Source organism: Phocoena phocoena, chromosome X (genome assembly GCF_963924675.1).
Source record: "Phocoena phocoena chromosome X, mPhoPho1.1, whole genome shotgun sequence".
Lineage (NCBI taxonomy): Eukaryota > Metazoa > Chordata > Mammalia > Artiodactyla > Phocoenidae > Phocoena > Phocoena phocoena.
The window spans coordinates 11,493,099-11,781,456 of NC_089240.1; the positions used below are offsets into that span (position 1 = coordinate 11,493,099).

General features: G+C 40.6%; 1 protein-coding gene across 3 annotated transcripts; it reads left to right on the forward strand.

Moving 5' to 3' along the window:
- The first annotated feature begins 12,691 nt into the window (after nucleotides 1–12,691).
- Nucleotides 12,692–208,488, forward strand: GLRA2 (glycine receptor alpha 2). Of its 3 annotated transcripts, none has more exons than XM_065900365.1 (9): nucleotides 12,692–13,130; nucleotides 15,232–15,365; nucleotides 55,521–55,588; nucleotides 63,560–63,783; nucleotides 81,619–81,701; nucleotides 84,377–84,514; nucleotides 86,133–86,347; nucleotides 172,058–172,207; nucleotides 208,096–208,488. In XM_065900365.1, exons 1-9 carry the CDS (start codon nucleotides 13,063–13,065, stop codon nucleotides 208,372–208,374), a joined length of 1,359 nt encoding a protein of 452 aa, XP_065756437.1. In that variant the 5' UTR covers nucleotides 12,692–13,062; the 3' UTR covers nucleotides 208,375–208,488. The 3 variants fall into 3 exon arrangements, with proteins under 3 accessions (XP_065756437.1, XP_065756436.1, XP_065756438.1); XM_065900364.1 differs by lacking the exon at nucleotides 55,521–55,588 and adding an exon at nucleotides 55,358–55,425 and having other exon boundaries at nucleotides 13,063–13,130; nucleotides 208,096–208,374; XM_065900366.1 differs by lacking the exons at nucleotides 12,692–13,130; nucleotides 55,521–55,588 and adding exons at nucleotides 14,198–14,217; nucleotides 55,358–55,425 and having other exon boundaries at nucleotides 208,096–208,374.
- The last annotated feature ends 79,870 nt before the right edge of the window (nucleotides 208,489–288,358 follow it).

The window sequence follows — 288,358 nt, forward strand, 5'->3', positions numbered from 1 at the left end:
ATTTCCTTGTATGTTATTTGTTGTTTTTCCCTTGTTGCTTTTAATATGTTTTCTTTGTATTTAATTTTTGACAGTTTGATTAATATGTGTTTTGGCGTGTTTCTCCTTGGATTTATCCTGTATGGGACTCTCTGCGCTTCCTGGACTTGATTAACTATTTCCTTTCCCATATTAGGGAAGTTTTCAACTATAATCTCTTCAAATATTTTCTCAGTCCCCTTCTTTTTCTCTTCTTCTTCTGAAACCCCTATAATTCGAATGTTGGTGCGTATAATGTTGTCCCAGAGGTCTCTGAAACTGTCCTCAGTTCTTTTCATTCTTTTTTCTTTATTACGCTCTGCAGTAGTTATTTCCACTATTTTATCTTCCAGGTCACTTATCCATTCTTCCGCCTCAGTTATTCTGCTATTGATCCCATCTAGAGTATTTTTAACTTCATTTATTGTGTTGTTCATCATTTCTTGTTTCATCTCTAGTTCTTCTAGGTCCTTGTTAAATGTTTCTTGCATTTTCTTTATTCTGTTTCCAAGATTTTGGATCATCTTTACTATCATTATTCTAAATTCTTTTTCAGGTAGACTGCCTATTTCCTCTTCATTTATTAGGTCTGGTGGCTTTTTGCCTTGCTCCTTCATCTGCTGTGTGTTTTTCTGTCTTCCCATTTTGCTTATCTTACTGTGTTTGGGGTCTCCTTTTTGCAGGCTGCAGGTTCCTAGTTCCCACTGTTTTTGGTGTCTGTCCCCAGTGGCTAAAGTTGGTTCAGTGGGTTGTGTAGGCTTCCTGGTGGAGGGGACTAGTGCCTGTGTTCTGGTGGATGAGGTTGGATCTTGTCTTTCTGGTGGGCAGGTCCACGTCTGCTGTTGTGTTTTGGGGTGTCTGTGGCCTTAGTATGATTTTAGGCAGCCTCTCTGCTAATGGGTGGGGTTGTGTTCCTGTCTTGCTAGTTGTTTGGCATAGGGTGTCCAGCACTGTAGCTTGCTGGTTGTTGAGTGAAGCTGGGTGCTGGTGTTGAGATGGAGATCCCTGGGAGAGTTTCGCCGTTTGACATTATGTGCAGCTGGGAGGTCTCTTGTGGACCAGTGTCTTGAAGTTGGCTCTCCCACCTCAGAGGCACAGCACTGACTCCTCGCTGCAGCACCAAGAGCCTTTCATCCACACGGCTCAGAATAAAAGGGAGAAAATGTAGAAAGAAAGAAAGAGAGAGAGAGAGAGAGAGAGAGGGCGAGCGAGAGAGAGAGAGAGAAAGAAAGAAAGAAAGAAAGAAAGAAAGGAAGAAAGGAAGGAAGGAAGGAAGGAAGGAGGAAAGGAAGGAAGGAGGGAGGGAGGGAAGGAAGGAAGGAAGGAGGGAAGGAGGGAAGAAAGAAAGAAAGAGGAAAGAGGATAAAATAAAATAAAGCAAGATAAAATAAAATACAGTTATTAAAATAAAAAATAATTATTAAGAAAAATATTTTTTTAGAAAGAAAAAAGAACGGCCGGATAGAACCGTAGGACGAATGGTGACAGCAAAGCTATACAGACAACATCTCACACAGAAGTATACACATACACACTTATAAGAAGAGGAAAAGGGGAAAAAATAGTAAATCTTGCTCTCAAAGTCCACCTCCTCAATTTGGGATGATTCATTGTGTATTCATGTATTCCACAGATGCAAGTACATCAAGTTGATTGTGGAGCTTTAATCCGTTGCTCCTAAGGCTGCTGGGAGAGATTTCCCTTTCTCTTCTTTGTTTGCACAGCTCCCGGGGGTCGGCTTTGGATTTGGCCCTGCCTCTAAGTGTAGGTCGCCGGAGGGCATCTGTTCTTCGCTCGTAGAGGATGGGGTTGAAGGAGCAGCTGATTCAGGGGCTCTGGCTCACTCAGGCTGGGGGGAGAGAGGGGTGTGGATGCGGGGCGAGCCTGCGGTGGCAGAGGCCAGCGGGACGTTGCACCAGCCACAGGCGCACCGTGCGTTCTCCTGGGGAAGCTGTCCCTGGATCCCGGGAACCTGGCAGTGGCGGGCTGCACAGGCTCCCCGGAAGCGGGGTGTGGATAGTGACTTGTGCTCGCACACAGACTTCTTGGTGGCGGCAGCAGCAGCCTTTAGCGTCTCATGCCCGTCTCTGGGGTCCACGCTTTTAGCCGCGGCTCGCACCCGTCTGTGGAGCTCCTTTAAGCAGCGCTCTTAATCCCCACTCCTCGCGCACCAGGAAACAAAGAGGGAAGAAAAAGTCTCTTGCCTCTTTGGCAGTTCCAGACTTTTTCCCGGAATCCCTCCCAGCTAGCCGTGGTGCACTAACCCCCTTCAGGCTTTGTTCACTCCGCCAACCCCAGTCCTCTCCCTGCACTGCGACCGAAGCCCGAGCCTCTGCTCCCAGCCCCGCCCGCCCCGGCACGTGAGCAGACAAGCCTCTCGGGCTGGTGAGTGCCGGTTGGCACCGATCCTGTGTGCGGGAATCTCGCCACTTTGCCCCCCGCACCCCTGTAGCTGCGCTCTCCTCCTCGGCTCTGAAGCTTCCCCCCTCCGCCACCCACAGTCTCCGCCCGCGAGAGGGCTCCTAGTGTGTGGAAACCTTTCCTCCTTCACGGCTCCCTCCCACCGGTGCAGGTCCCGTCCCTATTCTTTTGTCTCTGTTTTTTCTTTTCTCTTTTGCCCTACCCAGGTACGTGGTGGTGGGGGTTCTTGCCTTTTGGGAGGTCTGAGGTCTCCTGCCAGCGTTCAGTAGGTGTTCTGTAGGAGTTGTTCCACATGTAGATGTATTTCTGGAGTATCTGTGGGGAGGAAGGTGATCTCCGCATCTTACTCTTTCACCATCTTCCCGATTCCCCCTCTTCCAGTAATCTTACATGCTATATCTAATATAATATTTAAATAGCTCATTGACTTGTAAATGTAAATTACTATACTTTTAATTTCCAGGTACTGTATCTGGTTCTTTTTGAGTCACTTATTTCTCACTCATTCTTTGCTTCTGTAATTGTTAAACATAATTAATATATTTATTCTAAGTCTGATAATTTTAATATCTGAAGTGTTTGAGTATCTTCCTTTATTATTCATTGCTTCTGCCGGCTCTTACTTTTGGAGGCCTCGTTTTGTCATATGTTCTGTGATTTATATTTGCAAATCATACCCATTATAACTTTAGCTGAAAGAAAACTTTGAAGTGTGTGTTGAAATTTGTCTCTCCCAAGTGCATGAGCATTGCTTCCACCAGAGATACTTGAAGTCACCAACTCAGAACAACTTTAAATACATTCTTGGTTTGAGGTATTTGCATTATAGATTTAGGATCACAAGCCCATATGATGTTTTCCTGTGGTTACAAATTCTCAGATATGTTTTAGTTCCATTTAGGGTCAAGTTTTGGGTAGGCAAATGCTTCTGTGTTATCTCTCCTTTTCTGTGATTTATACAGAGGGTCTCCAAATAGACCACCCAGCTTGTCTGGGCTCTAGGCCTTCTCTCTCACTCTCCCTTTCCCGTCCCACCAAGCTGCCATTAAAACCGAAGTCATAAATCTTGGGGGATAAAGAGATGCTCTAGGATAACTCCTGTCTTTAGCATTTGAATTTTAGTTCGGATTCATGCTCTCATGTTTCGGGTCTCTGAGAATTTCTCTTAATTCATGGCCAGTTCATCTTTGTTTTTAAAAACATATTTTATCCACAAATTTTAGGTGTTTTGTCTTGAGAGGTTTTTTTCAGTCTATCCACTCTTCTTTATTGCTTGAACTGGAAGATGACACAACAGTCTCTGTAAACATTAATACTGACAATCCTTTGACATGGTTGCTATAGTTAATCTTCAAAGACAACTGCCCAAAGAACCATACCCTCTAGTATTCACACCCTAGAGAAATTCCCTTCCACACTGAAACGGAGCTGGCCATGTGTAACCAGTAAAATGCAGAAGTGACGCAGCATGACTCCCAAGACTGGGTCATAAGAATCCTTGCAGCAGTATTTTCCTTACTCTCTTGGAATGCTCACTGTTGAGACACACCTTCTCAGAACCCAAGGCACCATGTTGTATGAAGCCCAAGTCCCAGGGAAAGGCCATGTGTAGGTCCGCTGGTTGACTGTTCCAGCTGAGTTCACATCCAATACCCAACAAGTAATATCAATACCAGTCAGGCAAGTAAGCCATCTGGAAGTCTGACCCAATTGAGCCCTCAGATGACTCAAGCCTCAGCTTCCATACAACAGCTTGAGAGACCCCAAACAGGAATGTCCAGATGAACCCACTCCACGTACAGACCTTGAGAGACAAATAGTTGTTTTAAACCATAAAAGTTTGGGGGTACTTTATTATACAGCCACACATTACCAGAAGAACACTTAGGTCTTTTTGGATTAGGAGCCATTTTATCTCTTTGAAGCGCCTTTGCAAAATTAGGCTCTAATGTGTTGTGCTGATATTATAGGGCATTTTAATTTCCAAATTCTTAGAAGGACAGCACCTGGTTCCTGTTTTCATATATGATCTACACCTATCAATTAACAACTAAAAGTGCATGACACTCACACAGACAATTAAAATAGACAACATTTGCTCTAGGTATTAATCATTTAAATGTGAACGATATTAAAAACTTTGAAGATAACAGAAGAACACATCTTCACAATTGCAATACTGATACTTATATTACAAGACAAAATAGCAAAAATCTTAAGGGAAAAATTAATAAATTTATATTAATAATACGATAAAGAAAGTGAAAAGCCACAAACTGGGAATAGATATTTGTAACATATATGACTAGCAAAAGATTGCTATAAAATAGTTTTACACAAAAATAAGGAAAAGGAAAAACCTAATTGAATAGTTTTCAAGAGAAATAAACAGATGTTTCACAGACATAACACAAATGGTCAGTAAACATATTGAAAAGGTACTCAGGCTCATTAGTAATTAGATAAATACAAACTGAAACCACGACATGCTATTTAACATTCTCTAGATTGGCAAAAATTAAGAAGTCTGACAATGCCAACTTTTGGTGAGTATATAAAGAAACTAGAACCTTTCTCCACTATGGTGAGAGTGTAAATTATTAGTACACTGTAAGAGACAACTTGGCATCATCTAATAAAATGAAGCTTTGCATACCTTAGGATTCAGTAATTCTTCCTCTAAATATGCACATGTACAGGAGAAGAAAGGTACAAGAATATTATGCAGCATTATTTATCATAGCAAAAAACCTGGAAACAACTCAAAAGCCCATCAATCAACAGTGAAATGGATGAATAAATTGTGGCATGCTCAGAGAACAGAGCAACACAGTATGAAAATGAATGACTTCTTGCTACATGGCAATAATATAATATGGACCAAACAAAACAAGTCACAGAAGAATACAAACAATCTCACTCAATTTATGTACAGGTTAAAACATGAGAAACTAAACAATATGTGTGTATTGTGAGTGTCAGAATAATAAAGCAAAGCAAGAAAATGATGAGATTAGTAGATTAGCATTTAGGGGGCTTCAGAAGTGTGGGTTATTTTCTATGTCTTATGCTATGTGTGGTTACATAGAAATTTGTTTTATCATTATTACGTATATTTTATAAATATTCCAGATATATATTTTTATAAATATCCAATACTTCATAATACACCATTTTCCAAAAGCAATTTAAGGTAATAATTAGCGGTGAAGTTTAATTAGAAATAGAGCATCAAAGAGAGAGGTCTGAGAGCTAACTCAAACTCCAATCCAAGGAGTGAATAATAACAGATAATATAAATGTTCATAATGGGTATCATGAAGCTGGAGATGGCTCTATCAGTCTATTTGAGATAGGTTCTACTCAACTTTTTCACATTTCAACCATATGGTCAGATGGTTGACTACAGCTCTGTAACTCTAACTTCAAGTTTATCATGAAACCTTCCTAGGCAGAATGCACCCAAGAAGCTTACACATCATTCAATCCACATGGGTTACTTGGCAGCCTGATAGCTACATTTTCATTCTGGTTTATATGTCAGGTTTATATGACATATAGTTAGTATGTCACATCCTTGATTAGTAACGTATTTGGGGCACAGACAAGATTAATTTTGTGAACCTGCCAAGCTAAGAACCAGAGCTTAAACGGTGAAGAATCCATAGGTGAATGCCACATTTTCAAGCTCTTGGGTGTCAGTAAGCTGACCTCCCCAGATGATACCCTGACCTAGAGTCCTGATCCCATAATATTTATTTTTCTTACCTTCACATATAGATCATAAGTCCCTAGAGGGCAGAAATAATGTCTTATATTACTTTGCCTCATCTTCAGAGAAATACACAGTACTTTGTAGTAAATGCTCAATCAATATTTGTTGACTGGTTGATTGACAGGACTGTTGATTACCTACGTCCTTTCCCATTAGTATCTATGCTATGCTTTACAACAACAATAAAAATGTTGTCATTGAATATAATGAGTGGAACTCCACTTCAACTGCCAAGGGCTAGCTTACTTGCAAATATAAAACTATTGCTATTGTCCAACTTAAAATAATTCACTCTTTCAAAATCAGCTTCTTTTTAGTCTTCTGTGAACCAAGAAGAGGCATTTTATATGGGGGGGGGACAAACATTATCAAGTCAATAATAAAAATTTAAAATCTGAGAACTCTCCAAAAGAAAATTTCAGCAAGAGTATCATGATATTTCAGGTGATGTCGAGGCGGTTTTTGTGTCAGTTGTAGAACCAAACCTAGGAGATTCTAAGACAAGTGATACTGCAGCAGTCAATCTTCCTGTTATTCGTTATTTTCAGTTTGAGAATTGTGGCAAAGAAGGAACCTTTCCAATACATTCGAGTAGGATTATATTTGATTTATCCTCCAAATTATTGTTTGCCTACTTGGTGTTTATGAAAAAGAAATGCTGCATTTCTCACGTTAGCCAACAGAGAAGCAATCACTTGTATGAATCATCACTGGAAATAGAAATTGTTTCAAGTGCTGGACACATTTGTGGTCTATGAACATTGAGCACTAATAAGCAGAAGAATTCCAATCCTAAAATGATTTTTCTGACATCTGAGTCATTTAATCCAGAAATGCTCTGGACAGACATCCAATTGTCTGCATGGAACCTGGAAGAGCAGTGATTTCACATTTACACTTCACGGCCTTGAAGCTTGCCTCTCTGCGTGCTGAGCATCTTTATTCATTCCACAAGATAAAGAAGAGAGAAGCAAGCTAGATTTCTAAAAATTAGAGAATAAATGCAGGGTGACAGCAGCTCTTTAGGCATCCTTGCTCTGTAGACAATGCTGGCCATTGAAAACTGCTTTAAATTCATCAGCACTAGTGCTTGCAGCAGCCTGCACAAATCAAAATGTGGGAACTACAGTTTTTTACCTCCCTTTAAAAATTCCTGTCCTGGGGCTTCCCTGGTGGTGCAGTGGTTAAGAATCTGCCTGCCAATGAAGGGGACACAGGTTCGAGCCCTGGTCCGGGAAGATCCCACATGCCACGGAGCAACTAAGCCTGTGCGCCACAACTACTGAGCCTGTGCCCTAGAGCCTGTGAGCCATAACTATTGAGTCTGCGCTCTAGAGCCCGCGTGCCACAACTACTGAGCCCATGTGCCACAACTACTGAAGCCCATGCGCCCAGAGCCCATGTTCTGCGACAAGAGAAGCCACCGCAATGAGAAGCCCTGGCGCCACAACAAAGAGTAGCCCCCGCTCATCGCAACTAGAGAAAGCCTGCACACAGCAGCAAAGACCCAACACAGCCAAAAATAAATAAATAAATTTATAAAAAACAAATGGGGCTTCCATTTGTCATTTGTGTGTATGAATTTAATGGAGACCAAAATTCCATCAACAAAGGGGCACTTACTACAATGGACTCATAAACATAGTTATTAAAAATAGTGTGGGTATGTAGTAGTTTCTCCGTGACTTGAAAAAATCAGTCATACATATGATGAGAAATAAGTCTGTTCCCTGGATAGGAAATATAGAAAGTGTGACTTTGTCACTTAATAACCATGTGGACTTGGGAGAATTGATCAACTTACATGAGCCTTAAATTCCTCACTGGAAAAAATATAGTGATTAATCATTGTTCTGCCTACTACATGGTATGGGCATTTTGAAAACTACAAAGCATTACGTATGTGTTAGAGATTTATCAGTGTCAGTAAATGATACTGATGTTCAAACGATTCTGATGTTCATAAGAAATGTCTATTTGTTTACATCTACTTAGAATTCTTTAATATGTGGCATCATATAGACCAAATATTGTGTATTGATCCTTATGATGTTACAGGATGGGTCAGAAACTTCTCATTTTTCTGATAAGAGTACAAAACGAGGGTGCCGCATGCCTCAACCAGCTGTGAATTAGAAGCTTAGGTGGATTCACCTTCAGGATTCTATTGCATTGCAAATAAGAGCTTTTCCAAGCTTCTGAGACTTACTGTCTTTGAAAGTGGAATTGTCCAAGGGACAGTGAAAACATGAATTGTAGCAGTCAATAGAGGCTCAGAACTGAGATTACCAGCCTAAAACACACAGTCCGCTATGATGTGATAAGACTTTCAAGAGTATTCCGTATTTTTTGTAGCAATAACATCATCTGTCTTTTACATATTATGACAGTGAGGCTCAGTGGTACTAAATGACTTGCCCATGGTCATATAACTGATCAGTGTTAGACAGAGGTGGTGCCTGGATTAAGGACATCAGATTAATAGTCTCCTAGTTGTATTTTCATCTCATGCTACAGAGTCCTGAGCCACTGAGCTAGGTTTCCTTTCAAATCATCATAGTTCTCAACTTGGTAATTCCCTAACAAGTCATTTTTTTTAAGATTTAAAATGATTAACAAGTAATTTTTGACAGAACGATACATATGTAAGTATACTGGGTTTTTTAAGCAGCACTGCTGGGTGCATTAAAAAAATTACATTCTCATCACCATCAATACCATTATGATTCCTGTCATTAACACTGAATGGATGGATATACCATGGTAGACAAAACCAGATGCTGCCCCTGTCCATTACAAAGCTCATTATCTAAGCAATTAATCATACACATGTATATGTGCAATGGTGACAAGCTCTTTGAATCAAAGTCGCTGAGTAGTAAGGGAGCCTGTAATAGATAGAGGTGTGCAGGTCAGGAAAGTCCTTCTTGAGAAAATAACACTTGAGAAGAGATTTGAAAAATAAGCTGAGGTTAACAAGACAAGATGGGAGGCACGAGCGCTCTCTGGGATTAAGCAAGATGGCAAGCACAAGGGACTAAAAACAGGCCGGTATGGATAGAGGAGAAGGAATGAGATGAGTAGCAAATGAGATAAGAGACAATGTAGGCACAGGCCAGACCACGTGGAACTTTTAGATCATGTTAAGTAGTTTTCTTGTTCTACCTAAAGATCAGCGGCAAGTCATCACGTTACTCAGAGGGTATGACGTGATCAGATTTTGATTTCTGAACAGTCGTTGTGGATGCAGTGTGATCATGAGGTGGAGGGGGATCTGCTGTTGGCACAGGTAGAGGAGCTGGGTAACTACTGCCGCAGTACGAGCAAGAGATCAGGGTAGCTCAACTAGGGTCATGGAGGCTGAGAGGGAGAGAAGTGGACAGACTTGGTAAATATGTGAGAGAAAATCAACAGAGCTTCGTAGAGAACTGAATATGGTAGGCGATGGAGAGGGAGTCTTAGCGTTGATGCCTTGGCTTTTGGTTGGTGATAATGAAACAGGCACAGCAGAAAAGAAACAGGATTTGAAGGAAGTATTAAAAGTTTGGTTTTGATCTGTGGACTTTGTGGAGCCTTTGAGACATTCAACAGGAATTGTTTAGGATGTGCAGGTCTGGACAGAAATATATATTTGTGTGTCATCTGCACAAAAGGAAAATGCAAGTTACAGATGTGTATAATATTGTCTAAGAGAGTGTAGTATGAGAAGATAAGAGGACCTCGAATACAGACTTTAGAAAATCCAACTTTTCCAAGCCAGGTAGAGGAGGATACGGCTGCCAAGGAGACAAGACAGGAGGCAAGCCAGGAGTGTACTGTGTCACAGCGTCGAGGGAAGAAAGCCCTTCAAGAGAGCAGAATGGTGGCTCTTAGGGACAGAAGAGAGGGGGAAATGAGGAGCTGCTCATCAGCGGGTATAGTTTCAGTGATGCAAGATGAGTAAGTTCTAGAGATGCACTGTACAATATTGAGCCTATAGTTAACAACATTGTATTTTACACTTAAAAGTCTGTTGAGAGAGTAGATTTCAAGTTAAGTGTTCTTTCCACAATAAAATAAAAATAAATTTAAATAAAAGAAGGGAAAAGAGCTCGATGATGTTAAGTGCCATGTAAATGTCAAGTAAGATGACAACAGCAAAAATATCTTTCGGCCTTAGTTCCAAGGAATTCATTGGCAGACTTAGTGAGATCTGTTTCTGTAGATTGACGGAGCTGGAATCCAAACTGAGGAGAGCTGAGAAGTAAAATGAGGAGGTTACACTAGATCCTCTCTAAAGTTCCTTCCAACTCTAAAATAATACGTGCTTTGATCTCATGCTGCTAGCCAGAGTCTCCCTTTGTCACAGGTTTCCCTACTCACCCTACTCTTGTTTAATAACAAAACTCTGCTACTGAAAGAAATGACTTGCAAAGACTGTATTACTTTAAGCATCATTACAACCTCAAAAAATTTAGAACAAATCATTTTCATATACTTTTACATATACATTTTCTCTTTTGGAAAGAATCTTGAGCACAAAAAAATCTTGTATGAGTTTTCCATAGCACCAGTTGAAGAAATGTATTTCCAAGAATTGATTTTATTTTTTGGGTCAGGACTGCAGGGATAAAATCAGGCCTAGAGTTTCCATGTGGATGAATTCGGAAGTGAACAGATTCAAAGCTGCAGTCCAGGGATGTCTCACCCTACACCGTACTGTTTTCCTTTTAAATTGAATCACTTTTTCTGGGCTTTGGGAGTTAAGAGAACACTTCCAAAGAATTGATTTTGTATGTAAGCAGAATGCTTGGGCACTGCTGCTTTTCATCTAAAGAAAGGTCCTATATTCTCACTGTCTTGGTGGGATACATCTCTGATAAAAGGGCATACAGACCATTGCTACTTGACGTGTGATCGGTGGACCAGCAGAAACGACCTCAGCTAGGAACTTGTTAGAAATGCAGAATCTCTGGCACCACATCAGACCTACCAGATTAGAATCTGCATTTCAACAAGCTCTTCAGGTGATTTATGTTAAGATTAAAAGGTGAAAAGAACACGCATTTTTTCTCAGAATCTACTTTTTAAAAACACAGAATTCTTTGTTACTCTGCCATAATATTTAAACTTATCCATGGGCATATTAGTCATTTATGGACTGAAAATTAATCATTTTATTTTGTTTTAAAATTAAGATCTGCAGTGGAGTGCCAAGGTGACGAACAAGGTACATTTTACAGACAAAAAGTAGGTTACACACCCAGCTCATGGCAGAACATGCATTTTTCATTCCCCCTTGCCAGAGCTGATAATTACTTACACTGAACTATCTACCCTTCCTCTTTTTTATTAATAACAACATTTGTAAGTTTAATTTGAAATAGCAAGGTTACCTCTCATGCTTTTGTACAGGATTTATAAACTTTCACTATTTTCTGTCTCTTTAGCCGATTTAGGAGAACATTTACACTTTATTACCTGACTCCTCCCTGGTGATTAACATCTGGAATGGGCAGATGAAACTCCACCCGCAGTCTCACCCTTCCTTGCTCCAGCTCTTACTCCGAGCCCTACTCTCTAACCTTTAACCAGGTCAAGTAAAGATTGCTACTGCCCCCTGCCGGCCCATTGTATTCTTCCTCCTCTACAAATCCGTGACTTGAAGAGGATGCCCAAGGATTTTGAGCCGCTGAAGAAAGCTCAGAGAAGGGGCTTTCCCTAGTAAAAAAGTAGAGAGATCCTTTGGGAACCGGCAGCTAAAATCAAACGAAAACACTCAAGGGGCGAGGAAGGTATAAAGGGCTTCTAAATTAAATTATCGATCCTCATGAACCATTCTCCGCATATGGGCTTCTCTATGCCAATGAAATGTCCCCTCCTCTTCAGCACAGGATTTCTCTTTTGCCTCTAGCTTTCACTGATAACGAGTAGACTACCCACTCCCCTATTATAATTTCAGTACTCTAGATCCTGTTCTCTGCTTCGCCCAATTTTCTTTTCCCACGCCTAGACCTTATTTCCCTTCTCTTTTCTGCTTCAAACTCCCGTCCCGCCCACTCACTGACAGACTCGCATTTCCAGGAGCTCAGACCCTAGCCTTCTTCACCCTCTCCATCTACCCTGACCTCTGCTCTTCCCTGGTCATCACCGCACCCCTTCAGCACCCCTTCGCGCGGAACGGCCAGTCACTCTTTGCCTTGGAATAGCAGGAACGTCCCCTCTGGAATGCCTCTCCCCGACCCCCGCCCCAAGCGACTGAAAAAGGAAACATGCGCACTTCAGAGCTAGGAGCTGTCCGAGTGCTGAAATTTATAGGCTCGGTAAGATCACGTCTCCGTCTTTCTGTAGCCCTCATTCCAGCACAGGATTTCAGCAATTTTGCCCTCTTCTTCCTACCCACTCCAGCACGCAGAGTCCTTTCTTCTCCCTCGTTTACAACTTCTTTTAAAAAGAGAACATTTTCTAGAGAAAAGGGATTTGCTAAATAGAAAGGACATAAAACAAAAGCTACAGCAACCCGACTTCCAGCATGGCATTGTCACCAGCCCCCTTTGCATGGTGATGCGATTAAGGTAGCAGCATTTTTATTATTCAGGAAAAGCGGCTGGGGGATCCATCAGTTCTAAGGCTTTGTCTTTCCTAGGTTAACTGATGGTCCTAAGCCCCCGTCTGACCTGACCATGATGCCCAGTACTGGCACTTTTTGTTTTTTCTCAGCAAACTGTACAAACCCAAATCTCTTTTTGATTTTCAAGGAAACTAGATTCCTGCCAGATTTTGAGTCTGGACAATAAATAGATACTTTGTCCTAGCTTCTTTCTGGAATCATTTCGGGAATATTTTCCACAAGCATCACAGATACAGGAATGAACCGGCAGCTAGTGAACATTTTGACAGCCTTGTTTGCATTTTTCTTAGAGACAAACCACTTCAGGTAGGTGAAACGACTTTGCATGCTGGTATTTTCCACATGAAAACTGTTTGAAAGAGAACGTGTCATGCAATTTTTTATCTATTTCTCTATGTCCCGGACCACATTATGTTATTTTTATAAAGGAGAGTTAAGAGTTCTTTTGTTCTTTTAAAAAGCTTAATTATGGTGGGAAGGTGGTAAATTTTCACAAAGGCAAGTTTTATGATGCATAATCCCACTCTGTGCATTTCAACGTATTTTCACAGCCAATGTGATATTAAGATACTCTGATGAGTTGCATGCTCTTTACATTTCTATATAACGGTGATTTGTTTTTTCTTTTTTGCTTTCCAATTCTTCTGTAAGTCATTTAAAGGGATTACTGAATGCAGTGCTTTTCATATGGTGGAAGTGACTGAATTAATTTGCCAGGAGCATGCTCATTTTATGTAAAATATAAAAGAACCCGAATTCTTAGCTAACTTGGGACTTCTATTGTATTTCAGCAACCAGATGCATACTATGAGAACTACAATTCAGGAAATTTCTTGAAGTACCAAAAACATTTAAAATCTCATTTTACCATTCAGTATATTTAGAAATGTACTGCCTATGAAAACTGAATTAATATGACATCTCTGTGTTCATGCATGCATGAGAAATGGATTATGCATAATTTTAAAAAGTGAGAAATCATTATTTGCACGCTTGCATTTTCTACTTAATTTACAAATCGTCTAATCAATTGATACCTCAAAATACCAGATTATTACCAGTAAGTGAAATAGCCATCCTAATGGCTAAGAGGTTCTAAGACAAGATAGAGATAAGAGATGTCCATACAACAAAGTGTAGGACTCTTCATTTGATTTTCACCACATTTTATGGTATTTTTTCACAGAACCAAGAGAAATGGAACATATAGCAATAATCCTATGAGTACTGGGAAAACCCACTATGTTCCTTTCAGGTTCACACCTCCTACTATGATTAAGAAAAACTGTAGGCTGGGTTTTATTAGAATCATCATCATCATCTTCATCACCACCACCATCACCATTATAATCAAATAATACTTGATTAATCAGATGAATCTGCATATGAGAATGTGAGTATTTCTAGGTGACTGTATCAATTCTTAACTCTTACCAAATGTTTATATCATCTTTGTACTTATATTTAATATTACTTCTTTGAAAAACCGGCAAGAATGTGGTATTTTCCTAGTGATAAGAATTAACAATATTATTTGTCAAAATACTGAAAAGAAAGCTTGTAAAATATATACTTTATGGAAGAAATCAACGTTCAGTCAACCACTATGTATTGTCAAAGAATTCATTTCACTATAAACCATATATGCTCTTTTTATAAGCCTTTTAAGGAAAATGGAAGTCTGAGAAATTTTCCAATTACCATTTAGTGTTTTTGATAATGCAAAAGACAAAATGCTTTAGAAGTTCTTTTTCACGAATACTAGAGAGTCAACAATTTAAATGCTAATATATAAATAACAGCTGATAAAATGATATTAGTACAGACGTGCTCATTGTTGACCTATTTCTTTTAGAAAACACATTGGGAATTATTAATAGCTGAAAGCTGGAACAGAATCTAGCAGGTGACAAAATAAGCAATGGGATGCTTAGTTCATGATTTACTTTGTTCTGCCCATCTTATTATGTATTTTTTATAAAAAGTAGAGGACATATTAAGGGCCGAAATGCTGGAAGAATGTTTTGGAAGTCATGGGGAAATAATTTAACACAATCACATAAATTTTAGAAATTATCTTCATTTCTCTGATGACACTAGAAAGAAACAGCTTTGTATATCTGTAAAACCTACAACCTAAAGCTATGCATGTTGTATCATCTTAAACATCTTACGGCAAAGTTTGGTAACTTAGGAGATATGACTCAGGATTTATACCTTTCATCACTTAAAGTTAACTCTAGACCGTGTACAAGTTAGGAAGTTGACCAAAGAGTTTATAATTTTCCTTTTCTTCTTCTTAACATATCAAATATATTTACAAAACATGATGTCAAACATTCTGTGAGCATTAGTTCTCAGGTGATAAGAATGTAATTGTTGCTAAAAGAGTTAATGATGTGTTTAGGGCAGCTTTCTGCAAAGACCATGACTCCAGGTCTGGAAAACAACCTTCGCAGACCCTATCTCCTTCAGATTTCTTGGACAAATTAATGGGAAGGACATCGGGATATGACGCAAGAATCAGGCCAAATTTTAAAGGTAGGTTTCACTGAAACTTACCTTAATTAAGCCTGTGGGAAATCTAGATGTTTGAATACTCTGAAAAATCTTTTTCAGGGCTTTTTATTACAAAATGAAAACAACAAGCATAGTATTCATTTCATTTTGGCATTCTTTGCAACTAGTTGATTTAATAGCTTAAATTTTACATGTTGCTTGCCACTTTCAAAGACTTTCCTCATTTGTGTTACGTTGCACAAAGAAAACTAACGTCAGAGATTATTGCCACATTTCCTATGTTATCTAAAGTGGGAGTGGGACTGGAAATGAATACAAGAACAAATGATGCACTTGATTTGTATGAATCGTTCCACCAAAATCTTTGGTTTGGGTTTTAAATACGTACTCCCAAAATGAAGTTTACATCTCAATATATAACATGCCCTTTTATACACTTTCAGGCCTCTCTCATTTTTAAACCTTGTGAGAAAAGGCTCTAACTGAATATATTACAAAGTTTTGGTTTCCTCTTGTTTAAACATTCTAATTCTTTATTTGAAATTATTTATCTGAAGTTAACAAAGAAGATCATAGAATTGTAAAGTGCGTATGTCAAAGATGGTGGATACTTTCTTTGCTCAATTAGAAACAAACCAAAAAGTTTGGTGTTTTTGTATGTTTAACATTACAAAAATGTAATTAATAGAAATTACTTTTTAGAAATTACCTTTTATCTATTTGATTTATTTTTACTCTGAATCAGAAAAATACTGAAATAAGAAAGAACCTACTAATTGAATTGTTTTTGATGTTTTAATTTTTAGATACATATTTTAAATAAATGCATTTTATCTTGTAATTTAACTTAAAATAATGCATTGTGAAGTGCTTATATTTTATAAAAGGATAAATCTATAATATTCTAGGTATTATGTCATAATTCATGCATCGCTTTGGTTTTGCTTATTAGCTATTTAATTGGATTGCTTTCCTTGAGGTTTGATTAATTTTTATTATTGGCAAATATGAGCATGAAAACTAAATTCAAAATTCTTTTCTTCTTTAAATGCTGCACCTCTGAATATACCCAGCTAAGGGCACATTTCATACAGAAACATGTCAGAATTTTGACCAAACAGATGTTTTTGACTTATAGAGTATTTCCAAAAGAGACAACAGAACTTAGTTCAAAAGCTAATTGCTGAAAACAATTTTCATGTTTGCCCAATTTCATATTAATTTTGTGGTCAATGGAAGTCAATATTTGAAATAAAATCCTATGAGCAAGTATTCGAGAGTCAGCTTTTTCAATGGGCCTGCTCACTTGTACATTTATTCACTGAGGCATTCAATAACTTTTGAGTCTGAACTACATAAAGCATACTAACTACTGCATGCTTTGAAAACTTGAGAGTTGAAACAGGTTTCGATGCTACCACCAAAAATTTCATTGGACAGAGTAGATGTTACATGAATACTTATACAATAATATATAATACTAGATAGAAATAGTTAAGTAGTTAATGGTTAAGTAACATTAGGAAGTACAGATAAAATACTACAGGACTCCAACAAAAGCAGAGACGTTTTCCTATTAAGCTATTCATGGAAAGCTTCATAGAGAAGGACCAGAGATGGAAAATTGTTTCAAGTTTATGAGCATCTTGTTTAATAGCAGCTATTATTCATTATTTTCTAGAAATAAGTTTTTTAAGGGGAAGAAAAGTGCAAAGAGTAATAAAACAAACACCCATGTTGCCAATGCTACTTTAAGTGACCACATAGGATGAGCAATAATTTCCACACACAGCTTTTTTTTCTGGTTCTTCTGGGGATGTCACCCTTTGGAAATAACATCTCTCATGATTCTAAAGAATAAATAAATGAGGAGAATATCAAGCATAGCAAAGCATGGCCATGTTTTTGAGATCTGTCCTAAAGACCTGAGTGCAGGATGTTTTAAAGACTTATAAAAGGGAAATGGGTGAATATAATTTAAGACTCTAACGTTAATGAACTGTACTGACTTTTGGCTCCCTCTTCCCTTAACTCTCCGATTCAATGAACCCTGATATTCTTTCATAACTTTTACTTACATGGACCATTTATATCAGATCAATTATCTAACAGCTCTCACAATTCTCTTTACTGTGAGGATCTTGGCTTTTCCTAGATGTAAAACATTCCCCATTATTTTAGACTAAAACGATTTTTCCTCCTTGGTGTTCCCATGAAACTTTCTAAGTCTAATATAGTTCTTCTGCATATTTATGTTTTATCAACTCACCCCCGCACCACATCTGAGAGGGCAGGGAGGTACCTTATTTATATATATATAATATTATATATATATAGTTTATATATATATAATATTATATATAGTTTCAGGTGTACAGCATACTGACTCAGGGTTTTGGTTTTTTTTTTCGCAGATTATATTCCATTAGAGGTTATTACGACACATTGGGAAGGGGTGGGAACTTTTGAGGGATGAACCAGTGGTCGTAGTGGCTGGCTAGCAAAGATGATTTTAGCTGAGCTGAGGAGAAAGAAATAAAAGAAAGAGATAACAGGGAACTTGTAACAGCAAAGAGACTAGGAAGACTACAGTACTTACTGCAGTTGATTAGCAATGTATCGATGAGAAATTTTATAGAGTAGGTAGAAATGGAAGGTGATTAGGAAATGTGATTGTATCTGGAATAGTGATAGGCTCCCTGTAAATGCCAAAAACCAAACTGACGATGATAACAATAAACATGGTGATGATGATGACAATGATATTGAAAATAACAATAATGGTGATTGATAAGAAGACAAAAGGGCAAAATTTGACAAGTATATAAGCAAGAGCCCAATATGGGCTGTTGAGATAAAGGCTATGGCTTTTCTAGAAGTCTTATTAAATATTAGCACATTTCTCTGTTTTCCTTGCTGCCATGCATTGGCAAGGGAAAAGAAATGTATATGCACAATTTTTCTTACTGGAAGGAATTTTTCCTGCATCCTTTCAAGTCAGTAAAGTATTTCATGTCTATTCCATATCCCTGATGGGCTCTGAAAAATGTCATAATGGGCATATATACAAGAAGGAAGATGGATGTAAGCTAGAAAAGGGAACCAGAAATGATTCAGACTTAGACTCTAATTGAGAGTCATTCTTAGAAGCTATAGGGAAACAGTGGCTTTTCTGATGTGCTGGAGCACAAGCGTATAAACAAAGTCGTGAGTCAGAGTTGCCAGTTGCATTCCATCTATGAGAGCCATGGAGACTTGGATCAGACCTCGTCAAAACATAAGTTTTCAAAATCCTCAGTTCAGATAAAAACACGAGCTATGTCCATTCACAATTACCTGTTTCTGAAACCATGGTAAATGTTGATTCTGTGTCAACAGGGAAGCCTCCTTCCCCACTTGGGTGATTTGTCTCCTTGTCGGTTGATTCCTCATGGTGTTATTCCATCGTCCTAACAGATATTCCTTTGTCAGTATTATTGTATCTTGAAAATGCCACTTTAAACATTAAGCTTTTAAAGAAGCCAAATGAAATGCTCAAACCTGGGCAAAATGCACTAGTTCTGATTCTCTCTCTTTGAAACAAAGCCTTTATCTATTTTAATGAAATTTTCTTTGAAAAGAAAATTAACTTAGAGTTATATCCTAAGTTTCATCCCAATGTGAATAAATACATTTCACCAGAACATTCATTTTGGGATAGGATCTGGAATAGATAATGTGATGTGTGATATTAAAACCTACATTTGCATGCAGTATGGTTTCCTTTATTTTCCAAGGAGTTATCAGCTCAGAAGGTGTTTCAGATATAAGTAAGAAACAGATCCACTTCCAAAAAACTAGAGGTCTTCACGTTTCTCCCCTTGGAAAGTTTCTTGTCTGTAGCCAAGTGGAGCTCAAGCTCATGTGTTGTGCTTACCAATCCCTGGAGGGGTGACTTGAGCACAAATGTCCAGCAGAGACACTTGGAAAGAGTGATTCTCTCAGTTGGTGATAGTGTAGCCCTAGTGTGATCATTTCTTTGATAACTCTGGCAGATGCGGGCATCAGATATTACCATGGGTTCTGAGAAAAAGAACAGAATGCTTACAAGTCTCAGAAGTTGTTTTTTTTTTTTTTTTTTTTTTGCAGAAGTATTTGACTTGAGTGCAGAAAGTAGTGGAAACCTTCAGGCACCTGAAAGGGTACAGTCATTTTATATAGAATAAGACAATAGGAGATAAAAGGGGGGAAGTGATTATTGAAAGAAAAAGCTGAGTGCATCAAAGAGAAATTTATATATGACAGCTTTGCTCAGGGATGATGTTGATGAAGATTTTTGAATTTCCAAAATCCACTGGCTGTGTCACAATTTATTTTAGCTTTTGTGTACTGTATGTATACCAATCAACACATTTGTATATACTAGGCTGCTACGATGGGCCTGCAAGTTGCTTGTCAGGGATTTGAGGTAACATCGAGAAGGAGGCACCTACAGCATTCTAACACACTCTGGTAAAGTCTATTCCAAAGGATAAGTTCATTTATTGGAGTACGTCTTCCATTCCATGGTGACAGAGCAGTAGAGTGGGAGGGGCCTTGGACTTGGATCCAGAAAACCCAGGTTCATGTCCTGGTTCAGCCACTTTGGAGAAAAGATGTGTCCACCTCTCCATGACTCAGGTTTTCTTCTGACTTTGCCCACCTCATTTGGGTTGTTCTGAGCATCAAGTGAGATCATACGTCTGAATGATTTGTTTCCAACTATTAAAATTATTAAAAATAATTTGAATTATTATTACTAGTCTTCTATTTCTCTTTGATAACTGACACTGACTACGTATTCTCTTAGCCTTCATGGTGATTGGGTCCTTAAAGTTGTTTGAATGTTTTTTAATGGAAAAAAACGAGTCAAAGAAGTTCTAGCATTTTAGAGTCCTACCACAGTAACCAGGATGTAGATGTCACATGTCTCAGTGGGTTCTCCTTTATTAGTCTGGTGGGAAGATTTCCAACCTGAAAGGGCTATTTCGTATTTCTAAATATGAGACAAAAAGGGAGCCGTGTGTGGGAAGGAATTATCTATATCCATTCAAATCTTACCCCTGATTATTTTCTTAGACTCATTTTTTAAGTGAACCAAGTAAAAGACATAGAACCAATTTCGCTTGGTCCTAGAAAGGGCTCTAAATTTAATGGAAGATATATGACTGTCATTTCTGATGTATTTTCTTGTCCAGTTACTGCAGTTGCAAGGGTCACTGCACAAACGTGAATTGATTTTCTATTTTAGAATAAGTATTTTAAGGAGAACATTTTGTCTCTACAACATGGCAGGTTAAGAGCACTGGAAATGGAAGCCCATAATTTAGTTTTTGAGAATGTATTGTTCCTTGGTTGATTCTGGGTGAGTTCATATCCTTAATTTTCATTATTAAAAGAGCCTAAACATTTTATCCTGAGTTCTGTAGTGCTTTCTGTTACTCCCCATGCTGAAGAACAGTTCAGTCCCTTTTGCTGATAATCTGAGACTTCATTTAAAAAAATAATGGCATATGTATCAGGGTATCTCGGTACTTAGAGAGTGGACATTATAATGTGTCCAGTTGGCACTGTCAGGCTCGGAGAAAAAAATAGTTATTAGCTCGTTCTTGGTGGTGTTGGGTATTTTTCTTGGTGTGTTGGATCAGACACGTTTGGAACAGGGTCTTAGAAATGAAAATATGGTTGATTAAGCCTCATAACAAGGTCTTTGGAAGCATGCTGTGTTCTCCTTGGAGTTAACACCTAAGAGGCTGTCTCGACTGCAGGATGCAGCATATCCCTCATTGACTCCTTTCTTGAGAGGGCTACTCTGAACACTTGTGACTGACTGCAGACACTTTTAGCCATGTGAAGCCCATTAAAGGAAGGACCTGAGCAAAAGGAATAGGTCTCTAACTGGTATTCCTAAGTGTGAAGGACCTGTAAGAATAAAGTCACTAGATTTCCATTTTGGAGTCTAGCCTGGCTAGCCAACCAAACGTGGTCATGGGGCAAGTATGAGAGGGAAACTGGACACTCTCTCTGACTCATGCCCTGGTTTATGCACTCAGCACTCCTTTAGGAAGTATAATACATGAGTACACCAAATGACGGCTCTGTTTTATTAACATGTCCATCCAAGAGGGAAAAAGAAAATCCTGGATCGAGTCAAAATGTGGAAACTCAATAGGCAATTATCATGAATGTGACTGGATAAGTCTTGTTTTCTATTTTTCTATTTCTTCTTTTTTTTCTATCAGGAGGTGGCACATACTTTCTTGAGGACAAATAAGCTACACTTGCCCATGCGTTGTCAAAGCAATAGAATAAATTTGCAGCAAGGGAGCACATATGTGAGCACAAAAAAATTACATGTAAAGGTTTTCCACCTTTATATTTGAATCTAAACACACAATTCGTTTGTTTATTCTTTAATAAATAAGTAGTGAGCAGTATCTATATGCCAGGCACCATGTTCTTGCTAAGTATACAGTGGTAAACAGAAATTTAAGCTTTTAAATGTCAGTTCTCACTTCAGTAAAAACCGGAACATAATTTGTAAGTTTAATGCTGTACCATCCAGGATCTTTGCAGGAAAGAAATGACACACTCCAACAGGTTGTGGGAGGGTTTGGAAAAAACCAATCCCTAAAGGGAGAATGTAGTACTCTGGGACTGCCAGCAATAGACCTGAAGAGGCAAGGGAGGGGGTAGCTGCCAGAACCTAGAGAAAGTGGCTCTACCGAGAGGCCACCTAATGAGATCTATGGAGCAATGGAGTCAATCTGTGCTGGCCTAGCGGGGGGGAAGCTAGGGAATAAATATTCTGACCTCACTCTCCTCCTGCATTCCACTTCCTTGCGGGAACCTCTCGTTGGCCAAATCCAGCTCGAAGTCTGAGGGCAAGGGAGCGCAATGACGCAAACCCGGAAGGTCAGCTTCCCAGAGCACAGAGAAGAACAGAAAAGAGGAGAGTCTCTGGGGGCAAATGGAAGATAATCAGCACAAAGTCAGCATACGAGCAAAGCCACCCTTCAACCTGGTGGAGCAGAAGCTCCCAAGCTGATAATCCGTTTAGTAAGTCTTCCTTTATCAGTCTTGGGAAAGCAGGGAAGTGAGAACGGGATATCATCTGGATATACTATCCCAATAGATAAATGATACCTCCAGATGCAGAGAAGAGAGAGGAAGATAGTGGAACGTGGTAGTTCTGTTTCCTAAGCAGACAACTGAAAGATGTGCAACCAATGGACGGGGGTGGGGCGGGGAGGGAGGGCGGGAAGGGAGGAGGGAGAGATCTTCCTGCAGAATATACGAAAATAATTAATATAGCTTCCTTTCTATCTGATTTAATATGTTAATATGTTTGCTAATATTGTCGTGTTTGCCCCACAGTCAATCCCCTCCAGGCTCTCCATGCTGGGATGGGTTGTGGACTTAGATTTGAGCGCAAGACTTAATGCCAAGTCTCTTGGGGCAGCATTTCTGAGACACAGTCTTTCCTCCGTGCTCTTCTGTCTATACAGAGCTGAAGTAGAAGTGTTAGAAGAAAAAAGGACTGGGTGGGAGGGTTAGAAGAACAGGAAGCCCAGGGGCAGAGTACTGTGCATTGTGAGGAAATGGCAGGTCTAAGGGAGAGTTGCTTGTTTCCCACTCCTTGGTTGGTTTGATTACGGCACCTGAAATACAGCTACTACTCGTGGCAATTCTGCTACTTTAGGAAAACCTCAGAACCACTTTACCACCTAATTTTTCTTTCACTTTTAAAACCCAAGTATACGTAGACGATAATATAATCTATCTTCTTCTGATTTATTTACATCTAAATACTTCAAGATGTTGATTTCTAAGAACCAATTCATGCCCAGCAAGGCAGCTGAGATTTCTTTTATCAGGCTTTCTCTTAGAAATAGCATTCTTTGCGCCCCTCCGCCTCAAATGTATTCAGAAAACAAGGGGTCTGTTTATTTAGCTTTGAACCTCCGAGTCTCTGAAAAGTGAAGGATACACACATTTGGCAAACCACACTGTAACAACCCCAGTTAGAACATACAATTCAGGATAATTTACACACATACTGCAGTGCTCACGATGGACTTCTCATATTCTACTTTCTCCTTTGAATTAATTGTGTCTTTCATACTTGAACGTTGTATAGAGCACGCCAAGTCAAAGGACTTGGGATTTAATGCTAAACTAAACTGGCAACCAAACAGATGTGTTTCTCAAACCACGCTTTTCGGAATACCTGCTTTAGAGCCTGAGTCCTGTTAAAAAGGCACAGAGCTGGGCCCTGCATTTCTCCAGCTCTACCTCTCCAGAAACACTGAATGGTGGGATCTGAAAATACTGGCTTTAACGATTTCATTACTCCCTATAGTTTAAGAACTACAGGACTAGAATGAGACGTTTTTGCTCCTGTATCTGAAGAATAATATCTTGCTTATAGTATTTTTCCCAAGGTAGTGTGGGCCAGCATTGCCTTACCAAATAAAGGCGGGGGGCGATCCTACAAGAAAAAAAAAAATCTAAACTGAGACTCACGAGGCCTTGTTTTAACTACACTTTTGCCAGCTGTGACCTAGAGCATGCCACCTAACCTCTCTGGGATTAATTCTTGTCATCTCCAAAATAAAGGACTTGGACCAAGATGTCTAGGTCCAGCTTTGATGGTCCCTAGTCTTTACAGTCTAACATCTTTGAGCTTGGATGCATCCAATCTTCCTAGAGAATTGGTCTCTGAGAAATTATTAATTCTATCCAGAATTCTTAGCAGTTGCTGATATCTTATTTCGACTCCCAATATTTCAAGGGTGATCATTATTCTCTGGAAGACTCTGGAAACTCATGAGAGGATTACTGAAGAAATCAGCCATTCACAATTTTTGCCTTGTTTTTGAAAGGTTCGGAGGTAGCAAATTCATGTACAGAGGTTGCTTCTAGGGAAAGTAGCTACCATGTTTCTTTACTTCAGCATCTGGCCAAAGATGTTTCTCGAAATGCTAGTCCCATGAGATGTTCTCAGATATAAGGTTTAAAATGTGAAATAAGAATGGAAATTCTGGCCTTCCCTGGTGGCGCAGTGGTTGAGAGTCCGCCTGCCGATGCAGAGGGGACACGGGCTCGTGCCCCGGTCCGGGAAGATCCCACGTGCCGCGGAGCGGCTGGGCCCGCGAGCCACGGCCGCTGAGCCTGCGCGTCCGGAAGCCTGTGTTCCGCAACGAGAGAGGCCACGACAGTGAGAAGCCCGCATACCGCAAAAAAAAAAAAAAAAGAAAGAAAAAACAAAACAGAATGGAAATTCTGCAAAACAGCCTCCAAGAGACTCCCAATATTCATTAGCATCATTAGCATATAAAAATGTTTTGAGAAAACCTGCAGTAAAAATATACAAATAAATAGATATTTTAAAAACTTCTTTTACCCAGGGGCTTATCCTCTACTTATTAGATCATAGATTCCTTAAATGAGTAACATTCTGGGGAACTGGTGTTTCATGGAATACACTTCGGAAAACGTGGTCTTGGTAAAATCCATAAATCTAAAAGAAATTTTTTGCCATGAAAACAGGTGATGATGATGGGAAACCTACATACATATAAAATACGATGATCTGCTAGAAAGATAACATTCCTGAGAGTGGGAAGGCCCCAGCGTTCGTAAATGTGGCTTTCATTTTGATACATGGTCAACATTAGCATTCTGATGCCACAAGAGAATTACTCCACAAGTTAGATTATTATTACAGGCTATTTATCTCCTGCTTCATTTACATGAATAAATAAGCAAACAGTGGCATTTTGAAAAAACAAACATTGAAGGCAAAAGAAAAAACGTGTCAGTACAGCAAAATACTTTGATCTGATAATCACCTTCTGTTTTAGTCTTTATGATTCTTGAATGCTGGGTGACAAATACGCACTTAAACAAGTGACCTTTAACCCTGAACTAAAGACATTTTTTAGCAGAATATGACAACATTGCATGCCTGTATGGAAAACTTCCTTTTGGACTGCCGTTCTCTTTTGGGCAGTTTTCCAGGAAATGGTTTCTCATACCATTTCCATTCAACTGTTTGTTGAGAATGTTTTTCCCCACCACTTCCTTGAAATTTTAAAAAATTTGAATCCATACTAAAAAAAACTTCATTTAATAATTGAAAGTATGCAATATTTATCTCAAATAACGTGTGTAGATTTAAGGTTAAGGTCTTCACTTATTAGTATTTTTTTATAAATTTATTTTATTTATTTATTTTTGGCTGCGTTTGGTCTTCGTTGCTGCACGTGGGCTTTCTCTAGCTGCATCGAGCGGGGGCTACTCTTCGTTGGGGTGCACGGGCTTCTCACTGCAGTGGCTTCTCTTGCTGCGGAGCATGGGCTCTAGGTGCACAGGCTTCAGTAGTTGTGGCACATGGGCTCAGTAGCTGTGGCTCACGGGCTCTAGAGCGCAGGCTCAGTAGTTGTGGTGCACGGGCTTAGTTGCTCCGCGACATGTGGGATCTTCCCAGACCGGGGCTCGAACCCACGTCCCCTGCGTTGGCAGGCGGACTCTCAACCACTGCGCCACCAGGGAACTCCCCACTTATTAGTATTAAAATATATTCTAAGTTGGTCTGCTCAAAATTGATGTTTCATATAGTCAGATATATAAATCCCCAGGAAAAACTATTGAAAATTGTTTTCAATGAAGATGGATGCAGAAAGAGAAATGTCTTTGAAATATCATGAAATGTCTTGGGAAAAGAGTTATCTATATATAAAACTTGTTTATTACTAGTTCTTCCTTCATACTTTCTCTGAGTTTGTTAAATAAGCAAGTACGATTTTTTCTTCCTGTTTCTTACTCTAGGGTCCTAGTAAAATATAGAGAACAAAGTAGGGGGTGGGGAAATACTAAAGCTACCTTAGCCTTAATGGCTTCTGATCCACGTCATTTATAGTTGACCCTTGAACAATGTGGGTGTTGGGGCACCGAATCCCAGCAATTGAAAACGCATGTATAAGTTTACGACGGGCCCTCTGGTATTCACAGTTCTGCATGGGTGCATTCAACCAAACATGGAGCGGATTGTATAGTACTAGCAGGTATTTACTGAAAAAAATTTGCCTGTAAGTGGAGCTGTATAGTTCAAACCCACATTGTTCAAGGGTCAGCTATATCTCACACAGTAGATGAAGACACATTGATGATGGGGCCGCTACACATTCTGTATCAAACAAGTCCTTTATTTGAAACATTGCTTCAAGGTATCCATGTGATGGCACTGGCGTTGCTGATATTCCACAGTACAACCCACAGATAATGGAATACCGATGTTTAAGCTTTTCTGGTAGTTGAGGGTTGGCATATACTGGACCTTGAAGAGGAACTGAGTGAAGATTAACTATAAAGAAGTGATTTAGCACGCACTCTGTCTTGAGACTTTGTATCATATAGCCTGGGTGCCTGACTCAGATTCCTTGTTATCATTTGCTTCCAGTATCACTGAGGCTTCTGCATTTCTAGGAGGCAGACAGTGGCATCATAGTGGCAGATGGGGAGATGGCTTTGCTGAATCCTTAGTTATAGCAGTCATGGAATATGAATAAGAGGGTAACAGTTTCCCCAGCATTTTCTGAGATTTGATTTTAAAAAGAAGTATATAATGTCTCCTCAAAATATAAAAACTTAAGAAGAGATCATCTCTGTTTAAAAAGAAATGTCACACAGGCCCAATGCCATGCCTTGTAAATAGGAAACCCTGGCACCAAATTTCTTTTCAGGAAGATTTTTTTATAGATAAAATGCCACTCTGCTCGTTCTCTCTAAAACTTGAGGTCATAGCTTGTTACCAACAAGGTTGCTATGCTCTGCAGTATTTATTTTCTCTGGAATATTCCTATTATATTTTCTGGAGTTAGTGACCTCTCTGTGACCAGTGGCATACATGACCTGACCCTTGCCAGACTAATCCTATATTATCAGACATGTTTTCTCTAGTTCTCCAAAACTAGGAGGAATTACCCGCAGTCTGGGATACATATTCCTTTTATCTCCCCCAAGCACCGACATTTCCAACATTCACATTTGTTTATCGGGCACATATGCCTCATTTAAGCTCATCCTTTATTCACATCTTCTGAGCAGATATTCCCACTCAAAACTCAGCAGGCGGCTTCCTGTTCCATACATCTCATGATGCCAGCCGAGTCTGTAACATGCAGGGCTTTCAGCAAAATGTGTAAATTTCTGACTTGGGGCAAATATCCCAAAGCCCATTAAAAAAAGGATTTCCTCAGCAAGAGAATACACTTATCTCAAAGAAAAAATTCCGCATTTCTACTTGTCAACAAGACTCTGCAAAAAGCATAATCACAGGCACATTTTGTATTTTCCTCCTACTGGAAACTGGGCTTCTGTGAGCCCCTGGGTGGAAAGTCTGCTACAGTACCCAGATGCCCCAACTGAGTTCATTTAAGAGATGTCAGTGTACAGTTAACAGCAATATAGCTTGCGCGAAGGAGTCTTTGCAGAACTCAGTAGAAGTGGATGAACATGTGAAGCGTCCATGATTGTTATGAGTCCTTCACCACGGGACCTTTCTCACTCCTCCATACATTGAGAGGGCATAATTATTATATAAGAATCTGGAAGCAGGTGCTAATAATGTGCCATAATAACTGCATATGTAAAGTCCCAAGAAAGCAGTTATCCCCTCAGTGTCTGATTTTCCATACAAATGTCAGAATAAATTATGTGCTTCAGTGATGAAGCAAAGCAGTTGAGGGTATTAACAAAAAGCGTCCATCAGTGACATCGTGCAAAATGCCACATAAACTGCAGAACAACGCCTCTGAAAAGTTACTGACTTCTGAGGGGGGATGTGGCAGGTGGAAAGAAAGCAAAGAAATACAGAGTGGATAATAAATAGATCCTTCAGGAAAGCTGAGATCAGAAATAAACTCCTATGCTTTTTTTTTAGAAAATCCATAGTGCAGCTGCTCCGGGTGCCTGATTGGTTATGTCTTTATCTGAACGCACAGGAAAATCAAGCTGAGCTGTCACCCAAGGGAGTGAAGAGCTCGGATACTAGTATCCTTACATTTCTAGGCCCCTCATGACTCTTGAAACTCTCCTGGGACTCCTCATCACTTCCGGATAAAGTCTATACACCTGTACATGGCTTGCCGGGGTTTTCACGGTTAGGTTTTTGACTACATCTGTCTGAGGTTGGGTTTCTGAGAAGCAGATGCTGTGTGGAAGTGATTTATTAAGGATAAGTGAGCAAGGGAGACATAAGAGAGTGATGAAATCAGAGAAGGACGTGGGGGGAAAGCCCAGTAAGGGTGTGATCTCAAGCAAAGTCCAACAGTGGATGAATTCGACCTGACCCCTCCGGGGAACTCTGGAGGGTAAGACACACCCCAGAGCTGTCTGAATGGAGGCAAGAGAGCTGACTTTTCATACCCCCTCTGTTAGTTATTGGGTAAAGACGGCCCTCAAGGTATGCATGGGGGGCACGGTAGGGAGAGTAAATTCCCACATGCTTCTATCTCTTCTCAGGTGGGTAAAGTGAGCTCCAATAGCTCTGGGACAGTCCTCTGTGAAAAAACACATGTTCTGGCTACTGGAAGCAAAAGCATGGAATTTTGCCATCTGCAGCAACATGGATGGACCTGGAGGGTATTGTGCTAACTGAGATAAGTCAGAGAGGGAAAGGCAAATACTATTTGGTATCACTTATATGTGGAATCTAAGAAATACAACAAACTAGGGAATATAACAAAAAAAGAAGCAGACTTACAGACCTAGAGAACAAATTCGTGGTTGCCAGCAGGAGGAGGGAAGTGGGGAGGGGCAATATAGGGGCAGGGGATTAAGCAGTACAAACTACTATATATAAAATAAATAAGCTACAAGGATATACTGTACAACACGAGGAATACAGCCAGCATTTTCTAATAACTATAAACAGAGTATAACCTTTAAAAATTGTGGATCCCTATATTGTACACCTGTAACTTATATAATATTTTACATCAACTATATGTCAATTAAAAAGAAAAAAGCATACTGAGGTGAGAGGCACAAAATGGTAAAGTGGGATCCAAGGAACTTGAGGGGGGAGCATCAATGTCGTCTTCTTCAACATCACCATTCCACGTGCCCAGCCATGCCCTCCCACTCTGTTCCAACCTCAGTGCCCTTTTTCCCTGTTCTCAAACCTTTTATTCCAGCGCTTTGCACTTTCATTTCCCTTCACCATGCCTTCCTTTTCACCAGACTAATTCCTCCTCATCCTACAGACTTCAGCATCAATACCATTTCCTCTAGAAAGCTTCCCTTACACTACTAAGTCCATCCTCTCCTACATGCTCAGTCTTCAAGCTCTCTTGTGATTGGCTGCTTCCCTGTCCCTTTCCCTCCTAGACGAGTTCAAGGAGGCCAGAGATTGGGCTTATCTCATTCTTCATTGTACCTCCAAACACCTGACAGTAGGTAGAAGCCAATAAACACGTACCAGGTGAATATAAAAATGTATAACACCAATCATTAATCACAGAATCTGTACTAATGCAAAGGTGGGTGTGAGCAATTGAACTAAAATAATAAATTATTATCTAATATCTGTGATTCTTTCAAAATGCACAAAGTCTTTTGCCATGTATGATCTCATTTCACCCCTTACACATTTCTCATGATGGAAAACAGCTGTAATTTTGTTTACCATTCTTGTTATTTAGGGGGGAGAAAAAGTTATCTTGTTACCCGACAGGACTTAGACCGACACTAGCTCTCCAGATACATAAAGCCTAAGATGGGGAGGAATGTAGGCCATCATTTAGAGAACGATGACAATGACACTCATTCTCTATCTGCAATACTTTATTGAAGGTATTTTTAACATAGATGTCCCCCCTTTTTATTCCAGGATGATTCTAATTTATCTTCAAAGTCGCAGGGTTTTGTGTACTTCCTGTCTTTGTAGGAGTTTAATAAATGTTTAATGTTGAATGAGATGAGTGGATTCATTCACATATAGACACATATCAAGCAGTTATTATGCGTATGTCACTGTGCTAGGCACCAAGTAGAGGAGAATTAAAAGGCAAATTGTTAACGTACCAGCTTTCTAACCTCCAGCCTTTCTATCCCAGCCCCTCTACTTTGCTACTATTTCAGGACCAACATCCCATGTCTAAAAAGCTTTATTTTCCATGCCCAATACTGAACAGGGATTATGGTGGCATTAAGGTTACCCAGATAGAATCCACTGGCCTGAGGCAACTCTCCTCTTCAGCGCATGAAATCTTTAGTGAATAAAATCAATACACCCAAATGTTAATTTTGGATATACCTGAATTACCAGTAATTTCCAACTGCTAAAGTAATATCAGATTTACTTCATGGTTATAGCATTTAACTCCTTCCAACCAGCAAGCCTGTGGTTGATTCTCCTCTAGAATTGTCCTTCCTTTTGAGCCTTATCTTCCATCTTCATCAAAACTTGCAAAGTGGTTCTCAAGTTACAGGATTCTCCCAGGTTATGAAACAATGGACCAAAAATCTTTATAAAGCCTGGAAGGCCCAACTAAGGTAGCTACTACTAATGACAACGTTTATATTTCTCTGGAGCCTTAAACATGTGAGAGCTCAATCTGCAGAAGAGAAGAAGAAGTAGCTCTAGGCTTCATATAAAAGATGACGCTTCAATTGGGTCTTGAGAGATGCACAGGTGTTCAAGGAATGGAAAGGGGGACTTCAGGTAGGGAACTCTCATGTCTGGGAAGAATTGGATTATTTGGGGGGGATAACAAAACATGAGCATAACTGAAGGAAGTAAAAGGACGGAAGTCATAGAAAATGGGGCTAGAGAATAAAGTTAGTCAGGGCGAGAGTGTTAAGCTGATTAAGGCATTAAGATCTAACCACAGGCAACGGGAAGTCAAATCAAGGTTTTTAAGCAGAGAAAGGGCATGATTAGATGTGGATTCTAAGTAGATAACTCAAGATGCCTTTAGAAGGGTATGCTAGAAAGATGGGGAATCATGACATTCACCCACAAGAGAGAAATGATGACAGTTCAGGCTTAGGCTGTGGGATTAGAAAGGAGAGGCTAAATTAACAAGATAAGTTCAAGCCATATTGCATCAGGCAAGATCTAGAGGGTACAAGAGAAAGAGTCATGTTTGCCTCAAGGTTCCAGGTTAAGCAACTGAGCAGACGGTGTTCTCATTTACTCTAAGAGGGGGCGTTAGAGGAAGAAGATGCTAAGGAAGATGCGAGTTCAGCTTTGAGCATGTTTTTGAGATGACCGCCACAAATCCACACAGCGATGTCTCACCTGCTGTTGAAAATATTAATCTGGAGCCAAAAAGAGGTATCAGGGCTGGACATGTACGAATGGGAGTCATCAGATCATGAGAGTATTAACTAAGATCACTCAGTGCACATGTGCAGAATGAAGAGAGAGGATTAAGGATGAGACTCCCATGAACATGAACGCTGATGGAACGCGGGGAGAGAAGGACTCGACAAGGAGTATGAAGGAGTGGTCGCAACATCTGGAAGAGAAGCAGGAAAAAGATGTAGCCATTGATGTCAAGGGAAGAGAGAGCTTTGGGGATGAGGAAATCAAACCTGCCAAGTGCAGCAGGGATGTTGAATAGAAAGAGGCAAGGAAGTGGGCAGTTGGGTTTGGTCAGTGGGACGTTCTTGACCTTAGCGAGGGCGATATCTCTAGAGCACTGAGACCAAAGCCCAGATTGTAGCTCGTTGTAGAGTGAATGAGATTGGAGAAAGTAGGGGAAAGTGAGTGTGTAGACTTCTCATTTAAAAGACTAACGCCAGCATATGGTATTTGTTTTTCTCTTTCTGACCTACTTCACTCTGTATGACAGACTCTAGGTCCATCCACCTCACTGCAAATACCGTATGCTAACACATATATATGGAACCTAAAAAAGAAAAAAAGGTTCTGATGAACCTAGGGGCAGGACGGGACTAGAGACGCAGACCTAGAGAATGGACTTGAGGATACGGGGAGGGGGAAGGGTAAGCTGGGACGAAGTGACAGAGTGGCATGGACATATATACACTACCAAACGTAAGGTAGATAGCTAGTGGGAAGCAGCCGCATAGCACGGGGAGATCAGCTCGGTGCTTTGTGACCACCCAGAGGGGTGGGACAGGGAGGGTGGGAGGGAGGGAGACGCAAGAGGGAGGGGATATGGGGATATATGTATACATACAGCTAATTCACTTTGTTATACAGCAGAAACTAACACACCACTGTAAAGCAATTATACTCCAATAAAGATGGTAAAAAAAAAAAAAAAAAAAAAAAAAAGACTAATGCCAGGGAGAAAAAGGGAGAGATCAGATATCAGTTCACAAAGTTTGAGGGAAGAAAGGTTTTTGGTTTGGGTTTTGGTTTTGTATGAAATGGCCTCCATTTTCTTGGTGAAGAAGTGCCCTGTCGTCTGCCGCAGAGGGGCCACCACCACCGCCTAGGCTGGCTGGTCCTGAGTATAGTCAGCATGAAGCTGAAAAAGGGCACTAGGCTCTTGATGTTTTGTCTCGATGCCCTTCTTTACCATCAGGACAGATCGCCCAGACATTCAGGAAACATTTGTAAAATTTAAACACATTATAAAACAGAGTTTTCTACTAAAATACACTTCTCAGTAGGCTTATTGAGTAGGGAGAATTTTTAAAATATGAGACCCAGAAGATGAAGCCGGAAGGTATTAATTAGATGCAATACTCAAACAGATGAGGGGAAGAAAAGGGGCTCAGGGTCCAAGTTATCCATCATTCGCCTTCTTGGCCAACTCTTTATTCCTCACCGCATCCATCCATATATTTCACACCATTTTAACTGTAGCAACTCAGAAAGCGTTAATAACGATAACATTATTTGTTTATATTATTTGAGTCCTTACCACGTGTCAAGCGTTCTTCTAAGTACTTTGCGTATTCATTCATTTACTCCTCCCAATAACCTTACAGAGAAGTGCATGCATGTTATTATTATCCCTGCTTTATAGATAAAGAAACTGAGAAAAGAGAGCTGATGTGTTTGCTCGTGGTTATATGGGTAGTAAGGACCCAGTGCTAGCTTTCAATCCCAGGCAGTCTGGCAGGCATCCAGCCTGTTACCAAGAGTAAAGGCCTGGAAGATTTGTGTTGTTGTACACCAAGTTCATGAGTTAGACTTGTATCTGTTTCTTAATTACAGAGCTATGCTAGGGGCTGTGAGTCTGGAGGCCTGCAAGAGCCTTTGGAGCATTTTGCCTCAAAATCTGTTTATTATTATTCAAATTTGCGTCCTCAGACTCGAGCACATCATTAATCCTCCACAAATGTTTGATGAATAATTAAATGAATGAGCCAAGCTGATTTCTCTCCAATCACCCAACAGCTTTCTGCTTGGAATGTATTGGAACCAGCTTGTAGATCGTTTTGGAGGGGGGGGGGTTCCGGGGGGCATCTGGTATGTGGGGAGGCAGTCAGTGGCTGAGGAAAGGAGATGGGATACAGCAACTGCTACCTTCATGGGTTACACATTCTGTGATTTTGTCTCTGACTAATGGCATTTTCTAGTCATTTTTTTACATCTTCTTTCAGAACAAATGTGTGGTGCATTTAAATATATTCCAGGAAAATGCTGACTATGACATACCCAAAGCATGCCCTTCCATCTGGCATTTTCTCTAGTCCTATAGTCTGCTTCCTAGTGTACTTTATTATCTGGGCTCCAGGAAATGTTTTCATTTAATAATCTCAGTCAGTTAGGCATAGTGGGAGAACACGCTAAGTCTGAAACCTGAAGTTTGCAATTTGATTCTCCTTATGATTACTTTCCAACATATATGAGGAGTCCAAGCCTGCCAAGGGAACAGAGGAGGAAAGGTTTTGAGTGCTGCGTGCTTGCTGGGGTAGCATTCTTTAAGAATTGAGACTGCTCTCTCAAATAATGTAGGTGGTTGTTTCTTAAGCACAGGAAGTACTTAGTGCTTACGAACAATGTCAAGCTTACTTTGTAGCAAGGTACAAATGAATCACAAAGCATTTGGGAGAAACACTTAGGACGTGCCTAACTTATAGGGGCTTTGGGAACTTGCTGAAAGCAATAGCAGACAACCCCTGTCCTTCAGCAAGGTGACATCTTGCAGAGCAAATGAAGTAGCACACAGAAAACAAGTCTGCGCAACACAAGCCAGCTCTTGTCTATGTAAACACGCAGCTACGTAGGGAATGATGTCACGGAAACTAGGATTTCTGAGTAAGGGGAGTTGATGATGGCTAAAGCATAAGGAAGAGCTAGAAAATGAGTGAGGACATGAAGTATAGGTGGGGTTTACAGGGAGAATGCGTGCCTCGTGATGTGGCAAGCAACATGTTAGGTGTGTTCCATGCATGATCTCATTCATTCCCGACAGAATTGATAAGCACTCCTGCTACCAATTCCCTTTCTCTAAATCTACGAACTCATATTCAGAATCTTTACAGTCGGCACAGCTGTGAGAGGCAGAGCAGCTGGCCAAATCCAGGCTATCTGGGGCTGGAGCCTGCACACGTACCCACCGCACTCTTCCTTGCAGTGGTCTAGGCGGGCTACCGGTGTCCAGTAGGGAACATGTGGAGAGGTATGAGTTGACCCAGGCTAATCCCCAGAAAGAAGACTCTCTTGGAGAGATGCTTGCCTTTTAACTTGAGGGACACGCTCCCTCCATTTCCTGGGAGTTTGAGAATGGGGCCCATTTCTCCTCAAAGGATTTTCTTTGCTACAACGCTGCTCTATTGTGTTTGGTGCTACACACAAAATTAGAACCTTTTAAAAGCCTCAACAAATCTTCTCTCTAGTATGAAAGGGTTATGAGTACAAACCCCATTCTGTTTCTTTAGCAAAGCATTCAAACTCCCATGTCTTCAAACTGTAAGCCTCTCGAGGTCCCAAGGTGATGACGCTGTGCCCACTGTCATGAGCCCACAGGAAGTGATGGCGTCTCCTAGGAGAAGGGCATTCTCCACTTTAAGTGTAGACTCAGCAGTGCTAAATGCGAGGAGGCCACTTAGCTTCCTGACTCTTGGAAGGACAGTCCTACTCAGCTCAGCATCAGAGATCCTGTCACACTGAGATGGAGGTGGAAATATATGATATTAAAATCCAGGGATAGGAATGTTTCTCCACAACTTTAAAAAAATCTCGAACAATGCAAACTTGGGGGGACCTTCGAATTTCAAGGAAGATATACAATACAAAGATAAAATATGCAGGTAAAACTTTCAACTGCTGGTTACACTTTGCCTAGTGGTATGTACTTTTTATAAAATAGAGCCATCTCTCTCGCTCCCCTCCTCTGTATGTAAAGAAATTCATCAACATCCCTACAAAGAATCTCTCCTCTCCTTTCTCTTTCTCCTTTTCCCATGCCCAATTCATTGCTTCCTCTGCTACATTCCCTTAAAATGTTAGGCTTATTATCATGTTACATCGTAATTAGTCTAATCCATGTCTTTCTGCCATGGCAAATTGTGAGTTTATTGAATTCAAGGATCGGCTACATTTTGGTATTCCCAGCACCACAGAGACACCACTGTCGGCACCCAACCCATATCCCCAATCCCTTACCACATCACTGCACCATCTGACTTCCAAACACTAGCACTTGCATTTCTTTGCTTGAGGGCTTTCTCTGACCTAAGCCACTTTGCCCACCCTTGTGGCCGACTAGAAGTGAAGATGAATTAATGCCCCCTGAGAATACTCCCATCTAATGACAGCTGGGTGTAGATATAAAATACCCCAGCTCCTTCTCCCCTTGGGCAGAATAGCTCAGAAGAGTGTGTCTTCCAGAGTTACTTATGGGATAAATCTTCATGTGCTTTTTGGGATGGATAATAGACTTGCTACAGCACCTTTTCTTGGCTTCCTTCCCTACCCTGTATCTCCTCCCCACTTCCCAACTGGTGTATTATTCCCCTCCTTAATAATCTACCTTCACCTGAATTCTTGATTCGACGGTAGCCCAAACTAAGTAAGCACCTAATAAACAGAAGAAGTCCAGTAAATGTCCTTTTAATTAAACTGAGTTACAAAGCTGGCTAGTGTAGCATGAGATAAGAGAGATGGAAGCCTGTGCTACATAAACGCAAGGGGCCTATCCGTCAGGTGTGAGCGCACGAAAACGCAACAAGCACCATGATTTCAGGGTTTCCCTCTGCAGTAGGCAAGTGGCTGTCCTAGCTGTGAGCAGAGAATAATGCATGTTAGGAACTCTGGTTTCTATTTTAGATACCTTGCTGACATAGAAAACTTCTGTTTCCTCCCAGTGCAATGGTGACCTTCCTACCCTCTGAGAAATGGTGCAGAATGCCTAATGAGGAAACAGGTTCCCATTTGTGGAAGCCACAGACGAACAGAGCAGGGATGTGAGAGCTTAGGTACTATTCACTGGCAGACATGGTGCTGTAATATCTCTTTTGACTGTGGAACTGGAAGTGCTGGGCTGCCCAGCACTGTCATGGCCTTGAACAGGTTTAGGTCTTTAAGCTTCCACAGCCTGGCTCCGAATCTAACAGTTCCAAAGGGTAATCATTTCTTCTAACAACTCACATTAAAAGATAATTTTCAAAAAAGAAAGATAGGGCTTCCCTGGTGGTGCAGAGGTTGGGGGTCCGCCTGCCGATGCGGGGGGCACGGGATCGTGCCCCTGTCTGGGAGGGTCCCACGTGCCGCGGAGCAGCTAGGCCCGTAAGCCATGGCCGCTGGGCCTGCGTGTCCGGAGCCTGTGCTCAGTGGCGGGAGGGGCAGCAGCGGTGAGAGGCCCGCGTACCGCAAAAAAAAAAAAAAAAAAAAAAGATAAAATCACGACTCTCATGCAGACATAAAATGAATACGTGTTAAATTTTCTTTAACTCATTCATCAATGAGGGAACCAGGCAGATGGCATAACCAGTTCAAAAGAAAATCTAAGAAACAGACACATTTATAGATCAAAACTATTGGCCTGAATGTGCAAATAGAGGCATAGAGGCAAAACCAGCCTCTTCACGGTGGGGGAGGGCAGTCACTTGAACCTCTGTGGGACAGGACACAGCAGGATTTGCATGACTCTAAGCAAGAGATATTTGCCATTGCTATGAGTTATACAATTTAAAGAGTTATAAAATAGCTCCCATAGAATGAGAGTCAGATGACCTGGAGGCGTGTACTATAGACAATCCAGAGTTTTCCCTTGAAGCACAATTTTTCCCTATACTCACGATTGCTAGATTCAATAATACACTCCTTCTCCAATAAGGAGAGCTCTTCTTTTTTGCTAGAGCCTATTTAAAATCCAGGTATTTTTCTCAACACGCGAGTAAGGGTGAGTATAATAAAATGTAGAGCAGAGATATGATGCTTGAGAAAAGTACATCTAATGGTTAAGTAAAGGGAAAATCTCAAGGTTTAGGAGGAAGATCCTTCCTTGACAGGGGAAGGAGATGGTAAGAGAAAAGAAACAGGTGGCATTTCACACACATTGTCACACTCTGTCCTCCCAATGAACCTGTGAATTAGACGAAGATATTTCTTCTTTTATAGATGAGGAAGCTGGAGCCCAGAGTGATTAAATAGCCTACAGAGAGTTATACAGATAGTACAAAGCAGAGACAGCTTTTAAATCCAGTCCTAGCTCTGGAGTTTATGAGTTTTCCCTCTATTCTATGCTGCACTGGTGAGGGATGATGGCAGGAGGGAGGGCCACAGTCAAGAAGCTTCCCGATCCCCACCTCAAACATGGCGGTTCAGTAGTAGTTTCAGAGGGCCATCGGTGCTCATTGGTGACTGTCATGTTTTTGTCAGAATTTCATCATTCTCGTCGAGCGCTTTGCAGAGAGAGCAAACAGAACGCACTTTCTATTTCACAGGCTGAGATGAAATAATTGACTTAAATGAAGGACTTTTTGAATGAACTCCTCTTTGAAGCTGAAGGGATAGAGGCAACTGATGAGCTTAAAATGCCTTGTATTGAAAGTTGCTCTGAAATACAATGGAAATGCACAGATTTCTTGGCATGCCACTGGCATTTACTTACACAAAAAGGCTTATATTCTGATCAACAGCATTCATGGAGCATTTATTGAATGCCTACTATGTGCTTAGTACTATATAAATGCCTTAGGAAACGCTACAGGGAATCAGATCTGAGCATACTGTCTAGGACATACTAGATAGAATTAGACAAACATGAAAAAAAATGACTATACTACAACATGGCAAGGATTATAGGGCTCTGGAAGTTCCAAGAAAGATGACATTCAAGTAGGAAGAATCATGGGAAAATTCACTGTATATGTGTGTGAATTGCACCCATCAATTTCATTATTATAACCTCAAAACCAGCATAGTTCCCTCTTTAAAAATTACTAATGCAAAACAAATCTATTTTCAATTTGTCAGGCCCTAACAAGTTGATGAACTTGCTATTCATTTTGTAAAGTAGTAGAGGGTTCAATTAACATGAGAGAAAGTCATCTTTAATCCTATTTTTGTTACTTGCTAAAATGAAAGGAAAGATCATTTGGGTTCATGAGAAATTCTCAGATCTCTTCATTTCAAAACTAATTCCAAATGGCATTTAAAGTCGTCTTCTTCTAAGGCTAAATAGGCCTTTATTTATTATCCACCCCAATCCCAAGATGGCAAGAATCTCACCTTTTCCAGCAATTCTCCATCTGATGACATTTTATTATAGCATAAATAGAAATATATGTCAATTACACTTACAAATTATTCCCAACATGAAGGTTTCCACTTAGTCTCTGAGATCTTTAAAATAGGAAATGAATTTTTTCACCACAAGCAAAGAGCCCTAAATCTCCCAGAACATAAACTGCTCACTAAGGTCACTATGACTCTGCAAACAACAAAAAAGCAGCAGTTGGCTTGTATTAGAAAGAGGCTTAACAAAAATGCCCTCTCTGTGGTGCTTGGCTGGGCACACACTTTTTGTTTCATCTGACATTTCTTGCAGAATGAGTGAAGGGCTTTCCAGCAAATTGTTTCTGACTTGTCCTTAATGCCTGATTTTCTTATATCTTGTCCCACAATTCACCATCTAATTGTAAATGATAATTAGTACAAGACCAGGCACATAATGGGTACTCAATAAATGTTTGCTGACTGACTGAATGACTGAAGAGATATAAGACGGAAATGCACAGAATTCAGCAAGTGCCTGCAAAGAGGCACCGAATTTAATTTCTTGATGAACAAACCAAACAAAGGAGTACAAATTCCATAATACTGCCATTTACTCATCCAAAGTATGTTTATATATTTTTTAAAATCCACATTCTTTGTTGAAATACATAAGAGAGATGACTTTCTTATCAGAAATTCGTATGACCAAAAATATTTGAACATGACCCTAGCATTTGCTTGGCTAAGCAGAAGAAAACTCTGAAGCGCATTTCATTGTTACATAACATGTAATCCTTGTTAAATTGCCTTTCCACTCATCCTGCACTTTTACCTGCTATTTATAATTTAGTAGTTCTCAACCAGGAGTGATTTTTGTCCCCCAGGGGGCACTTGGCAATGTCTGGACATGTTTTTGGTTGTCACAGCAGGGGCTGTGGGAGGTGGGGTGCTATTGGTATCTAGTGACTAGAGACCAAGGATGCTGCGCCACATCCTACAACTCAAAAGACAAACTCCCACGATAAAGAATGATCTGGCCCCAAATGCCGATAGTCCTTAGGTTGAGAAACCCTATTTTATTTTATTTTTTATTTATTTATTTTTTAAATTTTTATTTATTTATTTATTTATGGCTGCCTTGGGTCTTCGTTGCTGCGCGCGGGATTTCTCCAGCTGCAGCAAGCGGGGGCTACTGTTCCTTGCGGTGCACAGGCTTCTCATTGCGGTGGCTTCTCTTGTTGCAGAGCACGGGCTCTAGGTGCACGGGCTTCAGTAGTTGTGGCATGCGGGCTCAGGAGTTGTGGCTTGCGGGCTCTAGAGCGCAGGCTCGGTAGTTGTGGGATCTTCCTGGACCAGGGCTCGAACCCGTGTCCCCTGCATTGGCAGGTGGATTCTTAACCACTGAGCCACCAGGGAAGTCCCTGAGAAACCCTATTTTAAATAAAGAAGCTAGCAGCAATGATCTCAAACCCATGGTGCTACATGGTTGTCCAGACATGAAGAATGTTTATGCATAATTCCTGAACGCAAGTTATAGAAGGTGGTTGGATCCTGCTAAAAATTTCTACAGAGCTGAGAAAAAACAACTTATGGAGAGAAGAGAGGGGAAACTGGATGAGATGGGCATTATTTCAGGTAGAGCTTAGCATAGAAAAAGTTGGGAAATCTAAGTTGTAGTCTCAACATTTCAGTTTACTCTATATTAAAATGGGTTTAATGATGTACCTCCTGCAGAGGCATACTTTGACAATCCAATGAACTTGTAATAATGATAGTAATACTACTACTATTACTATGAATAAGCTTCCATTTATTTTACTGTCATGGGCTTTCCATACATTACTACCAATTCTCACAATTAACATCAAGGCAACCATCATTATTCCCATTTTACAGAAGAATTAACAGACCCAGAGAGTTTCTATAATCTGTTTAAAATTCACAGGTAATAATAAGCAGAGCTAGTGGCAAAAATAAGACAGACTGGTAGTTACCATACTGCAGATATAGCTTTGAGTAGTATGACCCAAAGTCCAGGTTTCTCAGGACAGTACTGACTTATGCCTGGCGTTCTTGTGTAATTATTAATAGCACCCAGTTTCAGCTCGGTGTTTTGTGACCGCCTGGAGGGGTGGCATAGGGAGGGTGGGAGGGAGGGAGACGCAAGAGGGAAGAGATATGGGAACATATGTATAAATGATTCACTTTGTTATAAAGCAGAAACTAACACACAATTGTAAAGCAATTATACTCCAGTAAAGATGTTTAAAAAACAAAGTGATCATCTTGCATAAGATAATGGCCCCTGTCTTATCCCTTCTTTTCAAATCATGGAGAAATCCACAGTATGCAAAGATAGAAACTTGCCAGCATCCTCAAAGCCCTCTGACATGGATCTGAGCCGCGTGCACATCTGTCCATTCACTCATCCTTGTGTGAGAGCAGCTACCAAGTGGCAACCATTAGTGGAAGGACTCACAGAATCTGCCATTTGGTTCTCTGTATTCAAGCTACCTAAGTTTCTAATTAATTGCTTTGTCTGGCAGTTTTATCATTTCATCAGCATGGCTGGTCCAAAGTGAATGGTTTGCTGCATCAGGCTGTGGGAATCAGTAAATATCCAACCTTTTTTACTTATCTGAATAGTTTGCCCTCTGCACAGACCTGGATGTCAGCAACTAAACTGAATGTAGTAGGACTGATAAAATCGTTTTGACCGTGTGTTGGGCAGAAGAATCAATAATATATAACTCATTAGTGGTGAATTTTCAAAAGATTTAAAAAATGCAATGGGTTAGTTTCTGTGACCATTTCTAATTAGTATCATGACATTAAAAAACAACAACAACTTTCTCCATTCTTTGGGATTAGATGCTTCAAATCACCCCTCACAAAGGGAGTGCCACCATGAAAAGCCATTCCCTCCCTTTACAGCCCTCTCATCCTCCAAGACTCTCTCTTTCATGGGCATCAAATCAAAGTACCACGCAACACAGGAAGCCATCACAAGAAACAGTGCTTCGCCGTGTTCAAACGGCAAGTCTCTGACCGTTAACTATACATCTTCTTGATTTCTCTATGTGCTTTATTTTCTCCCTTTATCTCTTGAGCTAATGGTGAGAATCTTCCTGCGAGATAAAAATCTTCTTATTCCAAAAGAAATTGAATTTCTGTATAAATCAAGCACATATAGTTACTATTCCATTCCCATCCAGGGGCCCCACACTCAATCAGTTGTGATACTTGAGGACTCATTAAATTATTTACAAGGAATAAAATGCAAAATCAAAATGTCATTCTTGTCTATTCGTGACAAGAGAGAAAAAATAATTTTCATCTTAGTAAAATGCCCTCTGCTCTCAAGTCTTTTGCCCTAAAATGATGTTGGAAAATAACATAACTGAGGCAAAACTAATGAACAGTGACTAGTTGTTTTGCTGTTACACAGATTCTCTACTCTCTCCTAGTGCTTATTTTTTTTTTATCTTTGCTGCAGCCCTCATTTAAATGTTTTCAAGCTTTATTGAGATATAATTGACATATAACAATGTCAAATGTGTAAATTTAAGGTGTACAATGTGTTCAGCTACACACTTACATATTACAAAATCATTACCATGTAGCATTACCTAACACCTCTATCATATCACATAATTACAAATTCTTTTTTGTGGTAAGAACATTTATGATTCACTCACTTAGCAACTTCCAAGTATATAATACAGCATTGAGAACTATAGCCACCACGCTGTACATTAGATCCCCAGAACTTATTCATCTTATAACTGTGTGTACCCTTTGACCACCATCTCCCCATTTCCCCCACCCCCCAGCCCCTGGTCACCACCATTCTAATCTCTGTTCCTATTAGTCTGGCTCTTTTCGATTCCACAAATAAGTGACGTCATACGGTATTTGTCTCTGGTGATTATTTTTAAATAGAATCCATCACAAAGCTTTAAAAAGTAGTATTTATTGTTAATTTAGAAAGCTTTGGTCAATACAAATATATATACGCTTATTTTAATTCAGTCACTATGAATAATAGATAAAATTTTCATTACCATGGTAGAAGTTATAAACATCAGTTCCAGGTTTTAAATATGCAAGATACAGAATGCTCTTACCATTGATTCATTTTTATGAGCAAGCCTGAGTCATATTAAATATAATTACTGAGTCAAATATTTGTCGTCCACATTATCTGTCCTGGCCCCATTTCTCTTCCATACTGCCTCCTAGCTCTTGTGATAGCATATTGGTCTGACTGGAAATTCATGGTTTTCACCTGGGCCCACCACAGTGCAGCTGGCCCAAAGGATATCATTTCCCATCCGCCCTTTCTGCTAAAGTGGATTTTATTCATGCCACAAAGCACAATATCAAGCTCATTGTAGACAGACCTACAGACAGTCCCTATGCTCCTCCATGGCCATGGCCAGTCCTCACTTCAAGATATGGAAAGATTATGGAATTCCAAAACCGTTTCTGTGGTTCTCCAACCTCCGACTCTAAGAGTCCAGAGCAGGGCCCAGCAAACTTGACCCATGGCCAAATCTAGTCCACCACCAGTTTTGTAAATAAAGTTTTACAGTAACACAGCCACGCTCATTTATTTATATACCGTCTATGGCTACTTTCACTACAAAGACAGAATTGAGTAATTGTAACAGAGACCTTATGGTCCACAAAGCCTAAAATATTTACCATCTGGCTCTTTACAAAACAATTTTGCTGACCTGTCATCTAGGCCACTGAGTTTTTAAGAGAACTCATCTAGGAATTAATACACTTATCAAATCTGATTACAAGCAGAGTTTGTGACTTGCATCCCTGCATTACATTCCTAGACCACAGGATCATTACGTAAGTTGAGAGTCTTAGATAGATAACTGGGAAAGGTTAAGCTGATCTTCACTGATTCTTTGTTCCTCTTCCATTACCTCCTCATCCCAGGCACCTACCCTGCAGCCCCCAATAAAACATTCCCTCCTTGGCAGGATCACAGGGTATGATAATACCTCTATAATAGCCTTTAGTTCTTATAGTTATATTACTATCATCTAATATATTTATTGTTCAACAAGAATTTGTTAATTGAATTAATAAATGAAGTAATGTAGATCAGCATTTTCAAAACTATGTTTTGAAGAATGCCTGCCATCTTTGAAATGTGCTCCATGAAAAGGATGGTCTATTTTACACAGAGAACAGACTTGTGGTTGCCAAAGAGGAAGGGGGGCAGGGGAGGGTTGGATTAGGAGTTTGGGACTAGCAGATGCAAACTATCATATAGAGAATGGATAAACAACAAGATGCTATTGTATAGCACCGGGAACTATATTCAATATCCTGTAATAAACCGTATGGAAAAGAATATGAAAAAGAATACATATGTATAACTGAATCACTTTGCTGTACACCAGAAACTAACACAACGTTGTAAATCAACTAGACTTCGATTTTTTTTTTTAACAAAAAGGATGGTCTATTTCAAAAAAACAAAAAATCTCCTATGGTCAAATAAAGTTGGGAAACAACAACACATACTTTATTCTCCTTTAGAAGCACCGTAATTCACATGACTGTGTTCAAGTTTTGCAGAGGAAAAGGTTGGCATCAACAAAATGGCAGAGTAGGCATCTCCAAGCTCTTGTTCCCCACACAGAAACATCAGAAAGTAAGTATAAACTGTCAGAAATAACTTGGTCAGAATTCTGGGAAATAGTCAGAGGTCTACAGCAAGCAAGAAAGTACTGAATCAAGAAAAAGCTAACTTCAAAATGGCAGGAAAGCTTTGTGGTGTCTTTACTTGTCCTTGCCCCATCCCCTCCTCAGTAGTGGTTTTGGTTTTGAATCAGTGGCAGCCTACATTCCCAGTGTGGAACCCCGGTCCCTCGTTCTGGAGGAGGCAAGGCAAACATTATTCACAAATTATTTTGTCTGTCTATTCTAACCTGTCTGTGTGCTACCAGAAGGACAGATGCAAAGCACTTGTATTAGTTTGCTAGGACTGTCATAACAAAATACCACAGACTAGGTGACTTAAACAATAGAAATTTACTTTCTCACAACTCTTTAGGCTAGAAGTCCAAGATCTATGTGATAGCAGTACTGGTTTCTCCCAAGGACTCTCTCCCTGGCTTGCGGGTGGCCACCTTCTCACTGTGTCCTCTTACGGTCTTTCCTCTGTGCACACACATCCCTGATGTCTCTTTTCTCCTCTTCTTTTAAGGACCCTATTTGTGTCAGATCAGGAACTACATTTATGACCTCATTTAACCTTAATTACCTCTTTAAAGACCTTCTCTCCAAATGCAGTTACATTCTGAGGTACTGGTGGTTAGCACTCCAACATATAAATTTCTTGAAGGGACACAATTCAGCCCATAACAGTGCTCAGCTTTGTTCCACCTAACGTGGTGGAACTCAGGATAGAAAAGCAGTAGGTATTGATCAAAAACACTGCAAGAAACACTAAAAACCTTCAGATGCCTGGGTAAAAGATTACAGTTGAAACATACAACAGACCATCTAAGGCCTGAGAGCAAAAGCTGAGGAGAGTTTCTTAGGGAAATTACAAAATTCAAAATCAGCCATGGATGCAGGCAGGAAAATTTAGAAAGCCATATGCATTCTCAGGGCAAGATGCATGCTCAGAAAAGACCTGAGAAGATTTCACCTTGGGCTGATCGCTAGGCTCAGTTCAAGAATGGCTATGTATTGAAGGCATGCCCCAGAACAGAAACGATCCATGAAAACTGGGAAAGGTATTTTTGTTTGCTTGTTTGGTAGATTTTTTTTAGCCCTTGGCATTCAAGAAAATTTCTTGAGAAACCCTAGTTGAACACAAGCTGAGAAACAGAGACTATAAAGGCCATACACAAGAAGGAACACAGTCTTTCCAAAAATAGTGTAGGAAAGTCACCAAATAGATGGCCTACAATAGCTATCAACAATAAAAACATCCAGCAAACTCTGGGCAAAGGGGGAGAATCTAATTTCCCCATTTTCCCTTACTTTCCTCTTGAGTTATCAGCTATAACAGCCAAATATCTAATTATCAACAAATATCACAAAGCATATAAAGAAACAGGAAAGTATGTCCTATTTGAAGATAAAAAATAAATTGACAGAAATCATCCCTGAGGAAGTCCAGACATTGGACTTTCTAGATAAATCCTTTAAAATGACTGTCTTAAATATGCTTAAAGTTCTAAAGGAAAACAAGGACAAACAATAAAAGGAAATCAGGAAATTGATGTAAGAATAAAAGGAGAATATCAATAAAGAGCTAGAAATTATAAAAAGGAACCAAACAGAAGTTCTGGAGCTGAAAAGTGAAAAAACAGAAATGGAAAATTCACTAGAGGAGTTTAACAGTAGATTTGAGCAGGAAGAAGAACCAGTGAATGCAAAGATGGGGCAAGTGAATTACTGAGTCTGAGGAGCATAAAAGAAAAAGAATAAAGAAAACTGAACAGAGTCTAAAGGACCAATGGGATACCATCAAACAGACCAACATACACATTCTGAGAGTGAGAAAGAGGTGGGAAGAATCTTTGACTATTTGAATAGAATATTTGAAGAAATAATGGATTCTCAAATTTGATGATATATATAAATCTACAAATCCAAAACCTTCAATGAACTCCAAGTAGGAAAACCCAAAGAGATTCACACTGAGTAACTTTACAATCAAACTGTTGAAAGCCAAAGACAATGAAAGAATTTTTAAAACAGCTAGACAAAAGCAATTCATTACTTACATGGGATGCCCAATAAAATCATCAGCCAATCTCTCAGAAGAAGCCTTGGAGACCAGGAGGCAAAGGATGATATATTTAAAGTGCTGAAAGAAAAAAAATGTAGCTGAGAATTTATATCCAGCAAAACTATCTTTCACAAATGAAAGATAAATTAAGACATTCCCAGATAAACAAAAGCTGAAAGAGTTCATTACAACTAGACTTGCCCTACAGGAAATGATAGAGGGAATCTTTCAGGTTGAAATGCAAGGATGCTAGACAGTAACTCAAAGCCTAATGAAGAAATAAAGGTCTCTGCTAAAGGTAAGTACACCAGCAAATATAAAAACAGTATTATGGTATTTTTGGTTTGTGACTCCACTTTTTATCTCCTACAGGATTTATAAGACAAATTCATTAAAAAGTTATTAATTTATGTTACTGGATGTACAATAAATAAAGATATTATTTGTGACAAGAAAAACATAAAGGGAGGAGGATGTAGCTGTACAGGAGTAGAGGTTTTGTATGTTAGACGTTAAGTTGATATCATTTCAAACTAGACTGTTATAAATTTAGGATGTTAAATGTAATCCCCAGAGTAACCACAAAAAAAAAAAATTCTAAAAAGTATACCTCTGAAATAAAAGAGAATCAAAATGGTTCACTACAAAAAAATAAAAATCAACTAAATACGAAAGAGGGTTGTAATAGACAAAAGGAAAAACAAAAAAGCTGTAAAATATACAGAGATCAAATACCAAATGGCAGAAGTCATTCCTTAACAGTAATTATTTTAAATGTAAATGTACTAAACTCTTCAATCAAAAGACATAGATAGGAAGAATGGATAAAACAAACTATGATCCAACTATATGCTCTCTACAAGAGACTCACTTTAGATCCAAAGACACAAGTAAACTGACTGTGAAAGGATGGAAAAAGATATTCTATGCAAATAGTAACCAAAAGACAGCTGAGGTGGCTATACTAACATAAGTCAAAATCTCTTAAAAGAGGCAAAGAATGACAATATATATTGATAAAAGAGTCAAGTCATCATGATGATATAACAATCCTAAAAATACATGCACCAAACAACGGAGCCCCAAAATATATGAAGCAAACCTTGATAAAATTGATGGAAGAAATAATACTTTTACAGTAATAGTTGGAGACTTTAATACACCAGTTTCAGTAATAGATGGAACATCAATACAGAGATCAGTAAGGAAATATAGGATATGAACAACACTATAAACCAACTAGACCTAACAAACATAAAGAATACTCCACACAACAACAGCAGAATACACATTCTTCTCAAGTGTACATGCAACATTCTCTAGGACAGACCATATATTGGGCTACAAAATAAATCTTAATAAAATTTAAAAGATAAAAATTATAAAAAGTATTGTATCTTTTCCAAACATAGTAGAATGAAGCTAAAAATCAATAATAAAAGGAAAATCAGAAAATTCACAGATATCTGGAAAATAACACACTCTTATACAACCAATGGGTCAAAGAAGAAATCACAAGGGAAATTAAAGAAGAATGAAAACAAAAACACAACATACCAAAACTTATGGGATGCAGTGATAGCAGTGTTCAGAGGGAAATTTATAACGTAAATGCCTGCATTAAAAAAGAAGAAAGATCTCAAATCAGTAACCTAATATTACACCTTGAGGAACTCGAAAAAGAAGAGCAAACTAAACCCAAAGCTAGCAGAGGAAATAAATAATAAAGATCAAAGTGGACAAAAATAAAATAGAAAAGCAATTAGAGAATCAACAAAACCAAAAGTTGGCTCTCTTAAAAGATCAACAAAAATTACAAAACTTTAGCTAGACTGACAAAGAAAATAAAGAAGACTCCAATAATAAAAATCAGAAATGAAAGTGGGGGCATTACTACTGCCCTTACAGAAGTAAAAAAGAATTATAAGAGAAGACTGTAAACAAATTAGGTAACCTAGATAAAATGGACAAATACCTAGAAATACAGAAATTACCTAAACTGACTCAAGATGAAATAGAAAAATCTCGGACTTATAACAAGTAAAGAAATTGACTGAATAATCAAAAAACCTTCCAATAAAGTTCAGGACCAGACGGCTTCACTGGTGAATTCTTACAAACATGTAAAGAAGAATTAACACCAATCCTTCTCGAACTCTTCCAAGAAATAAAAGAAGAAAGAATACTTCCGAATGAGGTCAACATTACCTTGACACCAAAGGCAGATAAATACACCACAAGAAAATAAAAACACAGACAAATAACCTTTGTGGATATAGATGCAAAAATCCACAACAAAATAGTATCAGAACAAATCCAACAGTGAAGTAAAAGGATTATACATCATGGCCAAAGGAGATTTATCCCAGGAATGCAAAGCCCTTTTCAATATAATGAAATTGATCAAAGTAATACACTACATTAATAGAATGAAGGAAAGAAAACATGTTATCATCTCATTTGATGCTGAAGAGGCAGCTGACAAAGTCCAACAACTTTTAACAGTAAAAAAGGAAAACCACTCAGAAAACTAGGAATAGAAGAGAATTTCTTCTACACAACAAAGAGCATTTATGAAAAATTCCCAGCTAACAACGTAACTCAACTATATGCCTTCTACAAGAGGCATACTAAATGGTGAAAGACAAAGCTTTCTCCCTAAGATCAGGAACAAGACAAGGATGCCTGCTTCCACCACTGCTATTCAGCACTTTATTGGCAGTTTTTTCCAGAGCAATTAGATAAGGAAAGGAAATAAAAGGCATTTAAATTTGAAAGGAAGAAGTAAAACTATCTCTGTTTGCAGAGGACACGGTCCTATACATTTAAAACCCCAAATAATCCAAAAGAAAACTGCTAGAGCTAATAAATGAATTCAGTAAAACTGCAGCATACAAGATCAACACACAACAATCAGTTGTGTATTGATACAACTGCAATAAACAATCTGAAAAGGAAGTGAAGAAAACAATTCGATTTACAATAGCATCTAAAAGAATAAAATACGTAGGAATAAATTAAACCAAGGAGTGAAAGATCTGTACAAAGCAAATCACAAAACATGGCTGAAATAAATTAAAGAAGACTTTAAAAAATGCAAAGACACACCATGTTCATGGGAAGAAATACTTAATATTGACAAGGTGTAAATACTATGCAAAGCAATCTATAATTCAATATGACTCCTATAAAAATTCCAACAGCCTTTTTTTTTTTAAGAATTGAAAAAGCCAATCCTCAAACTCATATGAAATTGCAAGAGGCCCTGAATAGCCAAAACAATCTTGAAAGAGAAGAACAAAGTAGAAGGGTTCACAATTCCTGATTTCAAAAATTACGGCAAAGCTACAGTGATCAAAACAGTGTGGTACTTACATCAGCATAAACATCAGTTCTATCCAATGGAATAGAACTGAGAGTCCATACATCTATAGCCAATTGATTTTGACAAGGGGTAGCAAGTTCATTCAGTGAGGGAAATACCAGTTGTCAACAAATGGGGCTGGGACACCTGGATTTCTGCATGCAAAAGAATGAAATTGGACCTCTATCTCACATCATATACAAAAATTATTTCAAGATAAATCAACGGCTTAAATATAGGGCCTCAAGCCATAAATCTCTTAAAAGAAAACAGGAGTCAATTTTTATGACCATGGATTTGGCAACTGAATGTCTGTTTGTTTTTGATGACACCAAAGCATGAGCAACAAAAGAAAAAATAGGTAAGTTGGACTTCATCAAAACTAAAAACTTTTGGGTATCAAATGACATTACAAGGAAAGAGTAGAGACAATCTACAGAATGCGAGAAAATACTTACAAATTACATGTTTGATAAGGGTTTAATATCCAGAATATATAAAGAACTCCTGCAATTCAGCAACAGAAAGACAACCCACCCAATACAAAAATAGACTTTTCTCCAAAGAAGATAGCAAATAATCACATGAAATGATGCTCAATGTCATCAGTCGTTAGGGAAATGAAATTCAAAGCCACTTCACACCTACTAGGATACCAATTATCAAAAAATGGAAAGTAAGCACTGGTTAAGATGTGGAAAAATTAGAAGTCTTATACATTACTTGTGGCAATGTAAAATGGTGTAGCCAATGTGGAAAACAGCATGGCAGTTCCTTAAAAAGTTAAACATAGAATTACCATATGACCCAGCAATTTCACTCCTAGATATATACTCAAAAGAATTGAAAGCAGAAACTCAAACAATTCATTGCAGCATTACTGACAATAGCCAAAAGTTGAAAACAGCCCAAGTGTCCACCAACAGAAAAATTTTTTTAATGTAGTATATACATACAATGGATTATTACTGAGCCATAAGAAAAGAAGTTCTGATACATGCTACAACATGGATGAACCCTGAAATCATTATGTTAAGTGAAAGAAGCCAGACACAAAGGACAAATATTGTATGATTCTACTTATATGAAATATCTTGAATAGACAAATTTATAGAGACACAGAGTAGATTAAAAGTTGCCGGGGGGCTGGACAGAGAGAAGTATGGGGCACTATTGCTTAACGGTTACAAAGTTTCTGTTTGAAGTGATGGAAAAGTTTTACAAATAGATAATGGTGACGGTTGCACAACTTTGGGTTTGACCTAAGAAGTTTTATTAATGGACTAGAGTTGACATTTCAAGGAACACTCATGAAAGACTGAACGAAACAAAGAAATGATTTTGATCTTGAAAGGGAGAAAAAATTGATCTGCAGGAACAAATCCCCTTTGTTAAAGTGAAGACCACTTCAGCAGGACTTGAATGGGGCCTGAGTTTCTGGGACCAACAAGGTCCCAGGTGGTGCTGATTCTGCTGATCTTCCAACTCTGGTGTGAGTAGCAGGGGACACAATAGTTAGGATGCACTATTCACAGTGATCCTATTCCCTCTTACAGCGAATTTGATCAATTGACCCAAAACTGAAGATGTTAACGAGCAATAATCAATAACTCTATTATCCCTCTCAAGTAGCATAACTAATTTTACTTGGGTTACCAAAACAAATGCCTTACTCCAAAGAAGACAGCCTGAGAGAGATATTTAGCAACAAAGAGGATCAGTATGGGATGAGGCTTGTTATACCTTGTGCTGGGGGTCAGGGAGGGGAGCCATCTTTCCAAATCCCTATGAAGTATTCTAAATATATTTTTTACTTCCATTTATACTTGAGTTATGGCAAGGTTGTTCTTTCTCATAAGAATAAGGCAAAAAATAAAGGAAGAGAGTGAGAAAGAAAGGAAAAGAGGGAGGGAGAGAGGGTAGACGGGAGAGAGGAGACAAGGAAGGAAGGGAGGGAGGGGAGGATAGGGATATGAGAGATTAGATGTCTACATAATTCTTCTTCCCAGTCAAAGTCTCATCCAATTCACTTTGGAATATCTTTGCTGATAAACCAATTAGATGAGGTTAACTAGTGTTAACTCTTTCTGCAGTTTATAGAACACATTCATTCGCTGGGGATCACATCTAAGAATGTGTTCTTGTTAATTAGAACACCTTAGCAGATTACTGGGCTAAAACAGAGGAAAGGTTGTGCTGGCACATGTCAGGATAACTCTTAAAAGTGAAAAATGATTCTATCATTCAACCCGAAAAATTTGCAGGCATATTCCCATATTTAGGTAACTTCTATCCTTAGAATGAGTCTATTGGCCTCAGGCATTTTATCCCTGTAGTTTAAAAAGGTGTCCCTAAAGTTAGGCAGTTTCTGCCTCTTACAAACTCTGTGGCCTTTGGAAAATTAATGAATTTCCTTTATGCCTCAGCTTCCTCATCCGTAGAATGGGGGACATGGAAGCATGTAATTGCTGAAGAATGAAATAAGGCACTCATTGGCATGCAGCGAGGTTTTAATATATGTGGGCTCTTATTACACGCATGTGCTAATCCCTTATCCAAAACAAGTTATTTTTTTTCTTCCCAAGGTTTTATACCCAAATGCAAATGAACCTTAAGGCAATGCCCAAGATTGAAGTGATCAGATGTGAAGGATTAAATTATCCCAGAAATGTACAAACCAATGGGAAATACCATGGTTGGCAGGTCAGAGGATATTATGCAATGAATCCAGCGCAGCAAAGGGGTTTAAAGTTCAGGTTTTTGGAATCAGAACGATGAGACATTGAGTCTCAGCTTCTCTAATTACTGTGGCATGACTTTAAGCAAGTCACTTAACCTCTCTAACTCCCAGTTTCCTCATCTGAAAATATTTATTGGAGCAGTAAAACAATTCCTCTTTTGTGAGGATTAAACTAGGTAATTTTTTTAATGTGCTTATAGTACAGTGTGTCAATATGTGGTGGCTTAAAAAATATTTTGAATTCTAGCAATATGCTCACACTGTCATTTACTGGGAACGTTAGAAACAGATATATGATGGTAGGACCCAGCCTTCTAATTGGTTTCAAGCCAGGTGGGGAGTCCAGACAATCAGATAATGTACAGTACGAGACAAACTACATTTGGATTTTCAAATTCTTCCTGTTAAGATGACATTTCTCTCTTTCCTGTTTCTTTTCCCACATCATTCATTTTCTACCTTGCATATAAAAATTCATGAAAGTTTTCCATCCTAAATTGGACCATCTAAAAGGAAATATTTTCTTGTGAACAGAGGAAAAAAAAGCAAAGATACATAATTTCTCATGACGTGCCTCTACCTTGTCTAATGTATTTCTTATTAGCAGAAGAATATATTTGTTATAGAATAAAATTCTATGGCCAAGAAAGAGACTCTTTTTGGTTTTCGTTTTGCTTTGTTTTGTTTGTTTTGAGTAACCGAAACAGAAAAACAAAATCAAGTAGAGTAGGAAGTGACCATGGAGAGGAAGTCAAGTTGGCAGATGCTGAATAACAGAGGGATGAACTAAAAGATGGAATATTTCAAAGATGCAGGCTGAAAATGCTTTGGTAATATGGTGGTGCCTATGATTCCACGCCTGCAAACACTTCTTAAAAAATAAACACATTGTTTTTTCATTAAAAACAGAAAAGTTGGGCTTCCCTGGTGGCGCAGTGGTTGAGAGTCCGCCTGCCGATGCAGGGGACACGGGTTCGTGCCCCGGTCTGGGAAGATCCCACATGCCGCGGAGCGGCTGGGCCCGTGAGCCATGGCCGCTGAGCCTGCGCGTCCGGAGCCTGTCCTCCGCAACGGGAGAGGCCACAACAGTGAGAGGCCCGCGTAACGCATAAAAAAAAAAAAAAAAAAAAAAAAAAAACAGAAAAGTTAGTTATGTTAAAAAGAAAAACAGCTCAATACATCTCTTCTACCCAAACTCCTTGCTCCTTCTTTTACCAAAACTCCTTGCCTGGGGGAGTACATTAGCTGTTGAGTCCTTTTCCTTTCCTCATTTTGAGAACTCAACGTGGACTTGTACAAGTAAAAACATGGCGCTCAAGTGTGGCCACAGCTGTGTTTTACTACCAGCCTTTGAGGGAGGCCTCAAGTCAAACTCCTCCTCGTTCAGATCCTACTGGCTTGTTGGGTACTGAGCCAACTGGGGTGTACCTTGCACCAGGTTGCTGAGCCTTTGTCAAGTGAAAAGAGACAAATTTCCACAGGGGAAAGCAGTGAGTTCATGGCAGTATGAGCCATTTCTTATCTCAGAAAGCATTATGGGGAAACTACATGAGGGCAATAAACATATTGCTCAGCATAACATGAAACCGGAAGTCATCAGGAAGTGATTTATCTGTTGTCAAAGGGCAAAGAGTCTGTGGCCATACCCCTCGAACACGCCTGATTATACCTGATCTCTGAAGCTAAGCAGAGTCAGGCCTGGTTAGTGCTTGGATGAGAGACAAAGGGCAAGAGGAAAGAGAGTTAGTCCCTCCGTCTCTGGAGGAAAAAGTAGGCTCTTTGTTTATAGCACATTTAGGATTAATAAATCTTTCTTTACAGTATATCTACTGAGGCGACAATCTGGACATTAAGTGACACTGCTGTGTTTGGTTCTTAATAATGAGCTAATTTTCTTTGATTTTGTATTTCTGTGCATCATTTTTCATTGGGGGGGGTCACAGTATATAAAGAAGGAATAGGGTAAATTCAGAGGTATCAAGAGAATCAAACTAGATCCACTGATTTAAAGGGTATCGCATGAAAGGAGGTGGATATTCCTGACCCATCCACAGTTCAAAACACAGCTCCATTTGAACTCATAAACGTGGGCTATTTCATCACCATGGGCACCTACCGTTGACATCTACAATGTTGATGAGCCTAAGGTCAAAGAAAGCCACCCACCCAAAAGGCAATTTTGATAGCAACTACTGACAATGAATTCCGTTTAATAGTCTTCAGCTTATATTTTCCAAATCCAAAACTCTTCAGGGTAAGTTACTGCATAACTGTCGTTATTGGAAATGCTAGTGGGAATGCTATCACTGTTAAGCTCTCTGGGTAAAACTTTTTTTTTTTTTTTTGCAATCTCACCATCATTTTAATTTTGTTTACATCTCTAGTCATTTGCACAGATGTTGATGGAGCTGTATTTTTGCTTCAATGTCTATTGCAACGTTCTTATTGCGTTCTGCAGGTCCTCCAGTAAACGTTACTTGCAATATTTTTATCAACAGTTTTGGATCAGTCACAGAAACCACCATGGTAAGTGCTACAACGCCACCGGCAAGAGAAAAACGTGACTTGATTATGCCATGAACACAACCTGTCAAATTTTCTATTTATTGTTCAACTTGCAGGGCCTCCTGTAAATGTTACCTGCAACATATTTATCAACAGCTTTGGGTCAATAGCAGAAACTACAATGGTGAGTGGGACTGAGCACTGAAGCCATCGTGTGAAGGAATGGGATATGCGATCAAAGAGTACTGTTGTATATTTGTAGGACATTTACTGAGTGCCAATTTCCAAGTTCATTCACCTCTAGAAAACAATTAGTTATTTATTTAAAATTCAATAATCTTTTATCCATCATGCCAGAGAAATTTTGGAAACACGTGATGTTCGGTTAGATTTAGGTAGAATTATCAGTATTAAGCATGGTTTACAGTTAAGGATATTTAAATATTTGCATCTCCAATGTTTCAGAAATACAAATTTCAAAGTTTGGGAGATATTTTTCATATAATAGGAAGTTTTAACATAAGCCTCAGACATGCTACATTTAAGACAGGGGTCCCCCACCCCACCCCACCCGGGCCTCACACTGTTACCGGTCCGAGGCCCGTTAGGAACCGGTCCGCACCGCAGGAGGTGAGTGGCGGGCTAGCGAGCGAAGCTTCATCTGCCGCTCCCCATCGCCCGCATTACCACCTGAACCACCCAACCATCCCCCTCCCCCCGCCCCACCCCCGCTCCATGGAAAAATTGTCTTCCACGAAACTGGTCCCTGGCGCCAAAAAGGTTGGGGACCACTGATTTAAGATATACGCCAAGGAGCTGACCTTACAATGAACACACACACACACACACACACACACACACACACAATTTGGTGGCAATAGAAAGTTGTTCCAAGTCCAAAGCAATTACATCACATGCATGGCTTTTCGAAAAAAAAAAAAAAACATAAACATAAAAAACTAATAAAAAACCATCACACTCTAAGTGCAGACATGTTTCACATACATGAAAAAGATCTCAGATACTGTAAAATCCACCAAGATTCCTTATCAATGTCAAGATGGTGTTGTTGCCTGTGACACAGCCTATTAGATAAGTAGGCTTACAGTGCTAGACTACTGTGTGGAGATTACATTTTGGGTAAAACATTTTCTTGGCCCCCATACAATTTAAGTCCTAAGTCAATTGGCCGGTTTAAATTTTCAGTACTATGTAAAGTATACAGTCATATTATTGAATGAGATCGAAAAAAACTATAGTTGAGCGTGACTATACTACTATGGTGGCCGATGTCCTAGAAACACTCAAGAAGTGAAATAATGAGCATAATGCCATTGAGAAGTAAAAAATAGCGTTCCCCTGTGTTTATGAATTCTCTCTTTTAGGCTACCAGGATTGTGTTTAACAAATTACTGTACTTTTTGGTGTCCTTAATGTTATAAAAGAATAATTTACCTCTTATCACTCCTTTCTACTGGCAAGTCAGACATAATGCAACTCCACTACCCGTTTTAATATTATTCTGACACAGCATTGTCCAGAAACGAGACTTTTGGGGCTTTGACAGTATGTAGTGCATTAAGAATTTTACCCAACCAGGATAGTTTTGATGGGGTTATTAAATGACTCATAAGAAAAGCTGAACATGGAAAGGAGACTCCAACTCTGTACTTGGCATTCAGTTTCTGTCTCTCCCCTCCTGGTTTTATCCTGGTAACAGAGGGGCAAATCTTCCAGCCGCCCAAATCACTATCACCAGCTTTACACGATGGCATTCAATGACAATATTTGCACGACCTAACGCTGATTGCATTAATTAGACCCTTAAGTTGCTTTGATTAAATCTCCTTATTGCATTTTACCCTCAGTCAAAAATGTAAATGTGCACCTTTTCAGTGTGCATTAATGCAAGAAAAAGCTAAATATTTAAGGAGATGAAAATGGAAACGATGGATATCCTTGTTCTCCTGTGTCTTTAAGAGCTACTGAAGGTGTTTAATAAATGGGCTGCTTAGGTGCTTCTTGGCCACTTATTAAGGTGTCCTTTGTCATGTTTCCCATGCAAAACTTTGGAAATCATTGTCCAAGCGTAATATCAACGGCCTGTCTATTCTGCTGTATGAGACGCACTGAATCACATGATCAGGAGAATGATCAGTGTGCTGTGCTTCTTTTATTTATTTCTTGGCTTCTGATGTAATGACAAACTGAATTTGGCTTTTAAAAATATCTTTTATTTTCTTCAATTATGGCTTTTGTGTGAAACTAAAAAAAAATGTTTTTTGCAACTCCACCATGCTTAAATCAAAGAATAAATCATGTCAGGTAGGGTAGGGACTGGCAAACATTTTTCTCTAAAAAGCCAGACGGTAAATACCTAAGACTTTGAGGACCAGACAGTCTCTGTCACAACTACTTAATTCTGCCCTTTTGGCATAAAAGAAGCCATAAACAATAGTAAGCAAATGGGTGTGGCTATACTCCAACAAAAACTACTTATAAACACAGGCTATGGCCAAATTTGGCCCACAGGCCATAGGTTGCCAACTCCGGGATCTAAGGCATCACTATTTAAAATGGGCATTATTCAGGGGCTCATAAGAACATGAGAATTGCTCCACCTTGAAAAGGTCTTACTTTCCCAGACCCCTTAGGCCCTGCCTGGGGACCTACCTGATGTACCCACAGGGTGTCATCACAGCCTGAGCTTCCCTTACCAAAACCCTGAGATTCTACCATCCACGAACATTCTCACAAAATGTGACTCAAAAGAATGGTCAAAAAAGTTAAACAGAAACAGATTCTTCCTTGAACTGTCTTTAGCTGGAGTCAAGACATCAGACCTTTAGGTTTTATGCACAGTAATATATGTAGTCATTGAGGACGTTGATTAGTGCTATGGGCGGGGGATAATAGTTTTGCTTTCTCTATGTTTTCTGGAATGATTTTTTTCCAAGAATGTCTCAGAATTTTGAGTTTCTGAGCATGTTGATTTCCCTCTCTTCCCTCATGTCCCACTCTTACCCCACAACCCTTGATAGCATTATTGAAGGATTTAGTTTGGATGTTTGTTTCTAAATAAGAGGCAATCATTATCTGTTTTAAGAATGTGATATGACTTTCTTTTGGTTCTATCCAGTCTGCCCTCTTATGTTTGATGAAATCCCACTAAATTACTGTTGGTACTAACTGCCCACAAAGATTAGGCTCACTTACAGACACAGTACTGCCTCTTACTCCTTTGGTATGTCAGAGTTTAAAGACTGCTCACAGGACAATATATGTGTGTTATTCTAAGGAGTATTTTTATGGATCATTATGATCATGCACATTATTTCAAAATATGTTCATTAAGAGTCACAGGGATCTGGTGATGTTCATTACTAGCTGACCCTGTGTTAAAAGTATTCAGTGGAACAGTTTTTTTTTTTCCTTATGATTCCAAAAGACTCAGAAGACCAGTAAGGGCTGTATGATGAGACAGGTTATCTTTCGGTTTCGGAACGTCAGTTTACCATTGCCTTTTCTTTCTTTCCCCTTTTCCTTTAGCTAGTGATGGCAAGTGAATTTACAGGATGAGGAGTGTATTTGCAACAGCCTCCTTCCTACTATAAGGGCATAGTTTGGGAATATCGATAATGTCAGTAAAGGTCAAGAGTATTTGCATGCCATCTGCATACAGCTGTCCCCAAGGTTGGGCCATTAGAGAATGGAGAAGAGATAGTCTCCTCAAAGCTTCCAAATGACTGCCTGGAAGGATGTGGGTGAATAGAGTGTGATTTGGACCTATGGGTGCTGGAACACTCCCCACGCTACGGCAGCAGACTCAGACCCTTTCCTCATTTAATATTGAGAGACTGCAATAGGGGGAAGGGGGTAGAAAGAGCTGAAGGTGTACAAAACGTGTCCACTTGGAGAGCATCTCCAGAATATGATTCCAGCTCCCCAAACTCTTCCCCAAATTCCACATGCTCTGCTGGTTACCGCTACAGGGTGAAGAGTTGTTTTATCTCCGATCTGAAATCACTTTCCTAAAGAACTGGATAAGGTGTAGACAGCCCCTTAGGAGAATGCACGCTACGCTGTAACTGCTGGAATGACATTACAGACCTTTCATTCTATAGGTGCATAAGCAACTCATAAGGAGATGCTAACTTACCAGGAATAGCAGGTAGCTACATTCCTTATTTCTGAATTTTTAAGGGAGAACCAAGAATCTACCTAACATTTTGTTAATCTGAGATATAAGGTGTCCTTGGTCTCTAAATTAACAATGCAATGTTAAAACCTGGATTCATCATAAAGCGACTGCCCCCCCTCCCATAATTTCCAATTCAAAGCTAACTTCCCATATTCAAAGCTAGCACAGACTCAAGATGATGAAAACTTCACTGCAGTGTAGCTAGAAGCTAAAACTAAAGTGCCATATAGGTCTGTGGGAAATCCACAAAGCATATCTTTGTCTATAATAACTTTATAACATAACTGGATTGAAAAATATATACCTATAAAAATAAAAAGAGAGCAGTAAAGTTTAATAATATTTATGAGACAGAGTGGCAATCTCTATGTACAAATGCTACACTAAATATAATAGTAACAAAATAATTCAATTTAAGGAAACAATCTTTGTGGCAATGGGCATAGAATTAGAAGGTACCAAGAAAAGTAAAACTTTAGAAATTCTAAATTTGATATGAAATAATAGTATGGAATATAGGTACTTGTATTAACTGTGCTAAGAATATAATAAAGATTCTATGACTTACACATAGCTTTTGAAAAAATAAAAGATATGTGTATGTATTTACACACATACACATGTGCACACATACATATATATATATAATATATATACATACACACACACTTTTTAATTTGAATTTTTCTATTACCTAATCTAGTACCCAGAGAGTCAACCATAGGAAAACAAATTTTAATACAAGGAAATACGTCATTTATTTGAAGTAGAATCTGTCTCTGGAGAGAGAAGGCAGTATAAAAGAAAATTCAGTCTACACTTAAGCATGTCTCTTAATATTTACTTCTTTAATATTTCATTAAACCTAGAAGCAAAAATAAAGACAAAGAAAGGCTACAGAACAATATAACTATCTCCTGTGGTTTGGAATATCTTGAGAGAATAAACCTATCTGTAAATAAACAGAGGTGATGCATAGATAAATCATGCATCAAATTTGTACCCTACATTGAAAATGATAGTGAACTGAAAGAATTACAGGGGCACAGCCCCGGAAAATCTTTGCTTTGGCTATCTACTTCTCTATATCCTTGGGCGTCCTTTTCTATTCTTAAAGGTTTTAAGGGTTGCCATTTATTTTGGAATAATGTATAGCATCATGGAAAAAATTATGGAAAATTTTAATTCCTATACATTATAAAGAACAAACACTCCCAAAATATCTAATAAAAGTCTTGTTTCATATAATTCCTGTCATTGTGGAGTAAAATGTATTTTCTCCTCTAACTTTTCCACTTATTCTTGCTTATGAATAGGCTAATTAATTTATTTTAAATTAACTGTTAGATATTTAATGGTTCTATTGTGATAAGATAGATTCAGTGCTCTTTTTAAAGTTCTGATATTGGGAGAACCTATTTTATTATTTTAAATAGATAAAATTCAAAATAGAAAAGCAGGAAACACTGGAGAAGAATACTTGTGGGAAAGACTTTTTAAAAAGATGTATTAATACATTAGCTGGGAAATTTTATATTGAGATTTTTTTTTAAAAGGTCAATGTTTTCATATTGTATGTCACCAAAGTAATATTCTCTAGAGTCTCTCAAAATGCATCTTTAAATCATTCTCAGGTTCAAAGGAGGACTGCAATGATGTTGTCCTGGTGATTCTGCCGCCCAGTGCTCGCTATCTGGCGTCTCATGGCCTCTCCCATTCTATGTTTCCTTCCTGGGTGGGGGGCCTCAATGGCCTCCCAAAGGCCTAAGAAATTTAACCCATTCACCTCTGTTATTTCCAGCTGTCATTACTTCTTGTACTTAGAGTTCTTCTACCTCCAGAATTGGCTAAGAGATGATGTCCTCTTCTTTCCTACTGAAACAAGCTCATAGACCCCCACACACAAAATTTTATGAAGGATAATTGGTTCCCACCCTAAGGGAAATAAAAGGGGCAGATGTCACACAGTGAAGACACTGCATTTTTTTCCTTCAGGAAACCTTAAGAAAATCTCACAGTTGATCTATCCAGTGCCTATTTATACGCAAATTGGATTATTATATTTTCAATAGCCCCTGTTTTGATTTTCTACAAATCACACATTCCCACTCTTTACTCACACAAAACTCCAAAGGTTCCAGTCACTCCTGTTGCCAATGAAACACTGAACTGGTAATCTCTTTCCAGTTACTACCCTCTGGTCCCTTTGGACAATCCCCAAAATGCAAAATATGTGATGGGGAGAACTTTGAGGTTCTGCCATCCTCTTGGCTCACTCATGGAAGGAGGGGGCAACCAGTGAGCAAACAGAATGGGGTGGAAGCCTGGCTGGCCTCACAAGAGCACCCTCTTAGGTCTGGGAATTTGCTGTGCGAGCCTGGTATAATCCCAAATAAAAGTCAGCTGATAAAATTTTCCAAGTCAGAAAGTCCTTATGTTGTACAACAAGGAAACGTACAGTTATTTCTTTTAATATTTCAGCTTTTCCTAATAAGCTGGGTTCTGATGACTGATTTTCAGAAGTTAGTAACTACTTGATTATTAGCATTCTTTAAACCCACAGTGGGCACTCTTTCTAAGAACTGCCATTTCCAAAATACTCTACCAGCCTGATCATCAGGATGGCTGTATTTGGGGGGCAAAGTCATGGGAATTTGGAGAGTTTGGTAATAAGCAGAAGGAACTGGATTTGAAGCTCTCTTGCATACACCCTGATCTTTATAACTTACTTACAGATTTTCTTTTGGCTCTAAAGGGATTGACCAAAACTGACCAACCCGAGGTGGTCTCCATTGTACCTTATAAAGTAACCAACCATCTGAGTTTTGCCTAGGACTGAGTGGGTTCCCTGAAAATTTCATGTTTACCTGAGGCTAAAATGGGAAAGTCCTCAGGCAAACCAAGGACATGTTTGGTCACTGTTAGAGAAAAGTAAACAATGTCTCAAAATCCAGGTGCCCAAACAAAGATGTGGAAACAAAGCAAATGAAGGTGAAAAAGGTAAAGGAAAGAGAGTAAAATGGGATGAGTATATATCACCCTAAATGACCACAGTGGCAGATGTGGACCACTGTTAGCTCTGAACCATAGTCCTGCTTGACTAGGGAATACTGTTGAAGCCTTTATTGGGTCTGCTCTGTCAAGCGAAGCAACAGTTTCCATGAACCTAAAGACCTTTGAGTAGAAATCCTCTGAAGAGAAGTTACTGATTCATTAGCACAGAAGAAAATTCCCATGCCAAGTGGGAATGACAGGGTGTACCTGAGGCTCCCACAGGGAGGAACACCTTTATCAAAAGGTGCTCAGCTTAGGGAAACATGAAAAAGATTTCTGTTTTGAAATCTCCAGTTGACTACTGTAGATACAACCCATTCAGAGGAATGATAAAATATTTAAGAATTTCCAAAGTAGCTGTAAGGGAATTATCTTGTCAACATGAACCATCTTAATATTTATGTTGATGAATTTAAAAAATATTGGCCCATCATGTCAGAGTTTTATGATAAGATTTCTACTACCGAAATTACAGAGTGGGTTTTCTTCTGCCCAGAGCATCTGAGCAGATTGAAAATAGAGATCATGTCATTTCTGATTTGGAAAATGAATAGGTTTTATTTGACAATCTGCTATCACAGACTGACTCCTGTACTTATCATTACCTTTTTCTACAGCAAAATCAGATTGAGTTAGTATTATTTCCTTCCAGAACGATTAAGTGAAACAAAAATTCAACCAGCTCAACTTGTTCCATTAGTGTTCTGCTTTGGTCAAGTCTTCTTTCCTTCTCGTCTCTGTTCCCACTCCTAACAGAACTGAGTGGTTTATTTTGACCAAGATATACACAGCTGGGTTTACTCAGATACCAACACTGCATGCATTGAATCAGGCAGAAGAGTGAGGGGAAAATACGCCAGAGTGGGCAAGAAGTAACGCTTCTGCATGGCGTTTCTGTAGGACTACCGAGTGAATATTTTTCTGAGACAACAGTGGAATGATTCACGGCTGGCTTATAGCGAGTACCCTGATGATTCTCTGGACTTGGACCCATCGATGCTGGACTCCATTTGGAAACCAGATTTGTTCTTTGCCAATGAGAAGGGGGCCAACTTCCATGATGTCACCACCGACAACAAGTTGCTTCGCATTTCAAAAAATGGCAAAGTCCTCTACAGTATCAGGTAAGCTTCCTTCGGCTGCCCCCTGCTCCCTTCTCCATTTTTCTCCTGACCTAGAGCTGCACGGTTCTGCAGGGCAAGATGTATATGAATATTATCCTTTGTGGTCTCTTGTTTATTATTTAAACTTAAAGTTGGTGAGAGTGCCAGTGGTTCCCATGGTCTCAGAAGTGTAATTCTCCATAACCAAAATATATTAGGTAGGATGGTGGGTAGGTGATGGTATCATATAAATATCTGCACAAATATGTTTTTATTTATTTGTTTGTTTTATTTATTTACTTTTGGCCGTGTTGGGTCTTCGGTGCTGTGCACGGGCTTTCTCTAGTTGCGGTGAGCCGGGGGTACTCTTCTTTGCGGTGTGCGGACTTCTCATTGCGGTGGCTTCTCTTGTTGCAAAGCACGGCCTCTAGGTGTGCAGGCTCAGTAGTTGTGGCTTGCGGGCTCTAGAACGCAGGCTCAGTAGTTGTGGCTCACGGGCTTAGTTGCTCCATGGCATGTGGGATCTTCCCGGACCAGGGATCGAACCTGTGTCCCTTGCATTGGCAGGCAGATTCTCAATCACTGCGCCACCAGGGAAGCCCCATAAATATGTTTTTGATTGGTTCAATAAAGGAAGTGCAGGCCCTTTAGTTCAATTACTGAGCATAACATACAAATTCTCATTTCAAATAATTATGCCATTCTATAGCATTTAAACACACACACACACATACACACACAAAGATTCAATGGCTCAGTATCGTCACTGACCGCATACTTTGAGCTCAGTGAACGGAAAACTGGTTCTAATCCCAGATCTACTTCTAACTAAACATGTGATCTTGATCTGTTAACATTTCTTGGGCTTGAGCTTGGGATAGAAAATTTCTCAGATGCATTTTTGCTTTTTTATTCAGATATGATCTTCACCAGAATATTCTCCAGAATATCACCCTACAATCAAAATAATCACTCCCTTTTAGGAACTCTCATAATAGTTTCTCTGTGAATCTGTAAGTCTCTGACTTCTTCCTATCCCATATTTTGGCTACTTCTGTACACAAATATAGCATAAGAACACAGACTTTTGGAATCAGACAAACCTAGAATTAAACCGAAGCTTTGCCACTTACTAAGTTACATAAGCTATAACCTTCAGTTACCTTAATTGGAAAAATGGGAAACACCATATTTAACTCAGAGTATTCTTGTGAGAATGAATTATATACAGCAGAGGTCAGCAAATATTTTCTGTAAAGGGCAGATGGAAAGTATTTTAGCTTTGCCAGTCAGACTGTCTCAACTCTGTCAGAGCTACTCAACTCTGCCATTATAGCACAAAACAGCCATAAACAATACTCAAACGATTAGGTGTGGCCATGTTTCAATAAAACTTTATTTACAAAGACAGGTGGTGGACTAGATTTAGCTCTTTGGCCATAGTTTGCCAACCCCTGATATAGAGTAAATAAAAATACTTGCCACAGTTCATGACACAGAGTATGCTCTCAATAAATGAAATGATGGCTGTTTGCATTTTTTTTTGCATTTTTAAGTTAACATTCTTTCTAAATAATAAGCTCTTTAAAGCCAAGATATTCGGATTTTTCATCTTTTGTAACCCCTCCCAAAGGGCCAAGACAGTGTATTGTATATGCGAGAAATCGAATACATTGAATAAATATTGACATGTTAAAGATTCTTTAGAGAATTCCCCTTCTCTCCAATCTTATTACCGACAACAACAAAAAAAAGAGGCAGCTAGTGTCTTTGCAAATGATTTTCACAAGTTTGCAGACTCACCACCACCAAAAAACTGCATTTCACAACTCTATATACAATTTAGGTCTGTACTGTAGATTCCATTCTTAACCTAGTAATTTCACAGCTTGCTGGTTGCAGATAGCTGCAATGTCTTTTGGAAGGAAAGAGGCTGCTCATTTGTAAAAAGTGGCAAAGTCACCGCTTCCACAAAGAACCAGGGAAATTTCCCCCTTATTTTTAAGAAACTTTACACTTATTTTTATAAAAATTTTTAAGGAAACACAGAATATTCCACATGGTGATGCATTTGGTGTAAGATGCGGTATTGGGCACAACCTAAGTTGATGTGACCTGATGAAATGGGACATATATAGAGCATGGTGCTGGGAAGGAGAGTTATAAAAAGCAGCACAGGGTATCAGCTGCTCCAGCTAACCCTCTGGGCCTTGGGTGGCAGTTGCTCTAGTAAATACCTGGCATCATGCACTGCCGAAATAAAACCAGGGTTTTTTTTTTTTTCCTTCTGTTCTATAAAGGCCCTTCCATTCTAGAACCATGAAGAATACAATGTCCCCGAGACTCGATCCAGAGGCAATTCTTCTATCTCTGGTTCCCAGTAGGCTCTGAAATACCCCACGACTGTTTTGGGATGGGTAGAGTTTGTCCTGTGGCAGGCTGGTTTAGACTTTTCCTTCACTGTGGGTATTCTATGAAATCAGGGGAAAGACCCTTGGTGCAGGAGAACTGGGCATGCCATTTTAGGGAAACACAGCTCTTGGCAGATTTGAATTGCAGGAATCTAATTGCTTGCCTGGAAGGGTTTTCAATGAGCCAGACACGGTGCTGGGCCTAGAGATCCAGAGGTGAGTAAAATGTGGTCTCTGTCCTGGAAGGGCTCCAGTCTAACCAGGCAGGCAGACATAAGATAAATTGAGTAGTAGGAATAAATAGGGAACAAGGAAAAGAAAAGTGGCTCTAACTTTGCAAATGAATTCTGTGACTCAAATATCGTTAGAATTTTGGGGTCGGCACCCACACTCCTGTTTACTTGAGTCACTGGACTCAATTTAACTAGAGGGTAAGGAGGAATTAGCGCTAATATAGGCCCAGCTGCAGGTCCAACTCAAGTTTAAAGTACAGTTTTTGGTGTCTTAAAGGTGCTGGAAAGTCCTTGCTGACATTCCATTAGGAAGGACTTTCCCTCAACTCTAAGGTTCACAATGCAAATACCCCCAGGAGAGGGAAAACCCTATCCTCAATTCATACTAAGCCATAAAGAGCTGATACGAAATTTTCTTTCTGATAGTAGGTTTAATGTCTGTGAAGAATAGTGACAGAGAGCATGTTGGATGCCTGAGAGGAAAAATCAGATAGGACGAAGAGAGTTAAGAAAGATAGAAGGGAGGCATACAACAGAAGTACCAAAGATAAACTCATGAATTGCCTCCACCTGACACATTTTAATACTTACTTCAACACTGGGCCACGTGAGAAAAATAATGTTCTATGGCTATGTTTTGTATTTGAATTTTCCTAAAACCTAAAGCAAATGGATGGTAGCGTTTCAGCCAGGAAAAGTTCTATGCTTTCTTAGCTTTGTAGGAGCAGAGGTAGAATTAACTCTGCATGGAAACCAAAGCCCAAGGCTTTGATGGCCAAGCAGAACACAGAGAACTCTGCAGCCCACTGACTTCATAACAAGCAAGGTCACACTTCCCAAGAGGTAATATATCTGTTTGCCAGAAGACCAAGATTTTTAAAAGGGAGTGACAATAGACCGGAAATCCATACATGTCCTGCAGATTCAAACACCTGAGGCACCTGAGTAAAACTTAAACAAATCTTTTAAATAGGAACCAAAGGTCTTAGCTCAGTGTTAGAAAATTTCCATCCAGTGATGCAGGACATAGTCTCTGATGATGATGTCAAGCCTATTTCTGTCCACTTATCCTCTGATTACTTTTTAAATTATTCACTTCCGTCATATGTTTGATCTTACTCTGTTTTCATGTTTTTTGTTGACCCACCCCATTAAGTGTTGACCATTTTTGACCAAAGTGTAAACAAGGACACACATCTTGCTTTGTATACCCTCTTCAGAGACAGTCAAATTCTAAATTCATATTACTTTAAAAGGCCTGAATCCACAGTGGAATAACGAGGTGAGCCTTGGGTATAATACATATTAGTGCTCAAACAATATTTACTGAATTGAATATAATGAATTGTAGTAGAAGTCGGGGCATCATGACCTATGGTATGCAATATGAAAGAGAAAAGGAGAGGGTGAGCATTTTTGTTTTTTTGTGTTTTTTTTAATTTTGTTTTTTGTTTTTTGCGGTACGTGGGCCTCTCACTGTTGTGGCCTCTCCCGTTGCGGAGCACAGGCTCCGGACGCGCAGGCTCAGCGGCCATGGCTCACGGGCCCAGCCGCTCCGCGGCATGTGGGATCCTCCCGGACAGGGGCACGAACCCGCGTCCCCTGCATCGGCAGGCAGACTCTCAACCACTGCGCCACCAGGGAAGCTCGAGGGTAAGCATTTTTAAAGAGGAGCAGCTGGTCTCATATGTCCACAATGTCTTTGCTAATATTTGTTTTCTTCCCTTACTTCCCACTGCTTCTGAGACTTTTCTGCCAAAACTCTGACTTTTATAGAAGCATAGGATTTTTTTTTTAATTGAAGGTATTACAGGGCAAAATATCCTTCTTTTACTGATGAGGAAGTGACTTCTTTAAAAAGTTAAATGAGCTAAAATAATGGAGCCCATAAATAGGAAAGCTAGGACAAGAATCAAAGCTCTTGACTTCTATTTCAGAGCTATCATCTCCTACCCCACATTAATTCTTCATTTACTCCAACTCAAATCCAAAGACACAAACAAATACAATACCAAACACATGTCATTTTCGAACCAACCTTTTGGGGACTCAATTTTCAAAGGACTAGTGGAGGAAGAAGGTAAGATTTAAGATGAGAATATAAAGTATCTTAAAATTTCGCAAATGTCTAAAAAGACTTTAAATTCAAGATGCCACAGTTGACCTTCAAATAGGAAGCTCATTTGATAGTTTTATACAGCATGTATAGCTTATATAGCATATCTACTTTCTGAAAACTTACTATCCCAGGGATCAAAGGGCTGAAAAGACCCACTAAAGTCATTAAGTCAACTCCTTACCTTCAGACAACCTGTTGAGAACTTATTCTATTTTTAAAGACCTTCAGAGAAGGAGATTTTATATTCTCTCCTTGGATCTTATAATAAGTTACTCGAACATTGTGCAGAAACTCCTCCTTATATAACTTAAATCATATTTGCTACAACTTAAATCAGTCGCTTTTTCCCACATTTGTTAACATGATAAACAAATGGCTACCATTTTTAGGAGGATGGAGGGATTACCTCACTGTTTTTGTTTCATTTTTGAAAATGAAATACATTTTCATCCCACCAGAGTTAGTGGACATATGTTTAGTCACCAAAACTATGTTGCTGGTTTAATTTTACAGTGTGTAAAATCAGCACCAAGATGTTCTTCATCTTGCAGTTTTCAGTTTGCTGTATGGTTCAGAGCGCCTACTCTGAACCTTATGATGTTGAATGCTATCCTGGTTCCTTCTGATACTATAGTAGACTGGGGTTTTTTTTTATTTTATTTTTGCGGTACGCGGGCCTCTCACTGCCATGGCCTCTCCCATTGCGGAGCACAGGCTCCGGACGCGCAGGCTCAGCGGCCATGGCTCACGGGCCCAGCCACTCCACGGCATGTGGGATCTTCCCAGACCGGAGCACGAACCCGTGTCCCCTGCATCGGCAGGCGGACTCTCAACCGCTGCACCACCAGAGAAGCCCTAGACTGGGGTTTTAGAGTCAAACACCCTTGGGCTAGTGTCTCTGGCCTCAGAACTAGCTGTGTGACCTAGGGAAAATTTGTTCTCTCCCTGAACCTCTATTTCCTCAGCTTTCAAAAAGAGATGATTTGGTTAAGAGCTTTAGCAGAATACACTATATGCTATATGCATAGACAGTCAAAAGTGGCGTTGCCCTGTACTCTAGGGCCCTTGGTATTTTCTTGTAATTTCATGATTGTGCTTTCTGTCCCAGTCTCTAAGACGAAGAGTAAACTGACCAGGATAGATCCCCACGATCTCTGGACATTATTGTTTGCCTTCAGTGTCTTTTATTTTACCGACCCGGTACCTAGGGGCCCTATGCTACCTGCCAACTGCATAGAGTTCTCCAAACAATAAACAGTTATGGGACTGATCCTCCACAACAGCACCCTGCATCATCAAGACATCTGAGCCCCTCATCATCAAACTTTATCTGACCTGAAACTTATTCCTTTATGGTGTTAGAGGTGATTTACTTGTTAATTCCTTTTGATTCAATTCATAATTGCAGGTGTTGATGATTCAGTGTTCCACCATCCCAGTAGTATCTGAGTTGTCATAGAGAACTCTTGGGGATTGACATGCCTTCTACCTCTGATGATAGATTACAGGCACCACTGAGAGTAGGTGGGGTGTAGATTTCTAGACAGACATCCAACAGAGCTCCCCAAATAATCCTGTCTAATGACCAACTCCATCCACACACATAAAAGGCCAACTTTTCTAACAAAGCCTCCCACCCTTGACTCATCCTACAGCCTGATGCAAGAACTTCACAGATTCTAACTTTGGCTATAGAATGATTTTTATGGCATAGGAAAAAAGGACATTCTTTATTTAGACGTCAGAGCTGAAAACAGAATGCACAGTGAACTAAGACCTGCCTAAATGTCACCAATGGTGATACTTTGATTATCTTACTCTCAATTGTGATGAGACATGTAAGCCCATATTTTCTATTAGAAGGCAGCTATGCAAAGCTGTGATTTCTTCTCTCTGTGCATATTTGGACCATGTTTATCTTTATATCCTATAATCCAGGCAAAATTACATTCTCATCTTCCAAATCTGTGTCCAAATCCTCATTAGTTTTGGGACTTGACTTAATGCGGTAATTAATGACTGTAACATAAGCGCCCACATCAGAATTAAGCAATGAGGCTTCAGAGAAGTGCTGGAAAATGCCATGGAAACCACGATTCCCTTCTCCCTAGGGCAAGCAAGGTTGGGAGGGTGGGACGTGCTGGCACGCATATATGCCGGTGGCTTCAGCAGGAGCTGAGCTAAGTGGTGCAGAGGGGGCACTTTTGGACAGTGGTCCTCAAAAAAGATGCATCTGAAGGCAGAAGCATTAAAGTCTAGAAAGTGTGTTCTGTACATGACAGACTCTCTTAAAGTGCTGGAAAGCTCTGCTGAGCTCCTGATTGGGTTCCGAAAGACACATACACTCAAGGGCATAATACTGGTTCAAACACAACAGAGTAAGGATTTTACCCTTGTTTGAAGGGAAAAAAAGGGGGTTATGCAATGAAATACATGGCAGGCGGCATGACCACTTTTCCTTGACTGTTTGCCTGACTGGACTAGCAATAGCAACCAGCAGGTTTTTCTCCATTTGGAGGTAACTTTCCACTGCATTAACATTCATTAGAGTTTGCTCTGAAGGTGATGGTGCAAAGAACAGAATACCAAGAAGGTAGCTTAGGGCATCAGGAGCACCACACCTCCTTCCATCATTTACTGTATCCCCTAGGCTCAAAGACCAGCCTCTCTAACTCCATCAGTTTATTATTCTGAGTCTCGGTTTCCTTACTATAAAATGAGATTGAACCAGGAGATGAGATCAAGTCTGAGGCTCCTTCTAGCTCCGTCATAAGTCTCTAATAAGTCTCAAAATGATCTCCTCTTTCCCAAACCGCAAAATTCCTTCTGGATGAGGAAATAAGAGTGGGTCCTTCATGTCCCTTAGGGTTTGGGAGCCAGCAAGAGGGGATTCTGAATTGTAAGGTGCCTATCTCAAACTACTTTGGGATCTTTGAACCGTTTCCTCCCAAACTGAACATCTGAGGAGAGGAACTGATTTTGGAGTGGGCTAGGGAAGGTTGGACTACCTGTTGTTTAAGAGGCAGCCTTCTACTCAACGTATAGTTTACACCGTGACAAATACTTAACACTGAGCTCCCTATTGAGAAATTTCCCAATCGCAAATTAGATCATTTGTACCCTCTGATTCAACCAGCAGGAGCATCCGTGAGATATTATTTTAGAATGTGTTCATGAATTATGGGTTTATATACTTTCAGACAACTATACAAAGATGGTTGGCTAGGATAATTATTAACTGGATATATAAGACTAAAGGAAATCACCTGGTAGCTTGGAGCCAACAGAGTTCGAGGGCTAGTCTGCCATTATTAATCACCTGACTTTTCCTGTGGCAGGAAGCCAAAGGAAATTCAGAGGTCCTGGTGAACCTGCTCAACTTATGTTGACGTGGGCTTCTGCCTGGTCCACAGTGCTGCTTTTCAAAGGCTCCCTCGATGACGTTAATCCCAAAATAAACACAAATAATATCACCATGGCTCTTATGAAATGCATGAATTGCTTTAGTGCATTCTCATAGCACATAATTCAAAGGAAAGACACTCTGTTTTAAAATGGGAAAAAATCGTCTATCCTCAAAGCTCAACAGTCTTTCCAATAAGTCTATCCTTGCTCGTGGCATTTAAAATTACAAACCAACATCTGATACAACATTTATCACTGGACAGTCATTGAAAGACAATTAAGGACATATATAATTATGTGAAGTTCTACAACGTGACACACACTCAGAGGAAGGCCGTCCCATATGGGATTGATCATCCCTTTCCAAGGACAACAGAACAATTGTTTATCCGATGTTTCGTTTTAGTGGGGATATTTTGCTAAATATGAATAGTTAGATGAAAGAAAGCAACAAGTGAGCTAAGGGATTAAAGACAACACTAAGGGGGTGGGGCAGATGTCAGTTCTGAAGTTCAGGAGGCGGGGCTTCCCTGGTGGCGCAGTGGTTGAGAGTCCGCCTGCCGATGTAGGGGACACGGGTTCGTGCCCCGGTCCGGGAAGGTCCCACATGCCGCGGAGCGGCTGGGCCCGTGAGCCAGGGCCGCTGAGCCTGCGCGTCCAGAGCCTGTGCTCCGCAACGGGAGAGGCCACAACAGTGAGAGGCCCGTGTACCGCAAAAAAAAAAAAAAAAAAAAAAAATTGAAAAAAAAAATGAAGTTCAGGAGGACTTGGGTTCAAATCCAGTCTTACTAAGTGACCATGAGAAGTCACTTAATTTTTCTTTGATCTGCAGTTTTTCTCAGTCCCCGATAAATGTTCAGTGAATGTCATAATCACCCTGGGTTGGCTGTAGAATAAGGGGAGGGGAGTGGCGAGACAGTTCTCCCCATTCTTCCTAATCCATACACACGGACATTTCCTTACTCAGTACCTGTTACACTCAGGCTCCACTCACCTTCCATGAGTCCCAAGCAGATGACTACTCTCTGTGCCTTGGGTTTCCTTCCTTTGGGAGGTATATCGCTCCTAGCAGAAGTGACAGTTGCATCTTTTTTCAGCTAAGGGCTTGGGCCCCCTCTTCAGCCGCTTGTTAAGAGTCAACTAAGGAATTGTGCTTGGTTTCAAAGTGTTATCTAATCAAGAATGGACCATCCTACCATCTGACCAAGACTCCGTTCTTTCTCTCTCCAACCTTTGCCACCAGAAACAGTGGCCAGCAAGTCTCCGCCAGTTACCACAGCAGAAGTCTTAGTGCGGCAAAATACCAGCAAAGTAGCACAATTTTGCTCTCAGCTGTCAGCAGATGAAAAGTTACTTTGGTTTTCTTAAAACCATATCTGCAGTTCACAAGCACTTGTTCTTTTTCTCTTTCACCAAAAGTAAAAGGATCCCAAATAAGACACTGCTATACAGTGCTACTCCCTCTTTTTTCACCTCAGTGTCACCATTAAATAGCTGTGAACTGAGGCAACAGAGTGACTGTGGACAAGTCAGTTGTCATTATTTTAATGTGCAGGCTAATAACATTTTATCTTCATGAACATTTGGTTGTATAAATAAATACTAGCTGTGAAATGACTGAAATTTAAAATGTAACTAAACTGTGGGCAGAATTGGTTACATGAATCTTTGATAATTTGAGCTCTTCTTTCTGATGGTGTTCCATTTAGCCCTCTCCCATTTACCACCTTCAAAACATTTTTGTTCAGGAAATATCAAAACATTTGGAAAAGTTGTAGCTGCAGATTTATCAGTCGCTCTCCAAGTTGAATCCAATCCATATTTGGACTTAATTAACACGGGCCCACCATATGTGTGCACATTTTCTGAAGGGACCAGGCACAGATGGGAGCAGATATTGTATTTCTGTCCTTCCCAGCTAGTAGCGCTCAATGCATATGGGTATTTTCTGTGATGCCTTTATAATGTTTGGTAAACATGGACCTTCCTAGTCAGCCACTGGCATTTTAGTCAGGGGACAGGAGTAGAACACCTGATGAACCAGCAGTGTTGCCATTCATCTCCTGAAAATCCCAAGGTCAACATGGAAAAACAGGCTTTATATTTATTTGGAATTAACTAAGGGGATAGAGTCTAACTGCACAGCTTACGACCAACCTGGGGTTTACTTTCAGCCCTAGACAATATTGAAAAAATGATTTCTCTCTGGTGTCCTAGCCACAGGGTTCTGAGCCCTGTTATCCACCTAGGTTCATCCTTCCGTTTGATACTCTCAGTATCAAAGTCTGCTCTCAGGGATATGGGTAGGGAACCTGAGAATCTATCAACTCATATAGACAAAGGAGGAAATGACTAACGGTACTTAAGACACCATACTCTCCCTAGATTTGCATCTTAATAGTCATGGAAGCCTTTAGCTAAATGTCTATTAGCTCATTATACTTGGCAGCCATGAATTTTCAACCTTTACTTGTATAAAAAAGCACAGCCACATTTCATGCCTTGCATGCCTAGCCAAACTTGGACCAATTACTTTTGTCCTCTGTGGATAAAGATCCTTTCGCGGGTACCTTGAGTTTTGATTCAGGGTCATCAAATGATTATTGCAAGTCATACTTCCCTGACAGACCCAAAGGGCCCTCTCAGGATCTAGGTCTGGAAGGGTAGATTATCTGCTCTACCCAATCAGTGTGAGCGCTTATTTAGGCCCCAAGGGACAATGAATGAAAAGCCTTTTACTTGATTTAGTTCAACTATGTCTGATTTACATAATCTGGAAGGATTCTTTAAATGAGAATTTGAAAACAACTTTAAAAAGTTGAATAATAAATGCAGAACTACTGGGATAGACTCCACTGAAAGAATATATGTATGTACACACACACACATATATACACATATATATTAATATCTTAGTAATGTTAAACTACGATCTCCTTCAAGAGAGAAATTTATTTCAAGAGTCTGATAGCATGAGGCTCAATAAATGCTTGCCAAAAATTGCTAAATGGATGTAGTAGGTTACAGCCCAGGTGGAGTTCTGTTTAACACGAATCCCTCCTCACGAAAGACCTGGAGCTGGTCTTCCTCCACGCTCTGACCTCCTCCCTGCTCAGTACCAGGAGCTTTTGTAAATTTTTAGTTGGGGTTCATGCAGTGAATGTTGCAGCCACCACCCCAATTTCCTTTGAAATTTCTCGGCGGCTGATTTTTCTAGTCAGAGACCAGAGACAGCGCCCTGAGTAGAGTTCCACTGTCCACCTTTGCACACTCGTGTGTGTTAATAAGCATCTGGTCTGGGTTCCTCTCTGCTGTACCTTCCACCCCTCTTAGCAGCGTTCCCAGTTTTCTAGCCACACCCACCATATTCTTGGTGCCAATGAACTGACCTTGTTATTACTGCCTTGACCTTACCAGCATGCCACGCCATGGTGACTGAGGCTCGTGATTAAGCCCCCTTGTCTCACTACCCCCGGTCCAATCACTTAGAAGCCTACTTGGGCCTCACTGGCCGGACCTGGTTTCAAGTAGAAAGTCGTATTTTCCAAAGAGAGTGCTAGAGCTACTGAAAAATCACAGACCCCTTTCTCAATCCCTTCCTATTCCCCTTTCAAATTTTTCTCCTTTTAGTCCATCACAGGGACAGTACATAAAAGTCCTCCCTTGGGACATGCTGAAGTAGAGCTTCTTAAAATGTGCTCCACAAGACCAGCATCAGTTTACCTGAGCTGCTTCTCAGGAGGGCCTGAGAACCTGCATTCCCACCAAGCCCTTCGGATGACACTTACGCCCACCAGAATTCGAAACCCACGGTGCTAAAGGAGATCTTGATCAGACAACCAGCCTGGTGGGGTCTTTTAATCCAATGACTCCTCTAACTCTTCCCTCCCTCTCCCCATATGTGTGAGTTGTATAAATGATGCACATCTGGGACTTTCCTGGTGGTCCAGTGCTTAAGACTTTGCCTTCTAATGTAGGGGGTGCAGGTTCGATCCCTGGTTGGGGAGCTAAGATCCCACACGCCTCGTGGCCAAAAAACCAAAACATAGAACAGAAGCAATATTGTAACAAATTCAATAAAGACTTTAAAAAATGGTCCACGTCAAAATAATCTTTAAAAAAAATAAATAAGTGATGCACACTTAACTTGACTTCTAACTTGCCCCACGCTAATTTCATTTAAGGTCTAGGTAGGTTAGGAGGACACTCTTGTTCAATACATGATGCATCCTGTCAAATCTCCCTGACGTTAGAATGTCACATGGTTTAGAGATTTCCAGGTACACCTGAGAGGAAAGGGTCAACAGACCTACATTGTACAGTAAGGCTGTCCTTATGTTCTTGGAGAAAGAGTGGATAGCATTCTAGGATGTTGGATGACAAAGCCCTACGGGGGAAACAAATATCTCACCTATATACCCAGACTACCAGAAAGTTCCAATTTTAAGAAGCATTATTATTTGGACTTCAGGCTTTCATCATATTCAAGAGTGGAAATTCACCTATAAGAGGAAATCTTCATGCTGGTCACCGTCACTTACAGTTTAGAATCATAGAAATTTTGAGCAGGATGGGGTCGTGGGTGAGGAATGAGGCCCAGAGATTTAGTTAAGGTCAAATTGCTCTTTCTCTGTAAGCCTGGTCCACCACCCAGGTCCCTAGATCCCCAGTCAATGGTGCTTCTCCTCTGTGAGGTGGCCAGGAGAGGCTGGAGGAGTTTTGAAAAGGAAAAGTCATGGGAAGCCTGGATGCCTGCAGAAAAAATGAAAGGTCTACAACCTATTCTGCTGGCTTCACAGGCAAAAGAGGATGATAACAGATTCTTTTTCTAAGGAGGAAATGTGGTAGAGTGGAAAATAATAAATAAACTTTGACATCAATTAAAGTTGGGTTCAAATCTAACTTTGGTTGCTTACTGGTTTTGTGACTTTGGGAAAACGGCTTAACCTCTCTGAGCTCCACTGTGCTTATCTCAAAGACAGAGAATGCTGTGTGCCTCGTGGGATGGTACTCCATGACTGCAAAATAATGAGAGCACCTGACCTACGGCAGGTGCTCAGAGAATGATGGTCAATACTATCGACATCACTTGAATTTTTATCTTTCCTTATTAAGTATTTTGATCCTAAAAGAACACCACAGGTTCTGTCCCCTCTGATATTTCTGTGTACTGCTAGGGTTTGCAGTGTGCTACACAGAGTGTGCTAAGCATGGTCTCTGACAGAGGAACAGCAGCAATATACCTGAGACTCTTGCTTTTCCTGAAACACAGAAGCATCCCCTTACCCCTCCTTTCCAAACAAGACAGACTACTACGACCATCAGAATTCACTCTCTCAGAAGAGGATGTTGGCAATCTTTGCTTTAAGCAGGAAGATCCCTAATGACAATTTGTAATTCCACCTGAAAATTCGTTTTCTCTTCAAGTGGCTTTTTTTCCCTCAAGAATCTTTTGCTGGGAATGGACTTCCACTTCTAATACTGAGTGCCTTATGAACGAGTAGTTGCTTTGTGAGTCAAGGAACCTCCCGTCCGCCATGACGTTACAAAGTTAAGTGATCAGTTCGCATGCTTCTAGCAATAGGAGAACAGTCCTGGCCGTGGACCCAGCTACCTGAGCAAGGCTCAAGGACAGGTGGACAGGGCTTCCAGGCTTTCTTTCAGCTTGATTTGCCTTATTTCTAGTTCCCACTAGAAATGCTAGCAACTTACAGAAAGGGCCAGGCCAGCTTTCTGGCTTCTTTTGCCAGTCTGGGAATTTGGCAACACCCCGTGGGCTCAGATGACCCTTCTTCTCTTCTAAATCCTCTGTCCTTTCCCACTTCTGCTGAATAAAAGCCTTACGTTCTCCCACAGAGCTTGAGGACGAAGATCCATTCATTTGCTCAACAAATATTTATTGAATACCTCATCTGTTGAAGGCATTATTTTAGATGGTGAAAAAGAGAGAGTTGTAGCCTTTGTGGTTCTTGCATAAGGGAAGAACCTTGCGTAGGAGAGAAATAAGTAAATTTAAAAATATATCTGATTTTAAAAAGTATAACATTAACTCAGTTTACAATGTCTGCATCTATCATTGTTTTAAACTTTAAATAAGGTATAAACCCAAGAGCTGGTTTGATGGCAAGGTGAACTGAATAGGAGAGTAGTAAGGAAGGCGAGGGAGATTTGGGCGGAAGCTGACTTCCTGTGCTTTGTCTTACCCTTTTGCCTTTAAAATCAAAATGTTCACTCAGCCTTCTTACTCTCTATAAAGAAGTAGGGCCTCTATAAGGGAACTTTATTCCTTCCCTTGTGCAAACAGGAGCAGGGGCGCCCTGAATGCACGCATGTCGCCACAGTGACAGTGGGAGATGCGCGACAGTGCTTCAGCGAATGAGTTCTTTAAGAAAAGTCAAATGGAAGATGGGTGGCCTCAGCTCACTGCCTTCACACGCAATGGCCTTAATATTTTAGATGGTGAGGAAGAGGAGAGCAAATCTGACATGCTGTAGGCATTGTCTGCTAGCAAAAAATCTGACTTTCAATAAAAATACTTAATTCTGTGAGACCCCCCCCCCAAAAAAGATGGAGAGCCAGAGTAAAGGGGATAAAAATAGTTCACATTTTAGTATATGTTGTATGTGTCAGTATTATTTGGTGCAATTTCTGCATCTCTGTACAAAATAATATCGTCTCGTTCTTTCCCCAAAACTCATGTTTTTAAATTAAAAGATAGCTTTTAAATAAAGCACTGGTGGTTACTTTTGAAGGTTCTTGACTGAGAAGAGAGCACATGGGAATGTTCTGGGGTGATGGGAATATTCTAAGTCTGGTCTGGGTGCTTGTTAAACAGGTGGGTATAGATGCAAAAAGGTATCACGCTGTAACTTAAGATTTGTGTATTTTTACTGTGTTTAATATATGCTTCAATGAAAAGGAAAAAAATAAGTAAAAGGCAAGTCTGAGTTTTAGGCCTGCGGATGTGTGGTACACTAGACATCATAAATTATGGGCTCTGTTGGCCATGAAAGAACTGATTAGATCTTTCCAATCGCTTCCCATTTGCTCAGCGGATGACGTGATTTAGCAAAGTGGGGAGCTGTTAACTTGCCTCCTTGTTATTGGCACCCATTGAGTTCCCATACAAAACCTACCTAGAAAGGAAATTAGAAAAATAAATAAGGAAGAAGGGAAATACCCACTGAGTTCTCAGCTAAGACAAAATTCAGAGAGAGTTTCAGGCTCATTGGGAATTTCTCTCAGTGGGGTTTTCCATGGCTGTTAATAGTTCTGATCCCAAGAATTCTGGGTCCCTATAGGATTGTTAGATCTGCCGCAAAGGCAGAAATATCACGTCTGAAGCCTCTTCCCCCTAAATAAATGTGAAAAGTTCACAGAAGAATTGTATTCAGCAAACCTATGATTAAGAATACTAAAATTGCGTTGTTTCCGATAGCAAACAAAATACAACTGAATTTCCTGTTGCATGTTTTTAAGCTGTATTCATTTTTGCTATTATTATTTTCTAATTTCTCAAAAGTAAACTTTTCAAAATCATAATGAAATTTCCAGATTTTCTAGTTCTGATTCACTTAAACTATACACATGCCCTCTGATTATTTTTATATGATGGACATATTTTTGTTTGATGTAAGTATTTCCTCTTTAAAAAAATAGAAAAGAATAAATAGATTCTTACTGTGTTAGTAACAGTTTTAAACCCACAGATCCTTTTGAGATTCCCCTCCCTTAATAAAGTGTCAAATTTTTAAAATTTTTTGATTACTAGAGATTTTCATTTTGATTCTTTTACTCTTCCCTTACTTTAAAGAGTTCATGGCATTGATCTCAATGAAATAAAATCTCAAAAAAAAGTCTTTATGCTGGGAAGAAATGTAAATATCTTTAACTATATTTATACTGCTATCTCTAAATGAACTCCACAACTGACAAAAATTATTTTTCCTGTCTAAAATGTTGTTTTAACTCAGAAGTTTAGAACCCAAAACTATTGTTTTTCCTTTAGAAACATGGTATTTGTGTTCTCAGAATAGCTCAGAGAAGGTAGGTACTTTATTTAGCAATGAAATACTGTATGTTTGTGGCAAAATTTTAATATAATTATAATATAGCAAAACATTATTGAATAAAACATAATTTAATAATTTTACCCTCCAGCTATTGTTTAAGGAAAGGCATGTTTAATTACATAAAGACGGACATCTTAGATTAGCCTACACTTGTCAATATAAATAATGCAGAATGAACAGAGTAAAAAAAAATATGCATCATCCCACCAACCAGAACTATCTACTCTTAATATAGTGTTGTGTTTGATTCCAATATTGAAAACATATTTACATAATTGACATTATACTGCACTGTTCTGTATCCTGCTTTTCCCAGTCACTGTTGTATTTTGATGATTTTGAAGATTGTCAGCATGGATTCTTTGTCTAACCTCACTTCAAATCCCAAATCTTTTCTTTCTTTAAAGTAACTGGGCCGCTCTTTTTTTAATTTTGTCTTGGCTTGTATAGAAGGTATAACATGAAGCTGAGAAAGGAAAGAGAAGGGAACCAGGAGGGGAGAGCATGACAGAAAGGGAGAGTTTAGGTAATGGTGTAAAAGTCAGAGGGGTCTATGGATAGAAAAGATGTTTGAGAGAAAATGAACAGAAGTTGGAGCAGTGAACTTCAGAATAACAAGGATTCTAGTATTAGAGCTAGATGGCAATAAGCATCATTTGATCCTACCCCATCATTTGGTGAGGATGCGTGTTTATTGAATTTAAGGTCTTGCTTTGGGGACAGAGACAGTTGGAGGAAGTACTTGAAAGGGAACACAGGTCTGCTGATTCTCAACCTTAATTTCCTCCCTTGCATCTCTGAGGTATAGAAAAACTGAAGAGCAAGAGGTGTGGACCACTTCCTTGAGGACTAAAAAAGGAAATAGTAGAAAAGAGGTGGTGGCTTAATCAATATCCTGATAAAAGACTTGATCAGAGCTGGCTGGAGCTTGGAAAGTTAAGGAAAGGGGGAGCACAGTAGTCCCCCCAGGGTGCAGAGAAGAGAAGACTATGTATTTATACAAGCCACCATCCTCAAATGGTTTTGTTTTTTTTAGATCAAGGATTACCCGCTCCAGACTTGTCAAAATTCCAGAATGAATGCTACAATGTACAACTGACCTATCCATGTAGTTAGCAAATGAAAAGATATTGAAGTTTTTGCCCACCTGATGGAAGGAGAACGAATACTTATCACAATCAATTATGCTTATCACATCATTTATTGTCCTTGAAGCAAAGGCCACCTGTCCAATTCTAAAGCAGTACAAACTTTACGCCTTTTGGACATCAGTGTTTGTAAGAAGAGCCCACGGTTCTTGTTACACTATTTCTCAGTGCTCTTCTTGATTCTAGAATAAACTTGAGACCAGTGCCACTGGGGAGATGAGACTCAGAGGCTGGAAGATGGGAAATGGAGAGTAAGGGGTTACAGCAAAATTGTATAGTACTTTAAAAATTTACCAATGACTACTGTTCATTTGAAAATTAGAAAGCATTTTCCTGAGTGAGAGCTGAGACTTCATTACTTGAATCAGTGTCACTCTGCTTAATGCAAAATGTGTTTTTGGTTTGCTTCTCAAGAACCAGACCTCAAAAATTAAAAACTTGTTTTAAAATTTTGTTTTCTCTGCTAAGGCTCACCTTGACCTTATCCTGTCCCATGGACTTGAAGAATTTTCCAATGGATGTCCAGACGTGTACAATGCAGCTGGAGAGTTGTAAGTCACTACTACTGAAATGACCACCTGCTTGTTTTAACCAATGACCTGGTTCTTTCAATGTGCCATTAAGGAGAAAAAACCCGTAAGACTCATTCTCTACGTATTTAACAACTCCCGAGGTCCTTAAGGGAAGGACGAGCAAAAGTGAATGTGTGTGCATGTCTTATATCCAGTAGAGAGAAGACCATTTTTCAAGGTAAAATGCCAAATAACTTGCCCTTCCTCAAAAAATGAGCCTGATTTAGTAAGCTTTTCTTTGAAATGAAAATGTCTCCTGGGAAAATCAAGATTATTAGTCATTTAACCTCTATAATGAATCACATTCTAGTCAGAAACTTGTATCTCCTTCTATCGCATGCTTGTATAGACCTTCACCCCAAAGGAATTTTGGCAGGAAGCGCTAATTGATTTGAGGACAAGATGCAGGGGCCTTAGCCAGAGGAGGAAACAAAAATGAGTGGCATGAGACGATAAGGAATAAAGGCATCTCCCTTAGATGGGCAATGGATATCCAAAGGCCAGGGGAAGGGAATAGGAAAATGCTACTACTTTGTCCCCTTTATGTCATGGCCCTGACGCCACTGAAATCTTTGACATGTGCCGTAAGTTGCTGATGCCTCCAAGGTAATGGGATTTTTAGACAGGAGACATGAAATGTTTCCTGGCTTGCTCTGTCAGTTCCTCTGTTTGTAAAATGCAGAGAATAATAAGTGCTACTGACCTACAGGGGTGTTAGGAGATTTAATGAGGCAGGGGCAAGAAAATACTTTTAACTTCTTGGTTTAGAAAAATAACAAATGTAAAAAGACATATCAACTATTATTAAAAGAGGCGGTGACAGGGTTTCCTTCTGATCATTTAAAATCACTGTAGACTTCCCTTGAAACTTCCTACAGAAATAAACAAAATAATGAAGCATCTTTGTTTGAAGAATTTGTCAGGAATAAAATGAGAATTTCTGGCTTACAATAGGCTTTATGTATTCATATTTTCCCTATCGCCCCTTCTCTTGAGAAGACAGTTAAGAAAAACTTTTTCCTACATAATGATTCCTTCTCTGTGACTTCTCTACTGCTCCCAACTCTCTCCTGACTCAACCCAACACTTAGTTTCTCTATAAAACAGCAACCATAGCTGTCATCTGAGGCTCCTCCAAGGCTTAAAAACTCCAATTAGTAAATATGCTTGGCCCTTGCAGGACCTAGAAGTAATGAAATGAAAGAAGCAGTGATGTGTTTACCACTGACTTTGACTGTGAAGGGTGGGAATTGCTCTCTACTTTTCTACCCTCATATCACGTCCTCCTTCCCCACATCTTTACCTCTTCTGTTTGTCCCCAGCTGGGGTTTCCAGGTGGCTGACAAGGACTATTATTGTAGCGGTCAGCAAGAAGCTGACCAGACAAGAACAGGGGGTGTTTGGCAAGTTTCTAGTATTTGGTGGAGATACTCAAGAAGGGCTCATGCAGCACTGATGTGGAAGACATAGGGTTGGCCATTCTCTCTGTGGACCATCAATGCTTATACGAAGTCCCCTTTGTGATTCCTTGCTTGTTCTTATTTTCTGGCTTTGAATGGAAAAGGTGGCCCAAAGAAAGAGGAAAGTAGATTCCAATTAACTTTGCCATTGATTTCTGGGTAGCTTTGGTGAGTCACTACCTTGCAGTAAACAAGAATAAGAATCTATAAACTTAATAAACTTGCTGAGGTTACCGGCCAGCCAAAACCTCACATAATAACCCTTGTCCTCCTCAATCTCCTTTAAGAGTTCCAATATCACAAATAAAGAAAGAAGGGGGAGAACTGATGCCTGAAAAAAGAGTAGCCTTCATTTTTCCGGGGTGTAAAAAACCCAGAAGCCCTTGACATAATGACCTAGTTAGCAGGAGCTTGGAGGCTAAGTGCTAACTTCGGTTTACTAAACTGGTAAAAAAGTCATATAACAATATGACTTTATATAACAGAGAATCTGTTTTACTCCATATTAATCATTGTGATGTGTGGGCCCCTTTAGCAAGACACCAGCACAAATGAATATGCTTGATTTGCATATCCCACAGCTTCCTCTTAGGTTACCTGCCTATAGCCTTCCCCGCTTGCTAAAGTAACTGAGGATTGACCATAATGACTTGAACATAAACTTTCTCAAAACAAAGCTAATAGACCCTAGGAGAGGGGCCAAGTTTGCAATGGAAATATTTTAAGCAGGCCTGTGATAAATCCATTCTCTTTTTTTTTTTAAAAAAACGGAATGCCTTTTCATTTGAAATACTAAGACTGGTGCCATGAACTGCATTGTCTTAATGGATATCCACAGACACAGCTCTTTAAAGTAAAGACAATCTTCAAAGGATTTTTGTTTGTTTACTTGTTTGTTCTTCAGAAACATTTAGTGGATAGAGTGGGCAGAAGAAAAATGGACTTTATAAGTTCCATTCTCCCATTACACAGAAGAAAAAATCATTCAGACATAGCTTGTTGTCTTCCATTTCTTTGGCTCCAATGACATGTAGTTGTCGTGATGATTGCAGCTCTTTTATTAAAAAATGCTCTTGAATTGATCGAGCATATGTCGCTTTAGATGATGTCCTTGTTTGTTTCTTTACGTGGCTAGACTTTCAAGCTTTCTTGGAAAGATGCATTCAATTTTTTACTATGATTTGTTTACTCCAGTTGGGTACACGATGAATGACCTGATATTTGAGTGGTTAAGTGACGGTCCAGTTCAAGTTGCTGAAGGATTGACACTGCCTCAGTTCATTTTGAAAGAAGAGAAGGAGCTCGGCTACTGCACAAAGCACTACAACACTGGTAAGTTTCCTTTGAGCTGCTAAACCCAAGTGGGCTCCATCTGCCGCTTGGAGTATATATCCCATCACCTTAATTGCCGCATATTTACCAAGAAAGTGGAGCTATGAGGCACTGTCCTGGGCTTGGGTCAAAATGCCCTCAACACATAAGATGCCTATATCCTTTCGAACAGGTCAGGGAGCCCAACAGATAATTTTTCCAAAAGAGAGAGAGAAGGAAAGAGATTTGGGGATCTTTTGCTGCTCTCTTGCTGACCATCTACGATCAAATGAGTCCGAGGAAAAGTGTATGAGACCTTGTAAATGGTGCAGGAAGTGTATGAATTCTCGCCCATTCCCAGCATCCATTCTTGACGTTAGCTCCCCGGGTCAATTTGCACTCTCTGCCTTAGTGGAAGACAGAAATAATAACACAGGTCTTTGCAAACCCAGAAATACAGCTGTTGTACTCTCCAGTCCTATAGACAGCGTGCATGAAAATCAGCTTGCGGGGAGTCAGCTGGCTCTAAAGTCACGCATTGTCTGTGGTGCTGACAGACACATGGGTCAGGGGGAGAATGTGAGGTAGTAGCAACAAGTGGGCATCTGTTGTTCCCCGGAAGATTATGCCCGCCGAGTAAAGCTGATGGCCTTTCCTATGAACGTCCTCGTCTGTGACGCCACACAGCTGATCAAGGAAAGGCAGTCGAGACATGATGGTTTGTTCAGTGACTGCTCTGGTCCATGAACACTTGTTCCAGAAGTCAACAGTGCTTCCTATGAAATAACTAAAACCGGACTCTAAGGTGTCCTTCCCGGCCAAGAAGAACCCAACCCTACCTCATAATTTGTGTGAGCTAAGCCGAATTACCTTCTGTGTTTCTAACTCCAAGCCAATTAAAGAGGAAGGAAAGGGGGAAGGGGCAGGAACATCGGTCTCTTAATAGTATGTCACAAGCTTTAATATCTTTCTATGCACGCTATTTTATAGGCAATGCAACACTGTAAACAGATTCTAGGAATATTCTACGTGTCCTCAAGCAATTACCCAGGAGGTTATGAAATTTTTACAGTGACTAGATTATATTCATGGTTTCTACAAATGTATATTTTTTCTTTTGCTATTGGTAACACAAAGATAGATACACAATTATCCAAATCCTTTAGGAGCCCCGTGTGAACTTTACTACTTAGGAAGGAATGGTTTCAACTATTTCATATTATATGTTATATATCATATGCTGTGTAGTATATGCTATACATATATGTTGTAGGTTATATGTTATAGCCTATATATTACATACTATAAGCCCCACAAAACATGAATATTTTCTTTCCAATGGATAGTCTAGAAAATTCTGAAGCTCTGTCTAAATAATCAGGCTGCAACAAGCACAGATTTGAAAATTAAATATGCCACATGGTTTTGGTCCAGTGACTCTTTAGATCACTCGTTCTCACACTGTCATTTCCGTTACGGGTTGAGTTGGAAAAGAGTTGAATTGGGTGTGTAGTGTCAGCGTTTTGTGCAATCTTTCAAATCCATCGCTAATGCTCCTTTTTAATAAAAACAAAATGGGAGGCTGGAATGGGAAAGATAAATTCAAATTGGATTTTAAATCATCACTTCCTGTTTCCAGGAAAGTTTACCTGCATCGAGGTTAAGTTTCACCTGGAACGCCAGATGGGATATTACTTGATCCAGATGTATATCCCCAGTCTGTTGATAGTCATTTTGTCCTGGGTCTCTTTTTGGATAAACATGGATGCAGCCCCTGCCAGAGTTGCACTGGGCATCACGACAGTCTTAACGATGACCACCCAGAGTTCAGGCTCCAGGGCATCTCTGCCAAAGGTAAGAAATCTCCTCACTTGACAACAAGTGACCTGAGAGGTTTGTCAAAGGTCTTACGGGCTGGAGAATTCTGTGAAGACAGAAATGTTTGCTACCCTGCGGCACTGTTGGAGATGCAAATACAGTAAGAAGAGAATGGAAAGCTGAGTTTGAGAGTTAGAGCTCTGAGGACATGGGGGATCTTCATAATCAGATCAATTAGGGGAAAGGAGATTCAGGGTTGAGAGAGAAGAGGAATGAGTGGAGGCAGAAACATGTCTCAGGAATTCTAAGAAGCCCTCGAGTACGTTTGACCTCATGTTGTTTATGAGGCATGAAGCTTGCAAGAACTGGAGTAAGACTGATGCAACTTACGTTGTATTGTCAAGTAGTTACTGGGGAAGCTATTGTGATTCACGTGCTCAGTGAAGTCATTTACAGTAATAGAAGAGTGACTTAAGCTCCTGCAAATTTACAGAAAAGCCATATGCGATGAGTATGCATAAGAAATAAAGGTGCAGTATCAGGGTGCGTCAAATCAGACACACGGGTGTTTGCTATGCCTTAATTTACCTTCATGGCTAATAACACTACTATTTTGAGTGACACAGTTACCTAGAGAACAGTGGACTCACTGAAGATGGTGAAAATTCTGGCTACTGTGGCAGGTTGACAGAGAAGTGTGGAGTGGATACTGGGGACAGAAGGACATTTTGTAGCACCCTGAATAAGAAATCATAATGGCTACATAATCTCTTTTTATGTAAGAGCGGCCCTCTGCATTTGTAAATATTGCTTAAGCAAGTAATGATAAATGTTCTGCTTGTGAAATGCCCCAGCACCCCAAAATGTGCCTATGTGTACTTCCCCCTTTCACTGAGTACATTGAGCCATTAGCCTCAATTTTCCAGGAATCTGAGTTCAATTAGTATTCAGTATACACTGTCTCATACTGATTTAGCAGTCCCTCCAAAACTCAGTTCCAGAAAATAACTGAGATGTAATCCCCTATCTTGGCTGGCTTGGGCTTATGTTCAGTTGTGCTGCAACTGACATGACGAGAAATATTATATAATGCTCCACATTATCTCCTATGTTGGAAGATAAGATGACGTACAGAAGAGGCCTGTGGCTATAATGGAGTGGGGTTGAATAGTGGGAAAATAGTTATACAAATTTTTCAAGTTCCATGCCTCCAAAGATAAGCATTAGATTTTGTATGCTAATAGAGAAAGGAATAGATCTGTCTCCGATACTTTTTTACTTTCTAGAATAACAAATAGTACGAAATACCTGTGTCATATTTCTGTTGCAATACAGATGTCAAAAATGGTAACAGCTTTTTTTTCCCGCTACGTAATCACAAATCAATATTGCCTAATACAAATTCTAATCCCCTCTGTACCTCCTTCCAAACAGGTTCATTTGATTATATCCCGTTATTTATCAGCTACTGCTATCACTGTAATGCCAGGACATTAAACACTAGGACACACAAATATATTTTACATTTTACTAGACAGCTAAAGTACTGGTGGCACACTGCAAGCAGATAATGTGAAAACATAAGACATTTAGCCTCCAACTACTCATTGCTGCCAAAAGAATAGTCATTTATTTTCAAAATGAGAGCTTGAGGTTTTTTACAAATTTGTTATTCATTCTTATTAGCCATTGTGATTTTACATGGTCAAAACTATTGTTAAAAAGGAGATCAATCAAGACGGTAGAATAGGAAGACATGGAAGTTACCTCCCCCCATGAACACATCAAAAATATATCTACATATGGAACAATTCTCATTGAAAACTGACTGGAAACTGGCAGAAAGACTCCTGTACAACCAAGGCTATAAGAAAGATACATATGGAATTGGGTAGGAAGGGAAGAAAAGCAATCAGGTCAGGACCTATGCCCCTGGGAGGGGACTCAGAGGAAAAGGGAGAACACATGAACAGACGCCCGCCTTGGGGAGTGAGCAGTGAGAACCACAATTGGAAGCCCCAGTCCTGGCATCCTACACAGGGAAGACAAGCCCCCTTGGCTGCTTGAAGGACCACTGGGACTAACAGGAGGGCTGGGGGAAGCCTGGACCCCGCTCCTGAGGAACATGCATGTGCACGAGGGCTTGTGCACTGGCTTACTCCTGGGGCAGGGCAGAGAGGGTGGTGAGAGGACTGCTCCAGTGGCTGCCAAGTTTCCCACAACTGCCTCGGTGCATGCTCCAACAAAGCTTACTCCACGTCGCAGTGTGGTATGGAATCTAGGGCTGCCACAACCAGAGAAAAAAACTTGGTTGTGGGATGCAGAGATGACCCAGTCCCAGGGCAGAGCCTGGGTAAGGCGGCAGTAGCCAGTGTTGGCACTCACTCAAACGTCATATCAGAAGCAGCCCAGAACTCTGATGATGGCCACTCCACCACAGCTTACCCTAATACACAAAGAGAGTCCACACCGGCCCCGCCTGCCCTGCAGTGCAGCTCCACAAAAGCGCAGGGATGGCAGAGACTGGGGGAAGTGATTAGCAGTGATGGACAAAGGGGACTTGGACCCGAGGCTGCATGTGAGCAGGTCGAGGGAAACAACTGCTGGCACCTGTACTGGCAGCACATCGGAGACAGCTCAGAAATCTGTCTGTGGCAAAAATGAGCCGAGACTCCACACGGGCCTCCCTTGCCTCAGCAATCCCCAGCTCTGGGGCAAAGGTCCCAGGGCTAGAGAAGGGGAAAGCAGACACTTAAAGGGAACAGAGCCAGATCAAGCCCAACCCTCAGGGCTTCTACTCCAGCAACTTGGAGGGCAGTGATGGCCACTGAGCAGAAGGGAAGTCCCACCCTACACCCGGCTACAACTCTAGCCCCTCCATCTTCAGCCTCATGTCCTACCAAGGTGATAGCTAACAGCACATCCTGAGGAAAGACCTGGCTTATGTCCACATCAAATCTGCTCTCCCACCAAAGGCGTTAGGCACATACAGTCTATAATATGAACACCCCTTCCAGACTGGAATAGATAACTGTTTCATTTAAATCCATAGAGGCAAAGAAAGTTAAGCAAACTAATAAGGCAGACGAGCTACTCTCAGCTGAAACAGCAAGAGAAAACCACTGGAAATACATAATTAAACAGAAATAAATAAAAACCAGATAAAGAATTCAAAGCATTGCTAATAAGAATGTTAATTGAATTAGGGAAAAGAATAGATGAACAGAGTGAGAATGTTAACAAGGAACAAGAAAATATTTTAAAAACCCCAATCAGAAATAATGAATTCAATAAGGAATGAATAGCAGACTAAATGACACAGAAGAACACATAAGTGATCTCGAAAATAGAGTAATGGAAACCACCCAATCAGAAAAGCAAAAAGAAAAACAAATTTAAAAAAATGACAACAGTTTATGAGATCTCTGACATAACATTAAGTGTACCAGTATTCAAATTATAGGGGCCCCAGAAGAAGAGAGAGAGAAGGGAATTGAAAATGTATTTGAGAAAATTATGGCTAAAGACTTCCCAAACCAGTGAAAAAGGAAACAAATGGCCAGGTACAGGAAGCACAGAGGGTCCCAAACAGTATAAACCCAGACAGACATATCATAATTAAAATGGTAAAGCTTAAAGATAAAGAGAACTTTAAAGGCAGCAAGATAAAAACAGAGCCATATACAAGGGAACCCCCATAAGGCTATCAGCTGATTTTTCTGCAGAAATTCTGCAGGTCAGAGGGAATGGCATGATATATTCAAAGTGCTGAAAGGGAAAAACCTGCAACCCAGGATACTACCCAGCAAGACTGTCATTTAGAATCCAAGGAGAGGTAAAAACTTCTTGGTAAAGCAAAAACTAAAAGAGCTCATCAATACTAAACCTACCATAAAGGAAATGTTAAAGGGTCTTCTCTAAGTGGAAAAAAGTAAGAATCCATAGGAAATGGAAAATCCAAAAAGAAAAGGCAAATATATACTAAGGACTAAGGATCTACCACTTAAATAAGCCAGTACAAATATTAAAAGACAAAAAATTGTAAAAGCAACTATAACTACAATAAACAGTTAAGGGATAAACATGAAGATGTAAAATATGACATTAAAAACACAAAAGTTTCGGGAGGGGTGTAAAAAAATGTATATCTTTTATGAATGGATAAAGAAGATGTGGCACATATATACAATGGAATATTAGCCATAAAAAGAAACGAAATTGAACTATTTGTACTGAGGTGGTTGGACCTAGAGTCTGTCATACAGAGCGAAGTAAGTCAGAAAGAGTAAAACAAATACCATATGCTAACACATATATATGGAATCTAAAAAAAAAAAAAAAAAAAAAGGTCTGATGAACCTAGGGGCAGGACAGGAATAAAGATGCAGATGAACAGAATGGACTTGAGGATATGGGGAGGGGGAAGGCTAAGCTGGGACAAAGTGAGAAAGTAACACTGACATATATACACTACCAAACGTAAAATAGATAGCTAGTGGGAAGCAGTCGCATAGCACAGGGAGATCAGCTCAGTGCTTTGTGACCGCCTGGAGGGGTGGGATAGGGAGGGTGGGAGGGAGGGAGACGCAAGAGGGAGGGGATATGGGGATATATGTATACATATAGCTGGTTCACTTTGTTATACAGCAGAAAGTCACACAATATTGTAAAGCAATTATATGCCAATAAAAATGTTTTTAAAATGTAGATCTTTTAAAATGTGTTTGAACATAAATGACTATCAGTTTAAAACAAGTAGATATAGTTACAGTTCAATATATATGAACCCCATGACAACCACAAATCGAAAACCTGCAATAGATACACAAAAACTAAAAAGAAAGGCACATGAGCATACTAAAGAATATCACCAAACTACAGGGGAAGAAACAAAAAGAAGAAGAAATGAACAGAGAAAAACTATTAAAAAAACCAGAAAACAAGTAATAAAATGGCAATCAGTTCATACCTATCAATAATTACCCTAAACATGAATAGACTAAATGCTTCAATCAAAAGACATAGGGTGGGGACTTCCCTGGTGGTGAGGTGGTTAAGAATCTGCCTGCCGATGCAGGGGACACAGCTTCCAGCCCTGGTCCGGGAAGATCCCACGTGCTGCGAAGCAACTAAGCCTGTGCACCACAACTACTGAGCCTGCGCTCTAGAGCCCGCGAGCCACAACTACTGAGCCCATGTGCTGCAACAACTGAAGCCCATGCACCTACAGCCCATGCTCCGCAACAAGAGAAGCCACCACAACGAGAAGCCTGCGCACTGCAACAAAGAGCAGCCCTCAGTTGTTGCAACTAGAGAAAGCCCGCGCACAGCAATGAAGACCCAACACAGCCAAAAATAAATTAAAAAACAAATTTATAAATAAAAAAAGACATAGGGTGGCTGATTGTATTAAAAAAAAAAGACCTATCTATATGCTGCCTACGAGACTCACTTCAGAACTAAAGACACAGACTGAAAGAGAGGGAATGGGAAAGGATATTTCATGCAAATGGAAATGGCAAGAAAGCAGGGGGTAGCAATACTCATACCAGACAAAACAACTTTAAAACAAAGGCTGTAACAAAAGATAAAGAAGGGCATTATATAACGATAAAGGGATCAATACAAGAAGAAGATATTACACACATTAACATATACGCATCCAGTAAAGGAGCATCTAAACACAGAAAGGAAATATTAACAGGAATAGATGGAGAAATTGACAATAATACGATACTCGCAGGGAACTTAAATGCCCCATTTACATCAATGGACAGATCATCCAGATAGAAAATCAATAAGGCAACAGTGGTCTTAAATGACACGTTATACCAGTGGGATTTGATAGTACCTACAGGAAATTCCATCCCAAAATGGCAGAATACATATTCTTTTCAAGTGCACATGGAACGTTTTCCAGGACAGATCACAAGCTAGGCCACAAAGCAAGTCTCAGCAAATTTAAGAGGATAGAAATTATTTCAAGCATCTTTTCTGACCACAACAGTGTGAAGCTGGAAATCAGTTACAGAAAGAAAAATGAGAAAAGAACAAACACGTGGACACTAAACAACATGCTACTAAAAAACCAACGGGTCAATAAAGGAATGAAAGAGGAAATAAGAAAATACATTGAGACAAATGAAAATGGAAAGACAACTTTCCACCACAACTTTCCAAAATCTATGGAATGCAGCAAAAGCAGTTCCAAGAAGGAAGTTTATTAGCAATACAGGCCTTCCTGAAGAAACAAGAAAAATCTCAAATAAACAGCATAACCTACCACCTAAAGGAATTAGAAAAAGGACAAAAAAGCCCAAAGTCAGCAAAAGGAAGGAAATAATAAAGATCAAAGAGGAAATAAAAATAGAGACCAAAAGTAAGAAAAGAAAAGATCAATGAAAGCAAGAGCTAATTTTTTGAAAAGATAAACTTGATAAACTTTTAGCCTGGTTCACCAAGAAGAAAAGAGAAGACCCAAATAAACAACATAATAAGTGAAAGAAGAGAAATAACAACCAATGCCACATAGATACAAATCTCGTTAGAGAATACTACAAACAGTATATGCCAACAAATTGTGGACAACCTCGAAGAAATGGACAAATTTCTAGAAGCATACACCTGCCAAGACTGTATCAAGAAGAAACAATTTGAAAAGACCAATCACTAGCAATGAAATTAAATTTGTAATTAAAAAACTCCCATCAGACAAAAGTCCAGGACCAGACGGCTTCACAAGAAAATTCTACCAAACATATAAAGAGAGCTAATACCTATACTTCTTCAAATATTCCAAAAAACTGAAGTGAACACAACATTCCAAATTCAGTCTATGAAGCCACCATTACCCTGATACCAAAACCAGAAAAAGACACTACAAAGAAAGAAAATTACAGGCCAATATCACTGATGAACATAGATGCAAAACTCCTCAACAAAATGTTAGCAAACTGAAGCCAACAATATACAAAAAGGTTCATACACCATGATCAACAGGGATTTATTGCAGGGACTCAAGGATAGTTCAATATTTGCAAATTAACCAATGTGATACATCACATTAGCAAAAAGAAGGATAAAAATCACATAATCATCTCAATAGACCCCCCCAAAAAACAGCATTTGACAAAATTCAACATCCATTCATGATAAAAACTCTCATCAAAGTGGACATAAAGGGAACATATCTCAATATAATAAAGACCATTTAGGACAAACCCATAGCTCGAGAGGGGGAAGATGGCGGAAGAGTAAGACGTGGAGATCAACTTCCTCCCCACAGATACATCAGAAATAGATCTACACGTGGAACAAGTCCTACAGCACACCTACTGAATGCTGGCAGAAGACCTCAGACCTTCCAAAAGGCAAGAAACTCCCCACGTACCTGGGTAGGGCAAAAGAAAAAGAAAAACAGAGACAAAACAATAGGGACGGGACCTGCACCAGTGGGACGGAGCCATGAAGGAGGAAAGGTTCCCACACACTAGGAAGCCCCTTCGCGGGTGGAAACTGCGGGTGGCGGAGGGGGGGAGCTTCAGAGCCGAGGAGGAGAGCGCAGCAACAGGGGTGCGGGGGGCAAAGTGGCGAGATTCCCGCACACAGGATCGGTGCCAACCGGCACTCACCAGCCCAAGAGCTTGTACCTGCCGGGGCAGGCGGGGCTGGGACCTGAGGCTCGGGCTTCGGTCGGAGCGCAGGGACAGGACTGCGGTTGGCGGCATGAACATAGCCTGAAGGGGTTAGTGCACCACAGCTGGCCGGGAGGGAGTCCGGGAAAAGTCTGGACCTGCCGAAGAGGCAAGAGACTTTTTCTTCCCTCTTTGTTTCCTGGTGCGCGAGGAGAGGGGATTAAGAGCGCTGCTTAAAGGAGCTCCAGAGACGGGCGTGAGCCGCGGCTAAAAGCGCGGACCCCAGAGACGGGCAGGAGACGCTAAGGCTGCTGCTGCCGCCACCAAGAAGCCTGTGTGAGAGCACAGGTCACTCTCCACACCTCCCCTCCCGGGAGCCTGTGCAGCCCGCCACGGCCAGGGTCCCAGGATCCAGGGACAACTTCCCCAGGAGAACGCACGTCACGCCTCAGGCTGCTGCAACGTCATGCCGGCCTCTGCTGCCGCATGATCGCCCCACAATCTGTACCCCTCCCTCTCCCGAGCCTGAGTGAGCCAGAGCCCCCAAATCAGCCGCTCCTCTAACCCCGTCCTATCTGAGCGAAGAACAGACGCCCTCTGGCGACCTACACGCAGAGGCAGGGTCAAATTCGAAGCTGAACCCCGGGAGCTGTGAGAACAAAGAAGAGAAAGGGAAATCTCTCCCAGCAGCCTCAGGAGCAGAGGATTACATCTCCACAATCAACTTGATGTACCTGCATCTGTGGAATACATGAATAGACAACGAATCATCCCAAATTGAGGAGGTGGACTTTGAGAGCAAGATTTATTATTTTTTCTGCTTCTCCTCTTTTTCTGAGTGTGTATGTGTATGCTTCTGTGTGAGATTTGTCTGTATAGCTTTGCTTTCAACATTTGTCCTGGGATTCTATCCATCCGGTTTTTTTCTTTTACTTTTTAAAAAATTTTTTTCTTAATAATTATTTTTTTATTTTAATAACTTTATTTTACCTTACTTTATTTTATTTTATCCTCTTTCTTTCTACTTTTTCTCGCTTTTATTCTGAGCTGTGTGGATGAAAGGCTCTTGGTGCTGCAGCCAGGAGTCAGTGCTGTGCCTCTGAGGTGGGAGAGCCAACTTCAGGACACTGGTCCACAAGAGACCTCCCAGCTCCACAGAATATCAAACGGCGAAAATCTCCCAGAGATCTCCATCTCAACACCAGCACCCAGCTTCACTCAACGACCAGCAAGCTACAGTGCTGGACATCCTATGCCAAACAACTAGCAAGACAGGAACACAACCCCACCCATTAGCAGAGAGGCTGCCTAAAATCATAATAAGTCCAAAGACACCCCAAAACATACCACCGGACGTGGACCTGCCCACCAGAAAGACAAGATCCAGCCTCATCCACCAGAACACAGGCACTAGTACCCTCCACCAGGAAACCTACACAACCCACTGAACCAACTTTAGCCACTGGGGACAGACACCAAAAACAACGGGAACTACGAACCTGCAGCCTGCAAAAAGGAGACCCCAAACACAGTATGATAAGCAAAATGAGAAGACAGAAGAACACACAGCAGATGAAGGAGCAAGATAAAAACCTGCCAGACCTAACAAATGAAGAGGAAATAGGCAGTCTACCTGAAAAAGACTTCAGAATAATGATAGTAAAGATGATGCAAAATCTTGGAAATAGAATAGAGAAAATGCAAGAAACATTTAAAAAGGACCTAGAAGAACTAAAGAGGAAACAAGCAACGATGAACAACACAATAAATGAAATTAAAAATACTGTAGGTGGCCTCAATAGCAGAATAACTGAGGCAGAAGAACAGATAAGTGACCTGGAAGATAAAATAGTGGAAATAACTACTGCAGAGCAGAACAAAGAAAAAAGAATGAAAAAAACTGAGGACAGTCTCAGAGACCTCTGGGACAACATTAAACGCACCAACACTCAAATTATAGGGGTTCCAGAAGAAGAAGAGAAAAAGAAAGGGACTGAGAAAATATTTGAAGAGATTATAGTTGAAAACCTCCCTAATATGGGAAAGGAAATAGTTAATCAAGTCCAGGAAGCACAGAGAGTCCCATACAGGATAAATTCAAGGAGAAATACGCCAAGACACATATTAATCAAACTATCAAAAATTAAATACAAAGAAAACATATTAAAAGCAGCAAGGGAAAAACAACAAATAACACACAAGGGAATCCCCTAAAGTTAACAGCTGATCTTTCAGCAGAAAATCTGCGAGCCAGAAGGGAGTGGCAGGACATATTTAAAGTGATGAAGGAGAAAAACCTACAACCAAGATTACTCTACCCAGCAAGGATCTCATTCAGATTTGATGGAGAAATTAAAACCTTTACAGACAAGCAAAAGCTGAGAGAGTTCAGCACCACCAAACCAGCTTTACAACAAATGATAAAGGACCTTCTCTAGGCAAGAAACACAAGAGAAGGGAAAGACCTACAATAACAAACCCAAAACAATTAAGAAAATGGGAATAGGAACATACATATAGATAATTACCTTAAATGTAAATGGATTAAATGCTCCCACCAAAAGACACAGACTGGCTGAATGGATACAAAAAGAAGACCCATATATGGTGTCTACAACAGACCCACTTCAGACCTAGACACACATACAGACTGAAATGGAGGGGATGGAAAAAGATATTCCCTGCAAATGGAAATCAAAAGAAAGCTGGAGTAGCAATTCTCATATCAGAAAAAAGAGACTTTAAAATATAGACTATTACAAGAGACAAAGAAGGACACTACATAATCATCAAGGGATCGATCCAAGAAGAAGATATAACAATTGTAAATATTTATGCACCCAACATAGGAGCACCTCAATACATAAGGCAAATACTAACAGCCATAAAAGGGGAAATCGACAGTAACACAATCATAGTAGGGGACTTTAACACACCACTTTCACCAATGGACAGATCATCCAAAATGAAAATAAATAAGGAAACACAAGCTTTAAATGATACATTAAACAAGATGGACTTAAGTGATATTTATAGGACATTCCATCCAAAAACAACAGAATACACATTTTTCTCCAGTGCTCATGGAACATTCTCCAGGATATATCATATCTTGGGTCACAAATCACGCCTTGGTAAATTTACGGAAACTGAAATTGTATCGAGTATCTTTTCCGACCACAACGCTATGAGACTAGATATCAATTACAGGAAAAGATCTGTAAAAATACAAACACATGGAGGCTAAACAATACACTACTTAATAGCGAAGTGATCACTGAAGAAATCAAAGAGGACATCAAAAAATACCTAGAAACAAATGACAATGAAAACAGGACAACCCAAAACCTATGGGATGCAGCAAAAGCAGTTCTAAGAGGGAAGTTTATAACAATACAATCGCACCTTAAGAAACAGGAAACATCTCAAATAAACAACCTAAGCTTGCACCTAGAGCAATTAGCGAAAGAAGAACAAAAAAACCCCAAAGTTAGCAGAAGGAAATAAATCATAAAGATCAGATCAGAAATAAATGAAAAAGAAATGAAGGAAACGATAGCAAAGATCAATAAAACTAAAAGCTGGTTCTTTGAGAAGATAAACAAAATAGATAAACCATTAGTCAGACTCATCAAGAAAGAAAGGGAGAAGACTCAAATCAATAGAAATAGAAATGAAAAAGGAGAAGTAGCAAGTGACACTGCAGAAATACAAAGGATCACGAGAGATTACTCCAAGCAACTATATGCCAATAAAATGGACAACCTGGAAGAAATGGACAAATTCTTAGAAATGCACAACCTGCTAAGACTGAATCAGGAAGAAACAGAAAATATGAACAGCCAAATCACAAGCACTGAAATTGAAACTCTGATTAAAAATCTTCCAACAAACAAAAGCCCAGGACCAGATGGCTTCACAGGCGAATTCTATCAAACATTTAGAGAAGAGCTAACACCTGTCCTTCTCAAACACTTCCAAAATATAGCAGAGGGAGGACCACTCCCAAACTCATTCTACGAGGCCACCATCACCCTGATTCCAAAACCAGACAAGGATGTCACAAAGAAAGAAAACTACAGGCCAATATCACTGATGAACATAGATGCAAAAAACCTCAACATAATACTAGCAAACAGGATCCAACAACACATTAAAACGATCATACACCATGATCAAGTACGGTTTATTCCAGGCATGCAAGGATTCTTCAATATACGCAAATCAATCAATGTGATACACCATATAAACAAACTGAAGGAGAAAAACCAATGGTCATCTCAATAGATGCAGAGAAGTCTTTCGACAAAATTCAACACCCATTTATGATAAAAACCCTCCGGAAAGTAGGCACAGAGGGAACTTTCCTCAACATAATAAAGCCATATATGACAATCCCATAGACAACGTCGTCCTCAATGGTGAAAAACTGAAAGCATTTCCACTAAGATCAGGAACACGACAAGGTTGCCCACTCTCACCACTCTCATTCAACATAGTTTTGGAAGTTTTAGCTACAGCAATCAGAGAAGAAAAAGAAATAAAAAGAATCCAAATCGGAAAACAAGAAGTAAAGCTGTCACTGTTTGCAGATGACATGATACTATACATAGAGAATCCTAAAGATGCTACCAGAGCTAATCAATGTATTTGGTAAAGTAGCAGGATACAAAATTAATGCACAGAAATCTCCGGCATTCCTATACATTAATGATGAAAAATCTGAAAGTGAAATCAAGAAAACAGTCCCATTTACCATTGCAACGAAAAGAATAAAATATCTAGGAATAAACCTACCTAAGGAGACAAAAGACCTGTATGCAGAACATTATAAGACACTGATGAAAGAAATTAAAGATGATACAAATAGATGGAGAGATATACCACGTTCTTGGATTGGATTGGAAGAATCAACATTGTGAAAATGACTCTACTACCCAAAGCAATCTACAGATTCAATGCAATCCCTATCAAACTACCACTGGCATTGTTCACAGAACTAGAACAAAAATTTTCACAATTTGTATGGAAACACAAAAGACCCCAAAAGCAATCTTGAGAACGAAAAACGGAGCTGGAGGAATCAGGCTCCCTGACTTCAGACTATACTACAAAGCTACAGTAATCAAAACAGTATGGTACTGGCACAAAAACAGAAAGATAGATCAATGGAACAGGATCGAAAGCCCAGAGATAAACCCACGCACATATGGTCACCTTATGTTTGATAAAGGAGGCAGGAATGTACAGTGGAAAAGGGACAGCCTCTTCAATAAGTGGTGCTGGGAAAACTGGATAGATACATGTAAAAGTGTGAGATTAGATCACTCCCTAACACCATGCACAAAAATAAGCTCAAAATGGATTAAAGACCTAAATGTAAGGCCAGAAACTGTCAAAGTCATAGAGGAAAACAAAGGCAGAACACTCTGACATAAATCACAGCAAGATGCTTTTTGACCCACCTCCCAGAAAATTGAAAATAAAAACAAAAATAAACAAATGGGACCTAATGAAACTTCAAAGCTTTTGCACAGCAAAGGAAACCATAAACAAGACCAAAAGACAACCCTCAGAATGGGAGAAAATGTTTGCAAATGAAGCAAGTGACAAAGGATTAATCTACAAAATATACAAGCAGCTCATGCAGCTCAATAACAAAAAAACAAACAACCCAGTCCAAAAATGGGCAGAAGACCTAAAGAGACATTTCTCCAAAGAAGATATACAGACTGCCAACAAACACATGAAAGAATGCTCAACATCATTAATCATCAGAGAAATGCAAATCAAAACCACAATGAGATATCATCTCAGACCAGTCAGAATGGCCATCATCCAAAAATCTAGAAACAATAAATGCTGGAGAGGGTGTGGAGAAAAGGGAACACTCTTGCACTGCTGTCGGGAATGTGAACTGGTACAGCCACTATGGAGAACAGTATGGAGGTTCCTTAAAAAACTGCAAATAGAACTACCATACAACCCAGCAATCCCACTACTGGGCATATACCCTGAGAAAACCATAATTCAAAAAGAGTCATGTACCAAAATGTTCATTGCAGCTCTATTTACAATAGCCAATAGGTGGAAAGAACCTAAGTGTCCATCATCGGATGAATGGATAAAGAAGATGTGGCATATATATATACAATGGAATATTACTCAGCCATAAAAAGAAACGAAATTGAGCTATTTGTAATGAGATGGATAAACCTAGAGTCTGTCATACAGAGTGAAGTACGTCAGAAAGAGAAAGACAAATACTGTATGCTAACACATATATATGGAATTTAAGAAAAAGAAATTTCATGAAGAACCTAGGGGTAAGACAGGAATAAAGACACAGACCTACTAGAGAATGGACTTGAGGATATGGGGAGGGGGAAGGGTAAGCTGTGAGAACGCGAGAGAGTGGCATGGACATATATACACTACCAAACGTAAAACAGATAGCTCATGGGAAGCAGCCGCGTAGCACAGGGAGATCAGCACGGTGCTTTGTGACCACCTAGAGGAGTGGGATAGGGAGGGTGGGAGGGAGGGAGACGCAAGAGGGAAGAGATATGGGAACATATGTATACGTATAACTGATTCACTTTGTTATAAAGCAGAAACTAACACACCATTGTAAAGCAATTATACTCCAATAAAGATGCAAAAAAAACCCCCCATAGCTAACAACATACTCAACAGTGAAAAGCTGAAGGTCTTTCTTCTAAAATCAGGAACAAGACAAGGATGCCCACTCTTGCCACTTTTTAAAACAAATTTGTTTTTTATTTATTTATTTATTTTGGCTGCATTGGGTCTTTGTTGCTGCGCACGGTCTTTCTCTAGTTGTGATGAGTTGGGGCTACTCATCATTGTGGTGCGCAGGCTTCTCATTGTGGTCGCTTCTCTGTTTGCCAGGCACAGGCTCTAGGCATGTGGGCTTCAGTAGTTGAGGCATGTGGGCTCAGTAGTTGTGGCTCCCAGGCTCTAGAGCACAGGCTCAGTAGTTGTGGCGCACAGGCTTAGTTGCTCCATGGCATGTGGGATCTTCCCAGACCAGGGCTGGAATCCGTGTCTCCTGCATTCACAGACAGATTCTTAAGCACTGCACCACCAGGCAAGTCCCTGTCGCCACTTTTTTAAACATGGTATTGGAAGTCCTAGCAACAGCAAACAGACAAAAAATAAAAAACAGAAGAATGAAGGAAGGAAGGAAGGGAGAGAGGGAGGGAGGGAGGGAGGGAGGAAGGGAGGAAGGAAAGAAGGAAGGAAGGAAGGAAGGAAGAACGAACAAGCATCCAAATTGGAAGGGAAGAAATAAAACTATCTCTATTTGCAGATAACATGGTACTTTATAGAGAAAATCCTAAGGTCTCCAACAAAAAACTACTAGAACTAATAAATGAATTCAGAAAAGTTGCAGAATACAAGGTTAATATAGAGAAATCTGTTGCTTTTCTATACACTAATAATGAACTATCAGAAAGAGAATGAAAAAAATCTTGTTTAAATCACATCAAAAAGAATAAAATACCTAGAAATAAAACTTAACAGAGGAGGTAAAAGACCTACACTATGAAAACTATGAAACACTGATGAAGGAAACTGAGGATGATACAAAGAAATGGAAAGATATCCCATGCTCTTGGATTGGAAGAATTAATATTGCTAAAATGGCAATACTACCCAAAGCAATCTACAGATTTAATACAATCCCTATCAAAATACCCATGATAGTTTTCACAGAAATAGAACTAGTAATCCTAAAATTTATATGGAACCACAAAAGACACCAAATTGTGAAAGCAATCTTGTGAATAAAAACAAAGCTGTGAAATCACCCTCCTTGACTTCAGATAATACAACAAAGCTACAGTAACCAAAACAGCATGGCACTGGCACAGAAACAGACACATATATCAATGGAACAGATTATACAGCCCATAAATGAACCCATACACCTATGGTCAATTATGACAAAGTAGGCAAGAACATACAGTGGAGAAAAGACAGTCTCTTCTATAAGTGGTGGTGGGAAAGCTGGACAGCTACATGTAAAAGAATGAGATTAGAACATTTCACCACATCATATATAAAAATAAACTCGAAATGGATTAAAGTCCTAAATGTAAGACCTGAAACCATAAAACTCCTAGAAGAGAACATAGGCAGAACACGCTTTTGCAAAGGGTACCAATATTTTTTTGGATCTGTCTCCTAAGGCAAAAGAAGTGAAAGCAAAAATATACAAATGGAACCTAATTAAACTTAAAAGCTTTTGCACAGCAAAAGAAACCATCAACAAAACGAAAAGACAACTTACCGAATAGGAGAAAATATTTGCAAGTGATATGATCGCCAAAGGGTTAATATCCAAAATAAATAAATAGCTCATACAACTCAATATCAAAAGCAAACAACCGAAACAAAAAGTAGGGTAAAGACCTAAACAGACATTTTTCTAAAGAGGAAATGCAGATGGCCACCAGGCACATGAAAAGTTTCTCAACATCACTAATTATCAGGGAAATGCAAATCAAAACCAAAATCACCTCACACCTGTCAGAATGGCTATCATCAAAAAGTCTACAAATAACAAATGTTGGTTGGTGAGGATGTGGGGAAAAGGGATTCACTGTACATTGTTGGTGGGAATGTAAATTTGTGCAGCCACTAGGAAAAACAATATAGAGATTCCTCAAAAAACTAAAGTAGAACTACCATATGATCCAGCAATTCCACTTCTGGGTACAGATCCAGAGAAAATCAAAAACACTAATTCAAAAAGATACATGCACCACAATGTTCATAGCAGCACTATTTACAATAGGCAGGATATGGAAGCAACCCAAGTGTCCGTCAATAGACAAATGGATAAAGAAGATGTGGTATAAATATACAATGAAATATTACTCACCATATGAAAGAATGAAATTCTGCCATCTGCAGCAATGTGGCTGGAGCTAGAGAATATTATGCTTCATGAAATAAGTCATACAGAGAAAGACAAATACTGTATGATATCACTTAAATGTGGAATCTTAAAAGTAAAATGAATGTATATAGAAAAACAGAAACGATCTAACAGATATAGAGAACAAACTAGTGTTTATCAGTGGGGAGAGGGAAGCAGGTGGGGGAAGACAGAGGTATGGGATTAAGAGATACAAACTACTATGTATAAAATAGATAAGCAACAAGGATATACTGTACCTCACAGGGAATTCTGACCATAATTTTGTAATAAGTTTTAATGGAGTATAATCTATAAAAATATTGAATCACTATGCTGGACACCTGAAACTAATATAATATTGTAAATCAACTATACTTCATTTTTTAAAAAACTACTGCTAAATAAATGGTCACTGATTAGTGACCTTTGTATGAGAGGCAGTCAGAAACTCAGATAAACCAAAAGAGGGTATAATACAAAATCATTTTATATTCAGCTCTGAACTCACCATGGTTACCCTTTTGCCATCACAGGTTTACCTTCCTACGTGTTTTTCTTAGGCTATTATTAAACACGGTTGGCTCTCAACTGACTGTGGGGAGTTGTGATTCATACGGATGACAGTAAGAAAGGAAAATGGGATACAAAATGAGTCACGGAAAACAAATAATTACTTACACACATACACACGCATTCTAATGTATAAACATGGCCCTCCCTGACGAGGTGCTTCACTGCACTGATTGTACAGTTGCTCCAGGGCCTAGGGCAACACCCTTTACAGAGTAGGCATGCACACTGCACCTCCTAATCTATAACAAGCAAGACATGCTTCTTTATATATACGATAGAAAACACAGAAAGTATCATTAACCAGCCAGTATACAACCGTCGAGTGTTTTTGCCACGCGCGTTTGTAGGCAAACCCCCACACATGCACACACAGGAAACTTAGATCTAACTTTTATACATTTCTATACTATGTCCTATTTCACATGGCATTAAAAATCTATCACGACTATAATTTGCAGTAACTTAATAGCCTATTTGATGTAGACTAAATAAATCAGCATTTATTTTACCGTCTTGGATATTTCAGATTTTTTTTGCATTTGTGAGTACGATCATTATAAATATATCTGTATATGAGTGTTGTATCTTTGTCTTAGATGACAAATGCTTATATTTTCTTAAATATTATTTTGCAGTGGAGAAAAAGAAGGAACTGAGTATGAGTAGAGTAAATGAGAGATGATCTACGGGAAGAGGCTAAATGGGATGTATGCTCCATTCAGGGAGAAACTTTGTCTTATCATGTTAACTTCAGCACCTAGAACAGTGTGTGACTTAGACTCGTTGATCAATAAATCCTCACCAGATGGATAAATAAATTAATGAACAAGCACGTTCCCTCATGTGAAACCACGTAGAAGATATAGAGTAGGCTTGAAGCAGAATCTATGGGTAAAGGTTTTCCAGAAAAATATTAGGGCTCTAATGTATGGAATAATATCATAATACTGTGACATATACTATAGAAGAAAGGAATTTCTCTAAAAGAGTATGTCTTCCTTTTCAGAAGTTCTCAAGTAGACTTTGGGAAGTTAAGAATATATCCACGATGGTATCTTAATATTTTGAAACACAGACAGGCCTGTACCTAAATCTTAGAGCCTTCACTTCACTCAACCTCTCTAAACCTGTTTCCTCATTTTTGAAATGAACATATTATTTTCTACCCCTTTCATAAATTAAATGAGGATAAAATAGGGCATTCTCTGCATACATTGTTGAGCTCAGTTTTTCTTTTACAGGGAAGGCAGTCAATTCCTTCTGGTATTTGCTCATTTTTCCCTGTCCATAATGTAATAGAAAAGACTGCTCCATGGGATGGGAGGTTGTATTAGAAGACTCATACAGGGCCTTACGAAGAGAAGACACCATGTTCTTTGGATGGCCCGTTATTTGCTTATAGTCATGCTGCCAATGTGATGAGCCAAAGTTTATCATATGTGTGCGTGTACATGCATGTGTGTATTTTTCATAGGTAGGCAGTTTATTGAATGGGTTAAGCTCTAGAGGGTCTGAATAAGCAATGGCTGTTTTGCTCCAATCACTGCGATTAAACAGTTGGTTCTCTTTACCCTGTCCCTGGGGGACTTCAGGAAGATTCCATAGATTCTCATTCACTACATATTATGTCATTAGACCCAGAATGAACAAATGTGTGTTTTACCATTTAATAGACACCTAAAATATTGGTGATAGATAGTCCACTATCAGATTTTTAAAAAGTCATCTAGCCTGAAGCAAAACTTCAGTCTCACACCCAACTTCATATTCTTTCCATCCCTTGCCCCCAGCTCAGGCCTGCCCTTTGGCTTGAAGATATGCAGTGAGGCAGGCACACTGCCTGTTCCTTCACAGTTCCTCCCCTTGCTTTTCCAATTCTCCTCCCTGCTCCTGTTGCTGAGTTCACCAGGCTGAGGGTAAAAGGGTGGATGGAAGAAAGTTGTATGTGACTCGCACTGTTGTATTCTAACTCTCGCCTTCTCTAATGGCAAGCCTCCAAATGCCAGCTTTCTTGTGAATTGAACTTGATTTCTCCGGAGATTTCTGGGGGTCCCACATACCACGCCATCCCTGGATGAATAATGCACTCTGGCTGATGTCTTACAGTCTCCTCTTAGCTATCGTCTCCTAGCAGCATATTCCACACAGTTTCTTACTTGCAGGGCCTCCTTACTCAACTAGACAGCCCTCCTGGTTGGCATGCTTACAAGATTCACATCTGGCTACTTCCCACACCATTTATTTGGCCCACCAAGAACATGTGTTCTTGCCATGCTAAATAGTGGAAATGCAACTTAATTGGTAACCCTTCTGCCTTCACCCTTTCATCTTGGGTATTCCAGCTACCTACTGCCTTTGGAATTTATCCAGGTAAGGAAGAAGTACTAGTGTTCATACTTTCATACAAAACCCAACCTGCTGAGGGCACACGACAGGTTCTCCTAAGAACTCTTTTACTCTCCAATTCCAGGGCAACTTGGAATTTCTGCAGCTCAGCAGGTACGACATGTGGAGGAGAGCTCTTCTCTTGCTGTGGTGGGGTAACCACCTTCTCCCGACCCGCTTTAGGAGAGTAGGGAAAATGCCATGGCGCTGTCAACACGCACAAATTCCATGACTTCAATTAATTCTTTTCAAATGTCTAGTCTTCCAGAATACAGGGTGTCGGGTACAATGGTCTCTAGATAGCATTTCTTCTAGAAAGTCCTGCATCCTGCATGCATATGTGTAGATTCTCCCTCCAGAGTGAGGCTTTAGTCCAAATCCCATTCCCATACTACTATACTTATAAAATAAACATACCCGATTTTAGAGTTTTAGCCCTATGAGGGCAAGGACTCTTGATTTTGTCCATGTTTACCTACCCACCACTTAGTATAACACCTGGCTCATAAGAGGTGCTCGGTAAAGAGTTGGTTAGTGAATGAATAAACAGTGTTGAAAAGCCTTGTAGTCAAGTGGTATTCCAGGTATAATTTAATTGGCAGTTCATTCATCCATCATTTATTCAACTAACATTGATTGAGCATCTGCTCTGGGCTATTCATTATGCTAGGAGCTGGAGAAATCGAAGATAAAAAAAAAAAAAAACAGTCCTTGCCCCTGCCTCAGGGGCTTGTAATCTGGTATGCCAGAGACAGATACGTGGAATGGTGATCATGAAACAATGTGGAATATAAGGACATCGATGAGGATGCCTAACATTATTAAATGGAGGAGGGGGAAATGGAGGGGGAGGAGGGAAGAGCAACAGGGGAAGGGAGTCAAAGAAGGAAGGAGCAGTGCTAGGAACATGGCCTGAAGGAGGGAGCCTGAGCTGAATCTATGAAGCAGACTAAACAGGTGGAAGTAGGAGGAGGTAAAGGTCATTCCAGGCAATGAGGACTTCGCTCATCATAATATTTGGGCTACACTTATAAAACAAGCTTTTCTAGAAGACAATCTGGGCAGGTTTCCAACATGCTTCACGAATTTTAAACACATTTCAAGTAAGAAACTTGTGTTTATTGATTCCAAGTTAATTCCCTGACTTCCTGCCAACCAAAGCTTTTTGTGGTTTTTGCTTCGTTTGGTCTGGTTTTGTTTGGTTTGGTGTTTAGAAGTTCAGTCTCTTCCCTCAATACAGAAAAATGAAATACTGGCATTATATCTGCTCCAGAGGTACCCTCCCATTTGAAGCTATAAAATTGGTTTTTAAAATACACATCTTTATCAACCTCCAAGAAGCTGTTTTGCTGGTAATGTTCTAACAGTTTGGCGCATAAAACCCCTAGTGGCAGTTATCACCTGACTGTAATATTATCTCAAACCTGGAAATCCCTGGGACTTGGGACATTTTAAAGATTTAAATAGAAACAAACTCTGGCTTTTAAAAAGCTTTAAAAAAAAAAAAAAAAAGGACTGAAGGCTGGGTGTATTGTCGTCTTTCTAACCCACAGGAAAATATCAGGATGAACTGAATAGAAGGCTGTGAGACACCAGGCAGGCTTTGAGTGTGGCCAAACGGAGTTGAACAATTCTTTTCCTTTACAGTGTGTTTGTTATTATAGCTAAATGATTCGCAGCCACTCCTAAGTGTGTCTTGAGTCCCATTTGTGGCTACAGCCCAGAGGCTGTAGAGCTGAGAGCAAGCATTGACAGGGCACGGTTGGGATGCAGTGTGCAGGTGACTCTGACAGGTCCATAACCATCTCCTTGGAGCAAAGATCCAGAGGCATTATCTTTAGCCATTATTAATTGAAATGCCCTATTTCCTATATAAGGAAATTTTGCCTTACTTTTCAGCCATCTGGTCAACTAAGACCAGCTGGACCATTTCAAGAAGCTGCCAAACACAGGACAGCCTGGAATTTAAAACAAAAGAGTGCTGCCATGTTTGGTCTTGCTTTATTCCCCATGAGAATGTTTCTATCTAGAGACTGCAGCAAGAGGAACTATGAAAGCAGTAAGACTGATACCTACAAAAGTTTTGAAGTAAGGATTTTGGGGGGATGTCTGTTTTAACTCTAAAAAATAAAGATGAATGCTCCTTGAATCAGGTACGTCCCCAGCTAGTTGGAATGAATTTCCTAGGTCAGATCGGTATTTCTGAAAGAGGTGGGGAACAATTCTGTTTTGTGAAATCAGGATTTTACTGAGTTCCTGGATAAAAGATTGAAAAGTAACAAAGCCAAACTTTGGCAAATTGACCTGCAGGCCTGCTTACTTCAACCAGATGTCTGTATACGTGGGAGACTTCATAAACTTTCCCTTATGACATTTCCTGAGCCACAGCAAACTGAAGAGTCGTTGATGTAGTGACTGTGTGATAAAAATATGCAAAGAGATGGTGTGTGCAAATTCTCTTGGGACAGAGCTGGAGCACTACTGGCACTTTAGTTCAAGAATGTTGTTGGCAGCTTTTACAGGGAGCTGACAGTGGGAGAAGCTGCCCAGGCTGTGCTTCTGCTCACCTCCTGGTGAGGCTTATAAATATTGGGGGGATAGCATTTTGTGGTTCAGGATTATTTTGAACTCTCTTTCCATTTCACAAAATGGGGAACTCCATCTGGGTCATATAACCTAAATGTCTTCGGTTCTTATAAATGCCACACAGTGAAGAAAAAAATGAACTATTATGGAGCATGTACTACAAACTCAGGATATAGACACGAAGAAACAGAGTGACATATACATAAAATAGGAGATTATAATTCAGTAAAGTAAGGGCAATGGGGTAGACTTTTAACAAAAACTGGCTGTAATAATTCCCTTCTCTGTATCCATACCCTTTGGGTAATGGCCCCCTCCCACGTTGACTGTCAACTTGACCGTGTGACTTGCCTCAGCCAAAGGAACAATGGCAAATGTGACATAACCAGAGACTTGAAAAATGCTTGCACATTGTAGCTCACTTTCTTTTGCTGCTCTTGGGACCCTATGAACACCACCATGTGAAAAAAGCCAGGCTAGCCTGTTGGGTGATGAGAGACAAATGACCCAGTTATTCAATTACCAAGATGGCAGCCAGATAACTGCCACTTTCCTGCTCATTACTCCAGGCACACTGGCCTCCTTGCTGTTTTCCGAATATGGCAGGTACATGCTGTCATCCCTGGGCCTTTGCAATGACTGTTCTCTGTGCCCGGAATGCTCTGCCCCCAGATATTCACATGACTAACTTCTCCACCTTTTCCAAGTCTTTATTTAAACCTTATCTTCTCAGTAATGCCCGTTCTAGCCATTATCCCTTCACCCATGCTCTCATCCACACCCTGACCCAACTCAACTTTTTGATTTGTTTCCCCACTGTATTTTATCACCTTACAGCAACACTGATTCATATCAAATTCTATTACGGATTGTCTTTATTTTATACTGTCTGTTTCCTTCACCTTGAATATGAACTCCATGAAAGCAAAGATCTTCATCCGGCTTGCTCCCTATAACAGCACCTAGCCTGTAGTATACGCTCAATAAATGTGTGTTGATTGAATTAATGAATACATACATCTCTAACGTCTAGTCACTGAGAAAAATCCATCTAACCTTTCTCTAGAAGACAGAACAAATAAAAGGGGAACCATATAGCCAGGGGCCCATCTTTCCTTAACTGGCTATTCTTTACCGCCAAGAATCCTGGCTACCTACAGTATGTCACTCTAACAGAATATCATTTTCATAAGTTTTACTTCTCTGACAGATTGTATCAAGTAGTGTTATATTCATTCTTCTTTGACAGCTATTTCTTATAGAGTAATATAAGCAAAGAAACAATAATAAAGCGGCAATGGTTTAGATGAGAGGGCATCCAGACAGGCTATTTTTATCTCAGTTTTGCTTCCTCAGCGCCGTCACAACCAATTTGGAGGTTTCTCAATGTGCCGAAGCAAGTGCCCATTTCCGCTTCCAGCTCCTCCAGTTTGTTTGGATGCAAATATATTCTTTGGATTCTGATAAAGGCGTCCAGAGCTCTCCTCAGCTGAACTCTCTACGGCCACTCTGGGCCAGAGGTGAAGCCCCCATACTCTTCCATAGGGGCCCAATCATCAGAAAATACCCCCTTTTCTTTACCTAACAAGAACCAAGTGGGTTTTTGCTTTCCTCTGATTTTAATGTGTCATTACAAAGTATCTGTGCACCTGAACTTCAGGATTGCTTTGGACTGCATCGTCATCTAGGACTTGAGAAGCCCTGAGCTCCAATCTGAAGCAAAGTGCATGATATGCCTAAAGCAAACCATTTTCCATCCCTAAGGAGAAAAAGGGGGGTGACCCCAGTTTGCTTTCCAAAATTGACCATGCCTTAAGGAAACTGGAATATCCAAATATTTTCCAAACTACACAGGAACTGATAAAATCTAAAACTTTTGTGTTGTTAGCAGAAGGGGTCCCAGCAATCCTGTTAGGGATGGGAAAACTGATGACTAGGAGGTGTATTCACTTTCAATCTTTCAAGATCTGCTTGAAGTAGATGCCACTTCTTACATGAAGCCCTCGTGGATCCATCAAATATAAATGGCCTCTCTTCCTTACCTCCATGGTACTTTGTGTCTTATATCAGTCATTGCATTCAGACTTGTGGCTTAGTGATTAGGGCCCTATGTGCTTGCTCTAATGTTCTGTAACCTCTTTGTGGAGAGGACCAAGTATTGTTCAGCTCTGAATGACCTGAGTGACTTCCATAGGAGAGGCCCTCGGTAGTTATTATTATAAGGGGAGTGTGTTCAATGGTTCCTGATGTTCTGTGATTGGAGTAGGAATAAGTGCAGGAGCTTAGCTGGCCTCATAAGGGAGTGTCAGTAAAGCAGGGGGCCTCAACCCTTGCTGCACATTCGAATCAGCAGAGATGTTAAAGCTTTCCTATACTCCACCACAGACAAATTAAACTATCTGGCAGTAGGGTTCAGGCATCAGCATTTTTTTAAGCTGGTTTTAACGTGTAGCCAGGGTTGAGAACTGTGGCTCTAAGTTTTGTTGTCCTGGGAAGTGTTTTCACTGTGTATCGTTGGCCGGAATACAGATGCGTTTAAACTCCATGACAACACTATAAACTACATATTATTATTATCATCACTTTGTAGAGGAGGATACTAAGGCACAGAGGGGTTAAGTAAGTGCTCAAGTTCCCACAGAGCTAGACTTGAATCCAGGCAGTTGAGTCTGAGTTGGTATGATTCACCTCTTGGCCACACCACCTCCCGTTGTTAACGGTCACCGAGTTTCTTCACCATGCCCAGCAGTATACTGAAAGCCTTACGTAGGTTACCTCACAGCAGACGTATGAGGTAAGTAATGATACAACTTCGCATCACCCATTTACAGGTAGGGGACTGAAACATCAAGAGGCTAAGCAATTTGCCCACAGTTATGTTGCTATAGCAACTGAAGAAGCAAGGTTCAAACCACTGGTCGGTTCAAATCCTCCCAGAGGAAGAACTAAGAATTTTAAGTTCCATCACGTTGTCCGTACCATGCTAATTACAGGTGGAAACTTTGGAGTGTGAGGTAAGTTATTTTCCAGGCTCTGTAATCCCTGTCTTTTGGCTGCCCAGATCACATTCGCTGTGTATTACATGCAGTTGGCAACTTTGTTCACCATTTTGATGAAGAGACAATGTTTGCCTGATTGCCCTTTCTCTCTCATATTAAGAATAACATAATGATTCCTGAGGCTTCTGTTACACATTCATCCTCAGCAGACTTTCTAACTGAACTCAATTGCTGTTTATTGCTTGTATCAGCTGTAACCATTTGAACCATCATTTTCATCAGTGTGATTATGTTAAGAGCCCAACCCGGTAGAGGCTATTATCCATCATTTAATGGCAAGTAAAAGGTTGAAGGAAAGCAGACTGGATGACCATGAGCAATAAAATGGTTAAATTGTGGCCTATTCATACAACGAAATACTAGATGGAAACAAAAATGTAAGAACTGCAGTCACACATAACAACAGAGATGAATCTCTCAAATCTTACATTAAGGAAAAGTTAACAATCATAAAAAAAATATTCACAGGCAAAATTCATCTATGGTGTCCCAACTAGAATTCTGGTAGGATTTGGGAAGTAGCATGGGACTAGTGATGGGGATGGACCATGAGTGACTGAGCTTCAGGGGGCAAGAAATGTTATATTTCTTGACCTGGGTGGCAATTAGATGGGCATGTTCATTTTGTGGTCATTCGCTGGACAGTTGTGATCCTGGTGCTTTTTTTCTCCACTATGAATGGGACATCTTGTTTATGAAAAGATGAATAAAGTTTGTTTGGTAAAGCAAAGAAATACAGGTTCCCCAAATAAACTTAGAGGAACATTTTAGCACAAGCCCATTCTTTCTCCTCCTCTTTTTTTGATCCTGGTACTTTTAAATGTTTTATTAAAGAAGTTAACCCAGATCGCACCAGTAATGAATAAATAATAGAGGATACTCGTACACTTTAGGCAGTTTCCTCCTCTTCCTTTTTCAGAGTGAAAACAACAAAAGCTGATACTGATTGACTCTAGGCTCCAGACCTGCTACTAAGTGCTTTTCATTTATGTATTATTTAATCTGCTCAACAACCCTATGAGCTAGATAATATTGGCCCCACTTTCTAGATACGTAAATTGAGACTCAAGGTTATACAACTAATAAGTACCAAAGCCAGAATTCAAACTTAATTGGACCTCAGCTCTGCTCCTGTCTTACTTTATAGTCATTAATGTCCCTTCAGCCTGTAAAATCGATGTCCTTTATGCCTGTTGCAGTTTATACACTTGAGGGTTGATTGATGGAACTCAACGAATTCAGTAACCTAGAGATTCCTTCCATATTCTTAAATTATGGTCCACAGTTTGGAGTAATCATAGTGAGTCTTCCATACAGTTCTGAATTCGCCCTGGAACAGTCCCACCCTTTATTTTGCTTTCCACTGCTGTTTTCTGCTCACTTCCTAAACAATCCTTTCTTATGGAAAGGGAAATTAGCACCTTTCTGTCATCGGAGAGAATCTGAAGGTACAAGACACTAAACAGAAATTGGTATCTATTAATACTTCTTGCCCCCATGTAACCCTAATTAAAAGAGGAATTGAAATAGGAATTAACATTTTGTAATTGGCTCATGTAGAAGACCATTCCCCATAGACCATACATTTTATTGTTGGTTCTAAATCGTATACGTGGATTTCTCTTTTGGGGAGACTCCAGAGAAAGGATGCTCTGCAAATATGGAAATATATAGGATTAGTTTGTACTCATTCATTCAGTTTACTTACTCTTCATGGTATATACTGTATTCTAAGATCCTTTCTTTTTTCCTATTTTCACAGCTTTGAGTTTGGGTTGTAGCTTAAAATTGAAGACAACTCAGTTTAATTGGAGATGTTTTTCTTTCTTAGTGCTGTGTAAAATAATGGTGCATCTTATAGTCACTGGCATCTTAGATTTAATGAACTACTGTACTGATCTTCAAGAGCCAACCATTATGCTTGGCACTGGGCACACAGAAGTGAGTAAAATAGATGTGCTCCCCACTCTCATATCCCACTGGAGTGACAAGTACTGAGCACGTAATTAGCTGATAATGCTTGTTAAGAAGTAATTCTGGGTGCCATGGGAGCATGTAACAAGTAAATGGGTGCTTGTCCAAGTGTCAGAGGACACTTTTCCCAAGGAAGTGAAGTCCAAGTGGGATGTGAAGGCTAAGTAAGAGGTGCCTAGATGAAGGTGACCAAGGATGATCCCAGAGGAAGAAAGAGCTGGTCTGCAGGATCTGAGGTTGGAAAGAGCCAGTGAACTTCAGGGAATTAGAAAGAAAGAAAACCTGACTAGAACGTAGAAAACTAAAGAGGAAGTGGCAAACACAAAGCCACCCAGGTCACACAGGGCCTTGTAGGCCTCAGTAACACGTTTGAGTTTTCTGACCGTAAGGATATGACATGATCTATCTCTTTAAAAGGGCTATGATGGCCACTCTGTGGACTAAGATTTGAGAGGGGCCAGGGTGGATGTAGGGAGACTAGATGGGGAACAATAGCAATAACAAGGGAGAGATGGCTTGGATGGGATGTTGGCTGTGGGAATAAAGAGAAATGGATAAATTTTGAGAGAAATTTTGGAGGTAGAATTGGACATGGTAAGAAACATATGACCGTATGTAAGGAATTGGTGGAGACAGAAATGGAGCCAAAGTCAACGACTGGAGGAGAACTCATCCTAATGGAATTAAAATGGAGGGCCTAGAGGCTTGAACCTAGGAAAACATCTCAGGATTGGAAGAAGTAGGTGTTTTGAGTACAGCCTGGGATTTGTAACTCAGACATGAGTACTAGGGAAGGAAGGCCGTGAGAAACCACGGAAAGCCTCCTCCACAAAGCCCTGGGAGCACAAGCGGCACTGACGTGTAGCTAACATATCAAAGAGTCGTGTCATTGGGTGCCAAAGCGTACTTCCCATTTCGGGTTATCGGCAGAGCACAGTGGATTGAGTAGCGCTCGTCTGGACCAGAGAAGTAGCGGGAGAGCCCATGGCCTATGGTCGGCATCAACAAGAAACAGTAGCTGCCTCCCCACTTCTGTGACACCAGCAACCTGTCAGGTTCATGACCATTAGCCCTTAGCAGAAAACCCCACCCAGGGGTTTCTTAATTGGGAGGTTTAGAATATTCACACTTAATATGATTATTGATAAGGTTAGATTTAAATCTATCATGTTATTATTCATCTTTTATTTGTCACATCTATTCTTTAACCTTTTCACTCCCTTCTTTTGGATATAGTACCTTAGAGTGTTTTATGTGATATCTTTTGTTGGCCTGTTGTCCATGCTCTTTTTGTATTATTTTTGTGATTGCTTTAAGGTTTATAATATAAATCTTCAACTCATCGAAGTCTACCTTCAACTAATATTATATTCCTTCTCATATAGTACAAGAGTCCTACAAAGCAAACTTCCATTTCGTCTCATACAGCTTTTATGCTACTGTTGTCAAATCTTTTATTTTGAAATATATTATAAACCCTATATTATTTTTGTCTCCACTCAATTATCTTTTGCATGATTCTAATAATTTTAAAAATATCTTGTATATTCACCTGTAGAGTTACCATTCCCAGTGTGCTTCATTCCTTGGATAGATATATAATTCTATCTGGTATCATTTTTCTTTTGCCTATGGGACTTTTTAACATTTCTTGTAGTGCAAATATGCTGGTGATGGATTCTTTCAGCTTTTGTATGTCTGAAAAGTCTTTTGTTTCGCATTTGTTTTGGAAAGATATTTTTACTGAACATTAAATACTAGGCGTTTTTTTCCAATCAGTACTTTAAAGACGTTACTCCATTGTCTTCTTACTTGCACTGTTTCTAATTTAAAAATCTGCTGTAATCCTATCTTTTCCTATGTACATAACGTGTCTTTTTTCCTCTGATCATCTTAACTATTTTCTTTCAATCCGTACTTTTGAGCAATTTGATTATGATGTGCCTCAAAGTCCTTTTCTTAATTTTTCTGGTGCCTTATCAAGCTTCCCAGATTTGTAGATTCATAGTTTTCACCAAATTTGGGAAAACTGTATCCATTAGTTTTTCAGATAAATTTTCTGTGCCCCTCTCTGTCTCCTCCTCTTCAGAGAATTAAATTACATATATATTAGGCCACTTGACCTTGCTCCACAGCTCACTGAGCCTCTTCTTGTGATCTTTCCTCTATTTCATTTTAGTTTCTATTGTCATATTTTTAAATACATTAATCTTTTCTTCTGTAAAGTATCATCTGTCATTAATCCCAATCCAGTATACTTTTCTTTTCAGGCATTATATTTTTCATCTCTAGAAGTTTGATTTCGGTCCTTTTTTTTTTTTTTTTTACCTCTTCCATGTCTCTTATTACCCTGTTCAGTCCTTTCTCCAGCTTTTTGAATAGACTGAATACAATTAAAATGACTTTTAATGTTCTTATCTGCTAATTCTAACATCTGTATCAATTCTGGGTTGTTTTCAAATGGTTTATTTTTCTCCCAGTTATGTATCTCTTTGTGCTTCTTTGCACGCCTAGTAATTTTGTGTTAGATGCCAGGCATTGTATTTTTTACTTTGTTGGGTGCTGGATTTTCTTTTTCTATAAAAATTATCAAGATGCTCTGAGACATAGTTAAGTTACTTGGAAACTACTTGATCCTTTTGATCTTGCTTTTAAGATTTGTTAGGTAGGCTCAGAGCAGTAATTTAGTTAAGCAGGGCCCTTCTGAATACACTGTCTAATGCCCCATGAATACTCAGGTGTGCTAATCTGGCTTGTGGGAACAACAAGCACTATTTTCAGCCCTGTGAGAACTCCAAGTACTTTCTCCTCTAGTTTGATTTTTTTTTTCTTTTCGGCTGCGGTGGGTCTTCACTGCCGCGTGCGGGCTTTCTCTAGATGCAGCGAGCGGGGGCTACTCTTTGTTGCAGTATGCAGGCTTCTCATTGCGGTGGCTTCTCTTGTTGCAGAGCATGGGCTCTAGGCACGTAGGCTTCAGTAGTTGTAGCTCGTGGGCTCTAGAGTGCAGGCTCAGTAGTTGTGGCTGGCACACAGGCTTAGTTGCCCCACGGCACGTGGGATCCTCCCGGATCAGGGCTCGAACTCCTGTCCCCTGCATTGGCAGGCATAATCTTAACCACTGCACCACCAGGGAAGTCCCTGGGTTTTTTTTTTTTTTCTGTTTTGGTTCTTTTCTTAGCCTCAACTACCTTCCTCACATGTATGCACTTATCACTACTTTGCTGACTGGTCCAAAGGAACCCTCTTCAGACTTCTGAAGTTCTCTCTCTTTCTCCCTCTCTCTGCAATTCTCTCCATTCTGGTACTCTACCCTGTCAACTCTAGCTACTGTGGACTCCCCAGATTCTCAGCTCCATCTCTTTAATTTTGGGAGTTTGTTGGGCTCTGCTTGGGTTCCTCCTCTCTGCATCATGACCTGGAAACTCTCTTAGGACAGTAAGTTAGAGCAATAGCAGGACTGACCTTGCTTGTTTTCCATCTTTCAGGGATCACTGTCCTTTTTGCCTAATGTCTAGTCCCTTGAAAACCACTTTTTCATGTTTTGTCCAGATTCTTTTAGTTGATTCAGGATGGAGGGTCAATCTGGTCCTTATTACTCCATCTTGGCCTTGAGTAGAAGTCACTGCCAAGGTTTCGAATCTTTTATTTATTTTTAAAATTAGACACAGCATGTAAATAAACTGAGTGTGACAATTTAGATAATTGAAATAATTACCAGAACCAGCATCAGGCTGTAAATGCTAAGAGTACAACTGTTCTAATCGATGAAGTCTGCATTTATTAAATACATGGTCTATGAACTCTACGACTGAGAACAAATGTTTTGGAAAATAAATAAATAATTGGTATGTGTGGGCCAAAATATTAATACCTTAATGGGAAAATCGGTTTTGTTCTATAAGATGTTTCATCAAAAGATTTGCTTCAAAGCGATATATTCCAATATATTTAGGCTTCTAGCTGACTGATTATTCTTACCTCTTTTTTTTATAACACATTCTGGACTGCTTTGGGAAGAAAGGACCTTATCTCTCATACAGCAACTCCTCTTTACATGTCAATTTCTCTTAATGGTTCCTGCTTTTTGCTCCCATGGATGCAGTCCCTAAATCACATAGTTATTTAATTAAGTTCAACTCAATTCAATAAGTATTCAAGATATTACCTACTATGTTAGGTATTAAGTAGGTTTAAAAATAGTAAGATAGTCCCTGCCCTTGAGGAATTTTTAATCTAGTATAAGAGTCAGCAAATATTGTCTGCAAAGGGCCAGACAGTAAATACTTTAAGTGTTGTGGGCCATGAGGTCTCTGTCACAACGACTCAACTCTGCAGATGCAGCGCGAAGGCAGCGGTAGACGACGCACAAACAAATGCGTGTGGCCGTGTTCCAATAAAACCCGTGATCTAGTGGGAAGAAGCTGAGAAGTACACTGAGAAGTATATGTATTACAAAGGTGACCAGAGGCAAGTCCTATGGGATGTCAAAGAAGGGAGATTCATGTCTTAAGAGGTGGTTTGTAAAAACAACGAATGATTGAAAAGAAGCAGCAACATTGGAGTTGATGTATGAAGATTAGATAGAATTACAACAAGCAGAAGTGACAGGGGAAGATCTGAAATAAATATTAGAGATGAGTAAGCAATGAAGATTTGGGGGAAGAAGTAAGTAGCCCTGTTTATCTGGAATGTTAATTATACTCAGGAGTGAGGTAGAAAAAATAAGGCAATGTAAGGCCTTTGAATCCCCCCAGACAGAAAGAAGGTCTTCCTCCTCTAAACGGTTTAGCTCCTCTCTTTGGTCCATGATCTCATCCTGCCTTACAGTATGGTGGTTTCGGGACTTCTCTTTGTTTCTCTACTAGACAATTGTCACCTTTAGGGTGAGGATTATATATTGCTCATAATTATATGTTGCTCATCTTTGAATCTCCACTGTTTCTAGCACAGAGATGGAACACAGCAGCAGAGCAAAAATATCTGTGGGATTACTAAAAGAAACCATTCACTTCAGTCCAAACCACTTGAATTTATTAGACACTGAGGCACCGCAGAAAGAGTTTAAAAACTAGGTGACTGACAAGGAGTGAAAATGTTCACTCGTTACCACATGGCGCCTTTATTTTTCAACAAGGGTTTTGGCAAGGGATCTTGCAATTGCGCATGGGTTAATTCCTTTAATTCCTCCACCATGTAGATTTGACCGTAATTAGTAGCCACCTGAAATACAGCTTCTAAGGTGCAATTCTCCACAGTCTATTTCAAGGGGAAAATCCATATAGATAAGTACTGGGGTTTTATTTTCTAATCAAAAGGTTAATGAAGTGAATTAATCTTTATGTTTGAATAGATTTTTGCATGGAATTTGGAATAATTTAAATGGGTTAAAATCAAATCAGTGTAGTATTAAAATGAATAATAAAGCTAAGGGAACGAGTAAAAATCTTATGTGTTCTATTAATCATGCAACAGCAGACAAAACTGCCTCTGGCAAGTTTAACCTGAGAAGGCGGGAAAGCTGATAACGGTGCTCAAATCCTCTTGCAATGGCTAGTATCCCCACAGAAATCATTTCGTAAAATGTATAATGCTTCACAAAGACATAGCTTACGAGCAGTTCCTTAACGCGAAACACCAAGTGGTTAGCATTTAAATGAACCTTCTGAACTGCGCTGACAGTAAATAACTGCAGAATTATAAATTGGCTTTATCATGTCCACTGAGAAAATGAAGACAGACAGCAAAAATGGAATCTGACTAAACACGGGTTGCTGAGAGAAGAGGAGGCCAGAGTCATTTACTGAAGATTTTCAAGGAGCAAATAGTGACACCATCCATCAGCATGATCTGTTTATGTAACACCTGTGTGTCTGTGAGAGTACGTAGGTGGTAGCTTATGAGTGGGAACCTTCTTTTGTTAGTAAATGTCACCAAATAAGCAAATAAGTTAAGAGAAATATGAGGGCTGCAGTCCATGTCACTATCCAGAAGGAAACAGAAGGCTATATTTATAAGAAGGATATGATGGACACTTCGTACACTTCACAATATCAGAGTGTAAGACAATTTCTGTCACGATCTTTGGGGGGCCTCTGGAGAACTGTTAATTTGTTGTTTATGTGACATTAACTCGGGCACGCGAGATACATATCTCATGTTCTCCACTGGAAACAACTCCTAGGGAGGAGTTTGGGGTACTGTGTATGTCTCCTAGCCCCAAATCATGGGGATCAAATATCAGTCTGAATTGAGAGCAAAGAGATAGAACTCCTCGTGCCCAAGTAGAATCACAGCTCCTGGTCTTCCCGGGCCATACGGAGATTGGGAAAAAGAAAGAAAGAAGGAAGGAAGGTGGGGGGAGGGAGGGAGGGAGGGAGGGAAGGAAGAGAGAAAGAAAGAGAAAGAGAGAAAGAAAGAAAGAAAGAAAGAAAGAAAGAAAGAAAGAAAGAAAGAAAAGAAAGAAAGAGAGGAAGAAAGAAAGAAAAGAAAAGAAAAACTCCTAACGGTAGAGGAATGTCAAAGGGACATAGGAGCCAACTGAATGAGTTCCCAGTGGCCAAAGCTGGAACAATTTAAGCAATAAAATAAAGTAGTATTGGATTATAACCGATATTATAAAACAAAATATCCAGGACTCCATACTAATATAAATAAATGATTGGATAAAAAGAGTTGAGGGATAGTAGACAAATCTCCCGTGCAGAAGAATTCCAAATAACTTCTGTAGATATTCTACCCTCAAGGAGGTACAGCATAATTCCCCACTTCTGAAGTGTGGGCTCTGTATAGTGACTTCTTTCCAAAGAGGGCAATATGGAAAGGGCAAAAAGAGGAGAGGAGAAACCCGACAAACACTACCTCAGCCAGATGACCAAGGTCAACATCAACAGTGAGGAGTCATGTTGACAGTATATACGCTTGATATGATGTGATGAGAAAGGAACTTTACCTCTGTTGTCTTCCTTCCTAAAACCCATAACCCTGGTCTTATCATGAGAAAATCATCAGACAGTTCCCAACTGAGGGGCATTCTACAAAATGCCTAATCAATACTCCTCAAAACGGTCAAGGTCATAAAAAACAAGAAAAGTCTGAGAAACTGTCAAAGCCAAAGGAACCTAAGGAGATACAAGAGCTAAATATAATATGGTACCCTGGATTGGATCCTTGAACAACAACAACAAAAATTAGGCAAAAACTAAGGTATCCATATTGGTTTGTTAGGCGCAACAAATGTACTGTACCAAAGTGAGATGTTAACATTAGGGAAAACTGGGTGTAGGGTATATGGAACCTCTCTGTGTTATCCTTGCAACTTTCTATAAATCTAAAATTATTCTAAACTTCTTAAAAAAATTTTTTTGAAAGTGATACCTATTTTGAAACAACTGAAAAATTTTATGTAATCTAAGAATTGATGTGCACGTGGGCATCCAAACTGGACTGGAGAGATGAAAAAGAGTAGGAACCTCTTTGTCTGGCTCTAAATAAGGGATGTGATTTGTTCTGTTCTCTCTCTCCCTGCCCCCCATCCAACCCTCCCTCTCTCTCTCTCTCTCTCCCCCTTGTCTCTTATTTGCACACGGTACAGAGCCTGGCTACAGACTGTGCCAGGATGTTCATTTGTGTAATTCTAGGCACCTGGACAGGGATTGCTTTCTTTCTCGTCCAGTTCCAAATTCCCAGAGGAAAGGGTCATCTGCTTTGGGACAGGACTCCACCTCTGTTTTCACCAGCTGTGATAGGCAGAGTCAGGGATAGGACTCTGATCACCCGAGTTCAGGTTGTCTGTTCACTCTGGACAAATCAATTACCATCAAAGGAATAGTTACATGTATGTACATGGTCGCCCAGAGACCCACCCCTGTGGATAGTAGGGAACCATGAAGGAGGTGAGACAAGGAAGAGGAGTTTCTCCCAGGGTGGACAGCAGTGGGGACAGCAGGGACGCTCCCATCAAATAAAAGAATGACCATAAAGCATCTAAGATTGGGGGAGGGGGAGCAGACTTAATATAAAATGTAAATAGCTAGCACTTCTGAAAATGTACAGGTCCAAAATCCCTTAGCCACACCTCTGAAATCCCCAAAGCTCTGAAAACCAAAAGGTTTTCCATAGCTCATTTGGCAGCAAACCTGTCCTGAACTGATGGGAGGCTAATTACAGGGTCTACAGATCCCATTTAGTGTGAATATTCATACCGCTTGCCAAAGAAATATTGTGTTTGATTACAGGGTTGTCCCTAAGCCCTACCAGAAGTAATATGTAATAAATTGTATATGCTACAGCATTACCTTAATAAAATCTGGAAAACTCTGAATTACAGTGCTTAATTGCTCCCATGAGCTTAAGGGATACACATACAATAGTACATGTATTGAAGAACATAAATTTGTCAACTGCCAAGTGGCTTCAAAAACAAGAGCCACAAAGGAACCATAGAAAACAAAGAAAAAAACCTTTAAAACATTGAAAGGAAAGTACACAGTACCTATGCTGGTTTTGGAGGATAGGCTAACTCTATTAATAAGAATACATTTTCACATAACGCTTAGTCCTCAAATCTGTTGTTCTTTTAATCATCAAAACAAGTTTTGGACATAAGCAGGGCCAATGCCTATTATTGCCTTTTATGGATGAAAGAGTGGTACCTAGAGAAGATTTTACTATAAAAAGGGTAGGGTCTCAGTTGCATGTCTCCTAATTGCTAATCCAGTGCCCTTGAATTCCAGCACTCTGTGTCTCAGATGGAAAGGAGTTATTGAATTGGCATTTTCAGCATGTAGGTAAAAGCGTACCAAAGCTACTTAATGTATGGTTTGTTTGATGTTTGAGGACTATGAAAAGAAAGGTTTGCCAAGGATCCTTGGGAAGGCTGGTGGTGAGGCAGCCTCCTGTAGTAGGATAAAATATCCAGGGCTCAGATTTCCTTGGATCTGAATCCCTTATTAGCCGTAAGTGCCCTTGGTCAAGCCAGTTATTATAATAGCCCATGCTGTGGGGTCTCGCATGACATTCTATAAATAAAATGTCACATGGTGTATTCCATAAAAGGTAGTTCTTTTCTCCTTCAAACTCCTTTCTCAGGAAGTCACCCAAACTTCCCTTCCCGGGTGAATCTTAATGAAATCACGTCCGTAATGCTGAGAAATATGACACTGTAGACCATACACTTCATGAAGGCAGAGACCCATTGTGTACCCAGCATAACACAGAGCTTGGTACGAAGCAGGTGCTCAATTTGTATTTGTTGAATGAATAACTAGAGGAAGATTGGGAATTTCCCATTGGAGGAAATCTCACATCAGAGGCAAGGAAATCAACAGTTAATTATTTAAATTAGATGATTTAACACTCTTAGAATAAATTCCCTCCTGCACTGCAATTATTTATGGTTTTAGTTATTTGCTGACAATAACTTTAGCTTTTCATACTGACACTGAAATAGCTTTTCTATTTCAGCGTCAGTACGGGAGCCCCAGGGGTGATTGCTGAAGCCAGCTCCTCAGTTCTGGGCCCTGGGCCCCTCTGCTTTCTACCCTCAAATGCTGCCCATCATTAGCAACTCTGAGACTTGGGCTGCCTCTGTAAGATTCTAAACTCTTATAAATGCCTGAAAAATCCACAAAAAGGATTGAAATCTACCTAAACCTGAGAATTTAATTTAAATAATCCCCCATTTGTTCGCTATATTTGCTCTTTTTATCTTTAATGGGAATGTTTTCATACAACTTTTAAAAACTTGTATTATTTAGCAGAATATTTGTAATAATAAAGAGAACTACTATAACAGATGTCAAAATAGCCATAGTAAAAAAGAAAGTTTTTGCATGATGTGTAGAACAAGTACATCTTATATGTGAATTTCACATATTTGGTGATCCAAACAGCATCTTAATACTGAAATTCAGTTTTGATTCCTAATTGGGAGAATATTTTACAACACTTTTTCCCTACCACTGCATTGTTTCTTCCTCTTTGCATGGCCATAGTATAGTGACACCCTTAAAATGGATATAAATTTTAAATTTTAAATGTTTGTTTTCCTTAAAGATTTGTGTTTGTGGTCAAAAAATAAAAAAAGAAAAGCTTTACCTATTGCTTTACCAAGACAGAGGCAAAATACAGCAGGCGTTTTAAAGGAAGAAAAATTGCAAAGCTTCAACATTTTTGTTTGGAAGATACCTATGTGGTAAATGCATCACAAGAAAAATAATCAACAAGTATTGCACCATGAGGAAAGGGGTATCATGCAAATGACAAGGAAATGAAAAAGCGCTAAAATGTCCTGTTCAACCATATGTAAAAAAACTTTCCCAGGCAGAAATCTTTTCCTTTTTTCTGGAGTTGAAAAAAAATACATACGTTAAAATGCCCTAACGTGCATTGTACTGCCCAATGAAATTTAACATGGATATACATTTCAGATCAAGATAGAGAACATTTCCAGTATTCCAGATAGTTTTAGTTCCCCTTCACAGTCAACACCTCTCCCCAGAAGTAACCACCGTTCTGACTTATTTAACTATTGATTAGTTTTGCCTCTTCTTGAATTTCATATTAATGGAATTTTACAGTATGTATTCTTTTATAACTGGCTTCTTTTGTAGGACGTAATGTCTGTGGGATGTATCCATGTTTGTGTAGCTGTAATTTGTTCCTTTTTGTTGTCCATTTTCCCATTGACAGGCATCACTTCCAGGTTTTAGTTTATTATGTGTTAAATCTGCTATGAACACTTGATATATAGCTTCGATGGATATACACATTCATTCATTGTAAGAATATATCTATGAATGGAATTGCTGGGCCACAGGGTATGAATATGTTTGGCTCCAGTGCATATTGACAGTTTTGCCAATTAGTTGAAACAATTCACACTTCCCCAGTAATGTACGAGAGTTCCAGTTGTTCCACATCTGTGTCAACACTCATCAGTGTCAGTCTTTTTCATTTTGGCCATTCAGACGGTATTTAGAGGTACTTCATTGTAGTTTTAACTTGCGTGCCCCTAATGACTAACGATGATTAGCACCTTTTCATATACGTAGTGGTCGTTTAATTATCTTCTTTTGTGAAGTGCTTGTTCCAAGTTTTTGTACATTATGTTATTGCCCAAGCACGATTTTTGAGTTTAACTCGATTATCTGAGTACACTATGGTGAGTTCTACATAATTTTAGTAAACCAACCTAATAAGGTTTTTCAGGGGTAACAACTTTTACCTTTTAAGAAGCTCTCTGTGGTGGTTTTCAAAAACTGATTTCAAAATGACCATTTTTTAAAGTGTAAAATTCTATATGATGGGGTTCTTATCCTGCATATATTATCAGAAGTGAGATAAAATCCTGCACAGTTTAGTAGTTCAGAGCATAGACTCTGAAGCCAAGATGCCTGGGTTCAAGCCATATGATGTTGGTTGTATTTATATGCCTCCGACACCTCATCTGTATAATGAGTACCGTGACGGGACTTGCCTCCTAGTGGAGATGATCGGGGTTAACCTATATAAAGCTCTTAGAGTATGCGCAGTGTACAGCAAGCTCTCAATAGCATTATTGATAACATTACTTGGCGGGTCAGAGTATGCCCTCACTGTGTCTGTTCAATCAAAAGAAGGCTAAAACATCATCCAACGAATTGAGGAAGCATTCACATGTGGATCTGGACCACTCAAACAAAAACTGTGAGATTGGATGTGAATCTACAGAACTGGCTATGTGAAATGACCACTGAAGTGATCACTGAAGCCTGTTGAAAATGTTCTTTCTGGTCCATTTGGCTTTGAGGACCCAACATATGCCTAATGGCTCCATTGGTGTATGAGTTAGGAGGGCCCAAGCCAAATTATACACATTCATGACTTGTAAATTGTTCAGCCTGGCTCTGAATAGGAACTAAAAGATTTAGGAGAAAAAGAACAGCTCCCCTTCCAGGCAGCCCAAGACCCAGGAGCACTTTAATAAAACGAGGGCTTGGGTTCCACAAGAATCAATTTCTAAAACCTATAATAAAATTAAAAATATAATAAATATATTATATAATAATATAATAAAAATATAATAAATAAAACATAGCCAAGATCAGGAGTGCCTTGACAGCTCCATCAGTGAAATGGGAACATGCTGACATCATACATCCTTTTTATAATACAAATATAATAAATAAAATCTATAAAACACTCCTCTAAAGGTTATATATTCAAGGATATCCAAGTGGCGAGAGAGCACAAGTCAAATGTGGCAGGGGAGAAATTGCCTAAGTAAGAGCACTTTCTTTCTGTCAGTAACGTAAAGGAGGCCATGAGCTTTTCCTCTCATTAAGTCCATCTGTCTAGGCTAGGTGCCTGGCAGTTCTTCTGCTAATGAGAATCTGCTCTTCCTGATACTGGAAGAAATAAGTCTTCATCTCTACTCCTTTGCATGTGCCAGCATCATGTCAGGAACAATTTTTCAGCAAAGAGACATTTCAAGGTACAACCACGTATGATCATTCAGTGACCAAGCCCCTCAGTCATTTGATGCGATGCAGACAGACGACAGTGCTGACTGACTGTCCTTCCTCTCATGACTCATTAGATTCAGAGGGGAATCACACCCTTATTATCCAATGCCATCAGAATGTTAGCTTCCCATAAATGCTCACAAAAGAACGTGCAATGATTTGCACTTGGTCATGATATTTTTTCTTTTGCACAATTCAAGTTATAACTACATGGATTTCTTGCTATTAATATGTCCACTGAGCAGATACTTATTTTTATTTTGCTTATGTTTTTTTAAAAAAACTTTCTACATCACGGATTTTAATAAAATGATTCTTGAGAATTATTTGGCTCAAAGGAAAGTCAGCCCTGGGACCCTTTTTCATATGCTCTTTGACCTGGTGTGGTAGTCAGAATTCTAAAAATGCCCTTCCCCACCAAGACTCCATGCCCCTTTCCCCCAGAATCTGTGAATGTGACGAGATGTCACTGCTGTGACTGTGTTACGCTGTATGGCACAGTTGACCCTGACATATGGAGATGATCTGGGTGGGCCAGATCCAATCACATGAGCCCTTAAAAGCAGAAACCTTTCACTGGCTGGTTGCAGAAGAGGAAGTCAGAGAGATTTGAAGCACAAGGAAGATTCAACTCTGGCTTAAAGATAGAGGAGGTCACAAGAGAAGGAGTATGGGCTGCCTTAAGGAGCTGAGAGAGCCCCCTGGCTGACAGTGATCAAGGAAACAGGTACCTCAGTCCTACAACTACAAGAAATTGAATTCTGCCAATAATAGGAATGAGCTTGGAAGAGGACTCCAAGCTCCAGATGAGAACACAGCTGACTGACACCTTGACTTCAGCCTTGTGAGACCCTAAGCAGAGAACCCAGCCATGCTGGGCCTGACTTCCGACCTACAGAAATCAGCTAATAAGTGGGTGTTGTTTAAATGCCACTGAATTTGTGGTAGTATGTTACACAGCAATTAGAGAACTAATAATTCTGGTTTCTTCTTTTTGCATTCTTTTAAAAGGCCAAGCAAGGATTGGGTAGAGAAAATTAAAAGGCCTAAGAAACACGCAGGGATTAACTCAGGTTATTAGAGATCATGGGGTCATCTCAAGAAGAGAAGGGTCCAGTTGATACCACCTTGATAGTAATTATCACAATACAATTAGGGCAAGGAAAAGAATATTGAGTCTTCTAGTGGGAGTATAAGAGAGTTCACCAGGTGCTGGGTTTGACAGTCATTTTTCCTCAAATTTGAATCATACCAGGAATGTCATCTTGCTTTTTGTGCTTCCCTTTCTTCCTTGACTTCGAAGGGCTTTTTCTCATTTCTGTAGCAACATGGCCAAGATCAGGGGTGCCTTGACAGCTCCATCAATGAAATGGGAACATGCTGACATCATACATCATTGTCATGAAATCCATTATTAAAGCCTACACAGCACAGGTGTCACAAGGTGTTAGAAAAATGGAAAGTGGGAAGTGGTGATAAAAAAAATTAATTTCCAGGATTACAAGAAAGTATAATATGTAGATTCAGGAATCTTCTCAGAAGAGAAAGAGGTTAGGAGTATGGGTCCTATGTGTGTTTAACACAGAGCAAAATTAGGAAGCCATTAAGCGAGGAATACACTTCTCCACCCCCTACAGCTTCTAGAAATGGCTCTGCGGGCCCTCTACTCTGGTGCAGGTCACCCCCACTGGGCTCTGCTTACCCAGGTGTGCCACCAAAATACTGGATTTTCGCTACACTCCTGACCTCCTTTGCCCTTCTCTTTCTGTGGCCATTGGGAGAGCCCTTCCAGTTCTTAGATTTTTTTCCAGAGAGTTTCTTCATGATCATGCCCAAATGGCAGTCTTCTTTCTGATTTTCAGGGGCCTCTCCTCATCAGAGCTCACATCTCCTGCTCTATTTGATGGAAAACTGGAGTTTAGACAGACTAGTGGGATAATCAAAGAAAGGAAGTGAATTTTTTTAGCAATAGAGAAATTGAGGATAATGGATTTTAATAAACTAATGGGGCAAGCTAGACATTTGGAAAATCCTTCTTTCAAGTAATATTCCAAACTTTCTAAAAAAATAGAGAATTCTGTATGGGAAAAAAAAAAGTGAATTCAAAGCCTGTTAGTTCAAGCAAGGTAAAGAGGTATGGCATCCCCTAGAGCCAAAATCTCAAAAGGAAAAGCCCAGGACATCAAGTCAGAGTAAATTAATTTTATAATCCTAACTTACAGTGTTTCTTTTGCTGACATAAGGTTTCAGAGGATAGATTTTATTTATCTTTTTAATTAGTATGCTTTAAAAAACTAAACACCTAGAAGGTTCCTTGGTCTACCAAACAATAAACTTTATTTCCTACCTAAGTGAGTGGTTCTAAATTGTTTAAACTATTGCTCTGTCCTTAAACATTCTTACTAGTCAAATTAAATGCTGGTTTGAGGGAAAGGAATTAACAGGAGAAGATAATTCAGTTCAGTATTGGCTTTTGGCTTTATAGTTTGATAAAAGCAATTTCTTACTTGCTTGTTTATCCTATACCTTTCTAGTACTAATCACAGCACTTTAATGGGTATTGTAAATACTGTTCATTGTTCAATCTCCGAAAACATATTAATGCTTAAGCCCTCATCTTTGGGTGAAGAATTCTGATGGAGGCATAAATAAAAATGGCCCGAGCAACTTTCTTCTATGAGCATTAATGAAAAATACCGATTTTATACAACTGATATGACTTCTGTGATCCATAGTAATGGCATAGGCAGGTAAAGGTGAACAGCAAATTCCATGCCTGCTCTGCCCACGGTTTGATTACTCAGCTTGGGTAGATAAAAGGTAACTGCAAGGTGGAGGATGTATATTTTCCTTGATGTGAGCCATGGACTCTTTTTACCTACAGATCAAAGTGTCTAATAAATATTCCTCCTTTTCTTGCACTAGAGTAAAGGTGAACACTTAATTGATGCCCTCGTTTTTCTCTTCTCCATTCCTGATGGCTGTACATGATTCATTTTCTTATTGGGTTATATTTCCTAGTCTCTTCCTCTGGGATAGGAATTCAGTGATACTCTTAGCAATAGAAAACTGAGAAAAAGATGGAGAAATAACCATAAACTCTATTTTTGGGTCTTTTCTTCTTTGAGCCCATAATTAGACACTATACACAAATATGTGTGCAAATGGCAGCGTCATTTTTCAAAGAGAAAAGCTTCGAACACATGCAAACAAAACGCAGCTCTCAGTCCATTATCTTGCCTCTTTGGAATTAACCTAAAGGAAAGACTGGAACAAGGACTCATCACAGCTTTTGGAACAGAGTCCACCTGGGGCTTGCCGGACTTGGTGCAGTATTAGATGGCTGGTTTTTCCCACAGTGTGAGATGACAGATGTGCTTTGAAAACTAATTAAAGGGCTTTTATTTGTTGGGTTAATTTAAACTGCCCATTTGCTTGCCTGTTCCCTTGCTTGTCTTCCTTGTACAATACCTCTGTTGATCCTCTGTGAGTTGAGAAGTATCACAAATCTAGTTTATGCAAAAAGAGCTCTTCTACCTTCTGACCGGACTCTACGAATATACGATGAAAGCCATCCCTCTGGAATAAGTGGAGACATTTGGACAATGCTCCAGAAGACCATGATTAAATAATTAGGAAGGGGAATTCTAGTCAGCTAAGAAATAAAAGTATCCAATTCAAATGCACGCTTATTATGTACCAAGCACCGTGCTAAAAGTAATTTAATACACATGTTATCTAATACTTAACACAACCCAATATGGTGAAGGTACTATTATTACAGATGAAGAAATTCAGCCTACAAAGATTAATTACCTAGACTTAGATCGTGTGGCCAAGAAACGGCAAAAACAAGATTAGAACATAGACAGTTAAAGGTGTGAAGCCATGTGCTTTATGTCTCTGTTCTAGGTTCAAGTCAATTAATTGGCATATAGCACTTGTACTAGCTGCTTACTTGGTACTGGGCACTTTAACAAATTCCTTATGTGATAAACTCATTAAACCCTTTAATAGACTCATTTAATCCAACAAGAAATGAGGTAGGGACTCTCAGTAGCCCATTTTACAGTTTTATAAACTGAGGCAAGAGAAGTTCAATAACTTGCAATCATCAGAAAGAGAGTATGGCAGAGCAGGAATTTGAATTCAGAAAATCTTGCACCAGAGGCTATGCTTTTAACCATGGCCTCTCCTCGTATCATTAAATAAACTAACTTGAACCTTCCCCGTGAGAGGGAGTCGGGAAAGTAGGTGCACTTAATTTGGGGAACCAGACTCAATCTCAGACCAATCCAGAGGGCTTGGAAGAAGATAACTGGGATGTGCAGGAAGACATGTGACAAAGGCGATTGAGGGTGACAACAGTCCAGAGGGGAAGGTTTAACGAAGGGGGAGAGGGCCCAATAGTCAAAGAAAGTGGGCAGCCCAGTTGCGATAACCTCGCAGTTAGTTTTGCCTGGGGAGGTACAATCCTTTGATGGTGTTGAAAACAGGAAGGGACTGACTGTTCACTCTGGGCTTCAGCTTTCCTTTCCTGCCATCTGGATCCCTGCCCCTCATAAAAGACAGTGATAGCCACATTCAGGCCAGGTTTCACAACTACAACAACTTGAGTAAATCAGGCGAAATAAGTCATCATTCCCCTTCACATTAGCTGTAGAAAGCCTGTCAGGAGGAAGCGTGCACAGATGTTGAGTGTCGCACAGAGGGATGCAAAAGCGTCTAACTGAACATAAAGCAAAATGTAGGGAGGAACAAGAAGGTGGTGTTCAGGGCTCACCTAGGCCACAGGGAGGCTCAGGAGTTAAGGGCCATTTTAAGCAAATGCCATAAGTACACCCGCCCTAAAACATTCCTTCCAAATACATCTGTCTTCAACTGTGAGGGCTGAGAGATGCATGGAATGAAGCTAAACATTGATTTCAATAATGGTTATAATAGCTTGTGTTTCTGTGGCATGTTAAATTTACAAGTGACTTTCCCAGCCATTGTATTATTTAATTTCTAGAGCAGTCTTTAAAGGCAGGCAGGACTAGATCTCCTTTGCAAAGGAGACAATTAAGGGCCCAAGTCCCACCGCCACTGCCTGACACAGCTAGAGTTGGAATCCAGATCTCATGACTCTTTGTCTGAGGATATATGAGGCCAAAAGGGCAACTTGGAGGGAAGAGCATCAGCGAAGCAAGGGGAACCCACGAATCGAGGAGAGCAAGCACGCCACAGCCAGGAGCTAGGTACCAAGAGAAAAATGGTCTAAAGCTAAGGACAAACACCATTTTTTTTTTTAACTTAAGGTAAAAAAGATGGAGGTGTGTGGTTGTGTAAAGGAAGGAGCAGTCACATTTAGCCGGTCATTCATCTGGTCAGATCCTGGGAAGGTACATCAAAGTATTGGCTTTTGAGATGAGCAGGATATTCTCAAGCAGAGATGGGGTAGAGAGAATTTTAAGGTGGAAGAGATGAATGAATGTGAACAGGCAGAAATCAAGGGCACAGATAAAGAACATGGCCCAGGGCAACTGTTCCACTGGCTATGTGAAAGGGGATAGCAGAAAACAAAGCTGGAAAGGATAGGGGGAATAATATCATAGACAGTTCTGAATATCAAGCTAAATAGTTTGATCTTAATTCATTAGGCTTTAGAGAACCAATAATAGTTTATAAACATGGAGGTAACACAATGTCTGTCTCACAGGTTTCTTGTGAGATGTTAATGAAGTACTGACGCAAAAGTGCTTTGTAAAAATATGATTTAAGGAATTAATATTGTATAATTGCATTCTTTCATTTATTCATTCATCCATTCATTTCACAAGTATTGTCTGAACGCCTATTATATATCAGGCATGGTCTAGGCATTTGGTATTCATAAATGAGTAAGACTTATCACTGTGCACTGAAGCTCACAGTCTACTGGGGAAAATAAACATTTAAATAATTGCAATTAAGTACTCTGAGATAAATGTACATATGGTGCTATGAAAGTACGGAAGGAAGGTTTGATGAACTCTTCCTCAGAGTCACAAGGAAAATGATACTTGAAATGAATCTTGAATAACCACAGATCTAAAAATCTAGGAGTTAAAATGATTAAACTTTAACAAAACACAGGAGAAAATCTGAAATATTGGATTAGACAAAGCTCTCTCAGACAAATCACAAAAAGCACAAACCATAAAATAAAAAATACTAACATGGACCTTATTAAATTTAAATTGTCATTTAAGCAAATGAAAAAGCAAGCCATAGACTGGGAGAAAATATCTGCAAGACATGTAACTGAAGAGAAAGCTTATATCTGAAATATAAAAAGAGCGGTACAAGTCAATAATGACAAGAGAAACAACCCAATACCATGATGGGCCAAAAAGTTGTAACAGACACTACAAAGAAGATATACAAATGGCCAATACACACCAGAAAAGATGCTTGACATCATTAGTCATTAGGGTGATGCAAAATCAAATCACAATGAGACACCATTATACATCTACTAGAATGGTTAAAGTTAATGAGACTGATTATACCTAATGTTGGTGAGAATGTGGAGCAACTGAAATCCTCGTGTGTTGCTGGTAGGAATGCAAAACGTGAAAGCCTGCTTGACAATAATATGGCAATGTATGGTAAAATTAAAGAGACACATCATAGAACACAACAATCCCACTCCTAGGCATTTACCCAAGAGAATAAGATATACGTCCACATAGAGACATGTATGTAAGTGTTCACAGTAGTATTATTTACGATATTCTAGAACTGAACATAACGGAAATGTCCACCAATAGTTGTACGAATAACCTCACTGTAGTACATCTATACCATGAATTTCAACAGTGTAAGAATTGGGAGTTGAGGAAGATGGCGGAAGAGTAAGACACAGAGATCACCTTCCTCCCCACAGATATACCAGAAATACATCTACACATGGAACAACTCCTACAGATCACCTATTGAACGCTGACAGAAGGCCTCAGACCTCCCAAAAGGCAAGATACTCCCCACGTACCTGGGTAGGGCAAAAGAAAAAAGAAAAAATAGAGACAAAAGGATGGGGACGGGACGTGCACCGGGGGGGAGGGAGCCGTGAAGGACGAAAGGTTTCCACACACTAGGAGGCCCTTCGCGGGCGGAGACTGGGGGTGGCGGAGGGGGTAAGCTTCGGAGCCGCGGAGGAGAGCACAGCCACAGGGGTGCGGAAGGCAAAGCGGGGAAATTCCTGCACAGAGGATCGGCGCCGACCGGCACTCACCAGCCCGAGAGGCTTGTCTGCTCACCCGCCAGGGCGGGCGGGGCTGGGAGCTGAGGCTCGGGCTTCGGAGGAGGTCGGAGCGCAGGGAGAGGACTGGGGTTGGCGGCGTGAACACAGCCTGCAGGGGGTTAGTGCGCCACGGCTGGCCGGGAGGGAGTCCGGAAAGTCTGGAGCTGCCGAAGAGGCAAGAGACTTTTTCTTCCCTCTTTGTTTCCTGGTACGTGAGGAGAGGGGATTCAGAGCGCCGCTTAAAGGAGCTCTAGAGACGGGCGCGAGCCACGGCTGCCAGCACGGACCCCAGAGACGGGCTTGAGACGCTAAGGCTGCTTCTGCCGCCACCAAGAAGCCTGTGTGCGAGCACAGGTCACTCTCCACACCTCCCTACCCGGAAGCCTGTGCAGCCCGCCACTGCCAGGGTCCCGTGATCCAGGGACAACTTACCCGGGAGAACGCACGGCGGCCTCAGGCTGCTGCAACGTCACGGCGGCCTCTGCCGCCGCAAGCTCGCCCCGCACTTCGTGCCCCTCCCTCCCCCCGGGCCTGAGTGAACCAGAGACCCCAAACAGCGGCTCCGTTAACCTCATCCTGTCTGAGCGGAAGAAGAGACGCCCTCAGGCGACGTACACGCAGAGGCGGGGCCAAATCCAAAGCCGAAACCAGGGAGCTGTGCAAACAAAGAAGAGAAAGGGAACTCCCTCCCAGTAGCCTCAGGAGCAGCTGATTAAATCTCCACAATCAACTTGATGTACCCTGCATCTCTAGAATACCTGAATAGACAATGAATCATCTGAAATTGAGAAGCTGGACTCCGGGAGCAACGATATATTATTTTTTCCCCTTTTCCTCTTTTTGTGAGTGTGTATGTGTATGCTTCTGTGTGACATTTTTTTTTTTTTCAGTACGCAGCCCTCTCTCTCACTGTTGTGGCCTCTCCCGTTGCGGAGCACAGGCTCCGGACGCGCAGGCTCAGTGGCCATGGCTCACGGGCCCAGCCGCTCCGCGGCATGTGGGATCTTCCTGGACCGCGGCACACACCCGTGTCCCCTGCATCGGCAGGCGGACTCCCAACCACTGCACCACCAGGGAAGCCTTCTGGGTGACATTTTGTCTGTAAAGCTTTGCTTTCACCAATTGTCCTAGGGTTCTGTCCATCCGTTTTTTTGTTTTTTTGTTTTTACTTTTAAAAAAATTTTTTTCTTAATAATTGTTTTTTATTTTAATAACTTTATTTTATCTTTATTTTATTTTATCCTCTTTCTTTCTACTTCTTCTCCCTTTTATTCTGAGCTGTGTGGATGAAAGGCTCTTGGTGCTCCAGCCAGGCATCAGGGCTGTGACTTTGAGCTGGGAGAGCCAACTTCAGGACACTGGTCCACAAGAGACCTCCCAGCTCCACGGAATATCAAACAGCGAAAATCTCCCAGAGATCTCCATCTCAACGCCAAGACCCAGCTTCACTCAACAACCAGCAAGTTACAGTGCTGGACGCCCTATGCCAAACAACTAGCAAGACAGGGACACAACCCCACCCATTAGCAGAGAGGCTGCCTAAAATAATAAGGCCACAGACACCCCAAAACACACCACCAGACGTGGACCTACCCACCAGAAAGAAAAGATCCAGCCTCATCAACCAGAACACAGACACTAGTCCCCTCCACCATGAAGCCTACACAACCCACTGAACCAACGTTAGCCACTGGGGAGAGACACCAAAAACAACGGGAACTACAAACCTGCAGCATGCAAAAAGGAGACCCCAAACACAGTAAAATAAGCAAAATGAGAAGACAGAGAAACACACAGCAGATGAAGGAGCAAGGTAAAAATGCACCAGACCTAACAAATGAGGAGGAAATAGGCAGTCTACCTGAAAAACAATTCACAGGAATGATAGTAAAGATGATCCAAAATCTTGGAAATAGAATAGAGAAAATGCAAGAAACATTTAACAAGGACCTAGAAGAACTAAAGAGGAAACAAGCAACGATGAACAACACAATAAATGAAATTAAAAATACTCTAGATGGGCTCAATAGCAGAATAACTGAGGCAGAAGAACAGATAAGTGACTTGGAAGATAAAATAGTGGAAGTAACTACTGCAGATCAGAATAAAGAAAAAAGAATGAAAAGAACTAAGGACAGTCTCAGAGACCTCTGGGACAACATTAAACGCAACAACATTCGAATTATAGGGGTTACAGAAGAAGAACAGAAAAAGAAAGGGACTGAGAAAATATTTGAAGAGATTATAGTTGAAAACTTCCCTAATATGGGAAAGGAAATAGTTAATCAAGTCCAGGAAGCACAGAGAGTCCCATACAGGATAAATCCAAGGAGAAACACGCCAAGACACATATTAATCAAACTATCAAAAATTAAATACAAAGAAAACATATTAAAAGCAGCAAGGGAAAAACAACAAATAACACACAAGGGAATCCCCTAAAGTTAACAGCTGATCTTTCAGCAGAAACTCTGCAAGCCAGAAGGGAGTGGCAGGACATATTTAAAGTGATGAAGGAGAAAAACCTACAACCAAGATTACCCAGCAAGGATCTCATTCAGATTTGATGGAGAAATTAAAACCTTTACAGACAAGCAAAAGCTGAGAGAGTTCAGCACCACCAAACCAGCTTTACAACAAATGATAAAGGACCTTCTCTAGGCAAGAAACACAAGAGAAGGAAAAGACCTACAATAACAAACCCAAAACAATTAAAAAAATGGGAAAGGAACATACATATCAATAATTACCTTAAATGTAAATGGATTAAATGCTGCAACCAAAAGACATAGATTGCCTGAATGCATACGAAAACAATAGCCATATATATATATGCTGTCTACAAGAGACCCACTTCAGACCTAGGGACACGTACAGACTGAAAGTGAGGGGATGGAAAAAGATATTCCCTGCAAATGGAAATCAAAAGAAAGCTGGAGTAGCAATTCTCATATCAGAAAAAAGAGACTTTAAAATATAGACTATTACAAGAGACAAAGAAGGACACTACATAATGATCATGGGATCGATCCAAGAAGAAGATATAACAATTGTAAATATTTATGCACCCAACATAGGAGCACCTCAATACATAAGGCAAATACTAACAGCCATAAAAGGGGAAATCGACAGTAACACAATCATAGTAGGGGACTTTAACACACCACTTTCACCAATGGACAGATCATCCAAAATGAAAATAAATAAGGAAACACAAGCTTTAAATGATACATTAAACAAGATGGACTTAAGTGATATTTATAGGACATTCCATCCAAAAACAACAGAATACACATTTTTCTCCAGTGCTCATGGAACATTCTCCAGGATATATCATATCTTGGGTCACAAATCAAGCCTTGGTAAATTTACAAAAACTGAAATTGTATCGAGTATCTTTTCTGACCACAACGCTATGAGACTAGATATCAATGACAGGAAATGATCTGTAAAAATACAAACACATGGAGGCTAAACAATACACTACTTAATAACGAAGTGATCACTGAAGAAATCAAAGAGGACATCAAAAAATACCTAGAAACAAATGACAATGAAAACAGGACAACCCAAAACCTATGGGATGCAGCAAAAGCAGTTCTAAGAGGGAAGTTTATAGCAATACAATCCCACCTTAAGAAACAGGAAACATCTCAAATAAACAACCTAAGCTTGCACCTAGAGCAATTAGCGAAAGAAGAACAAAAAAACCCCAAAGTTAGCAGAAGGAAATAAATCATAAAGATCAGATCAGAAATAAATGAAAAAGAAATGAAGGAAATGATAGCAAAGATCAATAAAACTAAAAGCTGGTTCTTTGAGAAGATAAACAAAATTGATAAACCACTAGCCAGACTCATCAAGATAAAAAGGGAGAAGACTCAAATCACTAGAATTAGAAATGAAAAAGGAGAAGTAACAACTGACGATGCAGAAATACAAAGGATCGTGAGAGATTACTACAAGCAACTCTATGCCAATAAAAAGGACAACCTGGAAGAAATGAACAAATTCTTAGAAATGCACAACCTGCCAAGACTGAACCAGGAAGAAATACAAAATATGAACAGACCAATCACAAGCACTGAAATTGAAACTGTGATTAAAAACCTTCCAACAGGGCTTCCCTGGAGAGATATACCATGTTCTTGGGTTGGAAGAATCAACATTGTGAAAATGACTCTACTACCCAAAGCAATCTACAGATTCAATGCAATCCCTATCAAACCACCACTGGCATTTTTCACAGAAGTAGAACAAAAAATTTCACAATTTGTATGGAAACACAAAAGGCCCCGAATAGCCAGAACAATCTTGAGAACGAAAAATGGAGCTGGAGGAATCAGACTTCAGACTATACTACAAAGCTACAGTAATGAAGACAGTATGGTACTGGCACAAAAACAGAAATATAGATCAATGGAACAGGATATAAAGCCCAGAGATAAGCCCACGCACATATGGTCACCTTACCTTTGATAAAGGAGGCAAGAATATACAGTGGAGAAAAGACAGCCTCTTCAATAAGTGGTGCTGGGAGAACCAGACAGGTACATGTAAAAGTATGGGATTAGAACACTCCCTAACACCATACACAAAAATAAACTCCAAATGGATTAAAGACCTACATGTAAGGCCAGACACTATCAAACTCTTAGAGGAAAACATAGGCAGAATGCTCTATGGCATAAATCACAGCAAGGTCCTTTTTGGCCCACCTCCTAGAGAAATGGAAATAAAACCAAAAATAAACAAATGGGACCTAATGAAACTTAAAAGCTTTTGCACAGCAAAGGAAACCATAAACAAGACCAAAGGACAACCCTCAGAATGGCAGAAAATATTTGCTAATGAAGCAACTGACAAAGGATTAATCTCCAAAATTTACGAGCAGCTCATGCAGCTCAGTAACAAAAAAACAAGCAACCCAATCCAATAATGGACAAAAGACCTAAATAGACATTTCTCCAAAGAAGATATACAGATTGCCAACAAACACATGAAAGAATGCTCAGCATCATTAATCATTAGAGAAATGCAAATCAAAACTACAATGAGGGGCTTCCCTGGTGGTGCAGTGGTTGAGAGGCCGCCTGCCGATGCAGGGGACACGGGTTCGTGCCCCGGTCCGGGAAGATCCCACATGCCGTGGAGCGGCTGGGCCCGTGAGCCATGGCCACTGAGCCCGCGCGTCCAGAGCCTGTGCTCCTCAACGGGGGAGGCCACAACAGTGAGAGGCCCGCGTACCACAAAGAAAAACAGAAAAACAAACAAACAAAAAACTACAATGGGATATCATCTCACACCGGTCAGAATGGCCATCATCAAGAAATCTAGAAACAATAAATGTTGGAGAGGGTGTGGAGAAAAGGGAACATTCTTGCACTTCTGGTGGGAATGTAAATTGATACAGCCACTATGGATAACAGTATGGAGGTTCCTTAAAAAACTACAAATAGAACTACCATATGACCCAGCAATCCCACTACTGAGCATATACCCTGAGAAAACCATAATTCAAAAAGAGTCATGTACCAAAATGTTCACTGAAGCTCTATATACAATAGCCAGGACATGGAAGCAACCTAAGTGTCCATCCATCATTGGATGAATGGATAAAGAAGATGTGGCACGTATATACAACGGAATATTACTCAGCCATAAAAAGAAACGAAATTGAGTTATTTGTAGTGAGGTGGATGGACCTAGAGTCTGTCATACAGAGTGAAGTAAGTCAGAAAGAGAAAAATAAGTACTGTATGCTAACACATATATATGGAATCTAAGGGAAAAAAAGTCATGAAGAACCTAGGGGTAAGATGGGAATAAAGACACAGACTCACTAGAGAATGGACTTGAGGATACGGGGAGGGGGAAGGGTAATCTGTGACAAAGTGAGAGAGTGGCATGGACATATATACACTACCAAACGTAAAATAGATAGCTAGTGGGAAGCAGCCACATAGCACAGGGAGATCAGCTTGGTGCTTTGTGACCACCCAGAGGGGTGGGATAGGGAGGGTGGGAGGGAGGGAGACGCAAGAGGGAAGAGATATGGGAACATATGTATATGTATAACTGATTCACTTTGTTATAAAGCAGAAACTAACACACCATTGTAAAGCAATTATACTCCAATAAAGATGTTAAAAAAAGAAGAGTATAAGTATTGGTGGTCCTTATTTATCTGCAGAACTAAAACTAAATTAAGGCTATAAAGGAGAAAACATAGCACATAATGGCTTTATGTTTGACAGTGTAGATATAGAACAGCTAGCATAAATTAGAGGACAGTAAGTTCACTGCCTAATAATTTAAAAATATTTAAGCAGCTTTAAATAAACTTTATTTTTAATGCTGAGAGATTAAAATAACTTTTAAAATAAATAGAGTTCAAGATGCAATATGTCATCCTTCTCCCTAATATTTAAGTTCTGAGACCTGCCTCATCTGATTCCAAACATATATTCCTAAGTCTTCCTCTCTATCTCGTCAGGTATACATGGATTTTGATCACGTACTTTAAAAAACAAAGTAGAGCTAAAAAATGTTATCCAAAACATTTGGATAACTGTTTGGATAACTGGATAACTTTTTGGTGAGTTCCAAAATTTTGATCTTTAAAATTCTTTATCGTTGTTTTGAATTAGTTAGTTGACAACTATGTAATGACTGTTCAATGCAAGAATTCTACAGAAGCCAAATAAAACACCGTTTTAGATTTATATGAAACATCATCTTCCAACCCAGGTAATGTTATATTGCACGTATTAAAGCATAGTAGGAATATTTTAGTTTCTGATTATGACAAGACTACTGAACTAGTCACCTTCAAGAACTAATCAAACATTGAGGCAAGGAAAACAAAATCTAAACACACCATGATGATTATAGGGAAATCTCTGATGAAATATTATTATATATAATAAATGACAATTTTGAAACCTTTCTCAAACTGTGTTTTAATCATGTTTGTCTCCATTAAGCCTTTAAGTTAATTAACTAGGCATACTGACTTGAGACAAGGAAATTGATTTTCTGCACAGGACTCCCTCAACAGGGTAGCAGACATAAGAAAAGGATCAATTTTTCTTCATGGTTTACAAATTAAGCTCCATGCAGGAAAAAAAAAATTAACAAAATCCCTGTTCCCTTCTGTTCTTTTGTTCTTTAGTGACATGTTAATCAAGTAAATATGGCAGAAAAGGAAAATACAATTGAATGTTCTTGTAACTTTCACCTTTGGGAAAACAAAGAAGTCTCCTGTCTCATTAGAGAGCACCTCCAACCACTCCTCCCAGCCTCCTCCGTAATGGAGCCTGGGCATTGAAACCTAAAGAGTGGATCCCAGCTCCTTTCTACCCACCAAGGAATTCTAGTAGCCATCTATTCAGTATGGACCAAAAAAAGAAAAAAAAAAAAAAAGAAAATGTGCCTTGTATATCGCATTCTTTTATTACAATAGAGACAACTCACTCCTTTGCCTTCTATTTCATCACAAGCTCACCTTCACCCCAATGCCCCCAAGTGCACAAAGGTCTCATTTTCATTTGCACCCTCAAAAGATACACCAGGAGGACCCACATTTGCCTGTAATTGTAAGGCTAGGGAAAGCTCAGTTGTGACATCCCAAGCTTGAGCTCTTTGATATGGGACTTTATTGCTTTAGTGACTTCATCAATGTCCACTTATAATCTGGAATAAGTGCTATGCTGTTTAACTAAAAATCAAAAGAATATTTTTTTTGTGAACGTTGGTACTGAGAAGTGTGTTCTTAGATGGAAGGTAGAAGGAAGGATTTTTCCTATAGCCTTTTGATTATCTACATAATGATATTAGGAAAACTCTCTGTATTCCAGAAGATGTGTGTCAACAGTTTCACTATCATAGTGGAGTAGTCACTGTAGAGTATGTCATCTCTGAGATGACTGCGTGCGAACTTTAATATATTCTTTATTCTTCTCCTGTTGAATTTGAATAACAGACCTTAATCATTTGTGATAGTGGTATTATTTCATGAGGGAAGAATTTGTCTATAAATGAAGTTCAAGCAGTAGCTTTTAAATTCAGTTGATCCTTGAACAACATGGGTTTGAACCACACAGGTCCACTTATACGTGTCTTTTTTCCAATAGTAAATATTAAAGTACTACATGATGTATGGCTGGTTGAATCCACAGATGCAAAACCAAGGGTATGGAGGGCCGACTGTAAAGTGGTACTCGGATTTCTGAGTGCATGGAGGGCCGGCACCCCTAACTTCCAACGTTGTTCAAGGATCAACTGTAATTTCAGAAAACTGTTTTTCCCACACTTTGCAATTCCAAACCTGTGTATAGGGAGCAATGTGCTTTGTTAGATGTGAAGATCTGAGTGTTGAGAGATTTCAAAGTAAAATGATGCCTGATACTATACTGTATATTATAATATAAAATTCTATTATATAATTTAAAATATAAAATGATTTGTTATATTATATAATATTAAAATATACATTTATATTATATATATATCACACAATTATAGCTTAACTCCATGTTACTGTATTCAGATATCCCACAGTAAAATCAGGTTTGTTGAAATGTAAAGCTCCGAAGAACCAACCTAACTTAGAACACAGGCAACTCCCTTTGCTTAGCGTGCATTCTCAAGGCTGTCATCCAGTCAGTCCTTCACCTGCCTGAGCAGAAATCGAGTCAAGGATGTAAATGAGGGCAGAGAGTCATCCTGCTGTCCTTGAGGTGGCCTCCCTCACCAAGTTCTCTCTCCATACATACTTAGCATGTGGGCGTTTCTAGCCCTAATGCATCTGTAGTCTCTGAAATCAGCATCCACCTCTGGTGAGCCTACATTTATACTCAGTGCCTTAAGCATGACAGATACTGAACATACTTGGGAATGAAGGATGTGGCATCTCGGATTTTCAAGGTATTCGGGATGTAGGAGAGAGACAGCTGTCTGGATAGACGCCAATAAGCCAGGTGTGATATCCACACTGAGCTGGGCCTACCTGCACAGTGGGAATTCTCGCGAGACAAGTTTAAGTGCCCACTTAGGTCAATCCCAGAATCTTGAAGTTTCATTTTGGAAATAGGAGATGTCGGGTGAAAACAAACCAGGAGAGATCAGAGCCAGGCTGGGTTGTGTGGAGAATCTGTGAGCAGGGAGGGGGGTGCCTGCCAGGGCTCTCTATTACTCTCGTGGTGGTGGGTACCCCTTCTCCCCCTGTACTCTGGCCAAGGACACCTGGACTGAGCCTCGCCTCACTTTCTCTTCAGCCACCCCTGATCTACTCCCTGCCGTAGATCTGGAAAGGTGATGACCAGATCAGATTCCCATGAGACGTCTGCTATTTTTGGTGAAAATAATCCAAACTGAGAGTTCCTGTATAAACCCCTCCTGACTCTTCAATGGACACTATTCCCTGGAGGAATCTGTAGTCAGTTTCCGCAGCTGCATTTACGGATTTGCTCTATTCCCAGAATCCATCCAGAAGAAGGTTTCCATAGCTTCGTACTTATTTTCCATTCTTAGGATATTTTATTTTTTTAATTTCTAAATTTATAAAAATTGAAGTATAGTTGATTTACTATATTGTGTTAGGTTCAGGTGTAGAGCAAAGTGATTCCGTTATATATATATATATATATATATATATATATATCTTTGTTTTCAGATACTTCTCCAGTATAGTTTATTACAAGATATTGAATATAGTTCCCTGTGCTATACAGTAAATCCTTGTCGTTTAGGATATTTTCTTAATTGCTTCCCTCTACATGCTCCCAGTATTTGTGGGGTATGTTTTACAATGGGCTGAGCTGCTTGCATTTGTACACTGTTGTTTTTCAATTTTTTCCCAAATATAAGAGAACCTCACTATGAAATATGGAGTCTATGCCATGTATCCATCTATGTTATAGCATGGCTCTCTACATATCTATTTCATAACTATACACAGACTTTATTTTCTAACACAGATCACTTCCTACACTCGGGAACCTCCCTACTGTGGTCAAGGACCAGCAGTCCCGGCATCACCTGGGAGCTTCTTAGAAACGTAAGCTCTCAGGACCCGCCCCAGACCTACCACATCACCATCTGCAACTTAACAAGGTCCCCAGGTGCTTCATGTGCACATTAGCATTTGAGATGCACTGGGCTACGGCAATGGCTGTTGAAGCAGGGACTCTACATTAGTCACACAGAGGACTTAAAAAAAAATACCAAAGTTGCGTCCCACTCCTAGAGATCCTAATTGTAATTAGTTTGAGGCATAGTCCTGATATGGGGTTTGAGTTTATTTTTAAGTTTCACATTTAATTTAAAGGGAAACACATTTCATTTAATTATTCTGAGAAACACTTCTCTAGAGTAAGCAACATTAGGTAAAATTTGTACAGCTAAAAGCTGTGCATGTTGTGCATTCAGTGTTAGACTTCAAGATCCTTGAGGGTCAAATCCACCTCTTTTATTTTTTATTTTTTTGTGGTACGCGGGCCCCTCACTGCTGTGGCCTCTCCCGTCACGGAGCACAGGCTCTGGACGCGCAGGCTCAGCGGCCATGGCTCACGGACCCAGCCGCTCCGCGGCATGTGGGATCTTCCCGGGCCGGGGCACGAACCCGCGTCCCCTGCATCGGCAGGCGGACTCTCAACCACTGCGCCACCAGGGAAGCCCAGCTCTTTTATTTTTTATGTGTTCTCCAAATTGCCCTTTGTACAGTGCTTAACATATGGTAGTGACTCAATTACATGTTCATGCTTGATGCGGTACTAAAGCAAAAGACTAGGGTTCATGCTCTGAAAGATATGACATCTTTGACCTCGGGCAGGCCCCTGAACTTGCTGGGAAGTCAATTTCTTTGTCAGTCAAATATGAATGACTTTATATTAAAGTAGCTATTAGTCACTCATTCATTTGTCAAATATTTACGAGCATCTATTCTGTTCTGGGTACTGTTCCAGGCATCGAGGATACAGGAGTAAATAAGACAGGAAAAGCTCTTGTCCTCATAGAACTTACATTATAATGAGAGACATGAATAACAAACAAGCAAATAAAAAATAGAAAGCAGAATAGAGGCATAGATAGTCGTAAATACTAAGAAAAATGAAGCATAGTAAAGTACCAGAGAGTAGTAGACTGTTAGATGAGAGTGGGGAAAGCTAGCTCAGCCACGTAATCAGAGGAGACCTCTCTGAGGAGGGGACATTTGAGCAGAGACTTGAATGATGGAAGAAACCAGCCAGGGAAAGACAGGCTGAGATCCTGCAAGAATAACACCTCTGAGGCAGAAACAAGCTAGAAGTGGTCAAGGGGGAGACAGAGGGCAAGGGTGGTTGCAGCAGGATTCTTTGTAAATGTCTCTAGTCTATAACTTAAAGACTCAGGTAGATTTATTTAAGTCTTGAAACTGATCAAACCTTTAGCGCGTTCATGGGAAACATAAATTACCTGAAGGCAAAAACATCTAATACTTGGGGCAGCAGAAAAGTAACAGAAAACCAGAGCGTCATCATCATTGGCTCAACTTCTCTACTCAGTATAATATTCTACTTTGGAATCTGCAGGAGTATGCTCCCAACACATACAGAGATAATATCACTGCTCTAGGCAGCGCCTTGAGTTCAGTGGATTTACTCCTGCTCTCTTGGGTGATGAAAAGGTCCATTTAGGCACTCTCCTGCTTCTGTCTCTTCTCCTTTGATTTATCAAAGTTCTGTGAATGGCTCAGAAAACCAGGATCAGGAGAACGCCAGCCCTCTGGGCCTGGAGTCCATGGCTCTGGTTCCAGACTTCATGAGTCTCTGGTTCCAGCCAAGATGCGGAACATCATTATATTGTTGCTAGCCTGCTTCTTCAACCACTTTCCCCCACCCCCAGATGTCATGGTTTTATTTCTACAGTTCAACTGCCAAAATCCATCTAGGATTCAGAGGTTTGTGTCCCAGCAATAGGAATCTTAATTGCAAAATCTTGAAGTTAGAATATAAGCCCCCAAAGAAACAATGCTTGATGATGATTCGTATGATGATAACGATTAACGTATCTATGATGGGTCTCCCCTTTTCCACATGCTATTTGGCTCCGTTAGTGCAGGTTAAATAGTCATAATTACAACAACACTGACTAACATAAGATAAACTTAACTGTGTTTCATCTCTCTTCTAAGTGCCTTGCATGTGTTATCAAATTTGATCCCCACAATCTCCTTATGCATTATTTACTGTCACCTTCATTCCCAGGAACCTGAATCACATAGAGATTGGGCACCTTGTCCAAAGACAACACGAAGCGACTGAACCAGGCCTGAAACTCTAGACTTTCTGATTCCAAAGCCTAAGCTCATGCTCATACCACTTACCTGCTCGACAAACACCTACTTAGCTTACAAAATTCAACGTAGGGGTCTACTCTCTATGTAGCTTTCCCTTCTCTCCCCCTCATCAGGTAAAAATACTATAACAAAAATGACATAATTCCCATTTTAAATTCTTACTCTATGTCAGGCTCTGTGCTTAGTGCTATACTTACATAACCCTTATAAAGTTAGGCTGCCTCCTGGCCAAGCAATAAAATGGTTGTATTTCAAGTCCTACGCTGTAAAATTAAGTTGTAGTTTTAGTCTTTACTGTACACCCTAAAACTCCAGAAGGAGAATTACATTCGTAACACAGAGCAACACTTCTTAGAATCCTTCTCTCCCTCCTTCCCCACCCCCACGCACCCCACGCACCCCCATACACCCTCCAGCCTACAAAGCCATGCATGAGAGCTGCCTCCAAGAACCCACCTCTTCCAAACTTCTAAAACTCTCCCCCTGAAACCCATCCCAGTATGGCTTTTGTTCTCCTTCCCCCTCCCTCCTAATGCTTTCCAAATCCAGATTTTTCTCTCTCAAGTAGCTTTGTATCCTTTCCAATATAAACCAGTCTACTATGTTTTAGGCTTCTTTTGCCTCAACCTTGGTTCTACAGAGCCAATAGATGAATGCTGAATCAACTGACCTCACCACAGAGGTAGAAGTGCTAACAACAAAAAAACCTTCCTCTTAGAAGAAAAGGAGAAAACACAGTGGCCATCCATATGTTTATATTTTGCCCTTGTCATATACATTTTCTCAATTTATTATCACCACTCTGAGATGGGTTAAAATTTTTGCCATTTTAAGATTTTTAAAAATGAGGGTTAACTCATTTACCCAATGAGATAGGTTAAATTAATGCAGACCCAGAATTTGAATCCAGTCTGAGTAGATAAAAACCCTTGAGTTTAGCCACAACAGACATTGGGTATGTGACCCTTCAACTTCCCTTAAGGGCTCCAGTGTCCTCTAGAACTGAGGTCAGCAAGGGTGGGCCCATGGGCCAAATCTGGCTTACTCTTTTTGTAAATAAAGTTTTATTGGAACGTAGTCACAGTCATTCATTTACATAGTGTTTACAGCTGCTTTTGCACTACAAAGGCGGAATTGAGTAGCTTTAACAGAGAATGTATGGCCCACAAAACCTAAAATCATTACCATGTGGCCCTTTACAGAAAAAATTTGCCGACTCCTGCTCTAGTAGATGACCCTCGTAGCATGTCTAACAATTAACTGGAAACAGGGCAATTCATCGCAAATAGTTTTTAAATAATTTTGGTAATTTGAGAAGTTTCTTTTTAATATGGTAAATTGGTCATTCGATGAATTTATTTGTTGCAAATTGGGTTCTGGCAAATTTTTTCAGTCAACAAATTCATTCAAGAAATGTTTATGGAGTATCTACTATGTGCCAAGTTCTCTTGGGATTTATGAATGAAAAAGACCCTCCACACTCTTACAGGTTACATTCCAGTGGGGCGAGACAGATAACAAACAATACATATAATAAATAAGTAAACTATATGGTACTTTAGAGGGAGATACGTGCTTTGGGAAAAGGGGAAGAAAAGTCAATGGGCAATTGAGAGGACAAATGGCAGGATGCAATTTTAAACACTGTGGTCTTCTCTCATTGAGAAGATGATACTGAGCAAGGACTAAATGGAGTAAACAGAAAGGCACACAGATATCTAGGAAAGAACATTCCAGGCAGAGAGAACAGTCAGTGCAAAGACTCTAAGGCAAGAACAACAAAGAAGACAGTGCCTCTGGAGTAGAGAGTAAAGGGGAAAGTAGTAGATGAGGTGAAAGTAATTATTGTGGATGGAGCATGTAGAACTTTGTTGACCACTAGAAGAATTCCAGCTTATATTCTAAGTGAAATATGGGCCATGGAAGGTTTTGAACAGAGAAGCAACATGATATGATTTATGTTCTAAAAAGGTTACTGCAGCTGCTTTGTTGATTATAGACTCTGGGAGAACAAGGGAGGGAACAGGGATAGTAGTGAGGAGTCTGCTATGTCATTCAAATGAGATGATAGAGAGTGGGACCAGTGGCTGGCAGTGGGGAGATGAAAAAATGGCCACATTCTGGTGGATGTATATTGAAGTAAAACCAACAGAAATTCCTGATGGATTGGATATGGAACTTAAATGAAAGAAAGTAGTTAAACTTCTTAGTATAGCCTCTAGAATGGTGGAGTTACCAACCAACGTGACAGTGAGAAAGACTGCAAGTAGAGCCGGTTAGCACAGATGTTCGTTAGACACCAATGTTCGTTGGCATTGGATATACAAGTATGGAGTTAATAGAAGGTCCTGGATAGAGATACAAATTTCATTGATTGTAATGAAATGAAAAGCTCATGGCATTTGTTTCTTTTATTAGACTATAAATTCTTTGATGGCAGGACCCTGTCTCATTCATTTTTTTTTTTTTTTAATCTCTAGCCCTTAATATGGTGCCAGGAGCACAGTGGATAACATTTTATTTTATTGATGTTCAAAAATGCTACAGGAATGAATGAATGAATGGACAGATACTTTCATGAGACTGATTTACACACTTTGGGAAAGGAGCATTTTCCATCTGTGGAAGGAAAAAACCTCAAATTGTCTCATTTACCATTAATGATATTTAGGAGGGCATGTTCAAGTAGGTGTCATGGTAAAGGATCAAATATGACCTTCAAATTTGGCAGTATACTGTCATTCCCATCATTTTAGTTGTATTGAGATAATGAATACATTGGCAGCCCGAGTTCTTGTTATTCTTGATGTAAGAGAATGGCTCGTATTGATCAAAGAAAAGTTGTCAATTTCTGGACAAGCTGGATGATCAGAGAAATTGAATTCCAAAACAAAAAAATAATTCCAGAAAAATTAACTCATCTGGGAAAAACTCTATAGTTGAAAATTATGCCAAGAGAAAAATAATAAATTCTAGGACGTATTTAGCTCTGCTAAAACTCAATTTTAAAATAGAAAAGACTTATCAACATCATCCAATCTAAGAATTAAGTACATTTTCAGAGATTACTAATAATTTTTGAGCTGAATAATATTAAGTTTATGATTTATTAAAATTTGCAACTCTATGCAAATAAACATAATAGTAATATAAATAGTGTATCACTTTTAATTTCCGTATCATATCTGAGAACGGGGGTAGGTAGAAAGAAATGAAGTGCCAGGACGTCTGGGATTTATCATTTTCCTGGATACTCACTAGTTTGTCACTGTAAGTCCATTTGGTGACTTGTGATAAATGAGGGAGAATTATACATTCTAAGATCTATCTCTAAAATTCATGAAGCAGAACAAAACATACATTCATGCATGCATACACACACACAAACACACACTCACACAAAAACCTATTAATGAAAATTCACGATCAACAAGACAATTTTACTTAAAGGGACAGATTTAACTTGATTTCAGAGTTCCAGAAAGCTCAGCTCAGATTTTTTCACATTAACTTCAAATTATATATTACTGCACAGAAAGATGAACAACACAATTCACTTAAACTAACTCAGTTTCAAAACTGTATTTTAGATGTGAATAATGACTTAAAAATAGAGAAATTATCCTGGTAAGAATTTCAGGCACCAAACAAAATATATATGAATGCTCAGGCTTTAGGTGTTTAGTTGTACCTGATTAATAAAAATATTTAATTTTCTGAACAGGTAATGCATTTGCATAAACACCCGTATAAGGTAATAAAAAAGTCTCCCCTGGGCTTTCCTGGTGGCACAGTGGTTGAGAGTCCGCCTGACTATGCAGGGGATGCAGGTTCGTGCCCTGGTCCGGGAAGATCTCACATGCCGCGGAGCGGCTGGGCCCGTGAGCCATGGCCGCTGAGCCTGCGCGTCCCGAGCCTGTGCTCCGCAACGGGAGAGGCCACAACAGTGAGAGGCCCGCATGCTGCAAAAAAAAAAAAGTCTCCCCGACCCCATCTTCCACAGGCACAGGTCCTAAGTTTGTATCCCTCTCAACAGGTCAACATTTCATCTTTTTATCAGGAACACATTATAGTTACAAATTTAACCCATAAAAGGATTAAAACTTAAATGATATTGTACCATCCTACACAAGTCCATGGAATGTTTTTTCATTTGTTCAAATCAACTTTTGCATTCTTACATATTTCAAGTTTACTCAAATATTTTATTCTTTTTCTATTGCAAATATTTTTATTGTATATGAATAATAGTTTTTGATTTCTATATATTAATTTTATACTTTGCTATCTTACTGAATTATCTTAATTCTTGTGGACTTATCAGTTGATTCTCTTGGGTTTTCCAGGTAGATTGTTCTGTCATTCACAAGTAGTTAGATTACCACCAGCGTTGCAATTTTTATACCTCCAGTTAAGTTCTTTTGCCTAAATGCTTTAATGTCAACCTCTAGTACAATGTTGCATGATAATGGTAATGTTGGCATCCCACAGTTTTGTTACTAATACTAGTTGTAATTCTACCAGTGTTTCCCCATTAAACATAGTTCTGGCTTTTGCATACATATTTTCCAAAAATTAGTATTATTAAATATTTTATTAAGAATTTATGTTGAATTTTACAAATATCTGTTTAGCATATCAGTAGATGACCTTATAGTTTTTCATATTAGATTTCACAGGTCCAGACGGTTTCACAGAGGATTTCTAGTATACCTTGAAAGAGTAAATAATTCTAATCTGTTTTGTCTCTTGCAGAACCTAGTGTATGAAAGAAAAGCTTCTAAATCATAAAGCAAACCTAACAGTGATGCCAAAATTCCCCAAAAAGATTACACACACACACACACACACAAACGAGAGATAACTGCAGACGAGTCTTACTTAGGAAAATGGACACAATAATTCTGTGTGGCAAACAATTCAGTAAGGCATTAAAAATAATAAGTTATGACCAAGTGGGATTTTATTCAAGAATGCAATAATTTGCTATTAGAAAATCTAATACTGAAATACTTCATATTAACTTATCATATGGTTATCTATATGCTGAAGAATGTAGCCCTTGAAGAAATGTCTCTATTTCTTCCAGGGAAATGGTCTACTTGATTTTTTTAAAAAATTTCTTCTGGGATTCCTTTCAGTAAATCGTATTTTTCTACAATATTGCCCATTCCATCCAGGTTTTGAAATATATATGTTTAAGTTGAACAAAGTAGTCTCTTATGAATCTTAATTTTCTTCCTTTTTAATTAATATAAAAATTCTGAGTACAGCTCTAGTTATGTCTTACAAATGATAATACATAGCTTTATTACAAGTTTCTAGATACTACGCAAGTTCAGTTTGTATTTCCCCTTTGATTCAAGGATTATGAGAAATTCCTTTTTCCCCCAGAAAGAAAAGACTTTTTATTTTCTGAGCTTTGCTGTTCTTGTTATTTCTAGTTTTGCAATATTATCATGAGAAAATGTTTGCTGTACTATTTCCAATGTTTGCAATTTATTCAGATCATCTATGTAGTCTAATACTTGGTTGATTTTGGTGAATATTCCGCGGGTGTTTACAAAGAAGCCATATTCTTTAGGGAGTTCAGAAAATGTCAGTTAGATCTTCCTCATTAATTACAGTATGAGGTCTTCCATTTGTGCTCGCTTCAAGTCTCAACTTACTGGACATTTCCTCTGAGACATGTTTTCAAACCAGGTACACCCTAAGTCCAGATAAGCTCTTTGCCTATCTGCTCCTCTAGCACCTGTACTTCCTGCTATTTTAACAATTCTTGCACTGTGTTATAATTGCTTATTTACTTGTCAATGGGCATTCAAGGTCCTTAAGAACAGAGAGCATGTGTTGTTCACTGTTGCATTCTCAGGACCTGACAGCTCTTGGCACACAGAAGGGCCTCATAATCATTGGTTGCATGAATGGATGAATATCTCCATAACTTTCCCTTTTTTAGAATTCCTCTTAGAGAAAGAGACTGCAAAGAAAATATTAAGGATAGACTGGAGGTGTCTGGCAAGTAGGCAGTCTTCCAAACAAGTCCTATGATTCCCATCCAGACATTGGCGGTCTACCATATTGGTACTCAGATGTGGTCAGTAGCCCAAGTGAACCAGGAAAAATGGCAAAGCGGTCAGTGTTTATCACCAGCATTTTCTACATCCCTTATTCTGTACCCTGCCCCAGAAGAAGCCACTAATCTCATATCACTGCTCTGGTTCCAACATTCAGAAACTTCCTCAGTCCTTTTTTCCCTTCTGCAATAGAAATTCCAGGTAATTAGGCCAGTCTAAGTTGAGTATTGGTTTTATTAAAGTAATTTGCTATGAGTAGTGACTGACTGTATCAACTTAATTTTTCAAGACATATGTTCATCCCCAGATGGAAGCCTGCTAATCCGTATCTTGAGCTAGTGGCTACTTATCTCTTCTGAATACCCCCTCCCCCACCATGCTTAATTATGCTTGCAAAATGCATGGAATCCACATGGTTTACAGCAGGCAGACATATACAATCTTCCCCTTTTCCTTGCCTTTCCTCATCTGAAAAATGAGGGAATCTGATTAGATGATCTAGAAAGTTGTCTCAGCTCTAAATTTCTATGATTAGTATTCTGTCATCTACCCGTTGCAAACTACTCTAAATAGATTCAATCACCATAGGAGAATTAGCAAGGACAACCAGGCAAATACTGAACTCAACAGACCCTCAAATTAGGAGAGGGGGTCATATAGTCAGTCTTTGACCATCCACAGCACTGCTGAATGGCAAAAATATCTTAGTGAATAAGACAGAAATCTGTTATCAATTATCAAAGACAAAAGAATCAGGAGGGGTCTAAGAGAACATCTGGTTCAAACCCTTTCCAGAGGCATACATTTCCTGGAAATAGGTATTGTAGGAAGCATTCTGGTTAATCGAATATTCCAGTTAATGGTTAGATCTAAGACACTAGGAAATAAAATGTTGAAAGAATTACAATACAATAAAAATATTTCAAGTGTTAAAACTAGAATGAATACGTGACACTACAGTGGAAATAAGATTAGACCAAGAATCCTGGTCCAGGTCTAGCTTTGTTCTTTTTTTTTTAACATCTTTATTGGAGTACAATTGCTTTACAATCGTGTGTTAGTTTCTGCTGTATAACAAAGTGAATCAGCTATATGTATACATATATCCCCATATCTCCTCCCTCTTGTGTCTCCCTCCCTCCCACCCTCCCTATCCCACCCCTCTAGGTGGACACAAAGCACCGAGCCGATCTCCCTGTGCTATGCGGCTGCTTCCCACTAGCTAGCTATTTTACGTTTGGTAGTGTATATATATCCATGCCACTCTTTCACTTTGTCCCAGCTTACCCTTCCCCCTCCCCGTGTCCTCACGCCCATTCTCTATGTCTGCGTCTTTATTCCTGTCCTGCCCCTAGGTTCTTCAGAACCAATTTTTTTTTTTTAGATTCCATATATATGTGTTAGCATACGGTATTTGTTTCTCTCTTTCTGACTTACTTCACTCTGTATGACAGACTCTAGGTCCATCCACCTCACTACAAATAACCCAATTTTGTTTCTTTTTTTTTTTTATGGCTGAGTAACCTAGCTTTGTTCTTAACTGTTTTTTTGACATTAGGAAAATCTCTCAAGCTCTCTGAACTCAGTATCTGCATAACTATAGTATGTGGAGACAGAATGAATTATATATTGAAATATTTTTGAAAGATCAATGTACCCTACACAACATACATAATACTAATTGTTCATGATGACAACACGCCTCAGAATGTTAGAGAAAATTGGGTAAAGTTATGCAAATTTATCATTTTCATACTGTTACTCATAAACGAAATGCCTTCAATATTACCACCGTGAGTCATAATACTGGATAAAGCTCAACCAAAGTTTATAGAAAAGATCAAATTCAATTATGAATTATAAAAACATCAATGATTCTCTAAATAGCATCTGAGAGAATATAGTTTGCATCCTGTTTATCTAAAATTCCACAGGAATAATTTTTCCCAGTTCTCAGAAAATTCGGTTTGGGATTTAAAGGTAAAATTGAGCCATTTCAGGCCAAAGGGTAATTTTAAAACAAGACCAGTAGCAGGAAAATTAGCCCTCAGTGATAGCACTGATTTCAAGATACAGCAGTTCCTCGAAATCTCTTAAGTGCTTCCATCCAGAAAGAAGTCACACGAGACTGACTCCCACATTTAACTTTAATGAAGATCCTAAATTGGATGAAACTATTAATTAATCTAACTAATTTGCAGTACTCAAGGCATTGACTCTAATGGCAGGACGTGAGTCCAAGAAGTCAACTCCACCATGGTGATGAGAGCTGACGTGTTTGAGAACTTGCAAGGTACTGGGCCCAGTTCTAAGCACTACACGCTTGTTATTTCATGTGTATCTCAATCTTTACACCAACTCTACGAGATGGGCTTCATTATTGCCCCCATTTCTCAGCTGAGAAATCTGAGGCGCAGAGAGATTAAGTATCTTGCCCAAAGCGTACAGCTAGGAAGAGGCAAGACCTGATTTGGACCCTCAAAGTCGAACACTGGTGCTAATGGATTTTACCACCACGCCAACCCAGGATTGCTAGAGTACATGGCCATCATCTATTTTCTTGTCTTTCTTTACCTCTATAAAGCAGGTTTCTGAAAGGAATGAACCAAATGTCAATTATCTTTGTGTATCTCTCAGCATCTCACACATGGGGAACAGTTTACAATCATTTGTTGACTGACTGCTAAAAATATGCAAATCATTTTGGGACCCTATATCTGTACTGGGAACACAAAATTGAGAGAGAATGTAGGTAATTCCAGAAATAAAAATCCTACAGTGGAATGTCTTGGATTATGAACTATCCAGTTTTATTTTCTATGTTAACCAAAATCTAGAGAAAAGTTATTAATTCAGACTGCCTTGGATAGTGGTTACTTTGAATTATAATATATGATTAGATCAGGAGTTCATTAAAAATATGTTCTGTAAAGGGCTAGGTGGTAAACATATTAGGCTTTTTGGGCTGTAAGATCCCTGTTGTAACTACTCAACTCTACCACTTTAAGTAGAGAATAAGAGAGCCACAGACAATATGTAAAAGAATGGGCATGGCTTTATTTACAAAAGAAGGTAGCAAGACTGATTTAACCCATGGGCAACAGTTGGCTGACCCCTGGACTCCAGCATAGGTAAATTGATTTTCAATAGCTACTTGATACATGTTTAAGCAGGGATCTTATTTGAATGAATAGATTAAAAGATATATTATGGTTCTTGTTCTCTTATACTGATTATCCTCACAGATATCTCACTAGTTTTCTTAATTAAACTTTCCTCTTTAAAAAGTCCAAAAATAAATCATCAAATCTTACCAAATTCTAGATTCATGAGGCCCAGAGTAAACAACTTATCTCTTCTCTCTCCCTCTCTCTCCTAAAGACACCACATATGAGTTATCTACCGTTGTCTGACAAATTCCCACCCGCCCCAATTCAGTGGCTTAAACAACAACATTTTAATCTCACAGTTTCTATGGGTCAGGAGTCCAGGCACAACTGAGCTGAGACCTCTGTTTCAGGGTCTCTCAGGAGGCTAAAATCAAGGTGTAAGCTGGGACTGCAGTCTCACATGAGGGCTCAACTAGAAAAGGATCCACTTTCAAGCTCACTCAAGTAGTTCTTGGCAAGATTCGGTTCCTCCTGGGCTGTTGGACTGAGGCCTCAGTCCCTCACTGACTGTTGACCGAACGCCACACTCAGCTCCTTGCCAGGCAGCCCTCTCCACCAAGGCAAGCAGTGAGGAGAGCCAGAGAGAATGCCAGCAAGAGAGCAAGTGCAAGCAGGACAGAACTCCATCCTTTATAACCTCATCGTGAAAGTAACCTCCCTTCACTTTTGCCATATTGTATGTTAGAAGCAAGTTGCTAGGTCCAGCCCACAGTCAAGTGGAGGGGGTTACCCAAGAATATGAATACCGGGAGGCAAGAATCACTGGGGTCCACTTTAGAAGGCTGCCTACCACACGCTAGTAAAACAAAGTCTTCATTGGTCTTCTAGTGTAATGCTATTAACATTTAAAAAAATTTTTTTATACAGCAGGTTCTTATTAGTTATCTATTTTATACATATGTCAATCCCAATCTCCCAGTTCATCCCACCACTACCCCCCGTTATTAACATTTTTAATTGATGTCCTGTCAACAGGAGTGTATGGCTGTTAGCACAACTGAGGCCATCTTGGGCCCTTACAGTTTCTCGTGTCCTTTCACGGACCCTACCCAGGACTGTACTGTACAGTAAAGCCCTTCTCTGTCAGGGGCTTTGTAGCTAATAGATATTGTTTAATAATCATTAGGACCAGGTGGCCTCTATGCTCTGTTAGTCCCCAAATAATGATGAAAATCTTTGCTGACTTATTCCTAGCATCCACTAGACTAGTTACCCATTCATGAATTTTGACTTAGGAATGCACGTCCTATTTCCAAACACCTACCCCCATACCCTAGGTTAACTATACAATTGTCCCAGGGGCCACTTGGCCGTGTGGAGTGCAGCTGCAAATGCTTCCAGATCGTTGTCTGCCTGATCCCGCTCCCACCCTGTGAGTAGGTTACCCTATAATAAACTGATTCATTAATAATATGGAGCTGCCTCCCTCATTTTTCGGTTTCAAGATGCCTTCTCAGTTGGGTGGGCACGTTTCGTTCTCTCCATTCTCCAACAACGAGTAATTTGTACCTTCATAATAGCTATATCCTTTTAGGCTCAAAATATAACTGTGATTCAATCTTCCTAACAAACTTCACAGCTAGCATGGAACAGTTTCTATGATGTTTCTACAAATAAGCTGCTCTCGTTATTTCCCTGACCCAAGGAGGGTTGGTATATGCGGGATGACTCTTGCATAGTATTAGATTGGAAATTCGTTTCTGTTACAGTTACACAATTGTAATTTTGTCAATTTAAAATTAGATGTGCAGAGCAAAAAGGGAAGTAATGGGTGTTAAATGACATGGGTAATATAGATCCCAAATTGATTTGATGCTTACTTCTCCAGATTGGTTTTTGAACTGTGTTGACACTCCATTCTCACTGATGATGAGGAAACCAGCCAGATATAGGGCTTTTGTCAATAGGAAAGGAATTTTCAGGAGGACCTGTGGTTGGTTGCTATCCTGGTTCTAAACGGTGCATGATGTGACGGGCATCACGTTTGTGTCAGCCTTCCCTGATCTAACTTTAGTTTTGGGCCATTTGCTTCAGTAAACTACAGACCCCATAACAAGTATCTGGGTGCAGATAGTTCATTTGGGAGGGGGCCTCAGGAAGGACAAGTGAGAGAGTATGGAGCGTAAACAAGGGAAGGAGAAAAAACAATAAAGTCTAGTACTGAGCCAGTTACCATGGATGGCAAGTATGGTTCAATCCTGCTGGGGATCCTCTGAAAAACCATATAGAATTCTTATCAGATTTATCCCACCAAGTAACTGGAAATCCGGCGTCTTTATCCACTAACTCCCATCCCTCTATGGTTGAGAGGCGTCCCCCTGGAGTGTTCTAAGCTTCCTTGTATGCAAGTTGAGAAAGTTATAAAGTGCCAAGAAATAAAACAAACAAACAAAAAAAACAACTCTCAGGCAGAAAAGCAGCAAGGTTCAGGGCTTGAGGTGAGTTGCTGATGGTTTACAGGAGACTTTCTCACTCAATTTGCTGGTGAATTTGCAGTACATCTGCTACACATAGTCTTATGCAGGTAAATGTTTTCATCAATGCACTTTGTTTCTAAGCAAGGAATTCTCCATTTTAGGCAGGTGCCGCCTGGCACACAGAGGTGCTCAATGAGTACGCATTACTGGATGACACTGAAGGTTGTTAGGACGGCACAGCAGAGAGCCAAAAGGCCGCTTCTTGTACTCACGGCCCTGATCACCTTGAGATTGGGACCCCATCCTGCTACTGACTTAGTTTCCTCCCTCATCACTTTCTCTTTCCCTTGAGTTATAGATTTTCAGAAACCTTAGAGATGATCATCCAACCCTTTTATATTTCCAAGAAGGAAACTGAGGCCCAGAAGGGTGAAATGACGTGGCCACCTTTGCAAAGTCTGCCAGTGGCAAAGCCAAGACGCACATCCCTGGCATCTTCTCACTGCTCTCTCCATCACAGCCCTGCCTCCTTTTCTTAGCTTCTGTAATGCTACAGGATTGATTTCCATCAAGGGACTGGGACTCACCTAAACTCTCTGAAGCAGATATATGCAACTAATGTATTAGAAATTGATGTACTCAATAAGCCCAACCCAAATCTTTCCACTTTCACAATTTATCTTTTGTTCTTTTTTTAGCAGTCTGTACATTTCCATATTGAAATATAGAAATGCCTCCTGATAGCACGGCCTTTTTCATTTCTTCAAAGAGCTTGCTTATCTATTTGTGTCATTTTATTCAAGAGGCTGTAGGATTTCTTTTTAATTACGAACAGATTCCTGCAGGCTCATATTTAGTGCAAATAAGTAGCTAATTATTAGCGGGTGGTTTGTGTTTCTGGTTTTTGTGGTGAGGAGAAAGGCATGGAACTGGCTTGCATCAAAATGCTGCTCAGCTACAGGAAATGGACACAGTGGAGGCCAGCTCTTGGGTAATTTACAGTAACAAAAAGTGAGATCACCAGCCCAGCCAGACGCTCTTGTACCACGTTAATTCCAGGCCTCTGATTGACCCGGAGCTCTTTTTCTTGTTTTCTTCTCCCCACATGTAACCTTGAACATGATGGGGGCCTGATTCGCTTCAGGAGCTTGAGGTTGCCATGCCCCAGGCATGAGTGCCCAGGGTCTCAGGCCAAGAAGGGAAGGTTTCTATCAAGGTGGCTCCCGCAGAGCCCTCCTCACTAACCTGCTGCCTGCACCATGAGCTAACATTAAAGTGCAGAGCTGAAGCTAAACCAGGCCACAGGCCAGGGGGTGGGTGGTAAAGCTTCTTGGCTACCACTGACTGCCATTCAATAGATATAAATATCTCAGTTGTGAAACACTCTTGCCCTCCACCAAAGGAACATCCGTCTTCATCCCCAGGCTGTGGCATCCCAGGGCTCAGAGGATTCAGGTGCACTGCAGGGAAGCTCAGCACCTGGAGAAGCCTCTTCGCACCCCAGAGTCATCACAGGATCCCAGGTGCTCTTGAGGAAATGGCTTCTCTATCACTACAGGTTGGAACGGGCTTCTAAGCCTGCCACCATTTGTAGTCCAGGATCGTCCATTGCTCACCTATCTCACCCACCCCACCGAGCATCTCAGAAGTCCGCTTGCGTCACAAGTCCGCCATCGTGATTGCTCTGGGATGACCAAGAGCCCGCACATACCCAGCAATGGCCTGCCCGCTCACTCTGCTAAGGTTCAGGGCTACAAAAATGGTCGGGGTGAGAGATTTGGCCCGTGCTGCCTTCCTGATCTGGCCTCCTCATGCTACTCCAGGGAGCGCAGCCGACTTGGAAATCATAAGGCAATGAGCCCAGTCTAGGGGGTGGAGACCACCCAGCTTCTCCAGATTTCCCCTCCCGTCAGCCCCCTCTCTGGGCAGCAGCAGACGGAGAACAGGAGAAAACCACTGTCATCGCTACAAACCCTAGCCGCCACCCCAAGGCCTTTCCCTCAGCCTGAGTCAGAGAACGAGACTGGACAGTTTTTATTAAACTTCCCTCCTCTCCTTCCTTGTTCATAAGAATGAAATTTGAACCTGCGACGAGGTGGGTGGGTGAGTAAATAAAGAAGCGGAAACAGTACCCATGGCTGAGAAAGCAGATGAAGGGCAGTGTGGCTCTCTCTCATTTTCCCACATCTCTTTTCATAGTAGCTCCATGGCTGCAGGTGTGACTGTGCTGTCTCGAGCTCGCCCAGCCCGCTGCCTGCACTCTCTCACCTCTTTCACATCAGATGTTGTCATCTGGTGAAACCACAGTCTGTGAGTAATTCTGCCGACTCACTCCCTGGGGACGGTTTCCCTCAGGGGTCAGGGAGCCAGAAAAGCACAGAGGGTGGAGTCAAGCCAGAGGAGATGTGAGGAGCAGCTCACTCACTCTTCTGCCGTGTGATCTTGCTAGAGTTAAAGAGTAAACTCAGTTTTCTTATCTATATCACAGAGATAACTCCTAGAGTTCTGTGGCTGAAAGCTTTTCACTGATGATGGTGGTGGGAGTTTGTTGTTTTGTTTTCGTAACAGCACATCGCAGCCCCCCTGCATATAGGAGTGCTCGCTACAACGAGGTGCCATTTTACGTGAACTTAGCTTGTGTGAGTTTGAAATAGGGCAATATAAAAATACTGATAAAGCCTAAATGCACGCACAGAACATGAAATACAACCAAATTCTACTTTTTATGTATTCCTCTAGGGAAAATTGCCTTGAATTATGCAAGCTTTGAATTACGTAATATCTTCGAGAGCTCATTCCTGGCAAACCAATGTGACTGAGGGTCCACAATCTGCCAAATGTGTGTTAAGATTTACCGAAAGTGTCTTATGCAACCCTTCAATGACCCCATGACACTGGGATCCTTGGATCATTTCCTTCCTTTTCCCGTCTTCATATTCTCCCTGATTCTCTCTCTCTCTCTCTCACACACACACACACACACACACACACACACACACACACACACACACACACTGACTACACAGATATCCATTAAGTGGAGCATCATCTCATTATCCACCAAAAGCCTTTGGTTGCCTTTCCAAACCTGATATCATCCAACTGGCTCTTTTCTTCATCATGGTTATTCTTACACTGCTGGGCAATTTGCTCCTGACTCCCAACTCCCTCCTCATTCCTGCCCTTGCCTAAGAAGCAATATACTACACTTCTTTTGTCGTTGAAGGTGCAGCCACCGGAAGCAGACTATGGAAGGAATCAGTATTCCTGTCCGTCAGCTGAGAATATGGTGAGACATGTGGCAGACGCAGCACGGGGAAGAAGCCCCACCAGCCCTGCTCCCTCCCCTTTCTCCAGATGCCACTCCTTCCTCACCTTGCCTCCCTCCCCCAGACACCTACATTTGCAGAAAGCTGAGCCTTGGGGCTGCCTTTCTCTAGGGTGTCCCTATGATGAGTCTAACAGTGGCTGTCACCTAGGATTATTCGTGCATCCTGGGGCTGGCAGTTCTACCCTTCTCTTGCCTCTCCACTCACAAAACTCACATGGAGAGTGTGCTTTGGCAAGCAACTTTGAACACTTTTCTGACCACCATAATGGAGAGAAATTTATTCATCTTAAGAAATAATATCAGCTAACTAGACCTGTGTGCCATCCAACACCCAAATTATTTGGTCCCTGAGGTTGTTCAGGTCCTGTCCTGATGAAAGCTTTGTGGTCTAAGGAATGCCCTTGGTAACTAGTTGGTTCCTGCAGGTACAGGCTTGGAGACACTGCCACCCAATGGCTCTTTTTACAAACAGCAGCCTCACAAGAGTTGTGTTTATTCAGTACTCTACCCAGAACCTAGCAAGAGTGTAAGACATGGAGAGAAAACGGGGTGCGGTGGTTACACTGGGACAGGCCAGGTAGTCAGTGCTGCCACCATCCTTCTCTTCCAAGGAAATCTGATTTTCCTGACGTTGAACGGCAGATGTGAGCTCTTTAATTAGGCAATAAAAATGGCAACTTGGCAGTGAAATTGTAAAGATAAAATTGTACAACACCATGAATCTCTGGCACGAGGATTAATTCAACTGCTTATATTTTTTCTGATGATATTTTCTACCATGACTGAACGTAGGTAAGAGACAAAACAGAAAGTCAAAGCCAGAATTCTCATTTCCATCTTTGTTGCTTACTACCTGTATAAGATTTAGACATGCATTTAATAAACTTATTTTTCTCCCCCATAAAATGAGGATGGAGAGGGTGGTGGCATACTTCATAGCACTCAATAAAAGACGAATTGATTGGAGCTACCAAAGGCTTCTGTCCCATGTAATGAAAGCGCAGGTCAGGCTACTGTGACCAACGGCTATCCGTTTCAACAGCTGCATTAATCAGGGTTAATTAAGATTTGTCCTTCTAAATTGGATGAAAAGAAACTGTACTGTACAGAGCAGAAAATCTTCTATTCTGGTTTAGCAGGGGATTGTATGCATACTCTGAGAATAATTAAACACTGACTCAAGCAGGTGGGTGTGAGACATCATTACACTTAAAGCAAGAAAAATACCTTAGTATTTTGACATTGTCCTATAAATTCCATTTTGTCTCTTTTCTATTAAAAAAATACTTGGTTTATCACAGTCATTTGTGATTTTTCTCTACTGGAGAGAACTTCTCTTCATACATGTTCATACCCATCCTCCTTGGCTGGCTGCTAGAGGAACGTGTCAGCTCTCTGGGGTCAGCCTAGGGGATGCGAATGTGGATATATTTCAGTTGGCACATTGTCAAATGGTAGTGCCTTGCCCATGAGGGATGGAGAGGGCACCCAAGCTGTAAGGACATTCAGGCAATCCTTATACAATGACGAGCCACTCTTCTATGATGGGGATAAACACCGGGTAGAAAATGGCCGAACCCATGAACAACTGGCTTCGTGACGCAGGAAATGGTGTAGTCTTTGAATGTAGACAAAACAAATTATGGGACTAAAGTAAATAAATTCATGGTTTGATTTTCCATTTTGAAACTGATCTCAGTATATAATTAATGAAAAAAATCTCCTCATGAAAAACTGCCAAGATTTTCAAAAATACCTAGATAGTGTTGAAAAAGAAAAAAAAACACTAATGAAAAGTATCTCTAAGAAATGTCAACATGATGCCAAAGTAACTGAGTAATGAGCTAAACTCCATCAACTAACTGGTCTGTTCAAATATCAGGTAAATGTTTATGTAGTGTCACAAAAACCTAAACAACTTGACTGGCTCTACTGTTTCACCAGATATGTTTGTAAACTACAGGAATTGAAAATTCAGCAGAATAACTATTCTTCTTTCCCTTAGTGAAAATAAATCTACAGTAATCTTAATATCATCAGCTATTGGCTTTAAAAGACGTGAGATAAATTTTTTCCCTTTAGTGATTGTGAAAGGAATTTGAATTTATATGCAGCTTGAATAACTTGTCAGTCAACAGAAACTATGGGGCATTTACTCAATGCACAAAGACTTGTTCTTGGGGGGTATAGATACAAAAGACATCCCTGGGTCTTTATCCTCCCATCCTATACTTTAACTAGGCAGATAAAACATGCAAACATGAAGCAAACATTCAACTGTCTGATGCTAACTACCAGTGCATTACAAATCCTAAAGATGGGTAAGACCACTGTGGGCTAGAATAGGCAGAGAAAGCATCACTCTGGAGATGGAGACTGAGCTACTCCTTGAGGAATTACCTGGAAATACATAGGTAGAGAAAGCAGGAAAAGGGAGGAAGAATTTCTATGCTGGGAGAAGAGTGTAAACCAAGGTTTCTCAGCCTTCATACTATTAACATTTGGGGCTGGATAATTCTTTGTCATGGGGGCTGTCTTATGCATTGTTGGGCTTTTCAGCAGTATCCCTGGCCTCTACTCACTAGAAGTCTGTGGCAAAACCTCACTCCCCAGGTGGGACAACCAAAACCACCTTCAGACATTGCCAAGTGTCCTCTCACGGCAACATCAGCCCCAGCTGAGGACCACTGAACCAGGCCTGGATACCTGGGTTGGGGGCGGGTGCTTTCTCTCAGAGCTTATCAATCTCAGAATTATTGACATTTTGGGCTGGATAACTATTCACTGTGGGGACTGTCCTGTGCTTTATAGGATGTTTAGCAGCATCCCTGACCTCAACCAACTAGACACGAGTAGCACCTCCCCCTGGTTGTGACAACCAAAAATATCTCCAGACATCGCCAAACGTCTCCTGTGGTGCAAAATTACACCCATCTGAGAATGACTGAGATTCTCAGTAGGAATGGACTTGGCTTCCTCAGGGTAAGAAGAACTGCTTAAACAAAGCACAAGGTTCATGTTAGGAAAGAGTGGAATAAGACTGAATAACTAGGGTGGACACACGCTGTGTGAGATCTTGGATACTAGAGCCTATACTAGGCAGCCACAGTAGTTCTCAAGACGTGTTGCAAAATGAATTGGTGTTTAAATTAAATCTGGCAGAAGCAAAAGGATAAAGTGCCACGAGGAGGAACTGGGTACAGGGTGATCAGTTAGGAAGTTGTTATAATAACCAGGTGTAAGCGTTGATGGCCAGGGTTGCAGTGACATCTTTGGAATGGAGAGAAAAGGGTGAACCTAAGGGTGCTTTGCAGAAGTCAATGTTGAGCTTTTGCAACAGACTGAACAGAGGTGAAGGCAAGGAAAGAACTAACGGTGAAACTAGTGTTGCCGGTGGGAAGCAAGATTCAAATGAAGTGAATGGGAAGGTGGGACATTTAATGATTTTGCTTTTGCAAATCCTAACTGTGGGCCTTTTTATATATTTTTTGGCCATGCTGCACGGCACTGTGGGATCTTAGTTTCCAGACCAGGGATCAGACCCATGCCCCCCACAGTGGAAGCACGGGCTCCTAACCACTGGACCGCCAGGGAATTTCCCAGGCCTTTTATTTTTTTAATTTATTTTTTTAAAATTTATTTTATTTATTTATTTTTGGCTGTGTCGGGTCTTAGTTGCGGGCTGTGGGATCTTCGTTGTGGCACGGGATCTTTCGTTATGGCATGTGGGTTTTCTCTTCTCTAGTTGTGGTACGCAGGCTCCAGGGTGCGTGGGCTCTGTAGCTGTGGCACACGGGCTTACTACTTGCTATTTAATGCCAGGAAAATCAGATTTCCTTGGAAGAGAAGGATGGTGGCAGCACTGACTACCTGGCCTGTCCCAGTGTAACCTGTTGCCCCGCGGCACATGGGATCTTAGTTCCCTGACCAGGGATGGAACCACCCACATCCCCTGCATTGTAAGGCGGATTCTTTACCACTGGACCACCAGGGAAATACCACCACCACCACCACCTCACCCCCACCCCGCACTGGGCCTTTTATAATGAGCACAAGAATACTGGTGAGAGGTCAGGAGGTCAGGACTGAGTGATGGGTTTGGGAATGTTGGAAATACAAAACCCTGAAATCTCCATGGCTTTAAACAATAAAAATTTATTTCTCACTCATATTACATTCCACTGTGAAATGGGTGGCCCTGCGTCTTTTAGGGATCCAGGCTTCTCCCATCTTATGGCACTGCCATCTTAGATGAGTGACACCCAAGGTAGCTGCAGAAAGGTTAAGTCCTAATGACCTCTTGGGAGATTTTAGAGGCCCTGAAGCAGTGTATATTACTTCTGCCCACATTCCACTGGGGATCCACCTGAACTGGAAAATCTTGTTTACTGGTGTCCCAGGAAGAGGAAATGGGATTCACAAGAACTTGGCCAATCACACACACACACACACACACACACACACACATACACACAGAGAGAGAGAGAGAGAGAAACTATAGGAGTGGATGAATTTATTGAGGACCTGAAGATACAGGGAAAATCGAAGAGGAAAGAGTTCAAGGACCACAGATAAGAAATCGAAGAAGATTCAGCAAAGGATTCAGAGATGTTGTTAGAAAGCTTGGAAGAGAACTGACCCTGTGTAGAGCTGAGAGTGTCAGGAGAGAAGGTAAATTTCTATATGGAGGGAAAATGTCTACTTTTGCTAAGACTCTTGCTTTTGAGACAAAGAAATCCAACCTAATTAGAAAAGGCCTTATATAGCTATACCCCACCTCAAAACCATAATTAGCTTATCTTTACAAGCAGTCTGAAACCCAGATGCCTCTGCCTGGAAGTTGTGTTGGCCCAGCCCACCTGTCCATACCTCACCATGCACTTCCCCGGTACCCAGCACATCCCAGTCACTGGATTGCTGACCATCCTCAAGCCCACCTATTCTCTCCCATCTTCATGGTTTTGCTTTCATAGCTTCTTCCACGCATCAAAGTCCTGGCTTTCCTCAAGCCCTAAGTCAAATGCCCTGCCATCCAGGAATGAAGCCTTTTCTTTTCTTTTTTTTTTTTAAACATCTTTATTGGGGTATAATTGCTTTACAATGGTGTGTTAGTTTCTGCTTTATAACAAAGTGAATCAGCTATACATATACATATGTTCCCATATGTCTTCCCTCTTGCGTCTCCCTCCCTCCCACTCTCCCCATCCCACCCTTCCAGGCTGTCACAAAGCACCACGAAGCCTTTTCTGACTTTCCCTGTCACTACTGAACTCCCCACATCTTCCAGCCACCTTTTGGTTTTTCCTCTACTTCGGCACATGAGACCACCTGCTTTGTATCAGTTTTATGTTCACTTGACTGTCTCCCTCACTAGACCGTGGTTTTCTCAAGCACCAAACAGGGCCACCAAGGTTTACATCCCCAGGACAAACCAGACAACACTGCAGTCTATGTCAAGGGCTGGCAAACATTTTCTGTAAAGGGTCACATAGTATTTTAGGGTTTCCAGACCGTATGGTCTCTGTCACAACTACTCAACTGTACCACTTTCCTGTAAAAGCTGCCGTGGACAGTATATAAATGAATGAGTATGGCTGTGTTCCAGTAAAACTATTTATCGAGCGTGGTGGGGCAGATTCGATTCATAGGTCCTAACTTGCTGCTCCCTGACCTATGTGAATGACGCTTTCTGGAGCACAGCATGAACAGGTTCCCCTGGGGTATCATCTGGGGAGTCCTGGGAAGAATCAGCGTGCATCTTAGTTATTCTTGTATCTTCTGCCCCACCTCCCACCAGCACCTACTACACTGCCTTCCACATAGTAGGCCCTCAGTGTTTATGTTTCTGAATTAAATATACCTGGAGAGATAACACTAAATGAATCATACTAGCATTTTGAGAGCTTCATTAATTTGAAAACTGTTTTGCAAGACTGTAGTAATGTAGTTCAGGAAGGGCTCATGTAAGCCCAGGAATCATAAAAATAATGTGACAGGAAAAAATGTGAGGTAAAAACATCTAAGGATTAGCAGCCAAAGGGAGAGAATGTGACAACAGAGCTGGATGGAAGTAACAAAAAGGCATTTCAATCCTGAGAGACCAGCACTGAAGGACATCCCATCGTATGTAATAGATGTCTCACAACACCACCTAAATCCGTGTGAATAATGCAGTTAATGCCAGCACTTCAATGCTGGAAAGATGGTCATGATTTGGAGGAAACTCGGAGAACAACCAAAATCATTAAGAGACTGAAAGGATTTGTTTATGAGCAGTTATAAAAGAAGCCAAATACGTGCCCGGCCTGCTGATGGCTAGAAGGAGGGGGGGAAAGGTTTACAAATGACTGAGTGCTGTAAACACTAGCAAGGGGAGGAATGATGGTGAGTTCTACTGCACTTAGCTTTTGGTATGGACATCTATCAGGCATTGACAAATTCTTCTCATTATTAGGTCTTAAAACATTCAAAGGCCATCTGAATAACATATAACCGGAATGCTGTGATTGGTAATGTTCGATTATTACAGGAGAATAGGACTGCTCCAGGACAGCAAAATACAAGAAAATTATTGCTTATTAAGGAAAGAAACATTCCAGGAATGCTTGGTGAGCTGAGAGAATTTAAATGCACTAACAGTCCACTCTCAGAAATGTCCAGTATGTGCAATTGTGGGTAATGTTATATAGTAAAGAATTGTTGAAGTTAAAGTACAAAAATGGAAAGATGGCCAGGTATTTCCTTCATTCCTTCCTTCTGTCATTCAATCATCCATTTATCCATCCATCCCACATATCTAATGTTTACTCACTATTTGCCAGGTCCTGGGCTGGTGATACAAAGAGTAATACTACACAGAACCTTTCTTAAAAAAAAAAAAAAAAAAGTTTACAGTCTAGTGAGTCTAGTGGTTGGGTCAGGGAAGCTGCTGGACTGAAAAAGAACAGACAGGCTCAATAGAGAGTTATAAGGGAGCAAGAAAAAGTGGCCCCCAACCCAGATGAGACAAAAGTAGGAAGGTTAGGGATGCTTCCTAGAGGAGCTGGTATCCAAGCCAAGTCATGAAGGATTCTGAGTCATCTGTTAATCAGAAAGACTGAGAATAAGCATCCCAGGTGCTATACCACTTTGTCACAACATATGTGGGACTGCCAAGTAGTTCAGATTGATGGAGACAAATAGTGTAAGGCAGGTGGTAACCTTAAAAATAATAATTGGAATATATTAGGACAGTGGGCAGTTTTTATTTTCCTTGTTGATTTTTCTGTCTCTTCCAAGATTTTTCTATTAACAAAATCATACCCTTATGGAGTCAAATAATTGCAAACATTTATATAGCACTTACTATTCTAAGCACTTTGCATACATTAAATGATTTTATCTACATAACTCTACGAAATAGCTACTATTATTTTCCTTTATACAGATGAGGAGGGGAAGCAGAGACAGGTTAAACAATTTGGCAAAGTTAGAGTAACAACAGAGCAGTGTTTCTTACTTCGGGCATCTCATTCTAGAGTCTCTGCTTTTACATCCTCTATGCTCCTACTAACTTTCTAAGTCACGAGCATATTTTCTTAGCATTTACTCCCATAATCCCAGTCTAAAAATTGACCTAACAAATAATCAGAGATACAGTTAAATATCTGGGGAAGGGGGGAAGAATATTCATAGCTCCCAAATTTACAGTAGCATAAAATGAAACTAAAAATCATCTAAATATCCTATCATACAGAATGATTAATGATGGTATAGACAATTATACAAGCACTGGAAATTATGATTTAGAAGAAAGTTAAATTACATGGGAAACGCTCACTATAAAGGTCAAAGGGAAATGCAAGATACAAAAGGTATAATCCTAGTAGTATGTTTGTGTGTGTCCAGAAAGGAGATTCGCTAGTCAGACTGGGTTCCAATTCCAATCTTAGCTCTGCCACCTTTTAGCTTTCTCACTTTGGGTAATAATTTAACCTCTCTGTACCCCACTTTCCTCACCAGAAAATGGGGTAATACAGTTCTCATAATGGTTAGAAAATTAATATATGTAAAATGCATAAATTCTGGATGGCAAACACTCAGTAACAGCTATCAAAACGCAGGAAACCCTATTTAAAAATTAAAACTAGATAGTACACATTCACATAGGCAGTTGAATAAGAATCGTTTGTAGTCTGTGGTCCAACATGTTACAACTTCATCTAATTATTTTCCCCCTCCTATTTAAAAAAATAATTGGAAGTTGAGTGAGATGAAGGGAACTTTGCATTGCAAGTAAAAAGTATTTGCTTTCAGAATCTGCTTTATCAAATACGATGTACAAAGCACTCAACCAATCACAGGAGGGTCATAAAAGTTTCCTTTTTAACCAGATACCTTCCCAAGGCTACAGCCCTGACGTTTTACTTTGGTTGAATATCTTGATTTGTGATAGTTTACAACTATTTAACCTCAACATAATGAAAGCCATATATCACAAACCCACAGCTAACATCATACTCAACAGTGAAAAGCTGAAAGCATTTCCTCTAAGATCAGGAACAAGACAAGGATGCCCACTCTTGCCACTTTTATCCAACATGGTATTGGAAGTCCTAGCCACTGCAATCAGAAAATAAGAAATAAAAGGAATCCAAATTGGAAAAGAAGAAGTAAAACTGTCACTGTTTGCAGACGACATGATACTATACATAGAAAATCCTAAAGACGCCACCTACTAGAGCTCATCAATGAATTTGGTGAAATTGCTGCATAAAAAAATTAATATACAGAATCTGTTACTTTTCTATACACTAACAAAATATCAGAAAGAGTAATTAAGGAAACAATCCCATTTATCATCACATCAAAAAGAATGAAATACCTAGGAATAAACCTACCTAAGGAGGTAAAAGCCTCTACTTAGAGAACTATAAAACACTGATAAAAGAAACTGAAGATGACACAAACAGATGGACAGATATACCACATTCTTGGATTGGAAAAATTAATATTGTTAAAATGATGATACTACCCAAGGCAATCTACAGATTCAATGAAATCCCTATTAAAATACTAATGGCATTTTTCAAAGAACGAGAGTAATTGTAAAATTTGTATGGAAATACAAAAGACCCCGAATAGCCAAAACAATCTGGAGAAAGAACAGAGCTGAAGGAATCATTCTCCCTGACTTCAGACTATACTAAAAAGCTATAGTAAACAAAACAGTATGGTACTGGCACAAAAACAGACACACAGATCAATGGAACCAGACAGACAGCCCAGAAATAAACCCACACATTTATGGCCCACTAATCTTCAAGAAAGGAGGCAAGAATATGTAATGGAGAAAAGACAGTCTCTTTGATAAGTGGTGCTGGGAAAACTGGACAGTTATATGTAAAAGAATGAAATTAGAACACTCTCTTACACCATATACAAAAATAAACTCAAAATGGATTAAAGACCTAAATATAAGATCAGAAACCATAAACATTCTAGAGGAAAACATAGGTAGAACACTGTTTGACATAAATCACATCAATATTTGTTTTGGATCTGTCTCCTAAAGCAAAGGAAATAAAAGCAAAAATAAACAAGTAGCTCCTAATCAAACTTAAAAGTTTTTGTACAGCAAAGGAAATCATGAGCAAAATGAAAAGACAACCTATGGAATGGGAGAAAATATTTGCAAATGATATGATCAATAAGGGGTTAATATCCAAAATATATAAACAGCTTATACAACTCAACATCAAAAAAAAAAAACAAACAACTTGGGCTTCCCTGGTGGCACAGTGGTTGAGAGTCCGCCTGCGATGCAGGGGACACGGGTTCGTGCCCCGGTCCGGGAAGATCTCACATGCCACGGAGGTGCTGGGCCCGTGAGCCATGGCCACTGAGCCTGCGCGTCCGGAGCCTGTGCTCCGCAACAGGAGAGGCCACAACAGTGAGAGGCCCGCGTAGCACAAAAAAAACCCCCAAAAAACAAAAAATAAAACAACTTGATTAAAAAAGTGGGCAGAAAACCCGAACACACATTTCTCCAAAGAGGACATGCAGATGGCCAACAGGCACATGACAAGATGTTCAACATCGCTAATCATCAGGGAATTGCAAATCAAAACAACAGTAAGATATCACCTCACACCTGTCAGTATGGCAACCATCAGAAAGAACACAAATAACAAATGTTGGCGAGGATGTGGAGAAAAGGGGTACAGCCACTAGGGAAAACAGTATGGAGGTTTCTAAAAAAACTAAAAATAGAACTACCATATGACCCAGCAATTCCACTCCTGGGTATATATCTGAAAAAAACAAAAACACTAATTCGAAAAGATACATGCACCCCAGTGTTCATAGCAGCATTATTTAGAATTGCCAAGATATGGAAGCAACCTAAGTGTCCATCAATAGATGTATGGATAAAGAAGATGTAGTGTGTATACAGACACACACACACACACACACACACACACACACACACAAAATGGAATGCTACTCAGCATAAAAAAGAACTAAATTTTGCCATGTGCAACTAAGCCAGACAGAGAAAGACAAATACTGTACGATATCACTTATGTGTGGAATCTAAAAAATACAACAAACTAGTGACTATAACAATAAAGAAAAGAGGGAAGAGATATGGGAACATATGTATATGTATAACTGATTCACTTTGTTATAAAGCAGAAACTAACACACCACTGTAAAGCAATTATACGCCAATAAAGATGTAAAAAAAAAAAAAAAAGACTCACAGATATAGAGAACAAACTAGTGGTTACCAGTGGGGCAAGGGAAGAAGGGAGGGGCAATTTAGGGGTAGGGGATTAAGAGGTAAAAACTATTATGTATAAAATAAGCTACAAGGGGAATACAGCCAACATTTTAAAATAACTACAAATGGAGTACAACCTTTAAAAATTGTGAATCACTATATTATACACCTGTAACTTGTATAATATTGTATACTTCAATAAAAAAAAGAAGAAACTTGTTTCTGCATCAGTTAGGATCAAAAGCTGAATGGAAATTACAAATTGGTTTTTGAAGGACCCAAAGCCAGATATAGTTTATTTCTCATCCAAGTTTTGGAATTATCTTAATGAGTTTTTAAATGGTAAGAAAAAATAGAAGGAAATGAGCAGTTTCAAGAGTAGCACCCACTGTTTTACCTCAAAGTTTTTTCTTTCTTTTTTTTCACGAAGGCAGTTCTTGTAGTCACCTTTGGAGCTGGTCTCAGGGATGAGGCTACTTGAGCAGGTGGGCTATACTGAGAGAAATGGAACAAGGGCCTGGGGCAGGGGGGCATGTAACTTTCACTGCTCTGCCCAGAATCTGCAAAGTGGGATGGAAAACGCTTAAGCACTTTCTTAAGGAAAGCCTAGAAAATAACCCTTGATGAAGGGAAATGACGTTATTCTGCTGCTCACACCATAAGGAGCCTGGTTTCCCCACAAGTTTTCACGGTGTCTCTGTCTCTCCCTCTCTCTCAGGTCTCCTACGTAAAAGCGATTGACATCTGGATGGCAGTGTGCCTTCTGTTTGTGTTTGCAGCCTTACTGGAATATGCAGCAGTGAACTTTGTCTCCAGGCAGCACAAGGAGTTTCTGCGGCTCCGGAGAAGGCAGAAGAGGCAGAATAAGGTACAGTTGACCCTGAGTGCACACAAAGTCAGGTAGAGCTCGAGGTGGTTATCCAGGCAATGTAATTTAGAAAATAGAACAATACATAGTGAGCAAGAAGCTGAAGGTAATTTTTGTCCTGATTCAGCCTTCTATACTGAATTACTGCTCAGGTAAGTCCTTTAAAATTGGGACAGAGTTGTCACATTTAGCAAATAAAATTCATCAAGAGATGAATGGATAAAACAGATGTGGTGTATACACACACACACACACACACACACACACACACACACACACAATGGAATATTACTCAGCCATAAAAAAGAATGGAATAATGCCATTTGGAACAGCATGGATGGACCTAGAGATGATCATACTAAGTGAAATAAGTGAGACAGAGAAAGACCAATATCATATGATATCACTTATATGTGGAATCTAAAAAAAATGATTCAAATGAACTTATTTACAAAACAGAAATAGACTCACAGACATAGAAAACAAACTTATGGTTACCAAAGGGGAAAGGGGGAAGAGGGATAAACCAGGAGTTTGGGATTAACACATACACGCTACTATATATAAAATAGATAACCAACAAGGACCTACTGTATAGCACAGGGAACTATACTCAATATCTTGTAATAACCTATAAGGGAAAAGAATGCGAAAAAGAATACATACACACACACATACATATATATAACTGAATCACTTGGCTATACACCTGAAACTAACACAACATTGTAAATTTACTATACTTCAATTTAAAAAATATATAGGGCACACAGTTAAGCCTGAATTTCAGATAAATAATAAATATTTAGTATAAGTACATCCGAGATGTTACATGGAACAGAGTTATATTAATAAATTATTTGTTGTTTATCTGAAATTCAAATGTAACTGGGAGCCCTGTGTTTCATCTAGCAACTGTAGTTGGAGATATATATTCCATATGACAAAATTACTTTAAAATCCTGTTGTTTTGAACATTGATAATTTGTGTGTGCGTCTTTGTTCACAAAACTGCTTTTTTATGAATTGCTCGGCTTTATGTAAATAAGGTCCCTACTCATGTTGATTTCAACCTGAAATATCCAATTAGACTGATCTCATTGTCTCAACTTTAATTTTAATGCAGAAACCCCAAACTTACATTATCTAGAAGTTTGAGGTTGGAAATACATGGCTCGAAATCTCCAGTTCAGTGGTTCCCAAACTCGCCTGCACATTAGAATAGATTGGAGATCTTTCAAAAATCCCAAACCTTGGCCATACCCCATACCCATTAATCCCAGTCTCGGAATGGGGCACAGGTGTATCTTCTGAAGTTCCCCAGGCAATGCCAGTGTGCAGACACATTTGGGAAGCAGTGCCCTGGTTTATAATTTAATTTCGTATAGGACTCCAGAAGCCTTGCACTTGCTTTCAGTTTCAGATTCTGGGAGAGGAATATGCTCTTTGATACGGAGAACTCCAGTGCCTGTAACAATAATACTAGCGAACTGAAGTTAAAATTTTACATACAAGAGATGAGAGAGAGTTTTCAAAATCTGTTCCCCTTAAAAAATGATACATTAAACCTGCTGGGAGCCTAGAAGATAGCATGGAAGATAATGTGGGATCATGGGAGGAACCTTTTTTCAAAATGGAAAATAAAAGAACATGTTTGACAACAGGAATACTGTAGCAAAAAGGGAGAAATCAACAATGCAGTGAAAGGACACCATAATTTCTAGGAAAAACAAAAAACCTTTAGAAGATGAGAAAGGGAGAAATCCAGAACCAAGGGTCAGGGGTGGCCTTACACGGGGACAGATATTTCAGCCATTTTAATAATGACTTAAATTAGTGTCAGTTCATTGATGAGGATACCAAAGCACAGTTAAATAATTTGCCCATGCTCATGCGCCACGAAGTAGCACAGCAAGATCTGAGGTGTGATGCTGTGTCTCCAGAGCCCATGTGCTACACCACTGTACCGACAAAATGGGAGAATGACACTGGTAGCTGGATGATGGTACGACGTAGGAGCTCCTAATTGCTCCTATCATTTCCAAGGATTATGAGGCAGGTTACCAGCTGAAAATGGGATGGAAAGGAGGAATGTAGAAGGTTTAAGGAGGAAAGATATAGTATTAAATAGTAGTTTGGGAGAATAAAAAAGCCATTGCTCCAAGGAGAGAGATGGGGTCAGAATGCTGAGGCAGAGGTAGTGGGAGAGCCCATCTGAGGTGTGTGGTTATGAATTTAAAGTTTACGATTAAATTTAAAACTTTAATTAAAACAATCAGCAGGTGCCCCTTTGCACTCAAAGCTCTTACTGTCATTGACAATTGACTTTTGAAAAAAAAAAAAGGAGGGGGAGGCATTTCCAATTATTTGTCCCTTAGGAAATGGCATCTTTCCAAAGTAGCACTTTCCAATTTTTTTGAGTCTGAATTATGTTTAGAAAAAATGGTAACGAGAGCTCACACTGATTGAGGGGTTACTATAAACCATACTTTCCATACAAGAATTGATTTAGTCCCCACAACTGTGAGTACTGTGATCACACAGCCCAGTTTACTGCAGAAATCCTGTTCCTGCCTATTTTCCTGATGCCCTGTGTAATTTAGCATTTGTCTTCGATTATTCACTTTAAACCAAAACACTTATTAATAGTTGCATTAAAATAAACTCAGATGGGTTTGGTGGACCTCCACTCTATACATCTGCTTTCTGTCACGGTGTGATCTTCTGGGTTGGGGGTACACAGGTGCAGTACACAAGTTCTCACTTTAACATGTGTTGAAATCTAAAAAATAACCATCCCCATCCCTGGCCTCTGTTCTTGACCCTTTCCAGAAGCAATGTCATAACTAACACTCTTTCCAGGATAGCTGGAAGGGAGCTTGCTGATAAAATGAAGTGCACTCAGACACAAGAGACTAGGGATAAATCTATCTTTCTTTCTTTTGGTCTGTCAGTGATGAGATACTGCTGTCCTGCTGGCCATTTGGGGCACCAGCCTTGGCCCATGACATGGCATACAAAACCTAGAAAGCCACTAGGCCACCCTTTGGTGGGGTCAGTGGAAAACATGAGAAAATCCTAAGTTCAGTGAACATGAGACCAACAAAATAGAGGCTGAGCAGTCTTGCTGTGGGCATCTAAATGCTCATGATTGAATGGCTTTGTCATTTCTTGATGATTTAAATCTGTAATTGTCTTACTGTTTGATAATTACTGTAAAATAAAAAAGCATCAACATTATAGAGTTGGATCGTCCAAGCCACTTTCCACTATCAAAACTGTCCTTGTTGGGATCAATTAAGTGGTCATCCTGCCAATAATGAAGGCAGTGTTCTTATCTCCACTGTACAGATGAGGAGAGGAAAGCCCTGAGAGGTGAGGTAAAACGCCCAAAGCCACACACGCAGGCAGCCTGGCTCCAGCGCCCCGGGCCTCAGCTGCTGCTCTGCAGAGTTCACATCATTTTACATCTTACATTCTGATCCAGTATCTCTCTCCCACCCACACACTTGAAACAAACACCTCTAATGCACCCTAATATTTTCTATTCAGTTTTTTTAAGGCTGGTCCGTCAGGGATGAGATTAGGGTGAGGCAAGTGAGATTAGTCACACAAGTACAGGGTCAGATCTTGTATTTATTTAAATTTGGTAGTTATTCCCCATGGCTTTTTGCATTAATAAGGAATTTTTCAAATACTGCATTAAAATATTGACCTGAAGTACTGGGGTTTTGGCACCCCCTTACATTTTGCACCTGAGACCTTACCTTGCCCTAGCTCCAGCCCAGCTGGTCTTGAACCATTAGACTTTCACAGACCCTAATAGGTTGTGGCCTGAGTTTAAAAACAAAAACAAGGCCACCATGTTAAAATGCTCAATATTCCCAATAAAAAAAGTCATCTCTTTAATTTCCCATTAGGAAACTGACCTCCCCAACACAATCCAGCCTGATTCTTTAGACGGTATAAGAAAATCCCAGAGCAGATTACTTCCCAAAGTGACACTGGCATGATGATTTGTTCAAGGAAGATGTTTACTGAGAGAGCCCTGAGATTACATTTACTTACATGGGAAGAGTGCCTGGTGTTTATTGAACCATCAAGTTATGAAACAGGGTCACTTTCAAGGAGGGGACCAGGCAATTTGCAACTAGGTGTATCTGCTTTACCTTTTCTACATCTCAAAAAGCAGCCAATTTTATCAAAGCAGAGTTTCTCAACAACAATCAAGCTGAGATCTTCACTGACAGAACTTGTAAATCCCTATGGTTGGGCCAACCGCAGCCTGTTAGAAGTTGATGTGCCCCAGGTCTAAGTAGTAAAATCCTATTTTTATGTTACGCCCTCAGCTCCAGTAACTTTTCACACCGTGTGATGGTTTAACAACTTCCCCATAAGAACTTTAAAGCCTCACCTGCGCTTCTCTCGCCCTGTCTTTTTATATCTGGCCACACCACTCCTGACTTTGGCATTGTGCCTGATTTCAGGTTTCCAGTTACCCATAGAGCTCTGACTTCTTTATTTTCAGTGACTAAACAGAAATTGTAGCTGCTTGAGAACATGGCTGTGGCGTCTAGGCCACCTGAGGATGAGCTGCCTTTTAAAGGGAATGTTGGGAACACACTGTTTAGACTTCAACCTCCCAGGAAGAAAAGACGGGGCCTCAACCTAATTAGACAACAGGGTGAGAATGTGAGGCCCTGACCAAAATGTCTCACGTGACAGTAACTTGGAAAAGTACTCATTTTTTTTGCAATTTTCCCTTTCCCTCCCTTCATTTCCCTGTCCTTTAATTCTTAGCTAGATTGCCAATTTCCCGAAAGATAACTTCCTAGTAATCTGAAATATATATACATATAACTGAATCACTTTGCTGTACATCTGAAAGTAACACAAAATTGTAAATCAACTATACTTCAATTTAAAAATAAGAATTTCCTGATCCTACCGGGTGGAAATGATACCACTCTTTCAAGCACGCATAGTATGTAATTTGTTCCTTTCATAAGGTGTCACTTTCTACCCATTTGTTGTACGCTTTACAGAAGAATATAAAATTGAAATGTATTGGGGGGGTTTATTTAGGACACTCTACCTAGAAATACTTGAATCCTGCTCTTAACCAATCATCTTCCCTTTGGAGGGGAACTGGACCCCTCCAATTCCCCTCCATTGGACCTATTGGAGGGGAATAAACCTACAAGAACAGTAGCTATTTTATCGTTATCCAGGCTTTAGCCTCAAATCCCAGTGCACTGCCCCAGGAGGGGAACAACTTAGAAGCCCTGTCCCTCCACTCGGGAGGTCCAGAGCCCTGCACTATTTCCTCCTCAATGTTCCAAGGCCCTTAGATCTTCCCATTCCAGTGGGGCGGAAGCCCCACTGGTGAAGGCCAGAAGACAAGGACCCAGAGCAAATGGTCACCTGGGAGTGGCTTTTTCACACCCATGGGGTCCTGGAAAGTCCCCAGTCAGACCAACACTCCTTCCCCTTAAGGACCAAAGTCTCCTTCCTCTCTTTCTGGAGACACCCCTTCAAACACTTAAGGATGGTGAGCCGGCAGGTCTTCTCAAAGTTTCTGAGCTAAACTGACCTAGTCTTTCCTATGATACAGCTTCCAGCCTCTTAGCACACTGGTCACCCTTTCTCTAGTTCGCTAGTGACATCTTGAAGTATGAGTCAAAGAATGGGATAGTGCAGGCATGATCAGCACGTAATACAGAAAAGCAGGAATATCCCCTCTCTTTATCTGCACTTTTGTTTTGTTTTGGTTTTGTTTTTGTTTTTGCGGTATGCAGCCCTCTCACTGCTGTGGCCTCTCCCGTTGCGGAGCACAGGCTCCGGACGTGCAGGCTCAGCGGCCACGGCTCACGGGCCCAGCCGCTCCGCGGCACGTGGGATCTTCCCGGACCGGGGCACGAACCCGCATTCCCTGCGTCGGCAGGCGGACTCTCAACCACTGTGCCACCAGGGAAGCCCTATCTGCACTTTTTAATAGAGCATTAAATTACAGTAGTGCTTTTCAGTAGTCATATTCCACGATTGGCTCATTTTGACGTTGCTAATGCTTGTTCATTTCCCAAGTCTTTTTTTTCCTATTAATACAAATAGCTGTCAAGTTATCTGCTCTTGATTATGTGCTTCATTTTTTTCAAACCTAAAGAAAGGACTTTATATTTATTGCTATAACTGTTCACCTCGTTGGATTTGGCCCATTTTTTAGAATGTAATAATCTTCTTGATAGTGATTTACTCATATGGAAAATTAGCTACTACTTCTAGCTTTTTAACACTGACAAATAGGTGTCAATGCCCTTCAAGCAAAGGCCACCAGGAACAAGCTGGTAGTTAAGTTGGGTTTACTATACTCTTTGCAGTGAGGGGGAACATAGAGAGGGCTCTAAACTGGGCGATTTGGGAGGAAAGACTACGGAAGCAGAGGTTTGCTCTAGACTGGATGCTGTCAGAAAGCAAGGGCAATTCAGTGATTAGGTATCTCAATAAATCTTATTTATAGGAGGGCAGACTAGAGTGAAAATAAAACTATATTTGGTAAAGAAGCAGCAGTCACTCATTTTAACTGAAAGAAAGATGTTTAGTATTTTCTGGGTGTCACAGTGACCTTGTTTTCATCTGTGCTTAGATAACATTATGAAGTGGCCTTGTTTTGTCTCACTCTGTCATGGTCTCAGAGTAACCCTGAGCTTGGTATTCTGTGAGATTACTACAACTGGCAACATTCAAATGGAGGCTCTGTAATTTACCAGCTCTGTGGCCCTGGCAGGTTACTTAAAAAAAAAAGAAAAGGGGCTTCCCTGGTGGCGCAGTGGTTCAGAGTCCGCCTGCCGATGCAGGGGACGTGGGTTCGTGCCCCGGTCTGGGAAGATCCCACATGCCGCGGAGCGGCTGGGCCCGTGAGCCGTGGCCGCTGAGCCTGTACGTCCGGAGCCTGTGCTCCGCAACAGGAGAGGCCACAACAGTGAGAGGCCCGCGTACCAAAAAAAAAAAAAAAAAAAAAAAAGAGAAAACTACCTGTGCCTCAGTTTTCTCATCTGTAAATAGAGTTAATATGCATTCACCTCATAGGACTGTGGTGAGAATAAAATGACTTCCCATGGGTAAAGCTCCTAAAATAGGCCCTGGTATGTGCTAAGTTCTACATTTAGTGATTGCTTGTTTCAGTATCCACTTTCTGCACCACAAAGGTATGTGGTAGACTCAGAGCCATAAGGGTTTTGCTCAATGTATGGGCGAACACAGCCTACGGATTAAAGTCAACTATCTTAGAATACAGCAACAGGCCGCCGACCTGCTCCCCCCATTTTCACTCCTCGTCTCTCTTCCACAAAGGGAAATTAGACTCTGCACAGCAAGATGTCAGCCAGGTACAGCTATTTTCATAGTCATAGGGTTGAAATACTGCATTCGTGCTCTTACTCTACAGTGTCCAAACAAGAGAAGTAGAACTTTTCTCAAAGTTACAGAGCCCACTAAGACCCTGCCAACCCAATTAGAATGTAAACGGACTTTGAAAGAAGGCTGTTGAAAGGCAGATGTCACTACCACTAAGCCTAACCGACCAAACAAACCTAAGCAAACAGGGGACCCACTGAACTATATTCAGAGTAAGGTCAACCTTTGATAATCTTGCTTTTTAAGGTCTCTCACCTTTTACTTCCTCTCCAAAGGATTAGAGCAGTGGTTCTCAACCTGGGCTATTAGGCCCTCCCCCCACGAGGCACACCTGACAATGTCTGGAGATACGTTTGGTTGTTACAGCCAAGGGAGGGATGCTACTAGCCCCTAGTGGGTAGAGGCCAGGGATGCTGCTAGATATCCTACAGTGCACAGGACAGCGCCCACGACAAAGGATTATCCAGCCCTAAATGTTGCCAGTTCCACGGTGGAGAAAACCTTGGTTTAGAACATTGGTAGGTTACACTTCTCAGTACGAAACATTCTACGTTATTTTCTGTTTCTTGTATGTAAATCGTGCCACCCTTGCAAACACCCGCCCACCAAGGCAGGAGAGCACTTCCGGTTCTGCTAACATCAGTCAGAGTCAATTCCTGCTTGATTCACATACACGTGGGGCCCATTGGGCGATGGCCAGTTGTCTTTCCCTTACATTAGAAAAAGGCAAATTCTATTCAGCAGCCTACCTTCTAAAAATTGATTTATTTACTCAAATGCACACTCAACCGAGTAGGAAGGACAACTGCATCTGATTGGCTTCATTCATTAAGACACAGTTCACGTGGATGCCTCCTACCCCCAAAAAAGATCTCTGATGCTATGCATAGCTTCATGCATGAAGTAAGGCAGGGTCACATCTGGAAAATACTAGGTTCAGACTCTGAATTAACATCCTGATTCTGAGAGATGAAGATGCTTGTATGTGGGCAGGGAAAAAAATTAAGCTCTTTATCACACCTATTTAGGGAATGCTCATTGATGCGAAGAGTCATAATGTAAACTTATTTTTAGGATTAACACGTGAACATGTGTGGTTCGATAGGCGCACACATCCACGTTTGGTGTTAAAGAGAAAGGGAAGGCAGTAGGACAGCATCAAACAAGCAACAAAGAGTTTTATTCATTCTAGAGAAAACCCAGTGGGGAACTCTTAAAGTGGGTTTGTTCCTCAGATTGGGAGAATGCCTAGGAATCCTCATTCCGCAGACCAGCACAGGAGTTGAGAATAACCACCAGCAAGTGCATTTGTCCGGTTGCAGACTGCAGTGAACAGTTCACAGGCGGTGCTGGTGTATGGACTGCATCTTGACCATCCTGCTCTAGATCAGCACTTCTCCAACTCTGGTGCACGTGAGCATCACCTGAAGCCTAGGCAACACACAGAACTCTGGGCTCCAGCCCAAGAGGCGCTGACTCAGTAGGTCAGAGCCTGGGACTTTTGCAGCATTTACGGGCCAGGTGATGCTGATGCTGCTGGTCCAGAGACCCACACTTTGAGTAGTGAGGCTCCAGAGAACTCTGTAAAACGGCTTTCGGTAAGAAAATGCCGTGATTACCTCATACCTTTGCTACTAACATGTCCACAGTCAGGTCAAGGACATTAACCTCAGAGATTCCACGTTGGGAAACTAGCCACTGAAAGATTAACAAACAGAAAATACTTTATGAAGGTATTTTTAGATTGAAGATCCCTACAGGTCTCCTTTTTCCTTGTCCTTGGAAGGAAGCTTTCTCTTTTCCTTTCAAGAAGAACACAGTGCAACAGTGTATGTTCTCTCTTGTCATTTAGCATTTTTTCCATATTCTGCCACATGTTTGCACAAAGTACTTAAAGAGGATTTCATACATCATTAAATAAGGTAACAACTGCTTCCTTAGCAAGCAGGATGTTGAAGAGGTTGTAGATGCTTCTCCTGGGAGGCAGGAGGCATGTTTGGTTTTTGTCTTAAAGGTTGAGGGGTTCAGATGAGGCTTTCACAGACCTGTGTGGATTAGGAGTTTGAACTTAACTGCGAAAGCCAGGAAGAAAAAAGAAATGTCACTGTACTTTGTAATTCCCCTATACCACCAAGGTACAGAGCTGATACTTGTCAGGGGTATAGAGGCCTCAAATATTTTTCAGTTGTTGCTTCTTCCATTTTGTTAGGTATTGTGACAGACTGTTCTTTTAGGGCATCCAGTATGGGATTCCCTTTTGCAAGATGCAAAGTGACTTGCAGAAGCAGCCTTGCAAATTAAATGCCTGTCTTTGTAGTGTCTCCCTCCGATTCCTTCTTTCATCTCGGGCTATTTCCCATTATCTCTATTTTCTTTACTACCTTCCTTCCTACTAGGTCATATTTTTCTGACTCTGATTTTGTTCTCTTCAAAATTTTCACTTTCCCTTACCTTCAGACTGTTTTACTGATTCATTCACTCATAGATTCAGTGTAGATGTATTGCACACTTTCTACAAGCCATCCACAAAGTCTGTCCTTGGGATGCTCACAGGCCAGGGAGAGACAGAAAACGTGTCGGCTTATTAGTCTATGCACATACGATATATTGTGATACAGACTCTACGGTAAACGCTGTGGACGCCCCACCCATATCCCCACAGCACTCTCTGCTTCTAAACACAGCGGTGGCTTCCTACTACAAGTTCTGCTCTGCCTTGGTGTGAGGAGGAGGGTGTCTTAGGCCCCAGAAGCATGCTCCAGTTTTGCAGGGCAAGCTGGCAACACTGAGGGCTTACTCCAGGAACAGCCCTCCATCAGTAACCGCTGGGGGCGAGGGTTAAATATCCCAACTTCCTTGTCCCTCGGAGGTATGTTCTACACTGGCTCCCAGGGGTTCCAAGTGGCCCTGAGCCCCAGTTGCCCACACTGTAACCTTTGTACCAATGCACCTTTGACATTGTTTCTTTCCCCACCTCACTTTCCCACTCCTCTACTGGTGCCTCCTGAGATCGCCTCCCGAGATGACCTCCCATATAAACTATCTGTACTCATATCTTTGTCTCAGGGCCTTCTAGAAAAAGCCAACTAAGACAGTACCAAGCCAACACGTGTGCTCCCTCAGGGTTGAGTAACAAGACAGGAAGCTGGAGAGGTGAACAGGTGCTAGGCAAGGAAAGGCTCCACACCATGCTAAGAGGGATGAACTTCCTCCTCAGGGCAATGGGGAGACACTAAGTTTTTAAGTAGGGAGGAGATGCCATGGTGAAATTTTCATTATGAAAAAAAAGTCCAGTTGGGCACTACGGAAAATGCTTCAAACAGAGCAGGACAGGAGGCAAGAGGAAGAGGAGAAGGTTCTTGTTTTAATCAATACCAGAGATAATGAGGGACTGAAAGGTAACAAGAAATTAAATAATTTCTAAAAAATTAAGAAGGCAAAATCACCCACTCTTCTCACTTTTATTCAAGATAGTCCTAGCCACAGAAATTAGGCAAGAAAAAGAAATAAAAGGCATCTAAATTGGAAAGGAAGAAGTAAAACTGTCACTTTTTAGAAAACCGTAAAGATTCCACCAAAAACCTGTTAGAACTAGTAAATGAATTCAGTACAGTCACAGAATACAAAAATCAATATACAAAAATCTGTGGCATTTCTATACACTAATAACAAACTATCAGAAATAAATTAAGAAAACTATCCCATTTACAGTTGCATTAAAAAGAATAAAATACCTAGAAATAAATTTAACCAAAGAGGGAAAAGACCTGGGCACTGAAAACTTTAAGACACTAATGAAAGAAATCAAAGACACAAATGGAAAGATATTCCATGCTCATGGATTGGGAGAATAGTTAAAATGTCCATCCTACCCAAAGCAATCTACAGATTGCAATCCCAATCAAAATTCCACCGGCATATTTCACAAAACTAGAACAAATAATTCTAAAATTTGTATGGAACCACAAAATATCCCAAAGAGCCAAAACAATCTTGAGAAAGAAGAACAAGATTCTGGTTCTGGTGGCGCAGTGGTTGAGAGTCCGCCTGCCGATGCAGGGGACACGGGTTCGTGCCCCGGTCCGGGAAGATCCCACATGCCGCGGAGCAGCTGGGCCCGTGAGCCATGGCCACTGAGCCTGCGCGTCTGGAGCCTGTGCTCCGCAACGGGAGAGGCCACAACAGTGAGAGGCCCACATACCGGAAAAAAAAAAAAAAAAAAGAACAAAGCTGCAGGCATCACATGCTATGATTTGAAACTAAACGACAAAGCTATAGTAATCAAAACAGTATGGTACTGGCACAAAAACAGATCAATGGAACACAAAGGGCACCCCAAAATAAACCCACACATATATGGACAATTAACTAACAAAGGAGCAAAGAACATCCAAGGGAGGACACTCTCTTCAATAAATGGTGTTAGGGAAACTGGACAGCCACACACAAAAGAATGAAACTGGACCACTATCTTATACTATACACAAAAATTAACTCAAAATGGATTAAACACTTCAATGTAACACCTGAATCCATAAAATTCCTGGAAGAAATCATAGGCAGTTAGCTCCTTGACATCAGTCTTACTGAGTTTTTTTTGGTGGATCCGAATCCAAAGGCAAGGGAAACAAAAACAAATGAGACTACATCAAATTTGAAAGCTTCTACACAGCAAAGACAACTATCATCAAAACAAAAAGGCGACCTGTGCAATGGGAGATAGGATATTTGCAAACAATATGTCTGATAAGGGGTTAATATCTAAAATACATTAAAAAACAACCTAATTAAAAAATGGGCAGAGACTCTCAATAGACATTTTCCCAAAGAAGATATACAGATGGCAAACAGGCACATGAAAAGATGTTCAACATCACTAATTATTAGGGAAATGCAAATCAAAATCACAATGAGATATTGCCTCACACCTGTTAGAATGGCTATTACTGAAAAGAAAAGAAATCGCAAATGTTGGAGAGGATGCAAAGAAAAAGGAACCCTTGTACACTGTTAGTGGGAGTGTAAACTAGTGTAGCCACTATGGGAAACAGTATGGAGACTCCTCAAAAAATTAAGAATAGAACTACCATATGACCCAACTATTCCACTTCTGGATGTTTGTCCAAAGAAAATGAAAACACTACTTCAAAAAGATATGTACACCCCTATGTTCACTGCAGGTCACATGCCTGTGAAGAGTAAGGCTTTTGCCAGACAGAATGGATAAACAGACAAAAGTATGACTCATGTGATGGTCCAAGGAGAGGGGTAGAGAAATGGATATAATGTCAAGAGGAGAAGAAGGAGAATGAAAAGAGAACGAACATTTTCCACGTAGATGAAAATGTGACCAATACAGTAGTTACCCCCCACCCCTTTTTGGCAATAAAAGAGTTACCCCAGGTCCTTAACATCAGTGATCCTCTAATTATCAAACTTAGTTGAAGTTCTAGTTTTGCACACAGACTCTTTTAAGAGACTTCTGCTATACAATTTTTCTTAAAGGGAATTCAACATTAAAATAAGAAAACTTGCATCACCTATTCTCCTTTTGGTGCTATGTGTGTTTTGTTTGCTAGGATAGACAGAGTCCCAGACAAATGATTTCAACACAGAGTGTTGTGTACCACATGAGAGGTTTAAGTGTAAGATTTCGTGATGACCAAGGAGAGAGCATCTCCTCCACTTAGTAGCACCAGGGAACTGACTGTTCACCTGGGTCTTGACACAGGAATAAGAACCTGACAGATGAAAAAGGGGTGAGGAGGATGTTCTGGCTGAGGGAACAGTTATGCAAAGGCTCAGAAGCAAGAAACAACAGGGTGCTTTCAGGTCGTCATCAAGAGTTGGGTCTCAAATACCATATGATATCACTTATATGTGGAATCTAAAATATGACACAAACAAACTTATTTACGGAACAGAAACAGACTCACAGACATAGAGAACAGACTGGTGGTTGCCAAGGGGGTGGCGGGGGGGAGGGATGGAGTGGGAATTTGGGATTAGCAGATACAAACTATTACATACAGGATGGATAAACAACCAGGTCCTATTATATAGCACAGGGAACTATATTCAATATCCTGTGATAAACCATAATGGAAAAGAAAATATATGTGTATAACTGAGTCACTCTGCTATACAATAGAAATTAACACAACATTGTAAATCAACCATACTTCAATTTAAAAAAATACTTTCATAAGGATGAAAACAGATAATGAACTTAAAGCAAAAAAAAAAAAAAAAGAGCTGGGTCTGGCCAAGTGTTGGGGACATGGAGGGATGAGGAAGAAAGACTACAGCTGCTCACGAAGTGGGAGCCACCAAAAGGTCTTAAAGATGCTATAATCAGAATGGAACTGTAGGAATGTCGCTCTGTACAGAAATGGAATGGATGGAATGAGGCAGTGTCAGGAAAATGCTGCTGCAGCGTTTCTATAATTAAACACTTTTAATTGTACACTTACCTAAAAGCCCCTCCCCAGAGGCATAGATTATTATGAATACACGTTTACCTTTTTGTAGTTTTGCTGCAACTACCTTTCCAAATCTGACATACATACTGTGACTTTAGCAAAGCTTGCCTTACGTAAGTGTAAATACGAAAATGCCTTTGCGGTTTGAATTATTTGCAGTAACACATGCTTCTCTCTCTTTTTTTAATATTTATTTTATTTAATTATTTATTTCTGGCTGCGTTGGGTCTTCGTTGCTGCGCGCGGGCTTTCTCTAGTTGCGGCGAGCGGGGGCTTCTCATTGCGGTGGCTTCTCTTGTTGCAGAGCACGGGCTCTAGGTGCACGGGCTTCAGTAGCTGTGGCATGTGGGCTCAGTAGTTGTGGCACATGGGCTTAGTTGCTCCGCGGCGTGTGGGATCTTCCTGGACCAGGGCTTGAACCCACGTCCCTTGCACTGGCAGGTGGATTCTTAACCACCGTGCCGCCAGGGAAGCCCTACACACGCTTCTTTTTTTTTTTTTAACGTCTTTATTGGGGTTTAATTGCTTTACAATGGTGTGTTAGTTTCTGCTTTATAACAAAGTGAATCAGTTATACAGATACATATGTTCCCATATCTCTTCCCTCTTGCGTCTCCCTCCCTCCCACCCTCCCTATCCCACCCCTCCAGGCGGTCACAAAGCACTGAGCTGATATCCACGTGCTATGCGGCTGCTTCCCACTAGCTATCTACCTTACGTTTGGTAGTGTATATACGTCCATGCCTCTCTCTCGCTTTGTCACAGCTCACCCTTCCCCCTCCCCATATCCTCAAGTCCGTTCTCCAGTACGTCTGTGTCTTTATTCCTGTCTTACCCCTAGGTTCTTCATGACATTTTTTTTTTCTTAAATTCGATATATATGTGTTAGCATACGGTATTTGTCTTTCTCTTTCTGACTTACTTCACTCTGTATGACAGACTCTAGGTCTATCCACCTCATTACAAATAGCTCAATTTCGTTTCTTTTTATGGCTGAGTAATATTCCATTGTATATATGTGCCACATCTTCTTTATCCATTCATCCGACGATGGGCTCTTAGGTTGTTTCCATCTCCGGACTATTGTAAATAGAGCTGCAATGAACATTTTGGTACATGACTCTTTTTGAATTTTGGTTTTCTCAGGGTATATGCCCAGTAGTGGGATTGCTGGGTCATATGGTAGTTCTATTTGTAGTTTTTTAAGGAACCTCCATACTGTTCTCCATAGTGGCTGAACCAATTCACATTCCCACCAGCAGTGCAAGAGGGTTCCCTTTTCTCCACACCCTCTCCAGCATTTATTGTTTCTAGATTTTTTGATGATGGCCATTCTGACCGGTGTGAGATGATATCTCATTGTAGTTTTGATTTGCATTTCTCTAATGATTAATGATGTTGAGCATTCTTTCATGTGTTTGTTGGCAGCCTGTATATCTTCTTTGGAGAAATGTCTCTTTAGGTTTCCTGCCCATTTTTGGATTGGGTTGTTTGTTTTTTTGTTATTGAGCTGCATGAGCTGCTTGTAAATTTTGGAGATCAATCCTTTGTCAGTTGCTTCATTTGCAAATATTTTCTCCCATTCTGAGGGTTGTCTTTTGGTCTTGTTTATGATTTCCTTTGCTGTGCAAAAGCTATGAAGTTTCATTAGGTCCCATTTGTTTATTTTTGTTTTTATTTCCATTTCTCTGGGAGGTGGGTCAAAAAGGATCTTGCTATGATTTATGTCAGAGTGTTCTGCCTATGTTTTCCTCTAACACATGCTTCTTATCGTTGCTATAATATCACCACAAACTTAGTGGTTTACAACAAGACAAATTTATTATCTTAAGTCTGGAGGTCAGAAGTGCAATACGGGCCTCCCTGGGTGAAAATCAGGTATCGGCAAAGTTGCATAGCTTCTGGAGGCTTGTGGGGTTGTCAGGATTCGGGGGCTGATCAGGGGAAACTGTGCTCGCGAGTGGCAGTACCACAGCACAAGCTGTAGGGATGGGCTTGAGCAGGACTGCACGGGGGGATGGGGGGAGTCCCTCACGGCAGGCACCGGGCCAGGGGCTGACAACGACGAGCTACCGACGAGAAGGGACGAGGAGATCCGAGAGCGGGCCTTATCTGTCTTGGTGGCGGCATTCAGCAGCATGCAGGCAGGGTCCCATTGGAGAGCTCCGAAGGGCAGCAGCGGCTTGGGGTCTTCTAACCACAGACTCTACCTTATCACTGGCCAGCAGACGCCAGGCATAGTTATATGAGGTGTGCGAAGCAGGCAGGCTCTAGGGGACTAACAATCTGCTTGTTTGGGCCATTTAAAAAATTATTCAATGTGTAAAATTTGCATTTGGTGCCAGCAGGCTTTTGAGCTAACAGGTCTCAGCCTACAATGGAGAAATAAACAACCTAGGGGGCCAGTACGCGGTGGCCACCTGCATGTTGTTATGTAACAAAGTTCTAGGGGAGAATCTGATTTCTTGCCTTTTCCAACTTCTAGAGGCCACCGACATTCCCTGACTTACAGCCCCCTCTCTCCATCTTGAAAGCCAGCAACGCTGCATCTCTCTGACCCTCCTTCCACAGGCACGTATCCCTCTGACCACAGCTGGGAAAGATTCTCCACTTGTAAGAGCCTTGTGATTAAATTGGGCTCACCTGGATAATCCAGGGCCCTCTCTTCATCTCTAGGGCCTTAACTCAATCACACGTGCAAACTCTCTTTGCCCTGGAAAGTAACATATTCACAGGTTCCAGGGATAAGGACATGGACATCGTTGGTGGCCATTATTCTGACGACCACACATGGCAGTGGTTTCCTGCGACTGTCTGAGAGCGTCCACAGACCACTCTAGCGCTCTCCATGCATCCTTGAGGCAGGCCAGAAGTGCCAGAGCGGCTCTCAACCAATGAGAGCTGGGGTGTTGGGGGCCAAATACTCAGCTTCCGCAGCCCTTGGTAGGTCCAAGTCTGAGGCTGTGAGAGGTTTGAGCCCCACTTGCCAACACTGGTGATGGCTGATCATTCACACCCCCTCTACTGACTTTCGCCCTTGTCCTGTCCCACTTCCCGCCAATGCTACCTTCCAAATAAACTACTCGCACACAAATACCTTGTCTCAGGGTTGCTTTGGAGAGAACAAAAGCAACGCCTCCTGGGCAGAGGACTGATGACAATCACGGTCCCATTTAATCCCGTCCTCTGCCTCCTCACCAAATACCAAACAGATCCTGGAGAACTTTTGTGCCCAAAGTGTGAAAACAGAGGGCTAAGGGTCTAGAAAGAGCAGCGAGTGGGAAAATAGTGGTTCCTTCAAATTACAGATAAACAACTGCATTCCATCTATTGCAACCTACAGTTGGAAATGCTAAAATATGTTCGTGCTACTGGATTTTCCAAACAACTTGACAGGTTTCATGATACAACTCTATCTCTTTATGTCCCGGAAATCTAAGCCTGTGCCTTCAGCTCTGTTACTGTCTAAGACTGATGGCAGATATCTTAAACCTTCTCCTTTGACTGGATAGCTCTTAATTGCTGTAGAATTCTTCACGATGACGCAAGCTGTAGTTATTTCAACAGAACTGGATTCCCATAAAAAGATCAAACTAAATGAGAGAAGTCTGGTGCCTCTCTGACATTAAATTAAAGAGATGTGGGTTTACTAATCACAGTATTAATTTGTCTTCTCTCAATAGTATTCTTGTTTGTAATAAACTCACTTGAGGACAAAACGCTTAAGTGAAGCTGGAGTTACTTCCCATCTGACTGATGCATGGTCATCAAAAGCAAGGGCAATCATTTACAAAATAAATGATCCTGGCTTTGCGCTGAAGCTGCTGGACAGCCCTAGAATTCATTTGATTAACAAATATTTTTTATAATGCTTGCTTTGTACAGAGTTATGTTTTAGTAACGGGGAGTGAGGCTATGAAAACTGCTTGAAACTGGCTCCATGCAGCTTCAGAGATCAATAAGAAAACAAATTAAATGCAAAAGTTTTCTAATATGGAATAGAGAATGTTAAGGACCATAATGTAGTCGGAGTCGTGGCAATTCCTAGGAAGGGAAAATACTCCCAGCTGGCAAGGAGGGGCTGTTCCCAAGGAGGAAGTGGCACTTGTAAACTTCATTTCGTCTTGGAATGTTAAGTGTAAGGTATTCTCATATCATCGTATTATTGTGAATAAATAAAATAGAATTAGATATTCTATTTCATAGGTAATGAAAATTCCACTCTTGAAGTTGACGTTCAATGCTCACCAGAAAATGGTCCCGTCCTATCTTGCTGACAGTATACCTCTCATTCGCAATAGATGAACCTGGAGAGCTTCCCACACTGAGACGTTCAGGGTGAAAGCGAGAGTCAGTGACATGGAAACGTCCTTTAATCTAAAGCAGTGGTTCTCAAGCAGAGGCTAGTTCTCCCCTGCCCCAGGGGACACTGGCAATGTCTGGAGGCATTCTGGTGGGGGTGAGGGGGAGAGACTACGCGACGCTGACATTAAGTGGGTAGAGGCCGGGATGCTGCTAGGCATCCTACAAAGCACAGGACACAGCACTCACGGCAAAGAACCATCTGGTCCAAATGTCAACAGTACCAAGGTTAAGAAACCCTGATCTCAGGGACAGAGACACACAGAGGGCTGAGGCTTCTGAGAGAAAAAAAAAGTTCAGCTTCATAATTACAATCTGCTTACAAAGATACTACTCGGGTGAGCAGTAAATAATTAGAACTGATGTAACCCAAAAGAAGAGCCAGAAAAACCTTTTAGTTAGGAATTGCCTCTTTAGTAAGTTAGCTCTTTATTCTATATAAGCTTCTATTTATACCAGATAGTCAAAAAAAAGGGGGATCCAAAATATGGTTCTTTGTCCTGGTAACAAGAGTGTGAACTTTGTTGGGCATAGAATTTAACTGCTTTTGAAGAAGTTGACGCAAGTGTAAACGTGAGGAGGTTAAGTTATTGAATGTTCCCACTTCATCTCACTCTGTCTGCTGTCGGATTTATTCAAGGGCAACAAAAGTCACATCAGAAATGAGTCCTCACATTTTCTAGAGACAAGATAGTGCAGTAGAGCAAGGTTCTCAATCCTGGCTACACAGTATAGTCAGCTGGGAGTTTTTGAAGATTTCCGCATGCCCAGACCACACCCCAGACCAATTAAGGCAATCTTTGTGGGGGGTGGGAATCAAAACATCTTGATTTTTTTTTTAAATCTTTACCAGCTGATTCCAAGGTGTAGCCAAGTTTGAGAACTACTTTGCTAGATCCTCGCTTCTTAAAATGCACCTGTTGACCAGCAGCACAGGCATCACCTGGAGCGGGTTAGAGATGCAGACTCTCAGGCCCCACCCCAGACCTACTGCATCAGAACCTGCATTGTAACAGGGGATTCACAAGCACACTGAAGCTCGAGAAATGCTGCTCTAGAACGTCTTGCAAAACAGTCCATTTTTTTAATGTACACATATTGCAGTATGCACAGTCTAACACAAGGCACGCTATTAAGGCATAGCAAAATGCCCCAAAGCGCTAAATAAAATTAATTTTCATGTGATGAGGAATGCTAAGTTCATCACTATGACCGCTCTCTTTTTCAGTAATCGTATTTATTTTTAATTATGAAAGATTTCAGTCATACAGAATAATTTAATCCTGCGTTGCTTATTGTCAGTTGCTTTCGTTTTTCCTAAGAAGAGCAGCTCTAGCTATTCAGTGGCCTAGGATTATCACCTGGTATCGAGAGCCAGACGGGAACCTACGCAACACCTTTTCCCATAACTGAGAAGGTGCCCTCTCTAAGCTCTGTGTCCACACGAGCGAGGAGGAGACCGTGTGAAATGCCATCCAATAGAATCCATGCCAGGGTGAGGAGTTTCACTGTGGTTAACAGGATTGAACTGCGCACGCCTGTATGATAGTAAAACAGTTGTTCTAAATAGTCATACGACTTCTGGAAAGAACAAAATGCTTCGAATTAAGATAGCTTGGCTGTGGTATCTCCAGAGGGAGTTTCTGAGGTTTGCTAAATGTCGTACAGACAGCCAGTTCCTGGCTGCCAGACCATAGATGACTTAATTCATCATAGTACCAACAAACGCTCTTTCACACTTCCAGTCTCTGAGGACAGATTGATGAAAAAAAACTTATAAAAATCTCTTTCATGAAGCCAGATTTTTTCATACCAGCCAAATATCCCCTCAACATGTTTCATTATAGCACACTTTTCTAGAATAATTCTGCCATAGAATTCCTGTCCTGTTTAAAAATATACACCTCTTCTCTTAAAATCATAAAAATAAAGAGATAGGAGACAATCATGGCATAGTGAAATGAGCTTTGGCCAGGCGTCCAGCTGGCTGAATCAAAATCCTGGCTGGTACTATACCTGCTGAGTGATGTGGAGCCGTGGTCTTATACTCTGGGTCTTAGTTTCTTCAACTGTAAAAAGGGTCTAATAAACCCTTTGTCACGGGGTTACTATTAGGAGGAAGCAAGATTATGCATGTGAATGAACCATGGTGCCTTGCACACAGCCAACACTCATCAAGTATTTCCTTTCTCTTCCCTTCGTCTGTTTTAAAAAAAAAAACCTGCAGGAAAATGTCATCAGAAATCTAACCAGCAAAGGCTATTACTCATCTTTCAATCTGAAGAGCCTGTCACATTGTCTGGTACATACTAGGTACTTGAGAAATGTTGAATGAATTGTGGGTTTCTACTCGGGGCTCATAGCTCAGTGGCCTGAAGGTGGGAAACCAGCCAGCACTAAGTCATCAGAAGTCATGCCATTTCTTATACGAGGCAGTTAAACATACAGAGCTGTGTCTTCCTAAGGATCCAGCCCACTGGCATCTGACTTCTAGCCCAACACACAACAAATCTGTGGGGAAAGGGATGGACAGCTACCTGGAATAGTATAATAGAGCTCTTGATGTAAACGTATCTCCTCATGCTCATGTACAATGTCCTCTGACTCTTGAAAACGATCCTATGTATTATTTTGACTAATTTCATCGCCCACTGTTTAGTGCACAAGAGACTCACAACTATAGTATTCAACTCCAACCTAATAAAGGCAAGCATTTAGGAGAGAATAGGAAAAGGGCATGGCTACTGCTACACAGAGGTGAGCTAAGGACGGAAGGCTGACTTGTCATTCAGCAGGGAGACAAGTCAAAGAGAATCGCTAGACACGAAGAACAGGACATGGAAAGGCCTAGAGATGTGGAAAAGTTTGGGCCACTGAGGGAACAGAGTTTCTAAAGCATAGGTTATGTCATGAGAAAAGATGGAAAGTGAAACTCGAACAGTCTGTTACGGCCTGATTATAAAGGGGCTGGCAACCTGTGCCAGCAGGATCTGCATGTTTATTCCGGAGGCAAATGATCAGTTCATGGATAACCAGAAAAGTGAATTCGGAATCCTTGATCACTGAAGCTTATTTCTTGTAACAGAAAGTTGCTTCTCCTGTGAAGCTCTAGAGGACTTGGAAGCATTTACTGCTACCTTATTGCTAAAATCAAACAAAAGCTGTATACATGTAGAGTCTAGGGCTCGGTAGGAAGTGGCAGGGCCTAGCACATGTCCTGTGCTACATACCTTCACGCACACTCTCTTAATTAGAAACTCGACTGGTTGACAATTAGATCAACAGATCCCGGTATTACTTTCGAATTGTGCCCAATTTCTGTCTTCTGGGTTTATTGCAATCAATCTTCCCTCTGGGCCTGCAGACAACTTTCTGTCCGAAATCTTAAATCTGGTAGCCATAGTAATGAAGCAGAGAGGAGGGGAGATCTTGGAAATGCAATACAGATAAAAAGAAAAATGAAAAAAAAAGAAAAAGGAAAAGGAAAACAAAACAAAACAAAAAAAACCCTTCCATTCTTTCCCGTTTTCCTTTTCCTAATTTTTTTTTTTTTTTTTGCACGAGTTGCCTATAAGAAGCTATAGTTGAAGTACTAGTGAACAAGTGGTTGCAGGGAAGGTAGAAGAGAGCTGGGGCATAGATGATCTGCAGAACTAAATAATAATCCAGAAGGATGGAGCACAGGTTGTGTTTCTGGTTCACTTTGCTGCTCTGAATGTCCTTGGAAGAAGCAACAGGAAAAGTGCCTCCTCATGGTTTACAGTGTTCGTCAGCTGTTAATTTTAAAACAGAACCTACAGTCCATCCACACTCAACAGAGAAGACCTAGCTTATCAGGATCATTCAAATTCCAAAAGAAATACGATCGGCCAGAGAAAGCAGGTTTATAGTTTTTCACCTGGAGAAAACGTGTTTGCTCTGCAACTGTGGAAAGCAATGAAGTAATGGCCCGGGGACGTCTCTTTCCTCAGGATACGCCTCACTGCCCCTCTGTCAACCCTCCTAAGCCTTCTCCAAGTCACATCTGGGTGATTTCATCATGATGTTAACCTATCTTTTCAAAGTTGGGAGGAAGGGATCAAGGGCAAGAGCAAATATAGATCCAATCCTGTGGACTGAGTTCTCAGTTCTTGAGTTTATTGAGCTACCTGCAGAAATGAACAGCTCGCCAACCTTTGACAGCCAACAGCGTCTACTCCTCTCCCTCTGAGCCCCTTTCAGCAGAAACTGAGCAGTGGGAGGGAAGAGGAGAAAGAAAGAAGTGGCTATTTGGAAGGGTACTATTATGGCGTGGAGCCTCTAGGCTGTCAAAAGTGGCTATCATAAAGACAGGCCTCCACAAACATGTTGTGTAGACCTCTAAAAATACATCCATTCTGTGCCTAGTTTACATAATATGAGGTTGCACATTACTATTTGTGGTTTTTTAAATTATTCTGTATTATATATTTTATATATTCTATATTAGAATCTTCTTCAACATTATAACAGCAGCAAGGGACTTGCTGCTTAAATGAAACCCTTAGAAATGAGGACATAAAATAGTGTGTGAGTCAAAAATAATCAAAAGAGAAAATACACCTGAACCAAACTGTTGCTGTGGGTTGATCACATTAGAGCAGGATTTCTCTAAATGGGATCAAAGTGATCAGAAACTTCCAGGAGGTCAAGGAGGGTCATAGCAGGGCACAGCTTACTAAATACATCTTTCCTTCACTTGGGTCAGCACCTTCAATTTGGTTTTCCCTCCTGGACTTCTTACCTTACCAATTTTCATACCCAACCAGAGACTCCCACAATTAGAAGGTACATAAATGGTTATCTTGGCCCCTAACCCACATGTTACATCAATAGCAAACATCTCCAAGAAATGATCAAACACTTGAATATCTCCAGCAACAAGGAATCCGTTACCTTCCAAGATGTTGTACTCCATGTTCAGGCAGAGTTGTTTAAAGTTCTTTCGCACGTTGAGCTGAATTCTGTCTCCCTGTAACGTCAACCAATTGTTTTGATCAGCAACCTTGGAATCATTAGTACAGATGCTCTTCCCTCTTCTGAAAACACCTGTTATATGAGCCACGCTTACCTGTTTTCAAGGCCAGCCTCTCTTGTTCCTTCTATGGTTCCTCGTGTGGTGGGCTTTCAGGAACACTCAGCACCCTGGAAGGGTTCCCTTGCCCCCTACCCTGCATTCAAGCTGTCCTGTTTGTATCTCCTACCCCTTTTCCTATCCGATGACTCAAGTACAACAGTCCATAAACTGGGATATCAGTGACATTCTCTCTTTCAAGAATTTGAATGAAGAGTGCTCTAATTAGTAACCTCTAATGGTAGTAAGGACCTGAGTTGAAAAGGTTCCCATAGGGTTGAGGTTCGGGTGGCCCAGTTGAAATATGCGTAAGTAAAGGAAGCTGAAAGGAGAAAAGCAGAAATGGGGGAGAATCACAGCTCTGAGAGATGGTGAATAATCTCGTTTGCTGACTTGCTTATTGGAGTTCCTGGACCGGTAGCCCTGCTTACACCACCATCAATATCATCATCGTTGCTAACATTTACTGAGTACATACTATATACCGGCACTGATACAAGCCCTCGGTATGCATTAGCTCACTGAATCCTTTCAAAATCCCTAAAAGGAAGACGCCGTTGTTCTCTTTTTTTACTGCAGAGGAGACTGAGGCACGTAGAGATCTGAGTGACTTATCCAGCTCCCACACTGGTTAGTGACAGAGACAAGACTGGAAACCAGGAGTTCTGGATCTAGAACCCAGCCTTCTTACCTTTACAGGGCACTGCTTCTCTACCCTTGGTGACTCAAGAGATTTTCTTACAATATTTTTATAGTAATTTCCTAAAGAAATTCCCCCATTTAAGCTGTCATGAGCAGGTTTCTGTCCTTTGTAACAAATCCTCCCTGATTAAGATACAGGAAGATTAAAAGATACTAACACCTGGCCAAATGGCACAGACAAGTGTCCTTGAGCTGCTCTGTGGTTGCACTAAAAAGCAGGCTCAGTGAACCAAACGAGGCTGCCTTTACATTCGCTTTTCTGTAACATATCTGTAATATTCATGTATTCTTCCAGAAGCAGTACATTCCATGGTATTATTACAGAAAAAAGTGCCATCTAACTTTCCTTTAATGACTCTAGCCTAACATCACCTCTTCCATAGTATCCCGTGGCCTGTACATTCCTGTATCATAGCAGATATCACATTATAGTGGAGTCATCTGTCTGTGTCAGGGTTTCCCAAGCTCAGCATTATCGACATTTGAAGCTAGATAATTCACGCTTTGCTGTGAGGTGCCGTCCTGCGTATTGTAGGATGTTTAGCAGTGTCCTGGCCTCTACCGACTAGTTGCCAATAGCACCCTCTGCCCCATTGTGACAACCCAAAATGTCTCCAGACGTTGCCCCATGTCCCCTGGGGGGCAAAATCACTCCTGGTTGAGAGCCACTGGTCCACATGTTCTAGGCCCCCTCCACCAATCCCACACTGACTTCAAGGGCAGGGCTCTGTCTTTTGTGCCCTTATTTCTTTCCAGTGCTTGGTACGTTATGATGCTCAAAGTCTCAATTGAAGAAAACTACAGTAACTTGCATCAAGATGCTGTTTTGTACTTGTAAGCCTGGATTACCTGTATATCTGTATCTGGATGGGTTTAGGCAGGAAAACAGAGACACTATACACACTACTAGGATAAGGCGTTTATTATAGAAATTACGGTTTATATAAATATGAGAGTAACTGGGGGAAGGAAGGTCTGGAAGGCTATAGTCAGAGGACAGAACTTTAAGCTGAAGCTCTGGGGGGAAAAGCAGGTATTGACAGGAAAATCTGAGCAGCTACCATATCTGGCCTCCAAAGTGGAATCATAAAATGGGAGCCCACAGAAAGGTCTGTAATGCCGCTGTGTCTAACAGAGCATCTGCATCTGCCTCCCAAAGACTCCCCAAAATAATGGCCTCTCCTTCCCTTCTACCTTCCAAATCTCCCAAATTCCTCTCACCGGCAAACCCATACCTGGAACTAATCAAGGAGGGAATTCTGGAAAATGTAGTTCTTCCCAGCCGTAGGCAGGCACTTCTACAGGAGTGGAAGTGCCAGGTGAACAAAAGATCATCTCACACAGTAACCACTTTTTGACACCAAGTGTGTATGTTATATATAGAGATCAAAGCATGATAATGGTCTGAAGAAGTTGGCAGTCGCAGCCATCCACGTTAGAAAGCAAGTGAATGCCTGACGCGACGCGCTGCTGCCGCCGCTGTTACGCCTTTTAGTTCGGCAGTGGGCTCACCCTCTGACCACCTGTCCCCTCCAGTCTGCACTGTGTAGACAGTCTCAACATTCACTTTGTTTGTACCCTGAACAGATGGCAGACTACGCTAATCATCGAACAGCTCATACTCCAGACGGAAGGTGTTCACCTTCACGCTTCTTAGAATTTAGTGTGTCTTCCGAGCATTCTGGCCAGACCAGACTTGACAGGGACTACTAGGAAAGAATTTCCATATGCAAGGCACTGCTTCCCTCTGGGCATTGAAACATCACAACCGTGTAACTGATTTCTAAACTACTCTCTAAGACTGCAGCTGACATTAAGTGAATACATTTCTGCTTTACAGATTTTGAGCCAAAAATCAAACAATTATTTTTAGATAATTACTTCCAGTCTATTAAAAAAATAGGGTGCCGGAGGTGAGGTGTAGTCCAAAATAGAGTGAAGTATATAGTTCACTTTAGGAATTTAGATTCAAAATATGCATTAAAGGGACCTATACTTCAGGATGGCCCATGATGTCTAAGATATTTCCTACCTGGCCCTTTACAGAAAATGTCTGCTGACAGCTGGACTAGAGGGAAAGCAGCAAGAGCTGGGCTCTGAGAGGTAAAGGGGGGACATCACAAGGACTTGGACTTTACTGAGGTGAGAGCCGCCGGAGGTTCGAGCTCATGAAGATCTGACCGACTCACATTTTAACAGGATCCCTCTAGTTGCTGGATTGAGAAGAGACCTTCTTGTTGGGAGGGAGGGTCTAGAAGCCAGGGGATTAGGTAGAAGGTGATCACTATAATTCTGGTGGAAATGGTTCCGACGCGCCACTGTCAGGTAGCTCAGCTCAGCACGGAGTGGAGGCTCTGGTAAGAGGTGCCTAGATTCTGGCTTGGAGATTGAGCTGGTTAGACTTCCTGGTACTAGATGTGGCGCATGGTCCCACACAGGTGCAGGGGACGCTAGAAAATACAGCCTCCCCAGGTGCACATGGGTGAGCAGCTAAAGCAGGGCTTCATAAGTACGGGCGATTTTGCCCACCGAGAGACATCTGGCAATGTCTGGAGACACTTTTCATGGTCACGACTGTGGGGGAAGTGTGTGTTACTTGCTTCTAGTGGGTAGAGGCCAGGGATGCTGCTAAATATCCTAAAATATACAACATAGTTCCCTACCACAAAAATAATTACCTGGTCCCAAATGTCAACAGTGCCATAGTTAAGCAACTTGGAGCTCAAGAAAGACCCACCAGTGGAGGGAGAAAGAAAGATGGGTTTTCATGGATAACTAGGAGTCTTAGCCCAGCTCAATTCCCAATGCCCCAACCCCTGCAAGGCATTTGCGGGCTGGGACAACAGTAGTTTTGGGACCCCAGCTCACACCACAGCTGAGTTCTGTTTGTCCCCTCTTGCCCACATATCTTCCGCCTGTTATTGGAGGTGAGCATTGGCCCGAATAAGAAACCTTGCTGGCTTTTTTCTTTTTCTTTTCCTTTTTTTTTTTTTTTTTTTGCGGTATGCGGGCCTCTCACTGCTGTGGCCTCTCCCGTTGCGGAGCACAGGCTCCGGACGCGCAGGCTCAGCGGCCATGGCTCACGGGCCCAGCCGCTCCGCGGCATGTGGGATCTTCCCGGACCGGGGCACGAACCCGTGTCCCCTGCATCGGCAGGCGGACTCTGAACCACTGCGCCACCAGAGAAGCCCGCTTTTTTCTTTTTATATACACAGAGAGGCTTGTAAAAATAACGTGTGATTGAGGCAATGAAAGAGATTTCGTGAAAGAGATTATGTGTACACTGTGCACAGCACCAGAGTGCAGGTATTAATGTGTTTTAAGAGATTTGTGAAGAAAAATGTTCCAATAATTAAAATTTCAAGACTTAAAACTGATATTTGGTGATGACCGTAGATTTATATTTTACTCTCTTCACCAAACCCAAATGGATGGCATATGAATTCAAATACCCTTAATATTATGCAAATACTCCTTAGTCTTTGCTATGGGTAATAACTGATAAGGTCTCATTTATTTGGTGAAATACTTGCAAGTATATAATACATACTGGCTTTTCATTTACTTAGCTTTATTATTTTGATTTGCAAATAGATGCATAAATGAAAAACTATTTCTCTGTATTCTGGAGTCTTTGTCTCTTTATTTTTTTTGCAAAGAAGCATGTATTTTTTGCTAAGATTGTTAATAAGATGGATCTAATTTTACATATTTTCACACTCTCTGGGCTGCTCACTAGCTTAACACTGGGCCAATCAAAATGGACAGTGTTTCAAATATAGATCATAAATACCTCAGTTCTTGAGTGGCACTGCTGAGCTTAGGTTTGCCCTAATTTTATATAAATTCAATATGCAAAAATAAACCATAAAATAAATAAGCTAGGAAATCAGTTTTCATATCACAGAAGACTTTTTTCCAACATTCATTTAAGAAGCCTTTACCTTATATATAATATTCAACATAGGCAGCTTTAGCCAAATATTGTTCTAGGTACTGGGGCGATCAAGATATGCAAAACTGGGTCCTTCCACTTGAAGGTCACATAAAAGAGGCCGACAAGTAAACTATGATGACAGCAGGTTCCATTATGGAGGCATGCGACCCAGTGCTACAGGAGCTGAGGAGAAACCCAAGGCCCAGGCTCAGGGGTAGAGAAAAGGCACCCTGAATGGGATGAGTAGGGCTTTGAAGGACATGCAGGAGCTCGCCAAGTGAAGAGAGGTGAGGAGTATTCTATGCAAAGAATAAAGCCAAAGACCATGAAACCCCATGAGAGAAGCAGGTATAAGACAGGACATAGGGGGTCCTTGAGTGTCACAAAGGAGCTTAGGAGTGGTCATTAAGGAGATGAGAAACTCTTGAAAAGTATTAAGCCAGGAATGAAAGCAATGGGCCAATGGCATTCCTTTAGTTCCACTGGAGCAGAAAGCAGGGCTGGCTTCAAAATCTGTGGGACCCAGTGCAAAATGAAAACATGGGGTGCTTGTTCAAAAATCATTATGAATTTCAAGATGGCTACAGCAAAGCGTTAAACCAAGTGTAGTACCCTTCTAAGCAATGGGGCGAGTGAGGGCACAGTACGCATGCCCACAAGGCCAACCCTAGCAAAGGCATGAGAGCAGCAGGAGGAAGAAGGCATACTGTCTAGTCTGCAGTTGGGAAGAATGTCTTAAACATATCAACCAGCTAGAGATTAGTATCAAGGCAATATACTAGCCAGCATTATAGTCCTATACTCAAACTAAGAAAATGGCCAAATGGCTAATCTCTTCATTTTAAAGAGGAAATAGAAGAGCAAAAATGTTGAGGGACTGAGGGAATTCAATCTGAGTCTTTTAGATTCTATCCCAGTGTTTCCTCTGCTCCTCTACAATGCCAAGGCTGGTGAGTCTGCAGTGAAACGGATAGAATGGAAGTTCTTTGGGCAAGACTGATCCAGAGGCCGCAGAAAGGGCTGCAAGTGTCAAAGAAAGGGAAATCAGCTGGGAGACAATCGCTGTCCCCTCCCTTCCCCCAGGAAGCATGTCCTTTCTGAGACTTTTCTCAGAATCAAGAGGATCTTGCCAAGCACGGGTTTTGAATAACTCATAGGCCCAGCATCGTGCCAGGGAAGAGGACTACAGAGATGAGGTGGGCACACTCCTAGGAGCTTATCCGTTGGTGAGTAAAGACATTAGTGGAAATCAGCTATCATAATCCAGAGTCCCTGTCTACCTATTCTTTAACATGACTGGGAAGCAAAAATTTTAAATAATAATAAAAAAAGAAAATTGGAAATGAGTTCTAAACACCAATAGGTAGCTACAGAGTCTTTTTCAGATTAGGGGGATCATAGATGATTTGCATGTTGCCTTGTATATCTCAGCAGCATTACCGTCCGTACCCTCACCAACTCTAAAGGCTTCAGGCTCACCTGAGCTCCAATAAACCTTTGTACATATCTCAAGAATCTCTCTCATATAATTCTGTATTTGGTTCTGTATGACCCCCCCCAAACCCCAGGTCTTATTCATCTTTTCCTTCCCTTGGTTCTTAAGATAAAGCTCCAAACCGTGATCCAGCCCCTGGTCTTTTCTGAAACTGTGTCTCACCCCACTTCCCTTCTGCATTCCACGAGCCATCCTACCATCTCTCAATTGCAGCAAACCTTCCTATCTCAGACATCTCCCAAGTCTGCTCTGCCCTCTTTAATGCCTCTCATTTTTCAGATCTCTAACGAAACATCGCTTCCCCAGGGAAAAGCTTCTCCTATCAGCCAGATTAGACCGGGACCCCCGTTAATACGTTCTCCTAACACCCTATAATTTCCCTTCAGAGCCCTTATCATAGCTAGTAATTCCGTGCTCATGTGATGCTTCCATGAATGTTTGTCTTCACCTCAAGGTTGGGAACCATGTGAAGGCAAGAGTCTGATCTGTCTTGCTCGCCACTGGATTCCTGCCAAATGGCACAGTGCCTGGCATGTCCTTGGGACTTTTCTGACCACTCAATCTAAATCATCCACTTCTCTGTCACTCATCTCTCTTAAGGGTCTTACCTTGATTGTTTTCCTTCAAAGCCTCCATCATTATCTGTGTGTGTGTGTCTGTGTATGTGCAAATGTGTGGGGTGTCTTATCTGTGTATATGTATGAATATGTAGTTGTGTGTGTGTCACATAATTACTCTACTTCTTACTGTTTTCCCCACTAGAATGTAATCTCCAAAAAAGAAGAGACTTCACCTCCTTGTTCACTGCTGTACCCTCACCACATACCTGGCACATAATAGGTGCTCAAGGAATCATTTGTTGGAATTATGAATACATAAATGGCAAGTGCTCAAGAAATGAACACCAGAAGTTCATTCTTCTTCAAAAATCAATCATAATGATATCCTGCACTGAAAAAGAGATGATCCACTGATTTGCTTTTCTTTTGGAAAAAATGCTATTCACTGTCTGCCCCAAAATGACACTGTGACAGTTTTAACTTATTTCACCACATGCCATTAAGCAACAAGGGGTTATATTTGGTTTACTTTATTTCAGATCTGTTGTTCTACAAATTTCAGTGCGATTCTTCTTCCATAATCTTGAATGGAAGCCATTTGGGGCTTGCTAGGGACAAATTCATAAAAACCAAAGACTTGCAAAGTCTTTGGAATCAGACAATTTGGAGATCTGACAGACCCGATTTGAATTTCAGCTTCAACATTTATTAGCAATATAACTTCAGGAAGCCACATAACTTCTCTCCGTCTCAATTTCCTCTGAAACCATGTGATTTGTAGGGATGGTTTGGTGATAGGACTGACTGTGGTTTTAAGTGCATGGTATATAATTATAATCAATACATGATATCTATTTATTATTCATATCTACTCCCAAGCCCCCATGATACAGAGGAGAAAACTGAGGCCATAAGAATTGAGAATTTCAGGGCTTCCCTGGTGGCGCAGTGGTTGAGAGTCCACCTGCCAATGCAGGGGACACTGGTTCTTGCCCCGGTCCGGGAAGATCCCACATGCCGCGGAGCGGCTGGGCCCGTGAGCCATGGCCGCTGAGTCTGTGCGTCCAGAGCCTGTGTTCCGCACGGGAGAGGCCACAACAGTGAGAGGCCCACGTACCGCAAAAAAAAAAAAAAAAAAAAAAGAATTGAGAATTTCTCAAGGCCATCCCTCCTCCCCAAGGCTAGGAAGCCCAAGCAGGGCTACCATTAAGCATCACCCAGCCTTCATTTGCTCAGGGGACTTTTTTGGTAAAAACCTACTTGTGTTTGGACTCACACTGTTTCCTAAGGAGGGCTGGCGACTCCATAATGTCCTTGCATTGATTGAAGCTCACTGCAAACTTCAGTTCCAACTGGGCCATTTCCTATTCCAGTAGAAGGGCAAAGATTCAATCAAAGAATCTGGGTGAGAAATGGGATGGAAACAGTTTTCCCCTACCCCAGTTTATAGGAGTCCTTTTATTTCCTCCTTTCTAGGACATAAAAGAAAAATTGGAAATATGGGTCCCACTGAAATCTTTCATTGTATAAATCCTATATTCTTTAATTATATTGAAATTATTTGCTTAAACAATTCAGTACGATGCAATTCTGGTGAGCTTTAGGTTCAGTTTCACATCCAGACAAGAGTTATTCCAAACACAGGAATGGGTGAATTTTACAATAAGTAAAACTGATGGATAAGATAAAATAAGATGATACGTCTCCAACGAATTGCACGGCACCATGGCAGTGCTTCCCACTTACAGCAGACAGGGTTTCAGGAGATTTTATCAAAGTGGGATATAGAAATTGCATGTACTGAAACTTCAACTGGATGATTCATTTTCTGTGGGAATTTAATCAGTGAAAAACGAAACAGAGTGAGCTAGAAGTATTTACTGCTCAAAGATGCTGAAGGTGGCAGGTCAGTAGCAATAATTAAGTAATTGGTTTTCTGGCTAATTAGAAGAAATGGAGGATATATGCCTGCAATTCTTTCCCCACTGAGAGGATTACACCGACTGTCCCTGTGAATACATTCAACTAATCTGTGCCTACAGATTGTTCTTTATTTTAGCTTCAGTTTATCCATGACTCAAGTTCATCTCCACTTTGCCCTCATATAGGAATCTTGCCACATTACCATAACGTTTTTATTCTGAACCTGCTACAAAGGCAATTAGTCATTCATTATAACACAAAAATTCAAATTGGTTGCAATTATGTTTTCTGAATCAAGACCATACCCTCTGATGTGGGTAATTTAAGGTTCTATATTTAAAATGCATTGAATGAATCATAATGGTAAATAAGAAGACCCTTAAACTAGCATTCATATCTCCTGCACATGAAAAATTAAATGGATAAATTCTACCTGTGACAGATTTATTTTTGTGGTAGAGAATTTTAAAGAATTGATTTAATTAGTTGTAACTATGCTCAGAAGCATAATTTGAAATACTGTTGAATGAATGGTGAAAGTATTTTCAAGCAGAGAGAAACTCTCTTAAAATTCCCTTTGTTCATTATTCAACAAACGTTTATTGAGCGCCCACAGTTTGCACGGCAATGTACGACATAATAATAACCTAACCTGGTATCATTCTCCTCTGCTTCTGCTGGTTAATTGAATGAATTAATCTCTTCAGCTGTCCATTCACAGTATGTGAAGAAAGACTACAGAAATTAAATGAATGAGTCAGTCTGAAAAGAAACACGGATGTGTGTATTTAGGTTTCCTTTTGTTTCACGTGCTGAAAACAGGTTACTAGCCAACTACTCTATTTCTTCAGGGACCCAGGAAATTTAAAAGAATCTTATCTCACTCAGGCAGTGAACTATACACTTATTCATGACTTTCTAAGTGTTTATAGAGGTGAGAACAGCAATTTGTAAGATTCTACAGATATGGAAAGGAAAAACAGCACAGTAAATTTAGGCAGATAAGGGGAAACGTATTTTGAGGGATTGTTTCCACTTGAAAAGTTATATTAGACTTAATAACATAGACTAGGTTAGAGCTGGACATTAGAGCTGATCTAGGCCACTGGTTTCCAACCTTTTGCATTAGAGTCACTGGATTTTTAAAAAAATATGGATTCTCAGCTCTCATTCCCAGAGATTCTGATTCAGTTGATCTGGAAGAGGCTGGGAGGAGAGGCAAGCATACATATACTTGTACAGGTTCCCTAGCAGCCAAAGCTGAGACCCACAGACCTAGTCCAGACTCAACAGTTTGGCATGAGGTCTCTGAGCCCTTGAAGGAATAAATATCTTGCCTCAGATCAGCACAGCTTATAACCCTTGGAGCCAGGCCTAGAACCCAAATAGCCAAATTCCTAGTCTGGATCTTTTAACTAAACCAAATCACACCGTTTCTACTTCTCTCACACACTGGTTAAGATCTAATTACCAGTTAGTAATAGGCAGGAAGAATAAGACTGCTTATAATCCATGTGCCTAACAAGTCCCCTCCTCCTAGTGACCTGTGTGCTTCCAACATTCTTGCTAATAAGTCTTCCAACGACACTGTAATGATTAATATATCTGTTTAGTCCACATTTTAAAATATTTCACGTATTTGAAAGTTTTGCACCCATAAAATATATCATTCCCATTTTAGACAAAGAAACCAGATTTACTCTTTGAATCTGAGTCCAGTTGAAGTCTTCATTATAGAGCTTATAGAGATGAGTACATGGAAGTACTCTAACATCTGGCTGGGTTTTCTTAGCCAGCTTCCCTATATGAGAATGCCTTTAGGTTGGCCACTTCCACTGGGTTCTGAAAGCTCCATGCAGGTAGGGCTCTTGTCCAACTTCATCAACTGTCTCCCAGCATCTAGCAAAATGCTCACCATAGACTCAACACACAACAGTTAATTGTTGAATGAAAAATCCTTATTACGTTTTGTTAACAAATGAGACAGAGTATCCTGAACCAACTTGTGCAGGACAATCTCATATACATAAAAGTACTGGGAAGGTGGTTTTATGAAGGAGTAGTTTTACAGTTATTTTATTAGAAGAGCTTTGGCCTGATTCTCCTGACCTAAATTTGTCCTTGCTGTACCATTTGGATTACGGTTGGGCCATCTCACATTAATATTACGTTAAAAGTCCTTCATTCAAATGATACAAATGAACTTATTTATAAAACTGAAACAGACTCACAGATTTCAAAAACAAACTTACGGTCACCAAAGGGGAAACGTGGCAGGTGGCGGGGGGATGAATTAGGAGGATGGGATTAACAGATACACACAGTACTACATATAAGATAGAGAACCAACAAGGACCTACTGTAGAGCACAGGAAACTCTACTCAATATCTTGTAACAACCTATAAGGGAAAAGAATCTGAAAAAGAATATAGATATATAGATAATACACGCATAACTGAATCACTTTGCTGTACACCTGAAACTAACACAATATTGTAAACCAACTATACGCCAATAAAATTTTTAAAAGTCCTTCATTCAGTATATCTTTTATATGTGTGAAGGCACAACTGACATGCAATAAACACTGATGAAATAAAATTAATACAAATTTTACTGTCTTTTGGAAAAATAACCAAATTAATTGATATAATATTCTTCTCTAGCAAGATAAAGAGCGCAGTGTCTTTGGTGTTTCAAAGGGGTGACACAGGGCTTCCCTGGTGGCGCAGTGGTTGAGAGTCCGCCTGCCGATGCAGGGGACACGGGTTCGTGCCCCGGTCTGGGAAGATCCCACATGCCGCGGAGCGGCTGGGCCCGTGAGCCATGGCCGCTGAGCCTGCGCGTCCGGAGCCTGTCCTCCGCAACGGGAGAGGCCACAACAGTGAGAGGCCCGCGTAACGCATAAAAAAAAAAAAAAAAAAAAAAAAAAAAAAAAGGGGTGACACAGTGTGTAGAAAACAGTAATCTAACTGCAAAAGATGATGATTCAATCGATGGCTATTTAGAACTAGATTTTTATTAAGCAGGTCATTTCAATCCCATCTTTTCAACCCAACCACGCACCCAAATTCCATACATTTGTCTCTATGTAGGGTATTTGCTCTTTACCATAAGGTTACAATTTTTCAGTCTTTTATCTAATTCATGTAGAAATAACACAAAAAACCACTGACATCAGCTAAAACGACGTATGTTCATATGGTAGATATGAATAGCCAAAGAATCAACGTAAAAAGTTGACACTAGAAAAACTAACCATGGTAGAAATATTCAACTCCAAACACTGAATATTTAATCTCTGCTATATAACTGAGGTGAACTAGAGGGCTGGAGAGGAAAGGTTACACATTTAAGCGGTTAATCTTAGATCTAACACAAACATTAAAGCCAATGTTAATGGAAGGAACTGGGCTATGAATGAGCCACAATACTAGAAGTTCCTGGCTCAGGGCCAGGTACAGGGCAGAGATTCAGTAAATGCTTTGTTGAATGAAAGAATGGGTGAATGAATGAATGAGTGAGTGAATGAATGAATAGTCCTCTTCTTAGATTTAGAGTGTAATACTGGGATTTGGAGATTTAGCTTTAAAACAGTCTATTCAAAGCTGTGGATCAATAAACTAGAATTTGGGAACGTCAGTCAGTGCTGAGTATAATGTAGGTATTTCTGTTTGTTAATTAATTAAAATGACCACGGAGTCATTATTCTTACACTTAATTTCTCAGCCAGAAAAGTTAATGAACTGTATCTGTTCCATGAATAATTGAGTTGAACTTGAAAGACAACTCCCCATTCCAAAAGCCTTCCACACTACCAGTTAACTGTGATTTATCCTTTTACTTCTGAAGAATTTTAAGCACCTTCCATCTGATTTGACTGACAACCTATCTGTGCTTTCCCTGTCTTTATTCTTCCAGGAAGAAGATGTTACTCGTGAAAGTCGTTTTAATTTCAGTGGTTACGGGATGGGTCACTGCCTTCAAGTGAAAGATGGAACAGCTGTCAAGGCCACACCTGCCAGCCAGCTCCCACAGCCCCCCAAAGATGCAGATGCCATCAAGAAGAAGTTTGTAGACCGGGCAAAAAGGATTGACACGATTTCTCGAGCTGCCTTCCCATTGGCCTTCCTCATTTTCAACATCTTTTACTGGATCACATACAAGATCATTCGGCATGAAGATGTCCACAAGAAATAGATGTGCTCTTCAGACCGTGGGACCTTCTTGCCTAACTGTTGTGCTTGTAAATACACAGTGAAATTGTCTTTACATCACTTTGACAGAGGAGAAGACTGGGGGAGGGGGGAGGGAGGATCATGGGGGCGGGTTTCCTGGCACCTACATGAAAAAAGATAAGTTATCCGGGCAATGAAGGAAAATGTTTGCACAAAATTACGGTGTTGCAGAATCACGTGAGCATAATTCCCTTCACAGTCTTTCGCACTGCTCTTTCAGATGATGCATTAAATAGACATGATATGCAAAGTCAAGTACTTGACGGCTATTTGTCTTTTGGTTCAGTTTGGTTTGGTTTGGTTTTGACTAATTCTGGTACTGAAAAGACAGCTTAAACACACGCGTGTGCGTGCACACACATGCGTGCGCGCACACACACAAAAGGAAAATGCTTACCATCTGACCATAGTGACTAGCCTATAGTGAGTTGAGGACCAAACTTTTTCAGGAAAACGCTGCCTCGTTTTTAAAACAAGCCTGCTGAGCTACGTTCTTTACGATGTCCGTAATTAGTGCTTCACCTGAGGAATCCTTTTGTGGGTCATAAATAATTTCTACTTATCGAGAAAACAACAACAAAAAATAAATACCAATCACAAAGAACAAGTTTATACTTTACTGTCCGTGTAGGTGTGCATTTTAATACTCTTTTTCTTTCCTAGATGTAATTTGGGGATTTGAATTGTGTATTGTGAAATTGATTTGACCGTGTGTCCTCTTAAAAATAAATGCCCATTTTCTTTTAGATCCAAGTTAGCACCCTACATTTTTTTTCACTTTGGCTATATTTACGTGCAATTAAGTACTCAAGTGTGACTTAGCCGTCGCAGCCTCTCAGCCACAGTATTTATGGAGATGATGTGTCCTGAACGGTGTAGCTCATATTAGCTTGAACTTCCCATTTCTGCTCTCATTGTAGGTGTTACTATTAGTCCTAATGTCAACTGACCCATGATTTCTACTGTCAATCCAAGTGAATATTGTTGGAAATATCCTTAACTAACTTAAAGAATTTTAAAATTGTACTGTGATTTTCATAACCTGTTGCCTTTTTGGTACCAGAGCTACGTGGTTTGAATCCTGGCTACGTGTTTTAAGTAAGAAAAAAAAAAAAAAGACGTATTTTTGCTTACTCAGATAAAAGACAACCTGTAAAAAATATAATGAAAAAATTAAATTTTACATGTGCTGTAAAAGGGGTTATTAAAAATATTTGTTCAATTTCAATAAAGCTAAGTGTGCCACAGAAGCTATGAGTCTTTCCATTTTTGCATTACAATGTAAATAATTTAGATGAAAATGGTAACTTGGATTTTTGTTTCTGGTCTTCCTCATAAACTTGAAGCATTTACATAGCTATTATATTTTTGTTGTAATATAAGAGTAGCTTATAGTATCCCCATGAAGAAAGAAAAAAGTACATTATTCTCATTGTAGAAACAGGGAAATGGAGACATGGAAGTATTAGTAGTCATTGCGAGCAGAATCTAATACTGGATACTTCATATGAGATATGGAAAAGTTCCAAGAGCACTGCATAATCGTAAAATACCAAAGGGAAAAGCAATTTAAAAGACCAATCTGTCCACCTATCCATCCTAATCTTGTCAGGAATGGAGTTCCATGATGAAAAACAATTCTGAGAACCCCAGTGAAATAGAGGTAACTCATCTTAGCCCTTGTAGATTTTCCTTAACTAAAGGTATCCTTCATAAAATTTTCAGGAAGACATGGATTCCTAAGTTGATGTTTATACCCTTTTAAACCAATTCAAATATTGAATCATTTCCATAGAGAAGAATATCACAGAATGGCTAAACACATGAATTTTGGAGATAGAAAGACTAGCTCAGCCACCTATCAACAGGGTTATCTTGGATAAGTTACCTGATTTTTCTGAGTAGCTCCTATTTCATAGAGTTTTAAGAGGATGAACCGAGAAAAATGCAAGGAAAGCCATGAGCTTGGTGTCTAACATATCGTAAATTCTCAGTAACTAACAGATAATAATAAAATTATTATTATTATGAATTGCACCACACAGGCAAGAAGCTACACAATTCCTAGCTTTAGCAAGATTAGTGCCATGCTTTGTGCCTCTTTCCTAAAACACTAATTCTATCTTATTGCTCACTTCTTTCCAAATAAATAAGGCAAAGACTTTGATTGGTCTCAATTCTCTTCCTCTAAAAGTAAGGCTAAAATGCCTCCCAAAGATAGGCCTGACCCCATAAGTGTCCTAGGAAGAGTCCCGATGCTACATATGGTGGGATGCGCGGCACCTTGGGGGAAAATCCTAAGCTAAACGATCATGTCTAATCAAAGTGTATACCGTATAATTTTCGCAGGCAGGGTGTGGTCCCCACATTAGAAAATTCTTTTTAATATTCACCTCTAGAGGAGGAGCTTCAAGATGGCAGAAGAGTAACACGCGGAGTTCACCTTCCTCTCCACAAATACATCAGAACAACATCTACACATGGAACAGCTCCTACAGAACATGTACTGAACTCTGGCAGAAGACCTCAGACCTCCCAAAAGGCAAGAAACTCCCCACGTACCTGGGTAGGGCAAAAGAAAAAAGAATAAAGAGAGACAAAAGAATAGGGACGGGACCTGCACCGGTGGGAGGGAGCTGTGAAGGAGGAAAGGTTTCCACACACTAGAAGCCCCTTCGCGGGCGGAGACTGCGGGTGGTGGAGGGGTGGGGAGCTTCAGAGCAGCGGAGGAGAGCGCAGCAACAGGGGTGCGGAGAGCAAAGCGGCGAGATTCCGGCACAGAGGATCGGTGCCGACCGGCACTCACCAATCCGAGAGGCTTGTCTGCTCATCCGCCGGGGCGGGGCGGGGTGGGCGGGGCTGGGAGCTGAGGCTCGGTTCTGAGCGCAGGGAGAGGGCTGGGGTTGGCGGCGTGAACACAGCCTGAAAGGGCTAGTGCGCCACGGCTAGCCAGGAGGGAGTCCGGGAAAAAGTCTGGAGCTGCCAAAGAGACAAGAGACTTTTTCTTCCCTCTTTGTTTCCTGGTGCGCGAGGAGAGGGGATTCCGAGCACCACGTAAACAAGCTCCAGGGACGGGCGCGAGCCGCAGCTATCAGCATGGACCCCAGTGATGGGCATGAGACGCTAAGGCTGCTGCTGCCGCCAACAAGAAGCCTGTGTGCGAGCACAGGTCACTGTCCACACCTCCCCTCCTGGGAGCCTGTGCAGCCCGCCACTGCCAGGGTCCCAGGATCCAGGGACAACTTCCCAGGGAGAACGCATGGTGCACCTCAGGCTGGTGCAATGTCACGCCAGCCTCTGCTGCCGCAAGCTCGCCCCGCATCCGTAACCCTCCCTCCCCCCGGCCTGAGTGAACCAGAGCCCGCTAATCAGCCTCTCCTTCAACCCCCTCCTATCTGGGTGAAGAACAGACGCCCGACGGTGACCTACATGCAGAGGCAGGGTCAAAACCAAAGCTGAACCTCAGGAGCCGTGCGAACAAAGAAGAGAAAGGGAAATTTCTCTGTGAAGCCTCAGGAGCAGTGGATTAAATTCCCACAGTCAACTTAGGTACCCCACATCTATGGAATACCTGAATAGAAAATGAACCATCTGAAAATTGAGGCAGTGGACTTTGGGGGATTTGCTGTATGCAACTGACTAGTTTCTGATTTTTATGTTTATCTTAGTATAGTTTTTAGCACGTGTTATCATTAGTGGATTTGGTTTATTGGTTGACTTGCTCTCTTCTTTTATTTTCCTTTAAAAATTTTTTACTTTAATACTTTTTTAAATTTTAATAACTTTATTTTATTTTATTTTTATTTCTTTCTTTTATTCTCCCTTTTCTTCTGAGCTGTGTTAATGACAGGGTCTTGGTGTTCCTGCCAGGTGTCAGGACTGAACCTCTAAGGTAGGAAAGGCGAGTTCAGGACATTGTACCAAAGACACCTCCCGGCCCCATGTAATATCAATCAACGAGAACTCTCCTACATATCTCTGTCTCTATGCTAAGACCTAAAGGCGGGGCAAACCCAAAGCTGAACCCCGGCAGCTGGGCAAACAAAGAAGAGAATGGGAAATCTATCCCAGCAGCCTCAGGAGCAGTGGATTACATCTCCACAATCAACTTGATGTACCCTGCATCTAAGGAATATTTGAATAGACAACGAATCATCCCAAATTAAGGAGATGGACTTTGGGAGCAACGATACATATATTTTTTCCCTTTTTCTCTTTTTGTGAGTGTGTATGTGTATACTTCTGTGTGTAATTCTGTCTGTATAGCTTTGCTTTTACCATTTGTCCTAGGGTTCTGTCCAGGGTTTTTCTGGGGGTTTTTTTGGTTACTTTTTAAAAATTTTTTCTTAACAATTATTTTTTATTTTTAATAGCTTTATTTTATTTTACTTTATTTTATTTTATCTTCTTCCTTCCTGCCTTTCTTTCTTTCTTTCCTTCCTTCCTTCCTTCCTCCCTCCCTCCCTTCCTTTCTATTTGTTCTCCCTTTTATTCTGAGCCGTGTGGATGAAAGGCTCTTGGTGCTCCAGCCAGGCATCAGGGCTGTGCCTCTGAGGTGGGAGAGCCAAGTTCAGGACACTGGTCCACAAGACACCTCCCAGCTCCATGTAATATCGAACAGCAAAAATCTCCCAGAGATCCCCATCTCAATGCCAAGACCCAGCTTCACTCAATGACCAGCAAGCTCCAGTGCTGAAAACCCTATACCAAACAACTAGAAAGACAGGAACACAACCCCATCCATTAGCAGAGATGCTGCCTAAAATCATAATAAGGCCACAGACACCCCAAAACACAACACCAGATGTGGATCTGCCCACCAGAAAGACAATATCCAACCTCATCCACCAGAACACAGGCACTAGTCCCCTCCAACACGAAGCCTACACAACCCACTGAACCAAGCTTACTCACTAGGTACACATACCAAAAACAACGTGAAGTACGAACCTGCAGGCTGCGAAAAGGAGAACCCAAACACAGTAAGTTAAGCAAAATGAGAAGACAGAGAAACACACAGCAGAAAAAAGAGCAAGGCAAAAACCCACCAGACCTAACAAATGAAGAGGAAATAGGCAGTCTACCTGAAAAAGAATTCACAATAATGATAGTAAAGATGATTCAAAATCTTGGAAACAGAATAGAGAAAATACAAGAAACGTTTAACAAGGACCTACAAGAACCAAAGAGCAAACAAACAGTGATGAACAACACAAAAAATGAAATTTAAAACTCTCTAGAAGGGATCAATAGCAGAATAACTGAGGCAGAAGAACGGATAAGTGACCTGGAAGATGAACTAGTGGAAATAACTACCGCAGAGCAGAATAAAGAAAAAAGAATGAAAAGAATTGAGGACAGTCTCAGAGACCTCTGGGACAACATTAAACGCACCAACATTCAAATTATAGGGGTCCCAGAAGAAGAAGTGAAAAAGAAAGGGACTGAGAAAATATTTGAAGAGATTATAGTTGAAAACTTCCCTAACATGGGAAAGGAAATAGTTAATCAAGTCAAGGAAGCACAGAGAGTCCCATACAGGATAAATCCAAGGGGAAACACGCAAAGACACATATTAATCAAACTTTCAAAAATTAAATACAAAGAAAAAATATTAAAAGCAGCAAGGGAAAAATAACACACAAGGGAATCCCCATAAGGTTAAGAGCTGATCTTTCAGCAGAAACTCTGCAAGCCATAAGGGAGTGGCAGGACATATTTAAAGTGATGAAGGAGAAAAACCTACAACCAAGATTACTCTATCCAGCAACGATCTCAGTCAGACTTGATGGAGAAATTAAAACGTGTACAGACAAGCAAAAGCTAAGAGAATTCAGCACGACCAAACCAGCTTTACAACAAATGCTAAAGGACCTTCTCTAAGCAGGAAACACAAGAGAAGGAAAAGACCTACAATAGCAAACCCCAAACAATTAAGAAAATGGGAAAGGAACATACATATCGATAACTACCTTAAATGTAAATGGATTAAATGCTCCCACCAAAAGACACAGACTGGCTGAATGGGTACAAAAACAAGACCCATATATAGGCTGTCTACAAGAGACCCTCTTCAGACGTAGGGACACATACAGACTGAAAGTAAGGGGATGGAAAAAGATATTCCATGCAAGTGGAAATCAAAAGAAAGCTGGAGCAGCAATTCTCATATCAGACAAAATAGACTTTAAAACAAAGATTATTACAAGAGGCAAAGAAGGACTCTACATAATGATCGAGGGATCGATCCAAGAAGAAGATATAACAATTGTAAATATTTATGCACACAACATAGGAGCACCTCAATACATAAGGCAAATACTAACAGCCATAAAAGGGGAAATCGACAGTAGCACAAGGATGGCAGGGGACTTTAACACCCCACTTTCACCAGTGGACAGATCATCCAAAATGAAAATAAATAAGGAAACACAAGCTTTAAATGATACATTAAACAAGATAGACTTAATTGATATTTATAGGACATTCCATCCCAAAACAATAGAATACACATTCTTTTCCAGTGCTCATGGAACATTCTCCAGGATAGATCATATCTTGGATCACAAATCAAGCCTTGGTAAATTTAAGAAAATTGAAATCGTATCAAGTATCTTTTCCAACCACAATGCTATGAGACTAGATATCAATTACAGGAAAAGATCTGTAAAAAATACAAACACATGGAGAGTAAACAATACACTAGTTAATAACGAAGTGATCACTGAAGAAATCAAAGAGGAAATAAAAAAATACCTTGATACAAATGACAACAAAAACACGATGACCCAAAACCTATGGGATGCAGCAAAAGCAGTTCTAAGAGGGAAGTTTATAGCAATACAATCCTACCTTAAGAAACAGGAAACATCTCAAATAAACAACCTAAACTTACACCTAAAGCAATTAGAGAAAGAAGGACAAAACAACCCCAAAGTTAGCAGAAGAAACCATAAAGATCAGATCAGAAATAAATGAAAAAGAAATGAAGGAAACGATAGCAAAGATCGATAAAACTAAAAGCTGGTTCTTTAAGAAGATAAAAAAAAATGATAAACCATTAGCCAGACTCATCAAGAAAAAAAGGGAGAAGACTCAAATTTCTAGAATTAGAAATGAAAAAGGAGAAGTAACAACTGACACTGCAGAAATACAAAGGCTCATGAGAGATTACTACAGGCAACTCTATGCCAATAAAATGGACAACCTGGAAAAAATGGACAAATCTTAGAAATGTACAACCTGCCGAGACTGAACCAGGAAGAAATAGAAAATATGAACAGACCAATCACAAGCACTGAAATTGAAACTGTGATTAAAAATCTTCCAACAAACAAAAGCCCAGGACCAGATGGCTTCACAGGCGAATTCTATCAAACATTTAGAGAAGAGGTAACACCTATCCTTCTGAAACTCTTCCAAAATATAGCAGAGGGAGGAACACTCCCAAACTCATTCTACGAGGCCACCATCACCCTGATTCCAAAACCAGACAAAGATGTCACAAAGAAAGAAAACTACAGGCCAATATCACTGATGAACATAGATGCAAAAATCCTCAACAAAATACTAGCAAACAGAATCCAACAGCACATTAAAAGGATCATACACCATGATCAAGTGGGGTTTATTCCAGGAATGCAAGGATTCTTCAATATACGCAAATCTATCAATGTGATAAACCATATTAACAAATTGAAGGAGAAAAACCATATGATCATCTCAATAGATGCAGAGAAAGCTTTCGACAAAATTCAACACCCATTTATGATAAAAACCCTCCAGAAAGTAGGCATAGAGGGAACTTTCCTCAACATAATAAAGGCCATATATGACAAGCCCACAGCAAACATCATCCTCAATGGTGAAAAACTGAAAGCATTTCCACTAAGATCAGGAACAAGACAAGGTTGCCCACTCTCACCACTCTTATTCAACATAGTTTTGGAAGTTTTAGCCACAGCAATCAGAGAAGAAAAGGAAATAAAAGGAATCCAAATCGGAAAAGAAGAAGTAAAGCTGTCACTGTTTGCAGATGACATGATACTATACATACAGAATCCTAAAGATGCTACCAGAAAACTACTAGAGCTAATAAATGAATTTGGTAAAGTAGCAGGATACAAAATTAATGCACAGAAATCTCTGGCATTCCTATATACTAATGATGAAAAATCTGAAAGTGAAATCAAGAAAACACTCCCATTTACCATTGCAACAAAAAGAATAAAATATCTAGGAATAAACCTACCTAAGGAGACGAAAGACCTGTATGCAGAAAATTATAAGACACTGACGAAAGAAATTAAAGATGATACAAATAGATGGAGAGATATACCATGTTCTTGGATGGGAAGAATCAACATTGTGAAAATGACTCTACTACCCAAAGCAATCTACAGATTCAATGCAATCCCTATCAAACTACCACTGGCATTTTTCACAGAACTAGAACAAAAAATTTCGCAATTTGTATGGAAACACAAAAGACCCCGAATAGGCAAAGCCATCTTGAGAACGAAAAAAGGAGCTGGAGGAATCAGGCTCCCTGACTTCAGACTATACTACAAAGCAACAGTAATCAAGACAGTATGGTACTGGCACAAAAACAGAAAGATAGATCAGTGGAACAGGATAGAAAGCCCAGAGATAAACCCACGCACATATGGACACCTTATCTTTGATAAAGGAGGCAGGAATGTACAGTGGAGAAAGGACAGCCTCTTCAATAAATGGTGCTGGGAAAACTGGACAGGTACATGTAAAAGTATGAGATTAGATCACTCCCTAACAGCATACACAAAAATAAGCTCAAAATGGATTAAAGACCTAAATGTAAGGCCAGAAACTATCAAACTCTTAGAGGAAAACATAGGAAGAACACTCTATGACATAAATCACAGCAAGATCCTTTCTGACCCACCTCCTAGAGTAATGGAAGTAAAAACAAAAATAAACAAATGGGACCTAATGAAACTTCACAGCTTTTGCACAGCAAAGGAAACCATAATCAAGACCAAAAGACAACCCTCAGAATGGGAGAAAACATTTACAAATAAAGCAACTGACAAAGGATTAATTTCCAAAATTTACAAGCAGCTCATGCAGCTCAATAACAATAAAACAAACAACCCCATCCAAAAATGGGCAGAAGACCTAAACAGACATTTCTCCAAAGAAGATATACAGAATGCCAACAAACACATGAAAGAATGCTCAACATCATGAATCATTAGAGAAATGCAAATCAAAACTACAATGAGATATCATCTCACACCAGTCAGAATGGCTGTCATCAAAAAATCTAGAAACAATAAATGCTGGAGAGGGTGTGGAGAAAAGGGAACCCTCTTGCACTGCTGGTAGGAATGTGAATTGGTTCAGCCACTATGGAGAACAGTATGGAGGTTCCTTAAAAAACTACAAATAGAATTACCATATGACCCAGCAATCCCACTACTGGGCATATACCCTGAGAAAACTAAAATTCAAAAAGAGTCATGTACCAAAATGTTCATTGCAGCTCTATTTACAATAGCCCGGAGATGGAAACAACCTAAGCGCCCATCATCGGATGAATGGATAAAGAAGATGTGGCACATATACACAATGGAATATTACTCAGCCTTAAAAAGAAATGAAATTGAGCTATTTGTAATGAGATGGATAGACCTAGAGTCTGTCATACAGAGTGAAGTAAGTCAGAAAGAAAAAGACAAATACCGTATGCTAACACATATATATGGAATTTAAGGGAAAAAAATGTCATGAAGAACCTAGGGGTAAGACAGGAATAAAGACGCAGACCTACTGGAGAACGAACTTGAGGATATGGGGAGGGGGAAGGGTGAGTTTTGACAGGGCGAGAGAGAGTCATGGACATATACACACTAACAAACTTAGTAAGGTAGATAGCTAGGGGGAAGCAGCCGCAAGGCACAGGGATATTAGCTCGGGGCTTTGGGACAGCCTGGAGGGGTGGGAGGGGGAGAGTGGGAGGGAGGGAGACGCAAGAGGGAAGACATATGGGAACATATGTATATGTATAGCTGATTCACTTTGTTATAAAGCAGAAACTAACACACCATTGTAAAGCAATTATACCCCAATAAAGATGTTTAAAAATAAATAAATAAATAAAAATAAATAAAAAGTTTATAACCATGAAAAAAAAAAGATTAAATGAGTACCATTTTACATTTTGCTTACTCCATTAACATCAAATAAGTAGGTTCTAACCAAAACACAGCATAAAATTCCGTATCGTATGATTCACAGCTCTGGAAAAGAGAGAAAAGCCTCTTCAGAATATTTTTTAAGATTTTTGCATCTCCTAGTTTAAGCCTGAAGCCAATTTGTCGAATGAATGTAAACCATATATCTGCCAAATAACCTTTTTTAATGTTTTAACCTCTGCTTTAAACTTCTTATTTTCACCAATTTGCGTTTGCTTTTTTTCTTTTTTTTCTTCAGTATAGACTGAATGATTCAAGTAATGCATACTCTTCATAGATCACGAAGTAGAAGAATTAAAAATAACACCACAAGTTCATATTCATATAGTGCTTTCAACATATCAGCATGTTTTGATGTCTACAACAGCAACAGCATTCAATTCTAATAATTGTCCAAGGTGGCCAATCACAAAGGGTCAATAGATAAACAGACGCTCCATGAATCAGACATCTCACCCAAGCCACCTATCATATTCGAGGTTGAACATCTGGCATAATTTGCTTCCTAACTCCTCAGACTATATCCTTTCACTATATCCACACTGTCTAGGAAAATAAAAGCCTGGAAAGTAAAAAGTCATGGTACCACTGACCCACCCTCATGGATAACAAAATAAATTGGTAAAGGACAGCGTACAATAGAATATTTCTGTTGAACATGCCCAAGAGAGGTAGCTCAAATGGTGCATATAGTATTAAGAACATCTTCACTGACAGTAAATACCGTGTGTTATTGAATGGCCCAAAAGATACTGGAGTTGAATAAAAGACCGATGGAATTCATTTTAGAAGGTGTTTATTTCCATTTTTGAAGGAGGGGAAACGATCTTCACATCATCACACATGTCCCCACATAAGAAAAGATGGAATATTCCTATGTTGGTGCAAATGCATCTCAAAAAAAACAAGTAATATAGTTTCCCCCAAGCTGAGGGTAGTGTGTATTAGATGTTTTTAGACCACAAGTCAGCATTTAGAAAGTACATTATTACTTTGGCATAAATGATTCATAAATAGGTGAATGTGTCTTCAAAGAGAAGAGCAAAGCTCTGGGGTGGTCTTTGTGAAGTGTGTGCCATGCCAGCCTTTTTCTGGTAGGCCCTAGGGTTGGTCATGGAGTGGACAGCTCGGTCAGTCCTCACGCACACTGAAGCCTCATCAAAAGCTCCAGGTCCTCAAACATGATAGAATCAAGAGATAGGAGACCCTTCATATGCAAGGATTAGAGCTAACCAAGCCTTCATCACCTCAATGTATGATCACTTCTTAAGCTATCCCTGCTTTCTGAGGACAAAGATTTAGGGGCAGGGTACTGAGAAAGGCAGAAGAGATACAAGGAAGACAGTAGCGAGAAAGCTCCTTTCAAGGCATAAATCAGATCATGTTACTCTGCTTTAAACCTCCAGGGGCTTCCCATCTTACTCAGAGAATAAGCCAGAACCTTCACTGTGGCCACATGATCTGACCTTCCTCCCTCCACCCCACAACCCTCTCCCACCCAGCCCCACTCCCTCCAGGCAGACTGCCCAGTGCTTAAACATGCTAACCACACTTCTACCTCAGAGCCTTTGCACGTGCTATTTCTTCTGCCTGGCACCCTCTTTCCCTAGACCAGGAGTTGTCGCACTTTCTAAGGCCAGACAGTAAATTGGCTAGGCTTTGCACGCCATACCGCCTCTGCTGCAACTACTCGACTCTGCTCTTATGGTATGAAAACAGTTATAGACAATGTGTGCACAAATGGATGTGGCTGTGTTCCAACAAAACTTTATTTACAGAAGCAAGTGGCAGGCCAGATCTGTCCTGTGGGCCGTACTTTGCCAGCCCTTACTCTAGATACACTCAGGGCTTTAATTCACTGATTTAATCAACACATTCACTGATTGAATTCAGGTCTCTGCTCCAATGTCTTCTTATCAGAGAAGCTTTCTCTGACCATCCTATATAAACTAGTAGCCTCTAACCACTATAATCATTCCTGCCTTATATTTTACATAGCATTTGTCACTTTCCAAATGATGCTTTTATATACTTATTGCTTGTCTCTCTCTCTCTCTCTCTCTCTCTCTCTCTCTCTCTCTCTCTCTCTCTCCCCCATACTCACACACACACACTTAAAGGACAGCTTCATGTAAGAAAGTAGAAACATAGGTTCAATGTTATATTCCCAAGGTCTAGATCTGTGCCGGGCACTTAGTAGGTGGTTAAATCAGTATGGTATTTCTTCAGTGAATATTGAATACTTATTAAGGACTTAATCGAGTGTTGCATGAGAGGCTCAGAGAACTAAGGAACCTATTACTAGCCAGTTAGATAAAAATTGCTGTGAAAACTTAAGCAGGTTTGGGGTCTGTAACAATGAAAGAATTGCACTAGATTAGGATTTTTCAAAGTGTGTTCTGAAAAACCCTAATTCTACAGATCCTTAAGGGTCTGGGACATTAGCAGTTCTGCCTGTATTAAGTTTTTGTAATAGTTTCCCATTGACCTTTTCCTTTCACTTTTTTATCAGAAGACATGGGCCTTCTAAGACATGGAGCTCTGAGAGGGGGTCTCCTGCATTTCAGATATATTTACATACTTTCCTTTATTCGCATCGTATAGTAGCAACTCAATTTCCTCTTGATCCTCAGGAACAATCACCCCAGCTAGCACATAACCCCCTTCTTTGCCTGTCAATTGCTGCAGGAGGAGCCCAGAGTGCCAGGTGACTGTCTCGACTTCCAGTGCCATTGCTGTGTCACTTGGAGGAAACAGAAGCAGAGATTCCAGAAAAGGCTATAGATTTGAGGCTTCCTAGCTAAAAACTCTTAAACCATAATTTTCAAATCATGACTCTCATACAAATATAAAATTAACACAAGTCAAAAATTGTATTTAACTTATTAGTTGATTTTAAAAAAACAGTAAAGTATTAAAACCAGTCCTAAGAGAATTTGAGAAGTTAGGTATTTATAAGCACTGTTAGAATAAAGTTTTCTGGCCTTAGAAACCAAACTGGTTGATGTCCAACAGGCCATAAGCAGTAACCTTTGGAGTTCTCTCTTCTTCAGACAGAAATTATTCAATTTCTACTGAACAAAATTCTGCACGTTCACCTCTGCCTCTACAGAGTGGTAAAATGGCCCAGATAATGCAATGTCAAGCCCAGCACCGCGCCGAAAGAACGCTTGTAACCCCCCCTTTTTTTTTTTGCCGATTTGCCTATTTCCAAGTTTCAGATAATTTTTCTGAAAGACAACTGCAGTTCAAACTTAAAGCTTAACTATTTTCTGACTATTAATACCATATCTTATCAGGACCAAAACACATAGCATTAGAGTGACATGCCTCATACCACACAGCATGTTAATGTAACTTTGGGCTGAGAAACCAAAACGCACTGAGTGCTATCCCAGTTCCTTTCTAAATACCCCCATCAGCTTTTGCCATGTATACCAGGTAGAAAAATTTAGAAAGGGAAGTTTTTCTCCTTCAAATTATTCTACCTCTATGTAGTTATTTGCCCATTCTTCTGGAAGGCAGGTGGCATCGTTGTAAAGGTATAGTTTGTGGAGTCAGATCTGAGTTTAAACTCTCCCTTGGTCTCATATTTACAGGCTGTCCTTGGGGAAAGCTTCAATGCCCCAGTACTGAAGATATTGTAAAATACATATAACAATAATATCTACCTTATACATTGCAGGTAAGGGCTAAATTGATTGGTACCCGAATAAACATGAGTTCTAACTTCCCTTCCTACCCACCTTTAATTAATAATGTTTTATTTCACTACAGACATCATTCAGAATCTATCACCTGTGAATGAAGTCCATTCTTGTGTGGTCTACTGTAACTCTTACAATTTTAAATTATCATCTAAACATCAAAAAGCCTGACTGAAAATGAAAAGACCCCATCTATAGACAGTCTGAATAAACTTCTTTGGTAAAAGGGGACAATAGAGTTTTTATTGTTTCACTTTGACCTAATACAGAAAGGAAAACATTTTCCTGATTTAAGTGTTGAAAATGCCTAAGTTGGCATACCAAGGCCAGTGGGAGGAATTAGGAGGACTTCTGCTGTATAGAACTAACATTTGTGCAGCACCAAGGACAGTTTACAAACTGCTTTCACACAAATTCTGCCAGATCATCCTGTGATCACAGGAATGGTGGCCTCCGTCAGTTTATTCTCCTGTAAAATAGAGAAGAATGGTTTCCCATCAGAGACCCTAGCATGGAGTTAGCCTGTGGTACATGACAACCATCATCATCACCGCCATCAGCAGCAGCATCACCACCATCATTACCATCAACATCATCACCATCATCATTCTAGGGATAAGGAAAGTGAAACATAGTACAGTTAAGGGACTGATCCACTGTCACAGAGGCAGATCCATTCACCATGTCCTAGTGTGTGACTCTAGGCAATGTCTTCAGCCCATTTTTTTGATTGGGTTGTTTTTTTGATGTTGAGTTGTACGGGCTCTTTATACATTCTGGATATTAACCCCTTGTTGGTCACATCATTTGCAAATATTTTCTCCCATTCTGTAGATTGTCTTTTTGTTTCATTGATGGTTTCCTTTGCTGTGCAAAAGCGTTTAAGTTTAATTAGGTCCCATTTGTTTATTTTTGCTTTTATTTCTTTTGCCTTAGGAGACAGCGCCAAAAAATATTGCTACGATTTATGTCAAAGAGTATTCTGCCTATGTTCTCTTCTAGGAGTTTTATTATTTCCAGTCTTACATTTAGGTCTTTGATCCATTTTGAGTTTATTTTTGTATATGGTGTGAGAGAATGTTCTAATTTCATTCTTTTTCATGCAGCTGTCTGGTTTTCCCAGCACCACTGACTGAAGAAATTGTCTTTTCTCCATTGTGTATTCTCGCCTCCTTTGTAGTAGATTAACTGACCATAGGTGCCTGGGTTTATTTCTGGGCTCTCTATTCTGTTCCACTGATCTATATGTCTGTTTTTGTGTCAGTACCATACTGTTTTGATTACTGTAGCTTTGTAGTACAATCTGAAGTCAGGAAGAGTGATACCTCCAGCTTTCTTCTTTTTCCGCAAGATTGCTTTGGCAAGTTAGGGTCTTTTGTGGTTCCATATACATTTTAGAATTATTTGTTCTAGTTCTGTGAAAAGTGTCATGGGTATTTTGATAGGGATTGCATTAAATCTGTAGATTGCTTTGGGTAGTATGGCCATTTTAGCAATATTAATTCTTCCAATCCAAGAGCATGGGATGTCTTTCCATTTCTTTGTATCATCTTCAATTTCCTTCATCAATGTTTTACAGTTTTCAGAGTATAGGTCAGTATGACTTCATCTTAACTAATTATAACTACAAAGATCCAGTTTTCAAATAAGGTCACAATCTGAGGTTCTAAGTGGACATGAATTTTGGGGGAACACTATTCAATCCAGTACACGCACCAATTGTGTTTAATTTTTTACAGTCCTCTAGGCACGTAGCCCAGTGTAAGGTACATACAGATTCAGCCAGATATAGCTTAGTGGTTGGGCATGCAGGTGCTGGAGTGAGACTGCCTGGGATCAAATCTTTGTTCTGCCTTTACTAGCTGTGAGCCTTTGGGAAAACGTTCCAAACTTTCCATGCATTGGAGTCCTAACGTGAAAAGAGTAGTGATTTCACAGAGTTCTAATGAGATTTAAATCTGTCAATTCATGTCAAGTGTTTGGAACAACCATTAGCCTGTAACAAGTGTTCAGCAAATAGTATTAGCATTATTTTTAGAGGAAAAAACATAATATTTTTAAAATAAAATAATGAAATCAAGGAGTGTCAGAAAGCACTGAAAACAGCTTATGTTCAAGCTGTTGACATTATAAAATATTTTCACCTCAGCCCTTTGTCTGTGCACAGTCTTTTTAGAGCATGAATGAACATTCAATTTAAAAGAGAGAAGGGCTGTAGGAGAAAAGAAAGTGAAAAGGAAAAGCTTGCTTTTCCTTCTCCCTCAGGGGGAAAATTCAACAGAGCCATGGAGAAGCAGTATGACTTCTAAGAGACCAATGCTAGGAAAATGGAATGCTTTTCTGAAAGAAAGGAGATTAATACCTGGAGGGTCTAAAATGTAATTATGGTATTGATTTCAGGAAAGCCTTGGATGGATCTTTTTTTTTTTTCGTTTTTGCTCTCCAGTGTCATTAAAATGGGCTCACATGTAAGGGTCTGCAGACTGTAAATATCGGAACAGCACACATCAACACAGGTAAAAAAAAGTCCTGTTAGTGGATCCTGGGAGGTATCAAAGTGACATTCAATACATGGTGCTCCCATTGGTTCCCTCTTACCAGGAATTTTCTAAATGGCTTTACCGACTGGTTTAACAAGCTGTTAATGAAGCGGTAAGGCAACACCGGGCTGCAAATCAACCTGAAGTTACCGTGACCTAGATCCATCCAGCCTGTGTGTTGACTGTGGGTGAGAACCCTAAACCCACATAGCACAGGGAGATCAGCTTGGTGCTTTGTGACCACCTAGGGGGGTGGGATAGGGAAGGTGGGAGGGAGACGCAAGAGGCAGGAGATATGGGGACATATGTATATGTATAGCTGATTCACTTTGTTATACAGCAGAAACTAACACACCATTGTAAAGCAATTATACTCCAATAAAGACGTTAAAAAATTTTTTTTAATTTAAAAATTAAAAAAAAAAGAATTAAGGCTGACTTACAACTTTCCTTTCTAGCCCCACTGAGGAGATGACCTTTTCTTGATTCCAGCTATACCTTCACAGCTTCTTTGCTTTCCTAGCTGTTCGGAATCCAACAACGACCGTCACCTTTCCCATTTGGTTGACCAAACACATAATCCAATGTTTTGCTGGGAGCCTCTGGTCACCTCTAAACCCAATAAAAGCTTTCAGACCGATGACTGAGGACTCTGGATTTTTAAGAAAGTCAACTCATTATGAATATACTAGGGGTACTTTGGGGCAGTTGGTGGGCAAATTGGAGATGTACTTGACGTCTTTTGGGGATCTGACTCTATGGTTATATTTTTACCAAATCATTCGGTGAAAACTCTTAGTGTGCTACATCCTCCTTCATAGAGAAAGTACGCCAGCTGCAGATAGTTTAAAATGGCTGGATCTTATTCTGGAATGGGAATGAGAAATGAGGCTGGAGAGAAAAGCAGGGATGAAAAATATGAAGTCGCATGCCTGGCTAAGGACCTTGGGATTTCTCTTATAAGTAATGGTATGCCATTATAAGGTTTTAAGCAGGGGAGGAACAAGACTGATTTTGCATTTCAGAACATAATTTTGGTGGCAGAGTATAAAGGAGATCAGACAAAGATGAAAGAGGGGTGATCTCTAAAGTTTTGAAATTAAATATTCCTGTTGTAACCTGACAAGATCCATCTACTGCTGAACATAACCTAAGCAAAGGAGGAAAACTTCTGGCCTGAACAAAGACAGAAACAAAATGGACCCTAGAAACGTGGATAAAATTTTTTACTAGTTTCACCATGTTATCAGCTAAAAATTCAGCAACATTCCACTTCCACTTACAATCAAGACTTAAACATGGTATGCAAAACAATACGGTATTATCATTCTGTGGTTAAGAACTCAGGGTTTAGCATCGGATAGGACTGGGTTCAAGTCTCAAATGTGTCACTCTCTGTCCCTATTTGTTCCTGTTCCTTTGATAGGTTGCTTAATCTCTTACATTCTTAGTTCGCCCATCTATGATGGCAATAATGATGGCAACACCTGATTTGCAACGCCACTGTGAGATTCATGCACGTAAAGTGTTAGAACCTACAATACAGGGTTTTGTCTCAAGGGTCTTGTCTCCCTAACTCGGGGCTATCTTTACACGTGGAGGGAACTCACTAGGGTATTTCTTCTGGCCTCTCTCAGTCTCTCCCTGGAAAGGAAAAGTGACTGAATCTGATTGTGCAGTTTGAAAGTGTTTTCCTGCCCCCTCCTCTCTCCTTTCTCTTGGGGGGCCACCAATTTTCCAAAATTACATGTTGTGCTCTGGTCTTGCCACGTGCTTTCAACCTAATAGAAATGTTTCCCATAAAGGAAATGTTTTCAACATTTCCCTTCAGGAAAAGCCCACGGTTCTCCAGTATTAAGTATGACTCAACAGATAAGTCTAAATAATTCTACAGAGCAGAATTTTATTTTACTTTATTTTAAGTTTATTTCCAGTTTACGATTCTGGCCTGAACCATCTTTTTTTTTTTTTTTTAACATCTTTATTGGAGTATAATTGCTTTAAAATGGTGTGTTAGTTTCTGCTTTATAACAAAGTGAATCAGTTATACATATACATATGTCCCCATATCTCTTCCCTCTTACGTCTCCCTCCCTCCCACCCTCCCTATCCCACCCCTCTAGGTGGTAACAAAGCACCGAGCTGATCTCCCTGTGCTATGTGGCTGCTTCCCACTAGCTATCTATTTTACATTTGGTAGTGTATATATGTCCATGCCGCTCTCTCACTTTGTCCCAGCTTACCCTTCCCCCTCCCCGTGTCCTCAAGTCTATTCTACAGAGCAGAATTTTAGAGCCTGCTCGCCCACAGATTTAAACCACATTTTCCAATGTCAGCACTATTTACAGTAAAAGTGACACAGGTATATACCACACAGAATGTATCTTTGGTTAATGTTTTCTCAGGAAAATGTCTCTTGGTTTTTAATATCCAAACTTCACCTGAATACTTTTCAGGGGAATGAGGGTTTTATTTAAAAAATTACATTTATGCCTTAAAAGATCAATACAACCTTTTAAACAAAAGAGCATGCAGGGAATGTCTCAAGTTTCACTCCTAATACAATTGGCATTTAGAATAAATCAAGTCTGGATGGATCAGAAGCACGCAAAGATACTGTGAAGTTCTCCAGAGCGTCAACAGAGGGGATTTGTGGCTAGGATGTCGCTGGCACTAAGAATGACGTGACTATAGATGAAGCAACTGCTTGTCAACAGCCATATTAATTATTTGGTGTCAAGTAAGCCATGTTTTAAGCATTTTACCTCATGATATGACAGTCTGTTCTTTACATAAGGGCATTTTAATGTGCTTTAGTTGGTTGGGGGTGTGGGTTGATTTGTAATGCGTAGTACTTTTTCCCATTTAAAATAACTGGAAAAGGTCTCCTGTAGAATTTTTGTGCAGAACATCTAATTTCATTAACAGAAAACCAGCATTAAGCAAGAGATGTCTGCATTTGGGCCTCCTATCTGCCTCACCTATCTGTCTGATTTTTCAATTAGTTCACAATTCAATGGAAAAAGCAGATGGCTATTTGCTGGTCTCCACTAATAAATAAAATATGGCAAAAGGGACAGGATGTCACTTCTGGGACCAGGTTACAAAAGACTGTGATTTCTGTCTTGCTCTCTCTGGTTCTTATTGCTTGCTTGTTCTGAAGAAGCAAGCCACCACGTTTTGAACGGCCCTATGGAGAGGACGATGTAGCAAGGAACTGAGGGCGGCCACTGGCCAACAACCAATGAGAAACTCAGGCCCTTCAGACCTATGAGGCCTATGAGAAACTGAAGGCTGCCAACGATCAGATAAATGGCCTTGGAAACAAATCCTCCACCAGTTGAGCCTTGAGTTGATTGCAGTCCTGGCCAGCACTTTGATTCCAGCCTCATAAGAGACTCTGAGCCAGGGGACCCAGCTGAGCCCTGCACAGATTCCTCGCCCACACAAACTGTGCAATGATACATGTTAATTGTAGTAAGCTGCTACATTCTAAGGCAATTTGTTGTGCATCAATAGATAACTAGCACATTCAGTAAATGTATGCTGAAGAAAGGATAAATGCATGACAATTTATTCCCTAAAGAGCTCAACTGATTCGGATCCTTAGGTACTTACTGCTAGGAAACAGTCCAAGACTTTCTGAGTCTGCTCTGGTGTTGATGGAAAGCTAAATAGGGCATGAGCCCCAAACTTGGCTGGATCCCATCCGTGTAAATCAAGCCTAAATTTAGAGAATTTCTGGCTGGAAAGGAACTTTGAGGTCATCAGCCAAATGCCCTTATTTTATAGAAATGGAAACTGAGACTCAGAAGCACTAAGTGACTTGTCCAGGGCCACAGGGCCCTTGGAAGTGTCAGGCTAGATCCAGGACTTCTGGTTCCCTCTTCAGGGCTCTTCTGCAGCATCCCATGGCAGTGTTTAGAGGACAGGAATATCAGAAAGGCTGGGGAAACCCTGACTATAGAAAGTAAGGCTCGGGAATTCCCTGGCGGTCCAGTGGTTAGGACTCGTGCTTTCACTGCCGAGGGCCTGGGTTCGATCCCTGGTTGGGGAACTAAGATCCCTCAAGCCGTGCAGTGTGGCCAAAAAAAAGAAAGGGAAAGAAAAAGAAACTATGGCTCAAGCAGGGCTTGGAAGAGTGGGTAGGATGAGGGAAGGCATTACATACACAGGATGCATGACAGAAAAACAGTGATGGGACTGTACCTCATGAGAATCAAAATCTCCATGGTTTCGTCAATTATCTTTTTAACTTTTTAAAAAATGTATTTATTTATTTATTTTTGGCTGTGCTGGGTCTTCGTTGCTGCGCATGGCCTTTCTCTAGTTGCAGCGAGCAGGGGCCACTCTTCGCTGCGGTGTGCGGGCTTCTCATTGCAGTGGCTTCTCTTGTTGTGGAGCACGGGCTCTAGGTGCGTGGGCTTCAGTAGTTGTGGCGTTCGGCCTCAGTAGTTGTGGCTCGTGGGCTCTAGAGCACAGGCTCAGTAGTTGTGGTGCACGGGGCTTAGTTGCTCCGCGGCATGTGGGATCTTTCCAGACCAGGGCTCGAACCCGTGTCCCCTGCATTGGCAGGCGGATACTTAACCACTGTGCCACCATGGAAGTCCCTGGTCAATTATCTTGAGGCTCATATGAAAGGTAAGGGTGGGGAGGCCTCGCAAAGAAATGGTACCTACAAGGAGGAGAAGTCAGCAGAGAAGAAAGGACAAATCTTGGTGGACAGGCAAACCAAGGAAGGAATATTTGCATGAGACTTTATGGCAGGCAGCCAGAGTGACTCTGGAAGTAAGAAAAATGGGTAGGCAGGGGAGGAGGAACTAGATGAAGGCAGTCAAAAGGTACAAACTTCCAGTTATAAGATAAATAAGTACTAGGGATGTAATGTACAATGTGATAAATATAATTAACACTGCTGTTATATACAGAAGTTGTTATGAGTAAATTCTAAGAGTTTTCATCACAAGGAAAAAATTTCTTTTCTATTTCTTTAACTTTGTATGGGATGATGGGTGTTCACTAAACTTGTAATCATTTCATGATGTAAGTTAAATCATTATGCTGTACACTTTAAACCTATATGGTGCTGTATGTCACCTATATCTCAATAAAACTGGGAGGAAAAAAAGAAAAATGGCCAGGCAGGAAGAGATAGTGAGCATCAGAATTTGGGAAACTTGCTAGTTTCCCAGTCTTGAAGTAGAAGGAAAGAGGAAGGGCTTACACCTATAGATATAGGGCTCATATCTGTGCTTAGAATGTGCCAAAACCCTCACCTGGATCTTGTGGCAATTGTGTCATCATTGTATGACCACATCAGCTGCTAGATATGGTTATGTAGTGACCCACCTACCCCGCTGTACAACACAGCCCTGCGATAGGCTGACAAGGCTTTGGGAACTAACATGTAAAATTAGCCCACAAGAAGCCCACTTTAAAGAAATTAAGAAATTGATTTCTTCAAATTACTAATTCTTCAGAGCCAGATTGAACAACCTCACACGTAACAGCTGATCATAAAGAGGTTTGGTAGATTCTGCCATAATTCCCTGACTCCTGACACAGACACGGGGGCATCACAGAGGAGCCAAAAGGACAGCTGACTGAAGTCACTAGTCTGGTTTCTAGTTCAGCGTGACTGAACCTCTCTGCACTTCATTTTCTTCAACTGCGCAGTGGAGATAATAAAAGCTACCTGTCTTATGTCACAGGGCTTCTGTGAGGGCTGAAGTTTGAAAAGCATAAAAGAGCTGTACAAATTCATGGCTATATACAAAAAGTTCCACTAAGTTTTCCATTGTTGCCACGAAAAGGCCTTTTTTTCATTCTGTACTGGCTTTCTTCACAAAGAACAAAGAGCTTCAGAGGCTAAATTACATTAAATTACATTACATTGTCACAGCACACGCAATAAATAATGGGGCTTAAGATGATTCACAAAGATAATCAGATCAGGGTCCTGCAAGAGCAGAGCATTTACTTCCTATGATTCTGGCCGGTAAAAAAAATCAGGGAATTAAGTCTTCAGGGTTTCAGCCATGGAAAAGGTACCAGAATCCAAATGAGGGAAGCAGGAGGAAATGGTGAGATGAGCCTGGAGGTTCACCACGTGTATTAGTTAAGGTAACAGCAGCTGCTGTAACATACAAGCCCCCAAATCTCAGAGGCTTGACACAACAGAAGTTTATCGTTCTTCACTCCTGCAAAGTCCAAATGGGCGTGGGTTTTTTTAATATTTATTTATTTGGCTGGGCCAGGTCTTAGTTGCGTCACGTGGGATCTTTTTTCTTTTTTTTTTGGCTGGGTCTGCATTGTGGCACACGGGCTCTTTGTTGCAGTGTGCGGGCTTCTCTAGTTGCGGCACGCAGGCTCCAGAACACAAGGGCTCAGTAGTTGCGGTGTGAGGGCTCTCTAGTTGTGGCACATGGGCTCAGTAGTTGCGGCATGTGGGCTTAGCTGCCCCGAGGCACGTGGGATCTTAGTTCCCTGACCAGGGATGGAACCCACGTCCCCTGCATTGGAAGGCAGATTGTCAACCACTGGACGACCAGGGAAGTCCCCCAAGTGGGCGTTTCTGATTGGCAGGTAGCTTTCCTCTCTTCCAAGCTGTGATTTGGGATTCAGGCTCCCTTGATGGCTTCAGCATCACCATGGACTTAAAGGTCCATACTGAATTCTCGGGGTCTGTCTGGTATGCAGAAAAAGATAGGGAGGAGGAGGAACACCTGCTTTCAACTATTTCTGCCTGGAGATGACGACACATCACTATCACTATTCCTGTAGTGAGAACTTGTCACGTGGTCCCACTAGATACAAGCAGGATAGGAAACATAGCTCCTGGTTTGCCAGCAGCAACTTGACACTACAATAGGGGAGCTCAAATTTGGGGGAAACAGGTAATATCTTTGTCTCACCTGGGAACAGAGAGAACACAGATCTTAACATTTTGCATCCTTTTCTTTTCCCAGCATTTCTAGGCAATACACACATCAAAGGTTTTTATAGCTAGAAATGTTTATAGCTAGAAATGTTACCAATAAAATAAATAGCATTGCTTGGAAAGGCACTACCATTTATCCTTAAATCATATGAAAATAGTCTGGCATGGTTCTAAATCTGAGATCAGAAACTTATGGGAGGGCATCATTTAAAACAACGACAACAACAACAGGCTCTGAAGTCAGGTCAGGCTGGGTTCTAATCTCTGCTCCAGTCCAAATAATAAGGGACTTGCACAATTTATTTAGCGCTTCGAAACCTCAGTGTCTTCAGCAGCAGCATAAGCTCAAGAATAAGATCCTGAAAGGATTTTGTGAAGACTCACTGAGATAGCATGGCAAGTGCTTGGGCCAAAAAAGGCATGTGCAAAATAATGCCCTCACAGCATCTACCGAAGCTGAGCACACACATCTCCTAGGGTCCAGCAATTTCACTCCCAGATATATAGCCAACACATACACATGTTTATCAAAAGTCAAGTACCAGAACATTCAAAGCAGCACTGTTCAAAATAGCTGTAACACAAAAACAACACATACGCCCACCAAGAATAGAATGGACAGACAGGTTGTGGTATATCTTACATGCGATACTACACAGCAACGAAAATGAACAAACTACAACTACATGTACCAAGGTGGATGAATCTCACACATGCTGAGTGAAAGATACGAGAGAGTGCCTACTGTGTGATTCCATTAATGTAAAGTTCCAAACAGACAAAATTAATATGCTGTTAGAAGTCAGAATGATGGTTACCCTTGGAGGAAACTACTAAATGGGAAGAGAGTGAGAATGGCTCGTGGGATGCAGGTAATGTTCTCTTCGGGAATGGGGGTGGGTGGCTGGTGACAAAGTGCATTCAGTGTGAAAATTCATTAAGCTGTACTTACATCAATACAAAGTTGTTGTTGTTTTTTTAATAGCATCCTCCCTCTGAGAGACTCCCGAAGTGCTTAAATATTGCTCACGAGTGGCACCAGCCTTTGAAGGGGTGAGGGGCAGTAAAAAGGGGCAGGAGGAAAGAAATGTGAAAGTAAGTCATTAAGAGGGAGGAGAGGTGGCGAGGATGCATCATAAAGCTGCAGGGTACCAAGAGCCAGAGATAGCCAGCACTTTTCTAAAAAATGCCATTTTGTGTTATGTATCCCAAATCCCTGACAATAACAAAAGGGTCCAGGACACTTTTCCACAGTGACACTGGCATTCTTATTTGGGCTGAGTTTTAATGCTGCTAAAAATACAAGTCTTACCTATGGGCAAGTCACTACATGTCTTCCAGATTATAAGGTGTCTTTCTGTTCCATATGCCACCCTGTCATTTCTGTCACTGTGATTCTTCGCTCCTGTGTCATTTTGGGGAGCGAGGGTTATATGTATGTGTGTACATTGAGGGGGAGGGGAGGGTGTCAATCCTTGCTAATCCCAGGCCTTGCAATCTGTATCACTTACCCTGATCACCAATGAGGGCCTCCAATGTCATGACTGTGCAAAAATCATTCTCTGCTAATATCACCCCCAGACAGCCTAGCTTCTACAGGGGCAGCCATGTAATAACCCAAGCCTATGCCCACTATACTTCTACTATGTAATGAGGCACCCATCTACAGCCATAAATATATGGCATGTGTAGCTACCACATAGTAACCAAGGGTCACTAAGATTACAACACTAGAAGTCACTGATCAACACATTTGATTTCATTTTATAAGTATTTTATAAATGTTAGCAACATTAAGAACCTTGAGAGATCACCTTCCCATGTAATCTAGAAAGCAAACTGAGGCCAAGAGAGTTGAATAACTTGCTTTAAAACTTAAAGATAGTTGTGGCAGAACCAAGACAAAAATCCAGATGTTCTGCTCCCTCTCCACCAGCCTCTTCACTACCCCTTAAAGGGCTTCTGTTGATCTCCAAGTGTCTTGGGCATAAAATGAACATGATTCTAGCATCCTCCATTTCCCATTTCAATCATAAGCCCCTAGATCTGATGTGTACATAAATACGTTTCTTGGCTTTTGCCTAAAACATATGTGTTGAGATAGTGTTGTTAAAGGGTTTCTGAAGAAAGCTGCATCAGTTAATATTTTATTTCCTCAATTGTTGAGTTTTTCCTTTTTACATTTTTGAAGTATTTTTAAACTTAAAGATACAAGAATAGTATAAAGAACCTCTATATAACTTTACCCAGACTGATCAATTTTTAACTTTTGCCACAGCTGCTTTATAATTCTGTCTCCCTCCCACCTTCCTCCCCCTGTCCGTCCTCCTTGCCTCTGTCCCTCTCTCCCTCTTTCCCTCTCTCTCCCCCTCCCTCCCTCCCTTCCTCCTCTCTCACACACACATTACTATTATTATTTATTCTTTGAGAGAGAATATCATTCTTGTTATTTTTCTCTGAGAGTAGGTTGCATAAATCGTGTCACTTTACCTCATAACACTTCAGTGTGTATTTCCTAATAGCAAAGATATTTTCTTACATAGTCACAACATAATTACCAACTTTAAGAAAATTAATATCGTCACAATACTATTATCTATTCTATTGCCCGTATTCCAATGTTTTTCAGTTTTTCCCATCAATGTGTTTTAGAGCATTTGCCCCACTCAGTCCAAGACCCAATCCACTATGACGTGTTACATTTGATTTTCATGCCTCTTTACTCTTCTCCAATCCGGAACAGTACTTTTCTTTCATGATATTGACATTTTTGAAAAATGTAGGTTTTTTTGGTAATAGAACATTCTTTGACTTAGGTTGTACCAGTTAGTTTTTGCTATATAATAATAAACCATCCCTAAACTTAGAAGCTTAAAACAAAAGTTTATTATAAGAAAAATGTATCATTTCTCACAATTCAGCAGGACAGCTAGACAATTCTTCTGCTTTGCACCAGCTTGGCTGGGGCTGGATGGCCCAGGATGCCCTCTCTCACCTGTCTGGCAGTTGGCTGAATACGAGCTGGGGTGATGAGGATGACTTAACTATGTGTCTGTCATCATCTAGCAGGTTAACCCGGGCTCATTCATGTGATGGTGCCCACAGTTCCGAAGCTCAGCAAGAGAGTAAACCCCAACGCACAAATGCTTTCCAAACCTTCTCTCACATCATGGCTGTGAATGTCCCACTGGCCAAAGAAGTCGCGAGGCCAGCCTGGAGTCGGTGTGGGAGAGCACTCCCCTAGATCATGGACAGAAGAAGCAGAACTGTGGCCATTTTCACAATCTACCACAGCAGCCAAATGCAGGGGATAAAATTGTTGTTGCTGTTTTTAAGGAATAAAATATGCTATTAATGGAAGAAATGAGAAGACAAGCTAAAAGCCTCCAAAATAGGGAGGTACGAACACTTAAATTTATAATCTTGAAAGAATCTGAAATGAAGATGCTACACCAGTGAGGGAAAAGGGCCTATAACCCAAGCTGACTGGGAAAGGGTCTGTCACCTGGCTTCTTTTTATTGGTCAAAGGGGTCACATTTAAAAGCCTATAAATGAACTGGAATGATCACCCTCTGAAGCTATAATGCACTTAACACAAACAACTGAACGACAGAGAGAGCTCTGTGCAGAGTAATAGGTTCCTATTACAAGAAAAGCAACAAGGAGAGAATGTTGATAAAGGGAAACTGACACTCCCCCTCCCTGGGGGGCAACACGAGGGAGTCCTGGGACTGCGGGAACAGCGGCAGCCGTAGCTCCTCTATTACCGCTGAGTGCAGCTAGGCAGCAGTGGAGGCCCTGGAATACCAAGTTGACCCTTTTTTTTTTTTTTAAGAAAATACTGAAATCTAGACTTAAGTGTGAAATTTCCAGACTTCTAAATTTGGTTTAAGTATTTTTAAGAGCCCATTTTCAGGCTGAGTTAGACCCAGAGGCCATATTTGAAATTTGAAAACTTGACTTTTCTCATCTAAAATCAAAAAAATCAAACTAGGGACTTCCCTGGTGGCACAGTGGTTAAGAATCCACCTGCCAATGCAGGGGACACTGGTTCAAGCCCTGGTCCGGGAAGATCCCACATCTAATCAACTAAGCCCGTGTGCCACAACTACTAAGCCTGTGCTCTAGAGCCCGCAAGCCACAACTACTAAGCCCACGAGCCAGAACTACTGAAACCCGCTCACCTAGAGCCCGTGCTCTGCAGCAAGAGAAGCCACCGCAATGAGAAGCCAGTGCACCGCAACAAAGAGTAGCCCCTGCTCGCCACAATTAGAGAAAGCCTCTGCACAGCAACGAAGACCCAACACAGCCAAAAATAAATAAATAAATATTTTAAGAATTAAAAACTTAGTGGCTTAAAACCATAAAAAATCTAACTATAAGAACAGAGAGGGCTTAAAAATTGAATACATGAAATGCTTATCTAATCCCCTTAGAGAGATATAATACCTCTCTTAACCTGTGACTGTGTAATATATACGTTGATTTGTCCTCAATAACTGCAAGACTCAGCATCACGTATATAGCATGCCTACACCCTTATGTTCAATAACTGTCATTTTTAGCATGATATATCATATACAGCATAGATGATAGAACTCTGTTAATACTGGCATAGGCAGACATTCAAGACATAATGGAAAACTGACAAAGGATAAGACTGCCACACAATTTCTGAAACCAAAAGACTGGATTTCTTTCTTACTTACGTAAGGGAGAGCTTTACTGGTCAGGCAGAGTCTCCCTGAGCTAAACAAACTGCTCATTTAGGGGATGGGTTTGTTTTCAGGTTACATTTGTCAAAGAGACAGGAGTGGTCAGCCTTACAAACACGTGCAAAATCAGCAGCTTTCCTTCAGCTGACTGTCAAAGTGTGAGATTGTCGCTGATTGGCTGCCTTTCAGAGAGTAATCAGTGATGGATAAAACAGATCTTGTCTGGGGTTTCATTGTTACCATGGCTAGAGAGTGGACTGTCTTTCTCTGGGAGTGTGAGGGCTTTTGTGAATTAGCAGAACTGTGTAGAACAATGGGGGACACTGCAAGGGTTACACTGTCATGGCTTCACACGGGCATGGATGCTACTTCACAGTGGGCTATGAGCTTATTACCACATGGGTTATGGCTCCTCTGGGAAGTCATGGCTGCCCAAGTATAAAGTCTGGGCCACTTCTCATCTCAACCTAAGAAGAGGTCTATCAGTGTAGACGGGTAGATCTTGCTGCTTTGAAAGGAAATGTTCCCACCGTCATGAACTACAAAAACCATAAGTCCACAGAATGGTATCTTGTTGACAGCATAATCTCTTTGACTGCCCCAATACTAGCACAGACGGGGAGAATAAGAGAAAGTATGAGATACTGAAGAGGAGCAAAAGGAGAAAGACAAAAAGAAACAAAGGTAAAGGCCGTCTTGTGTCTTATTACAACTATGTGTGGAATCAGAGAATAGATTAAAATTCAGGCAGCTGTATAGCACTAACTTTTTATATACTTCTGTGAAACAGTTCCTGAATCCCAAGACTGACTTTTTTTCTTATTGATAGCGTGTCCCTAGCTTTAAATAAAATAGGATGTGGGGTATCTCTTTAGAAGTAAAGAGAAGCACAGGTTAGATCTCATGTGAGATTCCCCTCACCTGACTTCTCATGTAAAGAGAGTCATAGGTGGCCTTAGAGAATTGGAAGGTCTCCAAAAAGGACCACAGGCAGTAGGTGAGCCAAGAAGAACCTTTCTGGCTGTTCAGTGACAAGTGACAATGCCATGTATTCAATCAGTCTTATATCTGTCTGACACTTGCAGTGGGAAATCTGTCTCCCCTTTCCACAAAATGAATGGGATGTAAGAAATGGCCTTTAAAGCTATATGACAAGAGAATGTGTTATTTCTCACAATTGCTCATTCATCCATTCACTCCACAAACACTGAGCATTTACTAAAGGCACAGACTTCAGAGCACAACAAAATTCATCCCTGTGCTCAAAGCACCATAATCTTAAAAGGAGAAAAAGACACAGATAAACTTACATACCAGGTGAGTACAGAGATAAAATCAGTGCCTGAAGGAAGAAGGTATTTGAATAAGTAACACTTCCTGTGGATATGGAGAATTCACTGAGGTGATATTTGAATTGAGGAAAAGGTTTGCCAGGTAAAGGAAACTGCATGTCCAGGGACTCATTAGAGATTCATTTTGGGTAAACCACAGGATTGAGGTTCATGGTGGGAAATGGAAATTTTAAAAGTTAGGTCTGGCCTTGGATTTGGCAATAGAGTCTTAGTTATGACACCAAAAGCACAAGCAACAAAAGAAAAAATAGATTAATTGGACTTCATCAAAATTAGAGAACTTTTGTGCAGAAAGGGGCACTATCATGAAAGTGAAAAGACAAGTTACAGAATGGGAGAAAATATTAGCAAATCATATATCCGATAAGGGTCTCATATCCAGAATATATAGAGAACTCTTAAAACACAATTAACAAAAAGGACAAATCTATGGGTAAATGGGCAAAGGCCTTGAAGAGACGTTTCTTCAAAAAACATATACAAAAAGCCAATAAGCACATGAAAAAATGCTCAACGTCATTAGCCATTAAGGAAATGCCAGTCAAAACCACAATGAGATACCACTTCACATGCACTAGGATGACTATAATAAAAAAAACAGAAAATAACAAGTATTGACAAAGATGTGGAGATATTAGAACCATCATACATTGCTGATGGGAATGTAAAATGCTGCAGCCCCTGTGGTAGTTCCTCAAAAAGTTAAACACAGAGTTACTATATGACCCAGCAATTCCACTCCAAAGTATATATCCAAAAGAACTGAAAGCAGGAATTCAAATAAAAACTTGCACACAAATATTTATAGCACTATTCATAATCACCAAAAGCTAGAAACAACTGAAATGTTCATTCACTAGTAAATGGATAAACAAAGTGTAGTATATCCATACAATGGAATACTATTAAATAGCCATAAAATACATATATCGTTATAGAGGTAATCTTCAAAGGTTTTAAAGAGTAACATAGCAGTTTAGTATTTGAGGAAGAGTCTAGATAATTGTAAATAAATTACAGAAGGGGGGATGGTGACAGGGAGGTCAGTTGCAGATGATTCCAGAGGTGATGAAGGTCTGAATTAGGGCATGGCAAAAGAAGTGAAGGGGCTGGCATGAGATAAGCTTTTGAAAGAGAATGGACAGCAGTTCATGATTGGATACAGGGGTGAGAGATCAGAAGGAGTTGGGGACACAGCGCTGGTAGAAGTAGAAGGTATTATTACCCAGGTTGAGTGATAACACCAGGAACAGGTTGGAGGGGAGTCCCGGTACTTAAGCATGCACAGACTGGGGGAAGGTGTGTAGACAATGGATTAGCAGCGTGATTGTGAGACCTGGGCAAAGAGTGAACTTTTAGAAGGCTAAGAAACAACTGCCTCCTTTGACCAGCCCCAAGGAACATGGGTCCATTCTGGGTCCATGCATCTCATCACTTTTCAGAACAGCGATCAACGGTTTTATAGTATGGGCAGCAACAATCTCAGAAACTCTAAAAGTGAATACGATTGTGGTGTAGGTGGAAGCAAAGTGTCAAACTTTGCGTTTTGTTTGTTCTTCTTTCTCTAGTTGCTTTAGGTGCAAGGTAAAGTTGTTTATTTGAGATTTTTCTTGTTTCCTGAGATAAGATTGTATTGTTATAAACTTCCCTCTTAGAACTGCTTTTGCTGAGTCCCATAGGTTTTGGATTGTTGTGTTTTCGTTGCCATTTGTCTCTAGGTATTTTTTGATTTCCTCAGTGATCCACTGATTATTTACTAACATATTGTTTATCCTCCATGTGTTTGTGTTTTTTACAGTTTTTTTCCTGTAATTGATTTTTAATCTCATAGTGCTGTGGTCAGAAAAGATGCTTGATATGATTTCAGTTTTCTTAAATTTACCGAGGCTTGATTTGTGACCCAAGATGCGATCTATCCTGGAGAAGGTTCCATGTGCACTTGAGAAGAAAGTATATTCTGCTGCTTTTGGATGGAATGTCCTATAAAGAAAGATCAATTAAGTCTATCTGGTCTAATGTGTTACTTAAGGCTTGTGTTTCCTTATTAATTTTATGTCTGGATGATCTATCCATTGGTGTAAGTTAGGTGTTAAAGTCCCCCACTATTATTGTGTTACTGTCGCTTTCCCCTTTTATGGCTGTTAGCATTTGCCTTGTATATTCAGGTGCTCCTATGTTGGGTACACGTATATTTACAATTGTTATGTCTTCTTCTTGGATTGATCCCTTGATCATTATGTAGGAAACCATAAACAAAACGAAAAGAAAACCCTCAGAATGAGAGAAAATATTCGCAAATAAAGCAACTGACAAGGGCTTAATCTCCAAAATATACGAATAGCTCATGCATATCAAAAAAACACAAAAAAAACAACCCAATCAAAAGCTGGGCAGAAGATCTAAATAGACATTTCTCCAAAAAAAGACATACGGATGGTTAAAAAGCACATGGAAATATGCTCAATATCACTAATTATTAGAGAAATGCAAATCAAAAGTACAATGAGGTATCGCCTCACACTGGTCAGAATGGCCATCATCAAAATATCTGCAAACAATAAATGCTGGAGAGGGTGTGGAGAAAAGGGAACCCTCCTACACTGTTGGTGGGAATGCAAACTGTTACAGCCACTATGGAGAACAGTATGGAGGATCCTTCAAAATCTGAAAATAGAGCTACCATATGATCCAGCAATCCCACTCCTGGGCGTGTATCTGGAGAAAACCGTAAAAGATACATACACCCCAATGTTCATTGCAGCACTATTCACAATAGCCAGGACATGGAAGCAACCGAACTGTCCATCAACAGAGGAATGGATAAAGAAGATGTGGTACATATATACGATGGAATATTACTCAGCCATAAGAAAGAACAAAATAATGACATTTGCAGCAACATGGATGGACCTAGAGATTCTCATACTGAGTGAAGTAAGTCAGACAGAGAAAGACAAATATCATATGATATTGCTTATATGGGGAATCTAAAAAAGGCTACAAATGTACTTATCTACAAAACCAAAACAGTTACAGATGTAGAAAATAAACTTATGGTTACCGGGGGGTAAGGAGCGGGGAGGAATAAATTGGAAGACTGGGACTGACACATACACACTACTATATATAAAACAGATAACTGATAAGAACCTACTGTATAGCACAGGGAACTCTAAGTCAATACTCTGTAATGGGCTACATGGGAAAAGAATCTAAAAAAGAGTAAATATATGTATTTGTATAACAGATTCACTTTGCTGTACACCTGAAACTAACACAACATTGTAAATCAACAATATCCCAATAAAATTTGTTTTTAAAAAAGACATTACTTTCTGGACATACGAAAAAAATTGAAGTAGGGTAGGTAGCCTGGGCAAGGAGGTTAGCTGGAGTCATTTTGTCGGGGTCACTCGAGAGATGCTGAGTGACTGAAATAGGGGTAGAAAATCAGCAGTAAGTGTGGGAAGGAAAAAGTGGTCATGAAAGGGTTTTCTGAGATAGAGTAGACAGGATTTAGTGAATGGTGGTGAGAAAGACTATGACAGACCGGGAAAAACAGCGGAGGATGGATGGTGGATACATGGGGAACAGACATGACACAGGTTTCAGACAGGTACAGTCCTTGCTGGAGAGGGCATATGCCTACTTACAGAGTGAGCTTCCTATAAAGGGAGTGAAGAAGGGGGTGCTCTGAACGTGTGCATGATGTAGACATAATGGCTAAGCCTGGTTGGGGGTTTATAAAGACAGCACGAAGGGGGAAGCCTAGTCGTAACATGGGGAAAGGACCATTCTGGGCGGAACTGTCTTAGTGTATGGAGGAGGGGGTGTTGACCACACATGTCTAACCAGAGAGAACGGACGATGCCCTCTTTGCACAAGCATAGGCCTGCATTTCCATTACTAAAGTACTGGAATCATGCTTCTCCTACTGTGGTCGCAGGCCCCACTCAGACAGTGGCCCTCGGACTTTTCCTGTGTTCTTTATAGTAAGCATTTGCAGAGTGACAGCCAACAAAAGCAAACCAGCAGCTCCACCAGCCTCCCCATTCTTTTGTGAAAAATGCCAGCTAAGTCTTCTGGCTGATCCAAGAAAAAACAAATAAATGCAAGGTCCTTTAGCAGAAAACATCAACACCGGACTCATTAAACCCTTACAAGATCAAATATGTCTGTTGTTCACAATTATTGACATAGTCAATTTGTCTCCCTGCACCAGACTTGCTTCCTTTCAATTCATTCTCTAAAATTTAGCCAGGAAGACATATTTTAAATGAATTTTGAGCTTTTACTTACTTTAAGCCTTTAAATGGCTCCTTGGAATAAAGTCAAATTCAAACGTGGCTTGCAGGGCAGGGAGCAATCTAGCACTGGCCTACCCTTCTGACATCTACTTAGATTACCCTCTCCTCTGAACACTCATATTTCAGAGGGCGGTCTAAGCCAAGCTTGGAAAGGTAGGCTGGTGCTAGCTTGCTTCATTCCCCATAAGTCACATTAGATGCCCCACTCCTTGATTTCAAACGGGGAACAACCCAGATCACCCAGATGAACGTGAAGCAATGTGGTCTCTTCTTAAAGGGGAATACTCCGCACCCATGAGAGAAAAGTAACTACAGCTACATGCAACAACAGGAATGAATCTCACAAACATAACACTGGGGGGTAACCCAGGTACAGAAGAACCTATGCCCTATTAGTCTAAGCATGTGAACTACAAGAACAGTCAAAACTAAGCTATGGTGTTACGAGTCAGGACAGGGTTACCCTTGCAGAGAAGGAGGTCGGGTCACTCGCTGGAATGGGACACAGCGGGGCTTCCGGGAGGCAGGTAGGACTGTTCGCTGACCCGAGCGACAGTTGCAGGGGTGTTTGCTTTGTGAGGTTTGTCAAGCCGCACACAGGATTTAGGCACTTTTTCTGTCATACCGCAATAGTTTATACTTTCGAAAAATTCTCTGCCTTCATATTCCGCATCTCTTCTTTGTGCCTAAATAACTCTTCCAACTTTCAAAATCACTTCCTCCAGAAGCCCTTTCCTGAATTCCTAGGCTATTTTATTTTAGCTCACCCTACTGTGTGTTCAAAGTCCCCTGCTGTTCACCTATCGTAACAACTCTCCACATTTAATTACAACTACTTGTTGAATCAAGTTTTTGCAAATCGGCTTTCTGTCTCTTTTCAGGCACATTGTGAAAGCGCATACAGTTTAATAGAGGGCATGTGATGGGAGTAAGATTTACCAATACTCTCCCGAAGGTGGCGTGTCAGCCCCAATGCAGCGCCAAAGATAGAAAGATGAACTAGTGATCTACTGCTTTGTAACAAATTACCACCGGTCAGCAACTTAAAACAAGACATATTTATCTTCTCAGAGTTTTCGTGTATCACAAGTCCAGGTACAGATTAGCCGGGTCCTCTGCTTTGGGGTCTCACGATCAAGGCTGTAATCAAGGTGTCACCAGGGCTGCATTCCTTTCAGGAGCCTCAGGAGCCTCTCCCAAGTTCATATGGTGGTTGGGTGAATTTAGTCCCTTGCCACTGTAGGACCAAGATCCCCGCTTTCTTGCTGACTGTCAGCCAAGGGCCACTCTCTCTCTGCTCCTGAAGGCCACCCACCTTGCTTGTCATATAGACCCTCTAGCTGACTTCTCAACATGGCAGCTTCCTCAAGGCCAGCAAGGGAGAGTCTCGCACTCTAGTAGGCTAAGAGGGACTCAGACAATGTAAAAGAATTATGAAAACAAAATCCCATCACCTTTGCCATATAACATAACCTAATTAACGTAGTGACATCTCATTACCTTTATCATATTCTCTTGGCTAGAAGAAAGTCCCAGCTTCTGCCCAGGGGAGGGTACGATATAAAGGGACAAATCATTAGGGGTTACCTTAGAATTCGGCCTACCAATAGGGTAATATTTGGAGATTGAGGAAGATTTTACTAGCAGCCCTGAAATTCCACAATATAGATGTGGGAACCAGCCTCCGAGACGGCACCCTATGATCAGACCCTTGGATAAACTCCTCTCACACTGTATCAGAGTTGGTCTATGTGGCCAACAGAAACTGGCAGAAAGGATAACACGTGACTTCTGAGGTTAGATCATAAAAGACAAAGTAGATTCCACCTCTCTACCACTCGTTCTCAGGAAGGCTGGCCACCACACCATGAGAACACTAAAGCAGCCCGGGAGAGAGGTTCACACAGCAAGGAAATGAGACCTGCTGCCAATAAGGTTGTCAGATGCAAAAAGAATGCCAGCTAAATTTGAATTTCTGATAAACAATGAATAACAGTTTAGTATAAGGATGTCCCAAATATTGCTTGTAACATACTTATACTACAGAATTATTTGTGGTTCATCTAAAATTCAAATTTAACTGGTCATCCTGGGTTTTGTTTTTGTGTTTGTTTTCTGCAGTCTACTAAGTTGACCTGCCAACAGCCACGTGAGTAAAACAAATTCCTCTGCCCAGCTTCAATCAAATCTTCATCTGACTGAAGCCACAGCTGACATCTCGACTGCAACCTTGGGAGAGACCCTGAACCAGAACCTCCTGCCTAAGCTGCTCCTGAATTCCTGACCCACAGAAACTGAGATCATATATGCTTGTTGTTTTAAACCACTAAGTGTGGGGAGTAATTTGTTACACAGTAAATGATGACTAATACGATAGATAACTGTCTACCCATTATCTTGGCCAGTGAGCCTGTCTCTTTCATGAGACAATAACCGAGAATGGTTCCAGCATTTAAGAAGCAAACCCCCTTCTCTAGTTGAAGAGTAAGAAGATAGCTCAGAAGTGACAGTTAAGTTCATCATTTATTAATGAAATGCCTCAGTATCTATTTGATTGAGTTAAATCTGTCAAACAGGACCTGTTGGTTAGGTAAGTCAGAAGGCATTTTTTCGTTGTTCTTGCTTACTGAAGTTGGCCACAGCAGCTTCAACATGACAAAGCCTGACAGGTTGATTCAGCCCAAAAATGCTGATGACGGGCGAACGATGTTTGTTGCACATATGAGGTCCTGCAGTTCCTCAAGCAAAGATGGGAATGGCAAATGCACATTAGACAACTGAGAGACGTGCTAGTAGCAGCTCAGCTGCTGGGGGAACGGAAAGATCTTTAGAAACAATTTACACATTATTAAACAGGCAGCTGGAGAGGAGGGAGGAGATGGGGAACCGAACGATCTTAAGAGCCGTGGCTCTCATCTGGGGTGATTTTGCCCCCCAGTGGACACTTGCCACTTTCTGGAGACATTTTTGGAGCAGAGGTGATGGAAGCTACTGGTATCTAGTGAGTAGAGCCCGGGGATGCTTCTAAACATCCTACAGTGCACAGGACGGCCCCACATCAAAGAATTATCAGACTCCAAATGTCATCAACGCCGAGGCTGAGAAATCCTGCTCGAGAGAGATATAAATGAACAATTTGTTATGCTGACAAGTCAGATTGCTATAATTCTCTGGTACTCAGAAAATCTCTCCTTTGTTTGGGATTGACATGTACACATTGCTATATCTAAAATAAAATGCCTTTCCATGAGAAAAAAAGAAGAAAATAAAAGAAAATTTCTCCTTTGAAAACATTTAGTTCATTGATGTATTCTACACTTTTCCATTTATTCATTCCATAGTCATTCATATACTCATACATTTATTTGTTCACTCAATAAATTTTTGAGGGCTTCACTGTGCCAGGCGCTTTGGGAAAACCTATTGTGTGACAGACAATTCATTCAACCATTAAATAAACTAGGAAGCACCTGGAAGTAATGTGGGGATGAATCAAATTTGTGTTCTTCCCTCAAAAGACATCAAATTTTGAGTTAATACTAAATGCAAACAGAAAACAAAGCAGGAAAAAAATGAAGCAAAACCCTGCTGACTTAACAATCAAAGCTTTGTGTGTCATTCCAATAATGGGTAATCTTCTTCAGGCAAACATTTAAAGAGCAGTTGTCACAAGTCCATAGGCTAGGCAAAGGATGCATCATTGGGCTTATGTGTGACGCTAGCCGGTCATGCGTGTTTTCATTGATTCACCTTCAGTTTTCTTTAATCTTATATAGCGTATAGCAATTTACAAAGAGGTTATTTTAAAAAGGTATTTTAAAAAAACAGCAGTCGAGTGAAACCCAACACTTCAATGATGATTGAAGAGCTAGCTCTAGGACATACACATGCCTTGCACAAAACTTCGGGTCAGAAGAAAGTCCAACCAAACTTTCAAGTTAGCAAAGGCGAGGGTCGTGAGTGCTCTGAACGTACCCCTTATGAAAGGTGAAGTATCACAATAGTGCTATTCCAATCAGAAAATGAGAGGATCTGGGAGTCTTGGAAGAGGTTTCAAAGGCAAGAAAGACAAAGGTACAGTCATAAAGCACTGTGGCTGACATGCAGGATGCAGGGAGGAACAGGAGAGAAAGATACCTGTGGAAAGGCTGAGACTGAAATTTAGAGGATACTCAACACTCAGTAAGATCCTCACATCTAAACAAAGGCAGGGAGGGAAGGAGGGAAAATATCTCTTGTATTGCTCAGTATTACTTCAAGAAAAACTATATTTATATCACCTCACACCTGCCAGAATGGTTACTACCAAAAAGGTGACAAGCGTTGGCAAGGGTGTGAAGAAAATGGAACCCTCCTACAGTGTTGGTGGGAATGTAAATTGGTGCAGCCACTATGGAAAACAGTATGGAGATTCCTCAAAATATTAAAAATAGAACCACTATATGATCCAGCAACCTCATTTCTGGGTATTTACCCAAAAGAAATGAAATCAGTATCTTCAGATATCTGAATTGCCATGCCCATTGCAGTATTATTCACAATAACCAAGATATGGAAGCAATCTAAGTGTCCACAGACACATGAAGAATAAAGAAAATGTGTTACATACACACAATGTAATATTATCTAGCCATAAAAAAGAAGGGAAGTCTGCCATTTGTGATAATATGGATGAACCTGGAGGACATTATGCTAAGTGAAATAAGCCAGACATAGAGAGAAATACTGTATATTCTCATTTATAGGTGAACTCTAAAAACGTCAAACTCAGAAACAGAGGGTAGAACAGTAGTTGCCAGGGGCTGAGTGGAGGGGGAAATGGGAAGATGTTGGTCAAAGGGTACAAGCTTTCAGTATAAGATGAATGAGTTCTGGGGATCTCATGTATAGCATAGTGACTATAGCTAATAATGCTGTATTGTATACTTGAAATTTGCTAAGAGAGTAGATTTTAAGTGTTCCCACCACACAGGGAAAATAGTAACGATGTGAGGTGATGGATGTGTTAATTAATTTGATTGTATTAATCATTTCAAAATGTATATGTATCTTAAATCATTACATTGTATATCTTAAATATATATAATTTTTACTTGTCAATTATACCTCAATAAAGCTGGAGCCAGGGAGAGAACTATCTTTAGCGAAATGGGATTTCTTGGCTCCCATAACCAGCAAGAGTGTGATCCTAGTTACAGATACCTGAAGCTAGAGGTCCATGCCACCAGACACTCAATAGGTGTCAGCTTCCTTCTTTCTTGCTACGTTCCCATGAAGTGAAACCATCCTTGGTTATAATTCTGGGCTCACCACCCCACATTTCTATACCTGACGAGATTCCCAATTCAAAGAGATCCCAGGCAAAGAGTTTGACTGGCCTGTCTTGAGTCATAGATCCATCTGTTGAACCAATTACCAGGGCGTGATGAGGTTCTTTGTTTAATGGTCCTCAACCAAAGCACATGATTAGACTGAGATAGGAGCAATTACTCAAAAGAAGGAGGGTAAATAAAGATCTGACAAAACAATCAACGCCTACAACCTAAATATCCAAAATAGCATAATGGTTTGATAAATGAGGGTGTATCAGTATGAAAGAATATTAAGCAGCCATTAAAATTTTTTGATTGTGTTTTATAAATTTAATGAGATCCCAATGAATGCCAGGATTTTTTGTCGAGAGTTACGCAAGCTGATTATAAAGTTAAATGAGAAAATAGATGAGAATAGCTAGGCAAACATCTGAAAAATAATGAAAGCATTGAAGAATGACAAGTGCTATTAGAAATCAAAACATATTTATAATGGCACAATAATTTAAAAACATGGAAGTAGTGCACAACTAGAGATGCCAATATAACTGAACAGCCTAGAATTATAGGATAGAAATACACATGGGATTTAGTACATGATAGAAGGGGCATCTCTAACCTGTTGGGTAAAGTTGGACTTTTTAATCAGTGGTGTAGGGACAACTGGGTAGCCTTGTGACAAAAAATGAAGTTGGCTCCCCACTTCATGTTGTGCACCAAAATCAAGTCCAAATGCATCAATGATTTCAACGTAAATTTTTGAAATCTTAAAAGTACTAGAGGGGGGCTTCCCTGGTGGCACAGTGGTTGAAAGTCCGCCTGCCGATGCAGGGGACACGGGTTCGTGCCCCAGTCTGGGAAGATCCCACATGCCACGGAGCGGCTGGGCCCATGAGCCATGGCCGCTGAGCCTGCGCATCCAGAGCCTGTGCTCCACGACGGGAGAGGCCACAACATTGAGAGGCCTGCGTACCGCAAAAAAAAAAAAAAGTACTAGAGGGAAAAAAATGGACAAATTTCTTTACAACCTGGGAATAGGGAAAACTTTCCTATGATTCCTGGGAAGTATATAACTCAGCAGAAAAGTACAAATGTTTCAATATATATTTTCTTTCCTATTCCTTTCACAGGTTGCTACGGATCAGATTCCTAAAACCCTGGCCATGTCTCTATATTATCTGCAAACTAGAACATTTCCTTTTGGGACCCACTTCTGTCTCCACTCTGTTATTTCCAGGCATCTAACCCAATCTTTTTATTTTGGTATCATTTGGTACAAGCTTTCATAATCTGCTTCAAATGTTTTGAAAGAGGGTATATATTAGAAAATAAAGAAATGAATGAAGAAAAAGAAAAGAGAGGAAGGGGAGCTAGGAAGAATCAGAACAAAGAAAAGAGAGAAAGCATGCTAACTATAAAGGTTGCTGTAATAGCCTTAAATATTCATCACATTAGAATCTGAGGTTCCTAGACGCCAGGGCATGCAGGGAAAAATGAAATTACATATATTTGGTTTTCATGAAGGAGAGTGAACATCAGTTCCTCTGAGGACATATAGCATTTTCCTGGCACTGTATTTTCAAAGAAGTTAAAACCTTAGAATGGTAACAATGCCCAACACCCAAGGTTGTTAAGTGACTTAAGTATATATAAAAGCCTTTATCAACTGCAAACTATTATTTAACACTAATTAACATATCACTGTCTTTTCTATACTTGCAGATTTTCCTACTGCCAATCCTTCCCCCGCCCTCCTTACCCTGTCTTTCAATACAACCAATGTTTGGCCAGTGTGGATGGAACAGGGAACCCTCAGGAGAACTAGACTGAGTCAGAACATGAGATGATGAGGACACCTGGGAAGCCTGGCGCTGATAGGAAGCAGCAAGGAAAGGAAGCTGTCTATTCTGGATGAGTTCAGTGGGCTCGAGAAGATTCCAGCTCGTAGACAAATCCTAAGTTGTGAGAATTACTTTTTACAGCGTAGGGGACTCTCAGCGTGAGCGTCTCCTGGGTCACCAAGGGAATTGAGACTGTCTGGGCATGTCTGTGGGCCCAGAGGGTTGAGTCTTCCAGAAATCTCTTTTTTTGTTTGATTGTTTGTGGAACTAAGGCACCTCCTGGGACAAAACTTTTTTAAAACAAAATAAAACAAAAATTCCTACATAACCAGCTTGATCCAGATACCCAGTAACAGTGATCAGAGGGTTGGGGCCATTTTGAACACCACATGGTAAATCAGTTAGAGTCATCACTCTACCCAGCACCTACTATAGGACTTCATGAAGGGCTCCCGGTCACGTTCATTAAAAACTCTGCAAAGCTCCCAGGCACAAGAAGCTGCTATAGGGAGGATGACGGAGAAAAGAGAGATTCTCGGGCTTTCCTGGTGGCGCAGCAGTTAAGAATCCACCTGCCAATGCAGGGGACACGGGTTCGAGCCCTGGTCTGGGAAGATCCCACATGCTATGGAGCAACTATTCCCGTGTGCCACAACTACTGAGCCTGCGCTCTAGAGCCCGCGAGCCACAACTACTGAAGCCCGCACGCCTAGAGACCGTGCTCCGCAACAAGAGAAGCCACCACAGTGAGAAGCCCACGCACCGCAAAGAAGAGTAGCCCCAGCTCGCCACAACTAGAGAAAGCCTGCACGCATCACCAAAGACCCAACTCAGCCAAAAATAAGTAAACTTATTTTTTTAAAAAAAGTCTCCATGCACTCCACACCAGATCTCCAGGCAAGAGCAGCAGTGCCCAGTGGACAGGCCACCAATGGCCAGAAACTCAGCTGGGAAAAGGCAGAGCCTGAGATCAGCGAGCCTGCTGGGGCTCAGGAGAATGTGAACACAAACGGTGATTTGTTTGTGGGCACGTTTTATGTCCCCTGGTAGCTCTCAAAACCACAGTCGGGGGTAGGGAGGACGGGGCAGGGAGAGGTCTCCTCATGATGGGAGAAACTACATATCATCAGCTTGGATGTAGTATCTTGTCAGAGAGCTTTCCAGCTCAACAATGATAAAGCAAATAGTTCAGACATCCTAGAGAAAATGCCTACCTGCTTCAAGTTTTCAAGAATATCTATCTAGTGGACATCTGGCCACGAGGGTTGGGAGGACCACTGAGGAAAGAGCACTGGGCCACTTCAAATCTTGCCTCTACCAAACACAAGCAGTGTAACTTTGAACTTGTGCCTGTAACTCTTGGGGACTAAGTTCCGTATTTGTAAAATAAGGAGGCTGGACTAGACCAGTGATTTGCAAATGGTATTGAAAGGAATGCTCCAGTCTAGGGAGTGTCTGACCTGAGCTGAGAGGAGAGTCTTGAAGACTGGAGAGAGATGGCCCAGGGTCCCCTGCTTCTCCAAAAGCAATGGCACATGTGTCTTGTTTCACAAATAGGGGCTTAGTTGGTTTTATTTGAGGGGAATACTTGGCTGCTAAAATAAGGTTTGACAATCACTTAACCAGACTAGACTAGTTATTCATGAGAAAACAACAAAGTAAAGCTGTGAGTAGTGATGGACGTTAGCAAGAGAGGGGGTTGTTTATCTTGTGGGTGTGCCACTCTGAACCAAATAAGGAGCAAAATGGGACTTGCTAATACAAAGGCTGAAGATCTGCCATCTGGGCCACAATGGGTAGGGTTTTGGGCAGTCAGGGGGATGCAGCTGGGGGAAGAGGTTGAAAACAGAAGTAGAAAGAGGGAGAAAGGTAGGAGGACTCCTGGGTACCCATGTGAGGTGGGCTGGGGTATCTGGAAGGTGCTTACAGGGGAGTGGCCGGCGATGCTGGCCCGTCTACTGCTCTCTGCAGGTATTTCTGCTTTCCCACAAGTAAGAATAGGTTGTTTCAGAAGCCTTGCCAGGCACTGCTGGGTCTAAAAGCAGGTTTACAAAAATAAAACCAATCATTATAATGCTGAAATACTTAAAGGTTCACAAACCCAAATCCCCAAAATTCAAAAGCCTCTCTTAAATGAAGGTCTGGTGTAGTGTAAATTAGCTGGTTTTTCCCAGGTGTCTACCAATTAGGGCACCTGCTGGGAGCAGTTTCTCAGCAGTTACCGATCATCACTTTGGGAAAGCTTGAAAACAGCCAATTATTTTTCTAGGATGAGAAAGTAATGACTTTGTACCTGTTCAAATTCCTGAGATTACAATTTGCAATATGCAATATATTTTTTTTCAATTCTATCTGCTCCTAATAGAGATATAAATATTCAGTGGTGAAAACTGAATTAAGGGGATAATTACTGGATTAGGATAAAGTTGCAATTACAGTAATTTGATGATTTCAATTACTCTGGCTATCTCTTTGACAAGAATGACTGAAACAGTTGAAATTGGAACCCATAGGTCATATAAAGATAAGATTACTGGATGGCATTTCATACTGAAATATTCACTCCTAAATATGCCTCATTAGAATCACAGTCACAAAGCATTGTCAATCTTCCTTCTAAATAAGAAATTGGCACATCCTGTCTGACACAATAACACTCATTCTATTCCTCCTGTCCCCAAGAAGATGTTATCTAGGAAACCATCAATCATTACCCAATATCATAGTCTGTCAATGGCTGATTCTCAAACACTGGATGGAGCAAGGCAGTCTGCATTCAAATCCTGCCTCCTTCAGAGACTTGAGATATGATGTACGTGAGCTCTCTGGTCCCTGAGATCCAGCTGTTGCTCAAAGCATGGCTCCTCAAATTCTTGCATTTGAAATACATGAATTTCCTCCCTTTCGCCTTCCCCAATGCCAAAGCAAAGCAAAGCAAAACAGCAACGACCAAAACACAAAAACGATGCATGAAAACAATTGTATTATTTAAAGAGAAAAGGAACAGCATTTAAAAGGTACTGCTGTTGGGACTTCCCTGGTGGCGCAGTGGTTGAGAATCCACCTGCCAATGAAGGGGACACGGGTTCGATCCCACATGCCGCAGAGCAACTAAGTCCGTGCACCACAACTACTGGGTCTGCGCTCTAGAGCCCGTGAGCCACAACTACTGAAGCCCGCACACAAGAGAAGCCACCACAATGAGAAGCCCGCACGCCACAACGAAGAGTAGCCCCCGCTCACCGTAGCTAGAGAAAGCCGGTGTGCAGCAACGAAGACCCAACGCAGCCAAAAATAAGTAAAATAAAATAAATACATTTATTAAAAAATAAAAGGTACTGCTGTTATTCAACCTGCATTGTTTCCAAGACTGAAATCAACTCTGCACATTTCCTAGGAATTTCTTTAATCCAGTGGTTCTCAACCAAGAGTGATTTTGCTCCCTAGGGGACATTTGGCAATGTCTGGTGACATTTTTGGTTGTCATAACTTGAGGGAGGGCTACTAGGACGTACTGGGTAGAGGTCAAGGATGCTGATAAATATCCTACAGTGCACAGGACAGCCCCCCACCACTACAAAGAATTATCCAATCCAAAATGTCAATAGAGGTTGGGAAGTTCTGCTTAACCCAACTACAGATGATGCATCCTTGGTAATGGTGTTTAACTGGACTAAATAGAGAAGCTCATAATTCATTCCATGTGTCAGAGAATAGAGACTAATTCTAGATTATGGCCAGGAGAGCATGAGTTGCCAGAGACTGGCAAAGTGGAACAACTTCAGATTTGACACGTGTGGAAAACCTCTCGTGTGCTAGTTCCCTAGGTATCTTTTTTAATCTACAGAATAATCCTCTGAGGTATATAGAACTATGCTTACTTAAAGAAGCACAGTCTAAGAGACTAAGACAAGTTTAGACATATGACCAAAGTCCCTTGGTTGGGTAGGGAGCCAAGATTCGCTCCCAGGGCTCTCTCCTTCCCGTGGTATTTGAAAGTAGAAGGTGGTACCCGCCACACGACAAGCACATACTGCAGGAAACGATGTGATAGAAACTGAGCTCCCTCACCACTTCTGTGCACCCTTCCCTAGCTTCAGTGTGATTCTGCTTGTAACAGCTTGTAGCTGTGACTTTGGTTAGAAGATGCCCTTAGAGCTTAGAGTCACTTTGCCCGCATGCATGGAAAGCCCACAGTGCCTGGGGTCCTACTTGTCCCTGAGCGGCCCTTAGCCAGGAACTCAGGACCCTGAGAGCATAAAACTCTAGCTCCTACTCTGCAAGGCAAGGCAAAGGCTGAGAAGCAACGCCCACTCCAGAGCTCCCCCGCGGGATAAGGCCGATGTACCCTCTGTGAGACCTCACCTGCAATCCCACTCTTCCCTATCCTGCGTGCCCTGCTCCCTCACCCTTTTCTCCCAAGAGCACTCCCGTAAGAAATCACTTGCACACATAATTCAAAAAGAGTCATGTACCAGTATGTTCACTGCAGCTCTATTTACAATAGCCAGGACATGGAAGCAACCTAAGTGTACATCATCGGATGAATGGATAAAGAAGATGTGGCACATACATACAATGGAATATTACCCAGCCATAAAAAGGAATGAAATTGAGTTATTTGTAGTGAGGCGGATGGACCTAGAGTCTGTCACACAGAGTGAAGTAAGTCAGAAAGAGAAAAACAAATACCGTATGCTAACACATATATATGGAATCTAAGGAAGAAAAAAAAAAGGTCATGAAGAACCTAGGGGTAAGACAGGAATAAAGACGCAGACCTACTAAAGAATGGACTTGAGGATATGGGGAGGGGGAAGGGTAAGCTGTGACAAAGTGAGAGCGTGGCATGGACATATATACACTACCAAACGTAAAATAGATAGCTAGTGGGAAGCAGCCGCATAGCACAGGGAGATCAGCTCAGTGCTTTGTGACCGCCTGGAGGGGTGGGATAGGGAGGGTGGGAGGGAGGGAGACGCAAGAGGGAAGAGATATGGGAACATATGTATATGTATAACTGATTCACTTTGTTATAAAGCAGAAACTAACACACCATTGTAAAGCAATTATACTCCAATAAAGATGTTAAAAAAAAAATCACTTGCACACAAATCATCGTGTCCCAGTCTGCTTCTGGGGGCACCTAATGCGTAAGAAGAGATAATGGAGGCCAGAAACGTTGGGGATGCTTCTCAGAGTAAGAGGACATTTAACTGGAGGATCATGGGAGATAAGCTCAGTGATATAGGCTGTACCCAGGATGAGTCTAACTAAGGAATCTGGATGCAGCCTGTGAGCAATGGAAAACTATTAATGATTTTTTTCAGTAAGGAAGAACATTCCACATGAAATAGAATCCACTACATTAATAAACCTTAGTTGATACTAAACGTAAGTTATTGGATATTTTCCAAATGCATTACTAAGTATTGGATAACTCGCAAATATAGCAAAATGTAATAAAGGAAAATGAAAAATTCTTAGGTGTTGATTACTTTCTGTGTACAAAGGGGCTTCGTGCTCTAGATATACATGAATAGATCAAATGACTTTGAACCATGATTATGGCCAACCGTGAAAAGGAGGCTTGTTTCCCTGTGGCCTGGGACCACTTATTTTACAAAATGAAACACTTCTCTCTATAACAAGTTAAATTTCTAACATAATACAGGAGAACTACTTGGTCTCACAGAAAAGCACGGTCATTTTTCATTTGTTTATTGTTAAATATTCCCTACCTGCTTACTATATGCCAAGCACTCAGTAAGAGTACTTAAGAAGTAAATCGTAAGGTTAAATACTGAAATCGTTTTCTGGGTTTTTAAACTCTATGTTCTATACATACATCCAGAAGACAGTTTCCAACAACATAACATCTTAGTCTGATGTCTAAAAAGTAGGTTATTAATGATAATTGGGTAGAAATTCGGCTAAACTTTTTAAATGTCTAAAATATTCTCAAATAAATGATTTTGATGTAACATAGGTTAGATTTTAGCCTATACTTGATAATGTTACAATTCAATTTTAGTAGAACATGTATTGCCCAGATCCACAGGTCAGCAAGCTTTTACTGTAAAGCATTAGATAGTAAATATTTGAGATTTTGCAGGCCAGATGGTTTCTGTCACAATTATTCAACACAGCCCTGCAGTGCAAACGTAGATAATACAAACATTAATGGGCGTAGCTGTGATCCAATAAAACTTTACAGACACTGAAATTTGATTTCCGTATAATTCTCATGTGTCACAAAATATTATTTTGATTTTTTTCAATCATTTAAAAATGTGAAAAATCATTCTTAGCTCACGAGTGAGCTCTATAAAAACAGGTAGTAGGGTGAGTTTAGTCCAAGAACCTGGTGTCCCAGTTTTGGGTTTCCCCGAAGTTGGGCTGAGGCAAGGGTTTGGGGGTGCAGGTAGTTTATTTGGGAGGTGACCCCAGGAAGCAGGAATGAAGGAGCATGGAGAGAGAGAGATATTGGAAAAGAGATCTGTTACTGAGGGCAGCTGGACTCTATCCCACTGGGTACGCTCTGAGAAACTGGTAGAACGTGCCCTAGACATTCTCCTCTGAAGGATGGGAGATTGCTCCTGACGGCCGTACTGAATTTAAAGCGTGGAGAACAAAAGCCTCATATGCCTAAGCTTTCACCTCGAGGCACAGATTAAAATCAAAGATTTTCTATAACATGCTTTAAAACATTTTCTCTCTTACAGCAATAAAAATAAAATATCCAAAACTCTAACTCAGACCTTGAGTCTGATCAAATCCAAGTTTGCTTGCTGAATTACAGTATCAGTTGGCTTCATAGCCCTGCCACGTCTTTGATGTGAGTGAATGCAGTGCCCTGGAAAGAGTGCAATTCCAGCAATTTGAATGGAAATATCTGGAACACTTTGAAGAATACCCTGAATCCTCAACTCCCCATGAAGTGCTTCCCACTGGGACTCCTGAGTCTGCAGAGCAGTTCTCCTACCCTTGCTTAGACAAACTCTTACTTCCTGGCCTGTGTGCCCTCGTGGAACAAAATTAATATTTTGTAGCCCACCAGTCATTGTCACTCAGTCAATAACCATAATCAGATTCCAGCATACCCTGGGAGAGAGGTTGAGTGTGGCATCAAACTTGGGAAGAGAAGGCTTATATAATGGAAGACCTTTAGGAATTTGTTCAATTATAAGAGCAAAAATCAGAGGGATATTTGTGGGAACAGATCTTGAGGATTTTGAACCCAAAGGGAAGAATATATAAAGGAAGCATAAAAAAAGAATGTATTTCACAATAAAAACAACACATATTTCAGTATGGAAATGCTGGGGCATAACTACAGGAGAAGATACTCTGAAGTAGATGGACACTTGCCCCTATCACCATGCATGCAGCAGTTACAAATGCCCATGGATGCAGGCGTGCTATGTTAGCAATACATGCCTGTGTTAGTATGAGTTTCCTATTGCTGCTGTAACAAACTACCACAAACTTAGTGGCTTTTAAAAACAACACAAATCTATACTTTTACAACTGTGGAGGTCAGAAGTCTGAATTGGTCTCCTTGGACTAAGATCAAGGTGTCAGCAAGGTTGCATTCCTTTCTGAATGCTCCAGAGAATTCACCTTCCTGCCTTTTCTAGCTTCCAGAGGCTGCCTGCATTCCTCAGCTCATGGCGCCTTCTCCACCTTCAAAGCTAGCAATCTTAAGACCCTTGCGAATCAATGAAACAGAATAGAGAGCCCAGAAATAAACCCACACACCTACGGTCAATTAATCTATGACAAAGGAAGCAAAAATATACAATGGAGAAAAGACAGTCTCTTCAGCAAGTGGTGTTGGGAAAGTTGGAGACAGCTTCATGTAAATCAATGAAGTTAGAACACACCCTCATACCATACACATAAATAAACTCAAAATGGCTTAAAGACTTAAATAGAAGACATGACACCATAAAACTCCTAGAAGAGGATATAGGCAAAACATCCTCTGACATAAATTGTAGTAATGTTTTCTTAGGTCAGTCTCTCAAGGCAAAAGAAATAAAAGCAAAAATAAACAAATGGGACCTAATTAAACTTAAAAGCTCTCGCACAGCAAAGGAAACCATAAATAAAAAGACAACCTATGTAATGGGAGAAAATATTTGCAAATGATGCAACTGACAAGGGATTAATTTCCAAAATATACAAACAGCTTATACAGCTCAATATCATAAAACAAACAAAAAAAAACCCAATCAAAAAATGGGCAGAAGGCCTAAATAGACATTTCTCCAAAGAAGACATACAGATGGCCAACAGGCACGTGAAAAAATGTTCAACATCACTTATTAGAGAAATGCAAATCAAAACCACAATGAGGTATCGCCTCACACCAGAGTGGCCATTATTAAAAAGTCTACAAATAATAAATGTTGGAGCAGGTGTGGAGAAAAGGAAACCCTCCTATACTCTTGGTTGGAATGTAAATTGGTATAGCCCCTATGGAAAACAGTATGGAGGTTCCTTAAAAATAGAACTACCGTATGACCCAGCAATCCCATTACTGGGCATACACCCTGAGAAAACCATGATTCAAAAAGAGTCATGTGCCACAATGGTCATTGCAGCACTATTTACAATAGCTGTAAGTATTAAATAACACTATTTCCAATAGGACATGGAAGCAACCTAAGTGTCCATCGACAGATGAATGGATAAAGATGTGTCACATATATACAATGGAATATTACTCAGCCATAAAAAGAAACGAAACTGAGTTATTTGTAGTGAGGTGGATGGACCTAGAGTCTGTCATACAGAGTGAAGTAAGTCAGAAAGAGAAAAACAAATACCGTATGCTAACACATATATATGGAATCTAAGGGAAAAAAAAAAAGAAGGTCATGAAGAACGTAGGGGTAAGACAGGAATAAAGACACAAACCTACTAGAGAATGGACTTGAGGATATGGGGAGGGGGAAGGGTAAGCTGTGACAAAGTGAGAGAGTGGCATGGATGTATATACACTACCAAACGTAAAATAGCTAGTGGGAAGCAGCCGCATAGCACAGGGAGATCAGCTCGGGGCTTTGTGACCATCTAGAGGGGTGGGATAGGGAGGGTGGGAGGGAGACGCAAGAGAGAAGAGATATGGGAACATATGTATATGTATAACTGATTCACTTTGTTATAAAGCAGAAACTAACACACCATTGTAAAGCAATTATACTCCAATAAAGATGTTAAAAAAAAATAACCACTTAGAGTTAAGCCTGTGAAAAGTTAGTAGCCTCTGCCCCAATCACCTTGTAAGGACTAGGTGCTTGCTACCCTGCTCTATCTCCTGCTGGCTTGTGACCTGGGGTGGAAGACTGTCCTTCCCCCGGCAGTCCCCCTTCCTTTGAGATATTGCTCAAGTCATACCTTCTCTGCAACATTGTCCTGGCAACCTGAGACTACATTATCGCTGAAAGTCCAGAGCACTTTGGAAAAATTGGTTGCATAGCAGCCTTTATACCCTTTGCCTCCTCTACCCAATAAGCTCCATGAAAACAGGAGCCACTTCTTGTCATTGTTCTATTTCTTGCAAGACCAGGCTTGACACTGTTGATTCTTCCAGATTTCTTCTCCTCAGTAAAGACCTTTAAGTCCACCTCTTGTTCTTTTTTCTCTCTCACGGACATCTTTTTCTTTTTTTTTTTTTTTTTTGTGGGTCTGCCTCCTATCTCTGGTTGCTGATAATACAAAAAATAGAACATACTCTTGGGAGTCAGACAGACCAGGTCTGCCATTTACTTGTTATGTGAGCTTGTGCAAGTAAGTCGTTCACCCTCTACCATTGTAGAACAGAGCTCTCAAGACCATTCTGATAATCAAAGAGGAAAGAAAACCCTCAGTCGATGTTCATTTTCTTTCTGTGATAGAAATTGACATCGGAGCCCAACCACCCCACCTCAGAAGACGTTTGATCAACAGAAGAGTGACTACCACTTCTGAGACAGGCACCTTAGACTCTGATTTCATTGCACCTTCAGGAAGAATAATGAGTAACTAGATCCTAGAAAATGAGGCAGACACTCTGATACCTTCCAAGCATTCCCACAGGCCCTTTCAAGGCATCGTTCACTACTACCTCTCCTTCACCCCCTACATCCAGCCAACTGCAAACCCCTGAACATTCTGCCTCCATAGTACCTTTCAAATTGATTTCAGAAGTAGTAGCCTATTTCAGGTTCCCATTGCCTCTCATCTGAGTCACTGCAACTCTTAGCTGACCTCCCTGCCTACCGTTTCTCCTGCTCGCACAGTCATCTCAAATGATCTTACTGATACACAGATACGATCACGCTCTTCCTCTGCTAAGAACCATCACTGGCTTCTCATTCCATTCAGTATGGGACCTGAGCTCCCCTGCTTCCTTCCCAGTGTCATCTCCTGTTCCATGGCTTCCCATGCTCCCTGTACTTTTGCAGGTTATGGTATTACTCACAGACCTTAGACTCTTCCATCTCCAGGCCTTCGTTCGAGCTCTTCCTTGTGAATGGAAGGCCCTTCCACCAGTAATCCATCTGTCAAAATCCTACTCTTCCTTCAAGATTCAATTTAAATCTTACCTTCCGCAAGAAGCCTTTCTAGGTTGCCTGGTAGTAAAGAATGGCCTTCTCCTTTGGTCCCCATATAATGACATTTGAACCCTAACTGTATTGTTCTCACCCTCTAGGATATATCCATTATTTATGGTATCAGTTTTCCCCTCTAGACTATGAGTTTCTGGAAAGCAGAAACTTTATTTTTTACATGTCTTAATATGACTTAAAATTAATTAAGCATACACGAAGTGCTTAAGGTAGCTCTTGGTTCATAATAAAGACACAACAAATGCTACCTATTTTTTTCCCCAACGCTTGAAATGAAGATACATGACCTCTCTGAGCCTCAGTTTCTTCATATGTAAAATGGGGATAATAAAATTATCTACCTCTCAGGGTCGTGAGAGGATTAAATGAGATAATGCACATTAAGTGCTGAACAGAGTGCCTGTTGACAATAAATGCTCTATACGAGGTATCAGTAACCATACTTACATTATTTTCATTGTTTTCATACTTATGCTCTTCACCCTCCTCCTTCCAGGCCCCAAGCCTGCCCCCATTGCTTCTAGCACAGGGATTTCACACGAGGTATGCTCAGTCTATGTTTTCTGAATTACTAAATTATCTTTTTTTTACTCCTGCGGGTTCTTATATTTATAGTAATACAGATCCAATAAGTAATCACAAAGCCACAGAAATTCGTCTTTGACAAACCAGCCACGTTCTTGGATTTCTGAAGGCTTTGAGCCAACTGATTAAGATGCCAGGTTTTCGCTTTACACTGGAAATGACAGGCTGCCCATAGCCTTACACACTCATGCACACCCTGGAACCTCAGAAGGCCTTTCTTTATTTGGAATAAGGGCATTGGTGGTTTCTTTCCCTGTTACCATTCACCTGCCACTTAGAGAATTTTGAAATCAAACTTCCCTGTGCTACAACTGAATGTAACAAATATATTTATCCTGAGTCATCTTCCTGTGCTTGGCATTATGCTGAAGGCTGTTCTCAAGAAGCTTACTGTCTAGGGCTTCCCTGGTGGCACAGTGGTTAAGAATCCGCCTGCCAATGCAGGGGACACGGTTCGAGCCCTGGTCCGGGAAGATCCCACATGCCACGGAGCAACTAAGCCCGTGCACCACAACTACTGAGCCTGCACTCTAGAGCCCGCGAGCCACAACTACTGAAACCCGCGTGCCTAGAGCCCGTGCTCCGCAACAAGAGAAGCCACAACAGTGAGAAGTCCGTGCACCGCAATGAAGACCCAACGCAGCCAAAAATAAATTTATTAAAAAAAAAGACGCTTACTGTCTAAAAGGCAAAGGGCCAGACATGTAAGGTGCTAACTACACAAGCAGCAAAATGAAACAGGGCCAAATAGATGCAGAAGTAATGTGCTGTGGGTGTGTAGAGGAGGGAACTCTTCATTCTGACCAGAGAATAAGCAAAGATATCATCAAGGAGGTATCATTTGAGCTAAGCCTTGACGGCTGAGAGAATTTTGATATAGACAGAAAGTTGGAGAGAGGGTAGTCAGAATAAGGGAACAGCATCACCAAAGGCATGGGGAGGTGAAATTGCATGGTGGGTTGAAAGAATGGGGAGTAGACTAAGGTGGTTGGACCCCCGTTTCCCATTCTTCAGCCGTTTGCCTCCCACTTCTGGTTCTTTCCACAGCTGAGTACCACCTATGCTATTATTACTTAACATTTTTTCCCCAAATTGACTCATTCCTGTAACCTAAATTAATATATTCTTTTTTTTAAAAAAAGTATTTATTTATTCATTTATTTAATTTTTGACTGCATTGGGTCTTCGTTGATATGCGTGGGCTTTCTCTAGTTGTGGCGAGCAGGGGCTACTCTTTGTTGTGGTGCACGGGCTTCTCATTGCAGTGGCTTCTCTTGTTGCAGAGCACGGGCTCTAGGCACACGGGCTTCAGTAGTTGTGGCACGCGGGCTCAGTAGTTGTGGCTCGCGGGCTGTAGAGCACAGGCTCAGTAGCTGTGGCGCACGGGGTTAGTTGCTCCGCGGCATGTGGGAACTTCCCGGACCAGGGCTCGAACCCGTGTCCCCTGCAACGGCAGGTGGATTCTTAACCACTGCACCACCAGGGAAGCCCCTAAATTAATATATTCTAACAGGATACATTACCACCATGAATTCACTTTTATTCACTACACATTAAAATAACTTTCCATCCATGAGCCACTTCAGATCACCCCGTGTCCTTACAGTGGTGTGGGTATGATCACCTCATGCTAGATCATAAGGGGTATGAGTGCCAGTGCTGAGAGATGAGGCCAAGAAGGTGTGTGTGGCCGGCCCATGGAGGGCCTTAAACACCAGGCTAGGGCTTCCCTGGTGGCGCAGTGGTTGAGAGTCCGCCTGCTGATGCAGGGGACACGGGTTCGTGCCCCGGTCCGGGAAGATCCCACATGCCACGGAGTGGCTAGGCCCGTGAGCCATGGCCGCTGAGTTTGCACGTCTGGAGCCACAACAATGAGAGGCCTGCGTACGGAAAAAAAAAAAAAAAAAACCACCAGGCTAACATGTTCAGACTTTATCCTGTCAGCAGTGGGAAAATACTGAAGGCTTCAGAGGAGGCAAACATTATGACCGTGCCTTAAAAATATATCTGCGGCATGGAAAATAGACTGGAGGGGAAGAGACCAGCAGGAAAGAATAGACAAAAGCCTGCAGTCCAGACCAGAGGAGATCAAGTTCTGGACCACAGCAGTGGCAGTGGAGACAGAGGCAGGAGGATGAATGGGAGAGATTTTTTTTGGAAAGGGAGAGAAGTTAAAGATAGCTCCAAAATGTTGAAACTGTGACATTTATCCTGAGGCCTGAAATATGAATAGGAGCTAGCCAGGCAACGAGCTGAGGAAAGAGTCTTCCAGGCAAAAGGGACAATATGCACAGAAGCCCGGAGGCTGGGGAACAGAATGAGTTGAAGAAACTGACAGAAGAACAGTATGGTGGCATGCAGAGAACTAGGGGGTGGCCAGGGGCTCCATCACGGAGGACCTTCAGAACCAAGGTTATGAGACTGGACTGGATCCTAAGAGTCATGGGAAGCCATGTGAGTTGTTGAATTATTGAATTACCATTAACCCCCATAGGTTCTCGTATTTATCATTAATTTTGATCCATTAAGTAATCACAGAGCCACAGAAATGCCTCTTTGACAAACCAGCCATGTTCTTGGTTATATGCTATAGAAGGACAGATATTTGCATTTAGCATGCTGGCTGCATCATGGCTCAAATCGAAGCAGGTAACCTGTTTAGAAGACGTTGGCAGTCGGCTTAGAGAGAGAGAATGGTGGCTTGGACAGGATGGTAGCATGGAGGTGGGGAATAGAATAATTTGAAAGATGTTTGGAGGACAGAACTGATGGGAATTAACAATTGACTAAAGGAAAGCGATAATTAGAGCACAGTGGTGAAGAGTACAGTCTCTGGAGGAAGAGTGTGAGTTCTCAACTCTGGCTCACCCACTCGCTGGCTGTGTGACCTTAAGTGGTTATTTAACTTCTCTGAACCTGGGTTCCTCATTCACAAAATGAGAATGCTTATTGTCCTAATGGGGGCTTTATGATGATTTAATAAAATACACATGTAAAATACTTAGTTTTACATGATGAGTGTACAGTAAATGTTGGCTATTACTATATGGGGAAAGTGAGCAAGAAAGATGAATCACAAATGATTTGAAGAAAGGACCCAGTTAGATTCATATTGGTACCATCTTTAACTTAAGCTAATAATCATTAGTAATTTGAGGGTGTACAGGTTTACATTTATTTTTTTTAAGTCAAGACCAAGGGTGAAAAAGGATATTACATAATGGTAAAAGGGTCAATTCACCAAGAAGACATAACTATCCTAAATGTCTATGCACCTAGCAATAGAGCTTTAAAATATATGAAGTGAAAACTAACAGAACTGGAAAAAAAATAGACAAATTAACAATTACATTTGAAGACTTCCTTGAAAACCACAAACAACCAAAACTCACCCAAAATGAAAGAGATAACGTGTAACTATTATCTAAATTAAATTTTAATTTTGGAAGGTTATAAACCTTCCAAAACAGAAATCTGAAGACCCAGTTGGTTTAAACGGCATATTCTTCCAAACATTTTAAAGATGATATATCACAAATTCTACACAATCTTTTTCAGAAAATAGAAGACGAAAGAACACTTGCCAACTCATTTATGAGGCCAGACCCTGATACCAAAACCAGACAAAACAGTACAAAAAAGAAAACTACAGACCAATATCCCTCATGGATATAAATGCAAAAATCCTCAAAAAAATACTAGCAAATCAAATAAATATACCATGACCAAGTGGGCTCTATCCCAGAAGGCAAGGGTAAATATTTGAAAATCAATCAATGTAACCCAGCATATTAACCACCTAAGGGAGAAAAAACACACACAATTATATCAATTGACGTAGAAAAAGCATTTGACAAACTTTAATCCATGATAAAATCTCTCAGCAAACTAGGAATAGAAGGCAACTTTCTCAACTTGATAAAGAGCATCTGTTAAAAAAAAAAAAAACCCTGCAGGTAACATCATACTTAATGGTGAAAGACTGAAAGCTTTCTCTCTAAGATGAGGAGCAAAGCAAGTATGTTCACTCTCAACATTTGTATTCAACATCATACTAAAAGTCCTAGCAAGTGCAATAAAGCAAGAAGAAAAAAAAAGAAAGAAAAGCATACAGATTGAAAAGTAAGAAATACAACTGTCCTAATTCACAGATGACATGATCACCTGTGTAGAAAATCCCATTAAATTAAATACTTTTTAAATCTACTAAAAAAATCCCTCTAAGGGTGTGGAGAAAAAGGAACCCTCTTGCACTGTTGGCGGGAATGTAAATTGATACAGCTACTGTGGAGAACAGTATGGAGGTTCCTTAAAAAACTAAAAATAGAGTTACCATATGATCCAGCAATCACACTCCTGGGCATAAATCCGGAGAAAACCATAATTCAAAAAGACACATGCGGGCTTCCCTGGTGGCGCAGTGGTTGAGAGTCCGCCTGCTGATGCAGGGGACACGGGTTCGTGCCCCGCTCCGGGAAGATCCCACATGCCGCAGACCGGCTGGGCCCGTTAGGCACGGCCGCTGAGCCTGCGCGTCCGGAGCCTGTGCTCCGCAACGGGAGAGGCCACAACAGTGAGAGGCCTGCGTACCGCAAAAAAAAAAAAAAAAAAGACACATGCACCCCAATGTTCATTGCAGCACTATTTACAATAGCCAGGTCATGGAAGCAACCTAACTGTCCATCGACAGATTAATGGATAAAGAGGATGTGGCACATATATACAATGGAATATTACTCAGCCATAAAAAGGAACGAAATCGGGTCATTTGCAGAGATGTGGATGAATCTAGAGACTGTCATACAGAGTGAAGTAAGTCAGAAAGAGAAAAACAAATACCGTATGCTAACACATATATATGGAATCTAAGGAAAAAAAAAAAGAAATGGTCATGAAAAACCTAGGGGCAAATACGGGAATAAAGACGCAGACCTACTAGAGAATGGATGTGAGGATATGGGGAGGGGGAAGGTTAAGCTGTGACAAAGTGAGACAGTGGCATGGACATATATACACTACCAAACGTAAAATAGATAGCTAGTGGGAAGCAGCCGCATAGCACAGGGAGATCAGCTCGGTGCTTTGTGACCACCTAGAGGGGTGGGATAGGGAGGGTGAGAGGGAGGGAGACACAAGAGGGAGGAGATATGGGGATATATGTATATGTATAGCTGATTCACTCTGTTATACAGCAGAAACTAACACACCATTGTAAAGCAGTTATACTCCAATAAAGATGTTAAAAAATAAAAATAATAAATAAAAGTGGTGGGGTCTGGCCCTTCTCCCTGTCATTGGTTGCCAAGAAGGGAACCTGAAAAATCAAAGAACCTCCCCCAAAGGAAAGAAACTATTTTTAAACTCCTATTTGTGCTAATGCTTATTTCACCTAGTCTGTCTTTGGCCCTTGTGGCAAGAGAAGGGAGCTGAGGAAAACTGTACCTTGAATGAGCCTTACCATGTTCCTGATAAAGTGAGGAGAAAGAACCCCATAATTAGTATGCAGGAAGCAGAATGGGGTAAAATTGTCCAAGAAGCAGCAATATAATCTTTTGTTGGGCCTCTAGTGGTATCAAGAAGTTCATTACCACCCAAGAATTCCATGAGTTCAACCTTGCCCTGGCTGCCACCTCCTTAGTGCCAAGCTCTCCACGTTTGTGACTCCAGAAGGATTTGTCTGGAATCCAATGATAATATATTTCATAGACCATGGATTTAGAGCCCAGTGAGTTGAATGATGTGAAACGTTAGCGTGCAAAATGTTTCAGTGAAGAAAATGGGTCAAAGGCAAAATGGGGATTATGACTCTGAGGACAGGTAACTTTTATATGGCCTCGGTCACTATACGGTGAATTTCTTGGGAGAACATGCCCACCTAGGCTGGGGGGATCCATTAGGGGGAGTCAGAGAAGTAAATGCAAGGAAGTGAGAGGAAGGAAAAACCTCCATTTTCCTCAGCATTTAAAGTATTCTCTCATCAGTGCCCTTTGAGATTCATTCAGTTCTTGCTTTCTTCATGAAAAGTCTCTTAAAACATATATGATGCATACTCATGTTCATAGCAGCATTATTCACAATAGCTAAAATGTGGACTCAACCCATGTGTTGAGTTCACATTTTATAATAATAAAATACCTTATAATAATAAAATAAATAAATATTTTTTTAAAAAAAAGAATTAGCAGGGAAAAAGAGGGAAAATCTGGCTAGATTGTGCCAGAGTTCGAAGTTCTAGGTGAAGTCCTGGGGCTGGAGCTACATTTGGCTGAAGTAGCAGGAATATGCCCCACATGGACTGAGATCCCAGGAAGCTGGTATCAGGGTCCAGACAGGAAAACAGACACCATGCCAGGTATTTTAACAGAAAAAATTTAATCTAGAGAATTCACTGAACTGTTATCAAAGAAACCATAAGACAAAGTCAGGAAACTAAAGCAGCAACCTGTCCCTATATAAGAGATTAGAGTTAGTGCAATTTAAAGGTTTGGAGGAAGAGCCCCATGGAATTGGAGCCCAGCCCTGGGGGCATGGGTGGAAGGGGCAGGCACTGCCCAGCTGGTCCTGGTATCTCTGAGGAGTACAGTGGGGCTAGTTCTGGGAGTGTGGCAAGTACTGAAACCAATTGCCACCGTCAGAGTGAAGAACCATTGCTGTGTTGACATTAACTGAAGGAACAGAAGTGGACAGGAAGGAACAGGTCCCTTCTCCTCCCAACTTTGAAGTCTCCCTCTAGTGCCCCCTACTGGCAGAGTCTAACAGGGCATCAGCTGGCAAAGGCTTGCAAAGTCCCATCCCCAGCATGACAAAATACAATGCTGTCCAGTCTGGTTGTCACTAGCTACAAGTAGCTATTTAAGTTTCAATTTAAATACATGGAAATTAAATAAAATTAAAAATTCACTTCCTCACTTGCACTAGCTACATTTGGATTGCTCGAGAGCCATGTGTGGCTAGTGGCTATTATGTTGGACAGCACAGCAGTAGGAGATGGTGAGGCCCTAAATCACATAAGAAGGAACACCGTGCATCTTGTAAGTTTCACTTTCTATGCTGTATCTTCAGACCCAGAGAAACCATCCATACTCCAGCAAAGGTGATCTTTCTTCAAACAAATAATGGTATTATGCCATTAAAAAAGGACTCTTCTTCAATATAATGATGGTGGTGGTAGTGATGGTGGTGGTAGTGGCAATATTTTATTAAGCATTTACATTCAGAGCCACGTCCTGTGCAAAGTATTTTGGTTTCAGTATTTCATTTACTAGCACAACACTAAGAGCTAAGTACTTTTTGGATCCCATCTTACAGCTGTAGAACCTGGAGTTTAGAGTGGGTAAGGAACTCATCAAAGCCATGCAGTTGACTGCAGAGCCCTTGACTTAACCTCTGGAATACATTGTCTCAGGCTGTCAAAGGGAGCTGACATTTCACAAAGAGGAGATTTTATTTGCTTGCCATTTTTCAGTAGAACATTATTTCCTCAGAAAAAAATAAATTACACCAAGAAAACCAACAATTAAAAATGGGGCTTAATAACATAAGGAATTATGACAATGAAAGTAATTTCACTTCAGTAAAATTCACTCCCAGCAGACTTGCAACAACCAAACGGGGAGAAGTAAAGGTTCTTTCTGGTTTTGTGATGAGTCAGCACACTCCATCAGATTCAATGTGTAGAAATATCTTGAATTGAATCCTTCACCTTTCGATTATGATGTTTGCAAGATGATTGCTTAATTTATGAGTAGAGACTAAAACTTCGTGTGCCCTCATTTTCTATTGCGTTAACAATGCAGTTATCTAAGTTATGCTAATCAGAGGCCACATGATCAAAACGTGGTTGGGTCAATCACAAGCTTTGTGATATTGAATAGCTATGAAGTTCCTCTAAGTCTTGGTTTCCTTACCTCACAGGGATATTGTGAGGATTAAATTAGATCACGGATATACGTAAACAATCTTGAACATTCTTTGACATGTATAACTGTGCTATTATTAATGGATTTTAGGTGGCCCTCTAACAGAAGGCAAAAGAGACAGAAACAATTATTTCTTGTCTTTTAAGCATATCAACATTCATTTGTTCACTCAACAAATGTTTGTCAAATGCCCACTATGTGCCACGCACTGTTCCAGGTTCTTGGGATATATCAACGAACACACCAGACAAAAATCTGTGCCATTATGGAGCTAACATTATATCTAGTTAGCACTCGTTCTATAAAAGACATTAACCCCATTTGTCACAAATATAAATAGGAATCTTCCCTGTCTTTAAGAAGTTTATATTCTATTACCTTAAAAGCTTGTAAAACACCCTCTAAAAGGAACAACATTTATTAACATATGAAGTATTCCTGGAAACAGGAATTAAATGTATAGTGGGGAAAGATGCTAATTCAGGTATCAGAGAATCTAGGTTCTAGCCCTATCTCTGCCTCTAACTTCTTGTATTATCAATTATACTCTGTGAGCTTCAGTTTTTCTCACCTGCCAAAATGGGAGTAGGTATTTTCAACAATAAAGTTATATTTTCTATATGTCTACTATAATCATACTAGCAAGACAGGCCACACTTATGAAGACTAGAAAAATATACTTTTCATAGTTAATATCATAATCAGAGACACTACTATCATGTATAACTTGAGATGCAACCTTACAGAGGAATACTTAGTTTTTCTACTGAAGGTAGCAAAAGCAGCTGTTTGGATAGTCGCAAAAGCAGAGTCTGAGACAAAGAGATCATCTCAGCAGAGTGTTGGTAATTTGTTTGAGGGGAATCCCAAGAAGTTGTAGTAAGGGAAAGGATCAGTGAGACGGGAGAAAGCCAACGTCAGGGTGTGTTAATAAAGTTGCTGTTGTAGCAAATGGGACGCAGTCTTGTCAGGACTTCTGAGAAAAGATGGAATACCTGCTTGCCAGAATAATCCATCCAAAGGAGAGGAGTGTGGTGCATTTTTTCACGGGTCCCATTCCTGACTGATTGAGGATTGCCCCAAGGGTGTCAACAGCCTCACCTTCTGAGCCCAGCAGCTTCCATGGCTTCAGCTCTGAGAAGGCCATGAGACAGAAAGCAAGGTGCGAGTTTAAAATGTGATGCTGCTATAGGGTGAACTGTGTTCCTCCGCAAAATTTATATGTTGGAGTTCTAACCTCCAGCGCCTCAGAAGGTAACATTATTTGAAGATAGGTTCTTTACAGAGGTAATCAAATTAAAATGAGCTCATTAGGATAAGCCCTAATCCAATACGACTGGTATCCCTAGAAAAAGGGGAAAATTTGGACACAGATATAAGCACACAAGGAGACTATCACATGAAGATTGAAGTTCTGCTGCCACAGCCAAGGAACTGCCAGGTGCTAGGAGAGAAGCCGGGAACAGACCTTCCCGAGCACCTTTGGAGGGAGCATGGCCTGTCAACAACTTGATCTGGAATTTCTAGCCTCCAGAACTGTGAGACAATTCATTTCCGTTGTGTAAACCACCCAGTCCACCCGATTTTGTCACTGCAGCTTTAGCAAACTGACACAGACGCTGTTGTGGTGCATCTGAGCACGCAAGGAACTGTGCGACACAGCAATGGGTGAAGTTTGAAGCAGGTGAGGGAGGTGACATGGGCACTAAAGACATCTACAGAGTCCCTAGAAGGAGGATGTGCTGGAGCTGAGCAATTACCCTGCCGCTTCTCAGCTCCACTTCAAGAAAGCTACAACCTGCAACGGCTGGACCTATAACCCAGAATGTCAAAAGGTGTGTTCTGCGTGTTCATTATACTTGAAGCAGTGATAAACCCTCCTATTATCCTCTCAATTGTTAATATACCTTTTCCTCCTAAGGCGGCCATTGAGAGCCCATGTCCTCTTTTATATGAACCAATTACATTTGTTAACACATTTGAAAAAGGGACATTTTAACAGCCTGGTTTCCAGAGCAGCCTCCATTCTTTCTAGGGTAAGAATGACAAAAACAAAAAATGGATGACAACTGTGTTACACCTAAAAATCTTACATTTATATTCATAATATTTTATACTGGGAAAGGTTTAAAAATTGTAATGAATCCACTCAAATGTGTCATAGAAATGCCGCGGAAATTGGGAGCATGGGTTTTGCCTGAAATTTGAGATCCTTTAACTAGGTCAGGAATATCTTGCTAAAAGCGCTGCGCTTAGACACTGTCATTCTGTACTTTGCTTCCGAAAGCATCAATCTCAAAAGAAACATGTACACAAATTAGTGAGAGGAGTTTTTCAAGTTTTTCAAACACTGAATATGTTTGATCTGAAGAAAAAGCAAGGCTCTCCACAGAAGTCACTTCATCATGCCCTACCTTGGTTAGAACCTGACTCTCCCTCCCCACCTGGCTGACCTGCCCCTCCCTGAAGCTAAGCAATTTTCTGGGATGAATATATACATTGAACCCTGTCGGCCGACAGAAATCAGGGTCTAAGTTTCAATATTAATGCCCCATTTAAAAAGCATTAGACCTATTGCCTCATTGTAAAAGGAGTTGTAATTTGTCAAGAGTTATAAACACAAAAAGTAAGTTGGAAGTAATCTAGACACTTTGTCATAAATAATATTTCATTTATAATACTGTAAATTGAAAAACGGAAATGTGCCATTTAGTATCTGTGTTGTTGGATAAGGAATTTAAAGTGCAGATTTTTTCTAACATGAATTCTCACTTCTTTTTTTCAGTTTTATTGAGATATAATTGATATATAACACTGTGTAAGTTTAAGGTGTACAATGTGATGAACTGACACATGTATATTTTACAAAACGTTTACTACAATAAGGTTAGTCAAGACATCCGTCACCTCACATAATTACCATTTTGTTGTTGTTGTTATGGTGAGAAAATTAAAGCTCTACTTTTATAGCAACTTTGAAGTATAAAATACAGTATTTTTAACTAGTCACCATGTGGTACATTAGATCCCCAGAACTTATTCATCTTATAAATGGAAGTTTGACCGCTTTGACCAACATCTCCCAATTTCTTCCACCCCTCAGCCCCTGACAACCCCCATTCCACTCTCTATTTCCACGAGTTCAATGTTTTTATTTTATTTTTAAACAGTTTATATTCATACTTAATATTTTTTTAATGTTTATTTATTTGGCTGTGCCGGGTCTTAGTTGCAGCACGTTGGATCTTCGTTGCCTCGTGCGGGATCTTCACTGTGGCATGCGGGATCTTTAGCTGCAGCATGTGGGATCTAGTTCCCTGACCAGGGATTGAACCCGGGCCCCATGCATTGGAGAGCGGAGCCTTAGCCACTGGACCACCAGGGAAGTCCTGAGTTCAATGTTTTTAGATTCTATATATAAGTGAGATTGTACAGTATTTGTCTTTCTCTGTTTGACTTATTTCACTTAGCATAATGCCCTCAAGGTCTATCCATGTTGTCACAAATGGCAAGATTTCCTTCTTTTTTACGGTTGATATTCCATTGTATACGTATATAACCACATTTTCTTTACCCATTCATCTGTCGATGGACACTTATGTTGTTTTGAAAGTGAGGTATTAAACTTCCCTACTATTATTTATTGTTGTCTATTACTCCCTTCAGATGTTAGTATTTGCTTTATATATTTAGGTGCTCCACTACTGGGTTGATATATATTCACAATCATTATATCCTCTTGATGAATTGATCCCTTTATCATTATATAATGACCTTGTCTCTTATTACAGTATGTGACTTAAAGTCTATTTCACCTGATATAAGTATAGCGACCCTGTCCTCTTTTAGTTTCCATTTTCATGAAATATCTTCTCCCATCCCCTCACTTTCAGCTTATCTGTATCTTGAAGCTGAAGTGAGACTCTTGTAGGCAGCATATAGTTGGGTCTCGTTTTTCATCCATTCAACCACTCTACAACTTTTGATCAGAGAATTTAATCCACTTACATTTAAAGTAATTATTGATAGGTAAGGACTTACTATTGCCATCTTGTCAATTGTTTTCTGGCTGTTTTGTATGTCCTTTGTTACTTTCTTCCTCTCTTGCTGCCTTTCTATGCAAAGTGATAAATTTCCATGTTGGTATACTTTGATCCCCTTCTCTCAATTTTGTGTGTATCCACTACAGGATTTTTCTTTGTGGTTACCCTGAGGCTTACTTGAAACATGTTATAGAGATAATAGTCTATTTTAAGCTGATAAGAACTTAACTTTGATTACATAGAAAACTCTATCCTTTTACTCCCACCCCCACATTTTATGGGTTGTTTTTTTTTTTTTTTTTTCGGTACGCGGGCCTCTCACTGTTGTGGCCTCTCCCGTTGTGGAGCACAGGCTCCGGACACGCAGGCTCAGCGGCCATGGCTCACGGGCCCAGCCACCCTGCGGCATGTGGGCTCTTCCCGGACCGGGGCACGAACCCGTGTCCCCTGCATCAGCAGGCAGACTCTCAACCACTGTGCCACCAGGGAAGCCCAGAGCTGTATCTATTTTTAATACTTTCATCCTTAACCTTTACACTAGAGTTAAGTGGTTAACACTCTACCATATTATAGTATTAGAGTATGTGAATCTGATTATACTTATCTTACCAGTGTGTTGTATATTTTTGTATGTTTTCATATTACTAGTTACTGTGCTTTCATTTCAGCTTGAAGAACTCCTTTCACCATGTCCTATAAGGCAGGTCTAGTGGTGATGAGCTCCCTCAGCTTTTGATAGGAAAAGTCTTTATCTCACCTTCATTTCTTAAGGACAGCTTTGCTGGGTAAAGTATTCTTGGCTGGCTGCTTTTCTTTTTCTTTCAGCCCTTTGAACCTACCATTCCATTCTCTCTTGGCCTAGAAGGTTTCTGCTGAATAATCCACTGATAGCCTTATGGAGGTTCACTTACCTGCGAGAAATTTTTTCTCTTGCTGTTTAAAAATTCTCTCTTTGTCTTTGACTTTAGACAGTTTTATTATAATGTATCTTGGAGAAGATCATTTGGGATTGAAATTTGGGGGTACCTATTAGCTTCACAAACTTGAATTTCCAAGTCTCTCCCCAGGTTTGAGAAGTTCTCAGCCATCACTTCTTTAAATAAGCTTTCTACCCCTTCTCCCTCTCTTATTCTTCTAGGACTCCAGTAATGCATAGATTATTTCTCTTAATGGTATCCCTAAGGACCATAGGCTTTCTTCACTTCTTTTCATTCTTTTTTCTTTCTCTCTCTCTCCTTTTTTTGTTCCAACTGCACTGCATGGCCTGCGGGACCTCAGTTCCCCAATCAGGGATTGAACCTGGGCCACAGCAGTGAAAGCCCAGAATTCTAACCACTAGGCCACCAGGGAACACCCTCATTCTTTTTACTTTTTGTTCCTCTGATTGGATAATTTCAAATGATTTGTCTTTGAATTGACTGATTCTTTCTCCTTTTGGTCCTATCTGCTGTTGAAGCTCTCTATTGAATTTTAGTTCAGTCACTGTTTTTTTCAGCTCCGATATTTCTTTTATTTTTTTCTGTCCTTTTGTTGAACTTCTAATTTTGTTCTTGTATTGTTTTCTTGATTTCATTAAATTGATTATTTGTGTTGTAGCTCTCTGAACATCTTTAGAACAATTATTTAAAGAATTAATTCTTTAAAGAATTATTTCATTCTTTGTTGGGCAATCCCTGTATCTTCACCTCTTTGGTGTCAGTTACTAGAGGTTTCCTGTGTTCCTTTGTTGGAGTCATGTTTCCCTGAATCTTTGTGATCTCTACAGCCTACCACAGGTGTCTATACATTTGAAGAGGCAGTCACCTCTTCCAGACTTTACTGGCTGAAAGGAAAGGAAAGGAAAGGAAAGACCTTCACTTGTGGGTGGGGCATACTGGAGTATGCTATGACCCTGGGCCTAGTGGTACAAGGTGTCAGGTGCAGGGGTATGTGGCGATTCTGGGTCTGAGGGGCTGTGGTGACTTGGTGGTTCTGGGTACCATGGCCCACAGCATCAACAACTGCACGGTCCTTGGTGAGCACTTTAGGGGGTCCACAGAGGCTACACGGGATGTTGGGGTCCTCTAGGACACTGTTACAAATATGTCTTGTGTGTAATCAGATGAGTGACATGCTTCTGTTTACCTGGAGCCAGGTAATGGTCCAGGTTGAAAACTCCAGAGTCATAACCAAGGCAGAAGTGGGGAGGAAAAAGACAGGTTATAATTTTAAAGGCAGAATCAACAGTTTGTTGACTGACAGATCCTGCGGATGAAGACTGAGGGAGAGGAAAATGAAAGATGAAGGATGATGCAAAGGTTTTTAGGTTGGATGACTGAGTGATGTTCCTGTTAATTAAACTAGAGGACACCAGAGGAGAAAGGATGAAAGGAAAGATAATGAGTTGTGCTACTGTGGTGAAGATGCCTTTACGAGGTACCTTTGAGATATGCAGTTGGAATCATGGGTTTGGATCTAAGGAGAAAAGTGGGGCTACATACATTTGGAAGTCATCTGTGAATATGGAAGGCAAAGAAACTGCCACCATAATAAATGTTTTCAAAATTATCTCATTTAATGTCCATGACAACTCTGAGCTGTACATTATTTTTACTGATGAGGACACTGAGATTCTAGAAGACTAAATCACTTCCCCAAAATCATATAGCTAATAAGTGGTAAAACTGGCATTCAACTAACTCTTATTAAATACAAAGTCCATGTTCTTTCCTCTGTGTCTAGCTGATGCTCTCTAAGTCATGGCAATGATAGACTCTTCCATGAAAAGCCTATAGGATGAGGAGAGAACAGGTACATACAATATTGGGTGTGATGGAAAAATCAAATGTAGTCAATTTGTAGTTTACATTCCAAACGGAGAATGTAATAAATGGTGTGATTGAGAGAGAGACAGTAGCCACCCTGCTACAGTGATTCTCACACGTATTAATGGCTTCCTAGGGAAATTTTCATTATGCTCTTTGAGTGAATGTGACTTTCAGACTTGGCAAAATAAAGAGAAATCAAGAACACTTAGGTAGCAATAAAAGAAAGGTGTCTTCGATCTCCAGCCTCTTAGTTTCAATATGATGCTTTAAATGTTGTAAAGTGGCCATCAGGTTGCCAAATTGGTAGTTGACCACCAACCAGACACATCTCTATTTTAAGTTGAATACCTTTGTAGCTTCTTTTACTACATCTCTGGTGAAGAGGCTGTAACTTCCATCTTAGGTTTTATTTTCAAGAAAATGAAATACAAACTTTGGGGTAGACACTGAAAAAGAATAACTCTATTCTCTATTAAATGCTTCAGTATTTTCAAAATTAATACATTTACTCATGTATTCAATGTATCTTCATTAACAAGACACTTCCTTTGCCTTCTAGGTTACAACAGTTGAGCTGGGGAAAGAGTGCAGTCTTCAACCATGAGTAGTTTCAATGAGAAGAAGCTAGAAGAGAAGAAGCAGTGAAGATGTAGACTCGCCCTTGAGGAGAGGGAGAGATAATGTGATGCAGAGCACAGGTGGGATTATTAGCCTGTGAAAAGAGGACATCAACTTGCAAGAATAACAGCCAGAGGAGAAGAAAAGATTGGATACAAAAGCAGTTTGATGACAAGAAAATTAAGGGAATTTATGTCTAGTGGCTTCTATTATTTTTCCTATGGAATTTTCTTCTGAAAATCAAGAGGAAAGGTTCAAACTAGCAGAAAAATTTAGAACAATATTTTGTCTTTCATAGGGCTTTTACTCTGTTCCAAACACAAAGATGTCTACACCCAAACATGAGACAACAGAATTACTGGAGCTGCAAAGTCAATTCTGAGTGCAAAGAGACAAGGACCAAGGCAATGTAATATGGTCCAAGAATGAAGCTCACCGATAGGAGGCTTGGCTTGGACATAGGATGAAACTGGAAAATCCTGAGAAGCAAAGAAAAGTCACCACTACAGATCTGTTGCTTCGCCTAGACATTTGACAGACCCCTTACCATATAAATAAGTGGTCAAGATCCCTTTGAGTGCCTAAAAAGCAGGTATTTCATGATTTTTACTGATGGGAGAGTAAAGCAGTTCTCCTTAAGCTTGGCTGCATAATGGAATCACCTAGTATGGTAGTCATCTATTGCTGTATAACAAATTACCACAAAAGTTAGCAGCTTAAAACAAAGAACATTTACTACCCCATGCAGTTTCTGTGGATCAGGAATTTGGGAATAGCTTAGGTGGGGGATCTGGCTCAGCATCTCTCATGAGGCTGCACTCAAGATGTCAGCTTGGGCTGCAGTCATCTGAAGGCTTGACTGGGGTTTCCAAGATGGCACACTCACAAGACTATTGGCAGAAGCTTGCATTAGTCTAGGTTCTCCAGAGAGGAACCAATAGGATATAAATGTATATAAAATAAGTAATTGTCTTGCACACTTACTGAGGCTGAGAAGTCCCAAGACCTGTAGTCAGCAAGCTAGAGACCCACAAGAGCCAATGTTGTAGTTCCAGTCCAAGTACAAAAGCCCAAGAGCCAGGAGAGCTGACGGTGTCAGTTCCGGTCCCAAAGCCAGCAGGCTTGAGACCCAAGAAGAGCAGCTGTTTCAGTTCAAGTCGGAAGGCAGGAAGACTGATGTCCCAGCTCAAGGACTTAGGCAAGAGGAGTTCCCTCTTAGTCTTTTTGTTCTATTTAGGTCTTCAGTTGATTGCATGAGGCCCATCCAATCTGCTTTGCTCAGTCTATCTATTCAAATGTTAATGTCATCCCGAAACACCCTCACAGACAAACCCAGAATAATGTTTGTCCAAGTGTCTGAGCACCCCATGGCCCAGTCAAGCTGACACATAAAATTAACCATCACAAAGGGCTGTTTCTCGCTGGCTGTTGGTAGGAGGCCTCAGTTCCTTATAACATGAGATCCTCTCTAGGGCTGCTTGAGTGTCCTCATGGCCACGGTAGCTGGCTTCCCCCAAAGCATGTGATTCAAGAGAGAAAGCCAGGAGGAAGCCTCAGAGTGTTTTATGACCTAGTATTGGAAGTCATATGGTCACTGCCTCCATATATTCTTGCTAGAAGCAAGTCACTAAGTCCAGCTCACTCTCAATGAGCTGAAGGAATTACGTTTTACTTCTTGAAGAAAGGAGTATCACAAAATGTGTGGGTGTATTTTTAAACCACTGAATCTGACAGATTTAAAAATACTGACACCTGGCTACCTACCACACCTAGCCCTTCTGATTTAATTAGTCTGGGATTTTTTTTTAAATATCGCCAGGTGATTCTAATGAGCAGCCAGGTCTTCCCTCTATCATCTGCATCCACTCTTGTGTATCTGAAGACACAAGTCCTTAGACAGCAAGCATAAAGCCCTGTGATTTGCGCTTTACCAGCCCCAGTGTTGCACCATATCATGCCAGTGGGTGTGAAAACGTCCTCTAATAAAGAACTCAATTTCATTAAAGGAAATATTTAAATAATCAAAATGCTTCCTTTTTTTTTTTTTTTTGCCGTACGCGGGCCTCTCACTGTTGTGGCCTCTCCCGTTGGGGAGCACAGGCTCCGGACGCGCAGGCTCAGCGGCCGTGGCTCACGGGTCCAGCCGCTCCGCGGCATGTGGGATCTTCCTGGACCGGGGCAAGAACCCGTGTCCCCTGCATCTGCAGGCGGACTCTCAACCACTGCGCCACCAGGGAAGCCCTCAAAATGCTTTCTTAATTTAAAAAAAAGCAGTATATTTTACATAGAGGCTTGATACTCAAAAGAAGGGCATTTAATACCCAGTATTTTCAAAATCATATGTACTACAAAGCAAGGCTATAAAGTAAAACAAATACAAGAGACTTCTGGTTAAGTATGAAGCCTAAAACTTACAAATAAGGAAGAGGCAAGGAAGGATCCTCCCCTAGGGCCTCGCTGACACCTCGATTTCAGACTTCTAGCCTCCAGAATGTGAGGGAATACATTTCTATTGTTTTAAGCCACCCGGTTTGTGGTACTTTGTTACAACAGCTCCAGGAAGCATGGAAAACAGATATGAGCTGAAATCTCCTCTTCCACTGAACCTGTATATATTCTGTACCTGCCTGATGGAGCAACATATAGATGCTTTGGTTTTATAAATAATTATATTCGATTAAATGACCTAAGTAACTAAATTGATTTAAAACTTTGCTTAACACATATTTGAAAGTTCTACTACTTGTCATTTTGCCCTGTTTGCCTCTGCCTTGATCTCAAATGTCCTTTTCCCCCTCTCATGTTGTTGTGAAAATAGCAAACAAGATTTTTGCATGTGAAATCCAATGGAATAAACAACAGTGTTCTCTTGACAAACATCACTGCTCATTAGTAAGGGATTTAAATTCTGCCTGGGCTTTGTTTACACACTCGGCCACTCTTTGTTTACACCTTTTACACTTTGTTTACACTCTTTGTTTACACAGTCAGTCTGGTATGCAGAGTGAACAACCACACCAGTGTGGCTGCTGGAAGCTTTCTCCACTGGTGGCGCCATAGCACAGGCTTCCAAAGCCCTATGACCAAAGGTGCTGGCACCAGAGTCAGTCATCGGTTGTTCCAGTCTCTGAGTTCATGAGCTGTTAATCAGGCCACGTTATTCAGCTCTTGGAAGAGTCAGAATTGAGCTGCGTTGCACATTTCTTTCAGTTCTTTAGAACTGCAAGGAATTCTCTTCCTCAGCTTCATACTGATGCCACCAACCATGTGTGGCTTCCTCCCACAAACGGTTGTTTCTCAGTAGGGCCTCTGGGAATGTGGCTGTCTCCATCTACATACAAGCATGTACCTGAGTCAAAGACAGGCCGCTTTGGCAACAGGATTCCTCAGAATAAGGATCATGACCCACCGGTGAATTGTAAAATCATTTGATAGGTCATAACCAGAATTTTTAAAAAACAAAATAGACCAGGAAAGACTAATTAGAATAGAAAATATCAGAACGCCTGCCATATAGGAAAGGTAACCATTCCATGAACCTCTTCTTTTTTTTTTCTTTTTTTGCGGTATGCGGGCCTCTCACTGTTGCGGCCTCTCCCATTGCGGAGCACAGGCTCTGGATGCGCAGGCTCAGTGGCCGTGGCTCACGGGCCCAGCCGCTCCGCGGCATGTGGGATCTTCCCGGACCGGGGCACGAACCCGTGTCCCCTGCATCGGCAGGTGGACTCTCAACCACTGCGCCACCAGGGAAGCCCCCATGAACCTCTTTTTCACTTGTTTTTTCACATATGTTTGTGTATGTGTTTATGTGTATTAGATCATACCAAAACCGTTTATCCTTCTGGTGGAGGAATCATGTTTTTAAAAGTTTGAAAAACAGAGCTCGCAGCATAATAATGATTCCCAGATTGTCTTCCATCTGAAGCACTGAAGCACTGAATACAAGAAATTCTGGAAAAACTAGGGCCCCAATGCTGGTATCTTCAGATCTAGGTACTGCTGAGACTTGAATAAATTCTCTTCATTCCAGGATATGAAGACCAACCTTCATTTTGAGAGCCAAGACATTTGCAGTGGTGGAAAAGAGTCACAAATTTGTCTCTGACTCCAAGAAAGCTACTGTTTTTTACATGCCAAAAGGACTGGGTTCTGAATCATTTAGCCTTGAGCTCTCCCAAAGGGAATAACGTTTATTCTTAGGGACAAATGTGCAGATCACCCAGGGATTTCGAGACCTGTCTGTCGATTAGCCACAGGCGTGTATGGTGCTGAGGCAAAGCAGACATGCTACTTGGATTTCAGCAATAAACTTGGTGCCAGAAAATGTTATTGCAGAACAAGACTCCAGTTTAATCTGTTATCTTAAAGACCTCAGGAATTCTTTTCGCCACCCAATATTTTACAATGATCACCATGTGTTTCCTCACCGATGAAGAGATTGCATTTTGAAATGCCTTAGTTAAGGTACCCAGTAATAACTCTGGGTGTGTGTAGGTGGGGGAGCGGGGAGGGGTGGGGTGGAGCAGAGGAGTGTTGGGGAGGAGAAGAAGCTCATGCCAACCTGACAAGCTTCTTTTTTTTTCCGGGGGGGAGGGGAGGAGGGCAGAAGGAGCATCGTGTAGCTATCAGTAAAGTTAAAATAAGAAAAAGTGTCAGAAGTAAAAATTTAGCACGTTTCTGGCTTCCAATACCATGCCTGGTGTTCATCCTCGGCACACAGAGGTAACAGATATAGTTCTGCTGATGTGGGTTAGATTTCACCCTCTTTTCCAAGTTCATTACTCACCTCAATCCCTTTTCAGATTGTTAAAGAACTACCTGTCTCTGCCAGTTGTTGTGGGGGGGGGGGGTGCCTTGAAGAAAGTAGAGCAAACTCAAAAGGCTAGGGCCCGCTTCTCAGCTCCATGCCATTTAGCAGAGCTAAGAAATCAACAAATCAAAAGCTACAGTTTGGCAAAATGGATTCGACTTCTGTTTCCCTAACCTACAGCTCCAGTCCTGATACCACCCAAGTTCCAGTTCTGACTTTTTAGTGGCTTTTCTATGCCACTCTGTCCGCTCAAACTCCACAGGCTAAAATTGTATTTATCATCTCCTCCTTTTCACCCTACTAGCCAGCACTTCTGGCTTTTGTCTTTGAACCCACCCTTCCTGAATTCTCCTGATCCCCCAAAAAGTAGATGTGTGAGTCTCACTCGTAGGCTACATGACTCATTCTTTTTTTTTTTTTTTGCAGTATGTGGGCCTCTCACTGTTGTGGCCTCTCCCGTTGCGGAGCACAGGCTCCGGACGCGCAGGCTCAGCAGCCATGGCTCACGGGCCCAGCCGCTCCGCGGCATGCGGGATCTTCCCAGACCGGGGCACGAACCCGTGTCCCCTGCATCAGCAGGCGGACTCTCAACCACTGCACCACCGGGGAAGCCCCATGACTCATTCTTAAACACCAGTTTTTCACCTCCTGATTTACATTTGTGCTACAGGAATGTCATGCTCCTTAAGAACATTCACAACCAAGCATGCTAAATCTGTGGGTGCTGGCATCTGGGGGTCTACAGCTGCCAACTCAACATCTTTGAGAGGGTGGCACTGGTACCTCAAACTAACCACAGGCATAACTGAATCCATGGTTTTCTCCACCCCCGCCCCCCGCAAAGTGCTCCTCCTTCCATGTTCCCTCGTCTCAGAGGGGGCACCAGCACCCCTCCACTGCTCAAGCCAGGTCCATCCTCTCACTGACTCACCTACCCACACAGCTGCTGAGCCCCTTCAATCCCACCTTCGCAATAGCTCTCAAATCCATTTCATGCCCCTCCCCTTGTCCTGCCTCAGCCCACACATTTTAGAGTTCCTTCTGCAGTCAAAGTCTTATGACTGTTCTCTCTGACTCCACGCTGTGGCCCTCTGACCCAAGCTAGAGTGATCTTTCTAGAATGTAGCTTTGAGCATGACATTCTGCTCCTTAACATCTTTCAAAAGCTTCCTTCTCCAGAGATAAACCCACGCACCTATGGTCAACTAATCTATGACAAAGGAGGCAAAGATATACAATGGAGAAAAGACAGTCTCTTCAATAAGGGGTGCTGGGAAAACGGGACAGCTACATGTAAAAGAAGGAAATTAGAACACTCCCTAACACCATACACAAAAATAAACTCAAAATGGATTAGAGACCTAGATGTAAGACCGGACACTATAAAACTCTTAGAGGAAAACATAGGAAGAACACTCTTTGACATAAATCACAGCAAGATTTTTTTGATCCACCTCCTAGAGTAATAGAAATAAAAACAAAAATAAACAAATGGCACCTAATGAAACTTCAAAGCTTTTGCACAGCAAAGGAAACCATAAACAAGACAAAAAGACAACCCTCAGAATGGGAGAAAATATTTGCAAACAAGTCATCGGACAAAGGATTAATCTCCAAAATATATAAACAGCTCAGGCAGCTCAATATTAAAGAAGCAAACAACCCAATCCAAAAATGGGCAGAAGACCTAAATAGACATCCCTCCAGAGAAGACATACAGATGGCCAAGAAGCACATGAAAGGATGCTCAAGATCTCTAATTATTAGAGAAACGAAAATCAAAACTACAATGAGGTATCACCTCACACCAGTCAAAATGGGCATCATCAGAAAATCTACAAACAACCAATGCTGGAGAGGGTGCGGAGAAAAGGGAACCCTCTTGCACTGTTGGTGAGAATGTAAATTGATACAGCCACTATGGAGAACAGTATGGAGGTTCCTTAAAAAACTAAAAATAGAATTACCATATGATCCAGCAATCCCACTACTGGGCATATACCTGGAGAAAACCATAATTCAAAAAGACACATGCACCCCAATGTTCATTGCAGCACTATATATTTACAATAGCCAGGTCATGGAAGCAACCTAAATGCCCATCGACAGAAGAATGGATAAAGAAGTTGTGGTACATATATACAATGGAATATTACTCAGCCATAAAAGAAATTGAGTCATTTGCTGAGACATGGATGGACCTAGAGACTGTCATACAGAGTGAAGTAAGTCAGAAAGAGAAAAACAAATATCGTATATTAACGCATGTATGTGGAACCTAGAAAAATGGTACAGATGAACCAGTTTGCAGGGCAGAAGTTGAGACACAGATGTAGAGAACAAACGTATGGTCACCAAGGGGGGAAAACTGCTGGGAGGTGGGGATTGTGGTGTGCTGAATTGGGTGATTGGGATTGACAATGTATACACTGATGTGTATAAAACTGATGACTAATAAGAACCTGCTGTATAAAAAAATAAATTAAATTAAATTTTTAAAAAAATGCTTCCTTCTGCCCACATGATACTTCCCAAGAGCCTCCATTACACAGGCCATTCTGACCACTCCAGTGTCATCGGCTACAGCTCAGCAAGTCTCCTGCGCTCTCACATGCTACTCTTCCTCCGCACAAAGTTCTCTACTCCTTCTCACGCTCCTCAAATGACTCGATGCCTCACATTGCTTCCTCCTTTTTCTAGAAATTAGGAACTCCCATTTCAAACAATGTGCTAGATTAAAGAAAACGCTGAACTGAAAGCATGTGTTCCCAAAGGGTGTCTACCCAGAGTAGACGGCCTTTGTTTGGCAGAATGTCTGGCTGAAGTTTATAAAATAAAGAAGCAGGGGAATTCCCCGGCGGTCCCGTGGTTAGTACTTTCACTGCCAAGGGCGTGGGTTGAATCCCTGGTCGGGGAACTAAGATCCCGCAAACCCCGTGGCGCGGCCAAAAATTTAAAAAAAATTAAAAATAGAATAAAATAAAATAAAAGAAGCAGGACCAGGGTTGAGTTAAAGATCAGGAAAGTCAAAGTGTAGCACATACTTGAGTAAGGGCGATTATGGGCTTCAAAGGAATGGGGTGAGGAGAGTTTGAGAGAGATGGAGGGAGAGCCCTGAGAAAGGAGGGCAGGGAACATGTTAGAGAGTGTGAAAATGAAAGAGAGCCCAGTATCATGGTGACAGGCTATGCCTGAAAAGAAAGACACCCACCAAGCAATTCCCAGTAAAGAGGATGGCCACGGGATGCTAGAGAACTGGCGTGCCTGTGATTCAACGTCATATGGCCTGTCTTGACTATTCTGAGTTGTGGTCCCCCTCTAGTACCCCTAACCCTTCCATCAAAGTCTGCTACAATAGCCCTGTGTGCTAGCGCAGAGCGGTGCTCTAACAGAGGGGATGTACGCTTGGTGAGAGTGCTGCTGGTGTGGAGAGAAGATAGCAGCCACCGGGGTCCAGAGGTGACACACCCTGGACACAGTGTGGACAGACCACAAGAAAGTCAGATGCATGCAACAGCCCGGATATCTTCGTCAGCAAGTTAGATTTTCTACCACCTGAGAGACTGCACCTCAGGGCAGTTTACTTGACATGAGAGGAAAAGGAGACAAAACTCCCAAAGGCAAAAAGAACTGAGGATTTCTAGGCAGCTGACCCTTGTGTTACAGTTACAGCTCATGCAATAAAGATATAGGATTGCTACGAAGTAAATAAACACTTTTGAGTAAGTAAATAAATGCAATAATAAATATGTTAGATATAAGTTATAAAGGATGAGCTTATGTTTAGAAGGGGCTGGTAAAAAGCACATGGGATGGTAGATATAAAGTAACGTTACAAGAGTACTGATGATAACTTAAAAAGAAAAGATCGGTCTTCAGTCTCTGAAGCCTTAACCTACCAAAAAAGGTAAATTGTTTCCAACAGGTCAGAGAAATGATGACATAGTTTTGATTCAAATTATGGAGAAAGAGAGAGTGAAGTGTGTGGATGAGAAGAGAGAGAGGTTGTTTACCACTGTTCTAGAAATTTTCACACTCTCTAATCTAGAATTCAGGAAGCTAAATAAAGTCTACATTATAGCTTACATAACAGAATTTATACAATGAGCAGGTAAAAGTCATCAAACTTGAGATGTCACAATTCAGCACATATTTTAATGTCAACAGAAAAATCATTTCAGACATAAAATGTATTTCCAAAGCCTAAAAAAAAAGTTCCTTCACATGCAGCCCAGAAACTATGAGAGAACATTTGCTGCTTACTGCCAAGTCACTGGAGTTTTATACAGACTAACATCTCTCTAGAACCTCAATGCTAATCAGAATTTGAGAAAGAAGTGTGAATGAATATGTATGTGAAATATTAATATATCCTGATTCCCAAGGCAGAAGCAACACTCTAGAAATTTGGGGGTTCAAGAATTCCAGAGTAGTTGCTAATTAACTTGGATGTGTTAGTCAGGATAAGTTAGAATGTACTACAATAATAATTCCAAAATTCTCAGTAGTATAGCACAACAAAAGATTGGTTCTTACTCACGCAAAGTCTAGCAGATCTGGGAGACTGGACGGGATTGCTGTTCTCCACTGGTGCAGTTTTCCACATTGCTCAGATATTATGGTTTCTCCATACCAACATACACTCCCATGGTTGCTGTGGTCTAGGACGAGAGCATGGAAGATCATGAATTTGCTTCCGCTCATAATTCACATTTCAGTCACACGACCACACCTAACTTCAAGAGGCATGTACTCAACACACTCCCCACCCACAAAAATTGGGGGCAAACATTAGCATTGTCTACTACAGATATGTAGCAGATTGATTGATTGATTTACATTTTTGGCCGTGCCATGCATCTTGCAGGATCTTAGTTCCCTGACTAGGGATCGAACGCATGCCCCCTGGAGTGGAAGCACGGAGTCTTAACCACTGGACCACCAGGGAATTCCCTGTAGCAGATCTTTAGATTTTACTTGTATTCATATAGAAAAGATAAAATAAAAATGTTTTCAGGTATTCTCAAGCACCAGAAGCTCTTTGCCACCTTCTTCCTACTTGTTCCTTGCTTCAGTATGGTGTGACCAAGAAAAAAAAAGAATAAAAATAGACTTCAAATAATTATTCATTTTAATCCAATCCACAATACAAGTGAAGGACTAAGCTTTCTTTTATCTATTGTACGGTTCCTCAACCTCAACGTTATCTACCTTTAGAGCTGGACCATTCTTGGGAGCTGTCCTATGTTGCAGGATATTTAGCAGCATCCCTGGTCTCGACCCACTAGATACCAAGAGCAACTTTCCCATTTTACCCTGGGGGGTAAAATTACTCCTGGTTGAGAACTGCTTTTCTATTTGCTTCCTTTGACCACTAGAAGTGTTCAGGTCATCTAACACATGGTGGAACCCACTGCTGAAGAAGGGGAGAAGACATACAGATGGCCACTCTAAGCCCGTGGTGCACAGGCTTAGACCAAAGATAATACACTTTCTCTCAGATCTACCACGTAGACTTTAGGCAAATCTCTGAACCTCTCTTTGCCTAATCTATAAAGTGGGGAGAAGTGTTACCTGGTTCACAGGCTTTTTGTAAGAATTAAATAAGACACTAAGTAACCCATTCTTTTCTCTCTGTTTTGGAAAACTACTTCTGTATACATCCAGTTCCTATATATACATGGAATCTATTTCTGGACTTTCTGTTCTGTTCTGTCTCTTTGTGCACTTCTGTGAGAGTTCGTCACTGTACTGATTAACCATTGTTATCATTAAGCCCACTATTATCTGTTGGTGACTTGTCTGGGAAACTCAGCCATCAGGAAAGAAGCTTAAAACTGAGAAGTGAAGAAAAAGGCCTGCAGAAGCTCTGCACTGAAGTTCACACACTTCTCACTGTGCAGTCCCCCAAGGTTATTAAGATGGTTTATAAATTATTTCTTCTTCAGCCCCTGTACCATCTTGTGCCTGTCACACAGGTACAGGCACCCAGCAAATGGTTGCTGAAGGACTACATGCCCAACTTCAGACGTAAGTCAAACAAGCTCCCCTTTACTGGGTTTCCCCACATCACCTTAGCTTAGGAGTACCAAATTACTTGGGATGAGGGCAGGGAAGGTATTAATACAGGCAGGGCCAGTGTTAGCAATAAGTGACAGGTGACAGTCTGACATTAAAAGAGGACATTAAAGGGCAGACATTAATTAAAAAATAAAAACCACTGCTGTGGAGAGTAAGCACTCATTCACAACACAATAACCCCTTAGCTGCATTACACTGTCAGTGCATAATAATTGACATCCCTAATAATGACTCTGACATTTTAAAAAATGCTAATTTCTGTTCAGCATGTTCTATTTTAAAAATTCAGAGTAGTATGTAAGGTATTTGAGAAAGATTTCCAACATAGACTTATAAAATATGTGATTTGCAATATACCTTAGAGCTTACCTAATCTCTTTTCTAGATGAAGAAAGTTCCAGAAAGGTGAAGTGCACTTGTCCAAGAGCAGGTTGCCCATAGAGGCAGGAATGGAACTAAAATCTTAGCTTGCTGACTCCGCGGCAAATTCTTTTTCTACTACAGTACATCTTCAAAAATATAAATATATTTCTTTAATTAGTTAAAATTGCCAAGTTTAATATTTGGCAACTCAAAAAGGGTACAGTTCAACTATATGGAATATTCTTGCACTGGTCCTTATTGAGCCTTCGTGTTGCACACAAAAAAAATCATAGTTTAAATCCGGTAGATGTGTCAAATGAAAGAGAAAACATGATGCTTTTTTTAAAATTATTTAATTAATTTATTTTTGGCTGCATTGGGTCTTCGTTGCTCTGCACAGGCTTTCTCTAGTTGGGGCGAGCGGGGGCACTCTTCGTTTAGGTGCACGGGCTTCTCATTGCGGTGTCTTCTCTTGTTGCGGAGCTCAGGCTCTAGGCGCGCGGGCTTCAGTAGTTGTGGCACGTGAGCTCAGTAGTTGTGGCTCACAGGCTCTACAGCACAGGCTCAGTAGTTGTGGTGCACGGGCTTAGTTGCTCTGCAGCATGTGGGATCTTCCCGGACCAGGGCTCGAACCCGTGTCCCCTACATTGGCAGGTGGATTCTTAACCACTGTGCCACCAGGGAAGGCCAGATGTTTTTTTTTAATTTTTGAATTTTTTATACAGCAGGTTCTTATTAGTTATCTATTTTATACATATTGGTGTATATATGTCAATCCCAATCTCCCAGTTCATCACACCACCACCACCACCCGCACCCCGCTATTCCCCCTTGGTGTCCATACATTTGTTCTCTACATCTGTGTCTCTATTTCTGCCTTGCAAACCGGTTCATCTGTACCATTTTTCTAGATTCCACATATATATGTTATTATACAATATGTGTTTTTCTCTTTCTGACTTACTTCACTCTGTATGACAGTCTCTAGGTCCATCTATGTCTCTACAAATGACCCAGCTTCGTTCCTTTTTATGGCTGAGTAATATTCCATTGTATATATTGTACCATACCTTCTTTATCCATTCATCTGTCTATGGGCATTTAGGTTGCTTCCATGACCTGGCTATTGTAAATAGTGCTGCAATGAACAT

What these genes read in the sequence shown, in the direction of transcription:
- GLRA2 (XM_065900365.1), top strand. Translation starts at nt 13,063, where the DNA reads ATGAACCGGCAGCTAGTGAACATTTTGACAGCCTTGTTTGCATTTTTC. An exon ending in CAATAGCAGAAACTACAATG is followed by an intron (nt 55,589 to 63,559) that starts GTGAGTGGGACT and finishes GCGTTTCTGTAG; the next exon opens with GACTACCGAGTGAATATTTT. An exon ending in AAAGTCCTCTACAGTATCAG is followed by an intron (nt 63,784 to 81,618) that starts GTAAGCTTCCTT and finishes TTCTCTGCTAAG; the next exon opens with GCTCACCTTGACCTTATCCT.